Source organism: Lepus europaeus, chromosome 1 (assembly GCF_033115175.1).
Source record: "Lepus europaeus isolate LE1 chromosome 1, mLepTim1.pri, whole genome shotgun sequence".
Lineage (NCBI taxonomy): Eukaryota > Metazoa > Chordata > Mammalia > Lagomorpha > Leporidae > Lepus > Lepus europaeus.
The window spans coordinates 126,189,202-126,446,478 of record NC_084827.1 but is presented as its reverse complement, the minus strand read 5'-3'; the positions used below and the strand labels follow the sequence as shown (position 1 = coordinate 126,446,478).

The window sequence follows — 257,277 nt, the reverse complement described above, 5'->3', positions numbered from 1 at the left end:
GGGTGCAGGGCCCAAGCACTTGGGCCATCCTCCACTGCACTCCCTGGCCACAGCAGAGAGCTGGCCTGGAAGAGGGGCAACCGGGACAGGATCGGTGCCCCGACTGGGACTAGAACCCGCTGTGCCGGCGCCGCAAGGCGGAGGATTAGCCTAGTGAGCCGCGGCGCCAGCCTAAAACAAGAATTTTTTTAAAATCCTCCACTTTAGGGCAGGTGCTTTGCCTAGCAGTTCAGATGCCAATGAAGATACCTATGTCCCATACAGAGCAGTTGGTTCCACTCCCAATTCTAGCTCCTAACACCAGCTTCCTGCTAATGCAAGCCCTCTAAGGCAACAATGATGCCTTAAGTGATTGGGTTTCTACCACCAATGTGGGAGCCATGGAGTGAGTTCCTGGCTCCCAGGTTTGGCCCTGGCCCAGCCCTGGGTATTGGGGGCATTTGGGGATGTGAGCTCTCTCCCTCTCCTTCTGCTTCTCAAAGGCTTTAAAAAAGAGAGAGAATAAAAAATCTTCCATTGTGCATTACAATTTCAGGCCTAGTTAGTAGTCTCTATTCTGCGCTTCACTAAGAACGTGCATACAACAGCCTGAAATGCATACAGAGAAGAATCAAATTCCTCTCATGATTATTGCGCTGTTCCCTGCGCAAACTTTTAAAAACACATTTTGGCCGGCGCCACAGCTCATTTGGCTAATCCTCCGCCTGCAGCGCCAGCACCCAGGTTCTAGTCCTGGTTGGGGTGCCGGACTCTGTCCCGGTTGCTCCTCTTCCAGTCCAGCTCTCTGCTGTGGCCCGGGAAGGCAGTGGAGGATGGCCCAAGTGCTTGAGCCCTGCACCCCATGGGAGACCAGGAGGAAGCACCTGGCCATATTGGGGGTGAACCAATGGAAAAAGAAGACCCTTCTCTTTGTCTCTCTCTCTCTCTCACTGTCTAACTCTGCCTGTCAAAAAAAAAAAAATAACTTTGATGGTAAGACACACATTACTGTGTATTCCACCAAGAAAAAAAGAAATAATCTCAATTAAACTATGTTAAAATGTTTAAGGCATTATTGATTATAAGATATAGCCTGATAACAGTGAAATTAATAATGCAAATGTGTATTTTATAACTGATAAACTCAACAATTAAAAATAGAATCTGATTTCCAAGAGCTTACAATTCCATGTGGGAGTGTGGTGTAAATCAACCAAAAAGAAAGGTCACAGAAAAAGAAAAACAATATTAGACTGTATTCTTAAAGTTGTACTTATGAAAAATCAATTCATTAAATAAAAGCTTTTAAAAAATAAAATAAAATGTAGTATAAAAAAAGAAAAAGAAAAGCAATTTTAGAAAAGCATAGCAGTCTAAGAAAAAAATACATGTGTATTTCTGGGGAAACTTCCTATAAAGAAGGGAATGTATTGGGAATAAAATATTTATGCAGTAGGCTGTGTCTAGATTACATAAGCCACAAATATTTGGTAGGGACATTTGAGCCTATAATATTTACAAGCATGAGGAATGCCATGATTAAATATTATTATATAGGCTAAATAAAGGAAGTCAGAGGAATAATTAGGAAGCTAAGGTAGTAATCCAGATATGAGGGACATGACAAATAGGATTATGCTGATGTATACAGGAAGAACTAATGACTCAAAAGTCACTGTAAAAGAAAAAAAACAAAGCTTACTGAGAATTAATATAGGGATTGAAGAAACGCTCATCAGTGATGACTTGACAGTTTCTAGTTAAGGAAACTTGAACACTTGTACTACAAGGATTATGAATGCATTTGTCTAGGGTTTTGAGGAGCCCAACTTATTCATTTAGTGCCTGCCAAATTGTAAGAATTCAATAAATACTTCATGGATGGATGAATGGATGAGAGAAGCCAGGTCATCTGAGCTGAGTTGAGGTCATTCACTATGATGGCTGAATGATATGACCTCAAAAATCCTGTTTAAAGAAAGTCCATCAAAGGACAATGCCCTGGTGAACAAACTTCAGAGGCCTGAAAGCAAATAAAACATGAAAAGAAGCCAGCTAAGGAGAACATGTAAAAACCAGTAGAAAACTTGTACCGTGTGATCAAGGATAAACTAGAATTTAAAAAAATTGTTGCCCAAAGGTATAAAAATGTCACAGAGAAGCTGCATACAGAGAATCACAAAAGGCAACTCAACATGATAAAATGAGGTCCACTGGTGATTTTTCATAGAGTAGCATCAGTAGAGTGGTAGAAACAGCTATCAAATTAAGGTTAAGGGATTTCATAGACTGGAAACAGAGACAGATATGGGTCATGTCAGAAAGTACTAGACTGTCAATGACAGAAAATTTCCTTCCATAGTGTACCCTCAAGGAAGGTAGACATGCCCACCTTCCTTCAGGAATTTTTCCTCTTCTTAACATTTCAAATTCTATTAATTATTTTAAAATATTTATTCATATAAATTAATATAAAATATGTATTCATATAGCATTTTAACTTAAATGATAAACTGAGAAAAATATTATCAAATTATTTAAGAGTCAAGAATACCATGAATACCATGAAGTAACTTAGTAAGATCTTAGCATATTAAAAAATACCAGAGACTGAATCTTGAAATTGAAAATAAATGTGTAATTTAAATTTAAAAATTTAAAATAAATCAACAAAAGGGAGATAGTAAGTAGTAAAGTTAAATGACTACATTGTCATTTGCACTAGCTTAGGCAAACAACAGAATAACAATCAAGAAACCTGGAAAATGCTTGGATTATGCAACAACTGCTTCAGTTCATTAAGGAGTATTTCTGGAACTTTCATGAATGAATTAGAAATCTGTAGGACTCAGCCGGCGCCGTGGCTCACTAGGCTAATCCTCCGCCTTGCGGCGCCGGCACAGCGGGTTCTAGTCCCAGTCGGGGCACCGATCCTGTCCCGGTTGCCCCTCTTCCAGGCCAGCTCTCTGCTGTGGCCAGGGAGTGCAGTGGAGGATGGCCCAAGTGCTTGGGCCCTGCACCCCATGGGAGACCAGGAGAAGCACCTGGCTCCTGCCATCAGATCAGCGCGGTGCACTGGCCGCAGCGCGCCTACTGCTGCGGCCATTGGAGGGTGAACCAACGGCAAAAGGAAGACCTTTCTCTCTGTCTCTCTCTCACTGTCCACTCTGCCTGTCAAAAATAAAAAAAAAAAAAATCTGTTGCACTCTCAAAATGTGTCTTGTTGTCATCTGGATAATCAATTGGTCCAATGCAATATGACATAACTTCTATTTTTATCTTCAATTCTCTCTTCTTCAATTGAGTAAGGAATCCTTTGTAACTTTTTTCCCCTAGAAATATTCTACATATTTCTCTGGATACATTTCTATAGAAAGTCTTTAATGATGAATGATAAAAACTATATGAGCAGCAAAACAATTCAAACAATAATGATTTCAAATCATATTAATCAAATTGGAATGAGGCTACGTAAACTGAAGAGATTTTTCCCTGATCTCTCACTCCATGATAAAATCTTTTAATATTTGAAACAGATTTAAAGACTTAAAATTTGAAAGACTTGGATCTAATTAGTAAAACCTTGGTAAACAAAAATTTAACATGAAGAGAGTAAACAACATCATGTTGATAAATTGAGAAAAATGCAGATTTCACAATTTTTCCAGCCCTGAGATTTTGGAAAGCTATGTGGCAAGAGTATTGAAGTGAAGAGAATAAAGTTTATATTACTAGCTTTTTTTTTTTTTTGGCTGACTCAAATTTTGTATTTTGATTTTTTCAAGAGAAGAATTTATTCCAATTCTATAACAAACATGATGCTTCTATTTGAAAATGGCAGTAATATTTAAAAATTCTTAAATTCCTAAGAAAAGTAGAAAAAAACTCCAAATTACAGGGGGGAAAATGTTTCTCTTTGAATATTTTAATTATTCAACAGAGGGGCCAGTGCTGCAGTGTAGCTGGTAAAGCCACTGCCTGCAGTGCTAACATCCATATGGGCTCTAGTTCAAGTCCTGGCTGCTCCACTTTTGATCCAGTTCTCGGCTATGGCCTGGGAAAGCAGTGGAAGATGGCCCAAGTCCTTGGACCCCTGCACCCACATGGGAGACCCAGAAGTTCCTGGCTCCTGACTTCAGGTACGGCATCTGGGGAGTGAACCTGCAGATGATTCTTTGTCTATCTCTGTCTCTCTGTCTCTGCAACTCTGCTTTCCAAATAAATAAATCTTTAAAAAAATTATTCAATAGGATTTTTGTCATGGTATTTTGCATTTAACTTAAAATGATCAGAGGAGAGTTATAATTCATATAAAAATGTTGATAAATATTGAAACCAGGTTATGGATATGTATGAAGGAGGTTAATTGTGCTAGTATTTCATTTGAAAACATACATTATAAAAAGCAAAGCCTTAAAAATAAATTTTTAAAAATTACCTTTTATCAGAATACATACCTTTGTGGTCTCCTAAAAGTTTCTAGTTTCTTGAGGATTTTACTAAGGCTAGGCAAGGAAAAGAAATAATAAAGAAAAAAAATCTGCTTAGCTAGATAGGTGGGGGGAGCAGGAGAGAGAGAGAGAGAGAGAGAGAGAGAGAGAGAGAGAGAGAGAAACTAGCTAAATAACTATACTTAATGTTATAGAATGCTGGGGCTGGTGTGTGGCTCAGTGGGTTAAGCTGCTAGCATCCCATATGAGCAGCGGTTCCAGTCCAGCTTCTCCACTTCTAATCTAGTTCCCTACTCATGTGCTTGGGAAAGCAGTAGAAGACAGACCAAGTGTTTGGGACTCTGCCACTCACATAGCAGACCCAGATGGTGTTCCAGGCTCCTTGCTTCAGCCTGACCTAGCTCTGGTTGTTGTGGGTATTTGGAGAGTGAACCAGTATATGAAAGATCACACTCTCTGTAACTCTGCCTTTCAAATAAGTAAATAAACAAATCTTTAAAAACATAATACTATTGAGGGGGCCGGCACTGTGGTGCAGCGGGTTAAAGTCCTGGCCTGAAGCGCCGGCATCCCATATGGGCGCCGGTTCTAACCCTGGCTGCTCCTCTTCCGATCCAGCTCTCTGCTGTGGCCTGGGAAGGCAGTAGAGGATGGCCCAAGTCCTTGGGTCCCTGCACCCATGTGGGAGACCCAGAGGAGGCTCCTGGCTCCTGCCTTCGAATTGGCGCAGCCTTGAAGTTGTGGCCATCTGGGGAGTGAACCAGCAGATGGAAGACCTCTCTCTGTAACTGTCTTTCAAATAAATAAAATAAATCTTTGAAAAAAAAAAACATAATACTATTGAATGGGGAAAATAATTCAGGGACTCTATAATATACCCTGGGTTTGTTTTTACCTTCTTATTTTTATATTCTATATAGCAGTGACATCTAAGAAGTATGTTCTCATTATTTATTTTACATGTTAAGTATGTTACTCTTTTATTTTACATGTTAAGTATGTTAGTCTTTTAACTTGATTCATACTACTTTACAATATTTTTTAAAGTGTTTTTATATCAACTTACATTGCACTTTAAAATGTGTAGCGTCTGTAGGCCCTCCCACCACCAGAGGTCAGTACTGCATGGAATTTTATTGTTATTATTTTACAAAAAGTGAGGAACAATGTGACTTCAGTGTGCACAGGCTCTTGCATATCTCTGTGTGTATATGGCTATTTATGTCTTAGCAGCATAGATGACTCTCACTCTCAAGCTGCAGAGTCACATAACATGCGCTCATCTCCATGGTAACCATTTCTAAGATAAATGCACTTCTGAACAATGGTCCCAAAATAGTCTATATCCCATTTTTGTAGATTTCCATTGTGGCAGCAATGGAATGGAAATGGATCCATTCGTTAGCCTACAAAAATAGGGATAGCAAACACATACTTAAATCTGCAGAGAAAATATGGCTACATATAATGATAATTTCTACAATAAACTCAAAACTTTATGGAGCCTGATTTTCATTTTATGGATCATTCATACTTACAGCTTCTGCAACTTTTTGGCCTCCTATGGTCAGCCTTTTATCCTTTCTGAGATTTCTCATCTATAAAATAAAAGGGAAAAAATGAATTCCCAGGCCTCCTTTAACTTAAAATTTTATGATTTCTTCATTCACCTGAATTATTACTATGAGAAGGTGCGCAGGAGAAATGAGAACAACTGAAACTTAAGTATTTTCCCATTGGTGGGTTATATAAAGGAGAGTTATAAAACTGTTCATGGGGCCGGCACTGTGGCATAGTGGGTAAAGCCACTGCCTGCTGTGCTGGCATCCCATATGGGCGCTAGTTTGAGTCCTGGTTGCTCCACTTCCAATCCAGCTCCCTGCTATGGCCTGGGAAAGCAGTGGAAGATGGCCCAAGTCCTTGGGTCCCTGCACCCATGTGGGAAGACCTGGAGGAAGCACCTGGCTCCTGGCTGATGGCTTCGGATCAGAGCAGCTCTGGCTGTTGTTGCCAATTGGGGAGTGAATCAGCAGATGGAAGATCTCTCTCTCCTTGCCTCTCCTTCTCTCTCTGTGTAACTCTGACTTTCAAATAAATAAATAAATAAATCATTTTTTAAAAAAACCTGTTTGTTGTAACAATTGGATTGAATTCCTATAAATTCCAAATAATTTCATTGGTTTTTAATCCCTTAAAGTTGGGTACATTTTCCTTATATTATGAAATATGTTAATTTTTGACAATGAGGACAGATTGAAAAAAATTCTCAAACTGAGGAAAACCCCTTTCTGTAGTTTTAAAGATGCTCATTAAAGTTCTTCCATATTACAATTTCAGTGTGGAGACTCTTCCAAGGTAGCAGTGCAGAGTACTTGTTAGTGAAGAAAAGGGTAAAAAGCAAGGCTGATTCTCCCCAAACACTTTCAGATGCCAAAGTTTTAGCAGCTCTACTACTCCTCCTCATTCCACAACCTCCAGGACCCCTCAATTCTCTATGCTCCAAGTGTAGAGGGTTAGGGAGAAGATGGGTTCTTTGCTGATATAAAAGTAAACTTTTATTCGGAGCAGTCTCCAGTGGATTAGTAACACCATCAGGTTTCCTTTGAGAACAATCCTTACTTTAGTCAATAAAATACTTCACTATGACCCTGGATATTATTTGATTTTCCAAAATTGTGTTTACGTACTATACCTATAGTGCCTTCAGAGAGTTTTTTGCATTATCAAATTCCCAACTCACCATGTAGCCGCCTGAGATCAGAATAGTCTGAACAAGCACTCGGTGAGTATTTTTGTAGACAGGACAGGTAGCACAGGGCCTGGCGGTTTCATATCCGTGAATCCTTAAAGAAGATGGCCGGCGCCGTGGCTTAACAGGCTAATCCTCTGCCTTGCGGTGCTGGCACACCAGGTTCTAGTCCCGGTCGGGGCGCCGGATTCTATCCCGGTTGCCCCTCTTCCAGGCCAGCTCTCTGCTATGGCCCGGGAAGGCAGTGGAGGATGGCCCAAGTGCTTGGGCCCTGCACCCGCATGGGAGACCAGGAGAAGCACCTGGCTCCTGGCTTTGGATCAGCGCGATGCGCCAGCCGCAGCGGCCATTGGAGGGTGAACCAACGGCAAAAGGAAGACCTTTCTCTCTGTCTCTCTCTCTCACTATCCACTCTGCCTGGCAAAAAAAAAAAAAAAAAAAAAAAGAAGAAGAATGAATTACTCAGAAGAAAAAAATCTGATTGTTCCGGAGGTGCTTTAGTTTGCTCCCTTTCTACCCTATGACTCAGCACCATGACAACACTGGGTGCTCTCTCATTTTGCTTCTCCAAGAAACCAAGATTTGGGAAACAGTACTCATACAGTAATGATATTAGTTTTAAGTTCAATCAGATAAAGAGAAACACATTTAACTGATCTTAGTAAGTTTTACTCCACAGTTTGGCTACCGCCAGGAGTGCCACTTTGATGTTTTTTCATACAGGCTCTTCTTTATAAAAATGTTGCTAAAATTTACCATATGGTTAATACAATTTATAATTCCAGTCCTTTCTGAAGGCACAAAAATTATGTTGTCTGTGAAAAATTAATGCAAAATTATCACATTTAAGAGTTTATTATTAGTTATATTATTTATGTTTTAATTATTTTTATAGCATAATTCATTCTGGTTTAGATTACTAACTACAAATACCATGTTCAAGTTTGGAAAAATATCATTATGTTTTCAAAGCTGAGTGATGGGTACATGGGAGTTTATTGTACTTTTCTTTTTACTTTTTTATGTTTGAAACTTTTTTGTAATAGAAAGGTTTTTTTTGTTTTTGTTTTTGTTTTTTTGTAAATCACAATCTTTGGGACTTGTACTATAGTGTAGAAGGTTAAGCTGCTGCTGTGCTGCCAACATCCCATAAAGCCTATGGTTTGAGTCTTGGCTGCTCTACTTCTGATCCAGCTGCCTGCTAATGTACCAGGAAAGCAGCAAAAGATGACCCAAGTGCTTGGGCCCCTGCACCCATGGGTGAGATCTGGAAGAAGCTCCTGACTTCAGTCTGACCCAACCCTGGCCATTGCGGCCATTTGGGGGAATAACCAGTGGTTGGAGAGCCCCTCTCTCTCTCTCTCTTTCCTTCTCTCTTTCTGTATCTCTGCCTTTCAAATAAATAAATATTTTTTTAAAATCACAATCACAACATTTCTACAAAAAGTAGTACTACCTCTTGGAATGAAAAGGATATAAAATGAAAGGATGCCCTTCACATGAAGTAAGCTAATCTGTCTACCATAAAGGGAAGGGGGAAAAAATCTGTGCTGTAAGTATATGAGCATATTTTTATACAATCTTGTTCCATCCAAAAATAATTGAGGCAACTTACATGACTCTAACAGTTTTGGTAAAGTGACTTGCTTAGTATCAAAGAGCTATTTAATTGTTATCTTTTGCAAGTCTCAAAAATTAATAGATATAGGAAACAAAGGACCCATTGTAGGTTGGCAGAGTGGGAGTTTGCCACTTGACATACAAGAGAGAAGATACTTTGCTCTCAAGAAAATATTAACAACAATCCAAGACATAAGACTGTCGATTTGAAAATCTAACCAATACTGAATTTGTTTGGAGTCTGATGCTGATTCTTCCATTTTTGTGATCCTCTCACACATCCTATGTCTCTTTCTTTCTCATGTTAAGTTTTACTTCTTTTCATAAATATTTATTTATTTATTTGAAAGGCAGAGTTACAGAGAGGCAGAGAGTGAGCGAGAGAGCAAGAGAGAGAAAGAGAGAGTGAGAGTGAGCTTCTATCCCCTGGTTCAATTCCCAAATGGCTGTAACAGCTGGAACTGGGCTGATCTGAGCCAGGAGCCAGGAGCTTCTTCCAGGCCTCACACATAGATGCAGGGACCCAAGGACTTGGACAATCCTCTACTGCTTTCCCAGGCCATAGCAGAGAGCTGGCTTGGAAATGGAGCAGCCAGATCTCAAACCAGCGCCCACATGGGATGCCAGCACTGCAGGCATCAGCTTTACCCGCTTCACCACAGTGCTGCTCCCAACACATTTCTATCTTACTCAAAACCTAATGTTCTTTGTAACACATTCCCCCTAAGTTTTACTTCTTAAGAATAGGGCATGATTAGGGTGTACTGGCAACAGATTTCCAAATGTGCTGCTTTATACAGAGCAGCTTTGAGAGCAGAAAAGCTGGCTGGGTCTACATTAGCAGCAGGTTTCTGAGACTAAATTTACATTTCTGCAATCATTCTGAGGCAGACTAACTGGCTTATGTAATATTCAGAAACCACAGGATGTCTTTAAAGCACTATACATTTCGTTAAGGAAGCAGCAAATCCTGTTTTATGTATAGCAATAAGAGCAAGGGATATCTAGACAAATGTCATCTTGCAGATGATTCAAAGATTATGCTAAACCCTGGTTTCCATTTCTTCCTTTCCACTACACTGTTTAGTCAAGGTGCCCAGCTGAAAGCAAAATAGGACAACTTGAGTTTCATGTTTCAGTTTCCCTTCCCACTTTATGTTGGAGGTACCAAAGGTATGGCAGCCAGAGGAGGTGAGCAGAGAATTTGAGTAATTGATCTACAGGATATTTCATCCTGATAAACTGTTTATTGCCGAGGCTACCTTATTACTGGAAAGATTAACACAAGGCAACCCATTGAACTGATGAGGAAAGAGATACATTTGACAGCTTTGGATAATGTTATGAGGAGTTTTCTTTTTAGCTTTTACGTCAGATTAAATCTGGATGCTTTAGCAGATGATTACTTGGGAGTGCAATTGTTTTTGTGACGTCTTATGTAATACGTCATAAGATTATTACAATGTAGACAAGTTCTGAAACTGTACATTTGGAGTTTTATGTGGATTTAGTGAGACAATGAAATTTTTTTTAAAAAATTCATTTATTTTTTTGAAAGGCAGAGTTACAGAAAGGCAGAGGCAGAGAGAGAGAGAGAGAGAGAGAGAGAAAGTCTTCTATGCACTGGCCCACTCCCTAGATGGTCACAACGGCTGGAGCTGCGCTGATTTGAAGCCAGGAGCCAGGAATTTCTTCTAAATTTCCCACATGGGTGCAGAGGCCCAAGGACTTGGGTCATCTTCTACTGCTTTCCCAGGCCATAGCAGGGAGCTGGATTGGAAGTGGAGCAGCCAGGACTCGAACGGGCACCCATATGGGATGCCGGCACCGCAGATGGCAGCTTTACCAGCTACACCACAGCACTGGCTCCACAGACCATGAACTCTTTAAAATTATATGAAACATTTGTACATTTTTATGGATAGGATGCATGGCATCATTTGATTTACACAGGGACCTATGATCCAAAGCTAATTATGAACTTTACTAGCACCAAGAACTAGTTAGCCTATAAATTTTTAAAAAACGTAGAGAGGAAAATGATTGCAGGGTGATTTTTATTTCTGTTTTAACTCTTTGGGGGAAATGAGTAAAGATGAGTTGTTTATTTCATTCCTTTCTTCTCATGCAATTCTATCTCAACCACTTTTTTAAAGAAGATTTATTCATTTATTTATTTGAAAGTTAGAATTACAAAGAAAGAGGTAGAGACAGAGACAGAGAGGAAGAGAGAGAGAGAGGGAGGGAGAGAGAGAGAGAGAGAGAGAGAGAGATCTTCCATTTGCTTGTTCACATGCCCATGGCTGCAATATCTAGGGCTGAGCCAGGCCATAACCAAGAGCCAGGAACTTCTGAGTCTCCCATGTTGGTGCAGGGGCCCAAGGACTTAGGCTATCTTCCACTGTTTTCCTGGGTGCATTAGCAGGAAGCTGGATCAGAAGTGGAGCAGCTAGGACATGAACCAATGCCCATATGGGATGCCGGAGCTGCAGATGGCAACTCAACCTGCTATGCCAGTGTCAGCCCCTATCTCGACCCCTTTTAGGAAGATGAGCTAAACCAATTTTGTTATTTCCCAAATTGACTGCACAGCCAAAGTTCTCTTCTAATGTTTGAAAGTTCTATAGTTTATCAGGTAGTAATTGCAGCTATTCCCAATACAGTAGATAATAGAACTATCAGCCTTTTTCAGCTCATATATTAGATAATATAACTTTGTTCTAATTAATTATTATTAAATTTTAGAGGCAGAGAGAGAGAGAGAGAGAGCAAGAGCGAGCTCCCATCTGCTTATTTACTTTCCAAATGTCCAAAACAGCCAGGGCTGAACTGAGACCTACACTAGAAACTGAGAACTCAGTGTAGATTTCCCATACAGGTGGCAGGAAGCCAAATACGTGAGCCATCACCATTGCCTTCCAGGGTCTGCATTAGCAGGAAACTGGAGTCAGGAGCTAGAGTCAGATATCAAATCTGACTAGGACTAGGGTGTCTTAGCAAGTGGGTCAAATGCCCACCCCTATTTTCTTTTCCTTTTCTTTTGCTTTCTTTACTTCTTTCTTTCTTTTTTTTTTTTTTTTTTTTTTGACAGGCAGAGTGGACAGTGAGAGAGAGAGAGAGAGACAGAGAGAACAGTCTTCCTTTTCCGTTGGTTCACCCTCCAATGGCTGCTGCGGCTGGCGCATCTCGCTGATCCAAAGCCAGGAGCCAGGTGCTTCTCCTGGTCTCCCATGCGGGTGCAGGGCCCAAGCACTTGAGCCATCCTCCACTGCCTTCCCGGGCCACAGCAGAGAGCTGGACTGGAAGAGGAGCAATGGGGACAGAATCTGGTGCCTCGACCGGGACTAGAACCCAGTGTGCTTGCACCGCAGGCGGAGGATTAGCCTATTGAACCACAGCGCCGGCCCCACCCCTATTTTCTAGATAAATTTGCTTACAGCTGTCGGTGCTGGAGTGCAGTGGGTTAAAGACTCAGCCTGTAGTGCCAGCATCTCATGTGGGCGCTGGTTTGAGTCCCAGCTGCTCCACTTCTGATCCAGTCCTCTGATAATGTGCCTGGGAAAACAGTAAAGGATGGCCCAAGTGCTTGAGTCTCTGCATCCATGTGGGAGAACCCAAAGAAGTTCCTGGATCTAGACTTCTGATGGGCTCAGCTCTGGCCATTGTGGCTGTTTGGGGAGTGAATCAGTGGATAGAAGACCTCTCTCTTTCTGTAGCTACATCTTTGTGACTCTGTCTTTCAAATAAATAAAATATATCTTTAAAAATAACAAAATAACAAAAATAGCTTACAAATGATCTGTGGTAACTTTAAAATTTACTGTATATGAATGAAATGGTCATTTTTTTTCATTCAATTATTGTGTATAGCTGTTGTGTCCCACTAAACCAGGGTCTTTTTGCTTTAAAACAAAAAATAAGAAACAAAGGTTTATGTCTCAAGAGAAACAAGTTTATAATTAAAGTACTACTCAGGGATCTATCTATATATAGATATCTATATATATATATGTAGATACATATTATCTAGATAGATAGATAGAGAGACCAAGTTTGCTTTACTATATTCCTAATGGATGCTAGTTAGAAACTGTGGCTTCCCACTGTTCACAAACTAGAAGTAAGTTGTTCATCATTTCATTTCAAATAGAGCACATATGTATTGACTGGGAATAGGAGAAATGAAAAAAGTAATTGTGGACAATGTAAATCAATTCTAATTCCAAAGTTTTGTAAAAAGAGAAATGAGTTAAAGCAACTGAAAATAATATAAGAAATGGTAAAACTTTAATATACAAATAATAAATCTAAGTGAAGCAGTATATGTTCATAAAATTAAAGCAGAAAAACAGGATTTGGGGGCAGGTGCTGTAGTATAGGTTAAGCCTCTACCTGTCGTGCCAGCATCCCATATAGGCACCAGTTTGTGTTCCAGCTGTTCCTCTTCTGATCCAACTTTCTGCTGATGTCCTGGGAAAGCAGTAGAAAACGGCCAAAGTGTTTGGGGCCCCTGCACCCACTCCTGGTCCCTGGCTTGGCTTTGGCCCAGATCCCTCCGTTGAAGCCATTTGGGGAGTGAACCAGTGGATGGAGGACTTTTCTCTCTGTCTCTCCCTCTCTCTGTCTGTAACTCTACATCTCAAATACATAAATAGATTTGGGGGGGGGGGAGAGAGAGAGAGATGCCAGCCAGCATCACAGGTGCCGGCTTAACCTGTTTAAAGAATGAAAAAGAAAGAAAAGAAAAACAGGATTTGGCAGTATCAGCTTAGTTTGTTAAGTAACACTGGTGTTGAATTTAAGTAGAAATAAAAAGTTGAATTTAAGCATCACTGAACACATGACTTACTGTAAGCATTTAGACTTCTGTGATGTTTTAACAGGAAAATTATATTATAATGAGTTTATATAATATTTTAGAAAATGTACATTATATAATGAGGAAAAATTTAATGCTGTTAACATTTGCATATAATCAACACCTGGGAGTATAATGTTTATGGTATGGCTAACACAATGTAGTGAAAATGTCATTTTCAGAAATTATTACTTTCAATTAGGAGATAGTTCAGCAAAGCAATTTAATCCAGTTAGGTAGGTTCCCAATGTCTTTGTTTAAGTGCTAAAAAGAACAATGAGCTAGCTATTTAAAGTAGGCTGTTGTTCCCTAGCCACTGCTCTCAACTCTTTTGCAACTATCTTCCTCTATTCACCAAGCATTCACCAAGCAAAAAAAAAAGTAAAAAAAAATCCACAATTCCCTATTTTTCTGCTTCTAAAGCCATTCATGTGCCAATGTGGGAAATGACAGGACCAGGGAGACAGGGCAATATTAATGATGATGATGATGATAACTGTAAGAGTAGTAACAGCAACCAACAGTTATAATGCATGTAACTGTGAAATACAGTGCTAAAAATGATCTCATATATTTCTTTCAATCTCCTGGTTTGGTAAGTACAATTATTCTCATTTGAGGTTAAAAAGTAAGGATATCCAAGCTTTGGTCACGTTCCAAAGTCACAGTGCCATATAAGCAAAGCCAGGATTCTCACTCTGTCATTCTGACCCCAGAATCTAGGCTTTTCTTCTGCTAACCATTCTCTATATTTTGAATAAAGATTTATCTATTTGAAAAGCAAAGCTACAGAGAAATTTTCCATTCACTGGTTCATTCTCCAGATGGTCACAACACCTGGAGCTGGGCCAGGCTGAAGCCAAAAACAGGAAGTTTATCCAGGTCATTCGTGTGAGCGGCAGGGGCACAAGTGCTTAGCTCATCACGTGCTGCTACCCAGGCACATTAGCAGGAATACTTGATTAGAAGTGGAGCAGCCAGAACTGGAACTGGTGCTCCAATATGGGATGCTGGCATGGCAAGTGGCAGCTTAACAAGTGGCACCATAATGCTGGCCTCTCTTGCTGATGGCTGATAAACATGACATGAAGCTCAAATAAACATTTAACACTCTCTGACACATGACTTCTCTTTTAGGATGATGAAAAATTTCTGTTTCATTGAGAAAATAAATGAAATGAGAAAACTTCCTCATCTTCCCCAAACCATTTTTATTGACCCACATCAGGATGTACAACAATTGTTAAATTTGTGCACTCTGTCCTTGAACTAGTTATGACTTTAGGCACAATTTCTTTATTAACAATGAAGTTTAACATAAATGATAAAAGGAACTTACTTCCATGTTTGTTATAAAGATGAAATACATTAATACAAGCAAGACTTGGAATAGTACATGACACATTGTTAGTGCTCAATACATGTGTGCCATGTTTAGCCTGTTTCCATCTACCTCATCAAAAAGCAATCTGGCCAAATATTATCTTCCTCTATTCCACCTCTCTTTCTTGTTGTGCCAAAGCCTCTGCTCCTTTGATTATTCCTTCTTTCTTTTTCAGATTAATTGATTGATTTATTTATTTGAAAGGCAGAGTGGCAGAGAATGGAGGGAGAGAGGGAGGGAGAAACACACACACACACACACACACACTGGAGTGGGGGGCTCCCATCTGTTGGTTCACTCCCTAAATGGCCACAACTGGGGCTGGGTCAGGCTGAAACCAGGAGCCTAGAATTCCATCCAGATCACCCATGTGGGTGGCAAGGGCCTAAGTTCTTGGGTCAACTTGCATTGCTTTCCCAGGCACATTAGCAGGGAACTGGATTGGAAAAAGAGCAGGTGAGACTCAAACCATCGCTCCAATGTGGGTGCTGGCCTCCCAGGTGATGGCTTAACTTGCTGCATGCCATACATCAGCTCCTATTCCTTCTTTCTTGACTGAATCACAAACCTCTCCTGAATAATCTGACAACTCCTGTTCAAAACAAACAAATATAAAACCCTCCCTTAACTCTAGGTACTGCCCTACTCTCTGGTCCCCTTCGCAGTTATAAGTATCAAAAGTGAGCTGACATTGTGGCTCAGTGGGTTAATTAAGCTGCCCATGTCAGAGTACTGATTTGAGTCCCAGCTGCTCTGTTTCTTTTTCTTTTTTTTTTTCTCAGATCCTTTTTTATGTTAATATAATATTAATACAAAGAGAGTGGATTCGATGTAGTTCACAGATACAGTTCTAAGAATGTAATGATTGGAGACAGCGTCGTGACATAGCAAGTAAAGCCTCCGCCTTTGATTCTGGTATCCCATTTAGATGCTGATTTGAGTCCTGGCTGCTCCAGTTCCCATCCAGCTGCCTGCTAATGGCCTGGAAAAGCAGCAGAAGATGCTTGGTCCCTGTACCCATGTGGGAGACCTTAAAGAAGCTCCTGGCTCCTGAGTTCAGGAGCGGCCCAGCTCTGGCCATTGTAGTCATTTGGGGAGTGAACTAGTCAATGATCTCTCCCTCTTTGTAATACTGCCTTTCAAATAAATAAATACATCTTTTTTTTTTATTTGACAGGTAGAGTTATAGACAATGAGAGAGAGAGAGACAGAAAGGTCTTCCTTCCATTGGTTCACTCCCCAAATGGCCACCAAGGCCGGTGCTGCGCCGATCTGAAGCCAAAAGCCAGGTGCTTCCTCCTGGTCTCCCATGCGGGTACAGGGGCCCAAGCACTGGGGCCATCCTCCACTGCTTTCCCGGGCCACAGCAGAGAGCTGGACTGGAAGAGGAGTAGCCGGGACTGAAATCCAGCACCACAGGTGGAGGATTAACCAAGTGAACCACAGCTCCGGCCCACATCATTTTTTTCTTAAAGAAGGTAACGATATTCCCTCTTTCCCTCTGTTTTCTTTCCATCTTTCTTTTTTAGTTTTTGAGATAACATTCTTTTTTCTATTTATTTATTTATTTATTTATTTTTGACAGGCAGAGTGGACAGTGAGAGAGAGAGATAGAGAGAAAGGTCTTCCTTTGCCGTTGGTTCACCCTCCAACGGCCGCCGCGGCTGGCGTGCTGCGGCCGGCGCACCACACTTGATCCAAAGGCAGGAGCCAGCTGCTTCTCCTGGTCTCCCATGGGGTGCAGGGCCCAAGGACTTGGGCCATCCTCCACTGCACTCCCGGGCCATAGCAGAGAGCTGGCCTGGAAGAGGGACAACTGGGACAGAATCTGGTGCCCCGACCGGGACTAGAACCCGGTGTGCCGGTGCCGCAAGGTGGAGGATTAGCCTAGTGAGCCACGGCGCCGGCCCAGCCCGAGATAACATTCTTAATTAACATTGAAGTCAAGGGCTTAATGGTCAACTAAATAATGAGATCAACAAGTAAAAAGACCCTAGTTCAGTGGTAATATAGACAAGGGCAACAAACAATAACCAAATGGAAAAATGACAATTTCACACATACACAGACAAGTTTAAGATAATTACAAATCATCAAAACTATAGTAATATAACACTCTTAACCATTGGTTTGAGAAAAATATAAAATAAAGTTTGACAAAAACATATTTGCAGCAATGCTGATACACACAGGCATTTCTTTTTTGTTTTCATTTTTTGATTTTTTTCTTTTTAATATTAAGGGAGAACATGCAGTATTTGTCTTTCTTTGGTTGGCTTATTTAATTCAACAGGATGTCCTCCAGTTGCATCCATTTTGATGCAGATGATTGAATTTCACTGTTTTTTGTAGTTGAATAATATTCTGTTGTGTATATATATATATATATATATATAAATACATATTCTTTACCCATTCCTCTGATGATGGACACCTTGGTTGATTCATGTTTTGACTCGTGAAAAGTCCTTCTATAACATGGTGGTGCAAATATCTCTTTGATAAAAGGTGTTCATGTATTTTGGGCATATAGCCAGTAGCAGGATTTTTGGATCAAGTGGCAAGTCTATTTCTAGTTTCCTAAGAAATCAGCATACAGTTTTCCACTGTGGTTACATTAATTTACATTTTCTCCAACAGTGTATAAACATTCTGCACTAATTTACATTCTCATCAACAGTATGTAAATGTTCTCCTTTCTCTACAACCTTGCCAGCATTTGTTACTCTCTGTCTTTTGGATAATAGCCATTCTAACAGGGGTGAGGTGATGGTTCATTGTGGTTTTGATTTACATTTTCCCAATTGCTAGTGATGTTGAACATTTTTTCATCTATTTGTTGGCCATTTGTATTTTTTTTAAATATTTATTTACTTATTTGAAAGAGATTCAGAGTGAAAGAGGGAGAGATACAGAGAGAGGTCCTCCATCTGCTGGTTCACTCTCCAGGTGGCCACGACACCTGGGGTGGGCCCAGCCAAAGCCAGGAGCCAGGTGCTCCTTCCTGGTCTCCTGCATTAGCAGGGGCCCAAGTAATTGGTCCATCTTTTGCTGCTTTTCCAGGCCATTAACAGGGAGCTGGATTGGAAATGGAGCAGCTGGGACATGAATCAGCACCCAAACGGGATACTGACATTGTGGGCAGGAGCTTTACCCACTCTACCACAATGCTAGCCTCCTATTTGTATTTCTCATTTTGAGAACTATCAGTTGAGGTCCTTTGCCCATTTCTTAAATGGATTGGCTATTTTTTTTTTTTTGCTGTCGAGTTTTTTTGAGATGCTGATATATTCATGATATTAATCCTTTGTTGGATAAGTAGCTCACAAATATTTTTTCCCATTCTGTTCACTGTCTCCTTTTTGAGTGTTTTATTTGCTGTGCAGAAGCTTCTAAGTTTGATATAGTTCCATTGGTTTAGTTTTTCCTTTGCTGTCTATGCTTTGGAATGTCTTATCCAAGAAGTTATTACTTACACCAATGTCTTGGAGTGTTTCCCCTACATTTTCCTCCAGCAACTTCATAGTCTCAGGTGTTAAATTTAGGTCTTTGGTCCATCAAGTTATTTTTTGTATAAGGTGAGAGGTATTACTTGAGGAGATTATCCTTACTCCAATGTATAGTCTGGGCATTTTGTCAGCAATCAGTTGGTTTATTTGTACATGGATTAATTTCTGGACTCTCTATTCCATTGATCGATGTATTGGTTTTTATGCCAATACCATGCTGTTTACATTACTATTACTTTGTAGTATTCTTTGAAGTCAGGCATTTTGATACTGCCAACTTGATTTTTTTTAACTCAAGATTACTTTGTCTGTTCTGGGTATTTTGTGATTCCGTATGAATTTTAAGATTTTTTTTTCTAATTCTATAAAGAATGTCATTGGTATTTTTATGGAGATTGCATTGAATCTGTGGATTGTTTTAGGTATCACAGACATTTTAATGATACCGATTCTTCTAATCCATGAGCAAGGAATATCTTTCCATTTTTTGTGTTCTTGATGATTACTTTCATCAATGTTTGATAATCTTCATTGTATAGCTCTTTCATTTCTTTTTAAAATTTATTCCTATATATTTAATTATTTTTGTGGCTATTGTGAATGGGATTTCTTCCCTAATTTCTTTCAATGAGTCTGTCTGTCATGTATAAAAAAAGCTACTGACTTTGTATGTCTATTTTGTAACCTGCGGCTTTATTGAATTGGTTCATCAGTTCAGTGGAGTGTTTAGATTTTCCCATGTACAACATTGTGTCATCTGCAAACATGAATATTCTGATTTCCTCTTTTCCAATTTTGATGTCCTTTATTTCTTTCTCCTCCCTACTTGCTCTTGTTAATACGTCCAGTACTATATTGAATTAGAGTGGTGAAAGTGTACTTCTTTGCCTTAATCCAGATTTGAGGGGTAATGTTTTCTCCATCCAGTATGATATTGGCTATTGGTTTGTCATACATAGCCTTTATAGCTTTTTTATTTTTTAAAGATTTATTTATTTACTTGAAATTCAAAGTTACACAGAGAGCGGTCTTCCATCCAACTGGGTCACTTCCCAATTGGCCACAAAGGCCAGAGCTGCGCAGATCCATAGCCAGGGGCCAGGAGCTTCTTCCAGGTCTCCCACGCAGGTACAGGGGCCCAAGGACTTGGGCCGTCTTCTACTGCTTTCCCAGACCATAGCAGAGAGCTGGATCAGAAGTGGAGCAGCCGGGTCTCGAACTGGCACCCATATGGGATGTCAGCACTATAGGTGGTGACCTGCTAAGCCACAGCGCCGGCCCCAGCCTTTCTAGGTTTGAGGTATATCCTTCTATATCTAATTTATGGATAGTTTTTTCTTTTTTTACCTTGAAGGGGTGTTGAATCTTATCAAATGCTTTCTCCACATCTACTGAGATGACCATATTTAATTTTCCATTCTGTTTATGTGATTTATGACATTTATCAATTTTCAAATGTTGAACCAAAAAAAAAAATAACTTGTATCTTTGTTATATATCACTTGATTGTGATATATGATCTTTTTGGTGTGATTTTGGAGTTTGTTAGTATTTTGTTGAGAATCTTTGCATCTATTTTCATCAAGGATATGGGCCTGTAATTTTCTTTTTGTGCTGCCTTTTTTCAGTTTTGATATCAGAGTAATGCTGGGCTCATAGGAAGAGGTTGGCAGAGTTCCATCTTGTTCAATATTTTGGAATAGTTTGAAAAGTATTGGAGTTATTTCCTCTTTAATGTTTTGTAGAATTCAGTTGCAAAGCTGTCAGGTCCTGGACATTTTCATGATGAAAGACTTTTAATTACTGCTTCAATCTCATTGCTTCTTATGGGTCTGTTTATATTGTCTATATCTTATTGATCTAATATTGGCTGATTATATGTATTGAGGAATTTATCCATTTCTTCGAGGCTTTCCAACTTATTTGCATATAGGTTTTCACTGTAGTTTCTTATGGTTCTTTGTATTTCAGTGGTTCAGCTGTGAAGTCTCTTTTTTCATTTCTCTCTGTTTTATTTTTTTAGTTCTCTCCTTTTTTCTTTGTTAGTCTGGCTAAAGGTTGTCTATTTTTTTTTTATCTTCTCAAAAAAAAACCAGCTTTTTGTTTTCTTTATATATTGGATTGTTTTCTTTGTTTCAATTTCATTTATTTCTGCTCTGATCCTTATAATTTTTCTCCTCCTACTGATTTGGGGTTTGGTTTGCTCTTGTTTTTCTAAATCTTTGGGATGCATCGTTAGATCTATAATTTGAAGCATTTTTCTTTTTCTAATGTAACCACTTATTGCTGTAAACTTCCCTCCTAATACCGCTTTTGCTATATCCCACAGGTTTTGCTATATAGTATTTTCATTTTCATTTATTTCAAGAAAGTTTTTGATTTCCTTTTTAATTTCTTCAAGATATGTTGATTATTCAGTAGCATATTGTTTAGTTTCCAGATATTTATGCGTGTCCTCTTATTATTCTTGTTCATTTCTACTTTTATTCCTTTCTTATCTGAGATGACACATAGTACGTTTTCAATGTTTTAAAATTTACTGAAACTTGGGGCCAGCGCCATGGCTCACTTGGTTAATCCTCCGCCTGTGGCACCTGCATCCCATATGGGCACCGGGTTCTAGTCCTGGTTGCTCCTCTTCCAGTCCAGCTCTCTGCTATGGCCTGGGAGGGCAGTGGAGGACGGCCCAAGTGCTTGGGTGCCTGCACCTGCATAGGAGACCAGGAAGAAGCACCTGGCTCCTGGCTTCAGATCAGCATAGCTCCTGCTGTAGTGGCCATTTAGGGGGTGAACCAATGGAAGGAAGACCTTTCTCTCTGTCTCTCTCACTGTCCAGCTCTGTCAAATAAATAAATTAAAATACAATAAAATAAAATAAAATTTACTGAAACTTGATTTGTGGCCTAATATATTGTCTATCCTAGAAAATGTTCCATGTGCTGATGAGAAGAATGTGTGTATTCTGCAGCTGTTGGGTGAAATATCCTGTAAATTCCTGTTCGGTCCACATGCTCAATAGTATGTTTCAACTCTGGATTTTCTGTGTGGTTGAGCTGTCCACTGATGAGAGTAGGGTGTTGAGATAACCCATTATTATTGTATTGGAATCTATCTCTCTTTTTAAGTCTAATAGTAGTTGCTGTATATACCTTTATGGTCTTATGTTGGGCGCATATATATTTATGATTATATATTCTTATGGAATAGAAACTTTTATCAAAATATAATGTTCTTCTTTGTCTCTTTTTACAGTATTTGATTTAAAAATCAGTTTTATCTGATATGAGGATAGGTACTCCTGCTTGGTTTTGGTTTCCATTTGCCTGGTCTATCTTTTTCCAGTCCTTCGCTTTCAGTCTACATGTATCTTTATTTGTGAAGTGAGTTTCTTGTAGGCAGAATATAGTGGGGTCTTGGTTTTTTATCTGTTCAGTCAATCTATGTCTTTTGGCTGGAGAATTTAATCCATTTACATTCAAGGTTACTCTTGATAGATAATAACTAATGGGGTGTTATGGTGTAGCAATTTAAGCAGCCACCTGTGATGCTGGCATCCCATATGGGTGTTTTTTCATGCCCTGGCTGTTCCACTTCTGATCCAGCTCCCTGCTAATGACTTGGGAAAAGCAGCAGAAGATGGCCCAGAAATGTAGCCTCTGAATCAATATTTCTTTCTTTCTTTCTTTCTTTCTTTCTTTCTTTCTTTCTTTCTTTCTTTCTTTCTTTCTTTCTTTCTTTCTCTTTCTTTCTTTCTTTCTTTTTCTTTCTTTCTTCCTTCCTTCCTTCCTTCCTCCCTCCCTCCCTTCCTTCCTTTCTTTCTTCCTTCCCTCCTTTCTCTCTCTCTTCCTCCCTCCCCCCTCCCTCCTGTCCTACCTTCCTTCCTCCCTCCCTTCCTTCCTCTCTTCCTTTCTCTCTCTCTTTCTCCCTCTCTCTTTCTTCTTCTTTCTTTTTTTCTTTTTTCTTTCTTTCTTCAATGTCAGTTGTTTCTATAAGTGAAGCAGTGGACCAGTATGCTGCAATTCATTGTGGCTAAGTGAGTTAAGCTCCCACTTATGATGCCAGCATCCCATATCAGAATATTGATTTGAGCCCCAGCTGATCTTTTCCTGATCCAGCTTCCTGCTTTCCTGGGAAAGCAGCAGAAGATGGCCCAAGTATTTAGGCCCTTGTAACTCATGTGGGAGACTATGATGGAATTCCTGGATCCTGTCTTTGGCCTGGTTCAGCTCTGGCTGTTACAGGCATTCGGCTAGTGAACCAGCATGTAGAAGATCTCTAACATCCACCATCACTCTGACTTAAATAAATAAATAAATAAATAATTTTAAAAGATTTACTTATTTATTTTAAAGAGTTACAGAGGAGAGGTGGGGGACCGGCGCTATAGTGCTGTGGGTTAAAGCCCTGGCCATGGGTCCCTGCACCCTCATGGGAGACCTGGAAGAAACCGCTGGCTCCTAACTTTGGATCGGCTCAGCTCCTGCCGTTTGGGCCATCTGGGGAGTGAACCAGCAGATGGAAGACCTCTCTCTCTGTCTCTCTCTCTCTATAACTCTGTCTTTCAAATAAATAAAATAAATCTTAAGAAAAAATTAAATTAAATTAAATTAAATTTTTAAAAAAGGAGGTGTGTGTGTGGGGGGGGAGGGGGGATATCTTCCATCTGCTGATTTATTCCCCAAATGGCCGCAATGGCTGGAGCTGGGTCAATCTGAAACCAGGACAGGAGCCAGGAGCTTTTGGGTCTCCCACATAGTTCAGAGGTCCAAGGACTTGGGCCATCTTCCACTGCTTTACCAGATGCATTGGTAAAGAGCTGGATCTGAAGTGGACCAGCCAGTACTCAAATTAGCACCTATATGGGATACCAGCACTGTAGGCAGTGGCTTTACCTGCTACACCACAGTGATGATCTCTAAATAAATATTTTTTAAAGACAACTCAAAAGGTATGTGAATATGCAATTTTCATATCCTTAACTCTCATTCTAATTTTTTTTTAGATTTAAAGGATTTATTAGAATCAAAGACCTCCAACCGTCTCATTCTAATTTTAAGTAGCCTCCACCACTCTGTAGAAATTGTTCTTCTCCACATACCCAAAACCTAACAGTTGCTAAAATCAATGAGAATTTTATGTTCAGTTTTTGTCTTATTTAATGTCTCGGCAGCAATTAACTTGGTGGACAACACTCTCTTAAAATGATCTCTTCTTCTGACTCCTGAGAATCCATTTGCTTGTGCTTTGTTTCTACCTCCTGGGTCACTTTTGGCTAGTATCTTTTGCTGGCTTAACTTCCTCCAAGCAATTCCCTAGAGTTTCTTGGGGCTCTAGACTAGATCCTATTTTACTTTTTAAAAAAGTCTCCCAAAATAATTTCATTTATTCCCATGACTCCAAATAATATACATATTCTGATGATTCCCAATCTGCTTTTCCAGTGTAGTCTAGACCTCTCCCTGGAGGTCCAGATCAGTATATTCATTCACCTTTGAAGTAGACTGAATGTAAACATGTAAGTGGATTATTTGTGTTCAACTGGAAATTAGTATTATCATAGGCTTAACTTTTATTCCATTGCAAACTTGTTCTACCACTCTGATATTGTCAGTTTTCCATGTAGTAATTTAGTATTTTAATGATTATTTTTAATTTATTTGGAAGTGGGGGAGAGAGAGAGATCAATCTTCTTCCACCCTCTGGGTCACAGCCCAAATGTGTGCAGTAGCTGGTATTGGGACAGACCAAAGCCAGAAGTCAGGTGCTCCATACAGGTCTCTCACATGGGTGGCAGGGACCCAAATACTTGAACTATCACCTGCTGCCCTCAAGGCTGTACGTTAGCAGGAAGCTGGATTGGAAGTAGCTGGAACTTGAACCAGGCAGTCCGAGTTCAAATCTAGGCATTCATCTTATAGCCTGACAGACATTTGGTAAAACAACTCATGGATGTTTATTTGCTTCTGCTTTACAAAACCACAAAATCCACAGATAGGTCTGAAGGTCTTTAAAAGAGTTAAAGGAAAGCTAAGTGTGTCTTTAGTTTTGTAAAGCAGAAGCAAATAAACATCCGTGAGTTGTTTTACCAAATGTCTGTCAGGTGGTTCATGGTCAAGATCAAGGCTGTAATTAATTTTTCATTGCTTTCTTTTTGAACTTTTAAGATCAGAGACTATGGACACTTCTTATGTTTCATTTAGGCCTGTCTTGGTTACTGTACCAAGTTGCAATCTCTGGCTAAGCCTTTACTCCTTACTTCACTTACCAGAGATAGTGGGATACTGTTGCTCTATCTTTTCCCTATTGTCTTTCTTAACCATTTTTAATGGAGTACATTTCATACCTTGTGGTCTTTGCCATGTGGGAGAATGGAACTTGAAGTAATGACTGTTGCTGTTGATTTCTCAACAATGTTGCAGTGGATTCATTTCTGAGAGGAGGAGCATGGTGGGGGCAAGAGGTGCCGAGTCACCACACAGACCCCAGGAGTCGGGTGAAAACGGGCTTGAGGCAAGCAGCCCGCAGACTCGTTTATTTCAGTTGGTACAACAGCTTATATAGCCAAGACAGCCAATCCGGTCAAGGGGCAGTCTATGCCCTAACCAATCACAGCCTGTTGCCAGGCAGTTTCCAAAGCCATCCAATCACAGCCTGTTGCCAGGCAGGCTCCGTTGCCAGGTGGGTTTCAAAGCCATTCCTGAGTAACTGATGCTGGCTTGCCAGTGGCCATCTTGGCATGGCCTTCTCATTCCACCACAAATGACATCATATTTCTCATTGTTTATCCTTCTTCTGATCACTGTTAAACTACAGTGAAATTTTCCCTTGTCCTTTCCCACAACTATTCACCCAGAATTCTTTCCTGTTTATGCTATGATTTGACAATACACAGTGTTTCAAATAATTTTTAAAATGGCAATTCCTTGAAAAGCCCCATTAATTTTTTTATTTACTTATGCTTGACTCCAAAGCTTGGCTCATCTTTTTATTCCTGTTTGATTTTGTCAGAATGTGGCAGTTTCCCAAAGGAAGGCAGACAACACTGATATACCTATATCTTCTACATTGTTCCCAGACTGTTTTTAAGGTAAATTTATTCATATATTCCCAGTCATACTTAGCTAGCAGTACCTGGTTTGAAGTCTGATGGGAGGAAAATGTTGCATTTGCCTTTAAGAACATGAGAAACAATATCTTTGACAGGAAACTTTTTTTTTTTTTTTTGACAGGCAGAGTGGACAGTGAGAGAGAGACAGAGAGAAAGGTCTTCCTTTTGCCGTTGGTTCACCCTCCAATGGCCGCCGCGGTAGGCGCAGCACGCTGATCCGATGGCAGGAGCCAGGTGCTTCTCCTGGTCTCCCATGGGGTGCAGGGCCCAAGCACTTGGGCCATCCTCCACTGCACTCCCGGGCCACAGCAGAGAGCTGGCCTGGAAGAGGGGCAACCGGGATAGAATCCGGCGCCCCAACTGGGACTAGAACCCGGTGTGCCGGAGCCGCAAGGCGGAGGATTAGCCTAGTGAGCCGGTGACAGGAAACTTCTAACCAAAGGGTTTTATCCTAAGATCCTAAGAGATGTCCTTCAACAAGTTTTCTCTCTTCTTGCCTTACATTGGAAAGCGACCACAGAGGGCTGGGTCAGCTAAATCTTTTTTTTAAAGATATATTTTATTTATTTGAAAGACAGAGTTACAGAGAGAAGGGTAAAGACACAGAGAGATAGGTCACTCCCCAAATGGACGCAACTGCTGGAGCTGGGCCGATCTGAAGCCAGGAGTCAGGAGCTTCTTCCAGGTCTTCCACATGGGTGCAGGGGCCCAAGTACTTGGGCCATCCTCCACTGCTTTCCCAGGCACATCAGCAGGGAGCTGGATCAGAAGTGGAGCAGCCGGTACTCAAACTGGTGCCTATATTGGATGTTGGCAATGCAGGCCAGGGCTTTAACCTGCTGTGCCACTGTGCCAGCTCCAGCTAAAACATTTTTTAAAAGCAAATTAAAAATTCTTCATGATTAGCAAAAAAATGATAGAAATAATTCTCATTCTGGTTTCAGGAGAAAGCAAAGCTAAAGGGAGCTGCTAAATGGTTGGTATATAGGTCAGGGGAAAATGTGGCATACTTTAGCTGCAGATGGAAGAAGGCTTGTTGAAAGGACTATTTATGAACGTTTAGGCAGGGTTAAGGAACTTTAGAGGAAATTACAAAATCAAGTTCAGAATGCACAAAAAATGTAATGACATGCAACAGGTCTTCAGTGTTGTTCACAGTATTTAACACGAACTTTGGAGTCAGACTCACAAAGGGGATCCAATATCAGCTTTCCCACTTTCTTTTAGTGAGACTTTGATGGTTTTTAAAAAAACTTATGTGCATTTACATTTCTTCATCCATCAAATGAACGATAATAATATTTCAAAGGATTTTTGAGAGAGGTAGATGAGAAAATGTAATTCAAACTAGCATCTGACAAGTAGCGCAAAAAGCAATAAATCATTCATACCTTGCTTTATTCCTAGAGAGGTAAAATATTGGCTGCAGAAACTATTATTCAAGATCAAATTTGGCTGCAATAGAAAAAAAAATCCAAAACAAAAGGAGTTAAAATCAATTTTTATTTCTCTTTCCCACAAAATTCAGATCCAGACAAGTCAGGTTTCAGAGCTGCTCTGTTCTAAGGCAGTCACATACATCTTCCATCTGTTTCGCCATGCTTAGTGTGTGACTGTTACCTTTATGGCCCAAGCTAGGGGCCACTGCATCTTTATTATATGTGACATAATGAAGGAAGTAGGGAAGAAATAGCAAAAGGAGAGCAGCAGCAGTCTCTTAAGGTTCTTGAAAGCCTATATCTTATTGGCCAAATCATTTGGCCACATTAAGCTGCAAGGGAAGATGGGAGATGTAGTCTTTATTTTTCAGGAAGAAAGAGTATATATGTGGATACTTCTAAAAGTCTGGAAAATGGAATTAAAATATGTTTATTTTGATTAAAATGTTTTGAAATCTATGCATAGTTTTTTCATGATGTTTTCTATGAACTTTTGGAAGACTGTGTGTGTATTTGTGGGGGGTGTATATGATCTTAATTATGAAGTTCTTTTTGATGCAAAATGTAGAAAAATCTAAATATTGTGAATACTTCATTTAGACTTAGTCTGTTTTACTCAAATAGATATATATTCCATTACAGTCTAGGGCCATTATGTCTAAAAATTAGTTATAATAAAACTTAAATAATCAGATTAGATCTATAATCTTCCTTTTTTTTGGATACACTGAGTTATAAGCGCCTACAAGTATTCAAATTCATATCGGAACACAATAGTTTTTCTTGAGTAGGACAATGTTCACATTTATAATATGATAGCACTTTCTGGTTCTCTCTGTACAGCAGTTTTAAAAGACTAGAAAATTAGACAGTTACTCATTGGTAAGAATCTGTAACTCTGCGTCTAGAATTGGTGTGGCTTCCCTAAAAAAGCAGGTATTTTGGCAACTTTCCATTGGATCTGGCTATTCCGGAACCTCTCACTGCTGCCTTCCCTTTGCAGGGCTGCTCTTACTATCCCAGGCTGCAGATCCTGGCCTCCTACAAATTGAAATGTTAATGATTATACTGGAAAATAGTAAAATAAACCTCTCCACTAGATAATGACTAATTATCAAAAGGTGATCCCTCTGAGGTGTTGATATTAAAAACAGATTATTTAGGCACAAAGAATTCTTTCAGGGTAATACAACTCTATGTATAGAATTTCAAGCACAATGACAGGTTTGTTTAGGACATTTTGATGGGAATTAGAGTCTTTCTATCGCCCCTTAAGTAAAATCAATGCAGTCCACTCCTTATCATTTGTTGGGCTATCAATATGAAGATTTCTCTAAAAATAGTAGGTATAGGGCCTTTAAAAGATTTTATAAATTATTGTTACAATTCTTTTTCATTAAATATTTTGGTCAGTCCAATCAAAGATTATTTAATCTCAGGATTTCTTCTATTGAAAGCAGCAGACTATTTTTCCCTTGATTTAAAATTAATAAATACAAAAGATGAACACATTGAAAGAAGGAAATGCCAGGAACATCAAAGCGGGCCCAGTCTTCCTGGCTGGAATTCTCACCCTAGTGAATTACATAAGTCTTTGGTTTGTTCATTTTTGGAACCATTTCTAATATATTTGACCAGAGGGAGTAGCCTTGGAGTGTGGCTGAGAAATTGATCAGGGGGGAAAAAAATGAGATACAAAAGTAGCTTGTTTCCAAAAAGGAGTGATGTTTAGGGTGGAGAACGGGAAAAGAATGGGAGTATTCCTTTATTCATCGAACAAACATTTATTTTATGTTATTTTTTTTTGCCTGCCACAAGCCAGAGCCCATTAGCGTCTGCACCGGACGGGTGCTTGTCCTCGACAAATTCCAGACCCCGGTTATCGCCGAAACTCCGGCTGTCCGCACTTCCGACCTCCTCCCTCTCGTGGGGGTTTGAGGCGGGGGCGGACGGATGGGACCCGGCGCTTGGGCGAAGCGATGCTCGCCTTGCCGAGCACAACATCTGCTGTGTTCCGCGGGAGCGTCTGTCAGGCAGTGGGAGGAAACTGCGCTGGGAGCCCGCAGCCCACTCTGAGGCGGAACTCGCCCGAAAAACACCCCCCGCCCCCACCCCGCCCCCACCCGAGTTCCTGCGGTTCTCTTTAAGGGGGGTGGTGCGGAAAGGCAACTTTGGGGAACTAGAAGGACAGAGGTGGGAGGCAAGGTGGGACAAGCAGAGGACGCGAGCCAGTTCGGTCGCCGCTCAGGACTCCCGTCCCGCGAGCTGGCATACCGCGCCGGCCGGGCCAGCGCCAGGTCCCGAGCGGCTGCGGCGGAGGGAGGCCGGGCGGGGCGGCTGAGGGCCCGCAGTTCCCGGTCCGGCCTCGCGGGGGCGGCGGCGTGGTCGATCAGGTGACCGAGCGCTCGTCCGGGGCTGCGGGAAGCGGCCTCGTTCTCAGCCGCCGGAGACGCCGCCGCCGCCGCCGCCGCCGCTGCCGCCGCCACACCTAGTGGAGGAGCCGTGGAAGGCGGCTCGGTGGGGGCTGGGGCGGAGAGCGCTGGGGGTGGGGACGGAAGGGCGGCGGGCGGAAGGCAGGAGCCTGCTGGGGCGCGGACTGCTGCGGGGGAAGGGGCCCCGAGGCGTCCGCCGCTGCTCGCTCTGTCACTGGCGCGAGGGCCATGGGCGCGCTCCCCTGAGGTGGAGGTCCAGGGCGGGCCGGGAGGAGGCCGGAAAGAGGCTGCGGCGGAGGCCGCGGCCGGGTGACCGGGCTCCAGGCGGCCGACCGGCGGCGGCGGCAGCACCACCACCACCACAGCCGGCAGCGGCAGCACCACCTCCACCACCACCACCATGTCGCGCTCCGTGCTGCAGCCCAGTCAGCAGAAGCTGGCGGAGAAGCTCACCATCCTCAACGACCGGGGCGTCGGCATGCTCACCCGCCTCTACAACATCAAGAAGGTGCGCACGGGCCGGCGAGGCCGCGGAGGGGCTAGCGGGCTGGGGCGGGCTGGAGGGCAGGGAAGGCCCTCAGGGTGGGGGCAGCGGTCGGCGCCGAGGGCAGAAATCTCGGCTTCGGCGCGGCAGGCCGGGCCCGGGGTCGCCGGCATGCGCCGCGGCCTAAATGCGGGCGCCTACCCCAGCGGTGCGCGGGCCGGCCGCAGTGGGCGAGAGAAGCCATTTCCCCGCGCCCCGCGGTCGGAGCCGGCGCCGGGCCTGGCGCGGGGTGAGGGGCGCCGCGGCCGCCCGCTGCTCTGCGCCCCCAACCTCGGCTCGGGGTCCACAGGAAAGGAGGGTGATGGGTGGGCGAAATTCTCCGGGGGGGACCTCTCAGGAGAGCTTGGGGGGTCCAGAGCCGAGATGAGAGGACTCTGGCGGCGGTGGCAGCGGCGACGAGCGATCACACCCCACGTCTGCATTTTTTGGTGTGTTTAAAGTGTTGGAATGTGGGCCGAGAATGGCTCGTCCGATGAACCTCGGATCCCTTGCACTTGGCCACTTTATTTTGGATTGCCGAACAAAAAGCCATTTGAGGGCTTGTTGACAATTAAGGATCATTTCATTTTCAAAGTGGAGAGGAGGGGGAAGCGAGGGTGGAACCAATTTTCTTCTCAAATACTTGTAGGCTGTGAGTCACTAGAACAGGAATAACAACCTTCTCTCCCTTCCCTCCTCACTCCTCCTCCTGTTAGTTTTTTCCAGCCCTATCTGATAGTAGTACCAGAACACTGCTTCTGTATCAGAACACCATTTCTTAAAGTTAGGGGTCTATACAAAATGAAAACTAAATATGTTGCTTTTCCTGCTGGTTTGAGGGATAATCTGTTAATTTGAGTCGTGTAAATGATAGGGCTGTCGAAAATCTATGTTATCTTCAACAGTTAACGAGTGGAAGCCTGGAGTTGACAGTAGTAAATGTAAAGATATAAAAACATCATAGTTACTTACCTTAGGAGAAAACCACAATTCTTCTTTTAAGACAGGGCTGATACATTTTAAAGAATTTAATAAGGAGATAATAATTTTTTTTTCTTTTTTTGGATATGCTGATCGTTTGGATTTCCAGTGTGCACTTGATGTCATCTTCATCGTTAGTTTCGTTGGCTCTTTAATGTATCACAAACGTTACCTTTTAGTTTAATCATAGCAATAGGTTGTAGGTTGCCAGTCAGGGCTGATGAATATTTTTCTTTGAAATTTATATCAAGGGGTTCTAGTATAAAATCGGTATGTTTCTGCAATTTGTTGTAGACACTGTATTTCTTAAGGAGAAGGCTCTTCTGGCAAGGATAGCTATGTTCCTCTGGTTGCTCACCTGATTGCAAAGATTGATTGGCTGTAAGCCCAGGGTGACCTGCAGAGTAACTGCAACATGCCTATTCAGCCTGTTCAGTTTGCTGCATTTTATGTGGCAGGAGCTCAGTGTCATTACAAAGAAACCCTCTGCCTTTCCTAAGGAGCCTTGATTATAAATTTATGTAGGTTAGGAATAATTTAATTTTAGACAGTATTACTTACAGGTTGCATTGACCTGAACTTTTGGGTGAGATTACATAGCCTGAGAAACTTGGTGAAATTGGTTTCTATGTGATTTTGGTTCAAAAAACAGGCAAGTGAAACGTTACTAAAAGTTACTAGACCTGTGGTATTGTGGTTAAAGGAAATGGTTATGATGGTTTCCAGAAGAGGAAGTGAGAGTAACATCAAAAGTGATTTGGGTATTTGGGCAAAATACCTTTTTAAGCATTGACTAAACATTTTTTTTAGTATCAATGCAATCATACATTAGCAGTCCGCTTTCATAAATAAGATTAGACTAAATTCTAAGCATTTAAACTCTTATAATTCCACTTCACTGCTTTTTCTGAAAAGAGCTATTTTTTCACTTCCTGTTTTGAGAAACTTCAGGCTCTTGTATTGTTGAAAGTTGTTGTAATTTAAAATAAGTTGAATATGACCATTATTATTTGCAAGTGTCACCTGTTTTGGGTTATTGAAATATTTCAGCACTTACCATGTATTTTTAGTTTCTTGAGAAATATTTTGCCTACCTTACCTGATTCTGCATTTCTCTGGGCAAGGACACTATAGTTTATTCTTGAAAGCATTGCTGTTAAGGGTCTTACATACTTGAGGGCTTTGTTTAGGCCTTATTGAAATGAATGAATTACATACTCTGTGTGTGTGCACACGCGTGTGTGTACACGCGCGCCTAGTTTTAATAGATTTTGGTTTGTTTCCCTGAATGCATATAAATGCATCAGATAGATTTTTGCCTATAGAATTATCTTGTAAGACTGTCACATCTTCCAGCTGGCTAGGATTTTAAACATTTGTTCACATACTTTGCCAAAGAAGTGAGTAAGATCTATTCACCATGTGTTTTTAAGGTTCATGCTGTATGCATTCTTATGACAGAGTAAACCACATGGTCTTTTCAATCTCAGTCATTTGTAGTTCTCAAAAAAGCCTTCTGCCTTATAATATGTTCCTGCTGGTTATTACATCTTTATTAATGCATGCAGGCATTAGATTGCCTACTAGATCTGATTTTTCTGTTGTACTTCAGTTGGAAGTATGGACTGAGTATTTTTTATCCAAGATGCTGGAGACCAGAAGTGTTTGGATTTTTTTTTTGCTTTTGTAATATTTGCCTATATATATATATATATATAGTGATATATCTGAAGGATGGAACCCAAGTCTAAACATGAAATTCTTCTTTTATATTTTATACACCTTATACTCACCTAGCTTGAAGGTAATTTTGTGTAATATTTTTAGTGTGCCTGCCCTGTGTAGCCTGTCACATGAGGTTAAGTGTGGGATTTTCTCCTGTGGTGTCAGAAAGTTTGGGGTTTTGTAGCATCTTGGGTTTAAGATTTTTTGATTAGAGATACTCAACCTGTATTCAAGGAAAGGTTATACAATGAGAAATACTTAAATGATATAAGTAAGATAGCTACTGAAATAAGTATATACCATTTATTAGGGGAGTGTAACGTGGTTACTGAAGAGGTTTCTTTTTTTTTAATGTTCATTAGTGAAAAAAGTTCAAAATCTTAACTTCACAAGTTAGTGGGAATTTTAGGGAACTTTTAATTGAGAATGTAAGGACACGTACATGGGGATTTTAGGGAAGACATGAGAGTGATAGGTGTTTTTATATTTAAATTCATTTGTTTAATTCCTTAAGCTTTTTTCTTTTTAAAGATTTTATTTATTTATTTGAGAGGTAGAGTTATTAGCGAGAGAGAGAGACAGAAAAGTCTTCATCCACTGGTTCACTCCCCAAATGGCCACTGCGGCCAGAGTCGGGCCGATCCAAAGCCAGGAGCTTATTCTGGGTCCCTTTTGTCCGTGCAGGGGCCCAAGCACTTGGGCCATCTCCTGTTAGCTTTTCCAGGCCATAGCAGAGAGCTGGATTGAAAGAGGAACAATCAGGACTAGAACCGGCACCCATTGGGATGCTGGAGCCATGTGCTGAGGCTTAACCTACTGTGCCGCTGCACCGGCCCTTAATTCCTTAAGCTTAATTTTCACTAAAAATATATGTCTTTCCTTTTGCAGATCTATTCTACTGTTACATTGTGATTTTTAAGATTTTTTAGGCTACTTTTATGTTTCTTATTAATATAGCACAGCAAGAGGTCCCCTGACCTACAGGAACACAAGGCCAAAGTTAGTGAACCTATTTTTCAATCTTCATTCACTCATTGAGAGTTCTGTAACATGGGGTAGGTGATTTGACTTCCCTAAACTTCACTTATATTCATCTGTAAAATGGAGAAAATTGTTGGGGCCGGCGCCGTGGCTCACTTGTTTAATCCTCTGCCTGTGGTGCCAGCATCCCATATGGGCACTGGGTTCTAGTCCTGGTTGCTCCTCTTCCAGTCCAGCTCTCTGCTGTGGCCCAGGAAGGCAGTGGAGGATGGCCCAAATGTTTGGGCGCCTGCACCCGCGTGGGAGACCAGGAAGAAGCACCTGGCTCCTGGCTTCGGATTGGTGTAGTTCTGGCCGTAGCAGCCATTTTGGGGGTGAACCAATTGAAGGAAGACCTTTCTCTCTGTTTCTCTCCCTCACTGTCTAACTCTGTCAAATAAAGAAAAAAAAAAAAAAAAAGGAGAAAATTGTCAAAGGAACTCTAACATCTGTTTCATTTCTGATTATGGTATTTTTATAAGTCATTGTGAGGTAGTAGGATAGAAGTTGAAGCCCATTTGATGGACCTGCCCTGGAGTCGAAGGATGCCCAGGTCAGAGCCACAGATCTTATTGGCTCTAAGCTGAAAAGCCCTTCACTCAGCCCAACTTCCAAAGTGACCACTGCAGCTGAGGGGATGGTCAAGTAGGGTCAGCAACATTGCAGGCAGAACTGTAAATTTCTTGTTAGAGATGCCCCCTGCCTTTACCTGGCCAGCTCTCCTCCCAGGCCAGCCAAGTAATGAAAGTCAACAGAGTGCCTTCTCCTAGGAGGTTCACACCTCCCTTAGGATATACCCCATGTGAAGAGATAGATAGGTCTGGGCCTCTGAATTTACAAGGCCTAAAGCCCACCAGATTATTATCAAGCCGCTTCTGTCAGGTTCTATTTGCCTCTCAATCAGAAAACTTAATTGTAGCTTAGACCGCACCTTTCTTAGCTCCTCTAATAATGACTCTGTCCTTTGTTCTAGGCCCTGTCTAGTGCACTTGGGCCTCATTCCTTTGTAATCATAACCTCTACTCTACCACCAATGGCTCTACTCCCAACATGTGTGTACTGATGGTCCTCTTCCCCACTTAATGCTGTATAATTGTTCAAACCTGGTAAATGCCACTCTTAGGATCATTGGTTACTATCCTCACTCTGTCTTTTATGACCTTGTCTAAATATGATCAGAGTCGGAAAACTTGGAAGGCTTCCATAGCCTTGGCAACTCATGACGACAGCCTAAGATGGTTACTGGCGCCATAAACTAGAGTGTCAATTTGTTGGGTCAACAACAGGAGCCACTGTGCACTTGCTCCTCATGTGGGATCTCTGTCCTTAATGTGCTGTACATTTTGATTTAATGCTATAACTAGTACTCAAACAGTATGTTTCACTTTGTGTTTCTATGTGGGTGCAAACTGTTGAAATCTTTATACTAAATTGATCTTCTGTATATAAAGAGAATTGAAAATGAATCTTGATGCAAATGGAAGGGGAGAGGGAGCGGGAGGGGGGAGGGTTGTGGGTGGGAGGGAAGTTATGGGGGGGGGGAAGCCATTGTAATCCATAAGCTGTACACTGGAAATTTATATTCATTAAATAAAAGTTAAAAAAAAAAAAAAAAAGTTGAAGCCCATTTGAAACAGTAACTGACTTCAGTTTAGTTTTCCTTAATATAGGCATACCTGCTTCTGAAGATAAAAGTTAAAATATGAAAATAATTGAAAACTTCTATGAATGTAAGGTAGTATTTAGGAGTCTGAGCAAATTTTTTGACATTAGTTTTTCTGAAATAGTTGTGTTTTTTAACAAAGGAAACTCCAAAGTCACAAAAGAAAGTGTTTTGCGGAGTTTGAGATTTTTTTTTTTGGTCATTTCGTCCTTTTTCTTTTTTCCCACACTATTGATGAATGAGAGTGATCATGACCAACATGAGATTGATCTCTGTATTGGAAAGACCTCAGTTAATACTTGTATATTTTTCCTCTTGCTTAATTATTGCCTCAAATCTAGAAGAAAAGAAGGGAAAAATCCACTCGCTAGAATAGACTTTTTAAATGATACATTCTTGGGCGTTTCAATGCACTTAGACTTTTTATTTGATTAGAGGAGTATTTTTCTTTTCTTTTTTCCCATGATTTTGGATAATTTTATTTCTTGAGGAAAGATTTAACAGAAATAGCAGTGTGAAATTTAAAGTCCTTAGCTGATACCTTCTTATCTAGTGGAAGAAACATATTTGTGATGGGCAGAGTGCAAGGTAAATGGAGGGGAACTGACTTTAGTCTTCTTGTATTTGTTTCCATAAGGCATTATTTTCTCGGTTGATCCATCAGGAGCAGAGAAATGTTCTGAGATTCGACTATGGCAAGTTGTAAACTAATAAATATTATCAATATAAGATATTTTTCTCTCCCAGAGGGGTTTCATTTACTGAGCACCTTAAACATGTTGGGGAGAAAATATCCCTTAATAAAACTGAATTTAAATAATTATTTATTTAAACATATCCTGTTATATCTGCTTGGAGCTTTATTTTTTATTTTTTTTAATTTTTTTTTGACAGGAGGAGTGGATAGTGAGAGAGAGACAGAGAGAGAAAGGTTTTCCTTTTTGCCATTGGTTCACCTTCCAATGGCTGCTGCGGCTGGTGCATCATGCTGATCCGAAGCCAGGAGCCAGGTGCTTCTCCTGGTCTTCCATGCGGGTGCAGGGCCCAAGCACTTGGGCCATCCTCCTGCCTTCCCGGGCCATAGCAGAGAGCTGGCCTGGAAGAGGGGCAACCAGGATAGAATCTGGCACCCCAACCGGGACTAGAACCCGGTGTGCCGGTGCCGCAAGGCGGAGGATTAGCCTGTTAAGCCACGGTGCCGGCCAGAGCTTTATTTTTTAAAAAAGCTGCTTGTGAAATTTAGGGTATGATCTTTCTTTCTTTCTTTCTTCTTTTTTTTTTTTTTTTTTTTTAATTTAAGAGGCAGAGATACAGAGAGAGACAGAAGGAAAGACAGAAAGGGCTTCCATCCATTGATTCACTCCCCAGATGGCCGCAGTGGCTGGAGCTGGACCAATCTGAAGCCAGGAGCCAGGAGCTTTTTCTGGGTCTGCTGTTTGAATGTGGGGACCCAAGCAATTGGGCCATCTTCCACTGCTTTCCCAGGCGATAAGCAGAGTGTTGGATCAAAAGAGGAGCAGCTGGAACCAGTGTCCATATGGAATGTCGCAGCTGCAGGCGGAGGCTTAGCCTACCAAGCCACAGTGTCAGCCCCTGATCATTTTTTTTTATTTTATACTGGATGGGAAGCTGAGGAAATAAATCTAGAAATAAATCTAGAAAATATTTAGCAAAAATAAATTATTTTTAATTCTTCAACTAGCAGTGATACGTTATTCACTGTATGCTTCCTTTGTGGAATTGTTAGGTAAATTTTTAATATAATGTTTACTTGTTACTTATTTTCATCTACTTGAGTGCCAGCGAGAGTGAGAGAGCTCTTCTATCCACTGATTTACTCCCTAAATGCCAAGAGAAAGCTCTTCTCTACTGTTTGATTTTCTAAATACCCATAACAACCAGAGCTGGGCCAAGCTGAAGCCAGGACCCTGGAAATCAATTCAAGTCTCCCATGTGAGTATCAGGGATCACATAAGTTACTGTCTTCCAGGATGCATTAGCAGAAAGCTGGATTTGAAGCAGAGTTGCTGGGACTTTAACCAGCCCTCTAATGTGGGATACAAGTGTCTAAGACAGCAACTTAACCCCACAGTGCCATTATGCTTGCCCCTAAAAATATTTTAATGATTACAGAAGAAAACATATTTATTGTCAAAACTCAAACATAGGATGTATGTGTGACTTCAAAAATTTATTGTCAGCCCATCTCCCACCTTAAAAAATAAGCTATACTTACATTCTTTTCTGTATAAATGCTAATGTTGTACATGCACACTTTACTGTGTTATGATTAAGTTGGGTATGTTTATTCAGAGTTGGAGCAGTATAGTACAGTTTATATATAAATGTAATTAGTAAGAATCCTTAATTTATTGCTTGTATATTTACATACAAAGAAAATTAAAGGAATGGACACACTTAACTAACTATATGCAGTATGTTAAAAATGAGGATGCCAAATTTAAGAAGTATGTCAGTGTTGAAAGTTCTTGTTCTTTCAGGTGAAGATAGTCAAAAGTCAAACTCATGTTCTTTGATAATTTGCTAATAATGTTAGCATTAAGTAAAAGTCTACAATAATTTTGGGTTAGGTTCAGTGAATGTGCATTTTTATGTTATTAGAACTAAAAGTTTCTTCCCTTCAAGCCTTCTTAAGCCACTTGTTCACTAATAATAGAGCATAATAAAATGTAATGCTGTTGCTATTTATTGAGACTTTATATGCTACATTTTTGTATTTTTCCCTTTTAATTGTTCTTTTTTAAAAAGATTTATTATTTATTTCAAAAGAGTTACAGATAAGAGAGGGAGAGACAGATCTTCCATCCACTGGTTCATTTCCCAGTTGACTGCAGCGGCTGGTGCTGGGCCAGGCTGAAGCCAGGAGCCAGGAGAAGAAACCTGGGTCTCCCACATGGGTGGCAAGGGCCCAAGTGCTTGGGCCATCTTGTGCTGTTTTTCCCAAGCCATTTGCAGGGAGTTTGATTGGAAGTGGAGCAGAGGGGACTCAAATTGATACCCATATTTGATACCTGCATTGCAGGTTGTGGCTTTACCTGCTACTCCACAGTGCTGGCCTCTTAATAGTTCTTAGGTCTGTGATATAGGTACCTATTTTACAGATAAAGAAATTAATCCATTAATTAGTTAATAAGACTTTGGGGGTTGGACATCTGCATAAGTTTGGGAAGCCATATCAGGTCCAAACTATAGTAGTAGTGCTGTACATGTTCCATTATCAAGGGACTCTGTTGTTTTAAGAAAAATAACATATATTGGAAAATACTTTCTTATTGCATAGTTGATTTTAGATACCTGACTAATTAAACTGCATCTTTAAAACTGTTTTAAAAATCATATGAGCTGTTCTGCTTAGTCTCAAATATTGAGGATTTCCTATTCATTTACTGTACATTTGTTAAATGTGTTCTTTGGCAATAGGTAAACAGATTAAGATGAAGACTCTAGTGCTAAGTGTTTTGAATCTTAGTAGGAGGGGGTGAAAGGTGTATAGATAACTAAAATGTAGTGGATAAGTAGGAGTACGGGCATCTTGAGAAGAGAGTAAAAAATTCCAATGTGAGAGAGATGGGAAAGCGGGTAGTTATGTTTGTGCTTGGTTTTGAAGTACAAAGAAAGCTTTAGTCAGGTGTTGACAGGGACTAGCCAGTCAGTGTTTCAGAGCCCAGAATTTTTGTTTGCTAAAGTATATAAAGATATAAAATATATGATTATTAAATACCTTGGTAATGTTCTTCTTACATGCATTGTTCCTCTAAACTTTTCTATACTTGTATCTTCTAAACGTTCTCCATACTTGTAGGATAGTCTGTAGGTTGAAAGACCTAGATTCTAGGTAAAGGTTTAATACTAATGTTTTTTTCTTTTAGCTTTAAAAAAATTATTTAACCCTTCTGGGCTACATTTATTTTTTTCCTCCTAGCAGTAAGCCTGTTAGCCATGTTTAATGAAGAAAGTACACCTGGCAGATCAAGTGGGCATTTCAGGAAAAGAACTGAGAGCCGAAGTTTTTCTGAGTTCATGGTTTTCCTATAACTTTTGCCTGCAGAACAATAACCATAATTTCTTTAGCTCTGCTTTTATTGGAATTAGTTAGGAAGTTGTTAATGAAATTGTAATAATTTGAAAGCTTTTCCAATGATTTCAGTGTAGTCTCCTATCAAGCCTCTTTTTTTGTTTTCTTTTTTAAAGATTTATTTGTTTATTTGAGAGGCAAAGTTACAATCAGAGGGAGAGAAGGGTCTTCCATGCTATGGTTCACACCCCAGATGGCTGCAACAGCCACAGCTGGGCTGATCTGAAGCCAGGAGCCAGGAGCTTCTTCCTGGTCTCTCACATAGGCGCAGGGGCCCAAGCACTTGGGCCATCTTCCACTGCTTTCCCAGGCCACTAGCAGGGAGCTGGATCGGAAGTGGAGCAGCTGGGACTTGAACTGGCATCCATGTGGGATGCTGGCACCACTGGTGGAAGAGGCTTAACTTACTATGCCACAGTGCCGGCTCTATCCTATCAAGTCTTTTAATCTAAACATTAGCAGTGGATTGATTTCTTTCTTTTTTTTTTTTTTCACAGCTACCCAAGCTCAAGGGGAAGTGCTAAATTTAAAGCACATTGGTTGGTCAAAATACAGATAATATATAGGGAAAAAATGAATTGAACTTAACCATTGATACTAGAATTGGAGGCTTGTTTTGCTCTTTGTAGGTTTCTCATTAATACCTTTCATACTATATTATATTATTTCATTATTTAAGAAATTAGAAAAATGATAGAAAATTTTTACAGTCTGTAATTTCTGGTGATAACTATTCTTTTTATAGACAATAATTTCAGCCTAGTGAAAATTCTGGAGGTCTTGGTCCTTCTACACCATTAATTTTGCAAAACCTGCTTTACAAACTGTGGTGCCTCCTTGTTGCTTAGTCAAAGTTAAGTTTCTCTGTCTACCATAAATTGGCCACATTTTGTATTTTTCTTGTCTGCCCTAATATGAATCAGATGGGCCTGGTTTCTTTTCTGTGCCATTACAAATAGCATTCTCACATTGACCCCTGATATTTTGTTGATTTTTTTCAATTCATTTTATTAAATAAATAATTGTGTTCTTCAGTATTTTGGCAAAGGGCTATGTCTTATTGCTGAGATAGTTTAGAATTAAAAAAAAAAAACTAATTAAACTGATCAGATTTTTACCTGAATGTTAGTTACTCCATGAAGGTTTTTTTTTTTTTTTTCAGGCAGAGTTAGACAGAGAGAGACAGAGAGAAAGGTCTTCCTTCCGTTGGTTCACCCCCCCAAAATGGCTGCTACTGCCAGCGCGCTGCGCTGAAGCGAAGCCAGGAGCCAGGTGCTTCCTCCTGGTCTCCCATGCAGGTGCAGGAGCCCAAGCACTTGGGCCATCCTCCACTGCCTTCCCGGGCCACATCAGAGAGCTGGACTGGAAGAGGAGCAACCAGGACAGAACTGGTGCCCCTACCGGGACTAGAACCCGGAGTATCGGCGCCGTAGGCAGAGGATTAGCCTAGTGAGCTGCTTCTTTTGGAGCATATGTTTTTAAATAACCTTTTCTAGTATTTTGGAATTAGATATGAATTTGTCTTTGGTCCTGCCAGTTAGTAGGGTTTTTTTTTTTTTTTTTTAATGATTTATTTTTTTGAAAGACAGAAAGTCAGATTTAGACAGAGAAATAGATATCTGTCCACTGGTTCACTCCCCAAATGGCCACAACAGCCAAGTCTGGGTCAGGCTGAAGCCAGGAGCCATGAACTTCATCAGAGTGTCCCAGATGGGTGGCAGTGACTCAAATACTTGAGCCATGATCTGCTCCTTCTTGGGTGCAGTAGTAGAGAGCTGGATCAGAAGCAGAGTAGCTTAGATTCAGAGTAGCATGGATGCAGAGCACTACTATGATATAGGGTGTGGATGTCCCGAGGGGCAGTTTAACTTGCACTTGCCCTCCGCTATTTTTGTTAAAATCTTGAGCAAGATATTCAATTTCTTTGAGGCTTCTTTTCATTCTTTCTTTGTTTTTTTCTTTTAAGATTTATTTATTTATTTGAAAATCAGAGTTACACAGAGAGAAGGAGAGGCAGAGAGAGAGAGAGAGGTCTTCCATCAGTTGGTTCACTCCCCAGTTGGCTACAATGGCTGGCACTGCACCGATCTGAAGCCAGGAGCCAGGAGCTTCCTCTGGGTATCCCATGAGAATGCATGGGCCCAAGCGCTTGAGTCATCTTGCACTGCTTTCCTAGGCCATAGCAGGGAGCCAGATCGGAAGTGGAGCAACTGGGTCTTGAACCTGTGTCCGGCACTGCAGGCAGCGGCTTTACCCAGTAGGCCATAGCGCCGGCACTGAGCCTACTTTTCTAAGTGTTGGTTTAATTTCTAGAGCACAGGTGTTTCATTTACTAAATTGCCTACTGAATATAGTAAATATTCTTATTCCTTACCATTTTTGTGTATTCATTGTTTTGTTTTTTCTTTATTGTTGCTTAATTGTTTATAAATAAAAGAGTTTTTTTTTTTTTTTTTTAAAACAGATTTATTTATTTGAAAGTGAGAGCGAGATCTTCCATCCGCTGGTTCACTTCCCATGGCTGCAGTAGCCAAGCATGGGCCAGGCAGGAGACAGGAGCTTCATCCAGGTCTCTCACATGGGTGGCAGGTACCAAAACACTTTGCCATCCTCTGTTGCTTTTTTCCAGGCCAATAGCAGGGAACTGGGTTGAAAGTGGAGCAGCCTGTGTACCAGATGGTGCCCATATGGGATGCTGTCACTGAAGGTGCTGGCTTTATTGCTGGCCCTGGATTTTTTTTTTTTTTTTCTTTTTTTGACAGAGTGGACAGTGAGAGAGAGAGAGAGACAGAGAGAGAGGTCTTCCTTTTGCTGTTGGTTCACCCTCCAACGGCCGCCGCGGTCAGCGCGCTGCGACCGGTGCATCGTGCTGATCCAAAGCCAGGAGCCAGGTACTTCTGGTCTCCCATGCGGGTGCAGGGCCCAAGGGCTTGGGCCATCCTCTACTACACTCCCAGGCCATAGCAGAGAGCTGGCCTGGAAGAGGGGCAACCTCGACAGAATCTGGTGCCCCGACCGGGACTAGAACCCAGTGTGCCAGTGCCGCAGGCGGAGTATTAGCCTATTGTGGCCCTGGATTTTTAAAAAATCTATATTTGATGTATTTTTAGCATCAAATAGAAAGTTCTTGAAAAAAATTTGTATTATTAACCCTGTAAAGTTAAGCTGTACTATATAATGTACACAGTTTGTGGAAAGGACTCAGGAAGGGGATTTAGTAGTGGAATGGCAGAAAGATTTGTTTTACAAAAACAGAATGACAAATAGTATTGGGGATAAATTATTTTATAATAATAAAAAGAAAATTGGGGCCAACGTTGTTAGTGGGTTAAGCAACTGCTTGTGACAGCAGCATCCCTTATGAGCACTGTTTCATGTCACTTCTTATCCAGCTCACTGCTAGTGTGTCTGGGGAAGCAGCAGCAGATGACCCAGGTGCTTGGGCCCCTGCCACTCATGTGGGAGACCAGGATGGAATTCCAGGCTCCAGGCTTTTGCCAGGCCCAGCCCTGATTGTTGGGGGCATTTGGGGAGTGAATGAAGTGAAAGCTTCTCTCTCTCTCTCGCTCTCTCTCTCTCTCTCTCACTCACTTTCTCACTCTCACTCTATGTGTGTGTCTCTCTCCCCCAATCTGTAACTCTGCCTATCAAATAAATAAATACATACATAATTTTTTTTTAAAAAAAGAAAGGTTTGTTTTAAAGTCGTATAAAACATAGTCTTTATGTTTGTAGTCAGAGGTTTATTTTGTGACCTAAATAAAATATTTTGTGGTTTTCTGAGACATCTTTGTCTTTTATATTTGGTAATAACATTAGGTTTGTGTTTTGTGAGAAAATGAATTTGAAGATACTGAATTGGCACTGAACAGTGACCTGGAATTGATTTTATGGAAAATGTTATTTTGATAATTGGAAGCTCTTTGTAGATAGCCATATGCATTGGAAAGTTTGATCTTTAAAAAAGAGAAGATAATTATTTATAATTTGTTTTCATTTGAAAGTTAGAGTGCATGTGTGTGTTTTCATCCACTGGCTTACTCCCCAAATGGCAGCGACTGCCATGGCTGGGCCAGGCTGAATCCAGGAGCCAGGAGTTCCATCTGGATCTCCCACATGGGTTCAGGGGCCCAAGTACTTGGGCCATCTTCCTCTAACTTTCCAAGGTGCATTATCAGGGAGTTGGATTGAAGTACAGCAGCCAGGACTTGCACCAGCACCCATATAGTATGCTGGTTCTGCACGCAATGGCTTAACCCACAGTGCCACAGCACCAGCCCCAGAACTTATGTGCTGGGTAACCAGATAAGCTGTTTATATGTACTGTATTTTGTCTTTTAAAAATTTTTAACAGTCTGCCTATGAAGCAAGAAGTAATAGTGTGTTCTCAGTTTATGGATTAGGTAACCAAGGCTCAGAGGTTAAGCACCTTGACTAAAAGCATACAAACTGTGATCTACTTGATTAAGAGACAGAGTTCTTAATTTTTATATTTAAATATTTCCTTTAACATTACTATAATTTTACCTGCCACATTAAATATTCCTAACTTTTTTCCTTTTTAAGATTTATTTATTCAAAAGTCAGATTAGAGAGAGAAAGGGAGAGACGGAAAGATCTATCCTCTGGTTCGCTCCTCAAATGTCTGCAACAGCCAGGGCTGATTGGGCCAGGCTGAAGCTAGGAGCCAGGAGCTTCATCAGAGTCTCCCACATGGGTGGCAGGGACCTAAACACCTTGGCCATCTGCTGATTTTCCCATTCCATCACCAGTGAGCCGGATCAGAAGTGGAGCAGGCAGGGACTCAACTGCCACCCCTATGGGATTCCCGCATCCCGGGCAGAGGCTTTACCTGCCGAGTCACAACACCTGGCCAATAACCTTTTTTTTTTTTTTTTTTAATTTGAAGATTATATTAGAATATTCAAAGAGAATATATATTTCCAATTTTGAGAACTAGAAATCTGTGTATCTAAATATTTAAAATTCATTTTAGATCTTTTTGGAATGTGAAATTATAGTATTTTTTATGTCATGAAAACATTCTAAATTAGGATAAAGTAAAACAAAGTATTAGGGGGAGCTTTTCTCTTTGAAATTCTGTGGTTCACAAATATATAGTTTCTTTCTCGTGAAATGTCTTGTTTTGTGGAAAATTTTTTTTGATGGGACTATGAAATTTTGGGATTTACATACAATTTTACACGAGTCATCTTTTTGTTGGGATAGAGAGGAGATAGAAGTGGTTAGAATTTTAATGATAAGCATTTAAAATTTCAAAATTTAAATTTAAAATATTTAAAATTCTCCTTAAAAAGTTTAAAAATTTAACATAATTGGTAACTTATTAAGCATTTTTGATTCTGTCTTTGTGATAAGCCTTTCTGAAATGTTATTAGTCTAAAATGTATTGATGGCTAAGTATAGTAGTATGTATAGTTTTTAAAATTGGTTTCCTGAATGGGTGATGATTTTAAGAGTAAAGGATTAATTTTTTGAAATACTATAGCTGTTTTTGGATAAAATGCAGCTCTGTGTGTACCAATAGCTGCCTATATTCTGAAATTCAAGTTTGTATGATTTTCTTTGTCCTAAAAATGAAATTTTTGTTGCAGTGAGAGATTTATCTTTATAAACTGACCCTTTTTGTTAGTTGAAATTTTCCTGTACTGCTTTAGTGAGGTGGTGGAACTTTCTTAACTGGGTTGTATTTTACCCAGATGATAACTTTTAGTCACCTCATAATTTATTTTTTCTTGTACTTTTTCTTTTTTACCTTAGTATTTTGTCTTTTTTGCCTTATACAAATATCTCTGTTGATAGTAAGTAAACAAATCAAGTCCGTTGATCTTAGAAAATATAAAATGAGGTCCAATACTTTGTGTAGCGTGTGCAAACCTTGTACTTTTTAGTTGGTATTTTTTGAGTACTCATGATATGCGAAATATTCTTACAAAAATTCTAGATAAACATGTTCAGGTAGTAAGCACACAAACCTTTTAGGATATATTGTAACTATTATCTTCTGTTTAATACATGAAACTGAGGCAAAGAGGTAAAAATCATTGCTCTTGATTACCCAGCTGGTGTTGGGGCCAGGATTTGAACGTGGACTGCCCATCTTAAAACTCATGCTCTTAACTATTAGGGTAAACTCTTTCTCTAGGTACAACAAGCATTTAGACTTAGAGTGAATAAAGGAAATATCTGATCGAGAGGGGGAATTATAGTCATGAAAGGAAGTTAACACTAAATTGCTAGTTCTGAATATTATGATAAAGGTGATTACTGCTATGATTACTATTTATATTAGACTTTTACTTGGATAATTATTATTATCAACATTATTGTAGCTGTAATTAACAACAGCTAACATCTTTGGAGCACTTATGTGCCAGTCATTTTGCTAAATGCTTTACTTGGATTATCCCTCTTCAAATCCTCATAATGAGGTAAGTATTAATTTTCCCCATTTGACAGATGAAGAAACTTAGACTAGGAGATGTTATGTAATACATTCAAGGTCCCATGGCTAGTGAAGATCAAAATCCAGCTGGTTTTATTCCAGAGTCTGTGTTTTTAGCCTTCATGACATCCTGCCTTCCTCTGTAGTATGTTTATACTATAAACCACTGTGTAGTGTGGAAAAAGGCAAAGCAAGTCCAAGGAAAACAGATTATATAACCTTTTATTTTTTTCATTGAAATGAAGTTCCATTCTTTTGTTTTCACTGTAAGAAGGAAGAACCGTGTGTGTCTATATACTCACATTTCTTTAGTGGATTAAATTCTCATGCAGTACAATTTGTGATCATGGGAAGGGAGTAAAGTTATTCATATTTGCATTATTTGATAGTCACTAATACTGTTAGAATGGATAGCTGAATTTTAAAATAATTAAAATATGAAGGGCAATAAATATCATGAAAAAACTGAATTTAGAATCACGTTAGGATTCCGTACTACCTCAGGCATGTTTATGAAACTTGATTTTCATTGTGCCATTGATATAAGAAAATGTTAATCTGTAGCAATTTCTGTTTGGGAAAATTCTTAGCTGTGTGGTTTTTAGTTATTTTATTGTATAGTATTTTGGGAAGAAGATAGATTGGAAGATTAATTTATAAGAGATATTATTTTAAAGAAGTGATAACCTACTCTGAGGAAAAGTCAGATATATGTTAATATGATAATATTGAAATGGAATTTACATAGTAGCCTTCTGTTGATTTGATTTAAAGATTACAAAGTTCTAAATTTCTTAAAATTAATTTTGTTTTATCTAATTATGCTTAATATTAGAATTTTTTTTACTGCATTCCTATTTCCATTTAGAAAATATAGGAATGGTTGCATTGATTTTTTTTTATACTGTTGCTTGAAAGGAAGTTAGGTGATACTTAAAAAATAGTTTTAATATTAGCTGAAGTACAAAAGTCTTCCAATAACGATTTATTTTTATTCTTGGCTACCGTTTCTTTTTAAGGTATGTAAAATTTTGCTGATGATATTGCTCCGTTTTTATAACTGCATGTAGTCTTTATTTTCCTTCTTTTTAGAATTATTTTATGTTGGTTTAGAAAGAGCACCAAGGTTCTGACTGACATGGTTGTACACTTACACAGTAGTATTTAAATATATGTGACTAGTATAAATTATTATAAATCTATTGTATTCTAAAACTTGCTACGTAGAATACCTTTAAAATTGTAGCACCATATAGTTTTAACTTGTTTTGTTATTCATAGTCTGCAGTGCATAAGTTTTCTACTAAAAAAGTATGGCATTAGTTTGACAATCATTGTTTACACGTAATTTTCTCTCTTTTTGTTACAATGCTTCCCCAGCAAGGACAAGTTTGGAAGGTTTGCAAAGCTTTTCACCTTCCCTCTGCCCGCTTGCCCGCTTTCAGATCAGTTTCATGTTTCATAACTTCTCTTTCTGCAATCCACAACATAGCCATAGTAAATAGTGAAACAATACTAAATTGCAGTACTGTATTTTCTCATACATAGAAGGCAGATATAACTTTTTAAAAGACATATTCTTTTAAAAATGTAATAAAAAGTTAAATAGTAATGTTAGGATTTTAGTAATTCCCTAAGAAATAAATCTCACTAGGAAGCAGTTAATTAAATGTCACATAATGAAACCATTAGTGAACAATATTCAAGATTATATTCTGTCTTGCTAATCGTCGAGGTAAAACATTCTTCCTAGTAATACCCTATAATTGTATAGTGGTTTACAATTCACTGCAGAAAATGCTGTACTGCTGATGTGGTCAAAATGTAAACATTTCCATTTGTTCTGAGCTTATGAGATATAAAACAGATGCAGATTCATTGTTTAAAGTGCTGCTGGTATGATGGAAAACCGTGTTGTAACTCAGATGTTCAGAGGCAACACACGTTAGCATTATCAAGACAATCTTAGCAGCTTCCAGTTCATTTGAACTAGGGCTCTTGTATTAAAATGTTTAAAGTGAATGAGGAAAACATTTTGGAAAAGACATTTAAATATAAGCTTTTATTTTATAACACTTAGAAAAAAAATGTCATTTAATTTTGTAATATTTTATTAGCTTCAGATGAATACAATCCTACCTCAAACCAAGAATTTTTTTCTTTTCCTTTTTTTAGGTTTGAGCTTTTTCCTTCACTGCTGTTCTGCGCTAACTGCTTTGAAACTTTCCATGCATTTTTTTCAGTAGAAGAACATCTCTGTACTGTCTCCCATTGCATATCTCAGCTGTGACAATCCCTGCACTTTGCCTATTCATTTTATCACCTGCTCACCAAAAACAATGAATATCTTTCTAATTTCTGATTACAGATTTGCTGTTCCTTGATTTTAGAAGGATGAATTTCACTTTTTTTATTACTGTTGTTTTATAGGCATGTGGAGATCCCAAGGCCAAACCGTCTTACCTTATTGACAAAAACCTGGAATCTGCTGTGAAATTCATAGTCAGAAAATTCCCTGCTGTAGAAACCCGCAACAACAATGTAAGTCATCTAAAGTTTTCTATTGCTTGGTTTTAGCCAACTGCAAGCAAAAGAGTGGTCAGTGTAGTGCTTGTAGTAACTCTTTATCTAATTCTTTCTATTCATATAAAGATTATATACATTGATTAAGAGCTCTTAGAGATGATGTTTTTATCTTAGTTACTGGGAAAAGGGATTCAGCTTTATTACCATTTTATTATAGAAATAATAAGATCTTAATTTCTTACACATCTGTTCCCTTTCAAATTGCAGCACGTGTAAGGTAATAGATACGTATACAGGGTTCGAAATATTTGTATGAATACCTGGTGTGTTTTGTTCATATAGCTATAAACTTAACTTTCTCTTGTAGTCATTAAATGTCTTCATGGAGCTTATATTATTTTTAGCATTTAGATGTGTTTAGTGTAAAATATGTTTGTTTCTGCAGTATTTTCATAATTGACAAGACCACTTCTGAAAATTAAGTAATATAAAAAGATGATGGTGTTAGGATCTCTGTTTTCATGCTGGAAAGTTCTTTCTTGGTGTTTTGAAGTAAAGTCATATTCAGAGCACTCCTAGGATGTTTATGTATTCTTTGGTAGTCCTTTATAATTACTTGTATGAATGAATAACTAATTTAGAAAATGGGACTGACTTTTCAACTTATCATGGCATTTTCATATAAATTTTGTTGACTTGGAGATTTTCTACATATCTTCTCCTTTTACTTTTTCTTTGATATCTCTTGTTATAGTCCTTGCTTTATGCACATATTTAGTCTAGGAATTTCCTCTTGTGTAGATTTCCCTGCTTTTGAGACATTCTGTTTAAAAGAATTTGTCATCTATTTATTTTCTCAAATCATATGTTCGTTGGAAATTTGTATTTAGCTTGTTGATACCACTTTTACTTAAAAACATTTTAATGTGGAAGGAAAATGCCAGTCAGAATTTAATAAATTAGTCTGTTTTAAATAATTTTCTTTTGAAGTCTCCAGTTTTTAGGAGAATAGGTTAGTAGAGGCTTTGTTTTATAGAAGATTGTGTTTTATAATGGTATATTAAGGCATCACAATTAGTTTCTGTTTATAAAATGGGTGATTGAAATCACGCATTTCTTAAGAACACTGTTTCTCTGTGTGTGTGCAACTTATTTTTAGTTATTAACATTACTTGGCTAACTTGTTTGAGTGAGTACAGACTCACTGTAAGTGTAAGATTTTATGATAGTTTATCTTACTTTTTTTTTTTTTAAGATTTATTTTATTTATTTGGAAGAGTTGTAGAGAGAAAGAGAGGGAGAGAGAGATCTTTCTTCCTCTGGTTCACTCCCCAAATGGCCATAAAAGCCAGACTGGGCCAGACTGTAGCCAGTAGTCAGGAGACCCATCATGTCTCCTGTCAGGGTGCAGGAACCCAAGGACTCGGATGATCTTCCACTGCTTTTTCAGATACATAAGCAAGGAGCTGGACCAGAAGTGGAACAGCAGGGACTCAACTGGTACCCCATATGGGATGCTGGCATTGCAGGCAGGGGCTTAACCCATTATGCCACAATGCTGGCCCAGTCTATGTTACTTTAATTTTATATATACTTCTCTTTGTGATGTGAACTCCTCAGTTTGTACTAGGGAACTTCAAAGTATTCATGGAAAATGTGAATTAAGCCCATTTTCCTTAAATGAGCTTTCCTGAACTTTATTGTATATATATTTGTATGCAAATTTTCATTCAGATAGTCCCTGAATATGAATTATTTTCTTGGAAAATTAGCAAGATTATGTATACATTCACTATTTTGTAACAGTAATTTTTTTTGTCAAGGCCAATTAACCAATTGTTGATATGCTTCACAAACTGTTTATAGTTAATGCTGTTTTTTGTTTTGTATTATATTTTACTTTCCTTCTCAAATTTTGAAGCATAAAACTGGTACTTTTGTTAACAGCTATATTGGTACTCATTTCTTATACAATTCACTCCTTTGACATGTACAGTTCAGTGGTTTTTAGTATATTCACAATTATACATTCAACACCCCAGTTGTTTTAGGACATTTTTATCACCTCATAAATAAACTACACTCATTAGCAACTACTCCTGATGTCTTGCCAAGCACCAGCCTTAGGCAAACACTAATCTACTTTCTTTCTGTGTTTGTATTCTGCAGGTTTCATTTCAGTGGAATCATATAGTATTTAATCTTTTGTGGTAGGCTTTTGTCACATTGAATAAAGTTTTCCAAAGTATGTCCAACTTGTAGCATATACTGTATTTCATTTTTAAGTTGCCAAGCAATATTTCATTGTGTGGATATGCCACATTTTATTTATCCGTTTATGAGTTGATGCATGTTTTAGTTTTTTTTTTGGGGGGGCATGGATATTTGTTTATACTCACACACACACATTCATACATACCTAGAAGCTGAATTGCTGGATCAAGTGGTAGTTTTGTTTAAATAAATAATGAGTTGTACAGTGCTGTTGAAATGTTTCAACTACTCGTAGATACGTTTATTCTGATTATTTACAAAGCCTAAGTTTTGTCTTATGGCCATTCTGGCCATTGTGTGTATTGTGGTATTTTTGTTTTGCTTTGTTTTTTACCTGTTGAAATTTGATGTCCTGGGTATCTGTGAAGCCTCATGATCTCAGTTTTGATGTGAACTGACTGAGATCTTGGTGAGAGATTCTTAGCCAGTTGTGTGAGGGAATGAGAAGTGAATAATTCAGCTTTACAGTTTTTAAAATGTAGATAAACAGTTAATGGAGATTTAAAGACTGGAAATGAGTAGCATTTGAGATTGATAGGAGGTTGTAGATTTCTAGCTACTTAAGTGTACTGTGGAAATGGTATTGATATCAAGCCCTCACATGTGCCACATAGCTGGCTTACTTTATCTCAAGGATCAAGGTTAGCAATATTTCTACTTTGATTCATGTCATACAAGTACAACTTGTCCCCAGTTTCAGAAAAGGCAGTCATAAAGAGAGATATGGTTTCTGGTGAAAATTCAATAAGATGTATTTTTGGAATTAGTATGAAAATGATAATCTTACTTTGCAGCCAAAAAAATTATTTTTTGTTTCTTCAGTGATTGTCCTCACCCCTTCCTTTTTAATCCCATTAGAAGCCATAAATACATACCTGTCTGCTATACAACAAAGTCAGACATTGTTGAAAAATAGTAAGGTTGGAGATATTTTTACTATGTTGTTCAGGCCCCTTTGCGACCAGTTGTAAAGTTCTATACTTAAAATTCTGAATTTTGGAAAAATCTGGGACCAAGGAATCAGTTACTTTTTTTTTTCTTTCTGGGTATTGATGTTTAACTAAATGCTCCATATACTTCAAAGCAGGCTGATTTAATAAAATTTAAAATGAAGAAAAGCCATACCAGTTTTTTGATTATTGCAGCCACTTACTGCATGTCTACCAAGTGTCAGGCTATGTGTTTTAGTAGATCTTACTTAAGAATTTCAAAGCTGAGAAATCATCCAATTTATCTATAATATGATATCTTCTATTATTTTGAAAGTCTAAATGTCAAAAGTGACTTATTTCTCTTAGGTCACTTAAGAATACATGGAGTGTAATCTTACGGTTTTCTCAGATGAAGAAAATAGAAATCCCTTTATTTCTTTATTAATAGATATTGATTATTATTATATAGATATATAGATATTAATTATATTAATTATTTATTATTAATAGATAATGTTATTATGCTAGGATTTTCTAAAAGGCATTTTAAGTACATGTTCAAGTGTATGTTAAAACTTTTCTAACTGATTTTTTCCAGACTTTTTAAATTTAACTTTGTTCTCTTTTGTCCTTTGCTATATTTACATATAAAAGCTAGTTTGTGTTTTTTGAAATAATATAATTATCTGGCACAAAAGTGTTTTTATAGCATTTGCCTGTGGAATTGTACATTTTAGTATAATATTTTGGGTTTGATTCCTTAATCAGTGGGAAAATATAAATTATGATCCTGTGTATGTTGAATTAGGCCATAGAGTCTGTAAGAATAAGGAATTTTTGGTGAGGAGAGAGCCACAAGAGTGATACAGGGATTCTAGAATAGAACTCAAACCATTGTCATTTGAAAATTATATCTACATATTTGTATAAATTACATATTTTCAAACTAAGAGGAATATTTTATGTTATAGGTATTGTTTTCTCCTCTCTCAAGGAATACAGTATTCAAGGTCCTATGAAACAAATATTGTTTTTTGAAATAGCTTGCAGACATATGTAAAGAAAGACAAAGTAATAAAATAAAAGTATCATCATAATAAATAATAAATAAAATATAAATAATTATGTTTATATTTATAAATATATAAATTAAACTAAATATAAATTAAAAATAAATTAAATATAATATAAATAAAATAATAAATAAAAGTATCATCATAACATAATAAGGTTAGTTCAGAGAGATAGCATTAGAATCTGTTTCCAAACACCATTTTATTCCTAGTAACTGACATATTAGAGACACTAAATTAGTGTTTAATGAATGAATGAACCTTCTTAATTGACTTTTAACTTTGTCAGCCTTCACTTGTATTCAAACGCTGGCTTGTATTTATGTCAGGACTCAAGCTTATTGATATCCTTTTAAAGTTATTGAGTTAATTTTAGCTGAGAAAAAGTAGTACTTTTTTGTAAAGCTATACAAATATATTTCATTAATGATATTACTAAAAGTAACCAAGTAAAAGAGAGTTTTAACTTTTATACAGTGTTCTGAGATTGCATTATATGCTGGCTGATTCTTAAAAACGAGTGAAAAACTGAGTAATTGTTTGTGTTGCTTCACTCTGTTTTCACATCTTGGACTTTAAGACATAATATTGTTACCATCAAAGTGAAATGAATTCTTCCTAAATTTTATCAGTTGCTTAAAATTATTTCACGGTTTGATGTGTTTCATAGTTAAACTGTGACTCTCTGGAATTACAGTTATGTGCCTTTCTGGTATTAAAACTATCCAGCCTAATAACATACCACTTTCATTTACATTTCCTCTTTTTTCTGAAATACTTTCTCCTCTTAGCTCTCTGTCTTGTAATTTCTGTTCTAGTCATACCAAACTAAAGACATAATCTCTTCAATTCAAGGAAACTTTATACTTTTCTGGAAATAATCCTGCCAATGAGTATTAAACTGGGGTTTCATAGCATAGCCCCTAAGGATATGCATTTCAGGCATCTTTAATCATTTTTCCACTTTAAGTTTCTTGAAGTTGTATCTTGCCACCAGTGATAGTTTTTCAGCTAATTTTTAAATAATTAATGGCCATTTCCTTTGGCTACAGTGGTGATAATGATGCTCTTGATAGTAGCAAAGGGCATTATCAGTACCTAATCATCTGCTGACCTTTATCTTTTGTTTCTTTGTCCTTTCTTTAAGGCCTTTAGTCACTTTTAGCCTTTTGAGTAGTTAGCATGATATCTTACTGTTTTTTTTTTTTTTTTTATGGCACATTCAATAGTACCTTTCTTGACAAACCAAAGGTTATTTGACAAGATCATAAATAAAAGATAGTAAAAGAAGCTACAGTGTTGTGAAAATTCATTTCTTTTATTATTATTCCTTGTACTCACCATGTTTTAAATGTTTTGTCAATGTCTTAGGCCAGCTACAAGAATACAGAATGATATGTTGTATTAGAGCTCATTGTCAACTATGGGTGTAATGTAGAATATGCAGAAAATATATTTAATTGTCTTTTATTTTAAGGAATGTTTTATTATGTAAGGGTATTATATACTTGTATGGCACAAATTGCCATGTTTTCTGTTGCCTCTTGACCTTTTCTTTGCTGCTTTCACTATGTGGAATAGCCTCTGTCTTCCATTTCTTTTCCAAGGCCAACTTCTACTTGTCTTTCAGGTCTTCATTTAGATGTCAGTAGTCAGAGAAGCTTTTCCTGACTCTTTCAAATGGGGTTAAGTGCTGCATGGGTATGTTCCCATTGTGTCTTTACAGACTGATCATTCATTTATTTAAAATATTTGTTTATTATCTTCTGTGAACCAAGTACTTTTCTGGGAGAGAGGAATCTAGCAGTGAACAAACTGATGTGGTCTCTGTTCTTGTAGAGCTTATGTTTAACTAGATGGAGACGAACAGCAAATGAATATGAATATAATACCAGGTAAAAAGTTTTAGGAAGAAGAACAAAACAAGGTAAATGAGTTGGAGTAGTAAGGAGATACTAATTTTCTTAGAATGACCAGGGAAGGCCTTACTGAGGAGACATTAGGGCAGAGATTTGAATGTGTGAGGGAGTGAGATGAGCGAGGGAAGGAGTGTTCTATACTGAAGAAATAGCAGCTCCAAATGCTAAAATGGGTATAACTCTGACATGTTCAAGGAACAGAAAGAAGGCCGTTATGAGTGGAATAGGTGATTGAGAGGGACTGTGGTAAGAGATAAGATCAGAGTGGTTGCAAGAGATAGACAGATCATCATAGTGCTTTCTAAGTCATAGTAAGGACTTTAGCTACTTACCTTAACCTTCTATGCCATAGCGCTAGCCCCCTCTAACTACCTTGAGTGAGTTGAGATGCCATTGGAAGTCAGTAACAGAGGAATGAAGTGATGTGACTGATTACTGTGATTGCTGGAAATAGTGTGTAGGAGAACAGAAGTTAAAAACAGGAAGAATAACTAGGAAAAAAAATTATATGTAAATAATTTCTTTTTTATTTGAGAGACAGAGATAGAGCTGCCATCTAGTGGTTCACTCCCCAAATACCTACAGTGGCCAGGACTAGGCTAGGGGTGAAGACTGAAGATGACTTGGAATCTGTATGTCCCAGGTGTATGGTTGGGACCCAGTCACTTGAGCCATCCCCCCTGCCTCCTAGAGTCTGAGTGACAGTAGAAGGATAGTGGAATGAATATATATGAAGCCCCTCTGCATTCAAAGAATTAGTGGAATTAGGGTATTAGAGATTTTAAGTGGAAATTATTCTCCCATTGATGCTACCTTGTTTCCAAATATTCCAAGAACAACACATGGCTGAAAAAGCCAGTGAGAAACCAGAATGGCTTAAACATAAACTTTGTTCCTGTTTACAGGCTTGCCTTGAGGAAACTTAACATCAGATTTCATTCCCTCTGTCATGTATTCATGTATCAAAAATAATCCGTGAGTGCCATCTCAATTATAGGCTCTCTTAACTTTCCTAAGTTGCTCACCATTCTTAACATCCTTGGAAGTTTTGACTTTTCTTACTGTGGTCTTTATCATACTATTATGTAGTTGTATTATTTTTACCTATTTCATGTTATTGCCAGTTGATGAGGGCCTTTGTCTTGACATGTGGGAATTTACTACAATTTTTCACTATCTTTGAATTTTTCACTTAGGGCATCTTGAAGTTATAGTATAATCTGCTTTTTTTTTTGCAGAGTTAGAGAGAGGCAGAGGCAGAGAGAGATATTTTCCATCTGCTGGTTCACTTCCTAAATGGTCGCAATGGCTGGAGCTGGGCTGTTCCAAAGCTAGGAGCCAGGAGCCTCTTCAGGTCTCCCATGTGGGTGTAGGGCCCAACCACTTGGGCCATCTTCCTCTGCTTTCCCAGGTACAGTAGCAGGGAGCTGGATTGGAAGTGAAACAGCCAGGACTTGAACTGGCACCAGTGTGGGATGCCGGCACTGCAGGTGGCTTTACCCACTATTCCACAGTGCTAGCCCCTATAACCTGCTTTTAAAACTGAATATTTATTTTTTAAAAAATGTGGAAGTCTTCTGTACATGTGTACATCCGTCCCTCACTAGATGGGTGTTCATTTAGGGCAGGATCAGTGTTTTAGTCCAGTTTACTTTAACTCCTCCCACAGAGGCTGACAATATAATATACTGGGATATTTGTTGACTATATGAATAGTACATGATTATAGTGATTCTTCACTTATCCAGAGGTCACTTTTCCTGTTACTTATCTCTTAGAGTCACATCTGAGAACTTAAAAGAAATTAGATTTACTCCTGGGAATCTTCCCAAGAGAAATGAAAATAATTTCTACCCCAAGATATGTTTACAGCAGTATTTATTACTCCTAATAGCATCAAACTGAAACAGTTCAAATTCCTGTGATAAACAAATAAACAAAATGTAGTATATACATTTAGTGTTAATACTGTTAAGCAATTAAAAGTGAAACTGCTGCTATGTGATACAACGTGGATGAATGTCAAAAACAGGCTGTGTACAAGAAGGCATTTGTAAAAAGCTACGTATTGTGTGATTCTGTTTTATAGGAAATGTATAGACAGGGCAAGTTTAGTGAGACGGAAAGCAAACCAGTAGTCATGTTACAGCCAAGGGTGAGAGCGGGGCTAACTGTAAATGGGCATGGGGATGATGGAAACGTTCTGAAGTCAACTAGGGTTTTAATGGTTTTACAGCTCTATAAATTTACTAAAATTATTGTTCACTTATAATGGGTAGATTTTATAATATGTAAACTGTACCTCAGTTAAACTATAAAAACAAAGTGAGTTTGAGCAATGACAAATGGTATTCTGTAATAAATGATTTATTTAGAGAAAACCATTTTGGTTCTCTTACAACTAAGGTTATTGAGTTTACTGAGCCAAAATTTTAACAAGTGTGTTTTTTAACACTGTATGTACATTAAAACATATTCTCATATGGAGCAAATAATAATTGGCAGAAAGAAAAGTAAAACTTTTAGCAAGTATTGTGGAAATGGATATTTGGCCTTGAGATATGACACCAGTTAAGATGCCATATCCCATATCAGAGTGTCGGAGTTCCTGGCTCTGCTCCTGATTGCAGCTTCCTGCTATTGAGCACCTTGGGTGGCAGCAGGTGATGGCTCAAGAAGTTGGGACCTTCCCCCTAATGAGAGAGCCCAGACTGAGTTCCTGGCTCCTGGCTCCTGGCTTTGGGTTGACCCAGCTCCAGCTGTTGAGGGCATTTGGGAAGTGAAACAGCATATGGGATCTCTCTGTCATTCTCTGCCTGTCTGATAAAAAGTTTTTAAGAAATAGAGTAGCAAAGACTATTTAATGTTGGAGTACCTTGCATATGTCAATAGCTCCTGTGGCTATCTTGACATAAATAATTCAATATAATTATTGGTTACAATGATTACATCTAATCAGTAAGGAAAACCTGATTCATATCTAAGTATACTCTGGTGAAAGCAGGGTAATCACATATTAGAAAGATGTTTTAATATTGTGAAAATTGAATATAAAGGAGCTATCTCATTTATATTTTTATTTGTAATGGAAAATGGTGCCATTTAATGAGCTAAGTTGTACTCATTAATAGAATGTATTTTTTATATAAAAATGTTACACTTAATGAACTCCTCTTTAGGGGAGCATACAATTAGTGATTTTCTAGTACTGATGATAACATTATTTCATGTTTCCTTTAATTTGAACATTTTGCAATCAGAATCTTACAGTTACATTTCTAAGATTTTTAGCTGAGACAAGTTAATGTGTTCAGGTAATGAAATAGAGACTATCTTAATTTGTATTACTGAACCTTATATTGTTGCAGTTACCTGTTGCTATATAATAGACTGCCATAAAACCTAGTGGCTTAAAACAGCAGGTTGTTACTTAAGATTTTGTGGGTTGACTGGACAGTTCCTCTGCAGAGCTCCAGGTTATTGCTTTGTTCAGCTGGGACATGGGCCCACCTTGGACGGGGTTGCTAAACTCCCTTTATGTGCTATGATACCTCAGGCTTATTCACATCTGATTCTTCAGGGCAGTGTTTGAAAAGAGCAAAATTGGAAGGTGTAAGCTTATTAAACCCTAGCCTTATAAGCAATACTATTTCGCTTACACTACTTTCTGTTGGTCAGAGCAGGTCACAGGGCTAGCTAAGATTGAAAGAAGAAAGAAATGCATTACTGGCCAGCGTCGCCTAGCTCAATGGCTAATTCTTCGCCTGCGGCGCCAGCACACCAGGTTCTAATCCCGGTTGGGGCACCAGATTCTGTCCCGGTTGCTCCTCTTCCAGTCCAGCTCTCTGCTGTGGCTCGGGAGTACAGTGGAGGATGGCCCAAGTGCTTGGGCCCTGCACCCCATGGGAGACCAGGAGAAGCATCTGGCTCCTGCCTTCAGATCAGCGCGGTGCGCCGGCTGCAGCGGCCATTGGAGGGTGAACCAACGGCAAAGGAAGACCTTTCTCTCTCTCTCTGTCTCTCACTGTCCACTCTGCCTGTTTTAAAAAAAAAAAAAAGCATTATAGCTCTTTTTTAAAAAAAAGATTTATTTATTTACTTGAAATCAAGAGTTACTGAAAGAGAGAGGGAGAGATCGATCTTCCATCCGCTGTTTTACTTCCTAGAGGGCTGCAACGGTTGGGGCTGAGCCAGACCAGAACCAGGAGCTTCTTCCTGTCCCCTGTGTGAGTGGCAAGGGCCCAAACACTTGAGCCATCTTCTGCTACTTCCCCCAGGCCATTAGCAGAGAGTTAGATTGGAAGTGGAACAGCCTGGACTCAAATTGGTGTCCATGTGAAATGCCTGTGTCACAGGTGGCAGCATTACCCACTACAACTAGCCCCTGGACTCTTAATGATAGGTGCAACAAAATTCTGTTTCAAAGGGCGTGTACATAGCCTTTAATTTATTTTCTTTGCCCTTAAGTTCTTAGTGTAAGATGTTTCTTTTTGCTTTTCAGAATTAATTGAATAGGTGATTATCAATGTAAACTTGGAAAAAACACTTTAATATATAAAACAAAGGAGTTGAATAAGAAAGTTCTTAAAAGTCTGAATCTGTGAGATCGATTAGAATGCAATTAAATATACAAGTATACTTTCTGAAAGGAGAATGGAACTTAAACTTTGGTTGCTCCTGCACTACTTTTGTCCTATGGAATGACAGTTTGAATGTTGAACTGCATTGAAGAGGGGTTTGAGCTTTGAAATCTGATAGCCAGGAGCCAGGAGCTTGTTCCAGGGCTCAGGTACTTGGACCATCTTCTGGTACTTTTTCTGGTGGATCAGAAGTGGAACAGCCAGAACCAAACCAGTGTCTATGGCATCACAGGTGTCAGTGGCAGCTTAATCACTTAGCTATGCCACTAACAGACACCTACTTCTTCCTGTTATTTTCCCATTTTAGAAGGGCATATGAAATATTTTGCCAAACTTTGAGGATTTATTCAAAGGATTAAATTACTACTCTTATGTGTTAGAATAGAAACTCATCTGAGATAGGAATTTTTACTGGAGTCAGATTCACTTGTAATCAGCAATGAGACTTTAAAATTAAGACTACATGATCTTTATGTTAGGAAGCTTGAAGATAATTTGTTTATAGTGTACTTACTATGTGCCAATATTCTTGCCCTTGTGGAATTTACATTTGAGTTGGGATGTTAGACAACAAACAATTAAAGTGAACAAATAATTTATATTCTTTGGAAACTAATGGTAGGAAGAAATAAGAAACAGAATGAGTTAGTAAGGGCAAGGAGATTGTTTTAGATAGAGTGCTATTTTAGATACTCAAAAGTGGCCTTCACTGAGCAGAAGGGACACAAGGGAATGAGCTATGCCAAGTGGTGAAGAATATCCCAGATGTGAGAAAAAGCAAGGGTAAAGGTTTTGAGGTGGGGAACAAGCCTGGTGAATTTGAAGAACAAAGCAGGAAAACCAGTGTGGCAACTACTGAGTGACTTTGGAGAAACACAAAAGGAGAAGAGCTGTTAGAGAGACACAGGGGCTCCTAGTTAGATTTTGAAAGGCATTTGTAAGGACTTTATACTCATGTTTTATTCTAAGCATGAAGGGAAACTATTGGATTTATTTAAAAAAAAAAACAACTATATTTTGCTATAAGGTGAGACTAAACAGAATTTTTGCAAAATAGTACAGAGTATTCCCACAATTGTAGTATTAACATCTTTCATAGCCATCACTGGAACTGAAGTAGTTTGATGCTATAAAATGCCCATTCTGCTGCTGTTATGTGAAGACGGAAGAGCCAAGAGCAAAAGTACAAACCCAGTTAGAAGACTACTGTTGTGGTCCACGTGAAAGTTGGTAACTAGGATTATAACTGGGATAGTTTCTTCAAAGAGTTCTCAGTACTCTGTTATTTAAGAAAGCTTGGCTTAGAATATCATACTAAGAAATTAGGAGCTAGCATTGTGATGTAGTAGGTAAAGCCGCCATCTGTGATGCCAGCATCCCATATAGGTGCCAGTTTGAGACCCAGCTGTCCTACTTCCAATCCAGCTTCCTGCTACTATGCCTGAGAAAGCAGAAGGTGGTCCAAGTGCTTGGGCTCCTGAACCTACCTGGGAGATCCGGAAGAAGCTCCTGACTCCTGGCTTCTGTCTGGTCCTGCCCTGGCTGTTGTGGCCATTTGGAGACTGAACCAGCAGATGGAAGATCTCTTTCTCTTTCTTCCTCGCTCTATGTAACTTTCAAATAAATAAATCTTTTAAAAAAAGAAATTAAATTAGATGAAGCTTTACCTGAACCCACATTTCTTAAGAGGAACAAAATACTAGCTTAATTTAGATCAAGAAAAGTAATTTATTTTTTAAAATATTTTATTTATTTGAAAGGTAGAGTTACATTGAGAGAGAGAGAGAAAGGTCTTCAGTCCTCTGATTCACTACCCAAATGGTCGTTCACAGTGGCCAGAGCTGAGCTCATCTGAAGCCAGGAGCCAGGAGCTCCTCCTAGGTACCCTATATGGGTGCAGGGGCCCAACACTTGGGCCATTTTACACTGATGTTTCAGGCTGTAAGCAAAGAGGTGGAGTGGAAGAGGATCAGCTGGTACTTGAACTGGTACCCATATGGGATGCTGGTGCCAAAGATGGAGGTTTAGCCTACTATGCCACAGCGCCATCCTTGAAAAATAATTTATTATACAGAGTTAGTTTCAAGAGTGAAAGAAGATAATTGAAGTGAGTAAATTAAAAAACTATAACCTTATCCCTTTATGTATTAAAAATCAGTCAGTTCTGTTAGGCTCATTGATAATTTGACTAGTTGAACAAAGATTAATTCCAAAGGGTTTTTTTTTTTTTTAAAGGTTTATTTATGTATTTGAAAGAGTTACACACAGAGAGGAGAGGTAGAGAGAGAGAGGGGGAGAGAGAGAGGTCTTCCATCACTGGTTCACTCTTCATTTGGCCATAACATCTGGAGCTGCATCTATCCAAAGACAGGAGCTTCTTGTGGGTCTCCCACATAGGTGCAGGGGCCCAAGTACTTGGTCTATCTTCTGCTTTCCCAGGCCATAGCAGAGAGCTGGATCAGAAGTGGAGCAGCCAGGACTTGAACCAGCGCCTGTATGGGATGCTGTCACTGCAGGTGGCAGCTTTTCCTGCTATGTTGCAGCGCTGGCCTCACGAAGGTTTTTCAGTGTAGAAGATATGCTGTTTGTAGTTTACATATCTGGTATATATATCCTGTTTATTTTGGATTTTTATGCATTTTACTTGACTATTAAGGATAATGATTCATCGAAATTTTAAGTGAATGTATCATCACGTGGAAGTGTTTTAAAGTATTAGAGATTAGAATCAAATTTTCAGTAGTACTTTTCTGATGTGATGTTGTAAAACAGCAAACATTTTATTGATTTATGATCTTAAACCATATTCTACTTTTTATTTACTATAAAACAATGAGATGTTAAATTAAGAAAAGCTTGTTCTAGATGTTGAACCTGGCTAGTACTTCTTGGTAGTATCTATTGTCCTCCAGTTTAAGAACTGAAATGTAACATATTTTTGTAGTTGGAGCCCAGTTGTTTCATGTATGACCTTATGGAATTTATTTTCACTAAAATATGGAGCATAACTATAGCTATAACATAGGGATGTTGAGAAGATTGTTTGAGATACCTGTAATCTTTGCTATGATGTTTGGCATACAGTGCATACCCAATAAATATCAGCACTTATTAGAAATAGAATGAATAGTAGTGAGATTATTTAAAATAGTTTTATTTTTACTTGTTTTGAAGAAATGATCTGTGAGCTTCTTTTCTTAGTCATGTAACATTTAATGCATAGCTTCTGGGTAGCAGGCGCTGTTAAATGTTCTCATGTACATTGCCTTGGTTGATTGTGCATGTCATCTCCCATTTTGATAATGGGCTTCCTAACCATGTCATTTGACAATGAACATTTAAAGGTATTTAGTTTATCAGTCAGTCCCCTATCTGAAAGATGTTTATATTGAATACTTTTTGTGTGCAGAGTTGTATGATAGACAAAAGATATTAAAACCTCAGATCTAGTGTACTGTCTTCAAGTTTTGGAGGTAGCTATGATAAAAAGTAAAAGTGATATCTGCTATTAGAAATTATACACATTTAGAAAAGGAGATTTTTTTTTTTTTTTTTCGTGGAAGAAGTTCATTTAGGAATGATCTCTTTAAAGTGAGGTTAGCATTTTAGCTGAGTGTTTTAAGAACAGTGGGATTTGGACATCCCAAGAGGGAAACAGAGTAAGACAGCATGAGATATATATAGAAACTAGTGAATAACTTGTTTTGGCTACTGTGTGTAATGTGTGAATGGGTGTTCTAGAAATTTAAATAGGAAAAGTAAGTTAGAACCAGACTGTACAGGTTGTTGAAAGTATGACTAATCATTTTGAATTCAGGCATCTAGTGATTGTTTTTGTAGCTGATACAAAGTCTGGGCCTATATGGTTTGGAGAAAATAAGATTGAGGAATTTCAATTATAATTATATTCGCTTGATAAAAAGGGAAATGGTAGGCATATAGAATAGTACAAAGGACACTTTTTTAGAAGTAAGGAGGTAAGATTTCCAATCATGGTCTGACAGTAAATAGTAATATAACTTTCAGAAGATTTTTTCAAGTTCTGTATTAGATTAATATATAAAATGAGGGTTTAGGCTGGCGCCGCTGCTCAATAGGCTAATCCTCCACCTTGCGGTGCTGGCACACTGGGTTCTAGTCCCGGTCGGGGCGCCGGATTCTGTCCCGGTTGCCCCTCTTCCAGGCCAGCTCTCTGCTGTGGCCCGGGATTGCAGAGGAGGATGGCCCAAGTGCTTGGATCCTGTACCCCATGGGAGACCAGGAGAAGCACCTGGCTCCTGCCATCGGATCAGTGCGGTGCGCCGGCCACAGCGTGCCAGCCGCGGCGGCCATTGGAGGGTGAACCAACAGCAAAGGAAGACCTTTCTCTCTCTCTCTCTCTCTCTGTCTCTCTCTCTCACTGTCCACTCTGCCTGTCAAAAAATAAAAATAAATAAAAATAAAAGTAAAATAAATAAAATGAGGGTTTATATAAAAGATCATTAAGACCTATAGTAAGATAGTGACTGTGTATCATTTATTGTCCAAAATAGTATTCTGAAGTTGTAAAATGGGACATTATTAGTGATTAAGCCAAGGCAACTAAAATAAATAGGATTATTAAACCTAGTAGCTAACATTGTATTCTTCATATCTTAGTATTATGAGTGTGTTTTCACTTGTTGTATTTTCAAACTCAAACTTACAGTACAGAAAGACGGTAAGAAGGTCTATGGGACTGGCATTGTGGTATAGTGAGGTAAAGCCCCTTCTTGTGATGCCGGCATCCAGTATGAGTGCTGATTCAAGTCCTTTCTCCACTCTGAGCCAACTCTCTGTTAATGCACATGGGAAAGCAGCGGAGGATGGCCTGAGTCCTTGGGCCCTTGCTACCCACAAGACAGACCCAGAAGAATCTCCTGGCTTCAACCTGGCCCAGCCTTGGCTATTGCAGCCATTTGGAGAGTGAACCAGATCTCTCTCTCCCTCCCCTCCCCTCCCCTCCCTCCCATAACTCTGCATTTCAAATAAATTTTAAAAATACTTATAAAAAACCCAAACAGTTCTAAGACATCAATCATAAATGTTTAATGTTAAACAAGGTAAAAATCAGGTAATTTGAAGAAATAGTGTCATTTTAAAGTAAGTATTAGCTTGATGTTGGAGCATTAATGATTAAAAATGTTTTCATAGAAACAGAATTGCTTTGAAACATGTTGTACAAAATAGAGTCAACTACTTTCATAGATAAAGCTAAAAACCATTATGTATCACTACAAGTATGTAGCTTAATTTCTTTGGCATTTACAGGGGTTGAGATATTTCATTTATATATGTTTTCCAGCCATAATTACTTTCATATAAATGTCTTCAGGAACTGCAGTATTTAGAGTGATTGACTCATTAATAGTTGAATGTACCAGACTGCTATGCTTTCTGTTTTAAATTGACTTTTGGTAGCTTTTAAAAATTAGCCCCCTGTCTCCAATGTTAGGCATATTGCTGTAAATTTTCTGACTTACAATGGTTGAGTATAATTATATATGGGAGCATCTTTCCTCTAATGCCCCTGTGTAAATATAAATAAGAACTATATAAGGACTTTGAAAGCAAGTTTGATACTTTGAACTGCTTTCTCATATCTTCTAGTTTTTATGTGTTTTAGAAGAATATTTGTCAGACATTCAGTGTGTGTTTTGATCTCTTGGGTATCTTGTTAAAAAGCGAATTCTGGTTTTAATGGGTCTGAGGCCTGAAATCCTGCCTTTCTGCCAAGCTCTTAAATGATGTGGAAGCTGCTATTCAGTAGACTACACTCAGAGTATCAAGATTCTAAGTGATTATTAGAATTCTGGCAGTCCCAATCGTATAGGATATTAAATATGGCTAGATTCTTGAAGTTACATTAACACTTGATTTAAAAAGAAAAGATAGGATTTTTGTAAATTTTTAGTAATACAGTTGATTGAAACAATATCTGTCTTTCACATTTTCTCTCTCATGTCTTAACACTAGTTTTGCTTCTTTCTCATTTCTGTTTTTGTTGTTGTGATTTTTGCTTTTGTTTGATATATTATTGTTTTGTGATCTGGTCAGGGAACCGTTACTGTATTTTATGTTTGTATCTACATTTTATTTTGCATGCGTAACGTGGCTTTGCCTGGATGTTCTTTTTGGTAAGTTCCAAATTTATATAGCATATTGTTTTTTGTAGTGTAAATGTAATGTTTTTTCACTTTCTTTTCTTCCACAAATAGTAATGTGATCATGCTCATGACTTGCTTTTGATTATTTTTTTTTAAGAGTTCTTTTGGTAATTGGTCTTTTTCTAACATTTCCCAGTTCTCCTTAGTAGTAGCTCAATTTATTGGTACTAATCTGCTTGAATTTGTTTTATAGCTTCACACTATCAGTTGCTGATTACTATTAGCAGTTGCAGTTTCCAGAACTTGGGTGTTAAAAAAAAAACAAAAAACCTAGTCATCTAGAAATATTCTGAAAGCTTGTGCTTCCATTTAGCCATCATAACAGAAGATAGTTTGTAGTTAAAATCAATATTTTTTTATTCTCTATAAATAATACATTCTAATTTTGTTTATTTTACAGCAACAGCTTGCACAACTACAGAAAGAAAAGTCAGAGATTCTGAAAAATCTGGCATTATATTACTTCACATTTGTAGATGTTATGGAATTTAAGGTATGTATTTTAATATATAAAATTTACTGTTTCATATAAAGTTAATATTTGTTGTACAGATTTGTTATTTGTAGATAGTAAAATTGGAAAAATTCTGTAACTGAAATTTAAAATATTTTGTTTGTATTTTCTGAATTTAAAATTATTTCTACGCATAAAACATTAAAACAAGCCTTTCTTTTCAGGACCATGTTTGTGAATTGCTGAATACTATTGATGTTTGCCAAGTATTCTTTGATATTGTAAGCATCATCTTTAAAAAATTTACTATTTTCCTTTTGTTTCCAGAACTTGCTATCAGTTGCTCTCTTCTTCTTCTTTTTTTTTTTTTTTAAGATTATTTATTTATTTGAAAGGCAAAGTTACAGGGAGGCAGAGGCAGAGAGAGAGAAAGAGGTCTTCCATCTGTTGGTTCATTCCCTAGATGGCTGCAGCAGCAGCAGCCAGGAGCTTCTTCCGAGTCTCCCACGGGGTGCAGGGACCCAAGGACTTGGGTCATCTTCTGGTGCTTTCCCAGGCTGTAGCAGAGAGCTGGATTCAAAGTGGGGCAGCTGGGACTTGAACTGGCACCCATATGGGATGCTGGCAGTGCAGGCGAAGGCATTACCCACTACACCACAGAGCTGGCCCCCAATTGCTTTTCTTTAGAGAAAGTTTATAAAAGCAGTATATAAATTTTTAGTATTATTATAGCTTTTTTTTTTTTCTTTTTTAAACAATGTATTTTGTTTATTTGAAATGCAGTGTGACGGAGAGGGAGAAACAGATCTTCATCTGCTGCTTTACTCCTAAATTGCCCCAAAGACTGGGGCTGGGCCAGGCCAAAGCTAGAAGCCAGGAACTCCATCCTAGTCTGCCATGTTGGGGGTTGGGGACCAAGTACTTGGCCCATCATCCATTGCTTTCTTAGGTATATTAGAGAGTGGTAGATTGGAAGCAGGCAGCCAGAACTAGTTCTACTGTGCTTGAGTGGGATGTGGCAGTGGAAGTAGTGGCTTAAACCACAGCACTGCAATGCTGGCCCCTATTTTAGCTTTATTGTAGGTTCTTTTTTAAAGTAAGGACTTATCAAATGTATTCTATATTTTTACTTATTGATTGCCACTGATTATAAGTCTTATACAGTTATTAATTTCTGTATTTAGGCTCAATATAAAAATATTCAATAAATATTTTTTTCTGTAAGAGGCATACTTGATAGAATTCTTCTTAGTATGACAGTTTCTGAATGTAAGAAGTCTAAATGAGGGGCTGGCGCCGTGGCTCACTTGGTTAATCCTCCGCCTGTGGTGCCAGCATCTCATATTGGTGCCAGCTTCTGGCCCCGGTTGCTCCTCTTCCAGTCCAGCTCTCTGCTGTGGCCCAGGAGGGCAGTGGAAGATGGCCCAGGTGCTTGGAAGACCAGTAGGAGGCACCTGGCTCCTGGCTTCGGATTGGCACAAGCGCCGGCCGTGACGGCCATTAGGGGAGTGATCCAATGGAAGGAATGTCTTTCTCTCTCACTGCCTGTAACTCTACCTGTCAAAAAAAAAGAAAAAAGTCTAAATGAGAAATGTCTGTTGACATAATCAAGTTATTTTTTTAATAATACTTTTTCTTGATGTTGATATTGGCAGCAGTGTGTTGCCTTATGCTGGTTTTTATCTTTTTAAACTCTTATAGTTTGAATACAGCGATCAGAAGCTCTTTTTCTTTCATTCATAGAACTGTGTAAAAAATGCAAAACTGTTTCCTGTAACTCAAATTTTAGAAGTTTTAAGAGGGCATTTGACACAACAGTTAAGACACCATTTAGGACACCTGCATTCTATATTGGAGTGCCTTGTTCAAGTCCCAGCTTCCTATTCTAGCTTCTTGCTAATATGTACTTAGGGAGGCAGCATGTGGTGGCTCAAGTGTTTGGATCCCTGCCTCTCATAAGGGTGTGAGCATCAGCTGCTGTGGGAGTTTGAGGAGTGAACCAGCCATTGGAAAATCTATCTCTGTCTTTCTACCTTTCAAATAAATTAAAAACTAAAAATTTTTACAAGTTTTTCCTGAAAGAATTGCAGAAATGGGAGATTAGAAAATTAGTAGCTTTCAGTAGTTGCTATGAAATTTTTCTTGTGTGTATTTAAAAGATTGACAAATAGGAAGGAGGTGAACTTGATGATTTGCTTTTCTAGACTGTAAACTTCGATTTAACAAAGAACTACTTAGATTTGATTATAACCTATACAACACTAATGATACTACTGTCTCGAATTGAAGAAAGGAAGGCAATCATTGGATTATACAACTATGCTCATGAAATGACCCATGGAGCAAGGTAGACCTACATTCTAAAAGTCTTTCTAAGATTCTAAATTTGATTTATTACAACTTATTGAAATCTGATATGTCTCTTTTAAGTGACCGAGAATATCCACGACTTGGTCAGATGATTGTGGATTATGAAAACCCTTTAAAAAAGATGATGGAGGAATTTGTACCCCATAGCAAGGTAAGAGCTGACTTTTGGATATGGTATAATGAGCATGACTTTGCCTATATGAGATACCTTAAGGATGAATAGTTAGACAAGGTGATGAACTTCTTTTAGGAAAAGAAATTATAGTAGAATATAATTTTTTTGTGAACCAAAGAACTAATTGGTTAGATTCAGAATAGCCTATAGAGATTCAATTATTCATTGATAATTATTCATTCATTACTGTGTATAGAGGTAGTAGAGCATATAGTATAGTATTTAAGAATGTCTGTTATCATACTACTCTGCCTGGGTTTTAACCCCAGCTCTGCCAATTACTGCGTAATACTGGGCAAGTTACTTAAACAATCTTATGTTCTTCAGTTTTCTTGTCCGTAAAAATAGAGTAATAATAGCACTTACCCATATGATAAGAGATTATGAGAATTGAATGAATTAGTTTATAAAAGTACTTAAATGTATAGCATTTGGTGAATTTTAGCTATATTATATTATGTTCTGTTAATGAGAAAAACATGACAAGAGTTATGTGGAAATTTGAAATGTCTAACCTTACAATTATTTTAAAAAGTCATTCTGAGGGCTGTTACTGTGGCATAGTAGGCTGAATCTCCGCCTATAGCACCAGCATCACATATGGGTGCCAGTTTGTATCCCAGCTGCTCCTCTTCCAATCCAGCTTTCTGTTATGGCCTGGGAAAGCAGTGAAAGATGTCCAAATGCTTGGGCACCTGCTCTTGCATGGGAGATCCAGAGGGAGTTCCTAGCTCCTGGCTTTGGATCGGCTAAGCTCTAGTCATTGTGGCCATTTGGGGAGTAAGCCAGTGGATGGAAGACCTTTCTCTTTATCTCTTCCTCTCTAAGTCTACCATGCAAAAAAATCTTTTTTTTTTTTTTTAAAGATTTATTTTTATTTATTTGAAAGAGTTACAGAGAGGTAGAGACACAGAGAGAGAGAGAGGTCTTCCATCTGCTGGTTCACTCCCCAGATGGCCGCAATGGCTGGAGCTGTGCCAATCCGAAGCCAGGAGCCAGGTGCTTCTTCCGGGTCTCCCATGTGGGTGCAGAGGCCCAAGGACTTGGGCCATCTTCTACTGCTTTTCCAGGCCATAACAGAGAGCTGGATGGGAAGTGGAGCAGCTGGGACTAGAACTGGTGCGCATATGGGATGCTGGCGCTTCAGGCCAGGGCGTTAACCCACTGCACCACAGCGCCAGCAGTGAATAAAAATCTTAAAAAAAAAAAAAAGTCACTCTGTATGAAATAATTTTGGTTGTAAAAAGACTTGCCACTAGGGCCAGCATAGTGGCGTAGCATTTTAAGCCTCTGACTGAGAGGCCAGCATCCCATATAGGCGCTGATTTGAGCCCCGGCTGCTCTGTTTCCAATCCAGCTCCTTGCTAATGCACCTTGGAAAGCAGTGGAAAATGGCCCAGGTACCTGGACTCCTGCACTCAAGTGGGAGACCCACAAGAAGCTCCTGGCTTTGGATCAGCCCAATTCTGTCTGTTGGTACAATTTGGAGAGTGAACCAGTGGATGGAAGATCCCTCTCTCTCTAACTCTGCCTTTCAAATAAATAAAAAAATAAAAAATAAATAAATATATCTTTAAAAAAGTAAAAAGCAATAGGTGAAATAAATTAAAAAAAAAAAGACTTGTCATTATAGCTTCTGTGTAGTAGGGCTCATTCATAGAATTGTTCCTATGTGCTTCAACGAAATTATAGATAATAATATATTGTTACTTACAAACATTTGAGGCCTGGAAAAATATTATGACAGGGTAAGCTATTTGGCGGTGATAGTGACAATACTGAAGTTCAGGAAATTGAAATCTTGGTTCATTTTTCCTCTTTGAATGTTAAGAGTTAGAATTTTAATAATACAACATTTTGTATAAACCTGTGCTTTTTCTTGACATCCAGTCAACAAAGGATTTTATTTCACTGCTTTTACCCCACAAAAGTTGTTAAAAGACTTTTCCAATTTGATTTCTTTGCATAGCCAGTTTACAGGTTGTGCATTCTTAATCTGAAAATCTGAAATCCAGAATGCTCCAAATTCTGAAACTTTCTGAATACTGAAAGAGGTTAGTAGGTAGTATCATAGGTTTAAGCCATTGGCTGCAACACTGGCATCCCAGTGGACATTGGTTTGAGGCCCAGCTTCTCCACTTCCAGTCTAGTTCCCTGCTAATGTGCCTGGGAAAAGCAGAAGATGGTCCAAGTCATTGGGCCTCTTCACTCACGTGGGTAACCCACATTAAGGTCCTGGCTTCTGGCTTCGGCCTGGCCCCACCCTCGATGTTGTAGCCATTTGGAGAGTGAATTAAAAGACACACTCTGTCTTTCAAATAAATAAATCTTAAAAAATCAGCATTGTAGATGGAGGTATGAAGATTCCTCAGAATGTTCATGGCCATCTCCTAGTGCTGATTTTGGTGATATTTTTCTTTACCTACTCTTCCCTGTGCCTCTCTTCTTTGCTCTCTGGATCCATTTCTGATTTTTCACTACTTGTGCATTGCCTCATTTTTATTTTTTAATTTGTTTTTTAAGATTTATTTTATTTATTTGAAAGACAGAGTTACAGAGAGAGGTAGAGCCAGGAAGAGAGGACATTCATTCCGCTGGTTCACTTCCCAAATGACCACAATGGCCAGAGCTGCGCCAATCCGAAGCCAGGAGCCAGGAACTTCCTCTGGGTCTCCCACGTGGATGCAGGGGCCCAAGGACTTGGGCCATCTTATGCTGCTTTCCCAGGCCATAACAGAGACCTGGATAGGAAGTGGAGCAGCCAGGACTCAAACTGGCGCCCATATGGGAATGCTGGTGCTGCAGGCTGGCACTTTAACCCACCGTGCCACTGCGCTGGCCCCACCTGTGCTTAATTAGCTACTTCAGATTTGATGCTTTCTTCAGTTAGGTGATGAAAATTTCCTTTTTTTTGTTTTTGAATATTTATTTATTATTCATTTGAGAGACAGAGGGAGAGACAGAGAGAGGTCTTCCATCCTCTGGTTCACTCGCCAAATAGCTGCAATAGCCAGAGCTGAGCTGATCCAAAGCCAGGAGCCAGGGGCTTCTTCTGGGTCTGCCGTGTGGGTACAGGGCCCCAAACCCATATAGGATGCTGGTGCTGCAGGAGGAGGCCTAGCCTGCTACACTGCAGTGCTGGCTCTTCGACCACCTTTTTAAGTACTTCATAGTCACTAGCACAGTGTTCAATTAAGCTCTTGTCTAGGATTGCAGAATATACATATGTATATACATATACATACGTGTGTGTGTGTGTGTATATATATATATATAGAATTAAAAGCAAAATCTAGATACGGGTCTGTTACACAGCTCAGATGTTATAGGAAGTATAGTTTTAAATAAGTGACTCAATTCTTTTAAAGTGATAAAGCATAAATAGGCAACAATTCTAGCTGGAATTTAAAAAATAATTTATTCCTCGTCTTTCTTTTTTCTACTTTAGTCTCTTTCAGATGCGCTAATCTCTCTTCAAATGGTGTATCCTCGAAGGAATCTTTCAGCTGATCAGTGGAGAAATGCACAATTATTGAGTCTCATCAGTGCACCCAGTACAATGCTTAATCCTGCACAATCTGACACTGTATGGTTTCGTTTTTTCCCTTTTGAGTGAAAATAAGTGGTTCCTAAAATAAATTGGCTAAATAGTGCTGTTGCAGTTTTCTTAGTAAACATTAGTCTGTCAGTGAAGTTTGCTTTTTTAAGTGTGTTGTTTAGTTTCTTTGTAGATTTTCAAGAAAAACTGAAATTACAGTAATGCAATTAATAGCATGAGTATTCTTTAATGTTGAAAGTTTGTTGTGTCCTATCTTGGTACAAAAATTTGAAGAAGTATAAAGAGAAAAAGTCACCCCAAATCTTACCTACTAGGAAAAATTGTTATATTGTTAGGTTTTTAATTTTTTAATGTATATAAACTTAGATCTTGTACATATGAAAAATATATATACACAGTTATGGATTTGAGAGAGAAAATGAACATCCAGGCATATAAATCTCTTTTAACTTGACTAAAATTTGATTCTGTGAAATCCTGTCAACTCTGATGTAAGTCTTGAAAAAATGGGAAATTGTCATTTACTAGATTGAAGACAATTTAGCTGTAGTGTGTTTTAAGTAGAGGTTTGGAGGGGTACAAATGTGAAACAGGCATATCTCATTGTCTTACTGACTGCAGGTTTAAATAATAAAACTTATCTAGCTGCTTTTTTTTTTTTTTTTTTTTTTTCCCCCGACAGGCAGAGTTAGAGAGAGACAGAGGGAAAGATCTTCCTTTCTCCATTGGTTCACCCCCCAAGTGGCTGCTATGGCCAGCGCGTTGCGGCCGGAACGCTGCGCTGATCTGAAGCCAGGAACCAGGTGCTTCCTCCTGGTCTCCCATGTGGGTGCAGGGCCCAAGCACTTGGGCCATCCTCCAATGCCTTCCTGGGCCACAGCAGAGAGCTGGCCTGGAAGAGGAGCAACCGGGATAGAATCCGGCACCCCGACCAGGACTAGAACCCGGTGTGCCGGCGCCGCAGGTGGAGGATTAGCCTAGTGAGCCACGGCACCGGCCTATAGCTGCTTTTTTTAAAAGGTTTATTTTATTTATTTGAAAGTTAGAGAGAGGTAGAGAGGTCTTCCACCCACTGGTTCGCTTCCCAAATGGCCACAAAGGCTGGAGCTGAGCCGATCCAAAGCCAGGAGCCAGAAGCTTCTGCTGGGTCTCCCATGTGGGTACAGGGCTACAAGGACTTAGTTAGGGCCATCCTCTGCTGCTTTCCCAAGTGCATTAGCAGGGAGCTGGATAGAAAGTAGAGCAGCTGGGACTCGAACTGGCACCCATATGGGATGTTGGTACTGTAGTTCCGGGCTTTGACCCTCTGTGCCACAGCACCGGCCCCTTTATCCAGCTTTTCAAATTTGTTGTGGTGATTGATTTTGAACCAAGACTTGCATAATTATATTTTTGAGAGGAAAAGAAAATAGTGATTCAGTGTGATTTTTTTTTTTTATAAATTCTTTTAATCATAAATTATGTGTTCTCTTTTTTAAGATGCCTTGTGAATATCTTTCTTTGGATGCAATGGAAAAATGGATTATATGTAAGTAAAATGGGCTAGTTTTGTGATTATCCTTCGGTTTTCAGTTTTACAGAAAAATAACTGGCAACAATGGTGCTTTATCACAGTGCTAAGTCATTTATGTGCATTACCTCATTTTGTCCTTGTTTTGACCTGTGAGAATGTAGATAGTCTTTTTTTGTGGATGAGAAGTCTAAATCCTAAGGCACACAATTAGTCACAAAGAAAAAGTTAGAACCCAGGCTAACTCTTAAGACTTGTTGACTACATTATATTACCTTCAACAAATTTCAAAACTAAATTTATTTTTGTTTTAAATACTTTTTGATAATCATATTTATTCAGTTAAGGTTTATGGTTTTAATTTATTTAAATTTATTGAGTACATATAAGTGTTCCATGTATTCAGAAGTCTGTTAGATGCACAGAAAATAAAATTAATAATTTATACTTCTAAGCAGCTCACGAACTATGGGGGAAGTAAACACACAGGAGTAAAGCAGAATTAGAACTGATAGGTAAATTCTTCTGCTTTCCCCCATGTTCACTGCCAGAAGGGAATAGTTTTAAAATGTGTGTTTTAGTTCTTACAGTTCTGATTCTTGATTTATTGACATACGCTTGTTGGATTTGTATTACCCTGTTTCTCAAATTATGGTAAAGGATCACTTTTTCTTTTGTGTTTTTTGGATTGATACTTTAATAAAGTAATATAAGTGATTTACTGGAATTATCAGAAAAACAATATAACAGAGACCTAAAATCCCACAGTTTTGATTATTGGATTTAGTATAATCTAGTAATTATCTTATTACTAGGTTTCTACTCTGAAATTATTGTCAGATGTTTATAAGTTACTAAATATTTTTAATTTCTATACTTAATCTCATTATAAGCTCTTACTTTGAATGTAAAAGAGGAGGAATTTAGAATCGCTACTTGCCTTTAGCCATTTTTATTATTTTTTATAGTGATCAGGTTTGTGATATTTATATTTTCTTCTATAAAGATAGTTGGGTTTCCATGCTTTATCTCTTAGTGATTTTAAAAAATAGCTTTCATAGCATTGCTTTTGCTTAAATGTGTGATGATTCTGTTGTTGATTTATGTTTATGGGTATATGGCTGAAGACTCAGTTTGATTAGTAGAGTTAACTGATGTAAGTAACTGTTAGAGATATTTAGTACTGTTTTCTTACAGTTTTTACCTTAAATGGGAATGCTGATTGTAGGACTTTGTGCAGTGAGCAGGGAATTGGATCAGGGAGCTAGCCATCCAGAAGCATGAGCATGGGGAAGGCAGACAGATGGAGAGTAACAACAGCTGACAAAGGAGAGATTGTTTACTCTGAGTTTTATTGCTTCTGTAAGTTTGAATCTTGAGTAAATTTAATGTAGAGCTAGAAGTTACCTTATATTCTTCCCTTCTCTTTTTGACACCATCACTCATTCTAGGATTCAGAAGATAGTCTTTTTTTTCTTTAGAGCTTTGTTCTAGATTAGTTCAAAATGTAGTCCCTGGACCAGTAACATCAGCATCAGCTAGGGATTTCTTTTTCTTTAAGATTTTATTTATTTGAAAGGCAGACTTACATAGATGGGAAACTGAGAGAGACTGAGATCAAGAGAGATCTTCCATCCTCTGATTGACTCCCCAAATGGCTGCAACAGCCATGGCTGGGCCAGACAGAAGCCAGGAGCCAGGAGCTTCCTCTGGGTCTCCCACGTGGATGGCAGGGGCTCAAAGACTTAAGCCATCTTCTGCTGCTTTCCCAGGCTCATTAACAGGGAGATGGATGTGGAAATGGAGCTGCTGGGACTTGAATTGGCGCCCACATGGGATTCTGGCATTACAGGCACCTTGCTATGCCATTGGGCAGTCCTAGGACTCTTAGATAATATTCAGTGCTTAAATACTCTTAGATTGTAGAGTTTTGATCAGTACCCAAGTGCTACTGAATCAAACTCTGTGGGTGGGTCTGAGTAATCTGTGATTTAATAAACCCTCTTGGTGAATCTGATGCAACATAAAGTTTGAGAATCACTGCTCAAGATTATATCCCAAAGCCAAGAATTAGGGAGAACCTAGAATGTTGGGAACCAAGTTATTTGTAATGTAATTATTCTGATATTATTTTCAGAGTCTGCTTTAGCTTTGTTGGTTGGATTTGGAGGACCGCTTTCTATCTCCAATTTTCTGGTCTAGTCTTGATCTATTTTGTTTTCTTTTTTTTTTTCTTTTTTTGACAAGCAGAGTGGATAGTGAGAGAGAGAGAGACAGAGAGGGAGGTCTTCCTTTTTGCCGTTGGTTCACCTTCTAATGGCCGCTGCAGCCAGCGCATCTCGCTGATCCGAAGCCAGGAGCCAGGTGCTTCTCCTGGTCTCCCATGCGGGTGCAGGGCCCAAGCACTTGGGCCATCCTCCACTGCCTTCCCGGGCCATAGCAGAGAGCTGGCCTGGAAGAGGAGCAACCGGGACAGAATCCGGCGCCCCGACCGGGACTAGAACCTGGTGTGCCAGCGCTGCAAGGCGGAGGATTAGCCTGTTAAGCCACGTCGCTGGCCTCTATTTTGTTTTCCAACATTTTTATGGTTCCTCTTAAAATTAAAAAAAATTTTTGCCTTGTCTTTGAATATTGCTAAGGAAAGGAGGTTAATGTATGTTTAATAACATTTCCTTAATCTTGGACAATCTGTTTTAAATTCATTTGCCTTTTTTGGTTTATCATAAACAAATTAATATACACTAACTCATAACTCACTCATATCTTTAAAAAAACCACGCTAGCCTGTACTATAACATAAAATTTTCAAGGAAATCTTTAATTGTTAGTAGCAAGTATTTTATAAATCCAAGTGCTAAGTCCTCAATATCCACAGGTTTCACATCCGTGGATTCAACTAACTGGGGATGGAAAATATTTAGAAAAGTTCAGAAAATTCAGAAAAATTCAAAGCTGTGTATTGTACAGATATTTTTCATCTCGTTTCATAAGCAATACAATATAACATCTATTTGCATTGGATTAGGTATCGCAAGTAATCTAGAGATGGTTTAAAGTAAATATGAGGGTGTGTACAGGTTTTTTATATAAATACATCCTTTTATATAAGTAACTTGAGCATCTATGGATTTTGGTATGAGGGTGTATTCTGGAGCTAATCCTCCATTGATACCAAGGGACAACTACATACAAAGAGGTCTGGACAGTAAGTGAAATCTCACTTTACTCAAGGGATTAGGGTAAAAAGTATATAAGCTAAAAGTCATTTATTTGTCTTGAAATTTATTTATTTGATGGTGGTAGTGGTGGTGGGGAAGCCAGCTCCTATCCTCTGGTGCACTCCCCAGATGCCTGCCTTGGCTAAGGCTGGCCAAGTTTAAGTCAGGAATTCAATCCAGATCTTCTACATTGATGGCAGGAACCCAACTACTGGAGGCATTACTGCTGCCTCCCAAGGTGTACATTGCAGGAAGCTGGAATTAGGAGCCAAGCTAGAACTTGAACCCAGGTGCTCTGATGTGGCATAGGGGACATATTCACTGTTAGTCAAATTTTCACCTCTGAAAATATTTTATAAACAAAATTTTTCTTGAGGGTTGTTTTTTTTTAAAAGATTTATTTATTTATTTATTTGAAAGACAGAGTTAGAAATCTTCCATCTGCTGGTTCACTCCCCAAATGGCCGCAGCAGCCGGAGCTGGGTCAATCCGAAACCAAGAGCTAGTAGCTTCCTCCAGGTCTCTCACATGGGTGCAGGGGCGCAAGTATTTGGACCATTCTCTGCTGCTTTCCCAGGTTCATTAGCAGGGAGCTGAATTGGAAGTGGAGCAGCCAGGAATTGAATCATTGCCAAATGGGATGCTGGAGCTGCAAGTGGCAACTATTGCAACTATCTGCTGTGGCACAGTGCTGGCTCCCTTGAGGGTTCTTTAAATTTCTAACCATGTTTTCTGGATGTTCTTTTTTTTTTTTTTGGATGTATGCCAAATCAAATAATTGATTTGCATTTTAGGGTCCTTGCTATATGCAATTTTTTTTCATATTTCAACAAAGTCAAAGAAGTTTAATATACTCTGTATATGTGGTTTCCCAGTATATAACTAAAGAGCAAAAATTGCTTATATAGTATACCCCCCCCTTTTTTTTTTAAAAAAGATTGAGTTATTTGAAAGACAGAGTTACAGAGAGGCAGAGGCAGAGAGAGAGAAAGAAATCTTACATTCGCTAGTTACTCTTCAGATGGCTGCAGTGGCTGGAGCTGTGCTGATCTGAAGCCAGGAGCCAGGAGCTTCTTCCGGGTCTCCCATGTGGGTGGCAGGGATCCAAACACTTGGGCCATTTTCCTTTGCATTTCCCAGGCCATTAGCAAGGAGCTGGATCAGAAGTAGAGCAACGAGGACAAGAACCGGTGCCCACATGGAATGTGGACATTGCAGGCAGCGGCTTAACCCACTATGCCCCAACATTGACCCCATAGTGCCCCTTTTAAAGGAAGAGAACTATGAATAATAAAAAGATAAATGACAAGTTATATGTTAAAGTGTCAGTAGTAGTACAGCTATAATATGAGTCAGGAGTTTAAAGATGGAAATAACTTGAAAAAATCATAGGGAAATCTCAAAGAAAATGGAATTGCTTTGTAACTGGCCCAGCATAGAACCTCGTTACATGTATAGTAGGCATTGAGTGTTGAGTCATTGAGAAATGTCGTCCTGTGTCTTAGTATAGAGGGTTAGGGAGGTCACCAACAAGCATATTTAGGATTATAAATTTGTGAGGAATTTCCAGGCAAGATACCAAAAGTAAGATATTTAGAATTCATATAATATAGAGCAGCTTAATATGTTGAAAAAATATTGGACTAGCTCTCTTACTTTGATAGTATAACTTTAGGTGAATTATTGAACCTTCACTTCAATTGTGAAAGGATACCACTTGTCTGGTCTACCAAAAGGATAAACCTGAGAGAGAATTCAAGTACATGTGAAAAGACTTATAGTAAACTATAACTTACTATGAAATTATTACTCTATCACTTCTTTTGATGACTTTGAAAAAGTCAGGCTTGCTTTAAATTTCAGTTATTATAACAACTGTAGTGATATGTTAATTAGTAATTTCTGATCTTTAACTTAAAATATTTTTGAATGTTCCTGAAAATATCTTATTTAAATGATTTGTTTATAACTCAGAAGTGATCTTTTTTCTTCCATTAATGTGGGGTTCAAAGAACTGATTTTGCAGAATACAAAAAGTTTCAATTGGAAAAGAAATTACCATTTTGTATGTATGTGATTTATAGACACTTATCACTTAAAAGTCTCAGCTTAGAAATTGTGTTAATTTTTTTCTTTTTTAAAGACTACATTGTGACCAAAAGACATTAACTTTGGAATGTTTTTACATTTGTATTTGCTTTCCTTTTTATTTAAAGTTGGCTTTATTTTGTGCCATGGAATCCTAAATACTGATGCTACAGCACTGAACCTTTGGAAGCTAGCTCTTCAAAGCAGCTCTTGCCTGTCTCTCTTTCGAGATGAAGTTTTCCATATTCACAAAGCTGCAGAAGATTTATTTGTAAACATACGAGGGTATGGCATTTTTTATTATTCTGTCTATTTTGGAGAAGGTTGGTGATGCATTATTTTTGCTAATGTTTTTGGGTCACATCATTCACGAAGATTTAGCCTAAACCATCCTGCTGTGGTCCTAGCAATGTGTTTTAAACAGTTGTCCTGTTATGATAGTTGTCATATTTTTTTAAATACTGATATTTCTAAGATAACTTTACAGATTTAAAATGTAGGGTTCTTGGCTTTTCAGACCTGTATTTTAGGTGGAAATTGTGTCCTCTTGCAAATCATGCAAGTATATGAAGCAGTCTGAAACACTGTATTAGATTGATATAATAATTACAAAAGTGAGACCACTGCTGATTTTGTTTCCTTTTCATAGAAGATATTCCCATGCAGTTTGTTTTCATTCATTCCTAGAAAATTTTTTTGTGTCTGTTTCTGGTCAGTACTGCCAGCTTTCATCTTTGCTCCCTCTGTTGCTTTCCCAACTTGACCAGCTGACGAATGTCATAAGCCAAGGAGCTAGGGGCTCCATCCTGGTCTCATGTGGTTAGCAGGAACCCAAGTACTTAGTCCATCATTCACTGCCTCCCAGGCATATTAGTAGGGCTGGATCCGAAGTGAGGAGTAGTTGGGAATTGAAATAGGTACTCCAAAATGGGACATGGGCATCCCAAGTGGAGTCTTAACCTGCTGTGCCACAACACCCATCCTGATTTGCTATATTAATGGTAAAGTTGACATTTTAGAATCTCAGTATTTAAATTTGAGTAGTCTTAATTTTGATTAAATTGTGAGTGATCAGTTTAGAATGAGAATTGTGATAATTAAGTCAAAATATAAAAGCTTATTATAGAGGCCAGTCATTTCAAAAATAGCATACTGTGGACATTTGTTTAAAAACAGAAATGTTAGACTACTTAAATATAGAAGTTGAAGTTTATTTTGATAATGCATGGTTTTAGTCAGGTTGTCAGGAAGATACTTTAACATTTTAGGAATTTTGAGTATGTTCCTTCAAGATTTGTTTACTTATTTATTTGAAAGACAGAGTGACTGGCGTTAGGGGAGGAGATCTTTCATCCATTGGTTCACTCCCCTGTCCAGAGTCTAGGAACTCCATCCAGGTCTGCTACACAGGTGGAAGGAACCCAAATACTTGGGCCATCTTCTGCTGCCTCCCAGGTGTATTAGAAGGAGTGCTGGATTAGAAACATGGAGTATCTGGGACTTGAACTGGCACTCTGATGTGGAATATCAGCATCTCAAGAGAGTGGTTTAAGCTGTTGTGCCACCATGTCTGCTCCAGGAATTTTGAGTTTTTATTCTGGTATTCATGAAGTTACTTATTATTTGTTTTTCCAGTGGTACCTTTAAACTTGCTGATGTCCATTGCTTTTTTTTAACTGAATTTTTTTAAATTGGAAAATAGTTTTTTTTAAATGATAAGTAAAAATCATTCCTTATAAGTCTCTTAAAATAATTTAAAGTAGGCAAATGCTTTTCTGCCTGAGTTTTCTCCACCCAGACTGCTTGTATTCAAAGAATTAACTACTGTTGAGCCTTAGTACAAGGGTACTTGAAGAAGTTCATGGAAAAATGGAATTAAAAGATAATTTCATTTTGATACAAAAAATTTGAAATCCTTGGGTAGTTTTTTTCATAACAAGCATTTTCCATGAACTTTGTCAAGTTATATGTCCTTTCAGAGTTTTTCTGTGCTTATGAGATAGCCTTAATAAAAAGGAATAATACTTTTGTCAGTACTTTGGATTTTTGGGAATTACTGTTAATTATATCAGAGGTATAATTTTATTGACTTCTGGGCTTAAGAAAGTAATGAAATTTAATTAAATAAAAAGCTTCTTGTGAGGAAATTTCATTTTGTTGATTTAATATCCTGGGCAATTTTTTTCTTCCCTGAAAAGGCTTATCCTGGTCTCCTAAGTTGCTAGTATAGGAAATGGGTAGATTTATGGCATTTCCAGTTTGATAGCCAGTTTTTTGGCCATTGTTGTTGATAATAGATTTTTTTGAATTGAATTTTGGTATTTGATATATTCAGTTTGACTGTTATTGATCAAGTTAAGGTTAACATGATTCTGTTCTTTTTAATAGCTATAATAAACGTATAAATGACATAAGAGAATGCAAGGAGGCAGCTGTGTCACATGCGTAAGTAAACTGCTTTATCTGTGCTTTTCATTAAGAATTCCTTTCTTGAATATGCTTTTATTGAAGTGAGAATAGGTGAATGGTATGCAAAATGCAGTGTTTGAAAAGGGAGAACTTTCATTCAGTGAGAAACAATGGGCTATATCTGTTAGCCTTTGCAGACAGATTTTAAATATTTTTGAAATCTTAGTAAAATGCACTATATAAGTTTCATATAGATCATCTTTTACTGCCACTGCAGGGTCTTAGTCCACCTGTACAGGATGGACTGGGTCCGAGGAAAGGTAAGTGCACCGCTCGCCTGTTCCCCAGCCTCCGGGTCCCGGAGACAATCAGACGCAGCGGGGAGCCAAGTCTAGTAGCAAGGACTCAGTCACCTTTTGCATAATAGTACCTTTTATAGCACAAAACTGCAGAGTCATTGGGGCAGGGCTAAGGGCCAACCAATCACTTAAAAAATCACCTTATGGGGGGATTTCTATAGGACTAGCCCTAAGTCTATACACTTGTTACTAGTTTTGTTACCTCCCCTGATGTTGCGCAGCCAATTAGTTTTAGTGGTAAACAACTTTGGATTCCGCCCGTCTTACTTCCTCTGGACGCCATCTTACTTGGCTCCGCGCGGCTTCGTTCCCCGGGGGCAGCTGCGCATGCGAAGCACCTGGGCCTGGCCTGGCCTGGCCACGCTCATGCCCCACAGCCACTATGCTCCCCATGCCAGTAAGTTGTGCCAATTTTGCACCCGCGTGGGAGACCAGGAGAAGTACCTGGCTCCTGGCTTTGGATCAGCGCGGTGTGCCGGCTGCAGCGGCCATTGAGGGGTGAACCAACAGGAAAAAGGAAGACCTTTCTCTCTGTCTCTCTCTCTCTCTCTCTCACTGTTTAACTCTGCCTGTCAAGAAAAAAAGAAAAAAGAAAAAAAAGTATATGTTGTTAATGTGCTACATTATTCCTCATGCATATTTTTTCACTGGAATGAAGTACATATGCTTGCATTATTCAAAAACAGTTCTGTAATACAAATAACATACTTTAGAGTTTGTTAGGATTCCTTTCTAGACCTGCAGAAATTCACATGATTATCATTTCTTTGTGGGAATAGATCCTATTGTAGATAGATACATAGTGTCACAGCTATCTTTTATAAAGATTTTTTACAAACGTGGTATTTCTATTACCGTGATTTTTTTTTTTTTTTTTTTTTTAAGATTTATTTATTTGAAAGGCAGAGGTAGAGAGAGATCTTCCATCTGCTGTTTCATTCCCAGTGGCTGTAATGGTCAGGGTTGGGGCAGACCGAAGCTAGGAGCTAGGAATTTCTTTCAGGTCTTCCACATGGATACAGAGACCCAAAGACTTAGGCCATCTTTTGCTGCTTCCCCAGTCACATTAGTAGGGAGTGGGATTGGAAGTAGAGCAGCCGGAATTCAAACTGGTGCCCATATTGGATACTGGTGGTGCAGGCGGTGGCTTTACCTGTTCCACCACAACACTGGTCTCTACCTTTAGTTTTTATGTAAAATAATTATAAATAGTAAGCAGTACTAATTCCTGCAACTTGTTATCATTTGCTAGGCAATAATACTTTGTAGATATTTCCTCCCACTGTTAACAAACATCACAGATTCTTAATAGCTACCCTAGGAAGCAAAGTAGACAAAAGAACGTTTTTTTATTTCCTTCTTAGGAATGACAACAAATGACTTTATTATTCTCAGTAATAGCGTTTTATCATCACAGTTAAAGTAACATGTATATATACATTTTTTAAGATTTATTTAAAAGTCAGAGATACAGAGAGAGAGACACACACACCCAGAAAAAGATCTTCCATCCACTGGTTCACTTGCCAGATGGCTGCAAAAGCCAGGCCAAAGCCAGGAGCCAGGAACTTCTTCCAGATCTCCCATGTGGGTTGCAGGGGCCCAGACACTCTGGCCATCTTCTGTTGCTTTTCCCAGGCTTTTAGCAGGGAGCTGGATTAGAAATGTGACAGCTGGGACACAAACAGGTGCCCATATAGAATGCCAGTGTTGCAGGTGGCAGTGTTACCTGCCACGCTGCAATGCCAGCTCCTAAAATGATTTTTATTTATTTATTTGAAAGGCAGAGAGTGAGAGTGATCTCTCTGCTGGTTCACTCCTCAAATGGTCACATTGGCCTGGGGTGGTCCGGGCTGAAGCCAGGAGCTTAGAACTCCATCTGGTTCTCCCTCATAAGTGCTAGAAGCCCAAGTTCTTTGGCCATCTTCTGCTGCTTCCCCAGACTCATACCAGTGCTCTGATATGGGATGCTAGCATTGCATGCAGCAACTTAATCCACTGTACCAAAACATCATCCCCTTAAGTAATATGTTCTTGAAGTACTATATATCGTGAAAGATTTGTATATTTTTTGAAGCACATGCCATCATACTTGTTTTTTAGATGAGAAATTGAAACTTAGAGAACTTATGGTAGTATAGAGGACTCATTTTAATCTAAATCTTCTGAAACTAATCTGTGACAACAAAATTACTGTTATATACTCTTTATATTTAGAGTTTTATGCATCTGTCTAAATTTTAAAACTTTTCTTGGAGCAGTGTATATTTTGCATGATATGATGAGTTGGAATACTTAGAACACCTTTTTTTCCATGTTAGTATAAGATCTTAATTTGTACTTAATTTTAAAAGATCTGGTATGTGATAATTTCAGTTATCCCTTTTTTTCTGTTTTTGAACAGGAATGCCAAATAGATCTCATCCCATTATCTTCATTGACTATAACTCTAGTTATGGTCTAGTCTAGTCTAGTTAGTTTTGTATGTTTAACAGGAATATGCCTATTAAGCAAGGCTATAGATTACCAGATACTTCTTAAGCTATACTTATTAATTTCTATCTGGAAGTGACAAATTGTATTTATACTAAAACAGTGCTTATCTTCAAAAGGATTTTGTAGTTCAGTTATAAAATGTTAAACTCTATACGATATTAAAATTGCAGAAATTATTTAGAAGTTTGTAGCTGGGTATTGGGAAATCCTTCATGAAGGTTTGGTCTTCAAAGTTGGGTTAGGATTTTTTTTTTTATAAAGGTAAATTTATTTATTTAAAAGAGTTACACAGAGAGAAAAGGAGAGCCAGAGAGAGAGAAAGGTCTTCCATCTGCTGGTTCACTCCCCAGATGGCTGCAACGGCCAGAGCTGCGCAAATCTGAAGCCAGGAGCCAGGAGCTTCCTCAGGATCTTCCACGTGGATGCAGGGGCCCAAGGACTTGGGCCATCTTCTATTGCTTTCCCAGGCCATAACAGAGAGGTGAATCGGAAGTGGAGCAGCTGGGTCTCAAATCACGCCCATATGGGATGCTGGCACTGCAGGCGGTGGCCTTAACCACTACGCCACAGCATTTTTTTTCTTTTTTTGAAGATTTTATTTGACAGGGTTATAGATCGAGAGAGGGAGATACAGAGAAAGGTCTTCCATCCGCTGGTTCACTCTCTAAATAGCTGCGTGGTTGGAGCTGGGCCAATCCAAAGATGGGAGCCAGGGGCTTCTTCTGGGTTTCACATGTGATTATAGGGGCCCAAGCACTTGGGCCATCTTTCACTGCTTTTCCTTGGCCATAGCAGAGAGCTGGATTGGAAGAGGAACAGTTGGGATTTAACCGGCGCCCATATGGGATGCCAACTCAGCAGAATGGAGGCTTAACCTACTATACCACTGCGCTGGGGTAGGATTTTGATAGGTGGAGAGCAACACAAGAAAGGCAAGGATAACATAAAATTAGAAAGTAATTTAACAACAAACATACAAAAGATGATTTTTTTCTTACAGGAGCATCTACTTCCTAAAATTAGAAATTTGCTCTGAAATTTCTAATTAAAACCAGCTGCTTTAATTGTCAGTAGTGATTTTAGTAGAAACAGATAAACTGTGATTGTTTCTTTTCCTTTAGTGGTTCAATGCACAGAGAAAGACGCAAGTTTTTAAGGTCTGCACTGAAAGAACTGGCTACTGTTCTCTCGGATCAGCCTGGCTTGCTAGGGCCCAAGGTAATTGATTTAATTCTTACTGCAATAAGTGTGCTATATTAAAATTTTTGCAAGCATTTCTTTTTTATGGAATTTTACTAAAATGTACATCAAGGACCACATAAAAAAGCGGGTTTTATGTTTAGCCAAGAATGAATTTGCTGGTTTGACCCTGATACATTAAAGCCTCCTGCATTTTACTCACTTCTCCCTTGTGGATAGGCTCTCCCTCCAGGTGCTTTTTTATTCTGTTGTCTCTCTTCTCTTTTGAATTTGGTATTATAATTTTCTGCCAATAACTTTTGACTTAAAGATTGTTATATGTTTTGTTTTTAATCTTTGAGAGTAATTTTTCTTTTTTTATAATAGGCACTTTTTGTTTTTATGGCATTGTCTTTTGCCCGTGATGAAATTATCTGGCTCCTTCGTCATGCAGATAACATGCCAAAGAAGAGTGCAGATGACTTTATTGATAAGTAAGTTAGTGACATTAAAAAATTTATTTTCTGTATATTCTGATTTATGGGATATGGAAACAGATGTGAAGCAAAGTAATTTTTAAAAAACTTGTTTTTTAGGACTTTTTTTCATAATAAATATTCTTAACATTAGATGATATGAATTGTAATACAACATTGTTTTTAGCTTGAAATTAGGGCTTTTAATGTTTTTTTTCCTCTGGTACATCAGATGGGGATATAGTTCTTGTTTTCTTGATATGCCTAGTAATATTTCCTATGGAATTTATTTTTCAAAGTTATTTACTAAACATTTAATTAAGAAATGTTTACAGAGTAGCATTTCAACCCAGTGTATCATTTGAAATTTCTTTCCCTCATTTTAGTCCACAGTCTTTCAGCAGTATTTAGATAAGTGAAGCAGAGAAATAGAGCATACAGAAAAATCTTTATTTCTTATAAGCCTCTTCATTTGTGATTTTTAAAAATATATGTGAAATGTTTACATTTATTTTAATTTGGATTTTCTGTTATGAATGTTTATTCTTAATAGTTTTTCTTGTTTTGCTTTCTGATTTTTTTTCTGACATGAATTCTTTTGAATGGAAGTAGTTAATATTAAATATTAACAATTCTTGATCCCTGTTAAAAATGAGTGGGAATAAGAGAGAGAGGAGATATAAAGTTTGGCACACGCTCCCTCAGACTTACCCCTAAAGGTAAAGCTAAAAACTTGCCATGGGAGTCCAAATCCCATTAAGTTGGCAGGTACCAGTGCCACCTTATTAGTTAAAGTGATCAGTTTAAGTTCATAAATATAGGATTAAGTGTCAAAGGGATCACATAAATAAGACCTGTGTCTGCTAATAATAATTGATAGAATTAAAAAGGAGGGAACGATCTAACATGGGAAGCGGATACACAGCAGACTCATAGAATGACAAATGCCCTAAACAGCACTCTGGCCTCAGAATCAGCCCTTAAAGCATTCAGATCTGGTTAAAAATCCCATGAGAATATCTCAGGCATGGAAAGCCAAGACACTGGGACAAAAAATGACCTAAATGAAAGATCTCTGAGAGTGAGATCTCAGTGGAAAGAATGGACCTTCAAAGGAGGTACCTTTTTCTAAAGGGAGGAGAGAACTTCCACTTTGATTATGGCCTTGCTAAATAAGGTCGGAGTCTGTGAAGTCAAGAGGTTTCCATAGCCTTGGCAGCTCATGACAAGAGCTTTGGGTGATTACTGACATCATAAATAAGAGTGCCAGTTGTTAAATCAACAGCAGGAGTCACTGTGCTTGCTTGCCATTAGGGCCTCTGTCCTTAATGTGTTGTACTATGAGAATTAACAGTAAAACTAGTATTCAAACAGTACTTTACACTTTGTGTGTCTGTGTGGGTGCAAACTGTTGAAATCTTCACTCAGTATAGAGTTGATCTTTTGTATATAAAGATAATTAAAAATGAATCTTAATAAAGAATGGGATGGGAGAGGGAGTAGGAGATGTGATGGTTTGTGGGTGGGTATAGGGGGAAGAACCGCTATAATCCAAAAATTGTACTTTGGAAATTTATATTTATTAAATAAATGTTTTCTAATAAAAAATAAATTTCTTAACTAATAAAATAATAAAATAGTAAACAATTCCATTTCTAAGAAGCATCTGGAAGTAATATCAAAATAATTTAATATTCTCTTTGATAACAATGAACTTATTACTGGAAATATTCTTCTTGAATTTCTTAAAAAGGCACATTGCTGAATTAATATTTTATATGGAAGAACTTAGAGCACATGTAAGGAAATACGGACCTGTAATGCAGAGGTATTATGTCCAGTACCTTTCTGGCTTTGATGCTGTTGTCCTCAATGAGCTTGTGCAGGTAAAAACTATCTCACATATCTCCCTATTTTGTTTTTTCCTTTTGTATTTTTAGTAATTTATTTGTTTGCTTAATAATCATTTATACAGTATCATTTGCTAAGCAGTGAAGATAAAAATAAATGATTCATGGTTATAACGTGTCTCAAGTTTAGGAAACAGTTGTAGTCTAGTATGAAATGTGTTCTTTGTAAATGTGTACAGAGCTCAGAATGAGGACAGTGAAGTGAACATTTACCCTGGGAATGGAGGTATACATTAACCAAATTTTAAAGGGCCTAAGAAAAGAGAGAAGTTAGTCACAAATCAGATTTACTATTCAGATCACTTTGGCTCAGTGTGTAGATGATAGATTTCTGGGAGCCAAGAGAAGAGGCAGAGAACAAGAAAAATTGCTGCAGTAGGCTGAGAGCTAATGAAACCATGATCTTGGAAGGTGGCTTTGGTGTTACAGAAGAGGAGATGGAGAAAGTATAAATGATAATTAAGTATTAGAGGACAGGTAGAAAAAGATCTTTTTAAATACTGTGTTAGAGAGTGACCAGTAAAAAGATTTCATCTAGGCATTCTAATTTAAATGTCCTAGTTTTATTTTAATTTTGAGTTTTCCTCTCTTGGTTTTTAGTCATAATTTTTCTTTTTGTTCTTTATTCAGTCTTTCTATATTAATATAAATTTTCTTTGTTTTTATTCCAAATAAACTGAGTGTAGTACTTTATTTTGCTTCATTTTATAGTTAAAGATTTCTAAAACTACTGTAAGCTAACATACATTAGAGAAAACAGAAAGAGCAGTAAATACTCTACATTAAGACCACTCTAGGGTCTTAATGGTACAGTAGGTTAATCCTCTGCCTGCAGTGCCAGCATCCCATATAGGTCCCGGCTGCTCCTCTTCCTATTCAGCTCTCTGCTATGGCCTGAGAAAACAGTAGAAGATGGCACAAGTCCTTGGGCCCCTGCACCCACATGGAAGACCCAGAAGAAGCTCCTGGCTCCTGCTTTGGATCGGTGCAGCTCTGGCTGTTGCAGCCATTTGGGGAGTGAATCAGTGGAAGGAAGACCTTTCTGTCTCTCCCTCCCTCTAACTCTACCTCTCAAATGAATAAATAAAAAATCTTAAAAAAAAAAAAAAAAGACTACTCTAAACTATTCATTTTTCTAAAAAAAAAAAAAACCCATATTTTAAAATCCCTTTTATAAAACAAAAATGTGGGTAAGGAAGAAAATTTGTTCATGTAATTGTTTTACCTTGAATTGCATGTACAATTATTGGTTGTTATCCTGAACTGATTTCTTCTTTTATCCACTAGATGGAGCCCAGATACTTCTCTTCTGGCTATTTAAAAAAAAAAAAAAAGTGCCTTAAATCCCTAGAATATCATTTTCTTATTATAATTTTATTTGAATAGTTATTATTTACCAGATAAGCCAGAGGCTGTCATTACTGTTAATTATTTATTCTAGCTTACACTGTAGAAAGTAAACTAGAACTCCTGGTTTCATGTAATTTTGAAACTATTCTATGATTATATGGTTAGGAGGGGTCTTCAGAAACTTAGTGGAAAGGTACAGATGGTAAAAAAAACTGTATGGATTTCAACTTTTTGCACCAAAATAAACTTAACTTTAAATTCCATTTTCCACTTTTTTTTAAAAGTAATTTTTTTTTTTTTTTTTAATTTACTTGAAAGAGAGAGACAGATTTCCCATGAAGCCAGGAGCTAGGACCTCAATCCAAGTCTCCTACATGTATGGCAGGTACCCAACCACTTGAATCATCCATTGCTGCCTCCCAAAGTGCACATTAGCAGTAAGCTGGAATCAGAAATGAAGCCGAGGGCCGGCGCTGTTGCTTAGCGAGTTAGGCCACTGTCTGCACTGCTGGCATCTTATGTGGGTACTGGTTACAGGACCTGGATGCTCCACTTCTGATCCAGCTCTCTACTATGGTCTGGGAAAGCAGTAGAGGATGACCCAAGTCCTTGGGCCCCTGCACCCACATGGGAGACCTGGGGGAAGCTCCTGGCTCCTGGCTTCTGATTGGCACAACTCCGGCTGTTGCCATCAACTGGGGAATGAAACAATGGATGAAAGACCTCTCTCTCTCTGCCTCTCCTTCTCTTATTTGAATGAGTTACACAGAGAGAAGGAGAGGCAGAGAGAAGGAGAAAGAGAGTCTTCCATCCGCTGGTTTACTCCCCAATTGTCCACAACGGCTGGATGTGCGCCGATCCGAAGCCAGGAGCCAGGAGCTTCTTCCAGGTCTCCCATGTGGGTGAAGGGGCCCAAGAATTTGGGCCATCCTCTACTGCTTTCCCAGGCCACAGCAGAGAGCTGGATTGGAAGTGAAGCAGCCGGGTCTTGAACTGATGCCCATATGGGATGCCAGCGCTGCAGGTGGTGACTTTACCTGCTATGCCACAGTGCTGTCCCCAGCGTATCATATTAAATACAGTTCTGTGAGGGGAGGTATAGTGATCATTATTTGTTGAAGAAATTGCATAACTAGCTCAGTATTATATAATTCATACTGAGCCTTTTGCTACCCTCTTTAGCAAAGTACAGTTGAAGTACTTTTAACCTTTTGCTAGGATGTAAATTTAGAATTAAGATTGTAAACCTTATAGTTTGTTAATATAGTTTGTTGTAATAGGTGTTGCTTTTTTATTGTAGGTAAAATATACATAACAATTTACATTTTAACTTTGTATTTTCAGAGACATAAATCATTACATTGTTGTGTAGGTCTTAATATTTTAAGATTTATTTATTTGAAAGAGTTACAGAGAGAGGTAGAGACAGAGAGAGAGGTCTGCCATCGGTTGGTTCACTCCCCAGATGGCAGCAGTGGCCGGAATTGCACTGATCAGAAGCCAGGAGCCAGGAGCTTCTTCTAGGTCTCCCACGTGGGTGCAGGGGCCCAAGGACTTGGGCCATCTTCTACTGCTTTCCCAGACCATAGCAGAGAGCTGGATCAGAAGAGGGGCAGCTAGGACTAGAACTGGTGCCCATATGGGATGCTGGCACTTCAAGCCAGGGCTTTAGCCCACTATGCCACAGCGCCAGCCCCAGATCTTAATATTTTTAAAAGATATTTATGTTTGTGAGCATCAGCTTTTAAAAAATATTTTTTAAAGATTTATTTATTTTTTATTTGAAAGAGAGAGGGAGAGACAGAACTCTTCCAACTACCAATTCACTCCCTAAATGGCTGCAACAGCCAGAGCTTTGTGGGACAGAAGCCAGGAGCCAGGAGCTTCCTCCATGTCTCCTTCTTGGGTGCAGAGACCCAAGCACTTGGGTCTTTTTCTGCTGGTTTCCCAGACACAGTAGCAAGGAGCTGGATCAGAAGTGGAGCAGCTGGGAATCAAACCAACCCCCTATATGGGATACTGATACTGTAAAGTGGCTGCTTTACCAGCTTACACCACAGTGCTGGTCCCCCAGATTCAACTTTGTTTCAAAAAAATTATTTTTTACCATCCTTCCCCCTCCTCCCTTTTAAAAAAATAGTTTGTTTAAGAAGCAGAGCATCAGACAGCTCCTATCTGCTGGTTCACTCCTCAGATGTCCACAAGAACTGGAGCTGGGCCAAGCTGATACTGATAGCCTACAGCTCAATTTAGATCTCCCATTTGGATGACAGGGACCCAGCTTGAGCTGTCGCTTGCTGTCTCTCAGGGTGCCACATCAGTAGGAACCTGGAGTAGGGAGGAGAACCATGATTCAAACCCCAGATACTCTGATAAGGTTTGTTGGTGTCTTAACTAGTAGGTCAGACACCTGCTTCTTACAAGTTTAGATGGCAATATTAGTTTTTTTTAAACAGTTAATTTATTTTTATTTATTTGAGAGAAAGAGGGATACATACGGAGAAGGAGAGTATTCCAGACTGCTAGTTCATTTCCCAGATGCCTAGTTAGGCCCTGAACGGAACCAGGGTCAAAGCTGGGATCCATGAACACAATCCAGGTCCCCCGGGTGGGTGGCAGGAACCCAACTACTTGCTGCCTCCATGGTCTGCATTAGCAGCACCTAGAATCAGAAATCAGCACTGAATTTTAATCCCAAGAACTCTGGTGTGGGACATCAGCATCCTAACCAATGGGTTTACCACTAGGCCAATAGCCTGCCCCCAAATATTCATTTTGTTAACTAATTTAAAAGAGTTTTTTTTTTTTTTTAATTGTTGTTCTTAATTATCTTGAGGTGTCATTTACATACAGTAAAAACCACACATTTTAGTATGTGGCTTTAATTTGGCTGTATTTTCTTATACACATTTGTGGTGGATTCCTTTACAGACCTTTGACGACAAGTAATCTGCTACTTGTCACTATAGTTTTACCTTTTTAAAACATTTTTTTGTAAATGTAATCGTACAATTTTTTATTTCTGTCACTTGCTGTATTGTTTTTGAGATTCATATTTGCAATGGTATATACAATATTTTGTTCCTTTTTATTGTTGAAAAATATTCTATATTATGGATATACTGGTTTGTTTATCCAGTTGATGGACCTATGAGATGTTTCCCAACTAGATATGTTGACATTACTTTTTACTTCTTTTTCAGAATCTTTCTGTTTGCCCTGAAGATGAATCAATCATCATGTCCTCTTTTGTTAACACTATGACTTCCCTAAGTGTAAAACAAGGTATTAAGTCCTTTAAATAACAGCATATTTTCTTTTTATTAGGTTTTCAGACTTGATTATTAAGGAGAGAACTTAACAGTTAAGTTTTACAGAATCTCCTATCTCATTTTTTAGACATAATTTGTTTTGTTTTATCTTGACTCTGTTCTCTGTAAAGCAGATTTCTAAAATGGGTTTGTCATGATGTGTACTAAAAGAATTATGGCTTAATGTTTCTTATTGTTTAGACCAGGGAAAAAAGCATTTTAAAAATTTATTTATTTGAAAAGCAGAGTTACAGGTAGGCAGAGGCAAGGAGAGAAGTATATCTTCCACTCCCCAAATGGCCACAGTGGCCATGGCTGAGCCAAGCAGAAGCCTGGAGCTTCTTCCAAGTCTCCCATGTGGGTGAAGGGTCCAAGCACTTGGACCATCCTCTGCTGCCTTCCCAGGCATGGTAGCAGGAAGCTGGATCAGAAGTGGAGCAACTGAGTCTCAGATGGCACCCATATGGGATACTGGCACTGCAGGCATTGGCTTTATCCACTGCTCCCAGGCGCCTGCCCCAAAAAAGGTATTTTGTAACACGAAAAGGCAAAAGAGTACTGAATACTGTAACAAAGCATATATTTGGTCCAACATATCAATAAGAGTAGAGAATACCATTTATAAAATGTTCAGTCTGTGTCAGGCACTTTATCCCATTAAATTCATGTCATGTTTTTCAACACTATTATTATTTTCATTGATAGATTTGGAAACTCAGGATTTGAGGCTAAACTTCTCTATTACTTAACATTATTTGCCAAAGCTCTAACAGCTGTTAAGAAAGAATAAGAATTTGAGATTTGGTCTTTGGATCTCAAAAATTGATCTCCTGCTCCATTGTTTGAAGGCTCTGTTCCAACAGATTCATGTATTTTGATTTTGTAGTCTTTAATTAAAAGATACTTGAGGCCGGCTTCGCGGCTCACTAGGCTAATCCTCCGCCTGTGGTGCCGGCACCCAGGGTTCTAGTCCCAGTTGGGGCGCTAGATTCTGTCCTGGTTGCTCGTCTTCCAGTCCAGCTCTGTGCTGTGGCCGGGAAGGCAGTGGAGGATGATGGCCCAAGTGCTTGGGCCCTGCACCCACATGGGAGACTAGGAGGAAGCACCTGGCTCCTGGCTTCGGATTGGCGCAGCATGCTGGCCGTAGCGGCCATTTGGGGGGTGAACCAACGGAAAAGGAAGACCTTTCTCTCTGTGTCTCTCTCTCTCACTGTCTAACTCTGCCTGTCCAAAAAAAAGATACTTGAAACCTTAAAAACTTCTGAGTATTAAAAATGTAGGTATTTATTTTAGTTCAGTCAGTCTTTATAGGTATCGCATATAAGTCATGAAACTACCATAAACTTGCCTAATGAAATACAGAATTATTTTGTGATGCTTCAGTATGTTGTCCAGAGTTTCTGTTCATAGGGTCCTTTGAGTTCTGTTTTTTTTTTTTTTTTTTTTAAGATTTATTTTTTTTTTAATTTATTTGAAAGGCAGAGCTAGAGAGGGAGGAAGAGAAAGAGAGAGAGGGGTAGAGCTTCCATGTGATGGGTCACTTCCTGAATGGCTTCAACAGTCATGGCTGGGCCAGGCTGAAGCCAGGAGCCAGGAACAACTTCTGGGTCTCCCATACGGGTAGCAGGAGCTCAAGCACTTGGGCCATTCTCAACTGCTTTCCCAGGTATATTAGCAGGCAGCTGGATTGGAAGTGGAGCAACCAAGATTTGAACTGGTACCCAGATGGGGTGCTGGTATTGCAGGAGGCAGCTTAACCTGTTAACACCACAGTACTGGCCCCTATTCTGTTCTTCAGAATAGTGTAAGCACACCGAGAATAGGCTTAGGAGAGATATTTGCACTTGCATAAGTGCCTCCTTTATCTTTACCAGATTTGAAAAGTGGTTTGCTGTCTTATATTTTTAAATAAAATGTTAAAAAAAATAATTTTTTTGAGAGAAAGTGAGAGAAATTCCATCTGGTAGTTCATTCCCCAAATGCCTGCAACAGCCAGGACTGGGCCAGGCTGAAGCTAGAAATGACGACTCCATCCTGATCTCCCATATAGGAATTGGGTACCCATCTGCTGCCTTTCAGGGTATACATTCTCAAGAAACTAGATCAGAATTGGAGGAACCAGGACTCAGACCAGGCACTCAGATACGGGATTTGGGCATCCCAAGCAGTAACTTTGCACAAAAGGCCTGCCCTAAAAATATTTTTGATTTTCATTTTATAATTGTTAACATAACATAAACTTACCATCTTTTGTTTGTGTTTTTTAAAAAATTATATTCACCCTGTATGGGTATCCTAACTGTTGTCTTAAACTTTAGGCCAAATAACCATTCCCAAATATACCATCTTAATCATTTCTTAATGTGTATTTCAGTGGTGTTAGGTCTGAAAGACTATAACTGTGGCCATTAAATAACAACACTCCGTTTTCATGTCCTGCCTGCCATGCCCTGATAACCACCATTCTACTTTCTGTTGACTTCTCTAGATACCTCATATAAGTAGAATCTTGTAGTGTTTGTCTTTTTGTGACTGGTTTATTTCACTGAACAAAATGTCCTCAAGCTTCAGCTTTGTGGTAGCATGTGCTAGAATTTCTTTCCCTTTTATGACTAATTAATAATACACATATGTTCATATAGTACATTTTGTTTATCCATTCATCTGTAAATGAACACTTAATTTGCTTCCACCTTTGCCTTTTGTGAAGAATACTGTTGTGAACATGGCTTTACAAATATGTTTTTCAGATCTTGGTTTTAATTTTTTTGGATACATACCCAGAAGAGGAATTGTCTTAGCTATTATATTTTTAAATGTTTTTTTTTTTGATTAATTAAAACATTAATTTGCTTTGTAATCCTTTCTTTTCTTCCATTATTACAGTAGAAGATGGGGAAGTATTTGATTTCAGAGGAATGAGATTAGATTGGTTTAGGTTACAGGTAAGAATTTAATTTTTATTGTTACAATAAAATACAATTGCTTATATGCATATTGAAGAAATTTTTGTATAATTATCCATAAAAATATCTTTACTACTTATTAAATGTTCATAAACATATTTATAACTTAGGCCAATATAGTTTGTATGAAATAGATTGCTATAATTTAAAAATATCCTAAAATTTAAACCCCAATATCTCTTAATTGTCTTATTTCAAATATTTAATTCTAAATTAAAAGCACAAAATTTTTTTTGACAAAATGTTTCTAATATAGCATTAAACATTTACAAGTACAGGGCCAGTTGATAAAGATTTAGGATTGTGGGCCATGCAGTCTCTGGCATAGCTACTTAGCTCTGCCATTGTAGTGTGAAAGTAGCTGTGAACAATACATAAACAAAAGGTCATGGCTGTGTTCCAAAACACTATATAAGCAAGCAGCTGAAAAACTGAAACAGTTTCATCCCCTGCTCTCTGTTTATAATAGTGCCTATTCCAGCATTTGAGTTGAGAGATATTTAGGGATTCAGGTGATTTCTCTATGTACTCTTATTAAATACTTTCAGAATCATTAAACTTACTCATTTGAAACTCTCATTTGAGAATTTTAGCTTTGTTCAATTATATGGCATAATATAAAGTCAGTGAACATTAAGAATGTAGATAATATGGTCCTGTGTGTGGATTTTTAAAAATTTTTTATAAGGGCTTCATCAGCTATCTGTTTGATTAATTAATATAATATATACCTGCTTGTAAAAATTGCCTGGAGCTTCTGTAACAGAGTATCAACCAGGTGGCTTTTTTTTTTTTTTAACTTTTATTTAATGAATATAAATTTCCAAAGTACAGCTTATGGATCACAATGGCTTTCCCCCCCACAACTTCCCTCCCACCCGCAACCCTCCCCTTTCCCGCTCCCTCTCCCCTTCCATTCACATCAAGATTCATTTTCAGTTCTCTTTATATACAGAAGATCAGTTTAGTATATGTTAATTAAAGATTTCAACAGTTTGCACCCACATAGAAACACAACGTGAAAAATACTGAGTACTAGTCATAGCATTAAATCACAATGTACAGCACATTAAGGACAGACCTCCTACATGAGGAGTAAGTGCACAGTGACTCCTGTTGTTGACTTTACAAATTGACACTCTTGTTTATGGCATCAGCAATCTCCCTACGCTCCAGTCATCAGTTTCCAAGGCTGTGGAAGCCTTTTGAGTTTGCCGACTCTTATCTTATTTAGACAAGGTCATAGTCAAAGTGGAAGTTCTCTCCTCCCTTCAGAGAAAGGTACCTCCTTCCTTGATGGCCTGTTCTTTCCACTGGGATCTCACTCACAGAGATCTTTCATTTAGGTTTTTTTTTTTTTTTTTTTTTTTTTTTTTTTGACAGAGTGTCTTGGCTTTCCATGCCTGAAATACTCTCATGGGCTTTTCAGCCGGATCCGAATGCCTTTAGGGCTGATTCTGAGGCCAGAGTGCTGTTTAGGACATCTGCCATTCTATGAGTCTGCTGTGTATCCCACTTCCCATGTTGGATTGTTCTCTCCCTTTTTTGTTCTATCGGTTAGTATTTTCAGACACTAGTCTTGATTATGTGATCCCTTTGATTCTTAGTCCTATCATTGTGATCAGTTCTGAACTGAAATTGATCACTTGGACTAGTGAGATGGCATTGGTACATGCCATCTTGATGGAATTGAATTGGAATTGCCTTGTATGTTTCTAACTCTACCGTTTGGGGCAAGTCAGCTTGAGCATGTCCCAAATTGTACATCCCTTCCCTCTCTTATTCCCACTCTTAAATTTTACAGGGATCACTTTTCAGTTAAGTTTCAACACTTAAGAATAACTGTGTATTAATTACAGAATTCAACCAATAGTATTAAGTAGAACCGAAAAAAAGATACTAAGAGGGATAATGTATTAAGTTGTTCATCAACAGTCAGGGCAAGGGCTGATCAAGTCAACATTTCTCATAGTGTCTGTTTCACTTCAACAGGTTTCCTTTTTGGTGTTCAGATAGTTGTCACCGATCAGGGAGAACATATGATATTTGTCCCTTTGGGACTGGCTTATTTCATTCAGCATGATGTGTTCCAGATTCCTCCATTTTGTTGCAAATGACCGGATTTCATTGTTTTTTTACTGTTGTATAGTATTCTATAGGGTACATATCCCATAATTTCTTTATCCAGTCTATTGTGGATGGGCATTTGGGTTGGTTCCAGGTCTTAGCTATTGTGAATTGAGCTGCAATAAACATTAAGGTGCAGACCGCTTTTTTGTTTGCCAATTTAATTTCCTTTGGGTAAATTCCAAGGAGTGGGATGGCTGGGTTGAATGGTAGGGTTATATTCAGGTTTCTGAGGAATCTCCAGACTGACTTCCATAGTGGCTTAACCAGTTTGCATTCCCACCAACAGTGGGTTAGTGTCCCTTTTTCCCCACATGCTCTCCAGCATCTAATGTTGGTAGATTTTTGAATGTGAGCCATTCTAACCGGGGTGAGGTGAAACCTCATTGTGGTTTTGATTTGCATTTCCCTGATTGCTAGCGATCTTGAACATTTTTTCATGTGTCTGTTGGCCATTTGGATTTCCTATTTTGAAAAATGTCTATTGAGGTCCTTGGCCCATCTCTTAAGTAGGTTGTTTGTTTTGTTGTTGTGGAGTTTCTTGATCTCTTTGTAGATTCTGGCTATCAACCCTTTATGTGTTGCATAGTTTGCAAATATTTTTTCCCATTCTGTCAGTTGTCTCTTCACTCTCCTGTTTTTTGTTTTTTTTTTTTTTTGCAGTACAGAAACTTCTCAATTTAATGCAATCCCAATAGTTAATTTTGGCTTTGACTGCCTGCGCCTCCAGGGTCTTTTCCAGGAAGTCTTTGCCGGTGCCAGTATCTTGCAGGGTTTCTCCAATGTTCTCTAATAATTTGGTGGTTTCAGGTCATAGATTTAAGTCTTTAATCCATGTTGAATGAATTTTTTTAAGGTGTAAGGTAGGGGTCTTGCTTCATACTTTGGCACGTGGAAATCCAGTTTTCCCAGCACCATTTATTGAATAGACTGTCCTTACTGACTTATTGAATTGACTGTCCTTAGATCCTTGATCAAATATAAGTTGGCTGTAGAGGTTTGGGTTGATTTCTAGTGTTCTGTTCTGTACCATTGGTCTATCCATCTGTTTCTGTACCAGTAAACCAGGTGGCTTTAACAGTGGAAGGTTTTTGTTATTTTTTTTTCATTTTTTTTAAATGTAAGGTTTACAAACTTCATGCATTGCATAAATACAAATTTAAGAACATAGTGATTCTTCCCATCCTACCCTCCCTCCACCTGTACTCCCACCTTCTTTCTCCTCCCTATCTTATTTCCATTCTTATTTTTTACTAAAATCTATTTGCAGTTATCTTTATACACTAAAGGTTAATCCTACACTAAGAGTTTAACAAATAGTATGAAAAAAAAAAAAAGCAACTGTTCCTCAACAGTCAAGACAAGGGCTGTTCAAAGTCGTCATATCTCAAAGTGTCAATTTTACTTCTATTGATTACCTTTTAGGTGCTCTGTTACCACAGATGAGGGAGAACATATGGTTTTTTGTTTTTTTTGTTTTTTGACAGGCAGAGTGGATAGTGAGAGAGAGACAGAGAGAAACATATGGTGTTTTTGAGACTGGCTTATTCACGAAGTATAATGCTTTCTAGTTGCATCCATTTTGTTGCAAATGACGATTTCATTTTTTAATTTTTCCTACTGTGTATTATTCCATGGTGTAGATATCTCATAATTTCTTTATCTAATCTTCAGCTGACAGAAATCTGTGTTGATTCCATATCTTAGATATTGTGAATTGAGCTGCAATAAACATGGGGGGTGTGGATAACTTTCATATGCTGATTTCATTTCCTTTGGGCAAGTTCCCAAGAGTGGGATGGCTGTGTCATATGGTATTCCATCTTGTCTTGCACAGTGGGTGGACCAGTTTACATTCCCACCAACAGTAGATTAGGGTTCATTTTTCCCCACATCCTCACCAGCATTTGTTGCTTGTTGATTTCTGTATGAAAGCCATTCTGCCTGGGCTGAAGTGAAACCTCATTGTGGTTTTGATTTGCATTTCCCTGATAGCTAGTGATCCTAAGCATTTTTTCATGTGTATGTTGGCCATTTGCAATGGAAGTTTTATATGTTAGTTTTGGAGCCTAGAAATCCAAAATCAAGGTTGGGGAAGGGTTGATTCCTTCTCAGGACTGTGAGGAAGATCTGTTCCATGTCTTCATGCTTTTTGATAATTTGTTAATGATGTTTGTTGCTATTTGGCTTCTAGATGCCTCACTCCATTGGCATTCTTCCTGTGTTTCTTTGCATAGTTTTCCCTTTGCATATTCTATGTCCAAATTTTTCCTTTTTATAAAGGTACTAGTTATGTTTGATTAAGTCTGTCCTGATGACCTTATTTTCATTTCCTTGCTTCTGTAAAGACTCTGTTTCCAAGTAAGGTCACATCCTAGGTATTAGAGGTTAGAAATTAAATGTATGTACCCACACAGAAACACAAAGTGTAAAAATACTGTTTCAGTACTAGTTATAGCATCACTGCACATTGGACAACACATTAAGGACAGATCCCACATGGGATGTAAGTACACAGTGACTCCTGTTGCTGACTTAACAATTTGACACTCCTGTTCATGGCGTCAGTAATCTCCCTAGGCTCTAGTCATGAGTTGCCAGGGCTATGGAAGCCTTTAGAGTTCGCTGACTTTTATCTTATTCCGACAGGGTCATAGTCAAAGTGGAAGTTCTCTTCTCCCTTCAGAGAAAGGTACCTCCTTCTTTGATGGCCTCGTTCTTTCCACTGGGATCTCACTCACAGAGATCTTTCATGTAGGTCTTCTTTTTTTCTTTTCCATGGTATCTTGGTATACTGAATCGATCTTCTGTATATAAAGATAATTGGAAATGAAAAAAAAAAAAACAAACCTGGTGTTAAATTGGAAATGGCATAGAAAATTAATTAATTAAAAAAAAATTATGTAGGATCTCTGTCTTTAATGTGCTGTACACTGTTATTAAATGCTATAACTAGTACTCCAACAGTATTTTTTTCACTTTGTGTTGCTATATGGGGGCAAACTGTTGAAATCTTTACTTAATATATACTAAACTGATCTTCTGTATATAAAGAGAATTGAAAATGAATCTTGATGTGAATGGAAGGGGAGAGGGAGCGGGAAAGGGGAGGGTTGCGGGTGGGAGGGAAGTTATGGGAGGGGGGAAGCCATTGTAACCCATAAGCTGTACTTTGGAAATTTATATTCATTAAATAAAAGTTTAATAAATAAAAAAAAAGAAAAAAAAGAAATTAAATGTAGTTTTTTGAGAGAGTCACAGTTAAACCCATAACTGCTATTAACTATGACTGTAACGTACAATCACTTAGACTCCTAGTGCTGCCTGTAAGAACCTTACTTTTTAATGACAATAGGACAAACATTCCAAAGAAAGTTTATAGTACTAAGCCAGAGAATTCCTGGCTAGGAGTAGGAGGTAAAAGTTCAAGGTAGGAATCAGTGTCCAGAATCTAGGAGGTTCACGTAGGTGTTGAAGAGCAGGTCAGTGGTGAAGATTCCAAGCCTGCAGACCAGATCATAGGATACAGAAGATTAAATATTGAAGAACAGTGCATTTCTCTTTTGAAGATTTTGTAATCTAGCTATGAACAAGGCATGAAAAACAAAATTAAATGATTGTTTAAAGTCTAAAAGGTTAACTTAAGAGAAGCTACCGGTAATGCTTTTTAGTTAATTACAATCTCCTTAGAGACAAGATTGCGTTTTTCAAGTTGGAATTGGTAGTAATGCTTTAGAGAAAACAGGATATTACCCAGATCTTTTAAAAAATGGTGGAATATGAATAGGAAGATAGCTTGTGCAGTTGTGAGTTAAAGGGCAAGTAACAAGACTTCTATAAGAAGAAGCAGGTATTCACAAGAGATATGAGTGATCTGATTTTGATCACTGACCATTGATTTCAAGTGGAAGTACTTGAATTGCTAGATAGAAGCATATGGCCAGAGAAAGGTAGAAAAAATATAATAGATACCAGTAGTTCTTAAACAGAGCAGGGCCAGAAGAATAAGCCTTTGGGAGAATCTTAGTAGTGTGCTTTGTGCCTTCATTGCAATCCTATTCAGTTTCAGTCCTAAGATTATTACTCTTTCATAGGTTACTTTCATCTTTCTCTTTTTTCTACTCTTTGTTCCACCTCTTTTATAAGAGTTATTTCTATGTGTTCTTTGTCATTTTTTTCCCTATTTCCTAAGGGATCTCGTTCCTCTATGTATTTTCTTAAGTATCTTCAGTTGCCGTTTCAGGTATCTTCTCTATCTTCTGATTTATTTGGATGATTCCTGTCTTATACTTTTATTTAAGCCAGTGTCCCTTTTTTGTAACATGTTTATCCTTCATTATTGTCACTTTAGATGGGTGTTTAAATCAAGTTAACTCGTTTTGTCACTACTCATTTCTTCTCAATCTGTTTTTACAATGTTACTTATTTCTGATTTTTTAAAATGAGCATTGGTTATGGGAAGTCTGTTGAACTCTTGGCCACAAGTGTTCCTCTATAAAGCTTATTAGACTTGATTTGCCATAAATGTGTGGTGTACATTTTGCCACCAGAATATTGTCATAATTGTTCCTCATTCCTTCTCTCCTGGCAGACAACGCAACAAAATACAGAGCTGCTTCCTCTGTAGTGTTGCTACCTTAGTGAATGGTAGTATCATTCACATAATGACCCTTTGCCTTTGTAGGGTTTGAGGTTTGACTTATATCCTACTCTCAAAACAATAATTTAGTCTCTTACTGGCAGAAGATATGAGACTTCTGGATCAGTGACAAAATAATTATTTACTGTACAAGAAGCAGCATAAAGATCGGTATATATTCGTTTACATCATTTTCCTCTTAGTCCTGCAATGGGGTCCATGTGAATGCTATGAATATAGTGGATTTATGTTGTAGATAAGGAATACTGAGTTTGAGGGACCCATTTTATCATCAATAGTAAGCATACTTGCTCTTTGTTACAGAGGAGACATTACCTCTTCCTTCAAGTTTGATAGTTGCAAATATAATGCTAAGAAATGGTCTGGGGATTAACTGCAAAGTCCAGATCCTGCCTTCTTGGCATACCAGCAAGGCATGTGGGAGTTTATGAGACCTTTGAAGGAAGTCCCTCAGTAGCCAGAACTCTGACTACCTGCTATAATTCTTGCCAACCATATCTAATTATTTCTCAGATTAAACTCTTTGAAATTACCACCACTCTCTACCAGATCATTGTAATGCTGACTTATTGCCACTACTGCCTGATAATAGATTTGTTCCTCTTGTTCCTTTCCTAGTATTAACCTCTCCCTGTTTCTCCCCTCCATATAGAGCAGTCTTTCTAAATCAAAAACCATTGTACAGAAAGTTCAGTTCTTTAACATGGCATACAGAACTGTGTCTGATTTGGTTGAATCTCATCTTTTACTATTTTTCTTCTTTGAGCTCAAACTATAGCCATTGAAAAATGTTTATTCTGTAGGCACCACTCCTTTTCTTATTTTCTGTGCTTAGAAAATATCCACCATCCATGGACATGATTCTGTTCTCTGTGATTTGTTATTCAAATCATGGAACTTCTTTCTCTGCAACCTCTCTGGAGTCTTAAATTCTGTCACCTTTTTTGGCTAATCTACAGTAATCTTTACTGTATCAGTACTTCACCACAATCCGTTATACTAGTATAATTTATTATATAAGGGAAATAGTTCATGATAAATGGAATTAAAAAGTTAATTTTGGTGCTAAAAATTGTAAAATCTGTACTTTTTTATTCATAGTATGCATTTGTTGAAGGCCGTTCAAATTACTCAGTTTTTAGTGATTCATTAAAATGTCACTGAATCAACATGTGCAGTCCTTACTTTTATCGGATTGTTTCCTATGTTTTCTCAAACTAGATTGAAAGCTTGTTTTGATAGGGTTATCATGACAGTTGTTTTTTTTACTTTTGATAATCATGACTTCAATTCCTTTGGAGTTTGAGTGACACATAATTAGATTCTGTTTTATGATCATTAATATTTTCATTTTTTTAAAAGAAATTGCTTATAGGAATTTCCAGTTACAGTGATTAGAAACAGTTTACAGAAAAAGATATTCCTATTAAAGCGTCACAACAAATAGTTTAAGCATTTTCAATTTTTTTGTTTATTATTGACAAACTCCCTACATAAACTACTTTTGTTTTTTGCTGTGCTTTTACAGGCATATACTAGTGTCTCCAAGGCTTCACTTAGCCTTGCAGATCACAGAGAACTTGGGAAGATGATGAATACAATAATTTTCCATACAAAAATGGTAGATTCTTTGGTGGAAATGTTGGTTGAAACATCAGATCTCTCCATATTTTGGTAGGTTGTTGTTTTCTTTAAATCTGGATTTGAAATTTTAGTGTTTGGAGATAAGTGCCTTGACAATTCAATTAATAGACTTTTAGGAATAAAGGAGAGCAGGTTTTCATTGCAGTGGTTAAGACTTCTGTTTAGGATGCCTATATCCCATCTTGGAGCCTGGGTTCAAGTCTTGGCACGGTTGCCAATTCTAGCTTCCTGCTGATGTGCACTGTGGGAGGCAAGTGTGATGACTCAAATAGTTGGATCCCTGCCACCCATGTGAAAGGCCTAGATTGAGATCCTAGCTTGGGCCTGACCCAACCCAGCTGTTGGTAGGCTTTTGGGAGTAATCAGAAGATGAAAGATATCTTTCTATCCATGTCTGTCCTTCAAATAAAAAAAAAAAAAAAGGAAAAACAAAAGCAGTATTGACTGTCTTTGTGATACATGTTAGGCCACCGCTTGTGATGCCAGCATCTCATAACAGAGTGCTGGTTTGAAATCTGGTTAATCTGCTTCTGATGTAGTTTCCTGCTTATGTGTCTGGAAAGGCAGTGGAAGGGGGCCCAAATACTTGGGCCCCTGCCACACAAATGGGAGACCAAAGTGGAGTTCCTGGCTCCTGGTTTCAACCTGACTCAGCCCTGGCAGTTGCAGGCATTTGGGGAATGTACCAGCAGATGCAAAATCTCCCTTGTCTTCCATCACTCTGCCTTTCAGATCAATAAATAAAACCTTTAACAGAATTAGAATAAGGTAAAAAGGAGTAATTGACTTTTTATAAAAACTTTTCAGCAAAAAAAAAAAAATGGGTGTATTAGGATTTTATGCCTATTTTAAGTTCTGTATAGGAGGGTACTCTTTTTTTTTTATTAAAGATTTATTTATTATTATTTTTTTTTTTTGGAAAGAGTTACACAGAGAGAGGAGAAGGAGAGAGAGAGAGGGCTTCCATCCAACGGTTCATTCCCTAGTTGGCCACAACGGCTGGAGCTTTGCCGATCCCTGGAGCTGCGCCCATCCGAAGCCAGTAGCCAAGATCTTCTTCCAGGTCTCCCACATGGGGACAGGGGCCCAAGGACTTGGGCCATCTTCTGCTGCTTTCCTAGGCCATAACAGAGAGCTGGATTGGAAGTAGAGCAGCCAGGTCTCAAACTGGTGCCCATATGGGATGCTGGCACTTCAGGCCAGGGCGTTAACCCGCTGCGCCATAGCGCCGGCCAAGAGGGAACTCTTATTGATATGAACTTTATTTCTTATATTTTGTTTGATGAAGTGAAAAAAAAATCACTTCAAATTACCTTAAGGTCTTCCTTTGCATCATTAGACTGTGAGAAAAAGTTCTGGATCAGGGTCAAATAGAGAAGAATTAGAAATTAAATACTTATTAACTTCACTTGTAAAGTATTAGATTAGTTATTAATATTATGATGATGTGAATTTCCTTGAATGGTGTTTCACTTTCCTGTTTCTATCATAGCCTCTTTTGTTGTACTTAGTGCTGTAGTTTACTTTTTTCTTTTTTTTTCTTCTTAACCAGAGGATATAGTCCTTGAAGGAAGTTTTTATTGTTTCCTTAGTGTCTAATGTAGTAGATACTTAATGTTTTAATTAATAAGTGAGTTGGCCAGGATTTAAATTCAGGAATACTGACCCCAAAGCCATGTTATACTGCCTCTATTTCTTGCTTCTTTACCTTTCTTTTTCCTTCAGGCAAGTAAATTGGATTAATGTAGTTTGTCTCTATTTCTTTCTCTTTTTTTTGACAGGCAGAGTTAAGACAGTGATAAAGAGAGAGACAGAGAGAAAGGTCTTCCTTTTTCCATTGGTTCACCCCCCAGGTGGCTGCTATGGCCAGCGCGTTGCGGCCTGTGCGCTGCGCCGATCCGGCCAGGAGCCAGGTGCTTCTCCTGGTCTCCCATGTGGGTGCAGGGCCCAAGCACTTGGGCCATCCTCCACTGCACTCCCGGGCCACAACAGAGAGCTGGACAGGAAGAGGAGCAACCGGGACAGAATCCGGCGCCCCGACCAGGACTAGAACCCGGGGTCCCGGTGCTGCAAGCAGAGTATTAGCCTATTGAGCCGTGGCGCTGGCCTGTATTTCTTAAATGCTGAGACAAGCTGAGTAGCTAGTGAAAGTAACAATTTCAGTGTATTGACATTGTTATGGAAAATGCATTGCTTTTATTGTGGAAAAAATCTAGTCAACAATGATTGTGGTAGTTTGTTAGGATGACTTTAATTAGCAGTATTGTAGAAGAAATTTAAATCACCAGGCAGAAAAGGCATGCCTGTTAAAGGAATTCATGAGGTACTTCAATACTTAACACTTTTTAGGTTTAGATACATCACATGTCACATTTGCAAGATTTTTAAAATTATTTGGAGCTCTGTAGTAATGTCTAACCTAAAGGCTGCCTTTTAAAGGAAATGAAACATTTTATGTTTATATTTAGTTATGGAATTACTCCTATAGTAAAAGAAGAATACAGCAATTAAAAAGTCCCTTTCATAAAACTAAAAGCAATAAAGTTGAAACTGTCATTTTCAGTAATTAATTTTTACCCAAATTTTCTGAGTCACATTTGAATTTATTTGTCACATCCAAAAAACAGGACATGTTTATTACCAATTTGTCTTACGACTTTTAGATGTATTAAATATATCTACTCACATTCTTTTAAATTTAGATTTAACATTTTAAAGTTTGGATGAAAATTAAAATTGATGGCATATGGTTGTTTAATTGACAATGTTTTTTCTTTCTTAGTGGTACTTAAAATGGGATTTCTTGCAATTCAAAATGATTTAATTAAGTTCCATTATGTGAAAGTTGAATGTCATATAATCATACACCATAGAAATGGTTTATTTTCTGTTAAGTTTTTTGTTATATGTTTGTTACACAAATAATATTCTCTGTTTTAAAAAGGTTGTTTTTTTAAATTTGAATTAGAGACAGAGAGATCTTGACAGAGAGAGTGATCTTCCATTCACTGGTTCACTTCCCAGATGGCTGCAATGGCCCAAGCTGGGCCAGGCCAGAGCCAGGAACCATGAGCTTCATCCAGTTCTCCCACGTGGGTAGTAGGAACCCAAACGCTTCAGCCATCCTCTGCTGCTTTTCCCAGGCCGTTATCAGGGAGCTGGATGAGAAGTGGAGCAGCAGTAACATGAACTACATCCATATGGGATGCTGGCATCACAGGTGGTGGCTTTACCTGCTATGCCACAATGCAAGCCCAAATAGTATTCTTATAACCCTGATATTATTGGCATGTTAAAAAGATACTTTTTAGGGATAATATGTCTCAAAGAAATAAATGCTACCAGTGGTAATTTAATTGAGTCGAATTAGGTGAGTTATACATCAGAAAATAATTCTTTTGAGTATAAAATCTATGACTGTTTATTAGCTTTAAAACTTGTGATTCTAATTTTTTGTTTCCTTATATAGTTTTTATAGTCGTGCTTTTGAGAAGATGTTTCAACAGTGTTTGGAGTTACCTTCTCAGTCAAGATACTCAATTGCATTTCCACTACTTTGCACTCATTTTATGAGTTGCACACATGAACTATGTCCAGAAGAGGTAATTTTGAGTATAATACTATGATGTATATGGTATGCAAAGTAAATTATATCAAATGTATAGTCAACCAAATAGTCACACAATGAAAATTACCTAGTATCTCTCCCCATGTGGTACATCTTTTTGCGGAATCAGAATAATGCTTGAATAAATATATGATGTAGGTATAATATATGATGTAGATATATATATGTATAAGTGTCAGTGATGGGTCAGATATTAAATATTTGTGTTAAAAATATTATCTGCTTACCTTTCCTCTTCAACTGCTGAAAATTTCAAAATTGAATTTATGAATAGCTGAGTAAATATAAGCAAGTCAAAGATAAATTCACTGACTTGTTTATATATATTAAGCTAAATCTAAATTTTCTTATATTTTTAAGGGACATACATACATAGTTACTAATTGAACTAATTACTCATTTTATTGATATCAAGTATTTATAAAAATGTGCTCAGTATCAAGCATGACAAAGTTTTAGTTTGGAAGCATAAGTATTAGTGATCAATTACTTTGCACGGTGATTATAATTAATAATCTGTTGCATATTTTTAAATACCTAAAATTAATTGGTTTTTGATGTACATACCATAAGAAATAATAAGTTAATGAATATATTAATTAGCCTGACTGAATCTCTCTTCTGTGTTTATATAGATCATAACATTATACCCCACAAATGTTTACAGTTATCATTTGGCAATCAAAAATAGTAAAAACATTATTAGTGTTTCTTCTAATATTTAAAGAAGTAATAACATTTTGAAAGTATATAAGCATATGTTAAAGTTTGTTAATGCATTTTTTAATAACTTAATGTTTAGTCCTTCACTTAGAACTGCACACCTTGTAGAAAAGAAATTTACAGAGAGCAGTACCATTATCAATATCTTTAAGGGTTGAGTGACATATCTTGTTATAGTATTGAATGCCAGTATTCCATGGGGACTTTAAGATAGATGATTTTGGGGGTAGTTCATTAGGAAGTACACCAATTTTAATAAGATTAGAGATTTTTAAGATTTAATAGATTTTTCTTGATACCTAGCTTGATACTAAAGATCCTATTAACTCTTTCCTTACCATCATCCTTCCAATTAAATTACCCAACAAGTTTTAAATTTATGTTATATGGTATGACTTCTTGAGTCCATCCTCTGCTTTCTATTGCTATTGTCTTTTGTGCATATCAGATTTATTTTTATTACTCTTTGTGTGTACAGTCATCCTTTAGTATCCATGGAAGATTGGTTCAGCCCTCCCATGGACACCAAAATCCATGGATACTTAAATCTTTTATAAAATGATGTAATTTTTGCATATAACCTGTGCACATTCTCCAGAATACTTCGATTTCTTTCTAGAGTATTTATATGTAAATGCTATGTAAATTCTTGTTATACTGTACTGTTAATTGACTAATGATAAGGAAAATGATCTGTACATGTTTAATACAAAGTTTTTTTAATTCTGAGTATTTTGAAATTATAGTTGATTGAATCCACAGATGTGGGGTCCACAGGTACTTATAACAGACTGTACTCATTTGTGGGTCTTGTTTTTTACCTGTTGTTGTAGTCTCCTAAGCACTCTCTGCTTCTCTTGTTTTCTCTTCTAAAAGCTGTTCTCAGCACTGTAGCCAGAGGCAGAGGGCGAATGATGGAGAGACTTGTATGACACGTTAACAAATATTAGTTGTCTTTTCCCCCCGTTTTAGCATTTTTGACCTATTGAAGAGTCTATATTTTAAGTAAATTAATGTCTGTTAAGAATAAATTTGAAGTAATTCTAATTCAGTATATTTTTTTCAAAAATCTTAATAGCGAGGCAGATGTTTGTCTTTCAAGAGTGAGAAATAAGATGTCTGAATGCTTACTAACTGGTGGTCCTAAAGTGGACCAATATTTAATCATATCTGGCTGCAAATCCTTTTTGGTTTGGCTTTTTAAAAAAAGATTCATTTATTTATTTGAAAGGCAGAATGACAGAGAAAGGGAGATGCTGACAGAGATCCTCCATCTGATGGTTACTTCCCAAATGCCTGATAAGAGCCAGGCCAAAGCCAGGAGAAAGGAACTCTATCTGCCTCTCCCACATAGATGACAGGAATCCAAGCAGTTGGGCCTTATCTACTGCCTCCCAGGTGCATTTGCAGGAAGCTGGTCAGAAGCAGAGTTTGGGATTCCATCACAGGCATTCTGATAAGGGAATGTAGGCATTTCAAATGATAACCTGCTGCACTACAATGCCTGTTTACTCCCTCAATTCCCTTTTTTAAGATTTATTTATTTGAAAAAGTAATGGCGGGAGGGGAATCTTTTACCATGTTAAAGGGTATTTTAAATATAATATATTATGAAGTATTATGCTAGATTTAGGAACAATTATTTTGTATGTTTAAATATTTTTATATTTTTTTAGCAGCATAGAAATATTGTATATAATCTTTGTAATTTTTCTATAGTTATAGATCAGGGAAGGAATGCTCTCAGAAATTTATCTTTTTGTAAAATATTATAGCTATATAGTACAAAAACTTACAGCATTATATACTCAACATTCCAATTATTGTTGATAAGAAAAATCCACCAAAAGTACAAAATCCTGTAGAGAAGCATATAGACTTGAGTGTGTGTGTATGTGTGTGTCTGTATGTACATATGTAATGTTCTAAAAATTAAGGTTTTTCTCCTTTTTTGATTTCAAAGAATATACGGACTGCCTCCCCCTGCTCACGCTGTAAACGAAAGACTAGGTTTTGAGATTCTGAATGCTTTTTGAATTTATTTTACCAACTTAATTCCAACAAAAAATTTTATTTAAATATTTGAGCTCTTCTGTTTATACGTTAAGTTGTTGTTTTGTCAAGATTTATGTATTAGGTGTAAATTTTTTTGCAGTATGGCTGGAAAACCTTACTTTAGGTCTGTTCTTTCACTTTGTAAAAAGCTTAATATTTTAATGTTTAAGAGCTGAAAATAAAATTGTCAAATTTGAATATTAAATAAATATTTTCTTGTTAAGGAAAGTACTCATCTTTCAAGTTCTCCCAGTAGTACATTAGTGGGATAATTGAGAAGTACTTATTTCCTGTCAACTGTGGACAAATACAGTCTGGTAGTTTAGATATAGTAGATAAAAAATATCTGTAACATCTTCCACTTCCATGTTTTCATTGCATATTAGGACTTTAGCCAAATTTAAAGTATTGTAATTCAGACTAGTTTCTTATAACTTTTATTATTATTTCTGCTTGAACAGCGGCATCATATTGGAGATCGCAGTCTTTCCTTATGTAATATGTTCCTGGATGAAATGGCCAAACAAGCTCGAAATCTCATCACTGATATTTGTACAGAACAGTGTACTCTTAGTGACCAGGTAATAATTTAAATGTTTCCTACCGATAGGGAATTTGTTTATAAAGGCAAAAAACTGAGCTGTTGGGGTTGGCAATATTATGATACAGTCAGTGAAGCTACTACTTAGAACATGAATATTCCCGCATTTGAGTGCCTGGTTCATGTCCCATCTCTGCTTCTGATCCAGCTTCCTGCTAATGTGTACCCTGATGCAGCCCATGATGGCTCAAGTACTTGAGGGAGACCTGGGTGGAGTTTCTGGATGCCATGGCTGTTGTAGGCACTTGGGGTATGAACCAGCAGATAGATCTCTGTCTCTCCCTCATCCTGTCTCAGTCTGCCTTTCAACTAAATAAAAATGAATATAAATAAAAACTTTTTTAAAAAGGGTTGGAAGAAAAAAAGGAATAGGCAAATCAGGATTCTCTATCCAGTGAAAATGTTTTTTAAAATTAAAGAAAAAAAATGAGCCATTAGCCAGTTACGATTTTACTTTCCATTTTCTTATTCTAAAATGCTCAGTAAAGCCCATTACCTCTTTTTTTTTTTTTTTTTTTTTTTAAGATTTATTTATTTATTTGAAAGCGTTAAGAGAGAGCTTCTATACACTAGTTCAGTCTCCAAATGGCCTCAATGGCCAGGCCAAAGCCAGATGCCAGGAGCTTCATCCAGGTCTCCCTGTGGGTGGCTGGGGCCCAACCACTTAAGTCTTCTTCTGCTGCTTTCGCAGGCCATTAGCAGTGAGCTGGATTGGAAGTGGGGCAGCTGGGACACGAACCAGGGCCGATATGGGATGCCTGCCTTGCTTTACCCACTATGTCGCAACACCAGCCCCAATCCCATTACCTCTTGCTGTGAGATTTCTTAAAGATGTAAACTTTTTGATAAACTGTAAATAATAATATTTGTGTTCTTTCATCAGGAAACATAATATTTAGTTTGTGTGTGTGTGTGTGTGTGAGAGAGAGAGAGAGAGAGAGAGAGAGAGAGAGACACTAACACCTGGTTCTGTTATTTCATTGGTAGTTGCAAAATATTCTGATTATATCTCTTTTACATATGTAAGTTGCAATACCTTTTTAATGATATTTCCTCATCTGCTTCTTGTTTAACTATTGGTACAGTTTATAAAGAAAGGCAAGGCAAAATAAATAGTGATTCTTAGCCTTTATTTTCTAGACATTAATAAATGATTTTATATTATTATAACCTCCTAATGTTATTTGATGGTTTTAACTCTACTATACTTTTTAAAAAAGGATTTATTTTATTTATTTGAAAGGCAGAGTTAGAGAGAGAGAGAAAGACAGAGAGAGAACTGCTGGTTCACTCCCCAAATGGCCACGGTGGTCGAAGCCAGGAGCCAGGAGCCTCTTCCAGGTCTCCCATGTGGGTACAGGGGCTATCTTCCACTGGTTTTCCAGGCACATTAGCAGGGAGCTGGATTAGAAGTACAACAGCTGAGTCTGGAACTCAGCTCTTCATTTTGCTGATCTCTAGTATTTTTTCTGTTTCAATTTTGTTAATTTCTTCTCTAATTTTAATTACTTCTTTTCTACTAGTTTGGATTTGGTGTGCTGTAGTTCTAGGTCCTTCAGATACATTGATAACTCATTTATTTGGAACCTTTCCAATTTCTTGATGTAGGCACCAATTGCTACAAACTTTCTTCTTAACACTGCTTTTACTGTGTTCACAAAGTTTTGATATGTTGCAGTCTTCATTCATTTCCAGAAATTTTTTGATTTTTCTTTTGATTTCTTCAGTGACTCACTGTTCATTTAGGAGCATATTGTTTAGTCTCCATGTGTTAACATATGTTCTAGAGATTCTTGAGTTGTTGATTTCCAGCTTCATTCTGTTGTGGTCAGAGAAGATGCATGGTATGATTTTGATTTTTCTTTTAATTTGCTGAGACTTGTTTTATAGCCTGGCATGTGGTCTATCCTAGAGAAAGTTCCATGCACTGGTGACAAGAATGTGTATTTTGTAATTGTAAGATGAAAAGTTCTGTAGATGTACTTTAGAGCCATTTGATCTGTTGTGTTGATTAACTGTGTTGTTTCCTTGCTGATTTTCTGTCTGGTTGATCTGTCCGTTACTAAAAGTGGGGTATTGAAGTCCCCCCATTACTATTGTATTGCTGTCTATGTCTCCCTTTAGATTGATTAACATTTCTTATAAATAGCCAGGTACCCTGTATTTAGGTATATATACGTTTATCATAGTCACATCTTCCCATTAAATTGATCTTTTAATCATTACATGGTGTCCTTCTTTGTCTCTTTTAATAGTTTTTGTATTAAAGTCTATTTTGTCTGATATTAGAATGGCTACACGAGCTCTTTTGGTTTCTGTTGGCATGGACTATCTTTTTCCATCCTTTCACTTTCAAACTGTGTGTATCTTTGTTGGTGAGATGTGTTTCTTGTAGGCAGCAAGTAGATGGGTTTTGTTTTTTAATCCATTCAGCCATTCTGTATCTTTTAACTTGAGAGTTGAGGCCATTTACATTCAAGTTGACTATTGATAAGTAATGATTTGGCCCTGCCATTTTTCCATAAATTCTTGTTGTTTACTTTTTATTTCCTTTGAACTTTTACTGGGAGATTTTTGCCTTCACATTCTTTCATAGTGATGACTGTGTTTCTGTGTTTCTGTGTGTAGCACATCCTTAAGCATTCAACCTTAAGGTTGAATGAGTGATGGCAAATTCTTTCAATTTTTGTTCATTATGGAAGATATTTATTTCACCTTCATTCATAAATGAGAGTTTTGTAGGGTATAGTATTCTGAGTCGACAGTTTTTTTCTCTTAAGACTTTTTTTTTTTTTTTTTTTTTTTTTAAGGACAGGCAGAGTGGACAGTGAGAGAGAGAGACAGGGAGAAAGGTCTTCCTTTTTCCGTTGGTTCACCCTCCAACGGCCGCTGCGGCCGGCACACCACGCTGATCCGAAGCCAGGAGCCAGATGCTTCTCCTGGTCTCCCATGCGGGTGCAGGGCCCAGGCACTTGGGCCATCTTCCTCTGCACTCCCGGGCCACAGCAGAGAGCTGGCCTGGAAGAGGAGCAACTGGGACAGAATCCAGCGCTCTGACCGGGACTAGAACCCGGTGTGCCGGCGCTGCAGGCAGAGGATTAGCCTATTTAGCCACAGCACTGGCCTCTCTTAAGACTTGGAATATATCTCACCGTTCTTTCCTAGCCTGTAGGGTTTCTGATGAGAAGTCAGCTGTGAGTCTAATTGGAGATTCTCTGAGAGAAATCTGGTGTTTCTCTCATGCACACTTTAGAACTTTTTCTTTATGTTTTACTGTGGAGAGTTTTGATTACAATGTGTTGTGGTCAAGATCTTTTCTGGTCATGTCTATTAGGAGTTGTCTGTGCTGCTTGTACTTGGACATCCCTTTCTTTCTCCCAACTGGGTAAGTTTTCTGTAATTATTTCACTAAAAAACCTTCATTCTCTCTTTCCATGCCTTTAGGAACTCCTAAGGCCTGTATGTTGGGTCGTTTGATAGAATCCCATAAACCTCCAACACTGTTTTTTAGTTTTCTACTTTCTTTTTTTGGTCTGACTGTAATATTTCCTGTGATTTTTCTTCTAAGTTGGATATTCTTTGTTCTGCCTCACTGAGTCTGTTGTTAAGGCTTTCAACTGCATTTTTTATTTGATCTATTGAGTTCTCTTTTTTTGTTTCTTTAAAGATGTATTCATTTATTTGAAAGTCAGAGTTGCACAGAAGAAGGAGAGGCAGTGAGAGAGCTAGAGAGAGAGGTCTTCTATCTACTGGTTTACTCTCCAATTGGCCGGAATGGCTGGAGCTGTGCTGATCTGAAGCCAGAAGGCAGGAGCTTCCTCCGGGTCTCCCACGTGGGTGTAGGGGCCCAAGGACTTGGGCCATCTTGTACTGCTTTCCCAGGCCACAGCAGAGAGCTGGATCGGAAGTGGAACAGCTGGATCCTGAAACGGCACCTGTATGGGATGCCGGTAGTGCAGGCAGCGGCTTTACCCGCCGTGCCACAGCACTCTCCCCTGATCTATTGAGTTCTTGATTTCCAATGTTTCATCTTGATTTCTCTTTAAAATCTCAATTTTTCATTCATTCATATGCAGATCTCTTTAGTTTATGAATTTTCTTCTGATTACTTGTAAGTAATCCTATGATCACTTTTTTTGATTTGTTTCTGGGATTTTGTCAATCTCTTCATCTTCACATTCTAGTATTGAAGTGCTGAATTCTTTTGGGCATGTCATATGTCTTCCTTATTGTTCTTTCTTGAATTGCTACATTTATTATTAGGCATCTCTAGAGATAACTTGTTGATTTTGTTTTTTTTTTTCCCTCACCCTGTTTTGGCTTTTATCTCTGGACTGTGCCTCTGTGGCTTCAGTGGAGTGTCTGCTCTTTCATTGTATACCCAGAGGTATGTGCTGGGTATCGTCAGGGAGCTCTGTTCAGTGCTCCAAGGTGAGGGTAGTATCCAAGATGACACACAAATTTGGCATGTTTTTTTTTTTCCTTTTTTATCAGACGGAAGGTATATTCTGCTCTGTTGGTATATTCTCACACTTACCTCCTCCCCTCAGAGGACATCAATGCCTTGACCCTAGCCCCAGTGGGTACTATATTTGTCCACGCTGCCATAAGAACCACACAAAGGATTCCACAGCAATGACCTTCACCAGGGAATCAGGGAGTCCTGAGTCTGGCGCCATCCGCAGTGACTGCACAAAGACCCAGTCACATCCTGTGCCCTTGCACGCAGCCACAGTATTTTCAAAGTCTCAGCACACAAGACTCCCACAGTCATGAGCACCCATCCCCTTCAGTTCTCCCAGCCAGATTCAAGCATCTGCTCTTGGCTGGTTGCTGAGTGTGTGGACACTAGCTGGCACAGCTGTTATGTATGTCCAAAATGGTGCCCACGCTCTCTGCTAGTTATAGGATTCCAGTGTTGTATGATTGGAGAGGGAGAAACATATCCTCTTGCTTTTGCCTCCAGATTGGCATTTACACTGTCCCCCACAGGCTCTAGGCTGGACTCATGCCAGGCTCTTCCCGCAGCTTTATCACTATTGGCTTTGGCTACTGCAGTCTGGTCTTAACCTTTCTCCAAACCTGGTGCTAAGTCTCTCGACTGCTGGAGTTGTGCACGACCACACCCTCCACATAGGTCCACAGTGTCCCTCTAATTTGCATGAAGGTTCCTTTGGAATTTGCTCTTACTCTTTCCTGAGATTTCACTCTTTCCAATTTTTTTTTTGTGCCTCAAGAAGTGACATTTATTCAAATAAAAAAAAAAAAAAAAAAGACAAGATGTCCATTCCTTGGCTTCCTTCTCTTCCCCCTCCTGCTGCTCCTCAGCCTCCCAGCACTGAACTGCAGCTGGGGTTAGGTGGCAAGACAGGACAGCCCTCCTCAGATGATGTCGGCAACATTGAGGGGCATCTCCTCAATGGAGGTGTTGTAGAAGGTCTTGATGTCTTGAAGAGTCTACTTCTCTTCTCCTGTCATCCTGTTAATAGCCACACCTTTATGACTAAAACATCCACCATGGCCAATTCTGTGAATATAGTTTTCTCTGTTGGTGGGTAGGTCATAGTTGATGACCAAAGAAACTTGTACATCAACGCCTCTGGCCAGCAGGTCAGTGGTAATCAGTGCTCAGCTAGAGCCAGAATGGAACTCCCTGATGATCACATCTCGCTCCTTTTGGTCCATATCTCCATGCGTAACAGTGAAGTCCAGGGCATGCATCTTCTGAGTGAGCCAATTGACCTTCCTTCGGGTATTGATGAAGATGACAGCCTGGGTTATGGTCAGCATTTCGTACAAGTCACTTAGTGTGTCCACCTTCTGCTCTTTGCATTCTATGTTGATGTAGAACTGGCGGATACCCTCCAGGGTCAGCTTTTCCTTCTTGACAAGAATCCGGATAGGGTCTCTCATCAACTTCTTGGTCCCTTCAAGCACATTGAAAAGCATTGTAGCTGACAACAAAACCATCTGGTGTTGCGGTTGAGCTTTTGGAAGATGTCATAGATCTGGTCCTTGGATCCACGGCTTAACATTTCATCAGCTTCGTCCAGTACAAACATCTTGATGTATTTGGGAGATAGGTATCTTTAGCTAAGCATGTCGAATACGTGGCCGGGGTGCCCACGATGATATGGGGAGCTTCCATTTGCAGTTTCTGCACCTCAGCACACACATTGGTGCTCCCAGTGCAGGTGTGACAGGATACACCCGTGTAAACTCCTAATGCCATGACCACCTTTTGTATTTGAACCAGAGAAAGGTGGGTACACAGATAGATGTTAGCTACAGCCATGGCAGGTGCCATTTTTCACATTTCCTTGGATTCACCCTTTCCACAACAACTGTGATATATGCAGTTGAGCCCTCAGCTTCTGAAAACTGTGATCCATTTATTTTACTTCCATCATAGCCAGCTTTAAGAGCCATATGACACACATACATGGCCACCTGCACCTTGCCCCCAAACACAAGCAACACAACCTGTTCAGTCTTACGTGTTATAAGGGCCTTAGAAGAGGACTACTATTACTTCTTGGTTACAGTATCTGTGCCCAGTTCCCATCAGAATAATCACTTCAACTATCACAGAATGTTCAGTAACCTATTTTTCCCCGTAAGCCTCAATTAACGCTTTGCATAGAAGACCGATTTCTGATTCTTTGCAGGAGGTAACAGTCTAGCATTAAGATTTTTTTGTGGCCGGTGCTGTGGCTTAACAGGCTAATCCTCCGCCTTGCGGCACCGGCACACCGGGTTCTAGTCCCGGTTGGGGTGCCGGATTCTATCCCGGTTGCCCCTCTTCCAGGCCAGCTCTCTGCTGTGGCCTGGGAAGGCAGTAGAGGATGGCCCAAGTGCTTGGGCCCTGCACCTGCATGGGAGACCAGGAGAAGCACCTGGCTCCTGGCTTTGGATCAGCAAGATGAGTCGGCCTCAGCGGCCATTGGAGGGTGAACCAACGGCAAAAAGGAAGACCTTTCTTTCTGTCTCTCTCTCTCACTATCCACTCTGCCTGTCAAAAAAAAAAAAAAAAAGATTTTTTTTTGTGCTCTAGGCATGAAACAGCTCTGGCCACCAACACAGGCATCAGGTTAGGATGAACAAAGGACTGTGCATCTGCTCTGCCCCTGACTGATGTAAGAGCAACACCATGAAAGAGGTGTCTCTTTGCCCATTGCCAGGGGTGCTCCACTTTTTTTGAACTGTATTCTGTAGAGTAGAGCAGTAAACTACCTTCCCATTCTGCCATTTTGGAAGACCCTCATTTCCTTTTAATATTCATTTATTTTTATTTGTATAATAAGCATATGTTTGAGGCTCCCAACTACTCCATAAGTGATCCCTTTCGTTTTTTTTTTTTTTTTTTTTTTTTGTCTGAATATTGTTCTTTATTACTGGGTCAGCTGATTTTTCAAATAAAGGGTTAGAAAGTGCCCTATAGGTCTATGTTGCAACTGCTCTTCCATGCCCTTGTAGTAGAAAAGCAGCCTTAGATATACATGAACAAATGAGTGACTCCCTTCCAATAAAACTTACCTATAAAAAGAGGAAGGGCCAAATGTTATACATGGGCAATAATTTGTCAACCTGTCTTTTGGTAGACTCCTTAGGAAGGACTCATAGGATTAATATTCCTTGAGTTCTTTGTATGGTGCTAAAAGTTTGTACCCTTTGTACCAGAAAGTTGTTGGCCATATGTAAAATACTTTTTTCACATTTTCTTTCTCTATTTTATTTTTACTTATTTTTATTTATTTTTTGCCAGGCAGAGTTAGAGAGAGAGAGAGACTGAGAGAGAGTTATAGAGAGTGAGAGAGAGAGAGGAAGGTCTTCCTTCCGTTGGTTCACTCCCCTAATGGCCGCTATGGCTGGTGCTGCGCCAATCCGAAGCCAGGAGCCAGGTACTTCCTCCTGGTCTCCCATGTGGGTGCAGGGACCCAAGCACTTGGGCCATCCTCTGCTGCCCTCCTGGGCCACAACAGAGAGCTGGACTGGAAGAGGAGCAACCGGGACTAGAACCCAGGGTGCTGGCACCGCAGGTGGAGGATTAGCCAAGTGAGCCACGGCGCCGGCCTACTTTCTCTATTTTAAATACAAAGGAATATAAAAAATTTTATGGAGAGATGGAATACAAGATGTTTATTTTGGTACAAAGAAACCTTGAAATCCATGCCTACTTAAAATTTTATTTACTGTGTTTTTTTGAAAGGCAGAGAAATAGAGTCATAGAGTAATCCTCTATCTGCTTTTTCTGTACTCAAATGCTCTCAAAAGTTAGAACTTGGCCAGACTGAAGTCAAGAGCCCAGAAAATCAATCCAGGTTTCTCCTGTGTGTGGTGGCATAGAACCAAGTACTTGAGCCATCATTTGCTTCCTCCGGGTTGTGCATTGGCAGGAAGCCAGAATCAGGGAGTAGAGGTGGGATTTGAGTCAGGCGCTCCCATATAGGGTGTGGCTATGCCAAGTAGTATCTTAACTGCTGTACCAAATACCTGCCTCTGTTAGTTTTCTCATAATGTGAATTTTCTGTGAAACTTTAAGACCTTGTATACGTTTTTCCATTTTGTTTCGGAATAAAACTTTGCTGTGATAGTCTCATGCTAGTCTGGTTATTTATTTATTTATTTATTTTGTATATCATATACGTGGTTTTCTTTTTTGTTTTTTTTTTTTTGTTTGTTTTTTTTTGTTTTTTGACAGGCAGAGTGGACAGTGAGAGAGAGACAGAGAGAAAGGTCTTCCTTTTGCCGTTGGTTCACCCTCCAATGGCCGCCGCGGTAGCGCGCTGCGGCTGGTGCACCGCGCTATTCCGATGGCAGGAGCCAGGTGCTTATCCTGGTCTCCCATGGGGTGCAGAGCCCAAACACTTGGGCCATCCTCCACTGCACTCCCTGGCCACAGCAGAGAGCTGGCCTGGAAGAGGGGCAACCAGGACAGGATCGGTGCCCCGACCGGGACTAGAACCCAGTGTGCCGGTGCCGCAAGGCGGAGGATTAGCCTGTTGAGCCACGGCGCCGGCCCATATACATGTTTTAACTAGATGCCTTTCTTTTTCTTTTGAAGTCTTGGTATTATTTTATGTTATTCTATGTGAGTTGAGAATCTGAAAAATTTGATGTGCTCTCTCACTAGTTTGAACCTGTTTTCTCCTAATGACAGGAAGTATTTCTTGGATTGTAGTTTTTTGGTTTTTTTTTTAAGTATACATTGCTCTATTCCCTTGGTTTGATTTTCTTTTTCAGAAACTGCCTTGTCTGTATATTGCATCTCCTTTGTGTAACTTCAGTGTTTGTCAGTGTCTTTGCATTCTTTTTCTTTCTTTGGTCTCTTCAGTTGTTTTTAAGTTGTTTTATGTATTTCACCTCTTGTTTATTTTAAGGAATTCCTTAATATGTTTATTAAACTTGTGTTTCTTCTAGTCCAGTATTGATCTTTGAAATGTTTTAATTTTTTTTAAAGATTTTGTTTATTAGAAAGGCAGAGATACTAGAGAGAGACAGAGACAGAGATCTTCTGTCTGCTGGTTCACTTTCCAAATGGCTGCAGTGGCTGGAGCTGGGCTGGTCTGAAGCCAGGAGCCAGGAGCTTCTTCTTGGACTCCCACGTGGGTGCAGGTGCCCAAGTACTTGGGCCATCTTTCACTGTTTTCCCAGTCTCATAAGCAGGGAGCTGAATATGAAGTGGAGCAGCCAGAAAGAACCAGTGCTCATATGGGATGCCAATGCTACAGGTGGAGGATTAACCCTCTACACCACAACGCTGGCCCCTATCTTTAATTTTTTTTTTCTGCTGAATTCAGTCTTTTTTCTGTACTTTGTAGGAATGTCATTGTGTTCCTTGGTCTTTTTTCTCACACTGATTCTAAATGACACCCAGGTGGGAGACATAGAATGAATCCCCAACTCCTGGTTTTGACCCCAGTCCAGACCTAGCCATTTGGAGAGTGAACTAGTATATAGGAACCCTTTGTTTCTCTATGTGTATCCAATAAAATAGTAATAATAAAGAGGTGAAACTAATTTTATCAGTATATTTGATTGACTTCAGCATACCCAAAACCTTATCTTTTTGGCATATAATCATATTGCTTATGAAATATTTTGCACTGTTTATATTGATTCTTTGAACACTTTGTATATCATACTTAAAACCCAACTAAATTTAGACTAAGCATATTTCAAGTGGTTAGTAGTTATGTGTGGGATATGGCTACTATATTGTACAGTGCAGCACTCTTTCTTTTTACAATACTCTTTCTAATTCTGTTTGCCTGATATGTTACCTGCCGAACTAAATTATTTCCCACTTGCACTTTTTTTTCAATAAATAATTTGCCAGTGTGTTAGATAGAAACCTTTGTGTCATCTCAGGAGTCTTTCAAATATGACCATTTTTTAAAATTTTATTTTATTTATTAGCTTTACTACACTTGCCTGAACCTTTTTCCTATCTTGTCCAGTTGTCCTAATCGTTTTCCTTGTTTTAGTATTTTCTTTTGCCAGTGCTGATCAACATTAATGTTAGAAAATATCTCCTTATACTGTTATTCAGTTTTTAAAACTTACTATTATCTTTTGCTTTTAAATATTTTATTTATATATTTGAGAGTTAGAGATACAGATAGAAGGAGGGACAGAGAGAAAAGTATTCCATTCGGTGGTTCACTCCTCAAATGGCTGCAATGGCCAAAGCTGGGCCGATCCAAAGTCAGGAGCCAGGGCCTTCTTCTGGGGCTCCTATATGGGTATAGGGGCCCAAGCACTTGGGCCATCTTCTAGTGCTTTCCCAGGCCATAAGCAGAGAGCTGGATTGGAAGAGGAGCAGATGAGACACAAGTTGGTGCCCATATGGAATGCCGGCACCACAGCTAGAGGCTTAACTTACTATGCCAGAGCCACCCCCAACTTACTTGCATTTTAAAATCTAGTCTTTCAGTGGACATTCAAGGCCTTTCCTGGTAGTTTAAGCCTTTCTACCCTGTACTTTATTCACCACTGGACTCCGAGCACATCATGTCTTTATGTAGTTTTGTTTTCATAAGCCATTTTTTGTTTCCCTATTTATGTTTTTATTTAAGTAATAGCTTAAATAAACCTTGTTACAATTTTTTCTATGAAGTGATTCCTAACACATTTTATGTATTTCTGTTTTCCATCCAGACTAGGTAAGGTCTGCATCTCATATTTCTTCTAAGTACTAGTATTGTATGTACTATATGTAATCTGCATTCAGCCAGAATTTGCCTGAACAGTTTCTGTGTTATCAAAGTAAATTGGTATAATTTTAAGATTTCATTATTTTCTGAATTTAGTTGCTGCCTAAGCATTGTGCCAAAACCATCAGTCAAGCAGTGAATAAGAAGTCAAAAAAACAGACTGGTAAGAAAGGGGAACCTGAAAGGGAAAAGCCAGGCGTTGAGAGCATGAGGAAAAACAGGCTGGTAGTGACCAAGTAAGCCATCCACTTTAACTGTATCTTTGTGTTCTGGGTAGAAGTTGTTTTCTTTTTTCATTCTTTTCTATGGTATTAGTGCTGAAAAAATGCTAGTAATTGTTTATTCTTCATTTTCTAGACATTTATTTTCTTTGTTATCTTTTAAAACTTGGTTAGCCTGTTAGTGCTTATTTCATTCCAAAATATAGATATGTAGTAGATGATATTTATCTTTATATATTAAATACTAAAGTTCAAAAATTTGTTTTAAAAATTTCATGGGGTATACTATAAGCCATCTGATTTTCAATTTATTTGAAGTTCAGCTAATAGATGTTTTATTTTGGCCTGTAATATATTAGAACATACCTGAAGTCATTTCTTTAAAACAAAAATATTAGACCAGGTAGCATTCAGAACTCTTTATTTACTTTTTTAAGCACTTGGAGAAGTTGCAGAGATGGCCAATAACTGAGTGGGTTATTTTTTGTTTAAAGTAAATTTCCTACTTTGTTGCTTAAGTTGAACGAGCTATTGCTATTTTGTAGAGAATTTTTCTTCTCCCATAACAGAAAGTGCAGCAGGAATTGGAAACGATTTTCTGAGTACAGAATAAGCTCTTCCTGTCATATATTAAGTCAGTATAGTTATTGTAAGTTGAATGTAAAAATAAATGAATGACACTTTAAAATGAATGACCTTTAAAAAATTGTTCTCATATGTGAGTAGTACCCTTAAAGATTTTGAACCTTCTTAGTTTAGGAGAAGGAAAAGAATTTAGTTCTGAAATTACTATCTCCAAACAAGAACTGATATGTTTATAAAAGTAATATTGTATTGCCTATGATGATATGTTGAACATTTTATTTACTGTTTATTAATTTTTTTTCAGCCTTGATAAATTGCACACTGCACTTTCTGAGTTATGTTTTTCCATAAATTATGTACCAAACATGGTGGTATGGGAACATACCTTTACCCCACGAGAATATTTGACTTCTCATCTGGAAATCCGCTTTACTAAGTAAGAAAGAATATGAAGTGTTTTTGTTTGCTGATTCAGTTAATGAGCTTATTATATTAATTATTAATGCCTATACAGTGTTTTCCTTTTATAAGGAAAATCATTAGTAGTAAAAGAGTAGTGAACTGGGAAGTATAAAAGAATAGTGAGCTGAGAATTAAATTGTTCATATCCTTATCCCATACCTCTTATTAACCAGCCGCAAGCTGGTTACTTTATGTCTTACCTTTCTTGTATGTAAAGTGAGATTGATTGAAGCAAATCAGTATATTTCAGCTTGCCAGTGAAAACCAATAAGGTGAGGAAATTAGTTGATTATAGTCAGTGTTTAAAAAGCAAGAAGTATAAGGGAAGAAATAGAAATAAAAAAAATCAACGCATTGCATGTGGTAAATATAAATGGTACTTTAAGGGAAATGTGAATTTGACAGTTTTTTTGAAAGCCCCTATGCAATTAATAAAAGAAAATTTTGCAGAAGTTTATCAGAAGTTCCTGTAGTCACTAACAACTAATATTTGCATTTGCACCATGTGCTTAACACTGTGTTAAGTAGTGTAAGTAGAAATAAAATAGTATAAAATTTGGGACTCTAGTTGGTGAAATAAGACTTGAACAATCAGAAAACAAAATAGGTCATTTTATAAATGTGCACTAAATTGAGTGTTAGATCCTCAGTTGAGAGGCAAGTGTTGTAACGTATTCTGCCTGCAATGTTGGCGTCTCATATGGGTACCATTTCAAGTCCTGACTGCTCCACTTCAGATCCAGCTCCTTGCTAATGGCCTAGGTAAAGCAGCAGAAAACTGCCCAAGGACCTGGGACACTGCCACCCATGTGGGAGACCTGGATGAAGCTACTGATTCTTGTCTTTGCGCCCTCTTGGGGAGTGAACCAATGGATAGGAGACCTTTCTTTCTCTCTGTTTCTCTGTCTTTTCTTTTATCTGTGTAACTCTTTCAAATAAACAAGTCTTTTTATTATAAAAACCCTCAGTTGACTAGAGAAGAGGCTGATGTCTAACAAAGATTTTCTTTTGTTCTCCTTAGTAAGGCAGTCCAACTTGATAGTAAAACCCAGGATGCCCCAGTATTTATATCAAAGGGACATTTTGCCTGTGCTCTGGTCTGTTATTGTCATCTCGGTAGGATGGGTTGTAAGGTCAGGCCCAATTGGTTTACAGCTCCCTTATTTTTCATCTGTGAACAATCTGGTCTGTTAATTCATGGAGAAACAAATGTTCTTTTTACCACGCATTACTTAGTGATCAAGATCAAGGCAAGGGGAATAATAGTTTACCTGGGAAAGTTTTTTTAAAGATGTATCTGTTTGAAAGTAAAGTCAGTTACAGAGAGAGAGATATCTTTATCTGCTGGTTCACTCCCCAAATGACTACAATGGCCAGGACTAAGCCAGGCTGAAGCTAGGAGCTGGGAACTTCATCCTGGCCTCCTATGTGGATGGCAGGGACATTTTCCACCACCTTCCCAGGCCTATGGCATGGAGCCAGATTGAAAATGGAGCTGCTGGCATCACAGGTGGCTGCCTACCCTCCACACTACAGTGCCAGTCCTGGGAAAGATTTTTTTATGCCAGAACAAATAGCTTGTGAGTACTAATGGGTTGATTCTTTTCTGATCACTGCAGTGCAGCTTTAGGACTCAGGGACTAAATACAAGGATAGCAATTTTCATCATGAGTTGACTTTTCTGTTTCTGTTTCTGGTGATAAGATTTGTCTACTGTCTTTAATGATCCATATTTACAAATACAAATCAGATCTTTCTAGTACTTGGGGAATTTTAAAGTGAAATGGGGGTGTCCAGTGTAGAACAAGATCAATTAGGATGGTATTTACAAAATTTTTCATTCTCTTTGGCTTATACAGTTTCTTGGGATATATATAAACAGAACTATATTTTATATACTGTGAGTGATATAAACAGCAGATTTGTTTATTGCTTTGTTTTGACTGTCATACAGTTTGTTGAGAGGCAGAACTAAGTTAGGACTTGGAAGTCAAGACCTGAGGTCAAATCCTAGATGATACCACTTCCAAACAAAGTTTTGCTTAAGTTCTGAGCCTTAGGTTTTTTTTTTTTCACTTGTGGAAGTATGGTGATAATAACTGCATGGTAGGGTTATTAAATGTAGTGATTGTGATTAATTTACATAAAGCCTAAATAACAGTTTAGATGAGTTCAAGATATGAACCAGAGCATCCCTTGTCTTTGCTATAAACAACTTACCACATTATAGGAATGTCTAAAATTATCCTTATGCTTTAGTCATTTTTGTTACCAATGTTTTTAAACTGTGATTAATCATTTTTATTCCCATTTCATTGTAATTTTTAAATATTAATTCTTTTGTTTCTTGGGATAGGATAGTAAGAGCAGTAGTAATTTCATGGCTTTGCAGCAAATTATTTTTTTATTTAACTTTATTATTACTTACTTAGTATTAGTTGTAAGTGAGTTGAATGGCTATTTTACATAAATGGGAAAGTCAGAACTCTTTTCTTATTCTCCTCCTCACCCTAGGTCAATTGTTGGTATGACTATGTATAATCAAGCTACACAGGAAATTGCAAAACCATCAGAGCTTCTAACAAGTGTAAGAGCATATATGACCGTACTCCAATCAATAGAAAACTATGTGCAGATTGATATTACAAGAGTATTTAATAATGTTCTTCTTCAACAAACACAACATTTAGACAGTCATGGAGAGCCAACAATTACAAGTCTATACACAAATTGGTAAGGAACACATTTAGAAATACAAAGTGATAGAAAATTTCTTTATAATGAACTATTTAGGAAAATTATTTTTATAGAAAAGTTCTCATTTGTGTTATTGGGCAACTTAAGACTATATTCAAGGATATAGAACTGATTTTGAATTAAATAATCTCTCCCGGTTATGAATTTTCTTTTATCTCTAGGTATTTGGAAACTTTGTTAAGACAAGTCAGCAATGGTCATATAGCTTATTTCCCTGCCATGAAAGCATTTGTGAACTTACCTACAGAAAATGAATTAACGTTCAATGCAGAGGAATATTCTGACATATCAGGTGAATAATACTTATAACAGACTTTAGAGAATTGCAGAAAACTCGATCCATTTGCTATTATTTTGATTATTTTGGTTTTTGGTTCTGTTGTGACTGTTTTCACTTTCCCGCATAATTGCACATTATTTGAATTACTTCTGCATTTTGTGTTATAATTTTTTTTAGAGACTTTTCCCAGGATTTTGTATTAGTAATTTCTATGATTGAATGTTTCAGTATTTTGTTACTCCTTAAAATTTTTGCTGTCAAAAGTATAAAATTAATTACATTCCCTTTCAGAAATGAGGTCTTTATCAGAACTACTAGGCCCTTATGGGATGAAGTTCCTGAGCGAAAGCCTTATGTGGCATATTTCATCACAAGTTGCTGAACTTAAGGTAAAACAGACTCATTCTATTTTAACTTTTTCATAAGTTCCTGAGAACTTCCCAGGACTTTGAACAAACCTACGATGTTAATTACTTTTAACCTGATGTGCAAATGTCAATGAAATTCAAGACCTAGTCGTTTGGGCAGGTGGTGTGATGCAGCTGGTAGAGTTACCCCTTGGAATGCCTGCATCGCATAATGGAGTTCCACCTCTGCTTCCCATCCAGTGTCCTGCTGGAGGTAGTAGGAGGCAGCAATTGATGGTGCAAGTACTTGGGTTCCTATTACCACGTAGGAGACCCAAGTGGAGTTCTTGGATCCTGGCTTCCAGACTGGCCCAGCCTTTGCTGTTGCAGGCATTTGGAAAGTGAACCAGTGGATAGAAGATAACTTTTTCTCTTTCTTATCTCTCTGTCACTGTGCTTTTCAAATAAATAAATAAGCTTATAATTAATCTCTTGAAACCAGCAAGTAGACAAAGGATAGAATTTTCAAAAATTAAATTACAAAAAAAGCTAGTGAGGGGGCTGGTGCTGTGGTGTAGTAGGTAAAGCTGCCTCCTGCAGTGCTGGCATCCCGTATGGGCACTGGTTCGAGTACCAGCTGATCCACTTCTGATCCAGCTCTCTGCTATGGCCTGGGAAAGCAGTGGAAGATGGCCCAAGTCCTTGGGCCCCTGCATCTGCATGGGAGACCCGGGCTTTGGATCGGTGTAGCTCCAGCCATTGAGACCAATTGGGGAGTGAACCAGCGGATAGAACCCCCCCCCCCCCTGCTTCCCTGTAACTTTGCCTTTCAAATAAATAAATCTTAAAAAAAAAAAATAAAAAGTTAGTGAGTCCCTTCAGTGCCATTTTAGTTTAGTACTATTTTATAGATGAGAAAATGTGTGGCTTACAGAGATGAATTGGCTTGCTAAAGGAGATTGCAACTCCTATTTTTTTTTTTTTTAATTTTCTTTTTTAAAAAAATTTATTTTACTTGAAAGTCAGAGTTACACAGAGAGGAGAGGCACAGAGAGAAAGAGGTCTTCCATCCGATGGCTCACTCCCCAATTGGCTGCAATGGCCGGAGCTGCGCCAATCCGAAGTCAGGAGCCAGGAGCTTCCTCTGGGTTTCCCACGCTGGTGGAGGGGCTCAAGGCTCCGGGCCATCTTCCACTGTTTTCGCAGGCCAAAGCAGAGAGCTGGATGGGAAGTGGAGCAGCCGGGTCTCGAACCAGCAGCCACATAGGATGCTGGCATTTCAGGCCAGGGTGTTAATCTGCTGTGCCACAGCGCCGGCTCCTCCTATTTCTTGTCTTTGGTCAAGCCATCATTCTCTTGCATCATAGTGTTTTTCTTTGACCAAGTTCAAACTTCTACCCAGAGTTATTCATATTTTTAATTTGTTATCTATTACTACTGTCTTAATGATTTTTCTTATTAAGGAGTCTTTTATACCCTTTAATCTGGATGGAAGTGTCTTTAGAATGTCTAGTGTTTCAACAAATATGTAAAGAAATCAAGGGGTTAGCATTGTGGTGTAGTGGGTTAAGCTACTGCCTATAGTGCCGGCATCCCATATGGGCACCAGTTTTGAGTCCTGGCTGCTCCACTTCTGATGCATCTCCTTACTAATGTGCCTGGGAAGGCAGTTGGGGATGGCCCAGGTGCTCAGGTTCCTGTACCCACATGGGAGAGACATGGATGAAGCTCCTGGTTCCTAGCTTCAGCCTGGCCCAGCACTGACTGTTATGGCAATTTGGGGAGTGAACTAATGGATGGACGACCTCTGTGTCTCTCTCTGCTTTCCCTTTCTCCTTCTTTATAATTTTGCCTTTCAAGTAAATTTAAAAAGAAAGAAATTGGAACCACAATTAAAAAGAAAAAATTGAGAGGCAGAGAGATGGAGAGCTCTTTTTGCTGATTCATTCCCCTAAATGCCCATGTCTCCTGGCCAGCATTGTTGCCTGGTGGGCTAAGCTGCTGCCTGTGACTCCCACAACCCATGTGGGCATCAGTTTGAGTCCTGGCTGCTCCACTTCCTATCCAGCTCCCTGCTAATATGCCTGGGAAAGCAGTGGAATATGGCCCAAGTCCTTGGGCCCCTACACCCATGTGGGAGACTTGGATGAAGCTTCTGACTCCTGCTTTGGATCAGCTGAGCTCCCATTATTGGAGTTATTTGAGGAGTGAACCAGCAAATGAAAGATCTTGATCTTGATAGCTCTCTCTCTGTAACTCTGCCTTTCAAATAAATAATCTTTAAAAAAAAAAGTTAGGGAGTTTAAATATGCCAAGAAGTTAACACTTGGGCCATCCTCCGCTGCTTTCCCAGGTGCATTAGCAGGGAGCTGGATCAGAAGTGGAGCAGCCGGGTCTCAAATTGGTGCCCATACGGGATGCTGGCACTGCAGGTGGTGGCTTTACCTGCTACACCACAGCCACAGTGCTGGCCTCTAGCCTACACTCTTAGAATGTGCTTTGGTATACATTGTTATAATGTAATTCCCATAAAGTGTTGCCATACTTTGGAAAGTTATTCTCCTTGTGATTTTATGTATCTAGTGATTAATTTGTTGTCTAAAATATCTTTCCCTAGCTTTAACTTTAGAAAGCTATTTTTGTTTGGGTTGAAATTTGTTGCCTTCTATATCTTAGTATCTACTTTTAATTGATTCTATGCTGTTTAAATCGAGGAGTGATACTTTATCCTATTACTTACCTTTGTTGCTTTTTCCTGAATGCTGCCTTCTTGAATTTGCCTACTGAGGAAAAACACTGATTCTATGTAAATAATTTTAAAGTTATTTTCTTGAAGCAACAAAAGAATATAAAACATCTGGATTTCATGACTTGTGTTTCCTACTTTCCATATTTTAATTTCTACATATGCTTATATGTCATTAATAGGAGGCCTGTGCCTGACCTAGAATTTTTCCTTTCTTTTTTTTTTAGAAACTTGTGGTAGAGAATGTTGATGTGCTAACACAGATGAGGACCAGCTTTGACAAACCAGACCAGATGGCTGCACTCTTTAAAAGATTATCATGTGGGTAACTCATAAATTGGTAAACATTAAGAAGATTTTGGTACTCAAGTGTTTACTTTTGCTCAAAATTTATAACATACAAGTAGTAAGTTATGAAAGATGTTCTTTAGTTTATGAAAAGAACTAAAAAATGTACTCAAAGAATCTTTTCAGTGTATAGTTTCAGTATATGGCTTATCTGGTTTATAACTTTTCGACCAATTTAATATTTACTAAATATTTGATTTAGTGAATTTAATCATCATGAAATGTGTCAAGTCTTTAATGAATTTAATACTTATAGTATGTGTCAAGTATCATTATCAGTTAATTCATGAATCTATCAAATTTAGTATATTAAATCTACATACTAAAGGAGAATTATCTTCTGAGCCTATATCTTTACATATGATAAAATACATACATTAAGTGAACAACATTATGGATTTTGGCAAATGTATGCATCCATGTAACAATCGCCATAATTAAGAAATAGAATTCCCTGAGAAAGTTGCCTCCATTCTGTTTGTAGTTAGTCTTCTACTTCCAGCCTCTAAACCCAGACAACCACTGATCTGGCATCTATCACTATAGATTGATTTGTTTCTGACTCCTTTAACTTGGCTTAATTGTTTTGAAATTCATCTGTTTGTGTTGTCCAATGAATCAATACTTTGTTCTTTTTTTTAAACTGGTATTCTGTTGCATGGAAATGTGAGCCTACAACTTAATTTTTTATTTTATTTTTACTGTCTTCTTGACACTGATTATAGGAGATATTTTGTGAAATAACAGTGGATCTTTAGTATTAAAGTATTTATTTATTTATTTATTTTGATAGGTAGAGTGGATAGTGAGAGAGAGACAGAGAGAAAGGTCTTCCTTTTTGCCGTTGGTTCACCCTCCAATGGCCGCTGCAGCCGGCGCATCTCGCTGATCCAAAGCCAGGAGCCAGGTGCTTCTCCTGGTCTCCCATGTGGGTGCAGGGCCCAAGGACTTGGGCCATCCTCCACTGCCTTCCCGGGCCATAGCAGAGAGCTGGCCTGGAAGAGGGGCAACCGGGATAGAATCCGGCACCCCAACCGGGACTAGAACCCGGTGTGCCGGCGCCGCAAGGTGGAGGATTAGCCTGTTAAGCTATGGCGCCGGCCTAGTATTAAAGTATTTTTAAGAGTCATGTCACATAGCAATTAAGATATCCACATTCATATCGGAGTACCTAGGTTCAACCCAGCTCTGCTTCCTGACTCCAGCTTCCTGCTAATGCACACCATGGGAGGCAATGTTGGTAGCTCATGTGAAATGGGGTTCCTGCTACCCATATTGGAGACCTGGCTTGAGTTTTCTGTTTTGGCATGTCCTTGTCCCAGTCTTCACAGGCATTTCTGGAATGAACAAATGGATGTGAGCTCTCTCTTTCCTGCCTGTTTGTCTACCTCTCAAATAAGTAAATCATTTTTAGAATTAAAAATTTACAAGAATTAAACTATGCTAAAATTACCTTCTTAAAACAGTTAAAGGAAAAACAAGGAGGAAGCTTTTTGGAGTGATGAAACTTTTTACCATGGTAGTGATGGTGGTAATCTACATAAATTAAAGTTTGTAGAACTGGAGCTGGAGCTGTGGCGTAGTAGGTTAAGCCTCTTCTGGCACTGGCATCCCATGTGGGTGCTGATTCGTGTCCTGGCTGCCCCTCTTCTGATCCAGCTCTGCTAATGGGCTGGGAAAGCAGCAGAAGATGGCCCAAGTGTACCCATGGGGGAGACCTGGAAGAAGTTCCTGGCTCCTGGCTCTGGAGTGAACCAGTGGGTGGAAGACCTTTCTTTCTGTCTCTCCCTCTCTCTCTCTGTAACCCTGCCTTTTAAATAGATAAATAAATTTTAAAAAAGAAAAAAGTTTGTAGAGCCATGTACCAAAATGGAAAAAAGATGTGCTTATTATATGATACATTTAAAAATAAAATAGAAAAATGAAAGTGAAAAGATTGATTGGATAGTATTTCAAGGAAGAGGACTGTTCATAAATAGGGAATTTTTTGACCTTTTGTTTCTTGTCTTATTATCTACTTCAATTTTTCAGTCTTTTGTTAAAAAGTTTTTTTTATGTTTCTCCTATGTTTTAAAAAAGTTTTATTTAGTTGAAAGGCAGAATGACAGGGAATGTGGGAGAGATAGAAATAGATATCTTCCATCCTCTGATTCACTTCCCAAATGCTCAACAGCCAGGGATGGACCAAGCAGAAAGTAGGAGGCAAGAACTGCATCAAGGTCTCCCACATGTATGGCAGGAAGCTAATCACTGGTAACACCTTCTGCTCCCTCCCAAATGCATTAACCAGAAGCTGTTTTGGAAGCAGAGGAGCTGGAACCAGCAATTAGTGCCCCCCTTGTCTTCCATTTTTAATACCCACTTTAGCACCTGCTAGCCTTAGCCCTGTTTAACTTTTCCTATCAGCAAATAACTTTTTTAACTGTACCATCTGGTTAGATCAAGTACTGCACCGAAATGCTCAATACCTTGTTTGCAGAATTAAATCAAAACGAAAATTCTAAACAAAATTTTCGAGTTTTCAAAATAAAATCCATAGTCCTTTGTCTAGATTCTGCTAACTTGAATTTTGTATATAATAATGAATGGTGGCCAGCGCCATGGCTTAACAGGCTAATCCTCCACCTTGCGGCGCTGGCACACCGGGTTCTAGTCCCGGTTGGGGTGCCGGATTCTATCCCGGTTGCCCCTCTTCCAGGCCAGCTCTCTGCTATGGCCCGGGAAGGCAGTGGAGGATGGCCCAAGTCCTTGGGCCCTGCACCTGCATGTGAGACCAGGAGAAGCACCTGGCTCCTGGCTTTGGATCAGCGAGATGCGCTGGCTGCAGCGGCCATTGGAGGGTGAACCAACGGCAAAAAGGAAGACCTTTCTCTCTGTCTCTCTCTCACTATCCACTCTGCCTGTCAAAAAAAAAAAAAAAAATTAATGGTGATTCATGTTAGGATTGACCAAAACCAAAATTTAAATTGTTGACTCTTAATGACCCATTTTATCAAATTTGTCTTAAAATAGAATGTATTAAATCTGTTTTGTGATTTGGAAAAACAAACGATTAATTTGAGAGTCACTTATTTAGGAGAAGGGACTACTTTCACTTAAATTGTTTTACAAAATGCTGTTATTTGCCTTTGATCCCCTTCTTTGTGCTTCCTTCACTCCATATTCAGAAGCTAGAGTTTTTATTTTCATAATCAACATGTACATTCTTTTAAAAAGATAAACAGTCACAATTTATTAATAGTAGCTATTATGATTGGAGCCAACATTGTAGTGTAGCAGGTTTGACTGCCACTTCCTAAAACCTTTCTTAAACAGTTTGTGACCATCCATTTGCAAAATCCGATTCTCTTTCATCAGTTCTCATTCTACTTGATTTCTCTGTAGTGTTTATTTTTTATTCTCTTCCATATTGAAATTTTATTCTCTTTAATTGCCAATAATTTTATCTTTATGCTTTATTACTCATGTTGGGAGGCTCATTTTTTATGTAATGTCAGGTTGTGATATTCTCTTCCATTCTTATTCTGCAACCTTATTGTGGAAATTTTATTCAGACTTATTTACCAATGAGTGTTAAATAATTCATCCTTAACTTTCTATGCTCAGCTCCAGATGTTTCATGCCAAGTGCTAGCATGATCAGGGTTTCCCAAAGTGTGGCCCATGAACCAGCTGCAGCAAGCAACACCACCACCTGGGAACTTGTTAAGAAGATACATTATTGGGCCCCAGCCAGACCTATTGAGTTAGAAGCTGTGGGGCTGGAGCAAGCTGTGTTCTAACAAATCTTCCAGGAGATTCTGATTTGAGAAACATTGTGATAGACATTTTCAGCTCAACAAGCTACCTTCAAATTGTTCATTGGAAATGCTTATTATGCGAGGGCCGGTGCCATGGCTTGTTTGGCTAATCTTCCGCCTGCAGTGCCAGCATCCCATATGGGCGCTGGGTTCTAGTCCCAGCTGCTTCTCTTCCAGTCCAGCTCTCTGCTGTGGCCTGGGAGTGCAGTGGAGGATGGTCCAAGTGCTTGGTCCCCAGCACCTGCATGGGAGACCAGGAGAAGCACCTGGCTCCTGGCTTTGGATCAGCACAGTGCTGGCCTTGGCAGCCATTAGGGGAGTGAACCAATGGAAGGAAGACCTTTTCTCTCTCTCTCTCTCTCTCTCTCTCTCTCACTGTCTAACTCTATCTGTCAAATAAATTAAAAAATAAATATAAATAAAAATAAAAAAAGAAAATGCTTATTATGCAAAACTACGCATAGATTCCAAATTTTTTTTTTTACGATTTTTATACTCTTTTTAAAATTTTTTTTTATTTTTTATTTTTTTTTTTTTACTTTTTTTTTTTTTTTTTTAACTTTTATTTAATGAATATAAATTTCCAGTGTACAGCTTATGGATTACAATGGCTTCCCCCCCCCAATAACTTCCCTCCCACCCGCAACCCTCCCCCCTCCCGCTCCCTCTCCCCTTCCATTTGCATCAAGATTCATTTTCAATTCTCTTTATATACAGAAGATCAATTTAGTATAAAGATTTCAACAGTTTGCACCCACATAGAAACACAAAGTGAAACATACTGTTTGAGTACTAGTTATAGCATTAAATCACAATGTACAGCACATTAAGGACAGAGATCCCACATGAGGAGCAAGCGCACAGTGGCTCCTGTTGTTGACCCAACAAATTGACACTCTAGTTTATGGCGCCAGTAACCACCCTAGGCTGTCGTCATGAGTTGCCAAGGCTATGGAAGCCTTCCAAGTTTGCCGACTCTGATCATATTTAGACAAGGTCATAAAAGACAGAGTGAGGATAGTAACCAATGATCCTAAGAGTGGCATTTACCAGGTTTGAACAATTATACAGCATTAAGTGGGGAAGAGGACCATCAGTACACACAGGTTGGGAGTAGAGCCATTGGTGGTAGAGTAGAGGTTATGATTACAAAGGAATGAGGCCCAAGTGCACTAGACAGGGCCTAGAACAAAGGACAGAGTCATTATTAGAGGAGCTAAGAAAGGTGCTGTCTAAGCTACAATTAAGTTTTCTGATTGAGAGGCAAATAGAACCTGATAGAAGGGGCTTGATAATAATCTGGTGGGCTTTAGGCCTTGTAAATTAAGAGGCCCAGACCTATCTATCTCTTCACATGGGGTATATCCTAAGGGAGGTGTGAACCTCCTAGGGGAAGGCACTCTGTTGACTTTCATTACTTGGCTGGCCTGGGAGGAGAGCTGGCCAGGTAAAGGCAGGTGGCATCTCTAACAAGAAATTTACAGTTCTGCCTGCAATGTTGCTGACCCTACTTGACCATCCCCTCAGCTGCAGTGGTCACTTTGGAAGTTGGGCTGAGTGAAGGGCTTTTCAGCTTAGAGCCAATAAGATCTGTGGCTCTGACCTGGGCATCCTTCGACTCCAGGGCAGGTCCATTACCAGTGATCCAACTCTTGGCAGAGCTGCCAGGTCTCTTCACAAGCTGACTTCTGCTGAAGCCCAGGCTTACCACATTGAAAGCCACTGCAGTGGACTGGCCTGTTGGGTCTGCTTGAGGGCAGATCACTGTACAGATCAGCCATTAATAGGCCTGCCACCCATTGCTTCTGATGCCGAGCTTTCTTTTCCTCCTGGTTTGTGTTAAAGCAGACCAGAGGATGCAAGTCAAGGGAGTGCCCGTTTCCCATCTCTAATCTTCGGTGGCCTGAACTACAAGTCTATAGTCACAGGCATGTTCTGTAGTAGTTTTTCTAAGGTAGACAATGCCCATGAGGAAAATTATATTCTCACTTTAAAACTTTCTTTCCCTTTTGTCTGAAAGGGAGGTTTTTTCTACTTACTGTATACTTCGCTGATGGCGAAGTGAATCTAGCTATGAGATTATTATTTGAGTTCTTATTTTGGCTATGCTATTGCAGAAAAATGTTAGCCATCTCTTTTATAAGGTCTAAAGATTAAATTGTGCATCCTACAGATTCCTTCATAATAGAATTAGTTTCCTACCTTGAAGAGAATAGAGAAATGAAAGAACAAGTTGGGCTTCGAATAGAGAAATGAGGGAGCAAGTCCTAGATCGCTTGCTGACAATAGCAATATTACATGAATACTTAGCAAACCGTTTCAACCATTAGATAACAACTTAAGAAAACATTTACCAGAAGGTCCAATGCCTTCTATAAATTTTAAGAATCATGTATTTGAAAACACCTCTTAAATATCTAACATGGTGTAGTTTGTTTAGCCAGTAAACTTAAGCACAACCATCTAAAATGTTTTTAGTTTCTTTCTACCAACAAGTCTAAAACATATGATACACAGATTCAGGTCCCACAAATTAAAATGTATCTTTGATTGATTTTAGCAGCTTAAATTTATGGACAATCTTATCTATAAGCCAATTAAAATAAAACTCTTAATAAAATTTCCCCATGTGGACATACAATATGTACACACATATAATATAGCATAATAGACCAATACATCAATTTTAATAATAGCTTTTAAAATCTTTAACTCTTTTTGTAGATTGCCAATTGATTTGAATTGCTTTTTCTTTTTAGTAACCTCAGTTAACCATACTTTCTCTCAGTTGGTACTGTTAATACATTATTGGCTTCATCTGTTTACAGAGGCATCCCAAAGTACTGAATACAATAAAAGTGGCTGGAAAAAGTCCATAGGAACCTATAGGAGGACAGCTAAACACAGAACCAACAACGCTTTAGTTTTATGAGCAGCAGATATTCAAATTTTTGAAAAAAGCACATATTTAAATAACCCATTGCTCTTAATAAAAATTCAGCTGTTTTTGAACAATTAGAATTTAACAGACATCAAGAGAACATAATAGATTACTTTAACACATTGCTTTAACAGAGCATCAGAGTTTAATTCTATGTCAAAGAGAAATTGAGCTTCCTGTGATCTTTTGCTGTGAGGTTTCCTTCCTTTACCTTCTTTCATATTGGTGACCATGTTTCTGTGTTTCTGTGTGTAACACATCTTTAAGCATCTTTTGCAGGGCAGGATGAGTGGCAACAAATTCTTTCAGTTTCTGTTTGCTGTGAAAAGTCTTAATTTCACCTTCATTCACAAATGAGAGCTTTGCAGGATATAGTATTCTGGGCTGGCAGTTTTTCTCTCTTAGTACCTGGGCTATGTCTCGCCATTCCCTTCTAGCTTGTAGGGTTTCTGATGAGAAGTCTGCTGTGAGTCTAATTGGAGATCCTCTAAGAGTGATCCGACGTTTCTCTCTTGCACCTTTTAGGATCTTTTCTTTATGTTTCACTGTGGTGAGTTTGATTACAACATGTCGTGGTGAGGATCTCTTTTGGTCATGTTTATTAGGGGTTCTATAAGCTTCCTGTACTAAGATGCCTCTGTCCTTCTCCAAACCTGGGAAATTTTCTGCTAGTATCTCACTGAAAATGCCTTCTAATCCTTTCTCCCTCTCCATGCCTTCAGGAACTCCTAGAACCCGAATGTTGGGTTTTTTAATAGTATCCTGTAAATTCCTGACAATATTTTTTAGATTTCTAATTTCTTCTTCTTTTCTTTGGTTTGCCTGTTTCCTTTCCTGTTCTCTGTCTTCTAAGTCTGATATTCTCTCTTCTGCTTCGCCCATTCTGTTTTTAAGGCTCTCTAATGTGTTTGTCATTTGATCTATTGAACTCTTCATTTCATTATGATTTCTAGTCACTATCAGAGTTTCTTGTTCCACTAGTTGTTTCATTTCATTTTGATTCCTCCTTAATATTTCACTTTCACGAGAGAGATTTTCTATCTTGTCCATGAAGGATTTCTGTAGTTCAAGAATTTGTTTTTGAGAACTTCTTAATGTTCTTATCAATTTTTTGAGATCTGCTTCTTGCATTTCTTCGATCTTATCATCTTCATAATCTTGAATTGGGGTGTCTTTTTCATTTGGGGGCGTCATAGTTTCTTCCTTGTTCTTGTTAGCTTGGTTTTTGCGTTTGTTGTTTGGCATGTTGGAGATATTTGGTTTCTTCACTGTGGTGTTTTTTCTTGTTACACTATGGCTCTATATTAAGTGGACTGTCTGCTTTCAGTGGAGCCTTAGAGGCTTGAGATGAGTGTGGACTGAGAGCTGTGTTTGGTTCCTCAGGGTTGAGGGTGTGTCAAGGATGACACTCCCAGGTTAGGTGTGGTAAATCTCTCTTTCTTTTTTTGATTTAAAAGGGAAGTAATTCCGCACAGCTGAACGTAATTGGAGGTAGTTAGCAGGCAAATGATATACCCACAGGAGCCAGAGATTGGAAGCTCTTTCCCAAGGACCACACAGGGAATCTCTGCTGCCCTCAGTGTGGGCTCCAATTCTCCTGCAGTCTCCCACTGGGTTGCCAAGTTAGATGCTAATCTCCTGTTATTTCACCCCTCCCCCCAGAGTCAGGTTTTTCTGCTAGGCTCAGGGCTGGTGCAGACCTGAGGTCGCCCTGCTTATGACGTATGTCCAAAATGGCGCCTGCTCTGTCTTGCTCGCCTGTGAGAGGTTAGCGGAGAGAAACTTGTGTCCTTATCAGTCACTTTTTTTATTTTATTTTTCTCTCTCTTCTAGTTAGCCTGGTGAACTTTTCCCCACGGAGTTTCAAGCCTCGTTCCCTCTAGCCTCCTCTTTCCGCTTGCCTGCTGGTATCTCGGGCTATGGAGGTTCGGCTCACCTCGCGTTCCAGCGCTGGCGCGTTGAGTCTGCTGCTGGTGTCCCGAACTTGGGCTCCCACGCTCTCCACGCAGGTCCACTGTGAATCACTAGTTCCAGAAGAGTTTCCTCTGCTGTTTCATCCCCTACTCTTCCTTGACACTGCAGTATCTCCACTTATATTAAACTTTCTCTCCCCCCGGACTAAGTGTGCTTCCTGCCTATTCCGCCATCTTGCCGCCTCTCGGTCTATTTTTTATTTTTTGACAGGCAGAGTGGATAGTGAGAGAGAGAGACAGAGAGAAAGGTTCCTTTTTGCTGTTGGTTCACCCTCCAATGGCCGCTGCGGCCGGCGCATTGTGCTGATCTGAAGCCAGGAGCCAGGTGCTTTTTCCTGGTCTCCCAAGCGGGTGCAGGGCCGAAGCACTTGGGCCATCCTCCACTGCCTTCCCGGGCCATAGCAGAGAGTTGGCCTGGAAGAGGGGCAACCGAGATAGAATCCGTCACCCCAACCGGGACTAGAACCCGGTGTGTCGGCGCCGCAAGGCGGAGGATTAGCCTGTTAAGCCACGGCGCCGTCCAGATTCCAAATTTTTTTACGTCAAAATGAACTTACCTTTAAATTACTTTTTTTTTTTTTTTTTTAATTTTTTTCCTTGGAAAGATAATGGAAATTTTGGGGATGAGGGGATGTGCCAGTGGTCAAAAGGTTTTGCCTTTTACAGTTTTTGTTAATCTTTGATTAAATTCTGGGGAACATCCTTCGGAAAACAAATGATGATGTCATACTACTTTTTATTTTTTGATACTTTAGTAGTCTCTTCTGTGATGCTTTGTTATGAAACTGTTATTTCCTTTTTTTTTTTCTTCCTGCCATGGAATTCATTTCTCTTTACTCTTCTTTATGGCCAGATCGGATGACATTTTCATAAGTATTTTTTTTTTCAGCCTCATTTCTCTGTTCTCTGGATAGTCTGATTTTGAATTACCATTTCATTGAACACCTGCTGGCCTGCTGAATATCAGGGTCTCTTGAGTGCTATGGGTAGATAAAATCAGTAAAACTGGTTTCCGCTCATGTAGAATTTATAAAAATGTGCTTTGTGTCATTTTGTTAACACTGCTGTTTTAATTTCCATCACATTTTAGTTTATATTATACCTGGATTGTGAGGTTTAATGAAAGATGCTTGTGGTCAGAATTTAACCAAGCTGCACAAAATTCAAAAAGTAAAAGCAGAACACTTCTCTCCATTCCTTTTCTTCAGTTACTGACTATAGTTCACAGTTTTCTATATACCTCTTTGCAGTTTGTTACATATGTAATGATATATATATTTTTCCATCATATAAACATGCTAGTATTTTCTTAATTTTCTTGACAATTCATTTAGATTGTTTGCTATTTGAGGTGTAGATCATGATTCTATTTACATTTGTATTCCTATTACCCAGTACAGTGCCTTTTATGTGGGAAATGTTTAATGTTTGTTTGGCTTTATAAATATGAAAGTATTTATCCTTCTAATTCTAATAAATGATTTTTAATATTAAATACATAGCCATAATTTTAGAATAATGCTCTCTAAGCACTATGTAAGTGATCAAATCTATTCATGGGCTTAACAACCTAGTGCTACCAAAACTGCTTGTAGTTTAAATAGTCATTATTCCCTTATTTTCTCAAGATCTCAGCAACTAAACAATTTAGAATCTGTAAGTTTCTGAGCTGTTTCCACTGAGCTGCTGCTTTCTCCCCTGATCTCTTCCTCCCACCTTCCTCCCCTCTTTTTATACAGGTAATTATGTGAAAGATTACTTCAAGATTCTGGTGAACTGGCTAGCCTATTTAAAAGAACATAGTATACTCCATTTGAAGTAAACTAGTATTACTTCAAGTATTCAATACCTTTACCACTAATCATTTGTTATAATCAAATTTCTATTAATTACATCTTCTATCATGGAAATTTTGTGACTGCGAGTTTTTTTCCAAGGTTAATATAGAATTCAATTCATTCTTTTTTCTTCTTTTCCCTTACTTCTGTTGAATTTAGCTGTTGACAGTGTCTTGAAGAGGATGACAATAATTGGTGTGATTTTATCCTTCCGATCATTGGCACAAGAAGCACTCAGAGATGTAAGAAACTATTGCAAGTACATGCTTATATTCAGAAAATCACTTTTAATTTCCCAGAAACCAGAAATCATTCTTTAAATTTATAGCGGGTATTGATATAACTAAAATTTTAGTTTTTATCATGGGAGAAGATAAACTATATAGAAATTAAACTCAAATTTTGTTTTGATATAGACATGTGAATAGTATAACTTGCCTAGTTATTGCATTATTGTTTCAATTTTGCTGTTGAAGCATTTTTGATTTTGAATATATTTGATTGCATATTGAATACATTCCATTTCATGTATTTTGGTACTTGAAAATCACATGAACATAGATAAAGTAAAATAACTTTTATGAAAACTAGAATCAATCAAATGGTAGTATTACATAAACTTAGGGGTTGCCATTTAAAAATAATTCTACATTTTTCTTTGTTGTCCTGCCTAGGTCTTATCCTACCACATTCCTTTTCTTGTAAGTTCAATTGAAGATTTTAAGGATCACATTCCAAGGGAAACTGATATGAAGGTAGTAATATAACTTCTGATTGGATTTTATCATTTCTAAAATGAAATCTGGATTACACGAGAAATGAGATATAATAAATCCTGTACTTCTATAAAGTCTCTTTTTTATAGTGATCAGTTAGCATGCTTGCCTTTGAAATTATTTCTTTGAAAGCTCAGCACCAAAATACTACCTGTGCATTCCCTTGTTCACCTTTAACAATATAAAATTAGTGAAAAATCTTTTTTTTTTGTTTAAACTGGTAACTGTTTATTCACGATCATAAAGCAGAATGAAAAAGATGAGCTTTTAATTTAAAGTTTAAATCTTTTAGTGATATTAAAATAAATATTTATTCTTAGAAAAGGTTGTTTGTAAGCTATAATAAATATTTATGTTTATTTGTTTTTTTAGTTAATTCATATAAGATAGAAGGTTGGCAGCTTAATGTGAGTCAGTTTTTGTTTTATAATTTATTGAGCCATGAAATCTAGCCACTGATCTAATCCCAACAGTGATTTACCAGAGGTAGTTTATAACATATCAGGACACATATCTATATAGTCTCAGCTTTCATGTTTCTTAGAGAGGTTATTTTCTGTTTCCCATGAACTGAAAAATATAATGTGAGTCAACTCATTTGTGGAGCACTCAAGTCAATTCTCAAATTGGTGCTGCTCAAACTTTTGGAGGCTTGTCCACCACTTGTTCCTTCCTTTTCCCACTTCCAAATGTATCTGTGAACTAACCAGTTAAGAGGCTTCTTAAGGTGGCTGCATCCCTTTAGCTAAAGAGTGCTTGGAGTTAAGTCCTGGCTCTGCTCCTCCACTTCCAATCCAGCTTTCTGCTAATATACATCCTGAGAGGCAACAGATCAAGTACTTGGGTCCATGTGCCCACATGGGAGTTTCAGACACCCATCTTTGCCCAGGCCCATCCCTGGTTATTTCCAGGCATTTGGGAAATGAGCCAGCAAATAGAACATCTCTGTTCCACACCTACCCCCATTCTCTCCATCTCTCTCTCTCTGTCTCTTTGCCTTTCAAATTAATGTGAAAATATATTATTTAAAAAAAAAATCTGTGCAGAGAACTTTTGGTAGTACTCATTGTTTTGTTTTTAAAACAATGATTTACTTTTGTTCATAGTCATCTCTATGATTTTTTTAAATCCATACTTCCATGAAAAATAGCTCTGAAGTAATTCTGTTGGAATTTGCCACAGAAAGTATGTAAGTTTTCATTGGCCTCACAGCAGGAAGTTATAGCTAGCAGTACACTGGAGTACTGAATCAGTTATTCAGTATAAATTATTTGCTCAGTAGTTCCCTGCTTCAGCCAAGTTCCTGGAGTTTTTTTTTTTTTTTTTTTTTTTTTTTTTTTTTTTTTTTTTTGGACAGGCAGAGTGGACAGTGAGAGAGAGAGACAGAGAGAAAGGTCTTCCTTTGCCGTTGGTTCACCCTCTAATGGCCGCCGCGGTAGCGCGCTGCGGCCGGCGCACCGCGCTGTTCCGATGGCAGGAGCCAGGTGCTTCTCCTGGTCTCCCATGGGGTGCAGAGCCCAAACACTTGGGCCATCCTCCACTGCACTCCCTGGCCACAGCAGAGAGCTGGCCTGGAAGAGGGGCAACCGGGACAGGATCGGTGCCCCGACCGGGACTAGAACCCGGTGTGCCGGCGCCGCAAGGCGGAGGATTAGCCTGTTGAGCCACGGCGCCAGCCTGGAGTTTTATAGTAGTCCTACAGATCAATTCTTTTTTTTTTTTTTTTTTCTTTTTACAGGCAGAGTGGATAGTGAGAGAGAGAGACAGAGAGAAAGGTCTTCCTTCTTGCCGTTGGTTCACCCTACAATGGCCGGCGTGCTGCGGCTGGCCCACCACGCTGATCCAAAGCCAGGAGCCAGGTGCTTCTCCTGGTCTCCCATGCAGGTGCAGGGCCCAAGCACTTGGGCCATCCTCCACTGCCTTCCCGGGCCATAGCAGAGAGCTGGCCTGGAAGAGGGGTGCCGGTGTGCCGGCGCCGCAAGGCGGAGGATTAGCCTGTTAAGCCATGACACCGGCCAGATCAATTCTGTTATGAACAGCAAATTTTAATCTACCAAAGTGAACATTCTCAGAAATTTGTTGGACTACCTCTAATTCTTTAATTCTTATCAGGTTGCAATGAATGTGTATGAGTTATCATCAGCTGCTGGGTTACCTTGTGAAATTGATCCTGCCCTGGTGGTAGCACTTTCCTCACAAAAATCAGGTAAAATGTGTTAGTAAATATGTAGTACTTTTCCTTATACATAGGTGTAAGTCTGATATTTATCCATTTATTCAACTACCTGCCTTGTATTGGTCTTTTCTCTTTTGGGGAGGTGGAACGGTGGTGGGAGTGGTTGGAGCATCAGTGTGGAAAGACAAAGATTTTCACTGCCCTTGGTGGCCTGTGTTATAGCACAGTCCTCATTCAGATGATAGCTCAGTCCTCTGAGGCCATTAAGTGTTATGTAGCTGGATCCCTGAAGAGGATTAAGGTCTGTGCCTTGGGTCACTCTAACTTTAGAGCTTAAGGAGAAGAGGAAGAATAACCAAAAAGAAATTGATAAGGAAGGACCTATGAAGTAGAAGAAAAATTAGGGGTGAGTAATATCCAAGAAAGTAGAAAGACAATGACCAGTTATGTAGTTAATGAATGGTGCTGACAAAAATCAGTGTCAGCGGAGTTTTTCAGAATAGGAGAAAAGGAATTGGGGTACTAGGTATAAGACAATTCTTGAAGAGTTTTATTGAAAAGTGGAGCAAAGAAATATTATAACTGAAGGCTTAGAGGTAAACAGAAGAGATGTTTTTAAGGTGGAGAAGATAACAGCATTTGTAAGCTGATTAGATACAGTCCCGATGATAGCAAAAAAAAATGGTATCTAGAACAGGATGTTCTGTTTTAATGGGACTGAATTTATTCACCATAGAGTCTGTTTATTGTTATGTAATACTAAGCATTTGGTTATTGTTAGGGATAGTCCTTTGAAATATATTACCGGAATGCTCTATATTTGATTCGACTGTGATATAAATAGCAGTTCATCTATTTATGGCACTAAAATTTCTTCTTCCACTGGTCCCTTGAGCATTGTTTGATTCATTTGTCTTATTTAATGCCTTTTGTGTCTTCATTCATGCAGCATATTGCTTATAGTCACATGGATAATTATTACGATTAGTAGATTTGTTACAGCTGCATTTTTTATAATCAAATTTTAAAGTATATTCTAGCTTTTTTCTTACATTCAGTTCTTAATTATATGATGATGAAGAGTAGGGTAACCAAAAGTTCCCAGGTAGCAGACAAGAAGTCAAGTGCCTAGGCAACACAATTTGAATACATATTACAATAAATATTTTAGAAAGGGTTTTGTCCTAAAAGCTTCAAAGTGATGCTCGTTATTTTTTATTCACATAATATTTATAACTTTCAAAAAGAAACTAAGGATTTATTTTTGTGATTTTGCAGAATAATTTATAAATTTTCTGAGCCATAGTAAGTCAGTTTTTATTGTAAAATAATTTCTTACCAATTTTGTTAGGAAATTTTGTGATTCCAAAGTTAGTCCTAACTATATTTTGTAACCTCCAATATTAACTATTTATTAATGTGTCCTTGAAATATGCCTGAGAAAGCCTGTAGTAACATATGAGAGGTCTTCAAAAATTTATAGAAAATGAATATTTTGAAAAATAATTTATGGACTTCAGAATTTTTATATAGTATTTTTACTTAATTATATATTTTTATAGCAAAAGTGTGATCAGTTCTTTAGAGTGCTAATAAAATACTTCATGTTATTATTTTTAAATAAAATACTAAATTTTAAGTGATTTAAAGTAATTTTTATTTAAAAATTTGCTTTGTCTTTGGCTCATCTTCAAGACATACCTTGACTTAAATTCTTAAATTTTTTCCTTTAGAAAACATTAGTCCAGAAGAAGAATATAAAATTGCCTGCCTTCTCATGGTCTTTGTAGCAGTTTCATTGCCAACGTTAGCCAGTAATGTGATGTCTCAGTACAGCCCTGCTATAGAAGGTAACATGGTTTAAAATTTTTTGAGCAATGGACAAACCACTAATTTTGGAGTAGTAGATACTTTCTAAGTAGTCGATGCTGTTTCATAATAAAATATGGCTTAAATCCTGCCACTTACTAGCTGTGTAACCTGGGGTAGTCTGTTTCTCTAGGCCCCAGTTTCTTGATCTGTGACATGTATGTAAGTGAGATCACATCTGCCTAAATGTGTGTATGTGCTAGAGAACAGTGAGGAAGTAGCTAATTCAGGATTATATTAAGGAGTGGATGATAAAATGTTTGTAAAGCAGCCAAGCACTGCTTTTTTGGTTTCTAAGTTATTGTAAAACATGTATGATTTCTTTTAGGGGTTTTTGAAAGTATTTGCCTGTTTAATATAGATACGATCTTTTGTTGCTGTCATATTATGCAGTTACTGAAAACACCATTCCTTGTGAAAAAGGAAGGCAAGTCAGTTGATGCCCCAGCTCTGCTTCTAATCATGTCTCTATTTATGTAGATTGTGAAGTCATTAAATATTTGCCTGCTATGTATTATTTGATATTTTGGGGTCATACAGAATCTATACCACCTTATTTGCACTTTCTCAGGACACTGCAACAATATACATTGCTTGGCCAAAGCCATCAACCAGATCGCAGCAGCTTTGTTTACAATTCACAAAGGAAGCATTGAAGACCGTCTTAAAGAATTTTTGGCCGTAAGTATAATCAAGTAACAAAACTCATGACATTTTATAAAGAAAACTAAAAATCACAACCATGTGATACAATAGAGTAAATGTCATTTATTTTACATTTTATTTAGTGTCCTCTAATGATATTTTTGCTTTTAAATTCTTTAGTAAATGAGTTTCAGTCTCCTTTTAATTTTTTTTGAGTACTTTTGGAGGGAGGGACAAGCAAAAGCATTAAAATTAAGCAACAAGGCTTAATTTTTTCCCTGCAGACTCAGAAGCCTCTCCCCGCCTCTCTGGAGCTCTGCAATGTGACCTTTTTTTTCCCCTAGAGTTTGAAAAGGGAAAATTGAACCAAATAGAGATTATTTCCTTTGAAAAAGATGTATTTGACTAATTTCCATTTACTTGGAAAAAGACCACTAATGATGACAAACTCAGCAATAAAAATTATTGCTTGCTACCAAGAGAGTACTGCTAAGTCTAGCCTCATAAAAATATGACTCTTGGTTTCTATGTTAGTGTAGTTCTTTTTTTTTTTTTTTTAATTTGTTTCTTTATTTTGAAAGGCAGAGAGTGAGAGTGAGAGAGAGAGAGAGAGAGAGAGAGAGAGATATCTTACATCCACTGGTTCACTGCCCAAATGGCCACAGTGACTAGGACTGGACCAGGCCAAAGCTGGTAGCTGAAACTCCATCTGGTTCTCCCATGTGGGTGGCAGGGGTCCAAACACTTGGGCCATCTTCCACTGCTTTCCCTAGGCCATTAGCTGGGAACTGGAATGAAGATGGGGCATCCAGAACATGAACTGGCACCAGATGGGATCCCAGTGTTTCAAGGCAGTAGCTTTACCCACTACACTGCAACTCCTATGGCCCCTCTTTATATCCTTTATTTCCATATTTTATTTAAGGAAAAATGTACCTTAGCATACTGAACTCTACAATATTTGCTTCTTTTTCAGCTACAAATATTGTTAGCTTTTTTAAAAAATTATTTTTTTGTTTTAAAAGTAAATGTAGGAGGGCCGGCGCTGTGGCTCAACAGGCTAATCCTCTGCCTTGCGGCGCTGGCACACCCGGTTCTAGTCCTGATCGGGACACCGGATTCTGTCCTGGTTGCCCCTCTTCCAGACCAGCTCTCTGCTATGGCCCGGGAAGGCAGTGGAGGATGGCCCAAGTGCTTGGGCCCTGCACCTGCATGGGAGACCAGGAGAAGCACCTGGCTCCTGGCTTCGGATCAGCGCGGTGCGCTGGCCGCAACACGCCAGCTGTGGCGACCAATGGAGGGTGAACCATCGGCAAAGGAAGACCTTTCTCTCTGTCTCTCTCTCTCACTGTCCACTCTGCCTGTCAAAAAAAAAAAAAAAAAAAAGTAAATGTAAGAGAAAATGAATTTAAAGGTAAATGAGAAGAAAATAACTTCTATTTTAAGGAAAATAGTAATAAAATTTTTCTTTTCTTTCCTTTTGCTTTATTTCCTTTGTTCAGGATTCAATGTCCTAATCTCAGTGTGTTCCTATAATTTCAAACTCAATGTAAAATTGTCTTCCATTTTGGCAATTAAGAAATATAGTAGTCCTCCTTTATCTTTAGGGAATATGTTCAAGATTCCCGGTTGATGCCTGAAGCCAGATAATAATGACCATAATATATACTGATTTTCCTATTCATACATACCTGTGATAAAGATTATAAGTTAGGAACAATAGGAGATTAACAACAGTAACTAATGATAAAATAGAACAGTTAAAATAATAAACTCTCTCTTTCTCAAAATATCTTACTGTGGTATACTAACCCTTCCTCATGATGTTACATGATACAGTGATGAAAGATGAAGTGAAGTGAGTGATGTAGGTATTGTATTGTAGTTATTGTGTTGGGCTTTTGTTGACGTGGTGATGATACATCAGGAGGATCATTGAACCATGATAATGATGATAATTGAGATCAGGAGTCTGTCAGTAATTGTACTCCCCCCTCCCCTTTGCAAAAAAAAATTTTGAAATATTATTGTTATTGGAAGTAGTTATCTCTTTTTAACCCATCCAAATATTGCTACAGAGGTTATAATCCTTTGGTGCTCATGTAGGTGATGACTTTCTTGCTGTGTTCCATCCAAAGATCATAGTCCTTTTAATTCTGTCCTTTAAAGTGTACAGTTTGAAACGCTTTAGCATCTTTCTAAAGTGGATCTACACTGCTAATTCTGCTTTAGTTTCTTCATCTTCATCATCTTCCTATTTAGGTAACTCAACATTGTATTCCAGTTCCTCATTTGTTGACACTTCTCAGTGGCTATCAGTATGTTCTTTCTCTGTTTTATCAGACATGTTGACGTGCCACCAGTTTGTCTTTGTGAATGATTTTCCTGACTTCTTCATCAGTCTCTGGAAAGCCTGTCAAATCATTCATGACTTCATAAGTTCTTCCAGCAGGCATTTATAGTTTCTCGTTTTCATGTATCCATTGTAGCTTAGGTGAATGTTATTGCCTGAACAGTACAAATGATTTCCAGCACTATGTATGTCCAGATTAGTCTGCCTCAGTTGGTAAAGAATGCAGTCAAATATGAGGCAAGTGTATGTGCCTTTGACAAATTGAATAATGCCCTAGTCAAGGGGCTGAAGCAATGAGTTTGTATTTGGAAGTCAAAAATACAACTATAATATTTGCATTTTCAAAACAAACAGATTCAGGTGCTTTGTCTGTTTTCAGTAGGACTTTAAATTTGAAGGCTTCTCTTAATATTTTTTCACTTCTGGTTTCAAACATTAATGGAACCACTCCATAAACAAGATGGCTGTCACCCTCACTTTATGATTATGCTATCAGAACACAGGCAGATAATTTTTGTTTTTGAGAGCATGTCTTTGCATACTATGGCTGATTTTATCACTATGCCTTTCAGGATTGCCACATGATACCAGAGTTCTTTTGTTCTTCTATGTTTTAAGCTCTGGTGCTACCTTTGCACTTTAATGAGGAATGGTATTCTTTCTCCATAATCAACCTCTTCAGCTCTACCCAAAATGTAGCAGCAGCTCTGTCCAGTATTTTTTTTTTTTTTTTCAGTTCAAGTCTATTTCTAAATCTGTGTAACCATCTTTACATGCAGTAAATGGTTGGTATCAGGGAATTTCGTGCTCAAATCTTTGTATAGGCTTAATGCTTTCTGGTGAAATATGTTGCCATCAATTGGAACATGTTTTCTGTTCATGTCTTCCCCCAAATTTAATGTCTTTTCATGTCAACCAAGCACTTCACATGCAGTGTGGCCATAACTTTTACAGTTTTAGCACAAATTTCTTTTTCCTTCTTGATAACTTTATGGGTAGATTTGTTCTTAATATAGACCTTAGCAACCTTAGCATATGTTTTTTGTTCATTCTTGAACTGGAGAGCTTTTAACTTTTCTCTTATCACAGCTTCTCTTTGGTATATTCAAATTGCCAGCATCACCACACTTGCTCTTTGGAGCCATTATTAAGTAAAATGAGGGTTACTTGAACACAAGCACTGCAAAACAGTGACAGTTGTTCTGATAACCAAAAGTAAGTGACCAATGGGTGGAAAGCATATACAGTCTGGATGGGTGGGTAGTGTATATAATATGGATACACAACAGATGGATAATTTGGCTGGATGGAGCAGAATGGTACAGGATTTTATCACACTACTTAGTACACAATTTAGAACTTGTTTCTGGAATTTTCCATTTAATATTTTTTGGACTGTGGTTGACTTCTGTTAATAAACCACGGAAAGCAAAAGGTCAGATAAAAGGAGACTACTGTTTATTTAACAGCAGATATTGGAAAGAGGAAAAGTTTGAATACTTTCAAAGAGAGACTTGTTCTGAAAAAGAAATTTAAATTTTTTTTTTTTTTTTTTTGGACAGGCAGAGTGGATAGTGAAAGAGAGAGAGACAGAGGGAAAGGTCTTCCTTTTTGCCGTTGGTTCACCCTCCAATGGCTGCTGTGGCTGGCGCTTCGCGCTGATCCGAAGCCAGGAGCCAGGTGCTTCTCCTGGTCTCCCATGCAGGTGCAGGGCCCAAGGATTTGGGCCATCCTCCACTGCCTTCCCGAGCCATAGCAGAGAGCTGGCCTGGAAGAAGGGCAACCAGGATAGAATCCGGTGCCCCAACCGGGACTAGAACCGGGTGTGCCGGCGCCACAAGGCGGAGGATTAGCCTGTTAAGCCACGGCGCCGGCCAAGAAATTTTAAAGATCAATTTTCTTTACTACATTTATTTCCTTGGGATCTGTCCTTTGATGCTTTCTAAACTATTGCTTGACTGTGTATTTAGACATCTGATTTAATTGCTCATCATTTTATTTATAGCACTAATAATTAATGTGTTGGAAGTTGAATCATCCTGAAAATAAAAAAGTAACTGATGAACATTTCATTAAAAACTCACTTGATATGTATGTGTATTTTTAAGCTTGCCTCCTCAAGTCTACTGAAAATTGGCCAAGAAACAGATAAAACTACAACAAGAAATAGAGAATCTGTTTATTTACTGCTAGACATGGTAAGTCTCATCTTAATTTTTACTGACAACAAAAGGTTTGAGCCATTCCTGACTGCCTTTTCTTGGCAAGCTGAGGTAGTTTTTGATTTCTTGTATTCACTCCACCCAACCTATACAATTTCTTAAAATGGCTAAAAAAACTGACATCCCTTACATTTTATATTTATGTTAATATTAACAAACAAAATCAAAGTTGAGCATTAACTATGAAGTATTCTTTTATGAATAGTTTTTCAACCTGTTGGGGAACATTTGGGCCTTGTATTTTCCTGGTATATACGTTTGATTCTCTTTAGTTTTCTGATTTTCCTAATATTCTGACTCTGTTCATCAAATGTAAGTTCCTGTAATTTTCTATGCCCACTGTCTATGAAGCACCTACACTCTTTTTTACCATAAGGCTCTGCTTCACTTAGAGTCATGTCTGTTTCTTGCAGAGAACAATGTCCATCATAATGACCAGCGTGTCCCCATAGTGCAAATCTCTTTCATGATAATCTTTTCTGATTACTCTCTCGTACATTAATCTTTCTTTCTTTTTGAACTCATCTAGAATTTACAACTTGCTATTTAATTATGGATGGTCTTATGTCTGATTTTGCTTTCTAGCTTAGTCTAGGGATATGGACCACATTTTCAGTATCCTTATGTTTTCTTTTATCTGTTATATTGTTAAGGACAATAAAAGTACTCAACACGTTCTGTTGAGTGATTGATTTTATCAAAGAGTAACATTTTTCAAGGATTTTGATATAATTCACTGTGACACATTAATATTTTTGATTTTAAAGTAGAAGGAAAATAATTTATGTCAATTTTTTAATGAAACAGTATAGATATTTTTACATAATTGGTTGTCAGTAAATGTTCCCATGATAAATAACTTAAATTTCCATGCATTTTTGGAATTTTTCAGATTGTACAGGAATCCCCATTCTTGACAATGGATCTTTTGGAATCTTGTTTTCCTTATGTCTTGCTGAGAAATGCATACCATGCTGTCTACAAACAAAGTGTTACATCTTCTGCATAAAATACCTACTTATTGAAGACAAGCACGCATTTCTGTTGCCTCGGTTTATCTGTAAACTGTGGAACTATTTTACCTTAAGGCCTGAAAAACAGTTTTGTGGATTATAAATTTCTTTCATGGTGTATTTTCTGATTTTTGATTTCTTAATATGGTTGTACTACAATATACTTGGTTGATTTAGGTTGCACATTCTCTGAATTCACTGAAATCATTCCTATAATTTTAGAGTATCATTTGTTTGAAAAACCTACATTATCTACATGTTTTTTGATATTTGATAATGAAAAACATACCCTTTGCTTGTTTATTTCTGAAAAAGAATTGTATTTAGTGATTATTTTAGATAGTGATACTAGAGCATTCATCTGTGTGTAAATTATTTCATATAGGAAAGAGTTCTGATCTGTACTTATGGTTCTTATTGAAAACAAAATTGGATGTGCATTTCTGTGATGTTATGAATACATTTCTATTTTATTTTGAAACATTTGCCAAACTAAATACTGTAACACTGTATAACATTAAAAATGTTAAAGGACTGCTTAGCATTAGAAGCAGATCGTGTCCCAAAATTCTAAAACAGCAGCATATGCTGTTGTTTGTATAAAGCCTAGTGATAATTTTTAGACTAACTTCCATGGTGCCCTGTTGGCATTAGCACTACCATTATACCCTGCTGTATAATAAACAATCTTAGACATTTATCAACTGTTGATACAGATGTTAGTCCCTAACCACTTTTTATATGTTTTAAATTTTTGAAATTCAAGTGTACCTGCCATAACATAAAATAAACACTAGACTGTATCACATTTTGAATTATTTCTTTAATTAAAGCCTTTGGAAATTTATTAAATAATATGAAATTTTTAGTTTAAAATAAACTGATTTGGGAATGTTTTAAGTACAACATTTGGTAACAGGTCAACTATTAGATTATTTATTTTGAAATATTCCACAGGAAAAAACATAAAAATTGGGAAATAAAATTATGTGACTTTTTTTTAATTAAGGACTAAAAGAAAAATTATGTACCATCAGCTTGCTAACTGTATCTGCCAGAATGGAGAGAATTATTTAAAAGAATGATAAAAAATTAAATGATCCTGAAGAGAATGTTTTTGAGAACTGGTAAATCAGTCAACAGTGAATGGAAAATACATAGAAGGCCTGTTGCTTAGTGGTTGGCATTGAGGGGAAAGCAGCTCATTTAGCTTGAAAACCAAACAGATGTTCAGCTCTTTGATTGGCATTGTGAAGTCGTTTTCTCAACAGCTTTGTATCTGGGAATTACAAAGAGCTATTGTTCACAGCTTCTTACGTATTGGTAACTTGTGTTAAGATCAAAAAGCTGCTGTGAACTCAGTTACAGTGTTTTTCTTTGTTCAGCTGTGGGGAATGCAATGATTGAGATGCCACAAGATCATCATACTACTTACTGTTTTGGTGTGATTTATCAAGTATATATTTAAAGCAGGGAATCATTGTCACTATTTGTCATAAATTTCAGTGGGTCCACTAGGATTTTTTTTTTTAGGGAAACTTTTTAATGGAAATCATTCCAACCTGAAATAGCCAAATCCATGTGAATAGTTGAAACTAAGATTTAATTCTGTATGTTTCAAAGTATTAGGATCCTAGAGTAGTTACAACTTTGTTGGCAGTGATATCCTGAGAGATAGAGTAGGTATTTGAGTCTGTGTACGTAGGAGTAATATGCAGAAGGATGTAATTAAACCGTATTTAACCACTAGTAGGCCAAAAAAAAAAAAAATCACCCTTTCATAACCACCTGAAGTTTTGCTCATTCAAAATTTTTTCACATACATCTAATCATTCTGACTGAATTCATACTACAACATAATATCATTGTTATTTTCTCTACAATAATGTTATCATCCCTACACAATGGCCTGTAATCTAATTATTTCACTCAATAACTGCAGAAGGTCTCTAATAGTCTTTTTAATGCTTCCAAATATTCTAACTAATTTGACAGTTTCAATTGTATGCTAGGAAATTTCTTGTTTTTCATTATTATGAACATCTTAAATTTATGTCTTGATGAACTTGATCCATCATTTCCCTAGGGTATCTCTCAGAATTATTTCCTGTTACTTATCCATTCAGTTCAGCCAATCTTTTTAGATGCTGCAATATATTGGTTAGAGAAATATAGGTCTCCCTTTCACAGTCAGGTTTGTATTTCAATTGTGATTAACATTAAAGGAGCAAACTTCTGATAGTGTTAAGGAAATGTATAGAAAGCAGTAAAGGAGTTGATAGGGCACTGCTTTTAGAGAATCATAAGGGAAGACATCTATAATAAAAACCATTTAAGCTCATACCTAAAGGATGAGGAAGAACCAGAAGTGAGCATAGGGCTGAACAGTGGCAGTAAGGGCCAATTAGGCAAGCACTAAGTAGGCATACATGAGAAGTCGCACATAGGCTACTTAGTATCTGTGTCATAAGGAAAACTCAAGGCCCCTCTAACATCCTCTTATTTGAGATCTAGCTCTCAGTCTTTCCTGATCTGCCTGCTTGCTTTCTTTATTCTTTGCTTATATAATCAGAGCTCATAAATCCAAACTAACAGATTGCTGAATAAGGAAATGAACATGAATGCACTGATAATGCTGTGACATTAATCTGAAAATGGTAAGGTCTGTTATATACTATTGGACCTTCTAACCCAATCCCAAACTCCATCAGGCAATCAACTGTGACCTGATTAATTTAACATGCAGTCATACCCATTTCACTTGCCTTTGTAGGATTTTAACTATATTATTCCTAAGACTTTTGTGAGTAATCCTTAAAGTAGTAAGGATGAAGCATTGTGATCAAGTAGTAACTTCTTATATCTTATTTTCCTCCTTTATAGGCATTTGAAATGACAGCATGGATCATCATTTAATTTAATGGGTTTAGCCTGTATTTCTAATTAGATTTAAAAAAAAAAAAAAAAAAACCTTCCCCTTCCTAAGATTTACTATGATCTCTTTCTTTGTGGCAAAAGATTTGTTCAAAATTTTGTAAGTTTAATCTTTTTTTTTAACTGGATTCTGTTGAATCTTGAAAGGAAAATTCAAAAGTATCTATTAGTGTTGAAACTTGCTTTAGGTATATTTTTAAAAATCTTTTTCAGAGAGAGAGAGAAACAAACTGAGCTCCCATCTACTGGTTCACACCCCAAATGCCTGAAACAGCCAGGACTGTTGAGAGCCAGGAGCCAAGAATGCAATCCAGGTCTTCCATGTGAGTGGCGGGGAACCTAATTACTTGAGCCACTGCAACTGCATTCCATGGTTTGCATTGGCAGGAAATTCTGGGGACAGGAGCCAGAACTCAGAAGTCGGATGCCAGATATCTTAACCATTAGGCTAGACACTCTCTAAAATTTAATTCTTGTATCAACTGAACTGCCAAACATATTGCTGCCATTTACAGTCTAGATTTAGCATGTCTAACTCTGGAGTGTTTTTTCTTTCTTTCTTTCTTTTCTTTCTTTCTTTCTTTCTTTCTTTCTTTCTTTCTTTCTTTCTTTCTTTTTCTTTCTTTCTTTTTTAAGATTTTATTTATTTATTTGAGAGGTAGAGTTACAGACAGTGAGAGGGAAAGACAGAGAGAAAGGTCTTCCTTTTGTTGGTTCACTCCCCATATGGCTGCAACGGCCGGAACTGTGCGTATCAGGAGCCAGGAGCTTCTTCTGGTCTCCCATGTGGGTGCAGGGGCCTAAGGACTTGGGCCATCTTCTACTGCTTTCCCAGGCCATAGGGCTAATTTGGAAGAAGAGCAGCTGGGACTGGAACCAGCGCCCATATGGTACACTGGCACCTCAAGCAGAGGATTAACCTGCGTCATGTTGCCGGCCCCTGGAGTGTTTTCATTTCCAATAATTTTCAGCCTGTATTTCTGGTCTAAAACACAGCAAAAATAGAATAAATTAGCAATCTGAAATTAGGAATCTAGCCATGGAGGGCTATGTCTCATTTCTGGTTTACATGCACTCTCCTCCCACCTCCTTTACCTAATTCTTTCTCTAGAGGAGTGAGGTGGATAGTCAAGTTCTTGGCATAGGAACATTCTAATCAAGCTCCTACATGAGGTCCACAAATCGTGGTGACCTGAAGTTGGGGCTTTGTGGGGTATGTGACCTTGGGTACCATGTCTCACTAGTGTGTGGTTCAGTCACATTTATAGTACACTTGAATACACATACTGGCCAAGTGTTCAATGGCTGAGTCAAATTATTTGGCCAAAGCCTAAGCTGAAAACTATTGTAGGATAAACTTCTGTAATACAATAATAATGAAATTTTATTAAAAAATACTATAATTTAATGGAATATTAGTGATGTTTTAAAACTTTAATGTGTAGAATCATTAATTTCTTAGTGTTTTCCACTGCTAAATTGCTCCCAAAACTCATTAAACCACTCATTTAAGATACATTTGAGGGGCTGGCATAGTGGATAAAGCTGCCACCTGTGATGCTGGCATCCCATATGGGAGCCAGCTTTTTTCCTGGCTGCTCCACTTCTGATCCAGCTCCCTGCCAATGACCTGGGAAAAGCAGTGAAAGATGGCCCAAGTGTATGGACTCCTTCCACCCATGTGGGAGAACTGGATGAAGCTCTTGGCTCCTGGCTTTGGTCTGGCATAGTGCTGGCTGTTGTAGCCATCTGGTAGTGAATTAGAGATGAGAAATATCTCTGGCTCTTCCCCTCTCTGTAACTCTGATTTTCAAATATTCTTTTTTAAAGATGCATTTAAAATACAGGGCACAGAAGAGCTCATGATAAGTGCCACTAAATTCTTAAGATCTGCTTTTTCATTAGTAACTGACTAGGGTGAAAGCATTTCCTTGGGGCAGGCATTTAGCCTAATGGTTGAGACACTGCTAAGACACTAGCTTTCATGATTGGGTTAGTGTCCTTACAAAAGAGCTCCCGAGGTTTGCCTGGTTGTTTCTACCATGTGAAGACACACCAAGATTCAGAAAACAGACCTTCAGCAGATACCAAATCCACCAACACCTTAATCTTGGGCTTCCCAGCCTTCAGAACTGCAAAAAAGAATATTCCCGTTACTTGTACATCACACACTGGAAGGCATTTTGTTAGAGCAGTCAAATGGACTGACACCTTAGTTCTAGAAACGTGGCAGTGGAACAGTGTAGCTCTCAAGATGAAAGCAGCGTTTCTAAATTTCCATTTGCATATCTCTAATGACATGCACACCAATTTCAGCATCTTCTTGCTTAGGTGTAGACTCTCTACAGCAATTATTGTAAGAACTTGCATTTTGAAGTTACAACTTAAGCTGATGTATAAATTAAATAGGTAGCACATGGGAGATGTTCACTCGAAGTTATATATACAATGCTTATCTATTTGAAAGGGAACATTAAATAATAAGTTAGAATACCATACTAATTAGGTATAGCCATACCTATGTAATTCATGGCTGTTGATAATACAGAAGTTTGGGTGCCAAAGAGCACACTGAGGAGCTGTTTAACAGACCTCACAAAGGCTGAAGCTGAGGGGCAGATAATGCACAGTGTCCCAGGCTGATGCTGAGCTTCAGTTCATTCCCAAGTCAACCATCAGCCAAAATATACAAAGGTCTTTGTGTGCAGCTTGAAGCAAGGCCTAGCTGGCAGAACTTGAGATAGGAAGGAAAGGAAAATTTGACCTTGGCTGATAAGAGGGGTTTTGTCCAAGCCAAAAATGTTGGCTAAAGTATTAATGAGATAATGTTTATTAAGAACTCATTATGTACAGACACTGTGCTGAGTTTTATCTAATTTAAGTATTACTCATTTAGTTTTCACAATAGCCCCATATGCTGATTATTCCCGTTTACTGAGGTGGAAACTAAAGTTCAGGAAAGATAAAGTAATTTGCACAAACATACTGCAAGGAAGTAGCAGAGGCCTGGATTTAAATATGACCCACAGAACTGTATTTTTATCACCACATTGCCTCTCAGATCTCTCACATATGAATGTGGACTTTCCTATCCAATAGCTTTTATTAAAGGTTCTTTACACTGAACCACAACTCAGTGAACAAATAACGCAGCACTTGAGTTATTCCACTTGATACTAGACATTTTCAAGCCCATTTCCTTAATCTCCACAACCCAGTTACTTCTCAATTTTCACGAATGAGGAAAACTGACTTGCAGAGCTTTAAAAAAGTATCATGTGTTTTTTTGAAAGGCACATATACAGGTGGAGAGCTCCTGTCCACTGGGTCACTCCCCAAATGCCCTCATTTTGGGGCTTTCAAGAACTGGCTGCTCCAGTTCCCATCCAGCTCTCTGCTGTGGCCTGGGAAAGCAGTAGAAGGTGGCCCAAGTCCTTGGGCCCCTACACCCATGTGGGAAACTCTGAGGAAGCTCCTAGCTCCTGGCTTCAGATGGATCCTGCTCTGGCTGTTGCGGCCATTTGGGGAGTGAACCAGTGGAGGGAAGATCTCTGTCTCTGCCTCCTGTAACTCTGCTTTTCAAATAAATAAATAAATCTGAAAAAACAAAAGGTTTATTTATGTACTTGAAAGAGTGACACATACAGAGGGTTAACTCATGGCACCACAATGCCAGCCCCTTGCTGAACTTTAAAATCCCTTGCAAGTCCCAGTGTCACAAAGTTACTAGGCTGCAGTGCTGAGATTAAAAGCTATGGCTGGGGGCAGGCAATTGTGGCACTGTGGGTTAAGCCATGGCCTGCTACACCAGCATCCTATATGGGCACCAGTCTAAGACCTGGCTGCTTCACTTCTGATCCAGCTCTCTTCTAATGTGCCTGCGTAAGAGGCAGAGGATCGCCCAAGTCCTTAGGCCCCTGCAGCCACATGGGAGACTCAGAAGAAGCTACTGGCTCCTGATTTCGGCCTGGCCCAGCTCGTCATTGTGGCCATTTGGGGAGTGAACCAGCTGATGGAAGATCTCTCTCTCTCTCTCCTCTCTCTCTCTCTCTCTCTCTCTCTCTCTGACTGCCTTTCAAATAAATAAATATTTTTTTTTTAAAAAAAGCTGTGGCTGCCGAATTTCTAGCCTATATTTTTTAACGCTATATCATGCTCTTTCCCTAAGCACTGAAAAAGATTTTCCGGGTAAATGATAGTGGCCCTGGGGTTACTGTTCTTTACTTTTTTGCTTTACTTTTTCTTACCAGTGTTCCTCCATTTAATCTCTACAGAATCACATTTATTAGTCATTTCTCCACCCCACATATATAGTAGTTCATCACATATTTACCAGATTTGAAAATACTGAAGTCTTAAATTCACATAGTGCTTATTTCTGTGTCAACAAAAATGCTGTTTGGGCTAGTTAGTGAAGCTAGTGCAGCTGTGAAGAGAAGTCTCTCTTTGGATACAAGACCTGGCTTAGTATTAGATTAATGGGGGAGTGGTCTACATGTGATTTATCTCTGTCTTTGTGAAAGATGAACTTATTTTTAAGGTAATGATTATCCTTGAATAGTATAAAATCACAACTTCCATTTATGAGATTAGACTGACAAAAAAATGTCATATTCTACAACTCTAGTCCAAAGGATTTTACATTATCTTAAATGAAAAAGTATTTTCCCCTCATTTAACATAAACAATGCTAAAATTAATTTTGAGACTGCTCTATATAGTGTATATATGTCGTATTGTATGTGTATAGATATAAAGCTTGTATACAATTTTCAAATGTGATTACAGTACCCCAAACAATTGCAACAGTTACTGCTTGGAAGCCTCTGTGCTTTTCCACATGCTGTTTCCTACCTCTGGAATGGAATGTTCTCTTATATTCTGCTTGGCGAACTCCTGATCATCCTGTGAATAGTGAACTCAGATGCCACTTAACCTTTCCTTAACATACCATCCTGTTCTAAATCTTTTAAATACCCCTAATATAGAACTTAACATGTCTCCATCTCCTTTGATTCTGGGCATACCTTGGGATTAGGGTCTATATTTATTTTTATCTTTGTCAAGTCAAATCCCCAACCCTGAATAGTTCTCAGAAACTATGATTTTAAAGAGCAAAAAAGGCTGATGACCAGACAGATGTTACAGACATGCACACCTCCACTGGCAGAGATGCCTTTTGTTTCAAGTTGGGAACAAGTGGTTATATTTCTGTTTACTTTTGAGGAGAAGCAGGGTGTCATAAGTTGCATGCAGGTGAAGATTTTCAGCGCATGGGATAGAGGTACTCCACTGGTGCTGCAAAGAAGTGGTTTCTGGGTTTTTTCCCAAGGAGGTAATTGACCTCTCTGGGTGTGTGGCAGAGAAGATGCAGAATCTGAACCTCTTGTGTCAGCAGGTATAAGGGTGGGAGCATTAGCCAGATCTAAAGTTGTTGTGATCTGGAAATGTAAATGAAATGCCAAGTGCAGGAATGAGACGCTCTCAGAGGAATTACAGATTGACTACTCAGGTTAGATTATTGTCCTGAAATAAGGAATGGTCATATCATTCTGGTGGCTCACCTCCAGCTAGAGTCAGTACTTCATAAAAAGGCAGGAGCTTTGAGACACTTAACCGTAATCTTACCCCTTGGCAGAAATGCCTCAAGCTGGTCTAATGATCTCATGTCACCAAGCACAAGGATTAGTAAGCCTTGAAATTTTATCCTGTTAGCATAATTCCTCATCTCTTCTCAAGATTGCACTGGCAATTCCTTTGGCAGCTGATCACACAGAGAGGACCGACAAGGCTCATACCCTTCCAAGACAGCAGAACACTCAGAGAAAGTGCTGCTGCCGCTGAGCTGCTGCAGGTCACAGCACCAGAAAGTTACTGGAGAAAGCAGCTGATCACCTCTCCTGAGCTCTACAATTCCTTCTGCATCCGAATCAAGGTCCAGGGGCTGCTGGCCAGTGAGCAAATATCCTGTCTCCGGTCTGAACTACTTTGTCTTCAGCTGTGAACCATACAACCTTCTAGAAAAGCAAGTCTGAGTATTTACATTCTGCGAGCGGTCTTCAACAAATTCATGGAAGACTTGCATTACCTTGTAATTCCTTTTTCCCATGACCTTTTGAAAAAAAAAAAAAAATGTATTTGAAAGGCAGAGTTACAGGCCAGCGCCTGTGGCGTTGGCACCCCAGGGTTCTAGTCCTGGTTGGGGCACCGGATTCTGTCCCCATTGCTCCTCTTCGAGTCCAGCTCTCTGCTGTGGCCTGGGAGTGCAGTGGAGGATGGCCCTAGTGCTTGGGCCCTGCACCTGCATGGGAGACCAGGGGGAAGCACCTGGCTCCTGGCTTCGGATTGTTGTAGTTCTGGCCGCAGCGGCCATCGGGGGGTGAACCAATGGAAAAGGAAGACCTTTCTCTCTCTCTCTCACTGTGCACTCTGCCTGTCAAAAAAAAAAAAAAAAAAAAAAAAGGCCGGCGCCGTGGCTCAACAGGCTAATCCTCCGCCTTGCGGCGCCGGCACACCGGGTTCTAGTCCCGGTCGGGGCACCGATCCTGTCCCGGTTGCCCCTCTTCCAGGCCAGCTCTCTGCTGTGGCCAGGGAGTGCAGTGGAGGATAGCCCAAGTGCTTGGGCCCTGCACCCCATGGGAGACCAGGATAAGTACCTGGCTCCTGCCATCGGAACAGCGCGGTGCGCTGGCCGCAGCGCACTACCGCGGCGGCCATTGGAGGGTGAACCAACGGCAAAAGGAAGACCTTTCTCTCTGTCTCTCTCTCTCTCACTGTCCACTCTGCCTGTCAAAAAAAAAAAAAAAAAAAAAAAAAAAAGAAAAAGAAAAAGAAAAAGAAAGAAAGGCAGAGTTACAGAAAGAGGCAGAGTCAGAGAGAGAGAGAGGTCTTCCATACACTGGGTCACTCCCTAAATGACTGCAATGGCCAGAGCTGGGCCGATCAGGAGCCAGGCTTTTCATCTGAGTCTCCCATGTGGGTGCAGGGGCCCAAGCACTTTGGTCATTTCCTGCTGCTTTCCTAGGTGCATTAGCAGGGAGCCTAATCAGCAGTGTAGCAGCTGGGACTCAAACTGGCACCCATATCAGATGCCCGCACCACAGATGAAGGCTTTACCTGCTATGCCACAGCACCAGCCCCCAAAAGTACACATATACAGGATGTTACAGTTGGAAAATAGTTACGATATTTTCAGAAAAGCTTCCGAATCCTTCAACCCATTCTAGATGAAGCCTGTGCTAGAAAGTCTACTTTGCTTCCTGCATCAACCTAATTGTACCTTTTGAAGTAGAGTCCTAAAGTAGATGCAGAAGGTAAGCCCTCAGAATGACTTTATCTGCCTGTCTGTGTAAAGAAAGACACCTTGAGAGCATCCAGAGCCCTGAGAGAAACTCCCACAGAGCTCAAAACATGCTCTGACATCTGGTTTGGTTGGATTCCCACTTAAATGATTACCTCTGCTCTTTTTTTTTTTTTTTAAGATTTATTTATTTAGAAAGTCAGAGTTAGAGAAACAGAGAGACAGGTCTTCCATCCACTGGGTCACTCCCTAAATGGCTGCAGTGGCTGGAGCTGTGCCGATCGGAAGCCAGGAGCCAGGAGCTTCCTCTGGGTCTCCCACGTGGGTGCAGGGTCCCAAGGACTTGGGCCATCTTCTGCTTTCCCAGGCCATAGTAGAGAGCTGGATCAGAAGTGGAGCAGCCAAGACACAAACCGGCGCCCATTTTGGATGCTGGCACTGCAGGCGGCAGCTTTACCACTATGCCACAGCGCTGGCCCCCACCTCTGCTCTTGTTTGTTTGTTAAGACATCCTTTACCAAATTTTATTCATTGAAGGGAAGGGAAAGAAAAGGCTAGAAATGCTCCTCTGGACATCACAAAAGGTCCCTCCACGAGAACAACAGAAAAATCATTTCTTGCTTCCAAAGCTGCATAACAGACAGTGGAATTACACTGCGTCTGTCCCGCTGTCATCCTTTCTCTCCTCACAGCACAGATTCTGTGGGGAAAATTTGTTAGTGGGTAATTTGCTTCATTTTTTGGATCTTGAAATTGATAGAATTCCTGATATCATTCTAAATGGCTTAAATTCTAAAGGCAGTCACCAATGAAAATACTAGCATACTATCATGGCAGTTTTAAAATGCGAACTGTTGGGCTGGGTGTTTTTCACAGAGGTTGAGATGCCGCTTGGATGCCTGTGTCTTATTGAAGTGCTTGGCTTTGAGTCCTGGCTCTGCTTTCAATCCAACTTCCTGCTAATGTGCCCATGGTGGGCATCGGGTGATCGCTCAAGTACTTGAGTCCCTGCCACCCATGTGGGAGATTGAGATTGAGCCCTGGTCTCCTGGCTTCAACTTGTCCCAGCCCTGGTGTATTGTGGAAAGTTTGGGAGTGAGTCAGAAGATGGAAGATTGATCTCTCTCTCTTTCTCCCTTTCAAACAAATATATATATTTTTTTAATGTGGAGTATCCTCAGTGACAGTTATGCAAGCAATGAGCAATGACTTTCTAAGAAAGTATATATTGGAGGTGCTCAGTTTTGTCTCAGTTGTTTTAACTGATGTGTTAAAGATTGATTTGCAGGCTGGCGCCGCGGCTCACTAGGCTAATCCTCCGCCTTGCGGCGCCGGCACACCGGGTTCTAGTCCCGGTCGGGGCACTGATCCTGTCCCGGTTGCCCCTCTTCCAGGCCAGCTCTCTGCTGTGGCCAGGGAGTGCAGTGGAGGATGGTCCAAGTGCTTGGGTCCTGCACCCCATGGGAGACCAGGAGAAGCACCTTGCTCCTGCCATCAGATCAGCGCGGTGCGCCGGCCGCAGCACGCCGGCCGTGGTGGCCATTGGAGGGTGAACCAACGGCAAAAAGGAAGACCTTTCTCTCTGTCTCTCTCTCTCTCACTGTCCACTCTGCCTGTCAAAAAAAAAAAAAAAAAAAAAGATTAGATTGATTTGCTAAAAGTTTTCGTTTAAAAGCAATGACTGAGTAGGAAAGTTAAAAGAATATTAATTCTCAGGTTCAAATCTACTCATCCCGGCAGCAGGAGACTTTTCAGAGTCCAAACCTCAGCAATTGTTACAAAATAGCAGTTATATAAATTATAAAACTTAAAGGGTTATGTCCTATCTTAGCTCAGTGAATAGAATCTTTAAATAACTGCTATGTGCTAGATTCTGGGGACATAATGATAACATACAAAACAAAGCAAACTAACTAAAAACACTGTTTAACCAGACTTGTCTGTGATTACGGGCCCTTGCCAGGGTGGGGAATGCAAAATCATTTAGTCTGGCCCTGCCAAGGCAGCTGCAGGCAGGACTCAAAATTCAGTACACCTATAGCAGGCTTTAAGTTGATAATTTTGTATGGCCCATGGATGATGTTATAAGTAAACAAATGGCTCTTTTCAGAAAAAAGGTTCCCCACCCTCAGAGGGGGGCTGCTGCTCAACAGGGCTCCTTCTGCGCACTCTTATCCCGATGTGGAACTCTCTCTGGCTACAGCTGATTAAATGAGGGAGGAAACCAGATCCAAGGGAAGTTGGTCCAATGGCTTGCAAATGTTTTTCTCAGATGTTTCTCACATAAATTAGAACCAAGAGGCCAAGGGTTGTGGTGGGCAGCTACTTGAGCTAAAGGTCTCGGGGAGTAGTGCGCAGTACAGGCAGCCATGGTGAGGTTTCCTGTACTCTCAGGTTACTAGGGCAGAGAGCAGTCAAGAAAGCTGAGCAGGAAAAGAGAATGGAGCTAATACACAAAAAGAAGCCAAAAAGTATGAGAATTACGTAAGATCAGAATGAGAAAACAGATTCCCCCTTTTTTTCACTTAATTAATTTGTATTTGTACAAATTGATTAAAACATGAAAGAGATCTAGTACAAGGCCTGACAAAGAGTGGCTGTTCAAGAAATGGTCATCATACAATTATTGAGATCATGTACTCTTTTTAAAAAAATATTTATTTATTTATTTTGAAAAAGAGAGAAGCAGAGACAGAGAGGGAGGTCTTCTATCTGCTGGTTCACTCCCCAGATGGCTGTAGCAGCCAGCACTGGGCTAGGCTGAACTAGGTGCTTCATCCTGGGTCTCCCACGTGTGTGCCAGGGGGCCAAACACTTTAGTCATCTGCTGCTGCTTTTCCCAGACCATTAGCAGTGAGCTGGATTGGAAGTGGAGCAGCCAGGACTCAAACCGGTGCTCATATGGGATTCTGGGATCTCGAGCAGCAGCTTTACGCACTACACCACAACCCCGGCCCTGTATTTGTATTTCTTGTATGCAAAAGAACCCTGTGCAGAGGAATCCTCATTAAATAATTGCTGAATGAACGAATACACAGGACATTGTGTCCTGACTGGTTGGTGTATTCATGAACCAGTTACAGTCCCTGATGACACAGGGCTTGTCATATACATATGGTCTAGAAGACAAATGTTACATATCTGATCTTGACTATAACATTAACATCAACACTCATCGTTCACTGTAGGAAGCAGACAATAAAACAAACTACTGGGGTCATCGCTGTGGCATAGTGGGTAAAGCTCCTGCCTGCAGTGTCGGCATCCCATATGGGCACCAGTTTGAGTCCCAGCTGCTCCACTTCTGATCCAGCTCTCTGCTATGGCCTGGGAAAGCAGAAGATGGCCCAAGTCCTTGGGCCCCTGCACCCACGTGGGAGACCTGGAAGAAGCTCCTGGCTCCTGGTTTCTGATCAGTGCAGTTCCAGCTGTTGCAGCCATCTGTGGAGTGAATCATCAGATGGAAGACTTCTCTCTCTCCTTCTCTCTCTCTTTCTCTCTCTCCTCTCTCTCTCCCTTTCTCTCTCTGTGTAACTCTGACTTTTAGTAAAATAAATAAATCTTTTAAAAAAAAAAAACTACTTAATGTGGTAGTATCAACACTGAACAGAAGTCCAGGTAAAAATTTTAATGTTATTAATCACAGTCAATAGGTAAATGAATGCATTAGAAAATTAGTATAATGTCATTAGCAAACAAAATAAATTGTGCTCAACTAAGTTTCAACTTTGGCTAACTTTTTTAATTTCTCTACCTTCCTGCCTTCATTTCTTCCTTTGTTTTTGTAACCTGCCTTCAGTATTTTTGCTAATGCATATAATTTGGTGCAAGATATACATAATAGAATAAATGAAAAGCAATCAATGTTAGAATATGTACTTATTCTAGTGACTAAGAAGTAATAAATCATTTTGTCAAGTTGCATTCTAAGATTTGAGTTCCATCTTTATTATGGCTAATTAGCCAAGCATTTGCAATTCTGAACTCCACAGGTTGGGGGGAAAAGTGTATTAACTTGTCACAATAGATCATTGAACTTGTTAAATGTACCTTTCTTAATTCATACTTTCTTCGTTCTGCCGAGAAAAAGTGCCTTTCTTGAATATATAATTTTTACAGGTCATTGGAAGTGAGTTCTGCACAACAGGATTATGATGTGCTGAAAGATGGCACTTGTATATCATTGACTTGGAGAGGGCTCATGTGAAATCTCTTTGATCTTTGCTGGCTTTTCAGCTGAAAGGATTTGGGAATCTTTCTGGCACTGGCAAAAACAAAACCTGGGGGCTGTTTATAGTTGGTTGGTTTTTAGCAATGGATAAAAGGTCTTTGTTGAAGCCAGCTTATTAATACATAATGGGCAACATGTTGCCTTAAAGGCAGAAGCACTTTTTCTCATGTCAAAAAGCTTCCCAAATTTTTGCAATATCTACAGATATTTAAAAGAGGTCTACATTTCCTTTGTCAGCCGGTCCATCTTATGATGAAAAATAGAACTGTGGCCTTCTGAACTTGAGCAGTTTTTTAGGTAAAAGGAACTTTTCATGATGTAATTGATATCATATCAGTTCAGCAGGACACAGGATTTCAGAGCTGAATCCATTTGCTGATTGGTTTGCATTTCATTCTTCAACTGAAAGAATTCAAATACATGAAGTATCTATTGTGAAAAATGCATGAGTAATGCAAAAGTTATTTTCAAGTGACCTATCAGGGTACTGATGTAGTTATTGCTGTCTCGTAAAATCAAGAAAAACTTAAACTGATAAAAATATAATCATCTCAAATTTGTTCAAGCAGTTATAAGAGTACATAAACACAAGTTACTCCTGTAATCCATTTGGTTTTTATTTTGGTTTTTTAAAAGGCTGAATTATTTATTTAAAAGGCAGAGTGACTCTAGAAAGAGAAAAAGACAGAGAGGGAGAAAGAGAACAAGCTCTATCATTTGTTGGTTCACAACAGCCAGAGCTGGGCCAGGCTGAAGTCCAGAACCAGGAAGTCCATCCAGGTCTCTCACATAGGTGGCAGAGACTCAGCATCTGAGTCCTCATCCCCAGGGTACACATTAGCAGGAAGCTGGACGGGAAGTAGAGCTGCTAGGACTTGACAGGAACTCCAGTATGGGATGTGGGTATCGCAGGTAGTGACTTGACCTGCTGTACTACAATGCCTGCCCTCCCCTTTTTAAATAATATGATCAGTAACAGTCTGTTTTGCCAGCATAAAAATATGTTATTTAATATAGAGGCTCAAATAGCTGGAAGAAACAAATAGGATATTACAAAACTAGTTGAAGATATTTTAGCTCCAAATCATGACAACAGTTATTCATAGATGACTAGTAAATTGAAAGTTTGACTTGATAAGGTGGTGACACATTTTCATGAGTTTATATTGCAATTTTTTTCATTTAGTATGTTTATAATGATGTGAAGCAGTTAAATGGATTGTACGTGGAAGGGGAACTGTTGGAACTCCAAATCCAGGCTTCCAATATACAAAATATATGGCACTGTGGCATAGTGGGTTAGCCTGTCGCTTGAAATGCCAGCATTCCAGAGCCAGCGCTGTGGCATAGCAGTTAAGCTGCCGCCTGCAGTGCTGGCATCCCATACAAGCACTGGTTCAGGTCCCGACTGCTCCACTTCCAATCCAGCTCTCTGCTATGGCCTGGGAAAGCAGTAGAAGATGGCCCAAGTCTTTGGGCCCCTGCACCCATGAGAGACCTGAAGAAGCTCCTGGCTCCTGGCTTCGGATCTGCACAGCTCCGGCCGTTACAGCCAATTGGGGAGTGAACCAGCGGATGGAGGACCTCTCTCTCTCTGCCTCTCCTCTCTTTCTGTGTAAATTTGACTTTCAAATAAAAAAAAATGCCAATGTTTCATATCAGAACACAGGTTTGACCCATGGCTGCTTTACTTTTGGTCCAGCTCTCTGCTAATGTGCCCAGGAGAGCAGCAAAAATGGCTCCTGCTAACCATGTGGGGCACCAGGACGGAATTCCAGGCTCCTGGCTTTGGCCTGACCCAGCCCTCGCTGTTAATGGTCATTTGGGGAGTGAATCAGTAAATGGAAGCTTTCTCTGTTGCTCTTTTAAATAAAAAAATATTTTTTAAAAGAAGGCTTTAATGCAGTTTAACTTGAAAAATGCTTAATACAGAAATAGTATAGAAAATATTTTGTAAGACTTAATAAACTTTTTTAAAGTTTTGAAAAGTTTTTTAAAGTCTTGGCCGGCGCCGCGGCTCAACAGGCTAATCCTCCGCCTTGCGGCGCCGGCACACCGGGTTCTAGTCCTGGTCAGGGCACCGATCCTGTCCTGGTTGTCCCTCTTCCAGGCCAGCTCTCTGCTGTGGCCAGGGAGTGCAGTGGAGGATGGTCCAAGTGCTTGGGCCCTGCACCCCATGGGAGACCAGGAGAAGCACCTGGCTCCTGCCATTGGATCAGCGCGGTGCGCCGGCCGCAGCGCGCCGCACCGGCCGCAGCGCGCCAACCGTGGCGGCCATTGGAGGGTGAACCAACGGCAAAAGGAAGACCTTTCTCTCTGTCTCTCTCTCACTGTCCACTCTGTCTGTCAAAAAAAAAAAAATTTCTTGATTATATAGAGAGCAATAACTACATCAGTACCCTGATAGGTCACTTAAAAATAGCTTTTGTATTACTCATGCATTTTTCACAATAGATACTTCATTTTAAAAATGCACTAAACATGGTGAAGTAACACAAATATAATTGATGTTGGTATACCACGAGTGTGAAAGTAGCTATCATATATTGCTCACTTTACTTTCAGTGAAATTCTTATTCATAGATACTGAAAATTTTATAGAAATATTTTTAAGTAAATGAATACAATTCAACTTTCAAAATTTAAGTGGTTTTTCATGTAGAAGGCTTGGTGGGGATATAACACGTCAACCTAGTCCTTGAAATGAAGTTCTTCATTTAGCCAAACTGCAGATACATTTTCTTTGGCCTACTATGTTGCTTGTAACTTTGGACCATTACGGTATGTATACATGTTGAGTCTTGAATTTATAAATATTTAACAAGTATCTTCCTATTGGTAACCTTCTCTGAAGTTTGCTGACAAGCCAAATGTTCTGTCTGCTCAGCAGCCTCCCCAAATAAAGAGCAAAGAAATGAGATTGGATTGCAAGAATGTTCTAGAATAAGAGGTTTTTGAGGATCTACAGCCTTTGAGGATCCTGAGGAACCCTTTCCATAAAAAATGTGGCCTAACTAAAGGGTTGCTGTTTTATATCCATTGTCTCATTGGATATACACAGAAGTGCACTTAAGATGATAGAACAGGAATTATTCTGGCTTTCCCCTGGAATCTGACAGTCATTGCATGTTAGACATGTGACTAATATGTTATGTGCACCCAAATGCATCCCTATGACACGGCCCCATGCTCAGGTACAACAGAGAACCTGATAAAGGATTCTTCTCACTGGATTCTTCACTTCAGAGAACCTGAAGTCTTTAGCTGTTGATTTAGCGACACATTTCCACAAAAAATATTCTCAAAAGAGTTCCTGCTCACTGTTTAAAAGTTCTCAACTTCTGTGGTGTTTTCATATCATGGACAAAACCAAAGTCACTGGCATTCTCAGGTTACTCAGAACACAGCACAGCCTTCCCAGTACCACTGACTGACCTAGCTCGTGAGCACTGAGTGGCAGAAGCTCCTCCAGAGTTGAGATTCTCTTTTGCAGATCACGTGGTGTGTTGCCAAATGTCCCCAAGGCTGCAAGCCTTGTGAACTCATATAAGGATACATTGACTTTCATGCTCAAATAAGAATCAGCATTCCCCACACCTGCTCACTCAGACCTCCAAACCCTTTGCAAAATACTGGTGTTTCCTTCCAACTCCCAAAGAATTCTGGTACTTTTCATCCCGATAAAAAAACACACAATCACTCCGGCTCTCCTACTCAGCCAGAAACTTCAGCTTGAGTGGGCTGCCCTGAGCTCTGTCTCCTGCCAGAGCTACATGCTTGGGACAACCACTCTGAGTAGCCCAGGGGCAGCTCTCAGTCTTCCATGTAGAGGAGAACTTCTCCCTTTGTCCTGGTGATATGCAGCTGAAGATGAGGGTGGAGTGGAAAGGGTGTCCCACAGCAGGCTTCTTGGGCTCCAAAATGATGGAGAAATTTTGACACGTGTAACAGAAGAATGAATATTGTGATTCCTCTTATCTGAGGCACCTAGAGTGGTCAAATTCATAGGCACAGAAGGCTAGCAGGGAGAAGAGAATGCGCAGTGTTCAGTGGGGGACAAAGTTTCAATTGGAGATGATGACAAAGTACCGAAAATGGATGACAGTGATGCTTGTACAACAATATGAGGGTACCAGTACTTAATGCCATAGAAATGTACGTATAAAATTAGTTAAAATAGTAAGTTTTATATGAATTTTACCATAATAAAAAAGGCAGTAAAATACGAGTAAGTACTGTGATTTTTCTTGTGGTAGTAAGCCTCTACACCTTTGGGGATTTGAGTATATATGCTTGACAACTTCCTAGTAATATAGTCTTTAGGTGAGAGGATACATTTTCACAATATGATATACATTGTCATATTTCTCTCCAGGAGTAGCCGTTATGGCTCATGTCTTTTCCCCTTCATCTTGCTTGTGGTCTTCACGCTGCCCCCTGAAGTCCCCACACTGGCCACGGCTGTCTCAGCACTATGTTGTGCCTCACAGGGACCCAAATGCGGCTCAGTGTTCATGCAGGTTTCAGGGAGAATGAATGACATTATGACATTAGAGGGAAGCAAGGACCATATTCCTTCTGCCTTGAAACTACAGTCACATTGACCCAGAAAGGCTCTCAGTGAATTCACATTTTATGAAAGTCCTGGGCTTAGACACTTGGGACCAAGTGGAGGTTATCGTGTCTATGGAAGACAAATTTGGGTTTGAAATTCCTGCTATAGCTGCAGAAAATTTGTGTGTCCTCAGGAAATTGTAGACAAGAAGGATGTTTACGAGTAAAATATTCCACCACCTTCCTTCTTGAGAGAGGACCTGGAAGAGTCTGGCAAGAGTCTGGCAAGATTCTTCAAGTAGGAAGAAGGCCTTTTGGCGTCATTGCTGGCTTTGACAGAGTGATTCTGTTCAAATTGTATGTAAATTAAGTGTTTTGCCTTTAAAAATAAATCTATAAAACTAGCATTTTTCTCAATCTTCAGTTTTTCAATGATGTCCATAAAGTGCATTTTTATATCAGCATTGCTTAATATTTTTAGACTTGTCTAACTTGTCATTGGTGTTAATGCATGTCAAAAATATATGGCTTTTCCAGCAAAATAAAATGTCCAAAATGGTTGCACCAATTGACATTCCTATTTCCCATTCTCAAGCAATGTATATTATCCAGTTTTCAAACCTCTGTCAATTAGATGGATGAAGCATATTGTATAAGTGAGGCTGAGTGTCTTTTGCATGTTCATTGAGGGGAAGACACCTAGCTGTTTTGTAAAAATAATCATTCCTCATTAAACACTGTACTAATTGCCTTCCAACATCATTTCCTCTATACTGGAAACAAGTGAAGAAGCAGGTGCATGAAAGTCCAGGTGCTTACCCTGAACGCAAAGCTAACACCTGGTAAAGCCTGACTCCAAGCAGAGACACATGTGCTCTCCACGCCTGGGCCACAATGGTCTCATTAGCTAATCTGCTCACAGAATCCACCACTGGAGGAGACCTGGGCCTTCAGCCTCTGGCAGTTCCTTCATTTTGCATAAGAAGCAATGAGCACTCCAGAGGTTCTGTGAACAGGAGATGTAACATTTTTTTTTTTTTTAATTTGGCAGAGTTTACAGACAGTGAGAGAGAGACAGAGAGAAAGGTCTTCCTTCCGTTGGTTCACTTTCCAAATGGCTGTAACAGTCTTCCACTTGGGTGTAGGGGCCCAAGGACTCGGGCCGTCTTCTACTGCTTTCCCAGGCCATAGCAGAGAGCTGGACTGGAAAAGGAGCAGCCGGGACTAGAACCGGCAGCCATATGGGATGCCGGCGCCACAGGCGGATTAACCTAGTGCGCCATGGCGCCAGCCCCACAACATTTAAAAAAAAAATTATTTATTATTTATTTGAAAGGCAGACTTACAGAGAGAGTGTGAGAGAGAGCAAGAGAGAGAGAAAGCGCTTCCACCTGCTGGTTTATCCCCCAAATGGCTTCTGTGGGGCATGAGCACGGCCATGGCATGGCCAGGCCAGGCCCGGGGGCTCCGCATGCGCAGCTGCTCCAGGGTGCCCCCGCCCGAGCTGCACGGAACGAAGCCGCGTGGAGCCAAGTAAGATGGCGCCCAGAGGAAGTAAGATGGGCGGAATCCAAAGTTGTTTACCACTAAAACTAATTGGCTGCGCAACATCAGGGGAGGTAACAAAACTAGTAACAAGTGTATAGACATAGGGCTAGTCCTATAGAAATCCCCCCATAAGGTGATTTTTTAAGTGATTGGTTGGCCCTTAGCCCTGCCCCAATGACTCTGCAGTTTTGTGTTATAAAAGGTACTATTATGCAAAAGGTGACTGAGTCCTTGCTAGACTTGGCTCCCCGCTGCATCTGATTGTCTCCGGGACCAGGAGGCTGGGGAACGGGCGAGCGGCGCGCTTACCTTTCCTCGGACCCAGTCCATCCTTGTACGGGTGGAGTAAGACCCAACAGCTTCAACAGCTGGGGCTGGGCCAGGCCAAAGCCGGGAGCCTGGAACTCCATCTGGTCTCCCACATGAGTGTCTTGGGCCCACCTGTTTGGGCATCTTCTGCTGCTTTCCCAGGTGCATTAGCAGGGACCTGGATTGGAAGTCAACCTGGTGCTCATATGGGCTGCTGGTGTTGCAGGGGGCAGTTGAAAACACTACACCACCACACTGGCCCCAGGAGAAGCCTCTTAAAAACTTGTCAGAACTCCTGTCAGAACTTGCAGCCTAGCATAAGATTTTTCTTCCCCCAAAACTTCATTCTTACCATTTCTTGGGTCGGCACCAAAGGATGTGCAAGAAGACATTTCTTGATAACACAACTTGATAATTATACCAGCGGGACTGGGCACCTTGCTCTGCGAGAGGCTGTAGGTGTGATGGCAGGGAGCTCGGACCCCAATACTCTGCCTGGGATGGGGTGGGGGTGGGCCCCAGGAGCGCTATTTCAGCAGCTCTGTGACATAGGCTCTGTTTTTATGTACCTGTGTGCTTTCTTCTCCAGGGAAATAGTTTTATTGTTTTTTTTGTTTGTTTGTTTGTTTTTTTGACAGGCAGAGTGGACAGTGAGAGAGAGACAGAAAGGTCTTCCTTTGCCGTTGGTTCACCCTCCAATGGCCGCCGCGGTAGGCGCGCTGCAGCCGGTGCACCGTGCTGATCCGATGGCAGGAGCCAGGTGCTTCTCCTGGTCTCCCATGGGGTGCAGGGCCCAAGTACTTGGGCCATCCTCCACTGCACTCCCTGGCCACAGCAGAGAGCTGGCCTGGAAGAGGGGCAACCAGGACAGAATCAGAACCTGGTGTGCCGGCGCTGCAAGGCGGAGGATTAGCCTATTGAGCCGCGGTGCCGGCGGAAATAGTTTTATTGTTTATTAGATTGCCCAAGGGGATGTGAGAAAGGTAATGAACGATTGCATTGTTGACATGTAAAATTGTTGAATGAAGGAAGGAATGCTTGCAGTAGATTCTTGAAAGCTTTCTTCCACTAAATTCCTTTTCTTCTGGAAAGATTTCTCCATTAGTGACTCCCAATTTAAAAAGGTGAAAGTTGGTTATTTTACCACCACCACATGTGCAAACATTTAAAAAATGGCTGCTTTTCCTAGAGCTCCCTGTTCCTTTTCGCTAGAATCCTTTGAGTTTAAGAGGCCAAGTCCTTGTGAAGACTGGAGAAGCTATACGGGTGAGTTGCGGGGCCCTGGCTCCCATAAAACACAAAGTCTTGACTGCACTGCAGCCAGAAACAACAGGGACACTATCACACTGAGCCTGCTCTGTCCCCAGGCAGCTGCACGGTGTCTCTGACTAAGCACATTACTGGTGACAGGGGAAGGAGGGACGCGTTGGCAGAGCTGTGAGAACTTGCAAGTATGATCACCAAACTTTGAGTCAATCGAGAGTGAAGCCTCTCCCCTCCCCCACGAAGCTGCAAGTATTTTCAGGACTCACTGATGTCTTTGGGGGTGGGAAATTAACATAACTTCCTTCTCTCACAGTCTTGTCCTCCAGCCTCCCGGTGGGGTTTCTCTTTGAAATAAGAGTTGTGTGTGTGGAAAGGATTCGGGAGCAAGGCTTGGAAGCTGAGAAGAAAGGCAACCGGCCTATTTCCCATCCAGAGAGTAACCAAATACAGCTGTAACTTTACACTGAGGTGCTTGGGAAAATGATTTTTATTTTTATTATTTATTATTTTTTAAGAAGCAAGGGAACACTGCTAAGGAAATGTAACACAGCAAAGCTAGCTACCCTGTCATAGTCCATACAATATGTACAAATGTAACATGTTGGTTGATTTTTTTATTAGGAAAAGAAAGTTGACAATCATTTTTAAAAGGCAAAATGATTAAATATCAACTTATATGTACAAACTGGAGAATCCCAAGCATCCAGAAGAAATAATATAGGTAAAGCAAAACAAAACAAAAAAACCCACCAGTTTTAGGCACAAGCATATTTTTAAAAACCTGTTCCCATTTATTTCTTTCTATACTAACAAAATTCAGTTCAGTTCAAGCAATTATTAGAGGAAGTTAAAACTCTCTTGTGCTTTGTCTACCTGTGGGAACCATAACAAGACCTCAGCGGATACAGGAAATGTACAATAAATCCCCCTTTTATGACTGTAAGTGAATATGTTTTATAGTGTTTGTGGTAGTCACATAACTTTGCAGGAAAAACAAGTATATTAAAATATAAGTTCATATTTCTACATAGCCTCTTCTGGACAATAATCTGTTTTGTGTATTGAGCACCTCTTTAAAATAGTAATGAGTAGGTAGCAACTAATCAACTGTGATGTTGAAGTGAAGAGACATTTGACACTAAGCATGTGAGAGATTGTATATAATGGGTTTCCCATTGAGCAAATTGAACAATTACCTATGTATTATTCGTCTGATCAGAAAATTTAAGTGGCTTAAAAAATAAGGAAATCTTTTAGGAATATGGCTTATTAGCTCAATGTTTTTCCAAGAAATCTCTAATTTATGAGGGTGGGCATCAGGGAGAGGTTTGTCCACTGCTGTGATGGAAGCCTTCATCTTACTCTTTAAGCCTATTCGAGAGAAAAGTCAATATATTCTTTAATTACTGTCACTACAAAGCCAAGTTCTAAAAAAAGGAGGAAAGAAAAGAAGCAATCTTTTATTTTCTGGACCACAGACCAAATTAAGGAACAGCAACAACAACAAATCTCTTCCCATGAGACCTCTGAGCTGAAGCTGCACCATATTCACTCCACCCTGTGCTATTTTCTGGAGACTTCAATGAAGCTTAAACAAGAAAGCAGAAATGGACTCAATATTTGTTTCTTCCTGAGCTTTTTGTGCACAATATCTAGGTGTTCCATCATGTGTCAGGTTGCATCCCAATCTTCTAGAGCTGAAAAAGAGTTTACATATTTGTTTCTTTAAAATATTTTTGTTTAACTCTCTTAGAGAGGTTATTATCCCAGAAATAATCTACTCTGTGGGGATAGTCTCTGGTGGAGGTGACCACATTTCCTTCCTTGTTATTAAACTGGGGAAGCTGTCCCAGATGTATAAAGCCGGAAGGAATTGAATGTCAAAGCAAATTTTCCTGTTCTCTTTGCTACTCAGCCACAAGTACTTGGGCTGATAGATTGGATCCTGATTTGCTTGCCATATGAAATACTTAGAGAATTAGATTATTCTTACTCTGAGAATCTGAAGATATTTCCTGAACTAGTACATTAAAGCAACCACAAAGTGACTTTTATGGTGTTGCAGATGTTGTAGTACCCTGTGTGGAGAGTGAGACATATCTCCTGAAGCCCTCTCCCAAGGTCTGAGAACATCCAAAGCTGCTGGTACAGTTGTCCCTAGGTAATTTTGAGACTCAGACCTACAAAGGCAGTGGTGACTCATTTCTCACCAACTTTCATGGCACAGGAGAAAGCTTTGTCTACAGCAAAGCTTTTGGAGCAAGAAACTAAATTTGTGGAATTTGTGCTCAAAAAGTATAAGCACATAAAATATGCAGGGCAATTTATTTTGTTTTTCTTTTAGTGTAAGTATGTTATAGTCTATTAATTGGTTTACCTATGTGATTTTTTTGTCTTGTGACATCCCTTTAAATTATTTTCCATATTATAAAGCAATATTTATTGAAGAAAATCTATGTTTATTCAGTAAAAATACAGATAAGCAAAAAATAGAAATGTCGAAATTACCCTAAACCCCATCACTCAGAAAGTCTTTATTTTTTTTTTTTTAAGATTTATTTTATTTATTTTAAACTCAGAGTTACACAGAGAGAGAAGGAAAAGCAGAGAGAGAGAGAGTGAGGTCTTCCATCTGATGGTTCACTCCCCAGATGGCTGAAACAGTGGGAGATGGACAGATGTGAAGCCAGCAGCTGTGGTAGAATGAGAAGGTTGTTCCAAGATGGCGCTAGTGAGTGAGCGTCAGTTACTCAGGAAATGGCTTCAGAACCCACCTGGAAAAGGAGCCTGCCTGGCAACAGGCTGTGATTGGTTACTGCATAAACTGCCCCTTGACCCGATTGGCTGCCTTGGCTATATAAGCTGCTGCACCAACTGAAGTGAACAAGTCTGCAGGCTACTTGCCTCTGGCTTGCTTTCACCCAACTCCTGGGGTCTGTGTGGTGACTCTACGCCTCTTGCCTCTATTGCGCTTCTCCTCTCAGAACAAATCAACCTCAACATCTGGTGCTAAACGTGCCTGAGAGACAGTGTGTTGGACTCAGCGAGGTTCCCCCTTGATTTCGGCAAGTAGGCCCCTCAGTGTTTTGTGTGCTGTTCGGTTCTGTGAGGGTGAGCACAGAACCCCCTCCTACGCCCCTTTCCTTGTCCTTGTCCTCGGTCAAACTAACCCCAGGTTAGCACACACCGCCCAGAAGTGTAACGCTGCTTCTCTGCTCCTCCTTTTACTTTCGGTTCACCCGGCAAATTCACATAAGGGACTGATCACCCCAGAATTTGGTCATCTTCCCTCACTTGAGAGAGGTGACGCTCCGGAGACACTATATGGGCATATGGCCTTGACCTAACGAATCAAGGAGGTCCCCCACTAAGCACAGGACATACTTATGATCTGATACACCACTATCTCTTTGTCTAACGTAGGGAACCCCCTGCATAATGCCATCAGCCGTTGAGGTGCTAGGAATTTGCTTTGTTATAGCAGCAGTGCTGTGGGTGTCTTTCCTTTGGCTAGAGTTGATGTGGCATGCACTCTTAAGCGCTCAAACATGGGAAAGATATCCCTCTCTCAGAAACCCACAGAGATTACCAAACATAATGAATCTGAGTGATAAGAGCCTGTCACTCCAGGCCACTGCCTCACAGGCAACAGTTGATGACTTGGGGAGAGAGAGTCTGACAGTGAAAATGACGTGACAGCAGACAACACAGCAATGCCTAATCACCTGCCCCCCAAATAGCTGGGGGGATGAATTTAGATGACCTCGAAATGATAACCCATGCAAGGTCATCCCATCTGCACCAAGTGAGGATCCTCACATTTTTTGCACTCCCAGGGCACCCCAGGCTCTCAGGGCAGCTGCTAGACCCCATCTGACCTGCATTTTTGCCATTAAATTTTGAAGTGGACGCAGAATTCAGGCCCTGAATTCCAACACCTGTAAAAAGGCTTCTGCTAACCAAGGGCCGAGAATATGCTTGTGTCTTGCCACAGAATGTGGGACAGCCTATTTAGGCACGATCCAGAAACATCAAGCCTGAAACTGACAGTCAACCAGCACCAGTTGAACAAGACTGAGTCCACCTTGTTAGTGGAAGCACCTGCCCTGACGAACTGCCCACAGCCACATCTGCTACTGCTTTATACTCCACTAGCTCTGGTCAGCCACTAAAATGGCCCACAGCCTGTGTGTGGTCATGCCGTTCCTGATTACCATTGTTCCTCATTCCTACGCCCATCTCTGTGGTCTCCTGTTTTGAGGGCTGGTTAGTCAACAACGGGTAAGATCCCCTGGGGGACAACCTAGGACAGGCACAGCCACATGGGGAGACCACATGGAAATGGGGTAACAATGGTATGGCCAAGGATCATGCCACCAGTTGCTCAAAAATAAACGAAAAAGGGGAAATGTGGTGGAATGAGAAGACCGTGCCAAGATGTTGATGGCAAGCAAGCATCAGTTACTCAGGAATGGCTTTGAAAACCCACCTGGCAAAGGAGCCTGCCTGGCAACAGGCAGTGATTGGTTATGGCATAAACCACCCCTTGACCAGATTGGCTGCCTTGGCTATATAAGCTGCTGCACCAACTGAAATGAACGAGTCTGTGAGCCGCTTACCTCTAGCCTGCTTTCACCAACTCCCGGTGTCTGTGTCGTGACTGCGCCACTTGCCACCACTGTGCTTCTCCTCTCAGAATGAATCCACAGCAATAAGTAGCCAAGAGCATATTCTAGGTCTCCCATGTGGTTGCAGGGGCCCAAGCATTTGGGCCATCTTCTACTGCTTTCCCAGGCCACAGCAGAGAGCTGGATCAGAAGTGAAGCAGCCAGGACTTAAACCAGCACCCATATGGGATGTCAGCACTGCAAGCAGTGGCCCCACCCGCTCTGCCACAGTGCTGGCCCCTATTAAAACATTTTTAGTGGTTTAATGCATTGTATTCTATATGGTATTCTTTTACCATTTTGTGTATTAAGGCAAATTTGCAGAAGTGGAATTATGAGTTAAAATGATAACCCTCCTGCCATTTGATGGCACTATATCCTCCAGAGAGTCTGTTTCTCTTTCTACTTTCACCAGCAAGATTTGACAGGACCTGCTTCTCTGCCTCATACCAGACATTACTCTCAGTTTTTATAGGCTGTTTTTATCTGAAAAGCTCAAAATGCCATGGATATCTACTTAACAGTGTGTTCTACATCAGGCAGGGAAGTGAATAAAGTTGTTATGCTCAGTTTATTGTAGAATACTCTATATTTGGCTGAAGTAAAAAACTCAGATTAGGTGAAGCCAAAACCAAGAATAGACTCCTGTCGGCTGACTTCCAATTATATCTTTCTTTTAGTTATATTGCCAGAATTTCATTTAACTGTATAATCAGAGGAAGTGTCGTGATTGATTTTTTCACATTCAGAAATGTCATCAGTTTAGAGTGCCAAAACAAATTCTAATACATGAGAATTCAGTATAGGATAACTTCCTGTCACCAAGAAAAGAATAGATTTTAATAGAGACTTATAAAGATAAACTAAAATGAATTCCTTGATACCAAAATATCCTTTAATATATAACTGGTGAGGAAAGTGTAAGTTAATAAATAGATTAAAATTTTCCACTAATAGACTAAAGCAAATTATACTGTTTGCAAAATGTACTCTGCTAAACACAAATTTGAAAAAACAACTTAAAGTTCCTTTGCCAAGTCTACAATAAGCCAAAATTTACTCATTCCAAACCTTCCTGCATTTTCTCCTTTATATAAATCTTAATCCTTTCTTGGTTAGTTATCTTCTCCTTTGGGTTTAGGCTCATTGAAGTTTCCATAGGCTGGTCTGGTTGCATTCATTATGCTGCAAGTGGTAGAATTTCATTCTGTTTTAATAGCTGAGTAATATTCCATTGTGTATATAGCATATATATGTATATTTTGACAGGCAGAGTGGATAGTGAGAGAGAGAGAGAGAGAGAGAGAGAGTGAGAGAGAAAGGTCTTCCTTTTTGCCGTTGGTTCACCCTCCAATGGCCACCGTGGCTGGCGCATCTCGTTGATCCGAAGCCAGGAGCCAGGTACCTCTCCTGGTCTCCCATGCGGGTGCAGGGCCCAAGGACTTGTGCCATCCTCCACTGCCTTCCCGGGCCATAGCAGAGAGCTGGCCTGGAAGAGGGGCAACCGGAATTGAATCCGGCGCCCCAACCGGGACTATGAACCTGGTGGGCCGGCGCCGCAAGGTGGAGGATTAGCCTGTTGAGCCACGGCGCCGGCCTCATATTTTCTTTACCCATTCATCACCTCAGCTGATTCCAAATTTTGGCTGTTGTGAACAGTGCTGTTATAAACATGGTGGAGAAGGTATCTCTTTGATTCATTGTGTTCAAGTCTTTTGGGTATATACTGAGTACTGGGATTGATGTATCATATAAGTCTGTTTCTATATGGTTTTTTGATATATTTATTTATTTGAAAGAGATACAGAGAGAGAGAAAGAGATTGCCCATTACTGGTTCACTCCCCAAATGGCTGCAGTGGCCAGGGCTGGACCAGGCTGAAGACAGGAGCCAGTAACTTCTTCTGAGTCTCCCATATGGATGCAAGGGCCTGTGTACTTGAGCTATCTTCTGCTTTCCCAGGTGCATTAGCAGGAAATTGGATTGGAAGTGGAGCAGCCAGGACTTGAACCAGTGCCCATATGGGATGCTGGCACTGCAGGCGGCAGCTCTACCTGCTATACCACAGTGCCAGCCCCTTAACCCTCTTTGCCACAGCACTGGTTCCCTATTTCTAGTTTTTAAAAAAATCTCCACACTGTTTTCCACTAATACACATTCCCACCAACAGTGTTCCACTTTGTCCACATCCTCACCAACATTTGTTACTCTCTGTGTTTTGGCTTTTAGCCATTCTGACAAGGGTGAGCTGATATCTCATTGTGGTTTTGATTTGTATTTCCCAGATGGATACTGATGTTGACCATTTCTTTCATATATTTTTGGCCATTTGTAATTTTTTCTTTTGAGAACTGTCTATTGAAGTTCTTTGTCCATTTCTTTACTCACTGGGTAAGTTTTGTTGTTGAGTTTTTTTAAGTTGCTGAAATATTCTGGATATTAATTCTTTGTCAGATAGGTGGTTTACAAATATTTTTCCCATTCTATTGGATGTCTTTTCACTCTATTGATTGTTTCCTTTGTTGTACAAAGCTTCTGAATCTGATACAGTCCCATTTGTTTAGTTTTGCTTTTGTTGCCTGTGCTTTGGGATCTTTGTCCAACAAGTTGTCCTCCACACCATCTTGGAGTGTTTCCCCTGTGTTTTCTTTCAGCAACTTTATAGTTTCAAGTCTTAAATTTAGGTCTTTGATCAATCTTGAGTTGATTTTTGTATATGGACTTAATTTCATTCTTCTATATGCATAAATCCAATTTTGCCAGCACTATTTGTTGAAGAGACTGTCTTTACTTCAGTGTATATTCTGATCACTTTTGTCAAAAATCAGGTAGTTGTAAGTATCTGGATTAATTTCTGAGTTCTCTATTCTGTTCCATTGGTCTTTGTATCAGTTTCTATGCCAGTACCATGCTGTTTTTTTTTTTTTAAGATTTATTTATTTACTTGAAAGTCAGAGTTACACAGAGAGAGAAGGAGAGCAGAGAGAGAGAGAGGTCTTCCATCCCCTGGTTCGCTATTCAACTGGCCCCATTGGCTGGAGCTGCGCTGATCCAAAGCCAGGAGCCAGGAGCTTCTTCTGGGTCTCCCACTTGGGTGCAGGGGCCCAAGCGCTTGGGCCATCTTCTACTGTCCTCCTAGGTCACAGTAGAGAGCTGGATTGGAAGTGGAGCAGCCAAGTCTAGAACCAGTGCCCAAATGGGATGCTGGCACTGCAGGCAGTGGCTTTACCTGCTATGCCATAGTGCTGGTTCCCCTACCATGCTGTTCTTATTACTATAGATTTGCAGTATTATGATGCCTCTGGCTTGATTTTCTTGTACAGTATTGCTTGGCTATTCTGAGTGTTTTGTTGTTCCATATGAATTTTAGGCCCGTTTTTGGTTCTGTAAAGAATGTCATTGGTATTTTGATGGGGATTAAATCTGTAGATTGCTTTAGGTAGTATAGGCATTTCTATGATATTGATTCTTCTGATCCATGAGCAAGGAATATCTTTCCCTTTTTTGTGTCTATGAGAATTTCTTCCATTAATGTTTTATATGTTTTATTATAGCGGTCTTTCATTTCGTTGGTTAAATTTATTACTAAAGATTTGAATTTTTTGGTGGCTGTTGTAAATGGGCTTTCTTTCATGATTAGCATACAAAAAAGCTACTTTTTTGTATGTTTATTTTGTAACCCGAAACTTTACTGAATTGGTATATCAATTCTTTTTTAAATTTATTTATTATTATTTATTTATTTATTTATTTATTTTTGACAGGCAGAGTGGACAGTGAGAGAGAGAGACAGACAGACAGAAAGGTCTTCCTTTGCTGTTGGTTCACCTTCCAATGGGTGCTGCAGCTGGCGCGCTGCAGCTGGCGCACCGCGCTGATCCGAAGGCAGGAGCCAGGTACCTCTCCTGGTCTCCCATGAGGTGCAGGGCCCAAGCACTTGGGCCATCCTCCACTGCACTCCTGGGCCACAGCAGAGAGCTGGCTTGGAAGAGGGGCAACCGGGACAGAATCTGGCACCCCGACCGGGACTAGAACCTGGTGTGCCGGCGCCGCAAGGCAGAGGATTAGCCTGTTGAGCCATGGCACCGGCCATATCAATTCTTTTTTTAAAAAAATATTTATTTATTTATTTGAAAGGTAGAGTTACAGAGAGGCACAGAGAGAGAGAGAGAGAGAGAGAGAGAGAGAGAAAGACAGAGAGAGTGATAGCTTCCATCCACTAGTTCACTCCCCAGATGGCTGCAATGGCCAGAGCTACACTGATCCACAGCCAGGAGCCAGGAGCTTCCTCCAGGTCTCTCATGTGGGTTTAGGGGCCCAAGGACTTGGGCCATCTTCTACTGCTTTCCCAGGCCATTGCACAGAGATGGGTCAGAAGGGGGGCAGCCGGGACTCGACCCAGAGCCCATGTGGGATGCCAGCACTGCAGATGGTGACTTTACCCCCTACAACACAGTACTGGCCCCTTCTTTTTTTTTTTTTTTAAACATTTATTATTTTTATTTGAAAGGCAGAGTTATAGAGAGAGGAGGAGAGATTAGAGAGAGAGAGAGAAAGAGAGAGAGATCTTCTATCTGCTGATTCACTCCCGAAATGACTAAAATATCTGTAGCTGGGCCAGGTCAAAGCCAGGAATCAGGAGCTTCATCTGGGTCTCCCATATGGGTGCAGGGGCCCAAATACTTGGGGCATCTCCTGCTGCTTCCCCAGGCACATTAGCAGGCAACTCAATTTGAAGTGGAGCAGCTAGGATTGGGATCAGAGACTATACAGGGTGCTGGAGGTGTTGTAGGCAAAGGCTTAACACATTATATCACAATGCCAGTCTCTGGTTTATCAATTCTAAGAGCTTTTAGTGGAGTGTTTAGGATTTTCCATGTATAGCATCATGTCATTTGCAAACATGGATAATTTGACTTCCTCTTTTCCAATTTTGATGCCCTTTATCTCTTTCTCCCCCCTAATTTTCTTACTATAAATTTCAGTACTACATTGAATAAGAGTGGTGAAAGTGGACATCCTTGTCTTGTTCCATATCTGAGGGGCAAGTGCATCCAGCTTTTCCCCATTCAGTATGATATTGGCCGTTGGTTTGTCATGTGTAGCCTTTATAATTTTGAGGGATGTTCCTCCTATACCTAAACATTTATGGATTTTTTTAATCATGAAGAGCTATTAAATCTTCTAAATACATTATCTGCATCTATTGAGATGGTTTTTGTTCTTTATTTTGTTGATGTGATTTATGACATTTCTTGATTTGTGAATGTTGAACCACCCTTGCATTTTTAGGATAAATCCCACTTGATCATGATGTATGATCTTTCTGATGTGGTTTTGGATTCAATTTGCCAGTATTTTGTTGAGGATCTTTGAGTCCATATTCATTAAGGACATAGGTCTGTAGTTTTCTTTTCATGTCATGTCTTTGGTTTTGGTATCAAGGTAATGCTGGCCTCATAAAGAGTCTGGCAGAGTTCTGTCCTATTCAGTATTATGGAATAATACTGAGTACTGGAGTTATTTCCTCTTTGAATGTTTTGTAGAATTCAGTAATAAAGCCATCAGGTCCTGGACTTTTCCTTGATAGAAGACTTTTGATTACTGCTTCAATCTCACTGCTTCTTATGGATCTGTTTAGATTGTCTATAGCTTCTTGATTTAATCTTGGTAGGTTATATGAATCCAGGAATTTATCCATTTCTTTGAGGTTTTTCAGGTTATTAGTATAATGTTCTTCATACTAATTTCTTATGATCCTTTGTATTTCAGTGGTATGGTTGTAATGTCTCGTTTTTCACCTCTAATTTTATTGGATTTTTTTCTCTTTTTTCTTTATTAATCTGGCTAGAGGTTTATCTATTTTGTTTATCTTCTCAAAAATTAACTTTTTATTTTGTTGATCCTTTGTATTGCTTTTTTACTTTCAATTTCATGTATTTATGCTCTGATCTTTGTTATTTCTTGCCTCCTGTTGATCTTGTGTTTGGCATGTTCTTGTTTTTCTAAGTCTTCAAGATGTATCATTAGATCTTTAATTTGAGACATTTCTCATTTTTAACGTAGCACTTAATGCTATAAACTTCCTTCTTAGTACTGTTTTAGCTGTATCCCACAGGTTTTGATATGTTGTGTTTTCATTTTCATTTATTTCAAGAAAGATTTTTATTTTCTTCTTAATTTTTTCAATGACCCATTGATCATTCAGTAATACATTGCTTAGTTTCCAAGTATTTATGAGTGTTTTGTTGTTCTTGTTGATTTCTAGTTTTATTCATGACCTGAGAAGATACATGGTCTGATTTCCATCTCTTTAAATTTGCAGAGACTTGATTTGTGGCCTAATATGGGGTTTATCCCAGAAAATGTTCCATGTGCTAATGAGAAGAATGTATATTCTGTAGCTGTTGGGTGAAATGTCCTGTAAATGTCTGTTCAGTCCACTTGTTCAATAATATGTTTCAACTCCCATGTATCATTTTTGATTTTTTTGTCTGGATGATCTGTCCATTGATGAGAGTGGGGTGTTGAAGTCACTCACTACTATTGTTTATAGTCTATCTCTCCCTTTAGGTATAATAGTAATTGCTGTATATGTCTGGGTGGTCTTGTGTTGTATGCATATATATTTATGATTTTTATATCTTCTTGTTGAATCAAAACTTTTATCAAAATATAATGTCCTTCTTTATCTTGTTTTACAGTTTTAATTTAAAGTCTGTTTTACCTGCTTTCAGGATAGCTATGCCTACCTGCTTTTGGTTTTCATTAGCCTGGTATACCTTTTTCCAACCCTTTACTTTCAGTCTGTGTGTTTCTTTGTGAAGTGAGTTTTGTGTAGGCAGCATATAGTGGTGGTCATGGTTTTTTTTTTTTAAATCCAGTCAGTCTTTTGTTTGGTGAATTTAATTCATTTATGTTCAAGGTTAGTACTGATGGAGAAGACCTGTCATTTTATTAATTGGATAATTATTCTGCCTGCTGTGTTAGTGAGTTTGGTGGTGACATGTGTTTCATATTTACTTCTAATGCAGGACACTTCAGAACTTCTTGTAATGCTGGTCTGGTACTGGTGAATTCTGTTTTTGCTTACCTGGAAAATACTTTGTTTCTCTTTCACTTTTTTTTAACCAAAATTTTTTATTTGACTAATTCTACTTCATGCATGAAAATGACAATCTCCTTTGTTCATTAGACTTTGGCAATAAAAAAAACAAGGAGCATGGGCAAGTGTTGTGGCATAGTGCCTGTGATGTTGGCATCCCATGTGAGTGCAGGTTTGAGACCCAGCTTCTCCATTTCCAATCCAGCTCCCTGCTTATGCATCTGGGAAATCAGTAAAAGATGGCCCAAGTACCTGGGCCCCTGCACCAATATGGGAGACTCAGAAGAAGCTTCAGGATCCTGGGTCAGCCTGGCCCAACCCTAGCCATTGTGGCTACTTGGGAAGTGAACCAGAAGATGGGAGATCTCTCTCTTTCTATCTCTTCCCCTCTATCTCTGTAACTCTGCCTTTCAAATAAATTAAATTTTTTTTTTTTAAAAAAAGAAGCCTTGTACAGAACAATGAAACTGCTAAGAATGAAGGTAGTCTAGTCTTACTGTAAGATATATATCTCCCTTTGACCATATCAATTCTCAGTTCAGATCATTAAATATAGACAAGTTTTCAAAATCACTTCTTCAAGATCTTCGATACTGTCATCATCCACCTCCAGCCATTTTTCCTGAATGACATAAATGATGTCATTTATAAAGTCTCCCTGAATGATGATCTCATTCTTCCCTGTTACTGAGGCAGCACAGAATTTTTGCACAAAAAAAATCTTACTTCCTTAAGATCAAATTTCAAAAGTTAGGGGCTGGTGCCATGGCTCACTTGGTTAATCCTCAACCTGCAGTGCTGGCATCCCAAATGGGCGCCGGTTCTAGTTCCGGTTGCTCCTCTTCCAGTCCAGCTCTCTGCTATGGCTGGGAAGGCAGTGGAGGATGGCCCAAGTGCTTGGGCCCCTGCACCCGCATGGGAGACCAGGAGGAAGCACCTGGCTCCTGGCTTTGGATTGGCACAGCTCTGGCTGTAGTGGCCATTTGGGGAGTGAACCAACGGAAGGAAGACTTTTCTCTCTGTCTCTCCCTCTCACGGCCTATAACTCTACCTGTCAAATAAATAAAAAATTTTTTTTTCAAAAATTACAAGATCACACACTCTTGTCACATATTTCTTCTTTGCTCTGGGAAGTTTAGCTATCATAATCTTTTGTGGTACTGTCTTCATTTTTGGCTTTTTTTATTTTTTATTTTTTTGACGCCTTCCACCTCTCCTTTGATTTTTCTTCTCCTTTTCTTCCCCTGCTGTTCCTTGACCTTCCGTGATTCCAGCTTTTTGCTTGGATGAATTTTCTATGGTAAGTTTTGCAAATTCATTTGGAAAATTCTTCTCTAACCCCTGTCTATGGTTAGCAATAGCAGGCGTATATTCACAGAACTCTGTTGGAAATGAACAGACTCCACAATAAAGCACTTGAAGTGGGCAATCAGCATCTAGCTTGGCACTGTGCCTAGTGTCTCCTCTGCAGTCAGCACCACCGGATTCAGAAATGTCAGAAGCCATTTCAGAAACCCAGGCAGTCACACCCCCCACCCAACCTCCGCTCCCACCACTCCCACCACTCCCACCAGCTGAAGCCACGCAAGTGACTCCTCTTCTCTCTTTCATTTTAAAGGATAGCTTCACTGAGTATAATATGCTTGACTGGAAGTGTTTTCTTTTAAGACCTTGAATATATCATCCCACTCTATTCTGGCCTGTAGGGTTTCCACTGAGAAGTCTGATGGTAATCTAATTGGTTTTCCTTTATATGTAACGATGCTTTTCTCTTAATGTCTTTAGGATTCTTTCCTTGTCTTTAACTTTTGACAAGTTGACAACAATATGCCTTGGAAAAGACCTTTTTTGGTTGAGACTGCTTGGGATTCTTTGACTTCTTGTATATGGATGGCCATGCGTTCCATGTGTCTTTCAAGACCTGGGAAATTTTCAACTATCATTTCACTTATCAGGTTCTCAAAGTCTTTTTCCTTTTCTCATCCTTCATGAATACCTAATAGTTGAATATTTGGTCATTTATTGGTATCTCATAGTTAATACAGACTTACTTCATTCTTTTTAATTCTTTGCTCTTTATTTTTGTCTGACTGAGTTTTTTCAAAATTCTTATCCTCAAGTTCAGAATTTCTTTCTTCCACTAGGTCTATTCTGCTGTTAAAGCTCTCAGTCATATTTTTTTATTTCACTGATTGAAGATTTCATCTCTAAAAGTTCTATTTGGCTCTTCTTAGTGTATTCTATCTCCTTAGTAATATTTTCATTCATGTCACTCATTGATTTCCTCCTTTTTTTTTTTTGAAAGGCAAAGATATGAAGAGAGAGACAGAGAGAGAGAGAGAGAGAGAGAGAGAGAGATCTTCCATCCACTAGTTCACTCCCCAAATGGCCACAATGAGAAAGAAGGATAAAAGAAAGACGATAGGGAAGAGAGAAGGGAAAAGAGTGTGTTGTGTGGGGGATTCTAGGGCCTATTAAGAACTTATTCAGGATTCACTGTGGAAGGAGTAGGACTAGAAATAGAGGGTGAATCAAGTATCCTATTACTTTCTTATTATTCATTTGGTTCATTGGTTTGTAAGATTCACAAATGTAGGTTTTATGTCTATCTTACTCATTGCTGTAAGCTCAGGACTTAGAACTGTGCCTAGAACAGAATGGATAGTTTGTTGAATGAATAAATTCAGTATTTTCATGAAGACTGATGTTTGTTTTCCATATTTTAAAATAGATGCAGAATTTTCTTTGTCCAGCATTGTAACACATGACCCAAATGATTGCAACAAAGGCTGAACATACCTGGTTTCTTGGGAATTTCATACTAGGCAGGGTAGCCAGACCAGATTGACCTCTACTTCAATGGGTCATCGGTCACAGATCTGTGTACGCTTTTCAGTCCAGGAGAAGTAAACAATAAAAAAATCTTGGAGTGAGAATTTCCAGGGTAGCTATGCAAATCTATCTACCTACCTTTTGTAGAACCCATGGTGATAATCTCCTTCATCATGAAGGGTACCATTGGACAGGTTGTCCCATCCAAAGTCAGAAGTTGCCTTGTTGAGAGCCACCAGAAGTATTGTGATGTGGGTAACATCTATTGTTGGTTCTCTGGATTTCTAGTGGCATTAAGAAGCACTTACATAGAGCTGGGTGGGCAATTATTAATTATTTATTTGATGAGAAAATAGAAATAAGAAGTTCAGAATGGGGCAGATGGGAAATACCTAGGGTGTGTCTGGTTAGAGCAAAGAGCTTACACATTAGTGACCTCAGACCCTGGTATGCCTGGACTGGCAAAGTGAACACGTGACAACAAGAGGATGCCAATTTTTTTTTTTTTTGACAGGCAGAGTGGATAGTGAGAGAGAGAGAGAGAGAGACAGAGAGACAGGTCTTCCTTTTTGCTGTTGGTTCACCCTCCAATGGGCTGCTGCGGCCAGCACATTGTGCTGATCCGAAGCCAGGAGCCAGGTGCTTCTCCTGGTCTCCCATGCAGGTGCAGGGCCCAAGGACTTGGGCCATCCTCCACTGCCTTCCCGGGCCATAGCAGAGAGCTAGCCTGGAAGAGGGACAACCGGGATAGAATCCAGTGCCCCGACCAGGTGTGTGGAGGATTAGCCTGTTAAGCCACGGCGCCGGCCTGAGGATGCCAAATTTTTCTTTTGGATTAAAAGAGATGCTTTCAAAAATGACTAATAACAACAATGACAATAGCTAATGTTTATTTGGGTCTGCTATGACAGACACTGTCCTAAATGGGCTTATTAACTTATTTAACTGTCACAATTGTGTGAGTTCAAATAATGTTATTATTGTTGCTTTCACAGGAGGAAATTTGGCCTGAGAACATTATGACGTTCGCTTGAAGTTATGCAGACAGTTGGTAGCATTTTCTAATAATGGGGAGAAGAAGTACCAATGTGGTGAGTCTCAACCCAAAAAAACAAACATGGAAGACTAAGCTCCTAGGGACTAGTGCTTCCGTTCCAGAGATGGGTGTGAGTGGTTTGTCATCTCCCCATTTGGTTCCTCTCATCATTCCTCTCAATTTCCTTGTAAAAATTCTCTTGACAAAACTTGAAGTGAAAAGAAGTTGGGCACTTATCTTTGAGTCAGTGAGGAGAACGGAGCTTGTGACCAAGACGTAGGGATGGCGGCTGGGTCTCTGGAGTCTGTCACAGAAAGGAAAAGACAAGGCACAGGGTTAGGTGTGCCAAGAGACCTTGGAGGTGAAGAGAGCATTCCAGGAAATGCAGACTATGCTGATTGTGGAAACAGACACAAATCATTTCTGAGGGAGGTAATGGAATATTCTTTTCTGAAGGTGTTCAGATTTTGGATGCTTCTAGCTATCATTCCTAGATATTGTGTCTTTTTAAAAAGATTTATTTATTTGCAAAGCAGAGAGAGAGAGAGAGAGAGAGAGAGAGAATGTCTTCCATCGGTGGTTCACTCCTCAAATGTTCCTAACATCTGGGGCTGGGCCAGGCCAAAGACAGGAGCTAGGAGCTCCAGGTCTCCCATGTGGCTACAAGGGCCCAAGAACTTGGGCTATCTTGCACTGCTTTCCCAGGAACATTAGAGGGAACTGGATTAGAAGTGAAGAGCTGGGACTCAACCAGTACCCATATGGTATGTTGTCACTGCTGGCGCAGCTTAACCTGCTATGCCACGGTGCTGACCCCTATATCTTGTGTCTTTATGTTATCATACAAAGAAGGTGCAGTTTCCTGACTTGTGGTCACAGCACCCAAAGGATTTTCTACACTCATCTGACAACCACTTCTGACCTGGGCATTTGGGCTCTTGGAGTCAGCTGCTTCTGCTGCATTTAATTCTGAAGCATTGCTAAGAGTGCTTGAAAAGTGTGCAAACAGGTTGGTGCTATGGCGCAGCAGGTTAACGCCTTGGCCTAAAGCGCCAGCATCCCATATGGGCGATGGTTCGCAACTCAGCTGCTCCACTTCCAATCCAGCTCTCTGCTATGGCCTGAGAAAGCAGTAGAAGATGGCCCAAGTCCTTGGGCCCCTGCACCCATGTGGGAGACTCAGAAGAAGCTCCTGGCTCCTGGCTTCGGATTGGTGCAGCTCCAGCCGTTGCTGCCAACTGGGGAGTGAACCAGGGGATGGAAGGTTTCTCCTCTCTCTGTGTACCTCTAACTTTCAAATAAATAAATAAATCTTTTTTTTAAACTTTTATTTAATGAATATAAATTTCCAATGTACAGCTTATGGATTACAATGGCTTCCCCCTCCCATAACTTCCCTCCCACCTGCAACCCTCCCCTCTCCCGCTCCCTCTCCCCTTCCATTCACATCAAGATTCATTTTCAATTCTCTTTATATACAGAAGATCAATTTAGTATACATTAAGTAAAGATTTCAACAGTTTGCACCCCCATAGAAACACAAAGTGAAACATACTGTTTGAGTACTAGTTATAGCATTAAATCAAAATGTACAGCACATTAAGGACAGAGATCCCACATCAGGAGCAAGTGCACAGTGACTACTGTTGTTGACTTTACAAATTTACTTTACATCTAGTTTATGGCACCAGTAACCACCCTAGGCCGTCGTCATGAGTTGCCAAGGCTATGGAAGCCTTCCAAGTTCGCCAACTCTGATCTTATTTAGACAAGGTCATAAAAGACAGGGTGAGGATAGTAACCAATGATCCTAAGAGTGGCATTTACCAGGTTTGAACAATTATTCAGCATTAAGTGGGGAAGAGGACCATCAGTACACACAGGTTGGGAGTAGAGCCATTGGTGGTAGAGTAGAGGTTATGATTACAAAGGAATGAGGCCCAAGTGCGCTAGACAGGGTCTAGAACAAAGGACAGAGTCATTATTAGAGGAGCTAAGAAAGGTGCTGTCTAAGCTACAATTAAGTAAACTGCAAAAAAAATTGTGGAAACAAGCAATTTTCTTAAAGTAAAATTCTTATTTGAACAACACTGGAAATACAATAAGAAAACTACTTCTCCTGTCTTTGTCTTGCTGTGGTGTTCTATATGTGTCTAATGCCTCTTTTCTGCCAATACCTATTGAGTCCCACCCTCCAGGAGACACTCTACCCCTGTTCCACTTTTCGCATATCCCTTTCAACTTGTTTCTGTAGAGACCTGGTAATAGAATTAGATAAATGCAAGTATTTCTTCTCACAATATGGAATAGTACTATGTATATTTGCATTTTCCAACTTCCTTTATTATAGATTTATTTACTGGGCAAATCTACTTGTTCTTTTCAATGCTTCTCAGTGTCACTTTCATGTAGGTACCCTGACTTATTGAACCATGCCCTATCAATAGCATTTATTATATTTCCAACTTTTTGTCATAACCACCCCTCAAATATCCTTATAGGAACAGTTTAATTGAAGATAATTTGCATTTTTTGTTATTTTTATGCATGACCTTTAGTATACTGCACAAAGATATTATTCCTGAAAACTGACAAAGAATTATGAAGACCAAAAAACCTGTCTTTTCTACTAAAATCTCATCATTAAAATTTGTTTTATACTATTTTCCTAGAAATTATTTTATTTAGTGTTTTGTTGTAGAATGAGAAAGGACTATTGGGTCCATTTTACAAATGAGGACACTGAAGCTTAGAGAAATTCAATGACTAACACAAGGTTTAGATATTGCTATGAGATGAAACCAGAACTGAAATCTGTTGTGCCTTTTTTTAAAAAGATTTATTTTATTTATTTGAAAGACAGAGTTACAGAGAGACATAGAACCAGAGAGAGAGAGAGAGAGGTCTTCCATTCCACTGGTTCACTCCCCAAAGGACCGCAACAGCCAGAGCTGAGCTGATCCGAAGCCAGATGCCAGGAGCTTCTTCTGGGTCTCCCATGTGGGTGCAGGGGCCCAAGGAGTTGGGTCATCCTCTGCTGTTTTCCCAGGCCATAGCAGAGAGCTGGATCAGAAGTGGAGCAGCTGGGTCTCAAACCGGCGCCCATATGGGATGCCAGCACTGTAGGCAGTGGCTTTTCCCACTACGCCACAGTGCCAGCCCCCGTGTTGTGCCTTGATAGTGCTTATAATGAGTGAGGTTATCATAATGAGTAACTTACTTAAGTTACAGTAACTTTCTGTTATAGTCAATAAAGATTCTGCTTCGAAGTCACTCATTCATTAATTCATGCAATAAATACTTTTTGAGTGCTAAGTACCCAGTTTTGGTGTAGAGACTGGGGCAAACGGACAACTCACTATCCTCCATGAGCTTGCACTCTAGGGGGAAAAGATTGACAATAAATATTTAACTTATATAGTCCATTAGAAACTGATAAGTATTATAGAAAAAATAAATCAGTGGAAGAGGAAAAATAAAGAGGGCCATAGGATTGGACATTTACCTATTTAACATATGGTAGTTAAAGAAGGCTTCATTGAGAAGTTAACATTTGCTCAAAACTTTAAAAAGCTACAGCAGGGAGCCATTTGGTCATCTGAAAACACAGCACTCCAGGCTGAAGGATCTGCAAGGGCAATATCAAGCAATCAGGAACATTCTCACCCCATGGTGTTCACAAATCAACAAGGAACATATGCGGTATAGCAGAGTGAATGAGGAGAAGAGTAGTAGGGGATGAGGTCGGAGAAGAAAGGAGAGTAGATCTCGTAGAGTTTTGTAGGTTTCTATAAATATAGGTGTTTACTTTGGGTGTAGGTAAAAGCTATTGAAGAAGTAAGATGACCTGACATATATTTTAAAGTGTTATTTACTGAAAGGCAGAGAGAAAGGGACAGACACTGGATCAAACCTCAAATGCCTGCCACAGCTGAAGGTGGGCCACGCAGAAGCCAGGAGCCTGGAACGCATCTGGCTCCCAAAGAGGGTAACAGGGACCCAAACACTTGATCCATCACTGCTCAAGCCATGGCTGCTTCCTCCCAGGGTGCATGTTAGCAGCAAGCTGGAATTGGGAACAGAGTCGTGACTCCAGTGCCAGGACGGGTTGTAGCCATCCCAAGTAGCATCTTAAACACTGTACTGAATTCCTGCCCCTTAAATTTCTGAAGCATCACTGTAATTGCTCTGTTGAGATTAGAGTTAAGGAGCTGATAATGAAAGCCAGAAGACTAGTATGAGCCTATTCCAATAATCTAGGCTGAACTTACATTGCTATAACATGGAGGTGATCAGATACTTTATATATCTGAAAGCAGACGATGAAGATGACTCCCAGGATTTTGTCCTGAACAGTTGGAAAGACGGAGCTATCATTATTCAGTCAGGCGCTGTGGTATAGCGGGTAAAGCCGTTGCCTGCAATGCTGACATCCCATGTGGGGACCTGTTCGAGAACTGGCTGCTCCACTTGTGGTCCAGCTTCCTGCTAATGTGCCTGGGAAAGCAGTGGAAGATGGCTCAAGTGCTTGGGTCCTTACCACCCATGTGGGGGACCTGGAGGAAGCTCCTGGTTCCTGGCTTCGGACCAGCCCAGCCCCATCCATTGCAGATATCTGGGGAGTGAACAAGTGGATGGAAGACCTCTCTCTCTCTGTCATTCTCTTTCTGTAACTCTGCCTTTCAAATAAATAAAATAAATCTTTAAAAAATAAGCTTTTACTGAGACTGACAGGATTATAAATGCGACAGGTTTTTAATTTAATTTTATTTTGGGAGATGGCAGGGTGAAAAGCCAGGAGCACAATTTGGAGTATGTTAAATTTTTTTAAAGATTTAATTTTTTATTTGAAAGGCAGAGTTACAGAGGAAGAAGCAGAGAGAGAGAGAGAGATAGAGGGAGAGAGAGAGAGAGATCTTCCATCTGCTGGTTCACTCCCCAAATGGCCACACAGCTAGAGCTGGGCAAGTCCAAAGCCAGTAGCCTGGAGCTTCTTCCAGGTCTCCAATATTAGTGCAGGGGCTCAAGGACTCGGGTCATCTTACACTGCTTTTCCATGCCATAGCAGAGACCTAGGTTGGAAATGGAGCAGCAGAGACTCAAACCAGTGCCCACATAGGATGCCGGCACTGCAAGTGGTGGCTTTACCCACTATGCCATAGCACTGGCCCTGGGGTATGTTAAATTTAAGGTGCTTATGAACTATGTAAGTGTGAGTGTTGATAAGGAAGTAGAGAAGAATTTAGGGCCATGATCTGAGCTATAAATATAAATCTGGGAGCTATTAGTTTCCAGATAGAATACACAGCTATGAGGTTAAATTGGAAGTGAATAGAGATAGAGAAGAAAATTAAGGACTCAGATCTGAGCCCCTCCAACATTAACAAAAATAGGGAGATGAAGATGTCAAAGGCCATTGTTTAGGTAGAAAATGCACCAGAACTTTCGTGGGTATCTGAATTCTCTGGTGTAGCCACCAACACCACTGTCATCGTCACGACTCCCATGACCACATGACTGTTGTTTAAGTGAGCTGGATCTGCCATAGGAGTGCTTTGCATTGCAAGTTTGCACTTGACCTCCTTCATATCTGTGAAGTGGTGAATTTTTCTGGGTGGAGAAATTCCTTAGCTAACTCTGCCACATAATAAGGGCTGTCTCTTGTTCTACAGCTATAAGGTATCAATCCATAGAGGGTTTTGTCCTGAATTAACATGCATCAAATAACGATGCTGTAGAAGGTGGGGCCACAGAAAAACAATCTTTTCTCATTTAGATGACAAATACTAGTCATCTACTATGAAGACCACATGCTGTCTGCAGGGCAAAGGATTACAGCATGGTCCTCAGCCTTGAGACATCAGGAACTGATGCATTACAGTGGGTACGTGATGAATAAGTGGTCACCCCAGGCTGCCAGGGAAGGGAAGTGTTCATAAACTTCATGCTTGTACATCAGTCTGGCTGAGGCCGAGTAGGTCCTGAGAAACAGATTTGTGTTGGCTTGGAGAGAAGAATGAGGTGGCTTGTGTAGAAGGGGACCAAATGATCCAAGACCAAGGGAAGACAAAGTATGGCAGCGGTCGGGGAGGGAGCATGGCCCCAAAGGGTGGCAGAATATAAGAAAGAGGTTTGGAAATTCTGGGCAAGTCTCTAAAAGGCTTTGGACTAAAACGCCAAAGGGTGAGTCTCAGCCCAAACTCACTTCTTCTGCCTCTTTCAAGGAGCGAAGTTTGGGGAATCCTGGATCCCAGGGTAGTGCAGGAGCCCAAGGCACTCCCTGGGCACTTCCTCAGGCTGGAGACTGAGATGGAGCAGCTCCACTGACTTTCCGGCTCATCCCGGAAGCTCTGGACTTGAGTGGAATAGGGAGTGACTTCCAAGAGCTGCTTGCTTTCTTTGCTTCACCCCACTAGTGCTGGCTTTAACCTCACTGGGAAGATGTGTTGTGAGATTAAAAAAAAAAAAACACACATTGTTTTTTCTATGCCAGACAAAACTGCTGTGTTCTGTTTATTTTTCACTTGCTTGCTAATTCTCACGCACTCTCACATCTACATTTCTTGAACATCTACTCTGTGGAAGGTACCACTCTGAAGACATGAGAAGGGTGGAGCTCAGCGCCTGTCCTCTTGTGCTCACATCATGTTATGCTGTGGTTGGAACACTTTCTGGTAGGAGAAAAAAGCATTTGAGTGTGTGCCCCGCCCTGCACCCCCCAACACTTACCCTTCATAAACTTAAAGCATTCAGTTTTATTCTGCTATTGGCTGCACCTGTGTGACTCAAAAGAGAAGGTAATCATTAAATACTTTGTTAAAAATCAAAAGTTTTCAGGCCGTGCTGTGGTGTAACAGGTAAAACCACCACTTGCAGTGCCCGCATTCCGTATGAGTGCTGGTTCAAGCTCCAGCTGCTCCACTTCTGATCCAGCTCTCTGCTTATGGCCTGGGAAAGCAGTAGAAGATAGCCCGAGTGCTTGGGCCCCTGCACCCATGTGGGAGACTAAGAAGAAGCTCCTGGCTCCTGGCTTCAGATCGGCTCAGCTCAGGCCGTTGTAGCCATTTAGGGAGAGAACCAGTGGATGGAAGACCTGTCTCTCATTGTCTCTCCCCATTTCTGTCTGTAACTCTGCCCAATAAATAAATGAATAAATAAATCTTTTTTTAAAAAAAGTCAAAATATTCTTAGGGTGGGCCTTTGGTGAAGCAGTTGTCACTGCTTTGGACAGCCACATTCCACACTGGAGTGCCTGGGTACAAATGCACTTTTGTTTCTGATCCAGCTTCCTGCTAATGTGTACTCAGAGAGGCAGCAGTTGACAGCTTAAAAACTTGGGGCCCTGCCACCCATGAGGGACATCCAGATGAGTTTTGTGGCTTCTGGCTTTACCCTGGCCCAACCCTTGGCTGGTTCAGCCAATTTAGGAATGAACCAGCAAATGGAAGATCTCTATTTCAAATAAATAAACAAAAAAATTTAAAAAGAAATAACACTTTTATTTTTGTTGCTTTCAGTCACAGGGCTGAAATACTCCATGTGCTTTCCCTGAAGAATACTGGCCTACAGAAAAACCTAGTGCTAAAGTTGCTTAGTTGTATAATTTTATTCCAAAAACAAGTGGTGTTTTTTGAGCAGGAAGGAGGCTTAGGCATTTGTTGAGATAGGTAGTTGTAAGAATTTGCTGATCAAGGAATTTTGATTAGATCTTCCAAATGTCTTCTTTGAAGAGAGTAAATTCAACTTCGGTTCAACTTCGGACATTTTTTAAGTGCCATAATTGTTCCAGAAACAAAAAAAAAAACCAAATGATAATTCCTATGACTTTTTTTTTTTTTTTGACAGGCAGAGTTAGAGAGAGAGAGAGAAAGGTCTTCCTTCTGTTGGTTCACCCCTCAAATGGCTGCCACAGCCAGCGTGCTGCACCGATCTGAAGCCAGGAGCCGGGTGCTTCCTCCTGGTCTCCCATGTAGGTGCAGGGCCCATGCACTTGGGCCATCCTCCACTGCCTTCCTGGGCCACAGCAGAGAGCTAGACTGGAAGAGGAGCAACCAGGACAGAACCTGGTGCCCCAACCAGGACTAGAACCCGGGGTACTGGCACCACAGGCTGAGGAATAGCCTAGTGAGCCGCGGCGCTGGCCTCCTATGACTATTTTTATAAATTTTACTGTTCCCTTCATGAAGCTACCTGAATTCAGCTGCACCTCATCGAGATTTTTATCTGCTTTCTGAGTCTTTAGAAACGGAATCACTCCTGATTCCTCTCTCTTACTCTCTCACCATCTCCCCCTGGCCCGTCAGGCTTCTCCCACCCGAAAAATACAGCAGTACTAATTGGCAAGCCATTAAAAGAGGGTAGGATTTCTGTGACACTTAAAAACTATCATACTAAGGAATTTTAATTGATGGCAATAGGCTTTTTAAGTTTAGTCATTTGCTATTTCAAGTGTATTTGAAAGAAACTGTCTAATATGCTTCTACCAAAGAGCACTAAATACATCAGCTTGCAGTTCAGTTTACCACATTGAAACAGAACGAGAGAGTTGCTAAACTCTAGGAGAGTTTTCAATCAGTGTAGTATTTTACAGGTTTCTCAGCAGTATTTAAGATGAGTAAATTATTTTAGAGTCTTTAATTTTAGATTGTTAAATTATTAAACTGCAATAAGCAAATCTAACTCTTTAACCAATCAAATGGATTTAACATGTGTGGCTGGATCTTATTCTTTAGGTTAGAATGCCTTTCTAAAGAGTTGGGTTTTTTGCTCATATTTTAATCCAAATTCAATTTAAAGGCCTCCTGTCTTCTCTTCTTATCCAGCTGTGCTGCACAAAGGCTAGGGCCATGTCTTGGCTAGAGCTGATTGTATTATTCACAAGTGTGGACTTTCTTGTCTTTCCCAGAGGCCATTCTAGAGTGAAATTCTAATCTTACAGTGACTGTTTGTCAAATCAGGGCCATCTAATCGGAGTTAGGGACAAGGAAATGGGTGGTGTTGATAAATAGCTGAGAAAACCCCTGGGAAGTCTCTCCTTTTCTGTGCTACTACTGCAAGCTCCTTCCATGACTGGCTGTTTTCCTCCTTCCTCTGTCTGCCCTAAATTATCATGACCAGTGAGGCAATTAGTACTTCTAACTGAACAGTGGTTTAAGTCACAGAAGTGTCATTGGAAGTTATTGACTTATCACTGAATACAGTTTTAAAAATCCAACAACCAGGTAAATAAAGTGCGGTTTTATTCTACTTGGTTTTGTGTGTGTGTGTGTGTGTGTGTTTTAAGATGTATTCACTTAATTGAAAGGCAGAGCATCAGGAAGAGAGGGAGACATATTTTTCCATCTGTTGGTTCATTCCCTAAATGGCTAGGACAGCTTGGTGTGGGCCAGGCTGAAGCCACAAGCCAGGAACTCAATATGGTCTCCACATAGGTGGCCAGGGCCCAAGTACTTGAGCCATAATCTGCCACTTTCTCAGGCATATTAGCAGGACGCTGAATTGGAAGTGGGGTAGCCAAGGCTCAAACCAGCGCTCTGAAATGGATGCCAACATTACAAGTAGCAGTACCCACTGTACCACAAAGGTGACCCAAATTTTTCTTTTTATTTATTTATTTATTTTAAAATATTTTAATTATTTATTTGAGAGAGAGAGTTACAGACAGTGACAGGAAGAGACAGAGAGAAAGGTCTTCCCTCACTGGTTCACTTCCCAAATGGCCACAATGGCTAGAGCTGAACCAATCCAAAGCCAGAAACCAGGAGCTTCTTCTGGGTCTCCCACGTGGGTGCAGGGCCCAAGCAGTTGGGCCATCTTCTACTGCTTTCCCAGGCCATAACAGAGAGCTGGATTGGAAGAGCAGCAGCTGGGACTAGAACTGGCGCCCATATGGGATGCCAGCGCCGCAGGCGGAGAATTAGCCTACTACGCCACAGGCGCTGGCCCCCAGCTTTTTATTTTTAAGTAGTCAATTTTTTATTAGTAGTACATAGATTCAGTCACAGAAATGGGTAAATTGTTTCTGTCCTTTGCTTATAATGTAGACATGAGATTGTTCTAAAAATAAGTAAAGAAAATAGAAAGAATTTAAATATAGAAATATTCGTATGTGCATATAGAGAAGAGGATAGGGAGAGGGAGACAGAGAGAGAGGGAGAGAGAAGAAGAGAAACACCTTAGTTTCTTGGTTTGGTGAAATCATAGGGTCTGAAAGACACATGGGTGGAGGCGTTTTGCATCCTCTGGAACATATGTAACTGCAAATCATTTCTGGAACATGTCCATTCTCAAATGCAGAGGAACAATTTGAAGTTTTAAGTTGCAATTTTTTTCTGTTTTTCTTATATGTTCTCCTTTATTATTCTGAATATACTTTATTTATTTCATTTATTTGGAAAGGCAGAGAGAGAGGAGAGAGGAAAGAGGCAGCAGAGCTCTTCCATTCACTCCCCAAATGTCCCCTGCAGCCAGAGGATGAACCTGAGATCTGAGAGTCTGGAACTCAATTAGGTCTCCCACATGCATAGCAGGGATCCAACTACTTGAGGCATCACCTGCTGCCTTCCAAGGTGTGCATTAACAGGAAGCTGGAATTGGAGCTGAGCTGGGACTTGAATCCTGGCTCTTCAGTATGGGATGTAGGCATTCCAACTGGAGTCTTAACTGCTTTGTCAAATACTTGCTTGACCAAGTATGTTTAAATGTTATATGCACTATTGCTAATTTTGTATGGTTATCTTAGACACATGGATGGACACATTTAACCTAACATGGTCTAATATCAGTAATTAGGATAGGAGCTGGCGCTGTGGCGTGGCAGGTTAAAGCCCTTACCTGAAGCACTGCCATCCCATATGGGCACCAGTTGGAGACCCGGCTGTTCCTCTTCCAATCCAGCTCTCTGCTATGGCCTGGGAAAGCAGTGGAAGATGGCCCAACTCCTTGGGCCCTGCACCCTCATGGGAGACCAGGAGAAGCACCTGGCTCCTGGCTTCGGATCAGCATGATGAGCTGTCCGCAGCGGTCTTTGGAGGGTGAACCAACGGCAAAAAGGAAGACCTTTCTCTCTGTTTCTCTCTCTCTCTCACTATCCACTCTGCCTGTCAAAAAAAAAAAATTAGGATAGCAAATAATCTTTATAAACAATAAAATTTTTAGAATGTCTTAATGCTAATCAATGCCACTTTTTTTAAAAAAAAGATTTATTTATTTACTTGAAAGTCAGAGTTACACACAGAGAGAAGGAGAAGCAGAGAAATAAAGAGGTCTTCCGTCTTCCATCCACTGGTTCACTTCCTACATGGCCGCAATAGCCGGAGCTGCCCCGATCCAAAGCCAGGAGCCAGGAGCTTCCTCCAGGTCTCCCACGCGGGTGCAGGGCAATGCCACCTTTGCAATTATATTATTGTTGTCTAGTGAATACATATGGATGTGTGGGTACTTTTCTAAAAAAGGAATTGAGAGAGAGCAGTTAAGGATTTTCCAGATACCAACTTTTGTAAGCAATTTATAAATTAATTAATAATGGAAATGTATAGAAATGTTTACCCTCAATGGCATCACTGTTTTGTAACCTTTCCATATCAGTAGGGAACATTTTTGTGACTTGAGCTGAGTCTTGGTTCACAGGCCCATGTGAACATGCTCAAAATTCATTACTTTTGTCAGTGGGGAGTTGCAAATAAAACAGGCAAGAGAGTCTTAGTGACAGCAAATGTGAAATCTGGTAGGATATGTGTTGAATTACAAGCAAATTCACACAGAAGCTCTGTAATTTTCATGGATCTTGCTTCAAAATCCTAAAATATTTCATGGTATTAGCCACAATGCAGATAAGGTCCCTGAATAATAATCTTATTATAAAAACATGTAACACAAGTTTGACCTTATAAATACAGTATATGAAAAGTACCTTCAGGCTTGGTTTTTCAGGGTGAGGGGTGGAAGGGTTTTTCTGTGCACCATCTGTTCCGTTTTATATTTCTGTAGTACTTAATCTCCAGGGCATTTTGTTTATGGATAGGCAAAGAACAGGCAACATGAGATGAAAATTGTTGAGGGAGGAAAATAAATATTGTGAGAACTGAAGTCCTGATCAACAGTATTTTATATCCAATCATTTTTTGACCTATGTTTTTTGTGATTCTATTCATAAAATAGCAATATTATTGTTAGGAACAATACTTTGGGATCTAAGCATCTTTTTGGAATTGTATCCTTTTGGGTGATTTTTTAAAAAAAGATTTGTTTATTTACTTGAAGGGCAGAGCCACAGAAGAGAGAGAGAGAGAGAGAGAGAGAGAGAGAGAGAGAAAGAAAGAAAGAGGAAGGGGGGGAGAGAGAGAGAACCTTCATTCACTGGTTCACTCTCCAGATGGCTGCAATGGCCAGGACTGGGCCAGGCTGAAACCAGGAATCAGGAGCTTTAGCCCACAAGAGTAACAGGGGTCTGAGTACCTAGGCCATCCTCCACTGCCCCTCGCAGGCCACCAGCAGGGAGCTGGATCAGAAGTGGAGCAGCCAGGATATGAATCAGCACCCATACAGGATGCCAGAATTGCAGACAGTGGCTTTACCACAATGCCACAATGCCAGCCCCTGGGGGATATTTTTTCAAGAGGACCTGCACAAAGGTCTCCTTACCATCCATTCTGTATACACTGGGACATAGAGTGGTCCTTGAGGTCAACAGGATGACGTTAGATTCCTGGTAAATCTTGAAGGGACCCAATAAACAAACACTTCATTTACCCATCCAGATAAGAAACTAATTGAAAAATAAAATCACAGCAGACAAGCTGATAGATATTATCACTAATATAGTTGATTGGAGAATGTGGCTTTCCATAGATGGCTAACAAGTCTTGCTAATTTTGTCTTACTATTTTAACTGCTACAAAAAAATTGTACATATTTATCGAGTACCTTGTGATATATATATATATATATATATATATATATATATATATATATATATCCAATAAGGGTAAATATACAAATATTCAAAGTCCTTTCTTCTAGTTTTTTTTTGCTTTTAGATAAATAGATGATATATTACCGTAACTGGTAGTTCTGTGACTGAGCAATAGAAGCCCCAGACTTCTTCTATTGACCTGTACCTCCGTACTCCAACTTTCCCCCAGTTCTCTCTCCTCACTATCTCCCCAGCCTCTGGCAATCACCCTTAAACTCTCAACTTGTTTGAGATCAACTGTTTTAGAAAGTCTGGCCCAGGATGAGTAAGAATGAAGTCCCCCTCAGGGGAGTGTTGAACCCACTGCAGGCTTCCCTTACAGGCTGAGCCAACCTTGGAATTGACCACAGGGAGCACCTTAGCAGTCTAAAGGATTAGCTCAAAAGGAGAAGGAAAAGCCCAGAGGCCTTTCTTGGCTTAAATTCACAGGTCAGAAGAATTGCTCCTTTATTCAGATTTCTTCCATATTTTTGGTCTTCGGGAAGAATGGACATTTCCTCCTCGCTGTGGAAATATAACCTCCCAACTGTTTGTGTTCACCTTTCCATTTCCTTTGTTCTCTCTACAGCCCCTTTTCCCTGCTGGGGGCCTTCATGCTGTATTGATTAGGGGCAGACATCAAACATTTTCCTGTGTAATTTTCCCTAATATTTTAATCATATATAGTCATTTTAATGATATATTGGCAACATCAGTTATACACATTTATAAATGAAAACATATCATTTGTATATGCTGAGAGCTGTATATAAAATGGCACAAATCTCAGGTCTCTATATTCAGGAAAGAAAAAATAAGTTTGCATTTAGGTTGAAAACATGGGATGTGGGAATACCTAAGGAATATCTGTCAAAAACAGGAGGTAAGTTCATTCATGAACAGAACCTAAAAATTTGTGTTTCCTTAGTAACGTCTAGATAGAAATGATTGTCTATTCAGATAATTTTTTTCTTTTTAAAATGTGACTAAAATCTTTATGTAAAGAAGTTTCTTGATTCCCTGAGTTCCTTAGTCATAGTCTTACTGTGAATTGAGTGTTAAAATTTTATTCTTTTCTATTGGGTTCTTCTTCCATACTTTTGGAAAAGCTTTGCCTGTTGTTGCTCTGACCCCATTCTTTGGAGAAAAACAGGCTCAAAACCAAAATGCACAGCAGCTGCAAAGCCCTGCAAAGTTCCCCACCTAACCTTTCACCATCAATGATATTTTTAACACTCGGCTGTACCCATGGAGTTGTTGATGTGGCACTGAGTGGCAGAGTTCCTTGAGGCCTGCGAAAACCTTACTTGTAATTATGGTCTTACAGATACTTCTAGTTAAACTGTTTTATACCTAGACAAGGAAATGCCATTTTCTGCAAAAAGCATGCCCATGGATGATGTGGGAAGAGAAGCAAAAATAAAATGAAAACATAGATCTAAAATTCGGCGAAATGAAACATTAAATGTCACCTGCAGAATAAACAATGATTTCCAGTGTACACATTTAGGCTCTTACCAGATGAGAAGTGACTAAGTAAATATATACTAACATTGAAATATGTCAGGGAAATGTAAGCAGATTTTCAAAAACAGTTTATACACACTATCAAAAATGCCATTGATCATTTTCCACCTGCCAGTTTTTCTGAGAGCTCCTCTCCTGGTTCATTAAGTTTAGGGCCTTTAAGGAGAAAACAGTGATGAATGTGGTCTGGCTTGCAGGGCAGTGTCTTCGAAACCCTTTGAAGAGAAAGGTGTTTCCTTCTATGTAAGTTAGTTTTTAAGGGACTCAATTCATGGTTTTACCACGTCCTACATTAGCACATTCTTCTGACCTACTATAAATCTTCTTTTGCTGTAACATAAACAACATTGTAACTTATGCTTGGTTAAGATAGGGGGTCAGCCATTATACACCTCTTTCCATTTTGTAGAGAAAACATAATGGAATTTAAGTTCTGCGATGGTCCAGACATTGCTTTCTTTATTGTGTCATCTCTACAACCTAAAATTGGTTGGTACTTAGAGTGTTCAGTGTTCAATGAAAGGAGAGATGAATGATATTTCTCAGGATAACAATATTCTTCTAAATCTTCCTTGCAAATTATATTTTGCACCCTCCCTAGAAAAAGTTTCATTGCTTCCTCTGCATCTTGCCCACTTTTGTCCTATAAGGCACAGTGCTCTAGACCTTACTAGCTATATAATAATTGTCTTAGTCACCACATTATCTTTATAAGTGGAAATATTAAAATAAAGTAGAATAAGTGGACTCTAATGGACACTGCACTCTTCTTGGGAGACCCATAACTCATTTTTACTCAAAGAAAGTTATATTTTATGCCCAAATGAAAATCATTTTAGTTTCAACACTGGGAAGAAAGGAAATGTAAGAAAAGGAATGCCATTCCTTTCTCTAGCAAAATAGTTCAGGAATTCAAGTTGTTTCTGATTGGTAATTCCTAGCGGAATGTCAAGATTTGAATTTCTGTCAAAGGAGGAGAGGAAGAATTTACAAAAATTTTTGGACTTCAAAAGAATCTAGATGACTGGGTCCGGCACCGTGGCTCAGTTGGTTAATCCTCCGCCTGTGGCACCAGCATCCCATATGGGCGCCAGGTTCTAGTCCCGGTTGCTCCTCTTCCAGTCCAACTCTCTGCTGTGGCCTGGGAGGGCAGTGGAGGATGGCCCAGTTGCTTGGGCCCCTGCAAGTGCGTGGGAGACCAGGAAGAAGCACCTGACTCCTGGCTTCGGATTGATGCAGTGCCGGCCGTAGTGGCCATTTGGGGAGTGAAGCAATGGAAGGAGGACCTTTCTCTCTCTCTCTCTCACTGTCTATGACTCTGCATGTCAAAAAAAAAAAAAAAAAAAAAGAATCTAGATGACTTTAAGTGATCTTCACATAAGTTGTTCTTTCCAGATTTTACCTTTATCAAGCAGAGAGAAAGGATGGCTGCTTTTCTGTCCCTACCTCCCTTTCCTCCTCATGTAGAATAAATGAATGATGTCACTCAGTATGACAGTGCTTTCTGGTTTTCTCTCTGGGAATCTTCCCATGCTGCCTTGACAGGTGGTGTTCCTGTGGGGAAAGGAGAGTGGTTCCCCAGGAGAACTGAGTGTAAAGCCCTAGCATAGCCTAGGCCTCATCACATGTAGCAAGGAATTGGAGAGACTCTCACTTCTGCTTCACGCCTTATTCTCTTAAACTCAGCATCCTAATAATGTACATGATCACACTGGCAGCCAATAGTGATGATAAAAACAAATATTACCTGTTATAATTTAAAATTACAATTGCAGTTTTCCAGAGAGCTTTGGACCCTTCCACTTATGAAAGAAAGAAAAGCACATTAAGATATAGAAAGTATAATCCCCCCAAACTTATTCCAAAGATTATCAGGTATAATAATGTGGTAGTAATTAAACAGTTTGACTTGATCTTTTTTGCTTTGGGCTCAAGAAATTATTTGTTATTGTGTTCAGTTGATAATTTCACATCAATTGTACTTCAGTCATACATTCAGGGTAGGATTTGGAAATTATAACCCCCTTATCTTTCCTGCCATTTCTAACAGAATGTTCAAGGGAGATAGGCTTTCTAAGATAAATTTCCCAAAATAAAACCAATGTTGCTGTTAAAGTCTTCACTTATCCTCAAAGTGAATTAAGAGAGCTAGGGATTCAAAGTAAAGCAAACCTTTACTTTTATGTTCAATTAATTGTTTCCAAAGATTTTATTTATTTAATAGAGAGGTAGAGTTACAGACAGAGAGAGGGAGAGACAGAGAGAAAGGTCTTCCATCTGCTTGTTCACTCTCCAAATGGCCACAATAGCTGGAGCTAGGCCGATGCTAAGCGTAGAGCCAGGAGTTTCTTCTGGGTCTCCCTCATAGGTTCAGGGGCCCAAGCACTTGGGCCATATTTCACTGCTTTCCCAGGCCATTAGCAGAGAGCTGGATAGGAAGAGGAACGGCTAGCACACGAACTGGTGCCCATATGGGGTGCTGGCGCCACAGGTGGAGGCTTGCCCTGCAATGCCACAGTGCCAGTCCTCAATTAATTTTAGACAAAGGTGCCAGGACAATGAAATGAGAAAATAAATTATCTTTTAATAAATGTAGATAGCTATATGCAAGATTTTTAAAGGATTTATTTATTTGACAGGCAGAGTTTCAGAGAGGCAGAGGCAGAAAGAGAGAGAGAGAGAGAGAGAGAGAGAGAGAAATCTTCTATCCACTAGTTAGTTCACTCCCCAAAAGGCCACAACAGCTGAAGCTGGGACAGTCTGAAGCCAGGAGGAGCCAGGAACTTCTTCTGGGTCTCCCACTCAGGTGCAGAGGTCCAAGGACTTGGGCCATCTTCTACTGCTTTCCCAGGCCACAGCAGAGAGTTGGATTGGAAGTGGAGCAGCTGGGACTCAAACCAGCGCCCATATGGGATGCAAGCATTGCAGGCAGTGGCTTTACCCACTATGCCACAACACTGGCCCAGAGAATAAAATTTGAACCCAGCTTATACCATGACTAAAAACTAACTCAGAATGGATCATCGACATAAATATGAGATATAGATAGAAAACTCTTAGAAGAAAGTAGTACTAAATCATTGTGATGTTGAGTTACTCAAAACCTTTAGTACAACACAAAAAATGTAAGAAACAAAAGAAAAAATAGATAAATTGGACTTCAGCAGTATTAAAAACTGTTAGGTTTCAAAGAACATCCTTAAGAGGGATGGGTGTTTTGGCACAGCAGGTGAATCCATTGCCTGACACTCATATCCCATTCTGGAGTACTTGGGATTGAGTTCTGCCTCTACTTCCTATTCAGCTTCCTTCTGATGTGCCTGGAAAACAGCAGTTGATGCTCAAGAACTTGGATCCTGGCCACACACATGGGAGAACTGGATGAAGTTTCTGTCCCTCTAAGTTTTAGTCTGACCCAGCCCTAACTGGCAAGCATTTGAGTCAGTGGACAAATGATCTCTCAACCTCTTGCTCTACTCTCCCTCTGTCATTCTGCCTCTCAAGTAAATAAATACATATTTTTTAAAAGAAAAAGATACAACAATAGAATGAGAAAACATATTTGCAAATTATAAGGGACTTATATCTGGAATGTTTGAAGAACTCTTGAAACTCAAAAATAAAGTGACTATATAGCTTAAAAGTGAGTGAATAGAGATTTCCCCAAAGAAATTATATAAATAGCTTGTAAGTATTTGAAATGATAATATCATCAATCATCAAGAAAATACAAATCAAAGTCACTTGAGATCCCAATTCACACTCACTGAATGGCTACAATGGAAAGGCTGTAATAATTGTTGTTTATGTAACTATTGGCAAGGATATGGAAAAAATGGAACACTTACATGTTACCGGTAGTGTTCCAGCCAATTTGAAAATAATTTGGTAGTTAAAAAAAATGCGTTACCATATAATCCAGCAATTCCATTCCTAGGTATCTACCCAAGAGAAATGAAAATACATATCCAAGCAGAAACTTCTACACAAATGTTCATAGCAACATTATTCACAATAGCCAAGAAGTGGAAACAACTGAAGTGTCCATCAACTGAGAAGTAAAATGAGGTATATCTGTATATACCTCATTTAATATTTATATATTATTATTCACTAGTATTCATCACCAGTAAAACATAATAATGTACTCATACATGCTACACTGTACATAAACCTAAAAACACACAGGGGGAAAGAAGTCAGTTAAGAAGACCACAGATTGTGTGAGTCCATGTATACAAATACGTGTGTGTATATATATATATATATATGTTTTATATATATATGTGTTTATATGTTCAGAACAGACAAATAGCTATGTTACTGGCTGTTTAGGGTTGGAAGGTAAGGGGGGGAAATGGAAAGTTCTAATGAGTATGGGATTACTTTTGTTGGGTGAAGAAAATGTTCTAAATTTGCTTGTGGTAATGTTTACACAACTATGTGAATAAACTGAGAACCACTGAGTTGTATACTTGAAAAGGGTGAACTATATGGTATGCAAATTATAACTCAATACAGTTGTTATAAATCAAGTTATCTGAGGGACGGCGTGCAGTTTAGTATTACTAAAGCGTACCAAACAGTTCCTCATGGGCACTGGGTCAAGGCTAGAGGAGTCAGTTTCCAGACAGAGGCAAGGCAGTGCTGATAGGAAGAACACAGGACTTGTAGCTGGATTGCCTGGACTTCAGTCCCGACATGGTCTCTTACTAAGTCGTAGGAGCTGAGGAAAATTATTCATTCATTCTGTAGCCCAGTTTCCTCATTGTAAAATGGGAATAATAATGGGACTATGTTATGGGGTTGTTGTGACAATTAAAAATTTTAACAGGGCCCAGTATAAAATAAATGCTGAATAAGTACTTGCTATTATTATATAGGATACCAAATTCAAAGCATAACTCTTTGGTGCTTACCAGATTCCAACTTTTTCTGCTTTCAGATTAGTAAGTAATCACATGAAAAAAGGATTCCAAATTTGAGTAAGGGAAAATAGATTTCTAAGACACAAATTTCAGGCAGATAATAATATTAAACAGTAGAATAGTAAAATCTTTGCACTTGCCTCCTCGTCTTGCTACATTCTAAGAAATAATACCTGTGTCTGTGAAAGGTGATTAAATACACTCTAAGAAAGAAGCAAGATGTCTGCATTCACCCTGTGAGACTTAGGATTAGGAAATTAGTCACTAAAGTTGTTAGCAGGGAGTGGATCCTGCTCTTCTGGCCTAAGTTGTATTATACTAATCTGATTCTTAGAAATGGAAGAATGGAAGAAAAAATTGAAAGAGTACTAGCCAATGATAGGATTGGGGTTTCAGTTAGAAAGGATCTTGGAGCAACACTTGTACAGGATGATTAATATTCTTGTGTTAGCAAGAATCTCAGTGAGTTAGGGTGCCCAGATGGGGTCAGTTAAGTGACTGGTGATGTCGGGATTACTAAACCTATTTCCAGGAAGGGTTCTATGTGCACTGGGAGAATATACGTTGAGACTTAAGCCCTTTACACTGGCTAATTTATTTTGAAGTATCTCACTTTGACTCTAGAAATCTTTCAGTAGCCATTTTTTAAAAAGATGTTTTTATTTATTTTAAAAGGCAGAGGAGAGACATCTTCTATCTGCTGGTTCACTCCCCAAATGGCTGCAATGGTCAGGGCTGGGCCAGGTAGAAGCCAGGCTGGGAGCTTCTTTCGGGTCTTCCAGATGGGTGGCAGGGGCCCAAGCACTTGGGCCATCTTTCACTGCTTTCTCAAGCTCACTAGCTGGGAGTTGGATTTGAAGTTTAGCAGCTGGGACTCCAAACCGAGCCCAAATGGGATGCTAGCGTTGCACGCAGAGGCTTAACCTGCTATGCCACAATGATGGCCCTCCGTAGCCATTTTTGACATTCTGATGAGCAAAGCTGAGGAAAAACTTCAGAAAAAATTCATTGGATTTATAGTTATATAGTTGCTGACTTGACCAATTTGTGCTCTGATTATTTCTGTATCCACAGAAGAGACTGATTCAGCTTCAAGGGTAACAAATAACAGATGACTGAAGACAAGGTAGGTTACAGCTTCTTATCGATTGTTTTGTAGAATTTCTAGTCTTATGGAGATAACTTTGAGGTTAATTTCTAATTTGAACCTGGTCATGTTTTGGTGTTCAGTTTTCACATTATCACTCTAAGGCCTAAAGCACAAGTTGTTGACCTTGTGCTTCTTGATTTATCCTCTAAATTTGGGTCTGTTTGAAGCCACTCATTTTCTAGGCTACAGCTCATCCACAGTGGATGAGCATATCTCCTAATTTTCAGACTTAACTATCATTATTTACTTAGATTATATTTCATTTCTCTCTAAGAGAAGATTTTAAATTTCAAAGATTTTGAAATTTTACTTATATTAATTGTACTATTTTATTTATTTATATTAATTTATTTTATTTTCCTTTGTGACATTTTTAGAATATTGTACTTCAATTACATCAGTCAACAGCTCTCATATTTTTTAAAAAAAGATTTATTTATTTATTTGAAAGGCAGAGTTACAGAGAGGCAGAGGAAGAGGCAGAGAGAGAGAAAGGACATCTGGTTCACTCCCCAGATGTCCACAATGGCTAGAGCTGTGCTGATCTGAAGCCAGCAGCCAGGAGCTTCCTCTGGGTCTCCCACATGGGTGCAGGGGCCCAAGGACTTGGGCCATCTTCCACTGCTTTCCCAGGCCGTAGCAGAGTGGATCAGAAGCAGAGCAGCCAGAACGCAAACCTGCTCCCATATAGGATGCTATGCCACAGCGTGGCCCCTCTCATATCTTTTTATTTTTTAAAAAAGATTTTATTCATTTATTTGAGAGGTAGAGTTACAGACAGTGAAATGGAGAGACAGAGAGAAAGGTCTTTCCTACGATGGTTACTCCTCAAATGGCCGCAACGAAACTATGCCGATCTGTAGCCAGGGGCCAGGAGCTTCTTGCCAATCTCCCATGCTGGTGCAGGGGCCCAAGTGCTTGGGCCATCTTTCACTGCTTTCCCAGGCCATAACAGAGAGCAGCCGGGACTAGAACCAGTGCCCATATGGGATGCTGGCGCCTCAGGCAGAAGATTAACCTCCGTGCACAGTGCTGGCCCCAGCCTCTAGTATCTATTTCAAAAGAAACAAAAGATGGATTCTTCTTTCAAAAATCAAACATGCTGTTTAGAAAGGTAGAGCATACCCAGAAGAAACAATGGAAGAAAAAAATTTGAACTAATAGATCGGTAAGTGCTAAGAATAGTTTGTGTAAATGAACAATGTTCAAGGGAAGTAACTAGAAAAATGAGCAGAATTGAACGAGGTACTGAGAAAGGCTTTCTGGAGGTAATGAATTTTTTAAAAAAATATTTATTTGAAAGGCAGAGTTACAGAAGGGGGGGGGGAGGGAGGGAGGGAGGGAGAGAGAGAGAGAGAGAGAGAGAGAGAGAGAAATTTCTTCCATACTTAGTTCACTCCCCAAATGGCTACAGAAGCCAGAAGCCAGGAGTTTCTTCTGGGTCTCCCGTTTGGATGAAGGGGCCCAAGTACTTGCTTTCTCAGACCATTAGCAGGGAGAAGGATTGGAAGTGGAGCAGCTGGGGGCCGGCACCGCAGGCAGAGGATTAGCCTATTAATGAGCCACAGCACTGGCACACCAGGTTCTAGTCCCAGACGGGGTGTCAGAGTCTGTCCCGGTTGCCCCTCTTCCAGTCCAGCTCTCTGCTGTGGCCCGGGAGTGCAGCAGAAGATGGCCCAAGTCCTTGGGCCCTGCACCCCATGGGAGACCAGGATAAGCACCTGGCTCCTGCCTTCAGATCAGCGTGGTATGCTGGCCACAGCGCACCAGCCACAGCGGCCATTGGGGGGTGAACCAACGGAAAAGGAAAACCTTTCTCTCTGTCTCTCTCTCTCACTGTCCACTCTGCCTGTCAAAAAAAAAAAAAAAAAAAAAAAAAAAAAAAAGGAAGTGGAGCAGCTGGGACTTGAACTGGCATGAGACTGCATGTGGCAGCTTAACCGAGGCCCCTATTTGGAGTTTTGGTAAAGACTGAGGAAATTTAGACTGGGAGGACATGTGTTAGACAAAGGGGAGAGTCGACTTTGTGCAGGGAAAGGAAAACACTTTACCTTAGATGGGTGTAGAGCCACTAAAGCAATTGGTTTGTTGTTCTCATGCTGTACGATTTAAGATAAACAAGTAAACATATTTAGCAGGAAATCTATTATATCTGCCCTTCACTTCTTATCAGAATGTACCCCAAATATTCTAATATTGACTTGTTTTCTCCCTACATTTTAGGTGCTGGCCCATTTTCATCTACTTCTGTAATTTCTGACTTTGTTTTCTTATGTGATATTAAATAAGAGTAGCCCAGGAAAAGTTTGTGAACTAGCTGACTCCCTATCTACCATCTGTTGTTTTTCCTTTTTTTTTTTTTTTCCTCCTAAGTGGAACAGAGTTCCTTTTGAAAAAATTTACTGCAGTCACAAAGTGCTGTTTATGGTCATTTTAGAGATAAAATTCCATCAGCTCAAGTTATCGATGGCATTTATACACGCTGTCAAGTGCACGCTGGGGAACGGAAACCAATGCCTCGCTGGGTGCTCTGAAGTGGGGACGCACGTTCTCTGCTTATTATCCACGGGGAGAATTATTTCAATGATGCAGAGCAAAGGTGACTTCCTGTTTTGTTTTAGGTTTTGTTTCTGCCTCTTCTCAGTGGAGGCTGTTTTCTGACAGTCCGCAGTCCTTTGGCTCACTCATTTCCCATTGAAAGGGCTTGGTGATAGGGCCTCTGCAGGTCATTCCATTTACAATACGCTGAAAAGGGACGGGATGGGGGAGAGAGGAAGGGAAAGAGGGAGTCATTAGTGGAAGGAGCCGACCAGGAGAGCATCTGTTTTCTATTTTCTCCTCTAAATGGAACTCATCTGGATGGAGATCTCGGTTTGTGTCGTTGCTAGCATTATCGTCATCACCAGTTACCTGTATGGGGTTCAGCGGCATTGGTGAGAAGAGTGCGATGATAAATGCCATTTTATGGCAGTGAGCAAACTCAGACAAAAAGACCAAGTGCTTTTAAGTAGTTGCTTTCCACTTGTACGCTTAAAAGCAAAACTCGAAAGTTCCATAGGGCAAAGGAAAAAAAAAAAAAAAAAGAAGAAGAAGAAGAAGAAGAAGAAATAACTACTGGGTTCCTCGCTTCTGGCGGCCTGTTTGGAATCCCGCCCAGCGTGGCTTCTCTTTTTATGAAAGGCAGCCCCCGACCCCGCGCAGACAGGCAGACCGCTGCGGTCGCGGCTCTGGGCGGTCCGGGCTGCCCCGGCGCTGGCAGGCGCGCCCGAGCGCTCCGCAGCTTCCTTGAGCCCGACACTGCTTAAGCCCCTTTCCCTCGCGTCTGACCTTCTGCAGAGCCTGTGATCGCTCGTACCTCCCGGGAGAGAGGGGCTCAGCGGGTTCCCAAGAGGGAACCTGGGGGGGGCGGGGGCGGGAGGAAGGACAGGGAACTTTTCAGTGCGGGGCTGGGGCCTCATCTTTGGGGCCAACGTCGGGTGGGTACTGTCCTGGTTCTGGCATCCTCGCTGCTGGTCAAGGCTTCCCTCCGCACTACTCCTGGGAAACCGAGCTGGCGTGAGAGCAGGCGGCGGGGGGCGGGGCGGAGCTCTCTGTCCCGCCCGGAGATGGGAAAATGAGGGGCTGCAGGATCTGGGGGCACCGAGACCTCCGGGCCACGCTCCTCCCGCGGGGGCCCTCTGGCAGCCGCGGTCACAGGGGCGGCTGCGCACACCGAGACTTGCAAACTCTTCCTGCAGCCTCCCCTCGCAGGAGAGTTCCCCCCCTCCCCCTATCCCTCTCCTTCCTCCTCCTCCTCCTCCTCCATCTTCTCCTCCTCCTCCTCCTCACTTTAGAGGATTTAATGCTGCTTCCAGCACCTTTTTTGTGATCCGGGGGACGTGATACCCCAGAGCTCGAACTACCACAGCGGAATCCTACTTTTGTTTTGATTCCTCCCTCGCTTCCCCCCTGCGCTGCGCGCATCTGATTGATCTGCGAAGTTCGACGCTTCTGCCAGCGGGAGAGGAATAAATAGATGCTGCTGCCCCCGAAGGCTTAAGCCTTGGGAAAGAGCGGCCAGAGCGGCAGGGGCGGTGGCGGCTGGAGCTCAGCGAAGCTCGTGGGACCCCATTGGGGGAATTTGATCCAAGGAAGCTGTGAGATTGCCGGGGGAGGAGAAGCTCCCAGATCATTGTGTCCACTTCCAGGGGACGGGAGGAGACGGCGCAGCGGGCCTCTGGGCGTCCACGGCACTGCTGCACGCTGCCCCGTCCTGCCGGGAGCATGGCCTGCGACAGCCAGGCCGGGCTGTTCGCCCTGGCCGCGCTCTGTTTGCTCCAGGTGCCCGGAGCCTGGGCTGCAGCCTGCGAGCCAGTGCGCATCCCCCTGTGCAAGTCTCTGCCCTGGAACATGACCAAGATGCCCAACCACCTGCACCACAGCACCCAGGCCAACGCCATCCTGGCCATCGAGCAGTTCGAGGGTCTGCTGGGCACCCACTGCAGCCCCGATCTGCTCTTCTTCCTCTGTGCCATGTACGCGCCCATCTGCACCATTGACTTCCAGCACGAGCCCATCAAGCCCTGCAAGTCTGTGTGCGAGCGGGCCCGGCAGGGCTGTGAGCCCATCCTCATCAAGTACCGCCACTCGTGGCCGGAGAGCCTGGCCTGCGAGGAGCTGCCGGTGTACGACCGAGGCGTGTGCATCTCCCCCGAGGCCATCGTCACTGCGGACGGAGCCGGTGAGCCTCCACCCTGCGCACCCTCCCCTCTTCCTTTACTCTCGAATTCTGTCTTTTTCTCTTCGCATCACTTATCTTACCCTCTGTCTTACTGCTCTATGAAACACCACGCTTCTTTTCTTTAACTCTCACCTCATCATCCTCCCAAAGGGCTGCCCTCTATTCCAACAGGCAATGTGGGTTTCTAAAACACTCGGTTCACTCCACCCTCTCACACTTCCCCAACACTCTGACCCTCTCTACGCCTTTTTTGTATGGTGATGCTCTTAATGTCCTTCTTAATGTTTGTAATCACTTTTGAGTTTTCTCGCCTGGTTCCGTTTTTGCTGCTTGTTAAGGTTGTGTGGAGAAAACAGAAAGCTAAAGCTCCCATTCACTTTTAATCATAGAGATAATTTCTAATCATTAAGGATAATTTCTAGTTTCGAATCATGCCAAGATAATTTCAGTAACCTTGCTCCAACCCACAGATGTTAGTGGCATGTGTTTGCTTAAAACCCAATTTGAGCAATTACCTTCACCTTAAATTTCCCTCTCCTTTCAATGAGATAAATTGTTCTTCCATTCCAGACTGAAACAGCTGTGAAGCATTGCTATGCACTGCTAATTAGTTTCTGTGGCTGGCTCCAGCCGTAGAGCTGGCGCACTGAAATTACTGGGCTCTTTCACATGTCCACATGCCTTCAGGTCATTTTGCAAGTGGCTTATGGGTGGAAGAAGTTATATTTAAGGCATGTTATCATCATACATTCATGTAATGTTATTTTTAATCTCACCCCTCATCCCACTCTCATACACTGTAAATGATTTGTCTTTAATGGCTCGTTTTATACTCTCAGTGTGTGCCTCGAGCACACCCTCATTTAGGTCTTTCCCTACTGTAAAACTTCATTGCAGTTCTACATTTAACAGAATCAGTCACAAGTTGTTTTCTCACTAGTGTGTAGTCTGATTATGACATTCCTAACTCTGACACTCCCATTGAAACCTGGTTCTTCATGGTCCATTTAATTCAAAGTCAATACCACTCCTGCCAACTAACTCAAACTTCAATTTCACCCTTCATATATATATTATCTATTAAAAAATCAAATTTTCACTTTCATACCTTCCTCCGATCAACTCTATTCTTATGTGTGTTGACTTGGTTGCCTCCATTTCTGTTCGTTTCTTGAATATCAGTTTTTCTTTACTCAGCCTAGGCTCACATCTCCAGTCCATTACTGTGTAATAGTTCCTAGATACCAGGGAATTGATTTGTAAAAATATTTTCTGTGCACATTGATTTGGTTAACACTGAATGATAGGGGAAAGAAAAAATACTTGCACAAATAGCTGAGAAACCAATACCAAGCAGAACGAGGTCATCCCACTTAGTCTATCACTCTTTGAATATACCTCTTGTAATCTTGACCTTAATCAAGACCCAGGAGTTGGTTGTAGAAAAATCAGAAAGAAATGTATTTCTTTTTACACTTTGAGCTTAAAGAGCACCCTGTAGCCTTTGTGCTCTCTATAGTCATAGGCCCTGCAGACTCTGGAAGAGCTCAATGCACATGGCTGCCCTGCTTTGCAAGGCACTTAGCATCCGTTAAATGCTGGCACTGCTCTCAGACCAAGAGTGAGGAATGAAGTAGCAATGGTTCATGCTGAAATGCATTCCTCCCCTTGAAGGACAAAAGTTGCTCTTAAACCCCTTTCGGAGGTGGACCTCCAATGAGCCAGGTTTGGCATGGTTAATGGCTGTCAAAAAGCCATAGTCAGGATGGATAGGAAGCAGTTCCATTGAGTGTCCCTGAGTCACCTATCACTGTGGACCAAACAGGGAACAATTGCCTCATTGAAGGACTCAAATAGGACATGCATGGAAACAATTTGTTAGTCCATGGAACTTGGTTTCTGAGCTTCTTTAAGATATCATAATACTTGCTTTGCTGACAGCATCCTTGCTAGAAAAATAAGTAGGAGTAGGCGGTAGTTGGAATCATAATTTAGTAATGGTCTCCCCTCCCCCTACCATAATCCTCAGTGTGAATCAGATAGTGGTGGCAGGAGGGAGTCGAAAGGGAGGTGGGAATAAGTTGTGGAGGGTGGATTTTAGCCTGAAGGCTCCCCTAGCTTCCAGGCCTAGCTTGTTGAAAATTACATTCCCTGTGTTGGGTCAAACTGTCAGACACCTGGAATTACTTAGGAACTACCGCATGTGACCAGTTTAATTTACAGTGCAATATATCCCTTGGTTTAGTGGGCTAGGACAGTTCACCAAGCAGATTCTTTTTTTCTTCCTTCAGGTATAAACAGAATCCCTGTGTCTTACAACTAGAATCTATCCAGCTAGATACAAAAATGAGGTCTCCCTGAATAAAATGGGATAACATTTTACATTCCTTCAACATTAAGAGGATTTTCAGATTCTACCAGTCTAGGGCTTTGTTCCCTCGTAGTGTATTATAACTCCACAAGCAAGCTTAGAGCATTTTACAAAGCTCAGTATTACTGTAATGGAGTAACGCTTCAAACTATGTTTTGCTTTAAAACACTAACGGTAAACATACTTTTATAAAGAATAGGTCACATCCCGACTATTAATAATAAATTCACACAAATTTTTTTTAAAGATTTATTTTATTTATTTGAAAGGCAGAGTTACAGAGAAAGGGGGAGAGAGAGAGAGAGAGAGAGAGAGAGAGAGAGAGAGAGAGAGAGAGGTCTTTCATCCGCTTGTTCACTCTGTAAACGGCTGTAAGGTCCAGAGCTAGGCTGATCTGAAGCCAGGAGTCAGGGCCTTCCTCTGGCTCTCCCCCGTGGGTGCATCCTCTGCTGCTTTCCCAGGTGCATTAACAGAGAGCTGGGACTCGAACCGGTGCACATTTGGATGTTGGCACTGCAGGCTGGGGCTTTAACCTGCTGCAAAATGGTGTTGGCCTCATGGATTTTGTTCTTACACATTATATATTTTCATGGCATGTGGTTTCATGTATGAGGGCAACTTTATCTAATTCAGTTCAATTTAGCCATTCTACCAGTTAAACATTTAATTAAACTTTTTAAAAATGATTTTTTATTTGGAAGGCAGAGTGACACACAAAGAGAAAGAGACACAGAGAAATTTATCTATTGGTTCCTTCATCAAATGCCCACAATAGTTAGGGCTAAGCAGGACCAAAACCAGGAGCAAGGGATTCCATCAAGGTGTCCTGTGTGGCTGGCAGGATCCCAAGTTCTTGGGAAGTTATCTGTTGCCTTCCAGGCACATTAACAGGAAGCTGGGTTGGACGTTGAGGTGTGACTTGATCCCATGCACTCAGATTTGGGATGCGAGTGTCCCAAATGGCAGCTTAACTACTGTGCCACAATGCCCAGTCCTGGTGAAATCTTTATTATTGCTTGGTGAATATAGAGTCAGGCAGATCAGTTATTAAATCTGTGTGTGTATGTGTTTTTAAGATTTATTTATTTATTTGAAAGGCAGAGTGAGACAGAAGTGTCTTCAGTCTGCTGATTCACTCCCCAAATAGCCACAGAAGCTGGGAGCCAGGAGCTTCTTTTGGGTCTCCCACATTGGTGCAGGGGTCCAGGTACTTAGGCCATCCTCCACTGCTTTCCCAGGTGCATTAGCAGGGAGCTGGATCAGAAGTGGAGCAGCCGGGAGATGAACTGGTGCCCATACGGGATGGTGGCACTGCAGGTGCGGGCTTACTTAACTCATACCACAGCACTGGCCCCAGATGTTGAATCTTGACTGCTCAATATCAACTGTTGCTAAGGGAAGATTCTATAACTTTTTTTTTTCTTTTTTTGACAGGCAGAGTTAGACAGTGAGAGAGACAGACAGAGAAAAAGGTCTTCCTTCTGTTGGTTCACCCCCCAAATGGCCGCTGCGGCCGGCGCGCTGCGCCAATCTGAAGCCAGGAGCCAGGTGCTTCCTCCTGGTCTCCCATGTGGGTGCAGGGCCCAAGCACTTGGGCCATCCTCCACTGCCTTCCCGGCCACAGCAGAAAGCTGGACAGGAAGAGGAGCAACCGGGACAGAATCCGGCGCCCCAACCGGGACTAGAACCCTGGGTGCCGGCACCGCAGGCGGAGGATTAGCCTAGTGAGCCGCGGCATCAGCCTATATAACTTCTTTGATTCAAAGTTTTAAAATCTGTAAAATGGGGACAAAGCTAATTATATCCTGAGGGTAAGGTGAAGATGAAATTAAATAGCCGTAAAGCTCTGAACCTAGGCCCTCATACATAGTAAGCCCTGATCTAATTGCTGCTGCTGCTGCTATTTTAGTGTTATTATCCTTGTTATAGGAAATTGACTGGCACTTTCTGTTTTGTGTTCTTAAAAATATGCTGGTAAAGCAGATACAGACTTGAGCTTTTATCAGTTCATCTCTGAGAAACAAGCTCTATACTGCAACATAACCAGAAGAGAGATTTTATTTCTTCTGAATATATAAAGTTAATATTTCATTTCACACAAATCGACCTGCACTTCAGGCTCAAGAGCATATCCCTTTGGAAGCAACAGAAAAAAAAGAATGAAGTCTAATGAATGTCTGTTAATTACAAATGGTTTATCTCAGAAACCCAGAAACCAAGCATTTAAGAAAGTTTATGGTAAGATATTTCACAACTATTTCTACAACACCTACAGTTTGCCACGCCAAGCACTCCATAATCACTCCTCAGTCATTGCTGGTTTCCGTGGTAGAACTAACTTGTCATCCCAGCTCTTGCCCAACACATTTCTGCAGGCCCTTTCTCGCCTGGCAGAGCTGCGCCAACTTTCACATGCAGGAACTGCTGTTTAATCATTTCTCCACTCCTGGAGGAACAGGCAGCCTTTTCTTTAGCCCTGGTCTACAAATATTTGAGGGGCCAAATACCAAGAAGGAAGAAGAATTATTTACTGTGATATGAGGAAGAAAATAGAATGGAAAGGAGAAATGGAAATTTTAGATTAGGACTAGAGAGAAAACATTCTAAAGATCACTGATTATGTAAAATATAGAAAGACAGTCTGAATGGGGTACAGAAAAGTATCTCAGAATGTTATTAAATTTATTTACAGCTAACTCGATTACCAGTGGAAATAGAATCTTATGTAGTTCCTAACCCCTCTAAACTGTATTTAATTATTCACTTTTTATCTCATTTCTACCACATTTTCAAATAGCTGTGACAAACAGCAAACCGACCGAGTTGTATTAAACCTTTCTATATTTACTTGATGTCTAAAAAGAGGAGACCATGGAACTGGCATTGTGGTGTAATGGGTTAAGCCAGTGCCTGCAGTACCAACATCCCATATGGGTACCAATTCCCATACAGGTACCAGTCCCAGCTGCTCCATTTCTGATCCAGCTCTCTGCTAACGCGCCAGGAAAAGAAGCAGAAGATAATCTAAGTGCTTGGGCCTCTGCACCCATATGGGAGACCTGGATGAATCTCCTGGCTCCTGGCTGCTGCCGCCATCTGGGGAATGAGCCAGTAGATCAAAGCTCTCTATCTTTGTAACTCCCTCTCTCTGTAACTCTGCTTTTAAATAAAAATATATATTTAAAATAAAAACTAAAAAGGAAACCAAGAGTTACCATATTATAGTTTTGAATAAAGAATTGGCTGTATTTTCTCAATTTAGAGGAAAAAAATTTTGGCGTTATGGGCTCTTAGTTGGAATTCCAGATTTGTCATTGATTTTATGTGTTCAAACATGTCATTTTGCATTAACATTGATTGGGTATTGTGAAGAATAAAATATTCATATGAAATGATGGAATGAAGTGATTCATTTATTTTGTGAATGGTGAAGCATAATATAAGTGTTTTACAGCAACATTACTGGGAAGAGGACATGACATCTGTAGGATAGAGCTCATTAACAGCAACAGAATAAAAACCAACACATGTTCTGGGTGCTCTTCTATGTACATTATGCACATTAACTGACAATTCCATAGGAGGCGCTATTCCCATTTTGCAGAAAAGGATGCAGAGGCTCATAGAGAAATTAGGTGACCTGCCCAAGTTAATACAGCTTGTAGGAAACAGAATTCTGGGGCCGGCATTATGGCATAGTGGGTAAAGCCACACTGGCATCCCATATGGGTACTGGGTCGTGTCCTGGCTGTTCCACTTCTGATCCAGCTCCCAGCTAATGTGCCTTGGAAAAGCAGCAGAAAGTGGCCCAGGTGCTTGGGCCCCTGCCACCCACATGGGAGACCCCGCTGAAGTTCCTGGGTCATCCTGGCCATTGGGACCATTTGGGCACTGAACCAAGGGGTGGAAGATCTCTCCCTCTCTATGTAACTCTGACTTATTTATTTATCATTGAGAGGCAGTTACAGATAGAGGGAGAGACAGAGACAAAGGTCTTTCATGTGCTGGTTCACTCCCTAAATGGCTGCAAAGGCCGGGGCTGGGCTGATCTGAAGCCAGGAGTCAGAAGCTTCTTCTGGGGCTCCCACATGGGTGCAGGGACCCAAGTAGTTGGGCCGTCTTTCACTGCTTTTCCAGGCACATTAGCAGGAAGCTGGATTGGAAGAGGAGCAGCCAGGACATGAACTGGCACCCATATGGGATGCTGGTGCTGTTGGTGGAGGCTTAGCCTACTACACCACAGTGCTGGCCTCCAAATAAATTAATCTTTAAAAAAAAAAAAAGGCTTAAAATCAGAATCCTTTCTTCACTATACTTCCTCTCTTACTAAGAAAGATGATTTGAATTTTACAGAGAAGCTGTGTCTTTTGCCCATCAGATTGCAGTTAAAGAAACTTGTTGTATTTTGAAAGCCTGTTTAAATATGGCTTAAGAGGATAAAAGAAGGCCCTGGACAATAGATTCCAAGAGATAAGAGATTGCTGCATTTTTGGGATAGCAGAGAACACTCCAGATTCTCATGTCTGGATCGAAGCCCCTCAGCATGCCCTAAAGTGAACTCATCATCTCCTTGCCCTCAAGCATTGCTCCTTTCTGGTGTTTTCTATATTGTGGGGAGGCATCACCATACCTGGTCATGCAGGCCCAAGAATGAGTCTTGATTCTACACATTTCCTCATCTCTCACATTTGACATGTAGCAAACGCTGTTAGATCTACTCTGAATTGAATTCCCTTTCCTCACTATCTAATGCCATTTCCTTGGTTTGGATTTCACCGTTTCTGACATGGATTGTGGCCGTAGGATGGTAGTTGGTTACAGTATTCCCCCTTTGAACACCTGCAGGATGATCTTTCTGAAAAGTGACCTTCTGCTTAAAATCCTTTGATATCTGCCACTGGCCTTCGTGATCTCACCCCTCCCAGCTCTTGAGCTTCCTCTCTGTTTACATGCTCAGTGTTTCAGCTTCCCTGGAGGACTTCCAGGTCCCTTGATGGGTATGGCATTTTCTCACCCTTGTACATTTGTAATCATTTGGAAAACCTTCCCGACCTCCCCCAGTTCCTTTAGGACACTTCTTCTGGAAACCTCTGTGACCTCCACTGGAAATCCTTGGGACAGTATCACCTATTTTAATTTAAAAATTTGTTGATAAAAATCTCATTAAAATTCCTGCAATCAAAGTTTTTAGAAGATTTAGTATGCAAAACTCACATTATACAAAACACTGTGTATGAATTTCAGGGTATTTTGCATCTGATTTTTATCTGATTATTCTAATAATTGACTTCTAAGCATTTTTAAAAGTGTTGAAACATTTTCTGGTGAATAAGAATGAAAGAAGGAAAATACTCTTCTTGACTCGCTTGTTTCAAAAGGGTTTTCTTTTCCAAGAGAAGAGTTTCTTCCTCATTTTTATTTCAGTCTTTGAACACTCAACATTTTAAATGTAGACCACTGTAATTGCTTCATTATAGGTAGATTATTTTATATTGGCCATATAAATTTATCATGTGATTATTATTCAGGAATGGAAAAAACTATTGGAAGATTACTTTAAAATGTGGGTACATTTCTCATGAATGATGTATTTGAATAGAATAAAAGCCATTAAATTAACAGTTTATGCCAAGTTGAATTAAATGTTTTAGAATTATTGTTTGTCACTTCTCTATTCATTTATCTTTCCTTGGATATAGCTTTTTAAATAGCAGCTGATGCTTACTCAGCCTGAGAAAGTAATTCATTAATTGTAATTGTGGTTATTGCCCTAAAACAATATTAACCCCTCCTTGTGAAGTTTACTCATGATATGACCCGTGAAGAAAAAGCACAGAAGAAGAGTGCTGTTTTTTGTTGGAATACAGAGACACATTTAGCTGAAGTGTTAATACAAATACGAAGCTCTTATATAGAAGTACTGAGTTGGAGTGCCAAGAACATATAACTTGGTACAGCATTTGAACGTAGTGCTCTACTCAGGCACTCGGCATTACTCATTAGGGGCTGCTTTCTCGATTGGAACACAGAATACCTTTGTTACCATTTTCTGGGATTCAGACATCCTAAAATTAGTGGCAATTTCTAATTATTTGTCACATCTATTAATTGCACAGCTTGAATAGTCCCTAGATAATAGACTTCCTCTCTGGTGAAGAACTATTTAGACTGTGATTAAAATGTGGCATGAGCTTGCTCTCTGAATGTTTTCCTTAGGCACTAAGGATTAAAATGTATCCCAGTACAGTGTGATAAATCTATTTATTGAAGAGGTGTTTGCTTTTTTTTTTTAAGATTTATTTATTTATTTGAAAGAGTTACACAGAGAAAGGAGAGGCAGAGAAAGAGAGAGAGCAAGCGAGCGCACGAGAGAGGTCTTCCATCCAATGGTTCACTCCCCAGTTGGCCGCAATGGCTGGAGCTGCGCCAATCTGAAGCCAGGAGCTTCTTCTGGATCTCCCACGCGGGTGCAGGGCCCCAAAGACTTGGGCCATCTTCTACTACTTTCCCAGGCCATAGCAGAGAGCCGGATAGGAAGTGGAGCAGCCGGGTCTTGAACCAGCACCCATATGGGTTGCGGGTGCTTCAGGCCAGGGCATTAACCCACTGCACCACAGCCCTGGCCCCTAGCTTGTTTTTTTTAATTTTTGACAGGCAGAGTGGACAGTGAGAGAGAGAGAGAGAGAGAGAGAGAGAGAGAGAAAGAGAAAGGTCTTCCTTTGCCGTTGGTTCACCCTCCAATGGCCACCGTGACCAGCGCGCTGTGGCCGGCGCACCGCGCTGATCCGAAGGCAGGAGCCAGGTGCTTCTCCTGGTCTCCCATGTGGGTGCAGGGCCTAAGCACTTGGGCCATCCTCCACTGCACTCCCTGGCCACAGCAGAGAGCTGGCCTGGAAGAGGGGCAACCGGGACAGGATCGGTGCCCCGACCGGGACTAGAACCCGCTGTGCCGGTGCTGCAAGGTGGAGGATTAGCCTGTTGAGCCATGCCGCCGGCCCCTAGCTTGTTTTTGTAATCAAGTCATAAATGTTGGGTGAGTGCCTATTTGCATGGCTTTATTGTGATAGGGTGCTCATCATTTACATATTTTGCAAAATTTTAACACTATTAAATTCTGACATTTTAGGCACAGCCGAGGATTCCAAAGAGCATCACCTTTTAATCACATGGAAAAATAGATCTCATCTGTATTCAACTCAAATGATAAGAATGCCAACCACATGACCCTAATAAGAATACTCCTCCTGAGACACCTGGGTTCTCACCCAAGTCAAACATTGTGGATTTACATTTTTAGATAAGAATTCTTTAAATAATAATAGATATGTTACGGTTCTTTCTTTATTCTATCTTCCTTTCAGATTTTCCTATGGATTCTAGTAATGGAAACTGTAGAGGGGCAAGCAGTGGTGAGTATATCACTATCTTCTCGGTTTTCATTTGTGGTCAATTTATTCTTCAATGTAACCTAGATACTCAATTCTTTGTGAATGTTTTTGTCCTACATTTTAAAAATAAACTTATACATTATTTACTTATTTATAATAACTTTGTTTCTAATGTTAACATATGACAACATTGACTTTTCATTTTGATATATAATTTGGTATACGTGAATTTTAAAAGTATGTATGGATACACGTAACCATTGTCACAATCAGGATACAGAACAATTCCATAACCCTGAAGAACTTGATCAATCTATACCCATTTCTATCCCCACATTTCACCACTGGCAATTACCAATCTGTTCTTCATTACTGTTGTTTTGTCTTTTTGAAACTGTCATGTAAATGGAATGCTGCAGTATGTAACCTTTTGAGATTGACTTTTTTCATGCAGCGTTATGCCTTTGGGTTTCATCCAAGTTGTTGCAGGTATCAATATTCCATTCCTTTTTATTGCTGAGTATTTTATTACTTTGATGTGTTATCATTTGTATATCCATTAATTCCTTGAAGGATATCTGGAGTGCTTGCAGTTCGGAGTGGTCATGAAGAGAGCTGCTGTAAATATTCATGAACAAGCTTTTGTCTGAACTTCACTTTGTTTAAAAGTTTTTGATTAGCATGTCTTACTTGTACATTTTTGTGGAGTACAGTGCAGTATTCCAAAACTTGTAAATACAGCACAAACTGATCAAACCAGGAAATTAACAGGGCAGACATTTCTGTTTCCCTATCATTGTGTTTAGAGTCTACAAGCTTTTCTCTTGCTAGGCAGTATATAATACATTATTGTGAATTACAGTTAGCCCACTAGAACATATTACTGCTAACTAATTGTTCTGGTCCTCAAAAATATGGAATGCTTCACTAATTTGCATGTCACCTTGCACAGGGCCTTGCTAATTTTCTCATTTTGGTTCTAATTTGAGTATATGTGCTGCTAAGGTGAGCACTGTACATGTATTTTCATTTCTGTAGGGTAAATATCTAGGAAAGAATTGCTGGGTTATATGGTAAGTGTATATTTGACTTTGTAGAGAACTGCCAAACTGTTTCCAAAATGGCCCTCCAATTTTGCACTAGCAATTTATAAGAGTTCCAGTTGCTCTATATCCTCTCTGGCACTTGCTATCATCAGTTTTGTTTTTGTTAGTCATTTTATTAGGTGTGTAAAGATAGCTCATCAGGGTTTTAATTTGCATTTCCGTTATGGATAATGATGTTGGATATCTTTTTTTTTAAGATTTATTTTATTTATTTGAAAGTTACATAGAGAGAAGAGAGGCAGAGAGAGAGAGAGAGAGGTCTTCCATCCGGTGGTTCACTTCCCAGATGGCCGCAACGGCCAGAGTTGTGCTGATCTGAAGCCAGGAGCCATGAACCTCTTCTGGATCTCCCACGCGGGTGCAGGGGCCCAAGGACTTGGGCCATCTTCTACTGCTTTTCCAAGCCATAGCAGAGAGCTGGATAGGAAGTGGAGTAGCCGGGTCTTGAACCGCCGCCCATATGGGTTGCGGGCGCTTCAGGCCAGGGCTTTAACCCACTGCACTGCAGCGCCGGCCCCTGGCTATCTTTCTATCGGTTTACCTATCATTCACGTATATCCTTTTTGTTGTGTCTGTGCAATTCTTTTGTCCATTTAAAGTTGTATTTTTTTTTTTACTATTGAGTTTTGACAATTCTTTATTCATTATGGATACAAAGAACTCTTTTTGATTTCATTTGTTTTCTCTATTTTTTGTTTTCAATTTTATTGACTTCTATTTCTTTCTGTCTGCTTGCCTTGGAATTAGTTGGCCTTTTTATTTTTTAGGTTCTTAGGGTAGCACTTATGTTTTGAGACTTTTTTTCTCTTCTAAGATAAAATTATAAATACTCATCCTAAGAATGACTTTAGTTACCTCTCATAAATTTAATAGTCTCATTTTCATTTTTCTTCAGTTCAAAATATTTTATAATTTCCCTTGAGTATTCCTCTGACTTATGCATAATTTAGGATTATGTGGTTTAATTTGCTATTGTGTGGGGATTTTCCAGTTGTCATTATGTTATTTTTTCTAATTCTTTTATGGCCAGAGAACATACTTCATACGATTTTAATTCTTTTAAATTTGTCAGTTTATTAAATTTTTAAATTTCGATTCTTTTAAATTTGTCAAGGTTTATTTGTTAAGGTAATTTGTTAAGGACATGATCTATCTTGTTGCATACTCCACCTGGAAGAAATGTGTACTTCTACTTTATATTTTGCTTTTGGTTGGAATGTCCTTTAAATGTCAATTTGATTCAGTTGATTGATGCTGTTATTAGGTCTTTTATATTCTTGCTGGTTTTCTGTCTAGAAGATCTATTTAGCATTGAAAGAGTTGTGTTTCAGCCTACAAATATTATTGTGGAGTTTTCTAATTCTCTTTTTAGTTTTGTCAGTTTTGCTTCATGTTATTTGATATACACCAAATATTTTATGTTTACTATATTATGTGTTATTAGTGAATTGATGTTTTCATTACGTTATGTCTCTCTATCTCTGGTAATTTACTCTAAGGTCCATTTTGTCTGATATTAATGTAAAAGTACTTCAAAAAGTTCATGGAAAATGGAACTAAAAGTATGAGTTTATTTTGGTGCAAAGCATTTTTTATGCAAAAATATTCTTTTCCCAAGATACAGGAAACTCATATTATAGAACACACCGTGCATGGATTTCAAGTTTTTTTGCACCAAAATGAACTCATACTTCTAATTCCATTTTTTTTTTTAATTTATTTCTTTGACAGGCAGAGTGGACAGTGAGAGACAGAGACAGAGAGAAAGGTCTTCCCTTTGCCGTTGGTTCACCCTCCAATGGCCGCCGCGGTAGCGTGCTGCGGCCGGCGCACCGCGCTGATCCGATGGCAGGAGCCAGGTGTTTATCCTGGTCTCCCATGGGGTGCAGGGCCCAAGGGCTTGGGCCATCCTCCACTGCACTCCCTGGCCACGCAGAGAGCTGGCCTGGTCTAATTCCATTTTTTGATGAACTTTTTGGAGTCACTCTGTAGAGCTGCTCAAACTCTTTTTATTAGTGTTTGCAAGTGGATCTTTTTCTATTATTCTATTTTTAAAAAATTTTTTTAATATACAGTTTTTTTTTTTTTTTGACAGGCAGAGTGGACAGTGAGAGAGAGAGAGACAGAGAGAAAGGTCTTCCTTTTGCCGTTGGTTCACCCTCCAATGGCCGCCGCGGTAGCGCGCTGCGGCCGGCGCACCGCGCTGCTCCGATGGCAGGAGCCAGGTGCTTCTCCTGGTCTCCCATGGGGTGCAGGGCCCAAGGACTTGGGCCATCCTCCACTGCACTCCCTGGCCACAGCAGAGAGCTGGCCTGGAAGAGGGGCAACCGGGACAGGATCGGTGCCCCGACCGGGACTAGAACCCGGTGTGCCGGCGCCGCAAGGCGGAGGATTAGCCTGTTGAGCCACGGCGCCGGCCAGTTTTTTTTTTTTTTTTTTTGACAGGCAGAGTGGACAGTGAGAGAGAGAGACAGAGAGAAAGGTCTTCCTTTTTGCCGTCGGTTCACCCTCCAATGGCCGCCGCGGCCAGCGCGCTGCGGCCGGCGCACCGCGCTGATCCGATGGCAGGAGCCAGGTGCTTCTCCTGGTCTCCCATGGGGTGCAGGGCCCAAGCACTTGGGCCATCCTCCACTGCACTCCCTGGCCACAGCAGAGAGCTGGCCTGAAAGAGGGGCAACCGGGACAGAATCTGGTGCCCCGACCGGGACTAGAACCCGGTGTGCCGGCGCCGCAAGGCGGAGGATTAGCCTAGTGAGCCGCGGCGCCGGCCTATTTAGGTCTTTCATTTTAATTTTTTGTTTGATCCTTGTTTCCTTATTTCTTTTGTGTTGAGTTGCTCTCATCCCCCTTAGATAATGTTTATATATATATATATATATTCATATATATGTATGTATGTATGTATTTAAAGATTTATTTTTTTGTTTGAAAGGCTGAGTTACAGAGAGAGGGAAGAAAGGACAGAGAGATCTTTTATCCTCTGGTTCACTCCCTAAATGGCTGCAACAGTTGGGGCTGAGCAGAAGCCAGGAACTTCTCCGGGTCTCTCATGTGGGTTCAAGGGCTGTTCTGCTTTCCCAGGCACATTAGCAGGGAGCTGGATCAGAAGTGGAGCAGCCAGGATTTATGGGCTGCTGGCATCACAGGCGGCAGCTAAACCTGCTATGCCACAATGCTAGCCCATAGATTTTTTTCTTTTACGCATTAGATGTGTTTTAAGAAACTTAAGCAGTAGGAGAATAATAGCCTAATGTGCTTATGCAGATGTTGATAATTTCTATTGTTCTTCCTTTTTGAAGATTTATTATTTGTTTGAAAGGCAGAATAACTGAGCGAGGGTGGTGGTGGTGGTGGGGATGTGGCGGGTTCGTAGGCGATTCAGAGACAGAAAGAATCACTTTCCATCTGCTGATAGACTCCCCAAGGGCCATGTCAAAGCCAGGAGCTCAGGACTCCATTCAGGTCTCCTATGTGAGTGGCAGGGCCTGAAGAATTTGGGCCCTCATCAGCTGAAGTCCCAGGCACATTAGCAGGGAGCTGGATCAGAAGCAGAGCAGCAGGGACTTGAAGCATTGCCTCACCACAACACAGCCCCTGTTTTTTCTTCTTCCCCAAGATTCCAGGCTTCCTTCTGGTATCATTTCTCTTCTGTCTGAAGAATTTCTTTTAGCATTCCTTTAACCCAGCCTGTTGGCAGTAGATTTTATGTTTTCCTTCACCTAAACATATCTTTGTTTCACCTTCCTCACTGAAGAATGCTTTCACTGGGTATAGAATTTTGGGTTGGCAGTCCATTTAGTGCTGAAAAATATCCTGCTTCTGGCCTCAGTATGTCTTATGGAAGACCAGCAGTCATTTAAATCGTTCTTCCCCTTTAATGCATCTGTTTTCTCTGGTTTCTTTGAAGGTTTTCTTTCTTTGTCTTTAGTTTTTAGCAATTTGATTATTATTATTGATCAATGCTTGGGCATTGATCTCTTTGAATTTTCCTGTTTAGCCTTAACTGAGCTTCTTGAATCTGTTTATTCATTTTGCCAAATTTGGGATGCGCTCAGGAATTATTTCTTCAAATACTTTTGGCACAAACTTTCTTCTGTGAGGATCTGAATGTTCGATCCTCGGTAATGTCCAGAGCCTCTGTTCATTTCCCCTCACCCTCCAACTTTTTTCTCTGTTTAGATGGAGAGCATCTATTGGTCTGTCTTTATTGGTTCACTGGCTCTTTTCTTGGTTGTCCCTATTCTATTATTGGGAACTTTCAGACTTTTTTTTTTACTGTATTTTCAAAAATTAAAATTCCCTTTTGGTTCTTTAATATATTTTGTATATCTTTGTGAAGACTTTCTATCTTTCCATTTATTTCAAAGGTGTTCATCATTAGCCCCACAGGTCTTCCTGTTGGGGAGGAATGTTCTCCATCAGAGTTTTCTGCTTCAGACAGCCTCCCGTGCTACAGCTGTTGCTGTTACCCCTGTCCCAGGATGGCTTGAGGGGTGGGATACAGGAGACTGGCATGCTAGACACCCCTTTCCCACATCTTGAACCAGAACTGAGGATTTTTCCAGTACTCCCGGACTGTATAATTCCCACTTCTAGCTCACAGGCTGGAAACCAGACTGGTGGGCAGCAGAGGGGAAAACTGATGACTCATCTGTCAATTTGGTGGCACTAATGTTCTTCCCCAATCTCCTTGCTACTGTTTACTTTTTACAATTCTTTTTTTTTTAAAGATTTTTATTTATTTATTTATTTGAGAGGTAGAACTACAGAGAGAAAGAGGGAGAGATAGAAAGGTCTTCCATTTGCTGGCTCATTCCCCAATTGACCAAAATAGCTGGAGCTGGGCAGATCTGAAGCAAGGAGCCAAAGCTTCTTCCAGGTCTCCCATGCAGGTGCAGGATCCCAAGCACTTGAGCCATCTTGCACTGCTTTCCCAGGCTATAGCAGAGAGCTGAATCAGAATAGGAGCTGCCAGGATACAAACTGGCACCTATTTGGGATGAGGTGATGTAGGCGGAGGCTTAACCTGCTATATCACAGCGCCAGCTTTCAGAGTTCTTAAGTAACTGCTTCACACATTCTGTCCAGGTTTTATATCTGTATTCTTTGGGAGAAATGGAATGTAGTCTACTATCCCATTTTACCATATAATAAACCTTTAAGTATGATATATCTTCATAAAAGTACATAAGTTATAAGCAAATAACTCAGTGCATTACAAAGTACACTTATAATCACCTCATAGATCAAGATATAGAATATTACCAGCAGTCCAGAAGTTTCCAAACCACTGCTCCCACCCTTTGTCCCAATAGCAGGAATTTTAATATCATAGATTAACTTTACCTTATTTTTTGCTTTATATGGATGGAATCCTGCCTATACATTTCTTTCTGTGCATGTGTGTTCTGTTCATTTTCTCTTCATTATGTTCTGTATAGCAGCAGTTTTTCATTTTTGTGGCTATGTAGTATTCTGTCATTGATTGTATCACACTCTATTTATTAAATGTTCCTGAGTATTTGGGTTGTTTCCAGTTTTTGTTACCATGACTAATACTGTGTCAGTTTCTATAAAAATATTATAATATTATAAAATTATAATACTATAACTACAATGAGCTATTGTATTCTTTTATTTCATTTTCTTCTAGTGACTTGTACTGATGTTGGTGTCTTATATGTGAAAGTGGAAAATTTATTGAGTTGTAAATAACTTTGAAATATCAACTTTAGATATTTCTAAATATCAACTTTAGTTATTAGATTGGAATGGTTTTTACTGTTAAATTTTACTGAATCTTATTAGGGTGACAAGTTTTTGGCTTCAGACAATGTCCCCCAGAGGTGGTCCCAACAAACATTTAGCTTAGTAAAAACACAAGTGAATTAAAATGTTTTAGAATTAGTTGTCCACTCTTATAGTTTTCAGTGTCTATTTGGAAATCATTGATATCCAGCATTTTTGCTATTTTAAGGATCACTCCTTTAATTATGTTTGCTCAAAACAAGCCAAAAAAGCTCCTTTGTATAATAGTGTAATTAGTGAGTCGCAATTTCTGGCCAAGTGTTTATGTATGCTATCAATTTGTCCAGAAGTTATAGTTAGAAGAATACAGAGCTTCAGCGTATGAAAGAGAGAAGATGTCAACAGCACTATAAATGATATACAAAAATAGTTCAACATGTAAAACTACCTAAAATGAATTCAGTGTTCTGGGTTCAGTGTTTACTGTTCCTCTTTTTAAAATGTTTTCCATTCCTGGTATAATGGGAGAGAAGAAAACAAACAGGGAAAACCAAGGATCATGATGTTTTGGAAAGAAACACTAACATATTCACATGTTCCAAAAAGAAAACATAATTTGTTCACACTCAAAAATTTTATGCTTTGGAGAAATTTAACAGCTGAGGTTGATCATGATAAAACAGGAAATGAAGAAGTCACAAAAAACATTGTAAGCCACATAACTACGTCTTCCCACAGTGTCAAGCTGTTTGGAATTTGGAAAAGAAATTCTTTTACTCCAATTAATTTACCCATTGCTTTCAAGCGGAACAATTTTCTTTCTCTTTTGGAAATAATGACTTGTAAGCAGCTTCCTGTTGTGAGTGTATTTTACAGTTGTAAACCCACCAACGTAAAGAATACTCAAGTCCTGTCTATTTTCATAGCATGGAACAAGAAGCAAAATTTAGTTCTGTTCTACTGAGTCACTTAGTCTGTTAGATAAGAAAATTAAGGTCGATAGTCAAATGGTTCAATTCTACTTTGTGATGAGTCAATTTTTTTTTCTTTTTTTTTTTTTTTGACAGGCAGAGTGGACAGTGAGAGAGAGAGAGACAGAGAGAAAGGTCTTCCTTTTGCTGTTGGTTCACCTTCCAATGGCTGCCGCGGCCGGCGCGCTGTGGCCGGCGCACCCTGCTGATCCGAAGGCAGGAGTCAGGTGCTTCTCCTGGTCTCCCATGGGGTGCAGGGCCCAAGCACTTGGGCCATCCTCTACTGCACTCCTTGGCCACAGCAGAGAGCTGGCCTGGAAGAGGGGCAACCGGGACAGAATCTGGCTCCCTGACCAGGACTAGAACCCAGTGTGCCGGTGCCGCAGGCACTAGGATTAGCCTAGTGAGCCGCAGCGCCAGCCTGATGAGTCAATTTTGAGAATTTTCATTTGAAAAGCATGGATTTCTCCATATTGTTGGTAGGTTACTAATTAAGTTTGTAAGCTCGGCCATATTATTTCTCTGGGTCTGATTTCTAACAGAGCAATCAGTCTGTATTGACTTATGGGGTCCCTTCTGACACTATTCATGTTAGGAAACCCTTAGCAGGGTTCCCTTTTGCAAATCAGATACTCTACTAGAGTTTCTACTATCTACTTTCTGAACTTCTCCAGGTGTAACAGACTTTGGGAGCTGGGTGGGGCTATGAGTACCTGGAGATTCCTGGTGCCTGCAACTGCCCCAGCCACCTACCTGTGTCAGATGGTCTGTGTTTAGCTTGGGTAGTGTAGATCCGTTCTCCCTCTCTTTCCTTATTTTAACATCGTTCCTCCCTTTTGGCTTTCCTCCAGCTTGGGGAAGGAATTTAGATTTTTTCTTTAATGCAAATATTAATTGACTATAGAGGCTAAATTAACTTTGGGTAATTTCCACATTGGGAAAATGGTAGGATAGATAAATAGTATTTTTGTGGCTGGTGCCGTGGCTCAACAGGCTAATCCTCCGCCTTGCAGTGCAGGCACACCGGGTTCTAGTCCCAGTTGGGGCGCCGGATTCTATCCCGGTTGCCCCTCTTCCAGGCCAGCTCTCTGCTATGGCCCGGGAAGGCAGTGGAGCATGGCCCAAGTCCTTGGGCCCTGCTCCCGCATGGGAGACCAGGATAAGCACCTGACTCCTGCCTTCGGATCAGCGTAATGCGCCAGCCGCAGCGGCCATTAGAGGGTGAACCAACGGCAAAAAGGAAGACCTTTCTCTCTCTCTCTCTCTCTCACTGTCTACTCTGCCTGTCAAAAAAAAAAAAAAAGTATTTTTGTAATTATACAGTAGCTTATAACCATAGGTTTTTGCCATCCCCTTGTAGCTACTGGTACTTTTGACCAGTTCTTTTTCCTGAGCATTCTTCTCCTGGCTCTCTTACCCCAGTTCTGCTCCTGCCCTTCTTCTGGGCACTTTCCCCAAAGCTCTGTGCTTGGCCTCTGTTTCTCTCTCTTTAGTGTGAATTTCATTCTACTGAAGTTCATCCAGATACAAGCACTTCATTCTCACTCCTGTGACTCTAGTTCTGATCATTCTGTCAGGTGTGGTATCACATTTCCTTTTCAATAAATACTTCAACCTAGGTGTTCTATTTGTACTTCAAATATAATGTATTTAATAATTAATCTTCATGAAAAATTTCCTCCTTGTTACTTTCTTATGTAGCAACAGAATTTTGCTGGGTCTCCAGTACTGAAATGTATTAGTTGCTTTTATTATTAGTCTACTCATCCTACCATTCATAAAAAATGTAATGAATACTCACTTGTACTACACACTCTATATGCCAAAGACATGAAATGAAGGAGTAAACAGATGACTGGAATTTTTCTTTTTTTCCACCTCTTTTCTATGTTCTTGGCATTGAATAGATACATGGTTTTTTAAGATTTATTTTATTTTTTTGAAAGGCAGAGTTTTGGGGAGAGAGGGAGAGACAGAAAAATCTTCCACCTGCTGGTTCACTTCTCAAATGACTGCAATGGCTAGGGCTGGGCCAGGCTGAAGCCAGGAGCCAGGAGCTTCCTTCAAGTCTTCCACATGGGTATAGCGGCCCAAGGACTTGGGCCGTCTTCTGATGCTTTCCCAGGCACATTAGCAGGGAAGTGGAGTAGCTGGAACTTGAACCATCACCCATATGCCAGCATTGCAGGTGGTAGCTTAATCCTTTCCACCACAACACTGACCCCCACACCCCACATGATCGTCTAAAGGCAATGTTAATGGACTTCTTGAGTATATTGTGAAACCTAACACTTAGGATGTCATGGGGGAAAATAGGCAATGCTTCATTTTGGATATCTGGAATGACTTTTGGATGCAGAAACTGTATGAAAGGTAGTTAATTCAAAAATTTTCAATGACATACATGCTAAAGGAATAAACTGAGCTTCTTTTTTTATTCATCTAGTGCCAGTCTTCTTAATCTTAAGCAATTCCCTGTTACAAAGTAAAAATTACTCTGAATTGAGTCTTTTATTACAATATTTAAGTTTTGTTTTTACAGCTAATTCAAGTGAATATTACTTTTGCTTTCTCAAGCTTTATTATATTACCCAAGTTCACCAGTTGACCTTATCACTTTTTCCATATGATATAATTTTTTTTTGCCTTATATATAGCTTTAGGAAATAAATATTATTTTGAACACATAATGAATGGTTGCTGAGTCATGACACATTTCACTTTCTGGAAAAAAATTCAAGGAGCATCTTAAATGAATTTATATGTTATTGGTACTTTATTATTTATTTATAGTGAAATGCACAAATTTGAAGTGCATGTCACCTTGAGTTTTGACAAATGTGTCTTCCCAAGCAACCATTGCCCACATCAAGGTAAAGAACTTTTCCATCACACCTGGAAACTCCTTTGTGCTCAATAAAGAGGTGAACATGGTTCTGATTTTTATTACGATAGATTAATATCGTCTTTTTTTAGCTCCATCTAAGTAGAATCATACTATAATATTCTTTTCTGAGTGATTGCTTTTGTCTACTATATTTTTGAGATTTATCCATTTATCTATATGTGCATCATGTCATTTATTATTATTATTATTTTTTGTATAACAGTACATCTTTGCATGAGATGACACCAGTATGAATTCTATTGATTGGTTTTTATTTGAAAGGCAGAGTTAAAGGGGGAGGGAGGTTCTTACATCTGCTAGTTCACTCCCCAAATGGCTGTAACAGCTGGGGCTGGGCCAGGCTAAAGTCATGAGCTAGGAACTCATGGGTACAGGGGCCCAAGCTCTTTGGCCATTTTCTGCTGTTTTCCCAGGCACATTAGCAGGGTCCTGGGTTGGAATTGAGCAGCTAGGACTCAAACTGCCACCGATATGGGATGCTGGCTTTGCAGGAGGCTTCTTAACTTGCTATTGCACAATGCCAGTCCCTAGGCCGGTGCTGCGGCTCAATAGGCTAATCCTCCACCTGTGGTGCCGGCACACCAGGTTCTAGTCCCTGTTGGTGTGCCGGATTCTGACACGGTTGCGCCTTTTCCAGTCCAGCTCTCTGCTTGTGGCCCGGGAGTGCAGTGGAGGATGGCCCAAGTCCTTGGGCCCTGCACCCCATGGGAGACCAGGAGAAGCACCAGACTCCTGCCTTCGGATCAGCGCGGTGCGCTGGCCACAGCAGCCATTGTGGGGTGAACCAATGGGCAAGGAAAACCTTACTCTCTGTCTCTCTCACTGTCTACTCTGCCTGTCAAAAAACAAAAAAACAAACAAACAAACAAAAAAAACCAAAAAACAATGCCAGTCCCTAAATTCTAGCTTTTTAAATATAGCTCTTGGTTTCTTTTTCTGTAGGAGTTGTGCTGTTCTTTACCCCCTTTCATCACTGTGATCAGAACACTAGGGTCCTGGGGTTTTTCTTTACTTTTAATCCCCTAGGCATAATAACATCCTAGAGTGTGTGTGTGTGTGTATGTGTGTGAAGTACCCACTTGATGCCTTGCAATTTTGGGTAGAAGAAATGTGATCCTAAGGGCGGAATCTGGGATATTTTACCATCTCCTTGTTTCTAGGATGACAATGGAACTGATCTAGAAGGCCAAATATTATATTGCCCATCTTTCAACATACAGCGATCTGAAAAAGTCCATAAAAGAATCTGTCTCCTTTTTTGATGATAAAGTAGATGAACTCTCTAGTGCACTGACTTCTTAATTTATTAACTTGCTTATCTATTCTGCCCCATTTCCACTGGAATTTCTAGATCTTGTCTTCTGTCAGTGGTGCTAACTTTATAATGTTAATTTCAGGTATCCCACACCTTGCCTACCACCTCTTTTTCATTCCAGTTGATTTGCTCTGGAAAATTGTTTTTACTCCCCCGAGTCTGCCTACTCATCAACTGCTTTTTACTCTCTTCAGCCCCTGATCTTCTTGTGTACCTGAGATTTCATACTGTATTGTAACAACCATTCCCTTGAAGTATCCCCAATTCCCTGATCCACTCCTTGTCTGCCATATTCACCTGGCCAATTCCTAACTCTATTTGCTGGAACAAATCACTCAGCTAGGATGACTGGATATACTTTAAGTTCAAGATAAAAATTTCAAACAATTAACACTACCTAGCAATTTTGCCTACTAAAAATTTTGCCTTCCAACTCAAAATAATGGCTTTATACTTTCTCTCCTCATGCTTCCTCACTTTGCCTGTCTTAGCTCTTCATCCCCATAGCTAATGACTTCACTTCATCCTTCAGCGAGAAAGTAAAAACAATTAAAAGCAACTCACTCAGCACTCCTCCAACACATTTATCAACTTGTCAACATCAGTTCTGCTCTCTCCTTTTTCTTGTGTAGTGGGTGGAATTCTTTTGCTTTCAAAGTTTTATTCTCTCTTTTGTTCAGGCTCCCATCATCTCCTTGACAATTGAATCTGTGGATCCTTTTCTCTCCCAATCATTTGAGCTCTGAGGATCATTTGATACACTGGACCGCCCTCCTTTTCTCTTAGAACAGCTTTATTCAGCTTTCTCGGCTCCACCCTCTCTTGTATTTCTTATGACATCACTGGATGCTCCTTCTCAGTCAGAGACTCTTTATCTCAGCAGTTGAAGCAGAAATGTGCCAGGGCAAGGGCTGCAAAGTGATTTTTCAAGGATGACAGAGGATGTTTGTAACCTTGACTCAGAAAATGGATGCTTGGCTCCATTTTGAATTTTAGGCATGCTCCTCTTGTTTCTCTGCTCTGATAGAGTCTAAATTTTTGTATAAATGTAGAGAAGTAATAACATATCCTTAGAGTTATTGTTTTTCTTTTTGTCAGCTATCTGGACAGTGGTGATAGATGAGTATTTGCCCTAACAGCTAGGGTACTGGGTTGGATTGCTTGCATCCCAGATTGGAGTTCAATACCTGGTTCCAGCTGTAAATTCTAATTCCCTGGTAGTGTAGAACCTGGAGGCAGTAGTGATGGCTCAAGAAGTTGAGTCCTGGGCACCCACATGGGATTCCTGGATTGGGTTCCCAGCTCTCAGATGCTGCTCAACACAGTCTTCATTGTTGCATTCGGGGTATAAAATAGAAGATGGGAGCTCTCTCTTCTGCCCATCTTTACTGAGTTGAGTCACTATATATGTTACAAACAAATATCTTAAAACAAGCAGTCGAAACACAAAGATAAATGGCTTGGCATAGGATCATCAAAATTAGCAATATTCCTAAGAATATAATTACTACATAAATTATAAAATAAGCATGAGATCTACATAACAAGTTTCAGTATTTAAGGATTATAAAAGCCTGGTCCAGGGTCTCAGTTGAAAACAGTGAAACATCAAGCTGTCAGCCATTTTTCTTCCTGGTCAGACAAAGCTTGAGCTCAGTGATGGTGAAGGACTAGACCATTAAAGTGGGATCAGTCTTTTTTAGGTGGGAAATGTGGACCCAAGCGTCAATTATCTTGAGTTTGGCTGCATAGGGACTTATTAGAAGTACCTGGAAAGCATCTTTCCAGTGAGGCTGTGAGGAATTTTTAAGGAGATGTCTGTCTTTTTCAGTACATGAACTTACCAAGCTGGATTCTGTAGAGTTGAAGGTCACTCTCCTTGTCATTGTAAAAAGATTGTTTTACTAAAGAGTGATTTTTATTAATATTTAAAAAATATTTATTTATATATTTGAATGTCAGAGTTAAATAGGGAGAGGGAGAGACAGTTATATATATAGAGAGATCTCCCATTTGCCGGTTCACTCCCCATATGGACTGGGCCAGATGGAAGTCAGGAGTCAGGAACCTCATCTGGGTCTCCTACATGGGTAGCAGGAGGCATCTTCTACTGCCTCTCCCAGGCCACTAATAGGGATCAGGAAAAGAAGGGGAGCAGTTGAAACATGAACCCTCGTGGGATGCTGGCATTGTAGACAGTGGCTTTACCACTAAGCCCTTTATTAACTCTTTTAATGTGCTCTTGCCAATATGTAGGAATTCTGCTTTTTATGACTAAAGAGTCCAGGACTTCAGGGGACATATGCATAATGGATTTTTGTTCTGTTTGATGTATTAACAATTTTATAAACCCAGTTTTTAAGTTGTGGAAAGTTTTTAAAAAGATTTTATTTTATTTATTTGAAAGGCAGAATTACAGAGACCAAAGGAGGGAGGGTAGAAGGAAGATTTTTTTTTTTTTAAGATTTATTTTTTATTTATTTGAAAGAGTTACAGAGAGAGGTAGAGACAGAGAGAGAGATCTTCCATCTGCTGGTTCACTTCCCAGATGGCCGCAATGGCTGGAGTTTCTTCTGGGTCTCCCACGTGGGTGTAGGGACCCAAGGACTTGTGCCATCTTCTATTGCTTTTCCAGGCCACAGCAGAGAGCTAGATCAGAAGAGGAGCAGCTGGGACTAGAACCGGTGCCCATATGGGATGCTGGTGCTTCAGGCTAGGGCTTTAGCCTGTGGTGCCACAGCGCTGGCTCCAGAAGGAAGATTGAGAGAGACACACCTTCCATCTGCTGGTTCACTCTCTAAGTGGCCACAATGGCCAGGCTGTCCAGGCTGAAGCTGGAAGCCTGAACTCCATCCAGGTCTCCTGTGTGGGTAACAAGAGTCCAAGCACTTGGGCCATCTTCTGCTGCCTTCCCAGGCACATTCCCAATGAGCTGGATCTGAAGTGGCATAGCCAGAACTCAAATTGGTGCTCATATGGGATGTTGGTGTCATAGGTGGCAGCTTAACACATTGCACAATGCCACCCCCTAAATTCTGAAATTTTTACTCAATCCAGTATGTGACTTTAAAGTTACCAAATATCTGTATTCAACATGCAAATCTTAACATTATAGTGAATTTCAAAGATCATTCATAATCAGCATCAGAATAAAGCATTTTAGCTAAGGGACAATAGGACTTAACTGTCCCGGTTGCTGATAGGCTAAGACTCCAACTACAGCGCCACAGCCCATATGGACGCTGATTTGCGTCCCGGCTGCTCCTCTGCTGATCCAGCTCTCTGCTTATGGTCTGGGAAGGCACTGGAAGATGGCCCAAGTGGTTGGGCTCCTGCACGCATGTGGGAGGCGTGGAAGAAGCTCCTGACTCCCGCTTCAGCTCAGCTCAGCTCTGGCTGTTGCGGCCATTTGAGGAGTGAACCAGTGGATGGAAGACCTTTTTCTTTGTCTCTCCCTCTCTTTGTCTGTAACTCTACCTCTCAAATAAATAGATAAATAAGATCTCTTTAAAAAAAAATCAGAAGAGTTCACTATCACCGGCAATGTGCTTTGCTTATTTCTGTGCCATTTAATATAATCAGATTTCTAGGAATTGTATGATTTTTATCTTCTCCATCTTACATATAATGGTTAGGTCCTGCCTAGATGAAAGCAATTCAGCTTTCAGGTTTCTGGCATAAATATAATCAGAGCACTTTTCAGGTTAGACTAATTTATTAGGTCATCAGGTTACATGTTCTCACTTCACTTACACAGTGCACTTTTCTTTCCTAGCATGTGTCAATGTGATTATAATTTGTTTTATGTGTATTTGTTCAATAGCTGTATCCTCTTCTGTTTCTGTTGCCCATTGTTCATCCTACATACCTGTTAGCCTGGAATGTAGCAGATAGCCAATACATATTTATAGAACGAACACATTAATATGTAAGTGTCTAAAAAAGTTCAACCAATGTTGGTACTTTTCTCTTTGCCTTCTCCCCTTTAGGGAAGGATGAATATCTCAAAGTCATTATGTCAGAGGACACTATTGTTTCTATAGAAGAAAGAAGAATTCATCATGTGATAACTATTAACAGATGTTTAAATTACTTTAGGATGTATGTGCCCATAGATACCCTTTATAAACAGTTGAAAATATAGATTTGGATATCAGTAAAGAGGTCACAGTTAAGGATCTAGATCTTGAAATCATAAAATGTGTACTTTATACCCCTTAAAATTTGTTCTGATCAGCTCCTATGGAGGGAGAGGACCAGTGCATTTCAGTGGGTCAAATGCTGGGATATATGACCTACAATGCTTTTGGCACAAGTTAAAACTTATTTAAACTGTGATCTGATTAGCAAAGGTCCATCTTGAAAGATTAACAATAAAATTCTGACATAAGTAGAATTTATGTTTTCTTTCACCCTCTTCCCCCTACTTCGGGACAGATCCTAAGCACAGATCTAAGAACTTTCCCTAGAAAAGCAGAAAAATATCCACTCAAAGATAGTATTCCAAGGTCATGGTGCATGAAATGTTATAGGATTTTAGAACCTAGTAAAGTTAATTATAGTCTTAGAGCTCTGAACCAGAGTCAAGAGAATTCAATAGGAAAAAACAATCAGGGCTAATTAGAAAGTTGTATCCCATTGAACTCAGACAAGGTTGCATTATAAAGTGATGCTGCAGTGAGTATCAAACTCCATAATTGTATCAGAATTATAAATTTAAAAATTCTTTAGAACTTGTAAAGCCATATAAAACTACCATTATCCTTATGTATTTTCAATGAATGAAGCTATTTATTGAGCAAAACAGAATAAAAGAGAATATGATCATTTTCCCCTCTGAGCTCTGTATGTCTCACTGTTGAGACAGCAAGGCTGTTCATTGCCCAGACCCCGCTGTGTACACTGGGGCATCTCCCCTGAATTGCAGATTAAGTTCTGTGGAGCTCTGGACATCTTTTACTTTTGCTAACTCACTTCTGCACTAGAGCGAAACACTTATTTTGTACTATGACAGTCAACAGTCTTGTTTTACTAGTAGAGATAGTATGAGATAATTGGTTTTAGGAGAGTCCCTTAAAGAGTGGAGCAGGGAGAGTGAAGGGATGAGGAAAAATTGCCAAAGACAGTTTCCTGGTGGTGGCCCTGGTTGCTCTTGGGGTATGGTGCTGCATTGTTCCAAATTCATTGTTTTATATTTAATACTAGAATTTGATGTGAACAAATTGTTAATATTAAAACTTTGCCCATGTTTGAAGATCTCTTTGTCATGATTTAGGCTATGTCAGAGCCAACTCCTTTAATTCTTTCATGTATGTTTTTCCTTAGGTGAAACACCAGTGTAGACTCTTTTTAAGCTTTCAACATTAGAATGCAGGAAAATCAGTTGCTAATGATTTTAGTACAACAATTTCATTTGACACTGTAGAAAACAAAATTTTAAAATCTTGTACCATTGGAAAGCATCAGGAGGAAGACTCCTAACAATTAAAGCAGAAAGGATGGTAGGGCTACTGACACAACAAAAAGTGGGGTCAAGAAATTAACTATTGGTTATAAAGAAAAATTAAGTTACAGTCAAATTTAGGGTGCTAGGCACAAAAATGTGGTAAATAATGTATGCAGTGTATTTCTCTACAACTCTATGCAATTTCAACCTTCTTAGGTTTTGGGATCTATATATTTGTAAATGTGTGTCAAAATAATTTAGAAGAGGGATAATGCTTGGGATCTGTTCATCTAAGATATGCCTCATGAGTACCCTCAGATATGAACATTTGGGTTGAGTAAGTGTATATAAGTGAAAGGAAGTTCTTTGACTTTTGAGCCTTGTATGTATAAAGGTTCATTCCTCCTCATTACTGTTAGTGAGTTATTAGTTACTTAAACTAGACAGATATTTGCTTATAGCAAAAATTAGGGATTGGGGCCTGGAGAGGGCCTCATATATAAGAGCAAGTGGTAAGCCACTACCACTAGTAGGAATGATAGGCACATTGTAAATGAGCAAAATTCAGTCCTCAGAGTGTAATTGCTTAGCTTATTAGCTATTAGGTAATAGTTCTATGTATATTTGTATACACAGTTGTGTAAACACCTACTGAAAATCTTCCCAAATAACCTTAACATATAATTTTTAAAAAACCTCTTGTTAGGAGTATTTTATGGAATCCATTTGTTTATGCTTCAAACAAAGTTAAATGGGTAGTAACAAAAAATAGACTCCAGTCAGTGAAAGTTGCTGTATCTATTTTAAAATATGTATTTATTTAAAAGGTAGAATGACCAGGAGAGAGAGAGAGACAGAGATATTTTCTATCTGCTGGTCTACTTCCCAAATGCTCACAAAAGCCAGGGGAAGGACAGGCCAAAGCCAGGATCCAAGACCTCCATGTGTGCGTCTCATATTTGGTGGCAGGAGTACAAGTACTTGGGTTGTCATCTGTTGCCTCCTAGGCATTTTAGCAGGAAGTTGGATCAGAAGCGTGGAGTAACCAGGACTCCAACCTGACACTGGTTTGGGATGAGGGAATACCAAGCAGCAGGTTACCCTGCTGTGCCACTATGCCTGCTACAGTTGCTATATTTTCTTTTTTTAAGATTTATTTATATGAAAGGCAGAGTTACAGAGAGGGGTTTGGAGAGAGAGATTGATCTTCTGCCTTCTGGTTCACTCTGCAAATGTCCACAACAACTAGTCTCCTGAACCCAGGAGATTGGGACTCCTTCTGGTTCTCTCATGTGGATGCAAGGGCCCAAGGACTTGGGCAACCTTCTGCAATTTTCTCAGGCAGGTTAGTAGAGAGCTGGATAGGAAGTGGAGCACCTGGGACTTGAACTGGCACCCACATGGGGTGCCAGCACTGCAGGTGGAGGCTTAACCTTCTGTGCCACAGAGCCAGCCCCTGAGCCATCTTAACTATATACAGAAAAGCTATTAAAAATTGTTGAACAGGGAAGGTGCTGTGTGCAGTGCTGCCAAACTCACTTCTTTCGTGGTGACAGCAACAGTTGCTGCTGCCACTGGTCCCCAGTAGAGATGCTTCTTTCTAGGACTTAAAGCTGGTAGGAATGGCACTCCTGTCTCAGAGCTGCCACTTGAACAACTAGCATTTACAGTTTCAACTGGACATAAGATTTATTTTGATTGGAAAATACAATATTTAGTGGTCAACAAAAGCTCCTGGGCTTCATTGATCTTCATGCTAACATAAAACACTTTTTAAACAAGACATTTTTGTTGGCTTCCTTTCTCTGATTTGTATGTTCTTTTTCCCTTCTGTCAAACAGAAGGAACACATGCAATTTAACTTATAATAAAGCTTTCTCAGGGTGTTATTTTTAAGGAAATCTTTACATACAATAAAATATTTTTTTTTTTTTTTTTTGACAGGCAGAGTGGACAGTGAGAGAGAGAGACAGAGAGAAAGGTCTTCCTTTTGCCGTTGGTTCACCCTCCAATGGCCGCCGCGGTAGCGCGCTGCGGCCGGCGCACCGCGCTGTTCCGATGGCAGGAGCCAGGTGCTTCTCCTGGTCTCCCATGGGGTGCAGGACCCAAGGACCTGGGCCATCCTCCACTGCACTCCCTGGCCACGCAGAGAGCTGGCCTGGAAGAGGGGCAACCGGGACAGGATCGGTGCCCCGACCGGGACTAGAACCCGGTGTGCCGGCGCCGCAAGGCGGAGGATTAGCCTGTTGAGCTACGGCGCCGGCCCAATAAAATATTTTCTAAAGTAATTGTGTTACGTTGAATTTTTATATTGATTTTAACTGCTGACAATTTATCTGTTTAAGATGTGTGTTTCTTAGCTAAATAATCCTGGCAGCTCTTCTATAGAAGGTATAATAACCCACTTTTCAAGATTTTAAATTACTGGTACTACATTATCACATTTTGAGATAACTAGAACTTTTATTATATGTATATAAAATATATGTTCTGGTTTCTACCCATACAGGTTTGTTCTATAAAAATTTTTTCATTTTATTTGGAAGACAACGAGGAAGAGGGGGAGAGGGGAGAGGAAGGAGGAGATGGGAAGGGATCCTTCATCCTCTGGTGCACTCCTCAAATGCCAGCAGCAGCTAGGACAGGGCCAGGCCAGAACCCGGAGCCAGGAGCTCTGTCTGGGTCTCCCACATGGGTAGCAGAGATCTATGTACTTGAGCCATCATCTGTTGCCTCCAAGGATGCCTTAAGAGGCTGGATTGGAAGTAGAAGAGCTGGACTCAAATCAGGCACCCCAGTGTGGAATGTGGGCACCCCAAGCAGTGACTTAAGTGCTGAGCCAAACGCCCACCCCTCTTCCAGACATTTTTAAAACATGGAATTACTCTTTTCAAGATATGTACATAGTAATTTCCTCCAAAAGGCACAAAAAAATCATTGAGTGAAATGATATTTATTCCACCATCAGAAAGGACTCACTGATTCTTTTCTTAAAAACTTCATTAAGTTCCCTGTGTTGTTAAAATACCTGCTCATCTCCTTGAGTTGCTTTTAGGTCCAGGAACTCATATTTGGAGGAGTGCTGTGTAATTTGTCAAAAGCCTATGAAACCTGTGTATTATTCCACATGAATGTACCAATAACCTGAGCATAAGCAGCAAATTGCCTCTCAGTAGGCAATCATTCCACTTTGTTTCATGCATGTGGAGAACACGGTTTCTTCAGGATTTGGGTGATCTGTTGGGGAGTAGGACCTGATATCGGATAAGAAGATATGTAGAAAGGATAAACAGGATTGCAGTTCAAAGAGAAAGAGATCACCATCAAATTCAGATTTAGCCTTTACAAAACATGTGAATGAACAACAGAAAGCTAATCATAAAAATTTTCTTATAACAAAACTGTGTTTTTCAGAACGCTGCAAATGCAAGCCTATTAGAGCTACACAGAAGACCTATTTCCGGAATAATTATAACTATGGTAAGGATAACTTCATGGTTGCCTGATAAACTGCTATGCTAAGAAAGGTGTGAGTGTTTGTGTTTTTGTATGCATGCACATGTAAATGAAAATAAGAATAAGGCTTAAATATGAATAAAGGACAATTTTGAAAGCTTAGTCCTCCTTGTTGCAAAAAATTAAAATGTTTCACATTGGCAGAATTCTTAAATACGTGGTTGGTATCTTAGAAGCGTATAATTAAGTATATAGAGTTAAGTTCAAGACAGCTGGGACTCCGCTATATCTGGGAGGCTGTGGAGGATTTGAACTCATGTTTAGAGCTGCAGGGACCGTGAGCTCTGTTTCACTGGAGTAAACAGAAGAGGACTTTGATGTACAAGAAATGGTTATAAAAGGGAAACTTGGCTTCTTCAGTCAATCTCATGGAAAACATTCCCAAAGTTGGAAAGTAACATTTAGAGAAGTTTCTGGTATTCAGTTGAGGGAATGTTTTGGTATCTAGCTTGACCTAAAATGTGACGTTCTGATAAACTGAACATTAATTAAAGAGATACCAATCCAAATGTAGCCGAGAAGCTGCATTGAGGAATGAAAAGGCATGCTGTCTCCATGCCAGGGACTGTGTTGGGGGATCCCTGTGTATAATTCTTCATTTAATTTTCACAACATCACCCCAAGATACGCTATTATCCTGATTTTATCCGTGATTGATGAACCTCCTTTAATCATTCCTAATATTCGTTTGGGTACTGATGTGTCTCAGAGTCATAAATATTCACCATCAAATGTAGATGGGATAGTTAATGGAGTTTTCCAGCAGATAAGATAATGGAGGAATCAATATTTACTGTATTCTGTAGGTATTTTATTGTGATTTTTGCTAGTTTCTATGAGATTAATGAAGGTCATGTTACTATTGCTGCAAAAGACTTGCAAATCTGATGTTGACTCAATGAGTAAATATAAGTAGACTTTCATGATGAATTTTTTATGAAAAGGAGAGCACTGTGTTACAGGCCTTATTGCAGAGGACATAGGATTTATAGGGCAGATTTATTTATAATTTTGCATTTTTGGGAACTGGAAGGAGAGAAATGTGCAAGACTCTATATGAGTACTCTTTGATATTTTTTAAAATACTCTGTTTTAAAAACATAAAGTAGGAAATTCCTAGTGAAGTCAAATCTGTTTAAAATAAATGTACCTAATTTCCTAACTTTCTCTTCAATGACATCAACTTTTGTTTTCTTTTTCTTACTACTCATCTTAAAAGGAATCTAGCTTCTCTTAGCCAGTGATGGACACATTTTCCAAAGTTGGAAGGTCATGTTTATCTAAGAAGTCAAATGATTGGGCTGCTTATCTGAAGACCATTCCTGTACAAATTGATGTGAAAAACCTCAGAGAAAGGGGAGGTCTCAGCTGGTAGGAGGTTAGCTTTTTAAGATTGAAAGCTGCTATATGAACTTTTATATATAGTTATACTAAAACTAAAAACACAGTAAAATTTGTGTATTAGGGCAATTCACTTGTTTCTATGTTACTTACCACTTTTTACCTTAGCTTCTTAGTGCTGCAGTAGTTGGTGCTGTTCTTTTTGTTAAAAGCTAAATACTAGTCGTCATAGCAGAGAAGGAGAAATCCTAGAGGAAGTAGCTGGGTGAATACTGTAAACTAAAATGGGATATGTGTCACAATTAATGGAAAGGAACAACAGCTTTCTTTTTCAAAGCCAACCAATAAACTGGGTTGCACATAGTTTAAGGCTTATCATTTGTGTGGACCGACTTACAACTTCTTTGAGGAAGGCATGCCCTTGAACGATGGAATAGAAGGAAAAATAGCTAAAAAAGGAAATATTCCTATTTCAAAAATAGGTTGATTTTTATTTTATATATTTGTATCTATTAAGAAAACAACGCGAGGGTGAGAGCCATGGGTAATTCAGACAAAACCTCTGCCTCATTCAGATTAATTACATTAAAAACTCTTGAGCTTTAACAAAATTACTTGCATAATAAAGTAGGTCTTGTAGAGAGATATTTATTTTGGAGTGGGTACATGTGCTAAAAATTTCTAATGAAAATAGTAGACACACTGGGTAAATAAATCATTAGTTTGAGAACGTTTGCACAGTTCACTAATCTCTAATGGTTGATGGATGCGTGAAGCACATTCACTTAAGCCAGGACACACAAAAATGCCTGCTAGCTGGGGCTGAGAATTTATCATCTGTTTCTCCCAAATGACATTTCAAAAGGCAATCTTATCTTCTGTTAAAATACAGATTAGAGAGACCACGGATAGGAAAGGGACTCCATTTGCAAATGGAACCAAGTAAGGCCAGCCAGGCAGTTATGTTTTGTATGCTGCAAATTCTCTTACTTGAGGAACTAATTCTCCGAAGGCTGAAATACCTGAGAAGCAAAAGTAGTTTTCTTCTGAGGTTTTAAAAGTGAATGAGTATGTGTGTTGAGCTGGTGCAGCGTCATCAAGTTTCTGTAAGAGTTGAAGCGCTGACAGAAGAATAGTTTATCCCCTGGCTTTGTATTCTCATGGATGACTCCCTCCCCTCCTCCACCTTTGTAGTCCAAAGCTCCTAAGATCCATGAGAAACTGTTCAGATGAAAGTGGTTTGCAGATATTCCTGAGAAGCTTGCAAAAACCATGTTCCTTTAGATAAATTGTGTTTTGCCTTTTTGGGATTGGCTTATTTTACCAAGTATTCCTGATCTGTGGTAACTAATAGAGTACTTAAAAGGTAATCTACAGGAGTGTAACTGACATTTGGAGATTTGATGATTGTTTACAGCCCTTATCTCAACTGTTGAGGAGCAATGTTTTTGTTCTTCATACTATTTGTTGAACTCTTTACTTTGTGTAGGGTTAATCTTACGAGTATAAAGTAAACTGAAAATAGACCTTTATAAAAATTAAGAATGGGAATAGGAGAGGGAGGAGGAAGAAAGGTGGGCACATGGGTAAGAGGGAGGGTAGGGTGGGGAATAGTATTATGTTCTTTTTTTTTTTTTTTGACAAGCAGAGTGGACAGTGAGAGAGAGAGACAGAGAGAAAGGTCTTCCTTTGCCGTTGGTTCACCCTCCAATGGCGCTGCGGCCGGCATGCTGCGGCTGGCATACCGCGCTGATCCGAAGGCAGGAGCCAGGTGCTTCTCCTGGTCTCCCATGGGGTGCAGGGCCCAAGCACTTGGGCCATCCTCCACTGCACACCTGGGCCGCAGCAGAGAGCTGGACGGGAAGAGGGGCAACCAGGACAGAATCCGGCACCCCGACCGGGACTAGAACCGGAAGTGCCAGCGCCGCAGGCAGAGGATTAGCCTACATGAAAGTTGTGTATTTGATTTAATTTGATTTAAAATTAAAATAATAAATAAAAAATAAAGACAAGGTTCTCAGTTAAGAAAAAAATTTTGTTTTGCTCTCGGTAACATGCATCACTATTGAACTAGAACAGTGAGGGTACCTGGGCAAATGCTATTGGCTTCTTCCTAGTTGATCTTTCTACTCTTTCTCAGTTTTTATAAACTTCTTTATAAAGTTCATTTACCAGGGGAGGCATTGTGCTACAGCAGGCTAAGCTGCTGTTTTTGACATTGGCATCTCTTGTGAGCCTCAACTTGAGTCCTGGTTGCTCTGCTTCCAATCTGGCTCCCTGCTTTTGTTCCTAGGAAAGCAGCATAAGATGGCCCAAGTGCTTGGGGCCCTGCATCTTTGTGGGAAACCTGAATGAAGCTCCTGGCTCTTGGCTTCAGCTTGGTCCCGCTCCAGCTGTTGTGGCCTTTTGGGGAGTGATTGAGCAGATGGAAGAATTTCTCTCTCTCTCTCTTCCTTTCTCTCTCTGTCCCTTTCGATCTCTATGTCAATGTGCCTTTCGAAGAAATAAATAAATCTTAAAAAAGGAAAAGATAATCTGTCCTGAAACAAAGGAAGGAAAGAACTGACATCTGAAGTGTGAGCCGAGGTGAAGAAGGTGAAAAGGTTGCGGACACATTTGGCAACACTATCATCCAGGACTTTATTTTAAAGTTGCTACTATTATATGAATTCTTTAAAATATTTTCTTTAAAGTTTGTTTATTTGATAGGCAGCAGACAGACAGGGAGATCTCCCATCTGCTGGCTCACTCCTCAAGTGCCTGGGAACTTGAAAAGCAATCCATGTCTCCCATGTAGATGACCGGGACCCAAGTACTTGAACTATCACCTGCTGCCTCCCAGAGTGTGCATTAGCAGGAAGCTGGAATCAGGAGAGGAGCGAGCAATAAAACCCTGGCACTCTGATATAGTATGCAGATACCCCAAGTGGTATCTTAATCTTGTCACCTAATGTCCATCCCACATAGAATAACCTTATAACACTAAAGAGACTCCCAACTTGAGAGAATCTGTTAATAGACCTGATAGAAGAATTCTGATGAAGAAGCAAAACATATTTGAGTATGAGGTCTTTACATAAAGTGAAATTAATATAGTTTAAATTCCTGTTAACAGTCATTAGAACCATAGACACGTGGGATGGGTGTTGTGGCACAGCAGGTTAAGCCAACACTCAGGATGCTCATATCTCATATTGAGCTCCTGGGATCGAGTTCTATCACCACTTATAATCCAGCTTCTTGCTAATACACCTGGGAGGCAGCAGATGATGGGCCAAGTACTTGGGTTCTTGCCATCCACGTGAGAGACTCAGATGGAGTTCTGAGCTCCTGACTCAGTCCCTCCGGTAGCGGAAATTTGGGGGAGTAAATGAACAGATGAAAGCTCGCTCGCTCGCTCTCTCTCTGCCTTCCTCTCTCTGTCCCTCCATCTTTCCCTATGTATGTGTGTGTATATTCCTTTCTCTGTCACTGTGCCTTTCAAATAAATAAAAATTTTATTTTTAAGATTTATTTTAAAGCCAGAGTTATGGGGGCAGGGGAGACAGAGAGAGAGAGAGAGAGAGAGAGATATTTTCCATCTGTTAGTTCACTCCTTAGATAGCCAGGATTGGGTCAGGGTGAAGCCAGGAACTGGGAGCTTCATCAGGGTCTCCTATTTGGGTGGCAGGGACCCAAGGACTTATCCCAGGTGCATTAGCAGGGAGATGGATTGGAAGTAGAGAAGCTGGTACACAAATTGGCACCCACAGGAGATGCCTCCATTGCAGCTGATAGCTTTACCTGCTAAGCCACATTTTTTTTTTTTAAAGAACTGCACACATACACATATGCATATCCAAGATAACATTCTGGAGTAAAATTACATGAGATTATTCATTCTACCTTTGATGATCTAAATGGATTTCTCTAAAAGAAACACATGCACACACATGTGCACACACACAAATATGTGGGTATACACAAATTGGTAGGGAGTCAGAGATGAGCATTAACTGGGAGCAGTTCTGGTGTTTAGTATGTCACTAGTGTAATACAAAAGCATCTGGTTGTCTCTTCTCTGCATTCATCGAGCATCAAGCGTCTGGGGATGGACTTGAGGGAAGGTGCTTGTCCTCTTTGAACAGGGCACTTTTGTATGTCACGTTACCATATCAGCTTTATTGTCTTTTATCCCAGTCATTCGGGCTAAAGTTAAAGAAGTAAAGACTAAGTGCCATGATGTGACTGCAGTAGTGGAGGTGAAGGAGATACTAAAGTCTTCTTTGGTAAACATTCCAAGGGATAACGTCAACCTCTACACCAGCTCTGGCTGCCTGTGCCCTCCACTGAGTGTTAATGAGGAGTACATCATCATGGGCTATGAAGATGAGGAACGCTCCAGGTAATTCACTGCTTTAGGATTCCGAATAATTTCTTTGCCTACTCTGCTCTCACTGTGTTTTCTGACCTTGAGCTCTGTTTACATTCCTGGGGATTACAGATAAGTTTTAGTTGGGTTTCTCAATTTCATACATACATTAAATAGAAAAGTATATGTGTGTGATTTGAGTTATATATTTTTCTATGGAGAGGGATCATTAATTTATTTGTTTCTTAAGGAACTCCATGGCTCTCAAATGGTTCAGAATTAGTGTTCTAAAAGTTAGTTAAACCATTATATTTTTCAGTAATGTGTTTCAATGTTTTAGAAATGGTTCTTTCTTTTAAAAAATGCAGATTACTCTTGGTGGAAGGCTCTATAGCTGAGAAATGGAAGGATCGACTTGGTAAAAAAGTTAAGGTAAGCCTATATTTTATATTTAGACAATGCCATACCAAGAAAATGAAAGTAGAAAACAAGCCAGCTGTCATTTAAACAAAATAGCTGCCCTCAACTACATGAGAAATATTCAAAGTTGATATACATGTACTTATATACTTAATACTCCTAGGAATGAATTTGTCCCTAATGTTGATTTCTTTTAAGAAGTGAATTCCATGAATGTGTATCAGAGATCTAACTATAGTTGGCTGGTAATAGCTACTCCCATGACAGGGAAAGTTCCACATTTTCACAAGGACTCCAGGCTCTTAGCATTATTGTTCCACCACTTTTAAAGGTATTGCTTCCATATCCATGTTCACTTGGAAGTTACAACATGGCTATTTCCCCTGTAGAATCACACTTATATTTCATGTAGAGAGAAAAATGTGGTAAAAAGGGATTTCAAGAGCCCCTAGAAACTTTTACTTAGGATTTCTGGTCAGGACTAAGTGCATGTCTATTCCTAGCTGCAAGAGAGGCTAGGAAATTCCAGTTCTGTTTCAAGAAGAAACAGACATTAAGAAAATACCAGTGTTATCCAATGTGTAGATCCTGATTGCAATGTACAATGTGCAGCCACATTTGTGTGTATATAAGCGACTTGGCCATGTTAGGTCCTTAGATCAGTAATGTATCTATTTTAAAGCCAATGGCTGGTATGTTCTGGGATTGGTGCATTAAAAAAAAAATCACAGTAAGTTGCTTTGTTGTAGAAATCTTCATTTCTTAATTTCCTGCACTGAACAAATCTGTTTCAAAGCAGAGAATGTGGGGGAAAATGCATAGGGAGACAAAGACTCTAAAAGGATGTGTGGGGGTGGGGAGTGGGAACTGTACCAAACATAATATACCCTCTTCCTTTTCTGTGAATTGGAAAGCTTGGGAAACATTTACAGGGTAAGTTAAACACCCCTGGGCAGTTTATATTTTACATCTGGCACTTGACATAGCAGACACATTTGGGCTTAAGTGACCTACAGAAATGTAGAGGGCATTATTTTTTGGAAAAAAAACTACCCTCCAGTATGTTTCTTTTTTCCCCCAATGTATTTGTCAAAAGTGGGATGCATTTGAAGTGCAGGCTTGTGGGCATTCTCTGTACTTCTCTTCAATTAGTTTCATGTTTATTTAAAAAAAAAAAAAGTGGTTCTTCTTTAGTATCATGGAATCTCTTATTGTCCTTTTAATTTGGTTTTCTGCAGGCTAATGCAGAACAGGAATTTGTCCTAAATTCCTGTCAGAGTTCGAAGAGCTTTCAATGTCCCTGCTGTAAAGCATGTAACAAGCCTTACTATTTCTCCTTTGGTATCAAAATAACAATCATCATGTTGTTGACAGGACACATGGTTTATTTGTCCTTTTTCTTAGTAAGGCAACCATGGTTCAAATTGCTTTCTATAGGACACTCAGTTATTATGGCAAGGTCATTTGTATGCTAAATCCATAAATATGCTAATGGGAAGAAACAAACCAGCAGCTCCACCAATTATTAACTGTGATGCAGATACCCCTGGCTAAAGGATTTAGGTGGAAAATCTCTTTGAGCCAGCATTATTGATGTTCTTTATATTCTAATTTTAGTTTTCTAGTCAATTTGAGGATATAAAAAAGAATTTTCTGGAGGCTATTAGTTTTTTGTTATTTTATAAAATCAGAGTTACTGTTTTCAGCTGATTTTTGCTCTCAGGAGGTACGTCAGGTTTTAAAATACCTTTTTTTGTTTTTTTTTTTATGCAAATTGTTGTTTCTCTAAGTCTCTGTTATAGCAAATTGTTCCAATCAAGATATTTAGACTGCCTTGGGGAACTGAGATTCAGTTTTTTTAAATATTAAAACAATAAGATTGTGGAGTGAAGTATGCTAAAAACAAGAATCACTATGAATAATAGAAGAATAATATGAGCTAATATTTATATACCAATTACTCTATACATTTTCCTTCAATCTTTAAAGCATTCTTATGAGTATATTTGATTAAGTCCAATGGGATAAACTAAAAAGGGATCTAGTAAGTTCAGGAAACTTTGTATGTTAAGTGACAGAGTTTGAATATTAGCTTGGGCCATCTGACATTAGCTCTTTGCCTCTTTTATTTTATTTTTTAATTTTTTAAATTTTTTATTTTTTTGACAGGCAGAGTGGACAGTGAGAGAGAGAGACAGAGAGAAAGGTCTTCCTTTGCCGTTGGTTCACCCTCCAATGGCCGGCACACTGTGCTGATCCGAAGGCAGGAGCCAGGTGCTTCTCCTGGTCTCCCATGGGGTGCAGGGCCCAAGCACTTGGGCCATCCTCCACTGCACTCCTGGGCCACAGCAGAGAGCTGGCCTGGAAGAGGGGCAACCGGGACAGAATCTGGCGCCCCGACCAGGACTAGAACCCGGTATGCCGGTGCCACAAGGTGGAGGATTATTAGCCTATTGAGCCACGGCGCCGGCCAGCTCTTTGCCTCTAAAGTGTGGTCCCTGGAAGAGCAACATAAGCGTAAGAAAACATTATTAATATACTCTATATAAGCAACTTTTCCCCCTTTTTTTTTTTTTTTGACAGGCAGAGTGGACAGTGAGAGAGAGAGAGAGACAGAGAGAAAGGTCTTCCTTTGCCGTTGGTTCACCCTCTAATGGCCGCCGCGGTAGCGCGCTGCGGCCGGCGCGCCGCGCTGTTCCGATGGCAGGAGCCAGGTGCTTATCCTGGTCTCCCATGGGGTGCAGAGCCCAAACACTTGGGCCATCCTCCACTGCACTCCCTGGCCACAGCAGAGAGCTGGCCTGGAAGAGGGGCAACCGGGACAGGATCGGTGCCCCGACCGGGACTAGAACCCGGTGTGCCGGCGCCGCAAGGCGGAGGATTAGCCTGTTGAGCCACGGCGCCGGCCACTTTTCCCCTTTTTTAATATTAAAAATATGTTATTTGGAAAAATTGGTTTGTTTCTTAGTAACAGTTTATGGTGGAGAAAAGCAAAGTGGGTGCTGGGAATCAAACCCCCTGGGGAGGCACTCAAGCTTACCAGAATCCCTTGTCCCATGGGGGAGGGATAAGGAAGACACATAGCGTGACTGATGAAGCTAAGCATAGATAAAAAGTGCTGGTAGGTTACATTTTGGGCCTGCGGGAGGGAGGCCGTGGGCCAGCCCCAGATGAAGCCAGGGCGCCTTGCCTTCCCAGTATGGCTTCGAGTCCTTTGGTGTCCCTTTCCTGGTTTTGGTCTTAGGGGTACAGCTGGATCATGCGGAAGGTCTCCTGGCACTGGGCATTGAACCAGACCTTCTTCAGGGTGCCTTGGTGGGCTCTGATGCCTGTGCCCCATTACATGGCCCCCAGCTCTCAAGCTTGTGCTTGCCATTGACTCCAAACCCCGTCCAGTTGTAGGGCAGCCTGCAGCGGATGCGCTCTGTCTGGGCCCCCGCAGACGCCCTGGCAGAAACCCACGAGGCAGTCATTGCTGCTGGGGGTGCAGGACCCCTCCATCCATTATGTGCGCTCGCTGGGAGGGCTGCCCTTCACCTTGGCTGTCTTTTTGGCCACGGTGGGGATGAGCGACCTCAGGGCAAAGCGGGTGCTGATAGAATCACACAGAAATGACATTGGTGAGATGTGCACGTGACTGTGTTCATTTTAAATTTCACAGCGTTGGGATATGAAGCTCCGTCATCTTGGCCTGAGTAAAAGCGATTCCAGCATTAGCGATTCCACTCAGAGTCAGAAGCCTGGCAGAAGCGCCAACCCCCGGCAAGCCCGCAACTAACTCCTGAAATGCAGAAAGTAACCTCGGTGGACTTCCTGTTGAGACTTGTATTGTTGGACTAGCAAAGGAAAATTGCACTATTGCACGTCATATTCTATTGTTTACTACAAAACTCATGTGGTAACTGATATTACTTCTGTTTTCTCTATTGTTTTCTGCTTTTCTCTCATCTCCCCTCCCCCCTTTTAATGGCCTGGGCGTAGGTCCTTAAATATATGTTTTCTATTTCACTAACTATGGGAAAGCTGTTCCTTTGCAATAGTAATCCATTAAACATGCTGATACTGGGGCCTCTTTGCTGGAGTCTCCAGATGTTAATTTACTGTTCTGCACCCAGATTGGGAAGGCGGTATTGGATGCAAGGAGACTTCTGGTACAGACAGAATGCTGGATATACTGTAAAACATATTCTACTCATTTAATTACAGTCTCATTTTCATTTGCCTTGTGGGCATTCTCCTCATGCGTAGAAAGTCCTAAATGTTTAGAAAGGTAAAATGGCAGTTTGAAATCAATGCCACATAGGCAGAGCAATCAAGCACCAGGAAGCATTTACAAGAAACAACACACAAGATGAATTATTTTCAAGATTGGCAGGAAGCAAAATAAATAGTGTTAGGAGCTGAGGAAAGGACATCTTGTTTGACTGAGAAGCTCGCGGAAACCAGTAGCCATTGGGGTATGAACAGTAGCATTGATCTTTTGGCAACGCATTTGATTTGTTAAAATGGATGTATTAATCAGCATTAGGAAGGTGAATTGTTTAGATATCTGCTGTTGTCACTATAGTTCCGTTTAATTTGCTTCCTTTTAAATAAACCTGTTGGTGGAAATCTTTTTCTCTGTCTCTCTCTCTCTTTTTCTTTCTTCTTTTATAATAAATTGGACTTGCTGTATTGACCAGGAAAGGAAAGTATGTATGCATGTGCACTGGGGGGTTATTTTTAACAGATACGTATTTCCATAAATGCTGTAGTTTACAGGACAGTGAAATGTGTAAGTTGTTTTTGTTTCTGTTCTTTTTGGAGTGTGTGTGTGTGTGTGCGTGTGCGTGTATTTGTATATGTGTGAATCTATGCACTCACATCCAAGCTGCATTAAATTACAGGCCTATACTCTGGCCAGTACGTTAGCTTTTTGATTTGTGCTGTTTAATGCTTAGTTAAAAAATATCTAATAAAAGGAATTAGGGCTAGGAGAGAGGTTATTCTTTTGAACCTAATGTACATTCTCATTGCCCAAGCTGCAGTGAGATCCCCAGGGACCATGGGGTACAAGTGATATTTGTACTTCCTTCTTCCAGCAGGGTCCCTTAGAGCTTGTGCCAATCACTTGAAAGTCTCATTCCCTGCAATTTCCATGTGTGATATGAGTAGAACCAAACTTCTAAGCCAGGGTGTGCTGAAAATAAAACACTAAGGAAGCAAAGTGGTGCTGTGGTTCCTTCTGTAAGAACAATCATGCAAGGATGAAATTCATTCCCGAACGGAAGATTCCTCAAACGGTAAACATTCGTCTAAATTCTCTTTTAGAAGTTAAGAGAACATTTCTGCTGGTTGATGGACTCCCAACCCCAACAATTTCCCCAATCCCAGATGAGAGAGTTCTCACCTTTTGCTATAGCAGGACTGTGTTCAGTGCTTTTGGCTACCATAGGGTTCACTTCAGACAATTTTGTTGTCCACCTCTGGGCTGTGCGTTCCAGTTGCTAGTGCAGCAGCATCTCTTCCTACTTGCTGCTGGCATAGCCTGACAAGGGTGAATTTGGGTGCCATTGGTAGTGATGAAGTGCTGCATGGAGGGGTTGCACCTTGGAAGCTCTCTTTCCAGTACTAGAGCTTTGAGGAATGAGGAGTACAAAGTACTACATCCACCTTGTCCTGTTTCCCTCAGACTTTTCATAGTCACTTTGGGAAGAAGGGCAAGCATTGACTACAGGAAATTTAAAGGAACTGGTCTCCACAAAATGTCATCAAGTCTTCTGAAGCATATTAAGAGCATTTTGCGTAAGTAACGAGATATTATAACAGTGAAAGCCACTGATATTTCGAGTCTTGGTGTTTTTTGGAGAGATGGGGGAAAAGGGGACAGGAAAAAGCAGAATAATTTCTGTGTAGGAATTTGACGTAATTTATGCTTAATACAAAAAGACTTCAACAAGCATGGAAAATG

General features: G+C 39.7%; 2 protein-coding genes, 2 non-coding genes and 2 pseudogenes across 4 annotated transcripts; 2 read left to right on the top strand and 4 right to left on the bottom strand.

Annotated features, from left to right (window-relative positions):
* The first annotated feature begins 29,832 nt into the window (after positions 1 to 29,832).
* Positions 29,833 to 152,193, top strand: NCKAP1 (NCK associated protein 1). Its single transcript, XM_062188773.1, has 31 exons — positions 29,833 to 30,037; positions 48,434 to 48,544; positions 65,953 to 66,045; positions 66,231 to 66,287; positions 68,211 to 68,353; positions 68,437 to 68,527; positions 72,000 to 72,137; positions 73,590 to 73,638; positions 79,055 to 79,211; positions 81,315 to 81,371; positions 85,312 to 85,408; positions 85,757 to 85,863; positions 87,599 to 87,731; positions 92,309 to 92,390; positions 95,303 to 95,361; positions 103,698 to 103,843; positions 107,283 to 107,415; positions 110,681 to 110,800; positions 122,133 to 122,272; positions 123,147 to 123,278; positions 125,819 to 126,037; positions 126,223 to 126,353; positions 126,633 to 126,730; positions 129,662 to 129,755; positions 140,493 to 140,575; positions 141,008 to 141,088; positions 143,222 to 143,315; positions 145,019 to 145,135; positions 145,726 to 145,835; positions 150,261 to 150,350; positions 151,267 to 152,193. Exons 1-31 carry the CDS (start codon positions 29,930 to 29,932, stop codon positions 151,381 to 151,383), a joined length of 3,387 nt encoding a protein of 1,128 aa, XP_062044757.1. The 5' UTR covers positions 29,833 to 29,929; the 3' UTR covers positions 151,384 to 152,193.
* LOC133754795 (eukaryotic initiation factor 4A-I-like) lies at positions 116,203 to 121,832 on the bottom strand (annotated as a pseudogene).
* LOC133768698 (small nucleolar RNA SNORA48) lies at positions 117,862 to 118,006 on the bottom strand. Its single transcript, XR_009867051.1, has one exon. It is a non-coding gene; the product is annotated as a small nucleolar RNA SNORA48 (small nucleolar RNA).
* Positions 152,194 to 185,839: 33,646 nt separating the features above from the next.
* LOC133763170 (density-regulated protein-like) lies at positions 185,840 to 186,819 on the bottom strand (annotated as a pseudogene).
* Positions 186,820 to 213,543: 26,724 nt separating this feature from the next.
* On the top strand, positions 213,544 to 256,290 carry FRZB (frizzled related protein). The gene is made up of 6 exons (XM_062201001.1): positions 213,544 to 214,446; positions 224,179 to 224,226; positions 245,114 to 245,179; positions 250,736 to 250,940; positions 251,276 to 251,339; positions 254,989 to 256,290. Exons 1-6 carry the CDS (start codon positions 213,990 to 213,992, stop codon positions 255,103 to 255,105), a joined length of 957 nt encoding a protein of 318 aa, XP_062056985.1. The 5' UTR covers positions 213,544 to 213,989; the 3' UTR covers positions 255,106 to 256,290.
* On the bottom strand, positions 225,114 to 225,218 carry LOC133768544 (U6 spliceosomal RNA). The gene has a single exon (XR_009866994.1). It is a non-coding gene; the product is annotated as a U6 spliceosomal RNA (small nuclear RNA).
* Positions 256,291 to 257,277: the final 987 nt, after the last annotated feature.

Bases quoted from the DNA above. Each gene is read 5' to 3' on its own strand.
- NCKAP1 (XM_062188773.1), top strand. From the start codon at position 29,930: ATGTCGCGCTCCGTGCTGCAGCCCAGTCAGCAGAAGCTGGCGGAGAAG. The intron at 79,212-81,314 runs GTATGGCATTTT...TCTTTTTAATAG, and splicing joins TTATTTGTAAACATACGAGG to CTATAATAAACGTATAAATG. The intron at 129,756-140,492 runs GTGGGTAACTCA...TGTTGAATTTAG, and splicing joins ACTCTTTAAAAGATTATCAT to CTGTTGACAGTGTCTTGAAG.
- FRZB (XM_062201001.1), top strand. From the start codon at position 213,990: ATGGCCTGCGACAGCCAGGCCGGGCTGTTCGCCCTGGCCGCGCTCTGT. The intron at 224,227-245,113 runs GTGAGTATATCA...TGTGTTTTTCAG, and splicing joins CTGTAGAGGGGCAAGCAGTG to AACGCTGCAAATGCAAGCCT. The intron at 245,180-250,735 runs GTAAGGATAACT...CTTTTATCCCAG, and splicing joins CCGGAATAATTATAACTATG to TCATTCGGGCTAAAGTTAAA.